The sequence below is a fragment of the Eptesicus fuscus genome, chromosome 6, assembly GCF_027574615.1.
Source record: "Eptesicus fuscus isolate TK198812 chromosome 6, DD_ASM_mEF_20220401, whole genome shotgun sequence".
NCBI lineage: Eukaryota > Metazoa > Chordata > Mammalia > Chiroptera > Vespertilionidae > Eptesicus > Eptesicus fuscus.
In genome coordinates, this window is record NC_072478.1 from 19,997,354 (window position 1) to 20,285,711 (window position 288,358).

The following is a 288,358-nucleotide window of genomic DNA, read 5'->3' on the forward strand; positions in this document are numbered from 1 at the left end:
TTGGGGGTTTGATTCCCATGATCCCAGGTAGGGGGCGAGGCAGCCCATCGATGTTTCTCTCTCTCTCTCTCTCTTTCTCTCTCTCCCCCCCTTCCTCTCTCTCTCAAATAAATAAATAATATAAATAAATCAATAAAAAATCTTTCAAATAAGAGAACGCATCTCCCTCATCTGCTTCTCCTAGCGGCCCCTTCTCTCATCGTGCTCCCAGAACTCCTCTGCTGGCCTTCTCTCCCCTCTGGGCAATTCCTGAGAAAAGGCGGAGGCAGAAATGTAGAGGCTCACAGGGTCCTCCTCGGTCATCTACTTTATTTTTAAAAGATATATTTTATTGATTTTTTTACAGAGAGGAAGGGAGAGGGATAGAGAGTTAGAAACATCGATGAGAGAGAAAGATCGATCAGCTGCCTCCTGCACACCCCCTACGTGGGGATGTGCCCTCAACCAAGGCACATGCCCTTGACCAGAATCGAACCTGGGACCTTTGAGTCCGCAGGCCGACGCTCTATCCACTGAGCCAAACCGGTTAGGGCTGGGTCACTTACTTTAGAGTCGTCGTTAAAAAGTTATTTCGATAGGCAGGGCATTTACATCCGTGATGTCCAGGCTGGTCCTGCTCTGTCCCTGGAGCAGCGGGTGAGGGTGCTCTCAGGCCCCCCACTGCCTCCTCTCCTCTCCTTGCAGCGCTGCGCTGGTTGGTCCCGGACCCGTTGTTACAGCGATCATGCCTTTGGCTATTCACCGTCTGGCCTCTAGGTGGCGCTGCCTGTCTGGTGCACCTTGCCTGTCCTGCGTGTGCAACCTCAGCCCAACCAGCTGTCCCTCTGGGTACTCCTTGGGGCCAGGAGCTGGGGATACAACCTTGAACGAGGCCCGGGCCTTGGTTTTGGGGGAGGGGTTTGAGTCAAATTTAGTTGTCTAATGGATCGATTATTATAATGTGATCTTTGATAGGCCAGGAAGATCTGGGGCTCAGGAACTGCTTTATTATTTTTACTTACTGATTTTGAGAGAGTTGTTGTTCCACTTATTTAAGCCTTCATTGGTTGTATGTGTCCTGACTGGTGTGGAGCGATCAAACCCGAAACCTTGGCATATTAGTGTTGGGACGATGCTATAACCAACTTAGCTACCCAGCCAGGACCTGTCTGTACACCTTTAATAACTGTTTCCAAATTACAAAAGCCGCCCGGCCAGTGTAACTCAGTGGTTGAGCATTGACCTATGAACCAGGAGGTCACAGTTCCATTCCCAGTCAGGGCACATGCCTGGGTTGCGAGCTCGATCCTCAGTGTAGGGGTGTGCAAGAGGCAGCAATTCAATGATTCCCTCTCATCATTGGTGCTTCTATCCCTCTATAGCTCTCCATTTCTTTCTGAAGTCAATAAAAATATTTGAAAATAAAAACACAAATTACAAAAGCCATCGTGTGTTTTGGAGACCTAACAGTGCCTTCCCAGTCCTCTCTGGATGTAACTGCCGCCCGCAGGGGAGGTGTATTCTCCTTTCAGATCCTTTTCAATGGAGCTCAGATGGCCAGGCCTTTCTCACAGTTAAGAGCTGGAGCAGGGTGGGTGAGGGAGAAGGTGCTGGGGGAGAGCTGGGCCTGGGCAGAACAGTGTGGGGAGCTGGGACTGGGCTGAAGCGCCATCGCTTGCAGGGCCTGAGGTGGTGGCTGTGACAGGGGGACCACAGAGGGGCACGGTGTGCTGTTCTGGGCAAGGACAGGAGGCTAGAAGGAGCGTGGGTGTCACACTTATCGGAGGGGGCTGTCGTGGCAGATCCAGGGCAGGGGACCTGGCCCTGAGTGGATCTGCCTAGGGCCAGCTGGTAGTGTGTAGGTTCTTGACTTCATGTAGGAAAGATTTCACACTAGTCCAGGTGACTAAGAGGGTACATGTATTGAAGCTGAGGACAGTGCCCTGGTCGGGTGGCTCAGTGGGTTGGAGCATTGTCCTGTACACCAAAAGGTTGTGGGTTTGATTCCCAGTCAGGGCATATACCTACGCTATGGGTTTGATCCCAGTCAGGACGTGTAGGGGAGGCAACCGATCTCACATTCATCTCTCTCTCTCTCTCTCTCCCTTCCTTTCTCTATAACATCAATTAAAAAACAACAACAAAACCCACACATGTCCTTGGGTGAGGATTAAAAAAGAAAAAAGCTGGGGACAATGAAACAAGGAAGGGCTCAGCATAGAAGCAGCAGCAGGAGAGCCCAGGCTGGGAAGTCAAAGAAAAGGGGGCCTTGGAGACAGGTTCAGGGGGTGAGCCTGGGGCAAGCAGCTGCTGCCCACTGCTCCCCTGGTTGCAAGTCTTGTGGGGTCCCTTAGGGTTGAGGAGATGCATGCCTGTGGGGGATGAAGATGGAAGGAGAGAGGGGGAGGGGAGTGGCAGGGCGTGCTCCCGAGGGAGGGCACGGTGCAGCCTGTGTTTTGAGGGCTTTTTCTCTCTCCTGCAGGTGGGAATTGGGGGGCGTCTCCGGGGAGGATTTCGGCAGAATATTCGTCACCTTTCCAGGTGTGCATTTTCAGGGTCCTGGTCTCTACTGATGGGTCAGTGCCAGGGCCTTTAATCACTGCAGCCAGTCCTGGCGTTGCTCACCTGGTTTTGCTGCTTTTCTGGGCCTGGAGCTGGAAACACAACTGAGGCCTCGAGGTTATCTCTAGGGAGGCGACCTTCTGTATCTGGCTGTTGTGTATAAGCCTCACGCTAAGGTATTCTGCTCTAGCTCGGCCAGTTTGTTCAGCCATCTGTCTCCGTTTCCCGATTCCACGCGTCCTGGCTTGTGGCCTGTCTCGGAGTGACGGTGGTTCCCTGTCCATGCCCTGTGCGGGCTCTACCCCGGCCAGTAGCCCCGTTTGCTCATCCTCTGCAGCTTCTCCGTCTGGCCTTCAGCAGGTGCTCAGCTGGCTTAGTCCGTTGGGGCTGCTATAGGAGAATGCTTCCGCGTGAAGCTTACACACAACAGACATTTATTTCTTGCTGTTCCCGAGGCTGGAAGCCCAAGATCAAGGTCCAGCAACTCCGTGTCTGGTGAGGGCTCTCTCCCTGGTTCACCGATGGCGTCTTCTTGCTGTGTCCTCACAGGCATCGAGGACAAGGGAGCTCTGACAGGAGGTTCGGAGGTGGCCGAAATCACATTACCGCAGGCCAGAGCGTGGGGAGAAGAGACAAAGGGGTTAATCCGTTAACAACGGCAGCAAAACCAGCAAAGAACTGCTCACACTCCGTTAGTGTATGTTGGAATTAATAAATGAACTGCCGGCCAGGGCCAGTGTGGATCAGTTGGTTGGGCACTGGGGGGGTCGCTGGTTCGATTCCTGGTCAGGGTACATGCCTGGGTATCGGGCTCAATCAAACCCCAGTCGGGTGTGTGTGTGTGTGTGTGTGTGTGTGTGTGTGTGAATCTATGTTTCTCTCTGGTATCAATGTTTCCCTCTCTCCCCCTCTCCCTTCATCTCTAAAAAAAAAATAAAAAAAAAATCAATAAAAAAAGCACATATTAAAAAAGAAAACAACTTCCAGGTGGCTATTTCTGAGATTGTCTAAAAAGAGAATAGCAACAAAAAAAAAAAAAAAAAAAAAAAAAAGGGAGAGAGAATAGGCAGGTGCAATGGAACCCCAGGAGCCCCACGTTCTTGTTTCCACATGAGCTTTGCGGCCTCTGCTGGCCTATCCCAGAGCTGGCCTGGCCTCAGCGTCTCCCACCCTCTGTGTCTAGAGCTAATTAATGTAAGTCCTTTCAGAGCAGCTTACATTTTCTTCCCCCAACTTGACGTATAAAAATGCTTGCAAAACTCCTACCCAGCCATGCCGCCGGCGGGTTAGACTCTATGCCCCAGGACCGGTCCTTTTTTGTGTGTGTACTAGCAATGGCCTAATGAACTCATTCTTTTTAATTTAAAAAAATTTTTTATTGACTTCAGAGAGGAAGGGAGCGGGAGATAGAAACATCAATGATGAGAGAGAATCGTTGATCGGCTGTCTCCTGCCCTCCCCCGAATCCAGCCCACAACCCGAGGATGTGCCCTAACCAGGAATCGAACCATGACCTCCTGGTGTATAGGCTGATACTCAAACACTGAGCCACGCCGGCCGGGCAGGAAGGCACTTTGGATGTTACTGGTTTGTTATAAAGAATTCAAATTAAACTGCCAGAGGAAGGGGTCCTGAGAGCCAGAGCTCCTGTCCCCGTGAAGTTGGGATGTCCCACTTGGGGAGCTCTCCTTACATCTTTGTTTCTATCCCCCAATCTCTATCCCCCCTATTGTTCCCAGAGGTTGGAGGTGGCCAGAAAGTTCCCACCCTCTATGGTCTTTCTGGAGACCAGCCCCCATTCTAAAGCAACCTAGGGAACCCCACCCTAAGTTACCTCATTAGCATAAACACAGCTGTACCCTAAAGGGGTTCCATATGAATAACAAAAGATACTCCTATGACTCAGGAAATACCAAGGGTTTTAGGAGCTCTGTGCCGGGAACTGGGGACAAAGACCAAGTATATGATTAAACTACCGGGACCTTATTTGGAAATAGGGTCTTTGCAGATGTAATGAAGGTAAGGATGGAAATGAGCTCAGACTAGATGGAGGGGATCCTAAATCCAGTGAATGTGTCTTCATAAAAGACAGAAAAGGACACACAGAGACACCGGAAACGAGGCCGAGTGAAGACAGAGGCCGAGACTGAAGTGAGGCAGCCACAAGCCAAGGAACGCAGGGCCACCAGAAACGGGAAGGTGGCGGTGGGTGGGTGTATTCTGCTTCAGACCCTTCAGTGTGGCTTGGAAACCCTGCTGACACCTTCATTTCAGACTTCTTGCCTCCTGAATTGTGAGAGAATACATTTCTGTTGTTTTAAGCCACCGAGCCTGTGGTGATTTTTTTTTTTTTTTTTTTAAATATATTTTATTGATTTTTTACAGAGAGGAAGAGAGAGGGATAGAGAGCCAGAAACATCAATGAGAGAGAAACATCGATCAGCTGCCTCTTGCACACCCCCTACTGGGGATGTGCCCGCAACCAAGGTACATGCCCTTGACCGGAATCGAACCTGGGACCCTTGAGTCCGCAGGCCGACGCTCTATCCACTGAGCCAAACCGGTTTCGGCCTGTGGTGATTTTTTAAGGCAGTCCTAGACCAATATTACTGCTATTTCATTAATTTTGTTAATCCTCACCCGAGGACACGTTCCCATTGATTTTTAGAGAGAGTGGAAGAGAGGGGGAGAGACGGAGAGAGAGAAACATCTATGGGAGAGCGACACATCAACTTGGTTGCACCCCCACCGGGGCCCGGGATGGAGCCTGCAACCGAGGTACATGCCTTTGACCAGAATTGAACCCGTGACCCTTCAGTCTGCAGGGCAATGCTCTATCCACTGAGCCACACCGGCTGAAGATATTTCATTAATTTTGTAAAAGTTTTGTTTTTATTAAACTTAAATGTTTTGTCTCTCTAAGCACTGGTCGCTGTAAGATACTGGCTTTGCTGAGCTGGTGAGGCTTTCCTGCTGAGTGTCCTGTCCTCATACGCCCCCTTCTGGTTGTTTCTCTAAAATCAGGCCTTCACCTCAGTGCTGCCTGTGTTTCAGGTAGTTGGGGAGCGCTATTTGGTGACCCAGCACAGATCCGTCTCTCCCAAGATCTGACTCACCCAACCATGACCCCCAAACCCTTTGGCAGCTGATGGGAGTCAGGGTATGCTCCCCCAAATATATCACTTCGGCGTAGGATCATTTTGAGTTGAAGGCAATTGAGAATCAACAGATGCAGGGAGTTCTCTGCCCTCCTTTCTGCCTACAAGCAGCGAATACTTTTCCCTCTGAGAAGGTGACATGAATTTTCCTTTGTGGTGTCTCTGCCGGCTGTACTAGGGAGAGGAGAGGGACTGGTATCACTGGAAATGGAGAGCCAGGACTGAGCTGAGTCTGCATCAACAAACCTACTAAAATCCCCTTTACATTTCTTTAGTTCCCCCCTTTATTTCCTAGTCATTTCCCCACAATTTATAGTCCCTTGATGCTCAAGTCCCTTTTCCTTTGTTTCAAATGATATAGAAGTCCCTGAGTCAAAACGCTTCTTCGAATTCCACTTATTTTCTGTGACTTTCCTTTTCTGTAAGTATTACTAAAAATCGTGTGCCTTCTCTCCTGTTAATCTGCCACTTGTTAGTTTAATTCACGGGCCTCCGTCACTGAACCGAAGAGGGTAGATGGAAAATGCTGCCTCCCTGACACAGCAGAGGGTCCCGTTTCACAGACAGGACGTTAAGACTCCGAGAAGTAGCGTTGGAGGCGGTGGGGTGCAGGGAGAGGGTAGCAGTTCCTTCAGGCCTTAAGGACCTGTCTGAAATGGGGCCTGGATCTCTTGGATATTTGTGCCCCAGAAAGGGAGCTGCCCAGGGCATTCGCGCAGCAGCCCTGGCCCTCAGAGCCTCTTTCCCTGCCCCTTCTTCAGGTTCCCAGGCCATGTGGCTCAGGCCAGGCACTGAGATGTGAGACCAGGGCGGGAGGCGAGTCCTCCTCTGCCTCTTCATTCCCTGATCCCTCCTCCCTCCACCTGTGTCCACTGGGCAACGTACACTCACTCCAGCTGAAGGTGTGGGCTGTGGAGGCCTGGGGTCCAGGACTCCTGGCACTCAGCTACAAGCTTGGCCTCTGGGTCCCGGGATGGTGTGGGAGGCTCCAACAGTGGGCCTCATTCTCTGGCAAACAGATGGCTGTAGCTTCCTGGCTCTGGAGAGAATTGCATGCATCCTCCCACCCCACCCCTCACCTCCAGGGGGACCTCTGACGGGGATCAGCGTTGGCATTCACAGACAGCTGGTCTGAAAGCCTGTGGGGGTTATGATTGGTCAAGTTGTCTGGGTAGGAAGTTAAAACCCTCTCTCTCATTTTTTTAAAAAATATATTTTTATTGATGTCAGAGAGGAAGGGAGAGGGAGAGAGAGAGGAACATCAATGATACGAGATCGATCGGCTGCCTGCACACCCCCTACTGGGGATTGAGCCCACAACCCAGACATGTGACCTTGACCAGAATCAAACCCGGGGCCATTCAGTCCCCAGGCTGACGCTCTATCCACTGAGCCAAACTGGCTAGGCCTAAAACCCTCTCCTGAATGTAAATAGTAATTGAAAAAGGAAAACAGCCGAAACCGGTTTGGCTCAGTGGATAGAGCGCATCGGTCTGTGGACTGGAAGGTCCCAGGTTCGATTCCGGTCAAGGGCATGTACATTGGTTGCGGGCACGTCCCCCTGTGGGGGGTGTGCAGGAGGCAGCTGGTCGATGTCTCTCTCTCATCGATGTTTCTAGCTCCCTATCCCTCTCCCTTCCTCTCTGTGAAAAATCAATAAAATATATTAAAAAAAGAAAAGAAAAAGAAAAAGGAAAACAAATAAACACCGCCACCTCTCTAGTGTCTTACTGGACAGCTGGCGAGGACCTGCTTAGCATCTTTGGCCTAGGCTTTCCTGGGCCTGCTAAGGAGGCAGCTGGCATCTCTGGCCACCGAGCTGGGAATCCAGTGGCGCTTGTCTGCCGAGCTCTCTGCTGGGCGTGGCACCACTCCCGGATGCTGGGGAGCTCCAGCTCGCCTTCTTAGCGACTTTCAAAGCGCCTCCTTCCCTGGTTCCCCACAAAACCCCGGGACACTTTGCAGAGGGTTAAAGACCACTCAGTCCATAAGCCCTTTGATTCAACTTTTTATTTTTTTTTCTTTTTGAATGTCATGCAATAATTCACAGTCCCAAGCCCACAGTTTTCAAACAAGGTAGGAAAAAGGCAAAAAGAAGCAAAGGAAATCGGTGGTGTTGGTCTTTTTTTTTTTCTTTTGTTATTTCAAGCAGGACCAAATGTCAGAAAAAATGCTTCTGTTCTCAATCATTAATTTTTTTGTCCTTTTTAAAATTGTTTATTTTTTTTTAAATCGATTTCTGCAGGCAGTAATAGTAGGGTTTGGTATAACCAGCAAGCACTCCTGTGTGTCTGAGAACGTGTGTGGGGTCTGAGCTGTCTGGCGGAGGTCTGTGTGGGCCGCTGGGGTTCGGTTTCTCGGCCTCGCACGGGCCACCAGCTCGCGTTCACCAGGGGAAGGAAAGGTTCAATTGAGATGATAAAACTCATCAATAGAAGCGATTTTTTTTTCTCCCCGTTTTTCTTTTAAAAATGTTTTTTTTTTTTTTTTTAAATTTCCGTTTTCCCCAAGGTTCTCCAAAAATGGCTGAGTTAATTCGAATCCCTTGGCTGTGTGGTTTGTCTGTCCCCCGAGGGCCCCCGTCGTGGGGGGTCGGGGCTGGGTGGGGGGGCGCCGAGGGTCTTTGTGGGACACTCTGGTGTGTCCCGGCCCGGGGGACTCCCCCCCGAGTCCGGGGGCGTCCGGCAGGTCCTCTCCCCGGCCTCCCCCGTGCGCTGGGCAGGTGGCAGCGAGGTGGCCTCGCGGCCGGGCGGCTCCTCCCCGTGGGGGGTGTGCGTGGGGTGCGTGGGGGGGCCGGGCGGGCGCGGGTGCCACCTCGCCCGGGCTTAGCACCAGTCGTCGTCGTCTGTCTCGCTGTAGGCGTCGTGCAGGCCTTTCCGGGAGCCCGGCCCCCGGGGCCTGGCCAGTCCGTGGGCCGGGTAATAGCCGTTGGGGAGCCGCCGGCCGTGCCGAGAGGGCGACGCGCCCGCCAGGCCCGCGGCCCGGGGAGTCCTGGGCGAGCACGTGTGTCGCGTGGGGGGCGGCGCGTCGTAGGGCGCGTCACCCCCGCCGCCGCCCGGGCCGTCCGCCTCGTCGTAGTCGGAGCCCCGGTGGTACCCGTGGTGCCGGGGGCCCGGCGGCCACTCGGAGGTGTGCGCGGCCGACGCCGGCCACCGCGCCCCGCCGTGGCGACACGCCCTGGGGGACTCGCTCTGCGCCGCGCCCCGCCGCTCCGGTGCCGGCGAGCGGTGTCCCCCCGGCGGCCGCTCCCCCGCCGGCGGCTCGGCGGCGGGGCCCGGGTACCTCCGCGGGCCGCCGGGGGCCGCCCGGCCCGGCCGCGCCACCAGCTGCTGCTGCTGCGGGGGCCCCGGGCCGCCGGCCTTGCGGACCACGGGGGAGTAGGACACGTGCGGCCGGGGGGTGGAGGGGGTCTGGGGGAGCTGGCGGCGGCCCCGCCGCGGAGTGCTGGTACCAGACGTTGAGGGGGCTGGGCTTCCACTTACGGAACTACTGCCCTACACGAAAATTGAAACAAAGGAAATCAAAACAAAAGATACAACAAAATCAACCAGGAGGAGACAGGAGGAGACACGGGGAGGGTCACAGGGAAACCGGAGGGGGGCGGGAGGGGGGGGAGGTGGAGGACAGGACGTTCGAATGGAAAAAAAGGAAAAAAGCAACAGCCACCGGGAGGAGGGGGCGGAGAGGAAGAGGGGGAGGGAGGGGGGAGGAGGGGGGAAGGAGGGGAGAGACAGGGAGGGCGGGGGAAGTCAAAAACCAACACAACAAAGTGAAAAGAGAAATGAGAAATGGAGTTTTGTAAGTTTCGGGGTTAAAATAGCAGAAGTTTCAAAAATTACTCACAGGCGTCCAGAGGACAGAAATCATAATCGGAACAAAAACGGAAGCCGGGTTAAAGGAAAGCGCAGGGACTGGGCCGGCCAGAACGCAAACGTGATCCACAACCAAAGAGGAAGCAGCTGCAGGCAGGGGGGCGGCAGGCGGGCAGGGGCTGGGGGCGGAGTGGGGGGCCACGGTGGCGGGAGGCGATGTCCACCCTCCCCCAGGCCCCCCTTGGCTTGGGAAGGAGCCCAGGGGTGGGCAGGGTCAGAGGTCACAGTGGGGAGGGAGGACCCTGCCCCGAGAGTGGCTGTGGGGTGTGGGGGCCGCCCTCCTCTCCTGGTCCCCCGTGGCTCGGTCTGGGGGCAACTCCTGCCACACCCACCTGCCGGTGTGCCATGTGCTCGGGGCCCTCGCTAGGTGACCGGGACCAGCGCTGGTCCCGGGCTCGGGCCCGGTGGTCAGGCCGCTCCTGGGCATAGCGCTCCTTGTCGGGGGGCGGGGGGTGGTGGTGGTGGTGGTGGTGATGGTGCTGCCGGTGCTTCCGGTCCTTGGGCCTGCCCCGCTCCTGGTCCCGCTCCTTGGATGGCAGGTCCCCCGACTGGGTGGTCATGCTCAGGTCTGTCCCCAAGCCTGGGCCGGGCAGGGGTCAGACAGACAGCAGGCCGTGAGGCGGGGCGGGACATGCACCCAGGAGGCCACCGAGAGGGTCTGTGGGACCCAGGGAGCAGTGCTTTCCTCTGGCCCGGGGGCTTTGGGGGTCCAGTCCCCAGGCTCCCTCAGCCCAGCTGGGTGCCACCCAGCCCTCCTCTCTCTGTGTCTCCGCCCCTCGCCTGTCCCCTGGCACAGCCTTCAGTTCCTGGGCCCTGCGGGGTGGCCCACCTGTGTCCACATCCGTGTAGCGGCCCAAGGAGCGCTCGGAGGCTCGGTGGCCACGGTCCCGGTCCCGGTCCCGGTCCCGGTCCCGGCGCCGCTGGTGGTGCCGCTGGTTTTCTTCTGGTGGCACCCTCTCCAGGGAGTAGTCGTCCAGGCGCCGGGCCTTGGGGCCCAGCACGGAGGCTGAGCGCTTCATGGGGCTGGTGTCTGAGATGGTCTGGGGAAGACAGGTCGGCAGGCTGGAGTCAGCGGCTGGCCCCATCGGTCCTGCCCCAGCCGCCATCAGCGATGGGGTGTGACCATTCAGGCCGAGGTCTGGGCGGGGGTGGGTGGTGGGGCCTGATCACCTAGGGCCCCGGGGTGCCTCTGTCCCCTCCCAGGCCCATCCTGGTTTCTGGCCAAGAGACTGTCTGGTCCACTCCTGCTGCCTCTCAGGACCACTCCCAGGGGTACCTCTAGGCCCTGGGCATCCGGCCACGGGCATGCAGCCTGGCAGAAGAGAAGAGCTGTGCTCCCCCCGAGTGCAAACCTGGGAACCGGGCACTGGGCAGCAGGCTCTGCCCTCACCTCTGCCTGCTCTCTTGGCGGCTGTGAGGCCTAAGGTTCAGGGACAGGCACCCAGCACCCCAAATCACTGTCCTCCTTGGCCGTGGGGTCTGGGCTTGCCTGGCCACCGGAGGGGCTGCCCTGACACTCCAGGTCCTGGGAGACCTGCCTTCTCATCCTCAGCCTGCAGCCTGGGAACCTGTGCATGCTGTACCACCCCACTGGGGTCAAGTCCCCTTCCCTGCCCCCAGCACCGCTCCCCCCCCTCAGTTCTCTGAGTTGGGAGAGGAGAGGAGGAGCGGGGGACATCCCCTAGATCCAGCCCAGCTGAGTGGCTGGGGACATGCCCGAGGCAGGAGTTTTAAGGGACACAGGGCTGCAAGACCAGAGGGTCAGGGGTGGGCAGGGAAATGAAAGAGAGTGGCCGGGTGTGGGGGCATCATTCAGGATTCTTGGAATGTGGGGCTCTGAAGAGAAAGGGTGGAGGAGGGGAAGGGGAAGAGGGGTGACGAAGGGCCACCTCCACAGGGCACATGTGGGGCACACAGAACAGAACACAGGAGGATAGGTCTCCACAGGGAGGGAGGGGATGTTGTCTGCAAAGAAAGGATGGAGTCCGGAATGACAGGACTCCCCCGAGGGGGGGTGGGCAGGAAGAGGGGGCCAGAGCCCAGCTGGGTGGCAGACGGGCGGGCGGTACATACACTGAGGTTATTCCCACGTGGCCGGCCCCTTCTCCTCTGTCACAGCCCCACGGGATGGTGCACACAGAAAAAACAGAAAGAAGAAAATAAATATAAAAGCCAAGAGGGGGAGTGAGAGGTGGTACATAGACCTGAGGAGTGAGGGGGAGAATGGAGGGAGGGAAAGAGGGGTTCAAGTCCCTGGTAACTGATGACCCTGGCCCAGCCAGCAGTCCCCCCAGGGGCACAGAGGAGACGGACAGGAGACACCACAGACAGACAGATGGCAGAGGCAAGAGATGGACAGATGGGATGGTGTAGCCACAGGCCCCTGGCCCCCGGCTCTGCCTCATGCAATGCCTCCAGCCCTGGCTCCGGCTGACACTCAAAGCTGGGGGTGGGTGGGGGGTGGGTAGGGGGAGTAGTTTGGGGCGGTAGCCATCAGCTGGGTTTGTCTCAACCCTCTCCCAGGGCCCAGCAGCTAAGTCCTGGGGGGCAGAGGCTGGCAGGATGGGGCTGGGCAGCCACATGCAGGCTGGGTGCTTCCCACCCAAGTTCCCACAGCCAGAGGCCAGGCCCCTGGGAGACCCTGGCCCAGCCAGGCACAGCGCAGCCTCCCACCCCGTGCAGATGAGCCGGCACAGCACACGGCAGCCCTCCAGGCAGACATGCTGCCCCACCTCCTGGGCCAGGTGGACAGCCAGCCATGCTTCTGGCTTCAGTCCCCATGGGCCCGGGGCACTGGGGTCCGCCTACCCTCCTCCTTCCCAGGGCCCTGCAGCTGGTAAAGCAGCCACACAGACACACATCAGGCACACGCCCCTGCCCCCGCCCCTGCCCAGCAGCCCCCACAGAGACCAGACAGGACGAACCCAAGCTGTCCCGGGCCTTCCCCAGACTCTGCCACCAGGTCCTAGGACCTGCCAGGTTTCTGAAAGCAGACCTACTTGTGCAAGCGAGTGCATGTGTACGAAAACACACATATATGTATGTGTATGTGTGCACGTGTGTGCATGCCTGTGTGCATGCTTGTACTCTCGATTGCAGTCTCTCGCATCACCTCCCACACCCCCACGGGTCCTCCACATCCTCCCGCCTCAGCACCCCCAAACAGGGCAGAGACAAACCACTTGGCAGTGGCTACTGCACCCTGCCCAGGGAGCCCCTTTCTCTCTCCCCTCCATTAGGAGGCGCTCAGAGGGCAGGGCCTCCAGGGGCCCAGGCGTAGCCAGGCAGGGCCTGCGTCCAGGAGGAGGAAGGAGGTGCCCTGGGCTTCAGGAGGCAGGGCCTCTGGGGCCCAAGTCCCCCTCAGGGGGGTGGGTGAAAGCGCTCACCTGGTTCTCTGCTGGGAGGCGGGGCATGGAGGCAGCCCGGGCCTGGCCTTCCGTGGGGAGGTAGCGCTCATTGTCTGAGTAGCCATCTCGGCCCATCTCTCGCATCTCCACAGACTGCAGGGCAGATGGCAAGGCCGGGTGAGCCCCGGGGCTGGGCACACGTACCCCAGGGGCAGCCCGGTGTGCGTGGAGCGGCAGGCCCGGGCCCCACCCTCCTGTACTGCCCAGCCGTGAGCAGTGGGGCAGGGAGAGGACAGAGGCACCTGAGAGTTGGGCTGGCTGTTGGGCATGTCGGCAGGGGGCCCTCGCTCTGGGCTCCATGTGCCCGTCTTCTGGAACATCTCCTGGGCTCGCTGGGTCACCCAGGAAGGGCTCTCCTTGATGCCACTTTCATGAGCCATCCTGCACGGGAGACACAGGCAGTGGGCACTCCGGGGGCTTCTGTGCCTGGGACTGGCACTCCCTGCCCTTCCATCCCTCCTCCTAGCCAGAGTGACACTCACAGGCCTCCTCCGGGGTCCAGCTGGGTGGAGGGGAGGGCGTTCTGCCCCTCCTGCGTTGGTGACGGGGGCTCCATGCGCTGGAACATGAGAGGTGTCCGGTTCTGGGGAGGCAGAGAGCAGCGTGTGCAGAGTGTATGTGTGCGTGTGTGTGGTGGGGATAGGTGGGGGGTGGGGGAGGCTCTGATCCATCAGTAGCCTACTAGCTTCTTTCTTCCAAATCCATCCAGAATGGGGTCATTTCTCACATCTCCACGGCCACCGCCCAGGCCCGGCCCCATAGTCTCCCGCCCTCACCAGTGCAGTATCCACCTCTCAGGTCTCCCCGCTCCAGCCCTTACTCCCCACGGCCACCAGAGGGCACACACCAACACCTGTAAGAGGTCACTCCCCACTAGGAGCCCCTTACTCAGAGCAAAAGTCAAAGTTCTCTGCATGGCCTCCAAGGTCCTGCATCATCATCACCTTGTCTCCTCCCGCTGCCCCTCTTGCTTGCTCCGTTGCGCCATAAGACCTTGCTGTTTCCAAAACTCAAACTCACAGTCCTGCCTCAGGGTCTTTGCAGTGGCTGTTCCCTCTGCCCAGAATGCTCTCCCCCCAGGTGTCTGCTTGGCTCACTCTCTTTTCTCTTCCTTTAAGCCTTTGCTCAGAAGTCACCTCCTCAGGGAGGCCTCCCCTGACTACCCATTTAAAGCTGTACCCCTCCCCCCCAGGCACTCTTTCCCGCGGTGCTGGTTCTGTGCTGCCACGCTGTATCATTTAGTCATGCTGTCATTACTGGCATTTCCACATCTGGGCTTCTGGTCTGTTTTGCTCACAGCTGCACCTTTGGGGCTGAGAACAGGGCCTGACAACCAGGAAGTGCTGGTGGAGCAGAGGGTTTAATCCAGGTTGTGCCTTACGTTTCAATGACCTGCCCTGGGGCTTGGCCACACCCCACTGTTCTGGATGGTCCTCACGGTGACGAGGAAGGTGGTCTCCCCGCCTGGGTGGTCCCAGAGGGAGGAATGTCGGAGGGGAGCGCCGTCAGGGCCCGAGCCATACCTGCTCCTCACGCATGGCCTGCAGCTTCTTGGCTTTGCTCTGCCGGTAGTACTCCATGATCATCATGGCCGCGTAGATCTTTCCCACGGTCAGGTCCGTGGCTGGGGGCACAGAGCAAGCTCACTGTGGACGGGGCCCCCGTAGGCACCAGTCCTCCGGTGCCTCCTCCTCCCCTCCCCCTCCGTCCTGTTGGGTTGGGCCCGGGGCCAGGCCAGTCTGGGCTCTTACACTTATGAGGGGTAACCAGCAGGTCCAGTGTTTTCTGGGACAGGTTGGGCCAGATGGCCATCATCTCTTTCCGTAGCTCGGCGTCCATCTGCTGCTTGTCGGCCCCTCCTGCAACGTGGGCACAGAGAGGCCTGGTTGCCCGCCTGGGCACCTGCTGGCCTCTAGGCCAGTCACCGAGCCAGCAGCTCCTGCCTACCCAGTGCTCTGGAGTCCTGGTTCCCACGGGTGCCAGTGCCCAGTGCAGCTGGCCCAGAGGAGAAACGACCACGGGGCTGTGGTCCTTGGCAGGGACAGGGCTGTGGAGAAGCTGCGTGGGGGGATAGTTCAGCATCGACAGGGGCTGGATGGCCCAGGTCAAAACCTGACTCCAACTGCATTAGGTTAGCCCACTGCTCTGTGCCTCGTTCTCCCCATTTGCGAAATGGGGATGATAGCAATTGTACCTGCCTCACTGAGTTTTAAAAAAATATTATCGCCGATTTTTAGAGAGAGGGAGGAAAGGAGAGAGGGAGAGAGAAACATTAATGTGAGGGAGTAACACTGATTGGCTGCCTCCTGCACCGCACCCCCCATGGGAGATTGAGCCTATAACTCAGGCATGTGTCCTAACCTTGAATCGAACCGGCAACCTTTTGGTGCGTGGGACAATGCCCAACCAGCTGAGGCACAGTGGCCAGGGCCTCACTGAGTTGTTTGGTGATTAAAGTAGTTAGTGTGCGTGCAGCCTTAGGACAGTGTCGGCCATAGGATTGTTACCACAGCGGCACTGGTCTGTGGTGAGGCCTGGGGGAAGCCCCGGGGAGGCTGGGAAGCCACAGGGCAGTTCTGATAGAGGTTTCTCCCTCAACCAATCTCCTCTCCCCCTGCCATGATGGTCATTAAGGCTCTTTGTCAGCGATTCCTGGTCCCAGCGGTTCCTGCCTGAGTACATGGCAGTGTGACCCGTACTGGACCCTGTGATTGGCTGGGGCCATGTGACGAGTTCTTGCCCATGAGGTGTGAGCAGAGCGAGGTGTCACTTTGGGCACTTAATGGCCAGTGAATGACCCTTCTGGGTTCTCTTTTGTTCTGTCATTAGGGACAGTGGCTTTCTCGGGCCTGGCCCCTAAGTGACTGATGAACCGAGTCCCCCTGCCAACCCAGGGAAGACACATGAATGGGAGTGGGAAGCAAACCTGTGCCGGTGTGAGACTGTGGGGCTGTTTGTCATGGGAGCACATCCTGAATAATACACCAGCGTGGCCTCTGCTCCAACTTCCCTTTCAGAGCCTTCAACCTTGGCCCCATAATCTCCCACCCTAACCAGTGCAGTATCCTCCTCTCAGGTCTCCCCGCTCCGGCCCTTACTCCCCACGGCCACCAGAGGGCACACACCAACACCTGTAAGAGGTCACAGGGGTGGGTTCCAAACACTTACTGGCAGGTGTGAAAGGGACATTGCTATCAGAGCCAGGGTCCCAAGGCCCCCTGCTCACTGTGGACGGGGCCCCTTTATGCACCAGTCCTCTTGTACCCCCTCCTTCCCTCCTCCTCTGTCCTGGCCAAACTTGAACTTTGTAGTTGCTGCATTGTGGGAGGAGGTCTAGGAGATCTGGAGGAAGGGCAGGGGCTGGCTCCCAGCCATGAGAAAAGGACTTCAGTGTTTTAACAACCATCCACTGGGCATGCGGGCTGAAGAGCTGCCCTGTGCGGGCAGTGCTCACATTCCGCTTTGCCTGCACTGCCCGTGGGCCTCCCCTCTCCCAGCCTTCCCCACGCCTCCTTTTCCTAGAACTGCCTCTGACGCCTCGCCCAGCTCCTCCCTCTCAGCAGGTATGGGTCCAAGCACAGACATCTGCCAGGCCTTCTAGGGAACTTTCACTCATCTTCGCCCACGTGACTCTGGAGGTGACGGGAAGATGAACCGCCTGGACCAGCGCAGTCGCCTCTGCCCAGGTCGTCCTCTCCCTCCTACAGCCGCCAGACGGCCCCTGTCAGTCAGATGACTCCTCTCCTCAGAGCCCTCCTCAGCTCTGCCTCAATCAGGGTGATCGTCCAAGTTCACAGGGTCCTACACAACCTGCCTTCGCTCACCGTTTCAGCCACACTGACCTTCTCACTATTCCTCAGACATGCCAGGTGCAGGCTCCTTCAGGGCCTCTGCCTGGGCGGTTTCTTCTGCTGGGGTTACTCTTTCGACATGGTTCCCTTCTTCCTCCGGGCCCCTGCTCAAACCCTTTACCAGAGAAGCTTTCTAGCCATCCTCCTGCTTAAGACATGCCCCGTCACCTTCTATGTCTTTCTCCTGCTTTCTCTTCTCTGTATTTATTGTGTCATGTTGTTGTTTCATCTCTCACCCCCTAGAGGGCCTGCTCCATGGACTGGTCTTTCTTTCTTTCTTTTTTTAAAAAATATATTTTTATTGATTTCAGAGAGGAAGGAAGAGGGAGAGAGAATCATTGATTCGCTGCCTCCTGCACGCCCCCTACTGGGGACCGAGCCCACAACCCAGGCACATGCCCTTGACCGGAACCAAACCCGCGACCATTCTGTCCGGAGGCCGATGTTCTATCCACCGAGCCAAGCCGGCTAGGACTGGACTTGTCTTTCTTTACCACCGGTGATGCAGGGAGGGGGCTGTGGTCACTGGGGTGGGGCAGCAGGGGGTGGTGGTGAAGCTAATCTGTGTCCCTACAGCAGTTGGGAGGTCAAGACTATTGTGGGAAAAACGTGGGAAAATCCCGTGTAGCTGGGCTCTCAAGAGCCTCAGCACCAACACCCTATGACAGGGTTTCTTTCCTCCTGGGAAACAGCTGGAATTCATGGCTATGTCTCCTGTCTCTAGCTACGTGAGGTGTCAGGGTCTCTATGGCTCCTTCTCAGACACATGGGAAGGTAAAGAAGAGAATGTGACGTTTCCTGTTAGAAGTCACCCTCTCGCCCTAGCCGGTTTGTCTCAGTGAATGGCGCGTCGGCCTGTGGACCGAAGGGTTCCGGGTTCGATTCCGATCAAGGGCACATGCCCGGGCTGTGGGCTCGATCCCCAGTATGGGGCATGCAGGAGGCAGCTGACCCATGATTCTCCCTCATCATGGATGTTTCTATCTCTCTCTCCCTCTCTGAAAAAAAAAAAAAGTCACCCTCTTCTTACAGTGTAGATAGCTCCTGTTTCTAGACGAGAGAAGACGCCTGCTATATGGATGGGACTGTGTCCCTCCAACATCCATGTTGAAGCCCTCAGCCCCTATGTGAATGTATTTGGAGCTGGGGCCTTTAAGGACGTAAAGTTACATGAGGTCCCAAGAGGACTGGTGTCCTACAGGAGGGAGACGCTGGGGTGTGCACACACAGAGGAAAGGCCATGTAGGGGCACAGCAAGCAGGTGGCCGGCCATCTGCAAGCCGAGGAGAGAGGCCTCAGGAGAAACCCGCCCTGGCTGCACCTTGCTTTTGGACCTTCAGGCTCCAGAAATGTGAGCAAATAAATTCCTGCTGCGTAAGCCTCCCAGCCTCTGCTATTTTGTTATAGCCACTTGCGCTGCCTAAGACACCTGCTCTTGGCTTCTGAATTAGGTAAGGGAGTCAGGGCAGGGTTCCTGGGCCTCCGTCAGCACTGTGCACACGCGGGGGTGGGTCACTGATTGTGGGGCTGTCCTGTGCATTGTAGGATGATGAGCAGCACCCACTAGATGCCAGTAGCACCCCCTTCCCCAAGTCCTGACAACCAAACATGTCCCCACACATTGCCAAGTTGTCCCCTGGGGGACAAGATTGCCCCGGCTGAGAATCCGTGAATTCTGCTTCAATTCGCTGGGAAGCCTGGCCTTCAGATTGTCATTCACATTTAAACAAAGGGAAAATCCGGATAAGAGCCAAGATGGTGGTACAGGTAAACGCCGGTCCTCGCCGCCTCCCACAACGACATCAAAATTACAACTAAAATACAGAACCACCATCATTCAGAACTGCCTGAAACCTGGCTGAATGGAAGTCCTACAACGAGGGAAGTAAAGAAGAATGCACACCGAGACTGGTAGGAGGGGTGGAGGCATGGAACGGGCTGGTCCGACACCCACATGTGGCGTTCTTTAAATCGGGAGGGAGATCTCGGCTGCAGAGGCCTCCCGTGAGGAACAAGGGGTCTCAGCCCCACACCAGACCCCCAGCCCAGGGTTCCAGAGCTGGGAAGAGAAGGCCCCATAACTTCGGGCTGTGAAAACTAGCAGGGACTGTGGCTGAGTGACACGGAGGCTGCTGGATTCCCAGCAGTATCTCTTAAAGGGTTGGCATATGGACTTACTCGGACTCAATCCCTCTAAATCCAGGGACATACAGGGAGGAACTAAATTGTCTGGCATCGGAGCAAAAACTCGGGGGGTGGCTTTCTCCCAGACAGGGGTGCTCACAGGGGTCATTGTTCCTATGCTGAGACCTCCCCCACCACAGAACTGACTGGCAGCCATATCTGAGTTTCCATCAGCCTGGCCCACACTGTTCCCTCTGCCCTGGAGGCCCCACCCCATCCAATTTTCCGTATGATAGCCTGTCCTGGCTCAGGCTTCAGACTTTCCTAAAACCTCTCAAACAAGCTGCAGCTGGTGTCAGCGTGCCCCAAACCTATCAATAAGAGGCCCCAGCCTGCCTTGCTTCACAGCTTGGCCTTGCCTGGGCACTTCCAAGCCCAATTCAAGGAGCAGCATCTGCAGATCCCTCTGTAGCTCCTAAGGTGTGGCCTCAGGCAGTGGCTGACTTTGCACCTCCCAGGAGGCCCCAGAGCCGGCGCACAGCTTCAAACCACACCAGGTTACAACTCTACACATCCACAAGCGACACACTCAAGGGGCAGACTCAGTGAGCACCAAAGCCCCACTGAAGCAAGTCCTGCTCCAAAGGGGTGTCTCCTGCACAGCAGCTCTTCCATTGTAGACACAGCTGGTCCTCACAGCCGCTTGGCCTGGAGGTTAATTCCTCCCAGCGACGCCAACAGCAATCAGGGCTCAACTATAACAAGACGGTGCACACAGCCCACACAGGGACATACCTACAGTGCCCAGCTCAGGTGACTGGAGAGGCTAAGCCACTGGGCTCTATAGGACACCTACTACACAAGGCCACTCTACCAACTCCAGGCGACATAACAGCTCTAACTAATACATAGAAATAAACACAGGGAAGCAGCCAAAATGCTGAGACAAAGAAACATGTCACAAATGAAAAACAGAGGAAATCTCCAGAAAAAAAATCTAAATGAAATAAAAGCAAGCCAACTACTAGATACAGCATTCAAAACAATGTTTATAAGTTGCTCAAGGGTCTTAATGAGAGCTTCAAGGGACTTAGTGAGACTTTCAAGAATCTTAGTGAGAACATCAAAGACATGAAAAAGGAAGTCAGAAATTAAGCATACACTGACTAAATAAATAATAATTTCAGGGATTCAACAGTAAAGCAGAGCATTCTGAGAATCAAATCAACAATTTGGAATATGAGGAAGCAAAAAACACCCAAGCAGAAGAGCAAAAAGAAAAAATAATCCAAAAATATGAAGGTAGTATAAAGAGCCTCTGGAACAACTTCAAGTGTACCAACATTCCCATTATGGGGGTGCCAGAAGTAGAAGAGAGAGAGCAAGACACTGAAAACCTCTTTGAAGAAATAATGACAGAAAACTTGCCCCACCTGGTGAAAGAAATAGACTTCTAAGTCCAGGAAGCGCAGAGAACTCCAAACAAGAGTAATCCAAAGAGGACCACACCAAGACACATCATAGTTCAAATGTCCAGGGTTAAAGACAAAGAAAGAATCTTAGAAGCAACAAGAGAAAAGCAGTTAGTTACCTAAAAGGGAGCACGCATACAACTGTCAGCTGATTTCTCAACAGAAACTAGCAGGCCAGCCCTAGCTGGTTTGGTTCAGTGGATAGAGTGTTGGCCTTCGGACTGAAGGGTCCTGGGTTCGATTCCGGTCAAGGGCACATGCCCAGGTTTTGGGCTTGATCTCCAGGAGGGGGTGTGCTGGAGGCAGCCGATCAATGGTTCTCTCTCATCATTGATGTTTCTCTCTCTCTCTCCCTTCCTCTCTGAAATCAATATATATATTGATTCAAAGTAATGAATAGCAAGAACCTACAACCAAGAATATTCTACCCAGCAAAGCTATCATTTAGAATTGAAGGTCAGATAAAGAGCTTCACAGACAAGAAAAAGCTAAAGGAGTTCATCACTGCCAAACCAGTATTATATGAAGTGCTGAAGGGTATTCTCTAAGAAGAGGAGGAGGAGGAGGAGGAGGAGGAGGAGGAGGAGGAGGAGGAGGAGAAAAAAGGAGGAGGAGGAGGAGGAGGAGGAGAAAAAAGAAGGAGGAGGAGGAGGAGAAGAAGAAGATAAAAAAGGTAAAAAATATGAAGCCCTAGCTGGTTTGGCTCAGTGGATAGAGTGTCTGCCTGGGGACTGAAGGGTCCCGGGTTAGATTTGGCCAAGGGCACATGCCCAGGTTGCAGGCTTAATCCCCGGTAGGGGGCATGCAGGAGGCAGCTGATTGATGGTTCTCTCTCATCATTGATGTTTCTATATCTTCCTCTCACTTTATCTCTGAAGTCAATAAAAATATATTAAAAAATATGAACAATAAAATAGGAATAAATACATTTCTATCAATAATTGAATCTAAAAATGAAAATAAACCAACAGGGAGTCTAATGAACAAAATAAACTGGTGTATAAAACAGAACCAGAGGTTGGGAAACATGGAACAGACTGAGGAATCTCAGAGGGAAGGGGGTGGGTGGGAAGAGAATAACCAAAATATTATATGCACATATGCATTACCTATGGACACAAACAATATGGTGGTAAAGGCCTGGGGTGGGGTGGGCACTTGGTGGAGGGGGAAATAGGGGGACATCTGTAATACCCTATCAACAATAAAGATTTAAAAAATACACTGGATTGATCAGAAGAAAAATTAAAAAAAAAATAAACAAAGGGAAAATCCTTAGAGGGTTTCCGGTGGCCCTCCCCTAGGGTCACAGGGTTCCCTCAAGGCTGAACCCCAGGTCTATGCCTCCTCCAGTTACAGACTAGCACCAGGGCTCCTAGGACACAGGCAGCGGTCGCCCATGAACTCGTGGTGTCCCAGCGTTTATAGCCCAAGGGTCCTCCCCTCCCCCACCTCATTCTGCAGACCTTCTTCTTCTTCTTTTTTTTTAATGTATTTTTATTGATTTCAGAGAGGAAGGGAGAGGGAGAGATAGAAATATCAATAATGAGAATCACCGATTGGCTGCCTCCTATATGCCCCCACTGGAGATCAAGCCTGCAACCCGGGCATGTGCCCTTGACTGGAATTGAACCCGGGACCCTTCAGTCCACAGGCCAACGCTCTATCCACTGAGCCAAACCAGCTAGAGCTCTGCAGACCTTTTGGTGAAGAGCCTCCATCACAGGGTCTGTCCTGCACACTCTGGGACATTCGGCAGCATCAGCATCCTGGCCTCTACACACCAGATGCCACTAGCACCAGCCCCTCCCAGTGTGACAATCAAAAATGCCCCCCGACACTGCCCAATGTCCCTGGGGGCAGAATGGCCACTGGTTGAGCAATGATGACTTAAGGCCTAACCCCGGACCGCACTCCCCAAACCCATCCTGCTCTCTCTTCTTCCACAGCATTTCTCACCTTGGAACATGCTACACAGCAGATTATGGTCTTATTGTTTGTCGCCCGTGTCCCTGCAGCCCCGAGGGCCGGAGGCTCACCAGCTTCAGGGAGGTAACAACGTGCCAGAACACCCCTCTTTGGTTCAGGCAGGTCAAAGCCCTTCCGCTCCCATGATGCCCACCCAGAACCTTCCGGGCCCCTGCAGACCCCACCTTCAGACAGAGCCTTGTGTTTGGGGGGTTAAAGGATGAGACTGTGGCCACGTGGTCAGGACCACGTGGAGTCCTGAATGAGAGTCTGGATTGGCCCTGGGAGGGATTTGGCTGGATTTGGCCCTAAGACGATGGCAAAAGGCATTCCTGTTTTCCAAACTTGAAATCCCCCTGCAACCAGTGGCATGCCAGGGCCGGGGATGGGCACAGGGAATGCCAGGCAGGCGCGGAGACGTCTGGTGCTCCCAGAGCTCCTGGAGAAGATCCCAGCTTGGCCGATGCCTCCATTTCGACCTTGTGAGAGCCCAGTTGAGCCCACCAGGACTTCCAACCTACAGAACTGTGAGCTGATAAATAGGTGTGCTTTATGCTGCTGAACTTGTGGTCACTTGTTACGCGGCATAACTAGCTGATACGTGAACTAAAGCTTGGAGAGGGTGTCGTCTGCCGAGGTTCCAGGGAGGCGGGGCAGGTGGGCGAGATGAGCCCACAGAACACGACCCTCCCCCCTGATCACAAGGAAGCTGCTGCCTCCTCTTCCGTTTCCTCCCTCCCTGGGCTGGGACCTGGTCCAGCTTCAACCGTGCTGATGCAGGAGAGCCTGGGGCAAGCAGAGCCCCAGGGCTCACAGAACCCGGGCCGACCCGGCGACGTGTGCCCGGCGGCTGTCCCCACCCCGCTTCTGCTGTCCCCTGAGCCTCATCCTGTGACTCTGTCTTGCTCTCTCTGGTGGCTCCTCCTCCTCCTCTCTCCCTTCACCTGCATGTCTAACCATCTGCCCTCAACCTGCCCCCTCCACTGGGCACTGTCTCACTGGAAGCTGCTGACCTCCCTCCCCCACCCCCCCACCCCCCCAGCAACTTCTGGCCTCGGCTCCTCGCCCCCTCTTCCCCTTAGGACCCCGTGTCCCTGACGTTCGGTCTGCTTTCCTCCGATATCCCAGAGGCTCAGCTGGGTGGAGCCTTGACGTCTCTCTTCAGCCCCCCAACGTCCAACTCTGCTGGAGGACGCACCCCGTCCTCTGCAGGCTCCCTTCCCAACTTCCTTCTCTCTGCTGCTCGCGTCCTCGCTGCCCTGCTGTCTCCTTGGCTGCCAAGTCACATCATCTCTAGCAGGCTTCTGAGTCGCACTGCGGGCGGGGGACCCCGAGCCCTCCACCAGAACGCCCCGTCTGAGAAACCCACCGTCACCCTCAGTCCTCTCCCCTGGCTGCGGGGCGGCGCTGACACTGTTCCCCCTCCTCCCTGGCCCCGTCAGTCCCCCCTAACGCTGCGGTGGCCCCGAGGTTGGTCTTTGGGGTCTCTCAGTCCCCTTGGAGAGCCCGCCCAGTCTCCCGGCTTCCACTCTGTCAGCATCTGACGCCTCCTGACTTCATCGCCAGCTTGAAGACTCTTCACCTCCCCGCCTTCAGCACCTCCTCACAGAAGGAGCCCCCTCACCCCCCCAGAAGTATAAGTGGGAGAGCCCCCGCTTACTCTGTGTCTCCACCTGCCTCAGCCAACGCAGGCCTCCTGCCCACCCTTTGCCCTGACCTGGCCCTTTTGCCTCTTCCCTGTCTCAGGCAACGGCCCTCACCCGAGGGTGGCCTTGCTTCTCTCTTTCTCTCACGCCCCATTCAATCCCGTGGTTATCTGGGTGGCTCGGCTCCCATTAAATATCCAGAATCTGAACCCTCCACAGCCGCTCAGTCGGAGCCTCCCTCCTAGGTTCACCTGGGTCAGGCCAGTGGCCTCCACTCTGGCCTCTTTCCGTCCACTCTCCCCCCGAGGGCGCTGTTCAAATATGAGTAGGGTCAGATCTCTCCTCTTCTCCAAAAGCTTCGTGACGACCCCCTGACTCAGAGAGCAAGTTAGTTCAACACGGCCCCAGGTGGCCTCCTACCCCAGGACCTTTGCACCTGATGGTCCCATTGCCTGGGGCACTGTCCACCCAGGTGTCCATGTGACTCATCACCTTTCCTCCTTCAGAGCCTCCTGAGCAGGCCCTCCCCGCAGGGAGTGGAAGCTGTCCCCACCTCTAAGCCGTGGCTGGTGCACAGCAGGCGTGACCAGATGTGTGCCGAGCGAGTGAGTGGGCGCGCCAATGAAGACCAGGACGGGGCAGTGGCTCCTTCAGTTTCAGGCCGGAAGGGGGAGTCCTCAGCTGCCCGCTGCACTCCCCTCCCCGCTGTCCTACCCCTCAGCTCCCACCCCTCCCTCCGCCCGCCCCCCTTACCCTTGGCAATCTTGATGTCCAGGGCTGTACGGATCAGAGCCATGAGGGTGGAATTGAAGTGGACGGTGTTGTCATCGGCGACAGGCAGATCCATTCGCAGGAGCCGCTGCAGAAAACCAAAGGCGAGGGCAGTCATTCCCAAGCTCCGCTCTCGGGTCTCCCGTGAGCCAGACCCGCCCTACCGGGGAGCCCCGGGAAGAACTCTGAAGGCAGCAGCTAAGGTGCCCCCCACCCTCAGGTTACCTGTCCCGGCGCCCCATTTCCCGATTCCCCCTAGTGGCCTGGAGGGAGGGCACTGGGGGCTCTCCTATGCCGAGCCCTGCCCCTTCCTCTCCCGCAGGCTGGACCCTAGAGCTGGCTTTCCCAGGGGCCCAGGTCCTCGCCCTGCCCCAGAGTTCTCCCGGAAGGCTCCGTTCCGTCTCACCCCAAAGAAGCAGCGCACAAGCTGGATCAGAGCAGACATGCAGCAGCCAGGCAGAGGGGTCCACGGCCACACCGCCCGGGGGCCGCTGGCTCCGTCCCCACCCCCCACTCGGCCCAGACCAGACCGGACGGGCACAGGCCACGTCATCTCTCTGAGCAGCAGCAGGCGGGCGGCCCCCCGCCGATGGGGTGGGCCCCTCGCAGACGTGCAGCGAGGCCAGGCCATCACACAGAACGGCAGACGGGCACGTGCAGACGGAATCTCGAGACTCATTCATAGCTCCGTGGAAAGTGATCTCAGGGCAGGTCTGGGTCTTGGCTGTGTGATGGTGGGGGAGGGCCGAGGAGTTGTTCCCGTGGCCCAGGGAAGAGAAGACTCCCCGGGTCCCAGGCAGGGGCACTGGGCCCTTGCTTGGTGATGTGGGCGAGAATGCTGGGCTGGGGTGCACCAGCCCAGGCTGGGGTGGCATGGAGGTGGGGGTCGAGGGTGAGTTTGGGGTTCACATGGGGCTCAGACACGTCAGCAGGAAACACAGAGTTGGACGAGGGGAACGGGGTGACAAACCCAGAGTAGACACAAGAAATGGGTGGGGGCAGAGCGGGGAGGGAGGCGGCAGATGGAGAGGCACACAGACGGGCCGCGGGCACAGCTGTGCGGGCTGCGCGCTGCGCAGGGGATCCCTGTCTCAGAAGCCGGGGATTCGTGCATTGAAACGACAGCTTCCCAGCTGCCAGCAGAAAAGCGTCTGGTTCTCACCACGTCTCTGGGTTACAATTTCCCAGCAGACAGGGTGTTCTGTGGAAAGGGTGCGCTTTTCAATTTGGCACAGAGGTGTCTTACGGCACAGAGGCCAGAGGGAAGGTTCTCCCTCCCTCTCTCTTGGGAGGGCATGTGCACACGCGGGTACACACACACACACACACACACACACACACACACACACACTTAGACAAGCAGAGACCAGAGAAAGGATGAGAGGACGACTACAGAGAGGGGGGGACAGGTGCAGGGGTCTCTGAGATGCTGGTGGGCGGCCTCTTCCAGGCCGTGGCTGGGAAGGAGGGGTGCGTAGAGGGAGGAGGAACGAGGCTGTGGAGAGGCAGCAGCTACAGGAGGCGGGAAGGAATGGTGTTGGCAGAATGGGAGGGAAGACTCTCGCAGACACAGGGCGGACCAAGGTGGGTGGGAGAATGGGATGACGGGGTACTCATGTTTTTAGGGGGGACTTGAAAGGTCATCCCTGAACTTTTCGTGGATGAGCTGGAGCAAACGGAACATCGGTCCTTGGGTGCCAAGGTAGACTCTGGGATGGGGTCCTGGAGGGGTGGCTGGCCCAGCCGCCTGGCGGCAGGACCCTCGCTCCTTCAGCCAGCATGCACCACCCCCACCCCAACCCCGGTCGGCCAAGGTGCCTGCCCGCCCCAGGCTCCCGCCAAGGCAGCGTGCATGGCCTGCGTCAGGGTGCCACGGTCCAGGGGTCCAGCTGCGGCCTGCCTGCCCACTCTGGAACAATGGAGAGGCATGTTGGGTGGTCTTGGGGGGGAGCAGGTGGCACAGGGACAGGAGCTGGGGAAACAACTCCAGGGGCAGGAGGAGCAGGGGGGAGAGGCTGTGGGTGTTCCTCAGGATCTTGTATCCCCCAAGGCCCTAGGTCAGAGATCAGCTTCAGGTGTGTGTGGGGGTGGGGGCGCTGCTGGACCTGGGAGTTCAAGATATAAAAGGTGGGGCCAGGGTCATGCCTTTTTGGGGGCCAAAGACCCCTGCCAAAAGGTACCTGCCCTGGCCTGGGAGTGGGGGCCGCTCTGGGTGGGCAGAAAGGAGGCACGGTGGGGATCCCCCCTGAAGTGTGTCTGTGTCCAATTTGGTTCCCAGGAGACCAAATACAAGGGGACTGGGGGCTCCCCCCTCCCCCCTGCATGTCGGCCATAATGGAGTCTCAAAACACCAAACACACTCATCAGAAGGACGGACACGGTGTGCTCCTTAGATCAAGGAATGGTCACGGTCCATTTACTCGAGGAGGAAAGGAAAGAAAAAAGAAAAAGAAAAAGAAAAAAAGAAAGAAGAGGAACGCTGGAAAAAGAGACTCGGCTGGTGTTCCTGGCCAGCACGGAGAAGTCCCCGGTGCCCGGACGGTGGTGGTCAGCAAAGGTAATCTACCTTGTAAGCCACTCTGGCCGGACACTTCTTCCCCAGACCCAGGGGCGGAGACATGTGTCTCAGCATCTGATACATGTCCGGGTAAGGCATGCGGCCCCTGGCAGCACCGAAAACAAAAACGGGGACGGGACGGAGAACCAAAGGAAGGGTGGGCGGAGGGAGGGGAGGAAACAGAAGAAGAAGAAAAAAAAAAACACAAAAAACCAAAAACAAAACCACAGGAGCCGAAAAAATATAGAAAGATGCAGAGAACGATAAAATAGGTGTTTCAAATAAATGGAAAAGAGGAGGAAAAAAAAAATGGAAGAAAAGGTAATTAAAAAAATATTATTTCACTGCTTCCAAGCAGGGAGAGAGAGAGAGAGAAAAGAGAAAGGTCAGATTCAGCTTTGACTCTGAGCTATAGTTCTGGTGGAAAGTGGAGGGAACGGGGCGGGGAGTGGGGGTCCTCATTGTGGAAGGCCTGAAACAATGCTTTCGTTTGATGTTATTTTAAAAACTGGGTCAAGTTCTCTGGTTTGGCTGAGGCTGGTCTCTGAGGGGACCTAGATGGGGAGGAGGGGCTGGGGGTGGTGGGAGGGCTGGGGGCTTCGGGAGGCAGAGGGTGGAGGGGGAGAGAGTGGAGGTAATGGGGGGGGGAGGAGAGCAAAGTTAAGATCCCCCTGGATGTCTGATTTGGGGTGCCGTTGAGACCCTAGGATGGGCAGCTTCAGCTAAGAGCAAGCAGAATGGCTGAAGGGAACAGAGAGGTATGTTCCATGCTTCATCAAGTCTAGTGACTGCATTCTCTTGGCTAAGAGAGTTTTCTAGTTTAATGCAAGAGAAAGAGAGATGGCTCTGTTTTTTGGATATAGATATATATATATATACACGTGAAATATATATATTGAAGAACCCCAAGCCACACTCATTCCATGGATGCTAGCAGGTTTTAGTGGAAATCAAACCTTGCAAGCAACCCTATGAGGACATTTCTTGCCTAAGCCGAGAGGGGGAGATATTACGCGCAATAAACTGTACATATCCTTATAATGAATCCGACCACTGAAAGGAGAAGAGAGGGGATTAGTGGAGGCACAGGGGTCAAGCTGCCTTCACGCTGACTTCCTGTGCACGCAGCGAGGTCACAATGTCAGGGACTGGGGACCCCTGGCTTGAAGGGGTTGGGGAGGCTTGGGATCAGTCACTCACAGACCCCCGGGAGCAGAGGGCTTCAGTTGGGGTGTGCCCAGAGCTCCGGGCTCAGGGCACCTTCTCTAGGGCTCTCTTTGAACCTCCCTCCTCCACAATCTACATGGGCTACACTGGAATGAGGGGGCTCGTGGAATAGAGGACAGGGGGACAGCATCCAACTGCTGTGACCTAAAATCAAAACAGGAAGAGTTAGGAACCAGCTGAAAATCAAGTCTCAGACCCGCGGCTCACCCAGCCTCTCGGCCGGTCATGGAGGACTTGCGGGGCTGCAGGGATGGCAAGGATGACTCCTCCCACCTTCCCTGTAAGGCCTCCCCTCCAGCACTCAGGCCCCGAAAGGTGCCCATTCATGCTTTCTCAGGCCCCGCGCTCAGCCTGAACCGGAATCTCCAGTCGGGGGCTAATGGGCTCTGAGCATCAGGACGGTGCCTCTGAGTGTCCTGCAAGTGCTTGGTGTTGAGCCGGCGCTCAGTACCCATGCGCAGGATGGAGCTGACCCTCCGAAACCACTGCCTGGCAGCCAGGAAAGGCACTCGGGTGCCCACGGAGATGGGAGAGCTCACGCACTTTGTGACCATGAAGATGCAAAGGCCCCCGAGGCTCTGTGTCCTCTCCCCTGGCTGTGTGACCACCTGCTCCAGGGGTCCTGGGACCCCAGCAGAAGCTGCATTCTGCCACTCGGACCTTGCAGCCAATCTCATGTGCCAAGGGAGCGAGGCCAGATCCCACCCCCCACTCTCCCAGGAGCACTGAGGCTGAGAGGCCTCTGGCTTCCTCCCTGGGGCCTGGCAAACTTGTCCTCACTATCTGGAGGCCTCACAGTGAGGGGCAGGAGAGACTCAGAGGAGACCAACTCCTCATGGCCGACTCCCTCCCTCATCTCCCAGAAAGCCTGGGGCTTGGGCAGGGCTGGTACCCAAAGCTTTGAACCCGGGGTCTGTGTGGGTCCTAATTCTCATTTCCTTCCTCTAGACTGATTCCCCTGAGATTCCCGCTGGCTCCTCAGGGACTCCACGCCCCCAGATCTGGAGCCTGCCCTAGCCTATGTGCCAGAGAAAGGTGGGCAGTGTGGCTGCAGGATTTGGGGTGACTCCTTACCACGCTGCGGGGTCGTACTCAGCCCAGACACGCACGTACTCATCCAGGTGGTGAGGACCCAGGATGGAGGAATCTCGAGTGAGGTACTCAAAGTTGTCCATGATGACAGCAACAAAGAGGTTCAGCATCTGTGGGAACCCCAGGGACCAAGACGGAGCGGGGGAGAGCGAAACCCATCCAAACACATTTACACAGAGGTCCAGAGAGAGGGAGGGAGACGAGATGGAGAAAGGGAGACAGAGAAAGAGAAGGGGGATAGGGATTGGGAGGAATGGCACATGCTCACACAAGGAGCCCAGACAGAGAGATGAAGGAATGGAGATGTGGGAGGGAGACAGAGGAAGGTGGAGACAGGAAGTTGGAGAGAGAGGGGAGAGAGGCTGTGTGAAATGGTGGCTAAAAGCAAGGGAACTGCCATCACCCTAAACCCTCCCATACCTGGCCTCCAACAAGGCCAAAGTGAAGGCCCCACGTGGGCAAGAACCTTGTGTTCCCAGCCCCAGCACAAAGCAAGCACTCAGCAAATACAGGCTGGGGCAAAAGTACTTACAGTTGTGAGTATATGAAACAGGTTATTTGTGGGTTTTATAATTTATTAGTAATTATTTATTAATTACTGTATGCTTTTCCATATACACAACTGTAAACCTACTTTTGTCCCACCCTGTGTTTCTAGGATGGATGGATGGATGGATGGATTTTCCTGCCCTCATCTGCATCTGGTAGCTCCTTTTCAGGTGTTCTTCTGGCCCTTAACACACGGGGAGCTTGCAACAGTTTTGACTCCAGGCCTTTGCAAAAGTTGCTTCTTTAGTGGCAACCTGGGTAACTTCCCCTTTACACTTGGATGCGGTGGTTGGGTGTGGCTGACCCCCATCTCATGGCTCCTTAGACGCCATTGGTTAGGGAAGGGCACATGACCCAAGGTGGCCAATGAGAGCCTTCCCTGGGATTTTTGCTGGCAATTTGGCAGCCATCTTGCCTCTATAAGGAGAAAGTATGAGAACAGCAAAGATGATGGGGTCCACTTGCCTGGTTCTAGCCTCATCTGGACTTTTTAGTTACATTAGTCAGTGAACTGCATATTTTACTTAAGTCAGCTTATGTTACTTGCAACCAATTTGATGAATGTGTAGTCTAACTCCTGCTCACCATCCTTGTGGGCCACTCTTTGAAATCTTTCTTCAGTCCGAATTTCCCCCATCAAAGCACAGATCGGATTGTGCTGCTATCTGTGCTGACTTGTCTACCCATCACCCCCCTGCAAAGTGAGAGAACTGTGTCCTCTCCTATTACCCCCAGTGCCTAGCATAAGGTCTGGCACATAGAAGGCACTACACAAATGTTTAGATGGAAACATAATAGGTGTTTAATAAATGACATGTAATTCTAGATGCCCCTAACTTTAGTGATTTTATTTTTTATGAATCATTTCATGACATTGATTGAGCACCTGCTGTGTGCCAGTCACTATCCTAGGTACGGGTTACACAGCAGTGAACAAAATTCCTGCCCTCAGGGGCGGGTGGTCAAGTGTTGTAGGTATTTTCTAGGTCCCTGCCCTTCGCAGATGGGCTGCGTTATAAGATCTTGTCCCTTTACGCACACACAGCTGCTGGACAATGGTGACTCTGGCCAGGGGCTGCTCTGGCCCATGCAGACTCTCTCTTCTGGGAATCTGGGCAATGGACCTTCCTGGGTCAGCGGCTGTGAGCCTGAGGGCGTAGGTCTCCCCGTTGAGGTTACTAGTCTGAAAGAGGGTGGTGTGTTGGGCTTTTGCTGACAGATGCTGGTGCTTGGGCCGAGGTCTGCAAACAACATCTCCCACATACAGGAAACCAGACGTGGGAGGAGAGGAAGGGATGAGGAGACTCCTCCTTCGTGCAAGGGTCTGTGTTGTGGGTTGAATTATATCTCCCCCAAAAGACACGTTCAAATCCTAAAACTTGGTCCCTGTGAATGTGGCCTTAATTTGGAAAAAGGATCGTTGCGCATGTCATCAAGTTAAGATGAAGTCATACTAAACTAGGGTGGGCCCTAAAACCAACATGACTACTGTCCTCATTAGAGGGAAATCTGGACACCAACACACACGGAGAAGGCCATGTGGGGATGAAGGCAGAGACTGGAGGGATGCTGCCGCAAGCCGAGGGATGCCGGGGGCCACCAGAAGCTGGAGGAGACCAGGAAGGATCCCTCCTAGAAGCTCTGGAGGGAGCACAGCCCTGACAACACCTTGAATGGACTTCCAGCTTCCAGAACTGCGAGAGGATACATCCCTGTTGTGTTAAGCCACCCAGTTTGTGACACTTTGTCACAGGAAACTAGTTCCATCTGCAGCTGTCCAGGGGCAGCAGACAGCTAGGGTGTTAGCACTCCCTGAAGGTGCCAGGGGCAGCTAGGTTGGTCAGTAACACCCTCTTTTCCTTTTTTAAATTTTTCTTTTATATATTTTTATTAATTCAGTGAGGAAGGGAGAGGGAGAGAGAGAAACATCAATGATAAGAAAGAATCACTGATCGGCTGCCTCCTGCACACCCGCTCCTGGCAATCGAGCCTCCAACCCGGGCACCTGCCCTTGACGAATCGAACCCGGGATCCTTCAGTCCATAGGCCGATGCTCTATCCACTGCGCCAAACCAGTTAGGGCTCTTTCCCATTTAATACTCCACCATTGGCATTCCTGCAGTCAGTAATCCCTGGTGCTTGCCACTTTGTATGTCTCATTTTCCAACCCTGTGTAGCCAATCCCTGTATTCAATACCCTCTGCTTGAAATACCTCGATAGTGTCCTGACTGTGTTGTGACTACTCTAGGGAGAGCAGAAAACAAAAGGGGGTACAGGGATGAGGCCCCAGAGAGAGTGAGAGAGAAAGAGAAATCAGGATGGAGCAGGCAGCTGCTGTGGTTCCTGATCTATCTATCATCTATCTATCATCTATCTATCTATCTATCTATCTATCTATCTATCTATCATCTATGTATCTATGTATCTATCTATCTATCTATCTATCATCTATCTATCTATCTATCATCTATGTATCTATCTATCTATCTATCATCTATCTATCTATCTATCTATCTATCTATCTATCTATCATCATCTATGTATCTATCTATCTATCTATCTATCTACCTACCTGGCATCTTTTTTCATCTATCTATCCATCCATTTTATTTTCTTTACTGGTTCTTGGGTTCAGTCTCTTGCAGTGTTTCTTATCCTTGGGTCCTATGAGATTCCTCCTTCCAGCAAATTTATCTCTTACTAGCGAGAACCCATGCAATCCTTTGCAAAGCCCCAATCCCCCAGAGGATGTTCAAGTGGCTGACTTTCTTGCCTCCTGATCGTACACAGGAAGGCACCCAGCTCTGAGAGAGAAGGTGGAAGACTCCGACACCTCAATGAAATGGGTCCCGGGAAGCTCTCAGCACCACTAGGTTTTCCCGCAAGATACCCAGTGAGTTTCAAAAGGGGGAGATTCTGCCTCCCTTCCCCAGGGGACGCCTGCCAATGTCTGGAGCCATTTTTGGTTGTCACAACTGGAAGGGTGGTGGGGCATGTGCCTCTGGCATCTAGCGGGTCGAGCCCAGGGATGCTGTTAAACCACCTGCTATGCACAGAACGGCTCCCACCACAGAGCGTGACCCAGCCCCACCTGCCAACGTGCCGAGGGTGAGAGACCCTGGCTAACCTGATCCCAGGCTGGCTCAGAAGCCTTCGAGGGAGCAAGTCTGCAACACAGTCACATTCTAGAGAGATCCACACCCCTAGGAGGGAGCCAGTCTGGGGAGCCCACCCCCACAGGTCCACAGACTCACCAGAAAGGAGCAGAGGAAGATGAAGGAAACGAAGTAAAAATAAGCAAATTCATTGCCACACTCGGGAGTCAGGATGCCAGAGTTTTTATCACACGGCTTCCCACTGAGGCAGGAAAGCATGATGTTGTGCCAAGCCTCCCCGGTGGCACTCCTAAGGACAGAGAGGGGCATCAGGCACCTGGGCACCCAGCCCTGGACACAAGTGCCTCCCAGGGAGGCAGAGCACCGTGGTTAAGCACGTGGGCTCTGGAGCTGGACCAGCACGAGTCTGAGCCCCGGGTAAGCACCTCTTTTCTCTGGGAGCTCAGGGAGGGGACTCTCATTCCTGGTTGTGCAGTAAAGCCCTTGGGGGGTGGGCTGGGGAGTAAAAATGCTGATGCCAATGCCTCACTATCACAGACTTGGATTCAACTGGTCTCGTTGGGGCCTGACGACATAGGTGCGTTTAAAAGACTTCCCTCTGTCCAGGTGATTGTCATCTTTTACTACTTTCTCCCTCGGTACCTGCTCCAGGCACACTGGGCTCCTCCAGCTTCTCCAACATGCCAGCCATGCTTCGGCCTCAGGACCTTTGCACGTGCCATACCCTCGCCTGGACTGCCCTTCCTGGGATATCCATATGACTCCCTTCCTTGCCTGTTTCTCTCAGGGAGGCATGACATACCAGCCCACCATTCCTTTTGTGTTGTTGTTAAATGAGAAAAAAAATTTTTATTGTGCCAAAATGCACATAACATAAAACTGATCATTTTAAGCATTTAAAAAATGTATAATTCAATGGCATTAAGCACATTCACAATGCCGTGTAACCATCACCACGATCCACCTCCAATACCTTTTCATCTTTCCAAACTGAAAATGTGTGCTCATTAAATAACAACTCCCCATTCTCCTCTCTCCCAGTCCCTGGAAATCTCTACTCCGCTTTTTTTTCTCTCTCTCTCTGAGTTTGCCCATTTAATTACAATCATACATTATTTGTTCTTTTGTCCCTTCATGTCCCTCTTAAATTTTATCTCCTTCTAGTATCCTCTACCGTTTATTATTGATTGTCTCCCCCACAGGAATATAAGTTTCCAGAAGGCAGAGAATGTTGTCCCTTTCTGCATGTTCCCAGTATCTACAGCAGTGCCTGGCACACAGTAGGTGCTCAATAAAGCTCCCATGGGTGAAAGAAGGAACTCTAACATGCAGCCAGGATGAAGCACCAGGCCTCAGAGTCTATAAGCCTCACTTTCCTCATCTGTCACCTGGGGCTGCCGAGAACCCACCTCAGGATGGTCAGGAGGAGTCGATGAGACGATGCCTGAAAACGCCTTTCCTGTTTGAGCCCCAGGGCCTTTAGCTACTACCCCGCCAGGGACGCTGGGTCCCCCATGCCCATCCCAAGCCTCACGGGCACAGAAGACGGAGGGCACCCGCCTCCCCCACCGGAAGAGAAGGAAAAGGACACTCCCCCACCGGAAATGAAGGATGAAAGCGCCCGCCTCTCACCGGAAGAGCAGCATAAGGGCCTGGAAGAAGGTCCGGAAGTTGTTGTGCTCAGTGATCTGGAAGTCGTCCTCATCACTGTCCTCTTCCTCCACGTCGATGCCAATGTTGCCAAACACCTGGGGGATCGGAGGGCGATGACCAGGGGCGGACGTGCCCCTCAGTGGCTCCCGGGAACCCCCACTCAATGCCCACGTCGGCCTCTCTGAACTGGGCCCCCGACCCCCCTCTGCCTAAGGGCAGTGGCCCTCCTTGGGTGGCTCTGGGAACATCCGGGGGACCAGCACTCACCTGCATCCCGATGATGGCATAGATGAAGAAAAGCATGGCAATCAGCAGACAGACGTAAGGCAGGGCCTGGTGGGAAGGAAGTTAGACAAGAGCCCTGCAGACCACATTCTCAGCAAGAGGCACCATGTGAGCATCGCCAACCTCCATTCCAGATTCAGCTACAGCCGTGGGGGTGGGGGGGGATGGGGTGGGGGTGGGGGCCGCTTTCCCTCTCAGCCCTGAGCAGGGGCCGTGGCTCACCTTGAACGACTGCACAAAGGTCCAGAGAAGAATGCGGATGGTGTAGCCCTGCCGGAGGAGTTTGATGAGCCGGGCTGCTCGGAAGAGGCGGAGGAAGCTCAGGTTGATGAAGTTATTCTGGGGAAATGGAGAAAGAGGGGTGACCATCCACCCACCCCCAGGGGCTCAGAGCCATCACCACTCACAGAGGACCCTACATGAAGCCAACCAACAGGAAAAAGCAAGCCAGACCCCAAATAAGGAGGGAGAGGAGAGAAAGCACTATTAATGCAATGGTGCAGAGGAAAAAACTTGAAAAAGGGACAAAGTGGGGTGGGGTGGGGGGAAGGAGGAAAAGGCATCAACTCAGAAAGCATAAGCCCTCCCTGCCAGCCCATCCGCAAAGGGGAAAGGAAAGGAAAAAAAAAGGAGAGAAAGGAAAGGGGTAGGGGGTGGGTGGGGAAGAAATAACAAAAGAACAAGGAAAAGAAAATATATCCGAATCATCCAATCAGGAAAAAAATCGAGATGGTTTTTGTTTCTCCCAACAACCAAATGCACTGAGACGATAGGACACAAGCGGGTCAAGTTGCCAAATCCATCACACATACGATGCACAAACACCGGGCAGGGTGGGGGGCCAGCGCACTCAGGCCTGGTGGACGGGTGCGGGTTCCAGGGCATGTTACGCTCTAGGCCAGAAATGCATCTGTCGTGGGACTCACCGGGCACCCTGCCCTGCCCTGCCGAGCTGCCCACCCGCTCCTGCCCGCCCTCACCTCACCCCACGGCCAAGAGGACTCGAGCCAATTGGAGAAGTGGAAGAGCATCTTTTCTTACCCCCTTGGCGAGCGGGCATGGGGAGGACAGGAGGGAGCTGGGGCTGTTCGGCTGCAGGGCGAGTCCTCGCTGCCCGCTGAGTCGGAGAAGATGCATTTGGGGCCCTTTTCCCCCCTCTCAGGGATGGCTTCTCAGCTTCTGGGGCTGGGTGGAGTAGCACGGGACCAGGCCTGCGGGAAGCAGGAAGTACGCAGCGCCCGTGGGTGGGTGAGCTGGCCGTCAGCCCAGGCCCACCAGGGGCGGTGCTGGGGGCGGGGAGGTGGGCCGTCCCTGCCCCCAGGACCTCCCTGGGTGGCCCCTGCCTCTGCTCAAAGACCCCTACTTAGTTCCTGCCTTCACCTCCTCCCACCCAAGCCAGAACCTGGGGCCAGACAACAGGGGGAGAGGAGGTGGGAGGCAGCCAGCCAGCTTGGTGGGTTGGGGCCCTGGTCACTATGTAACTGTCCTGGGACTTGTCATCTGGGGCCTCAGGGGACACTGGTGGGGGACAAGGCACTAGAAGTCACAAATGGACCAAATCTAATCACCTGGTTGACAAAGTTATGTTGTTGGGCCTGAGCAGTTTTGTACTGAAAAGCAGTTGGCACTGTTTAAAAATCAGAACTCCCCCCCAATCTGGCTTTCTGGCAACCCTGGACCTGCTTCCGGCCTGACAGCAGTTAGTTGGGGCTCGGATGTGGCTACGCACCTCGAAGCAGGCCCGTGTCCTCCGTTTGCCCAAGGCCCCCGTTCTAGAAGTGGCACCTGCTTTCCGGCTTAGGGAGCCTTGTCGGCCACCAGAAGCACTTTTCGTTTCAGCCCTGTCACCGCAGACATGGCCACCCTGCTGTGCCTCAGCCGGTGGGCTGCGATAGAGAGGCCTTAACTGGGACTTGGGAGACCCCGTGGAGCCAGATTTAAATGGGCTCAGCCCTCACCCCCAAATGGCACAGGGGTGACCACACAGGTTGCCCTGACAGTCACAGCACCCCTTTAGGTCTCAAAAGCTCGGGTGATGAATTACATGGCATCTTACGTAGTGGGTTCCCCAGGGCTTCCCAGCCCCCAGCCCCAAATCTGTACCCGCTTGCTCTGGCCCGGGGGCCGAGGCAGTGATGGGGCTCAAGGAATTTCTGGGGCGGACAAGATGCCTCTGGATTTGCTGGCAAAGTCCAGGACACTAGTTGGCCCCTATGTCTCTAGGATGGGAGTGGGGACTGGGAGATCCTGCTCAAACCCAATGGGCTAAGCTCTGTGACAATGTCCCAAGCTCCCTGAATGAGCCCCACTGCTCTGACTCCGGGCCTGGCCACCCAGCTCCACCAGGTGTCCCCAGCCTTCTCCCATCCATCCCCAGAGGACAAGCCATCCCTTCGTGGGGTGGGACACACATGTGGACTGGCTCAGCATGCAGAGGCAGGCGGGCCCTGGAAGCAGCCTCGGGGGCTCGGGGTGAGCGGGGAGCCTGCCACCATGCGGGAGAAGCGAGGGGCCTCGCGGGGAGAGGCGTGCGGAGACATGCGAACCGAGGGGGAGGGAGACACATGGGAGGGGAGGGAGGGGTGGAGATGAGAGAGGCCCAGGTGATGGGGCAGGGAAGGTGCTAGTCTGCCCTCATCCACCCCTCCCCCTCTTCCCACGTCTGCATCCAGTCCTTCAAGTGCTCACAGAACTTCCGGCAACTTCCCTTTTTCTAGCTTCCATCTTCCCGTCCACAGGCCACAAGGAGCAGCTGTCCTCTCCTCCAACCTTGCCCTGTGCACCCAGGTTCTAGGTGCCTGGGCGGGGTGCAGGCCCCGAAGGCTGGCGTGCTCAGGGGTGTGAGGGCTCGGGACCGGGGAACCACCCACCCGATGGCTCCGGAGAAATCCTGCCCCCTCCAGCCCAGAACCCGCCTCTGAGCTCCAGCCCCATAACCACCTGCCTACCGACTCCTTCCAGGGTGTCCTTAAAGGCGCCTCACACACTCACGCTCTTCCCCAACCAGGCCTCCTGGCATCCCCTAATCACCTCCGGGTCAAGCCAGACTCACGTCCCTCCAGGTACCCCTCTCACCCACAGCCCAGAGGGGCCCACCCCCAGGTTCTGGGGAGGCCCCTGCTCAGATGGCTAGTCCTCTGCTGGCCTCCCGCAGCCCAGGCCCCACCAAACCGCTGGGGCTCTGCAGCCACAGTGACCTCGTCTAATCACACTTCTGATGGCGCCTCCCCAGCTCCAAATCCTCCCACGCTCCCACAACAAGGCCCCCAGGGTCTGTCCCCTTCTGCCCCTTTTACTTCCTATGGGCCAGCCTCCAGCCACACCCCTCACTTGCAGCCCCTGACCCCCGCGTGCTGTCCTGCACTGGGCCTTTGCATGTGCTGTCTAGACCTCGTATGCCCTTTCCCCCTCTCCACCTTGTTAGCACTGCTCATCCTTCAGCTTGCAGCACCGTTACAATTTCAAGTGGGTTTGCAATGCCTGACTCCCCCACTTGACCAGGTGAGGGGGGCAGTGGTGGTGTCCGCTTTTGCCTCCCCTTCATCTGTGGCACGGAATTGGGGCTCATTCAATGTTTGGTAAATGAGCACACGTGTACCGCTAGGGGAGGAATCCTGGTGTAAAGATGCTATTGGGGGTCCTTCACAGGGGCTCAGGGCTGGGCGGGGAAGAGGCAGGTCAGATTTAACAGAGTGAGAGGTGTGCAGGTGTGTGAGGAGCTGAATAAGTGAGGAGAGAGACAGTGTATGCTGGGGTGGGGGTATGGGCGTGCAGGGTGGATGGATGTAAGAGAGGAGAGGGATAGTGTGTGCATCTGTGTGTATGCAGTGGGGAGAGAGACAGTGAGGGGTCAGAGACAGAGCCAGGAAGAGGAGAGGGCACATGTGTGCAGTGACTCTGTGTGTGTGTGTGTGTGTGTGTGTGTGTGTGTGTGTGTGTGGCTCATGGCCTTGGTGGGCTGGCCCATCTGGAAGCAGCTAGGACCCCAGCTTTAGCAGTTCTGAGTCTCCCTCGCCTGAGAGTCTTTGCCTGCATGCTGCCCACCCCTCAGACTCCCCCCATCAGGCTTGGAGATTCATCTCTGGTGATCAAGCCCAAAGAGCGCAAGGGCTGAGAATGGGGTCAGGGATGGGAGGCCCTTTCCTGGGGCTCAGGCTCCATGGAACTGAACAGGGAACTGGAGTGATTTGAGGGTAGCTGAGGGTTCTGAGTGTCAGATGTGTGTAAGCAATGGGATTGGAGGCCCAGCCAGCCGACTTGTCCTGGCAAACCCATCCTTTTCTCTGCAAAAGATGCAAATCAAGCCAAACAGAAAACCCCAATTCAGAACCCAATGGAAACAAGGAGAGAGAGAGAGAGAGAGAGAGAGAGAGAGAGAGAGAGAGAGAGAAGCTCTGTAGGAATGAAGAGGGAGGGGGGGCTGGGAGGTTGGAGAGGGGGACAGATGAGGGGGGTAAGAGGGACAGACAGCCGGGGGGAGGCGGAAAATAAGAGGGGGTGTCAGGCATTCCCAGTCAGAAAGCCAAGGGCATGACATGCAGTGCTGATGCGAGAAGATGCGTTCACAGTTAATGTAAGGCATTTAGACTTCAGAAAGAAGTAACACCAACCGGATTCTAGATGCAGATGTTGAAGATGGAGGGGGAGCGGGCGGGCGGGGACAGTTGGGGAGGCGTGTTCAGCGTTTTTTAGGTTGATTTGTAACCAGTGCCAAAAAACCAATGGGTTTCGGTTCCCGGGCGGGGAGTGGGGGTGGTGGTGGTGGGTTGGGAGATAGTCATTGGTGTATGAATACACAGACCACGTCATGGATGAACAAATGAATTTCATAGTGCATTTTGATTGGATGAGTTTTTCAGACGGCGTTGTGCCAATATACAGTTTAAAGAGCAGGCATGAAAAGAGACAAGACAAGAAACACAGTCATTATCCATCGCACGCAGAGCAAACCCACGTCACCCAGGCCACTTAGGGGCAGCAGCTGAGGCCCACTGGGTCTCAGGCCCTCTCCCCCCAACCCTGGGACCTGCCCTCTGAGGGTCTGGTTCCTCCTGCCTCAGACCTAGCGGGCTTACCTGGGGGGCAGGAAGGGGCGACTGTGGCTCCTTGCCTGGCAGGGCAGGCCTCCCCTACTCCAGGCTGGGAGTTTATCATTCTTAAAGGGTCCAAACACCCGCCTCTAGCTTTCCCTCCAAATGATTCTGAGAGCCAGGGGCCGGCGGACCAAGTAAAACTCAAGTACATCCACGGTAATAATGGCAATAACAAAGCCACCATTCGTGAACTATATTTTCTGGTAGGTTCTGTGCCAAGCACTTCGCATTGATGGCTCTGCCTTATTAAAAGTTGCCATCTTTCTCCTATGAATGTCAGCCCTATGGGGGCAGCATTCTTTTTATTGACTGATTGATTTATTTCAGAGAGAAAGGGAGGGGGAGAGAGATAGAAACATTATCAATAAGAATCATTGATCGGCTGTCTCCTGCATGCCCCCTACTGGGGATCAAGCCCGCAACCCAGGCATGTGCCCTTGATGCTAATTGAACCCAGGACCCTTCAGTCCGCAGGTGGATGCTCTACCCATTGAGCCAAACCAGCTAGGGCGAGGCAGCCTTCTTGTATATTTTGACTTGTTCACTGCTCTGTCTCCAGCACCTATAGCAATGCCTGGCACACAGCAGGCGCTCAATGCATGCTTACTGAGTGCATGAATGAATGGAAGATCTGATGGGCTTAGTTGTGATGATCCCTATATACAGGTTGAGAGGAAGTAACACCATTGCTCAACGTCAAACAACTCATAGGGAGGGCTGTTTTGACTACTGTAATGGTCTTGATGCCCTTGAATTGGATCCTGTGCCCCATCCTCCTGACCGCCCCCCCCCCCCCCCATGTCTTGTAGCCAGGAGGACGAACTGTTGGGGTTCAGCCCTACGGATCTCTTACTGGCAACTGGAGGTGATAACCAACTTTCTCCACCTGCCTTACTGGGGTGGTAGGCCACACTTTCCGACCTCCTGCCCCAGAGGGACATTGGCTCAAGGCTGTTGAGAGCTCAGTCCAAGGGCAAGAAGCCAGTTGGAGCTCAGACTTCTTAGAAACTTAGGTCTAGGCTCTGGCTCTCTGCCAGGGGACAGTGGCCAGGTGGGGGCAACCCAATGGGAACAGACCCCAGGGGGGCACGACCTCTCTTGAGGGAAGTGTCGGGTAGGACGCGGGGAAGGGGAGCTTCTGCATCACTGGAGCTGAAGGCCAAGAGTTGTGGCCAAGGTACCACCTGGGTGCGCGTGCTGGGAGGTGAACGGCCCCCTCTTCTGTGCAGCTCCCCAGCCCTGCCAGTCTTCCAGGACAGAGAGTGGGCCAACTGATCTTCTGCTGGGGGCGCATGTGGGGACACCCCAGGAAACACCCATGTCCCCTCAGGAGTCACCAGGCCCGGCTGTGTCAACTTAGGCAGGTGCCCCTCTTCCCTGAGCACCGGGCCTCAGTTTCCTCATCGGTGAAATGGTACAACACCCTCTTTCTTGGGCAGCACCCCACTCGGATCTATCCTCTGCTCTTCTCTGCCTACTGTGAGCATCGCTCTGGCTGCGGGTCCTCTCGCTCCCTTCTGGCTGGGCCTGGCCGATGGGAGGTGCTGGCAGGAGGCGGCACTAGGAGAGAAAGGCTGGGTGCTTCTCCCCAATGCTTCCTTCCTGCTTTGGCCCTTAGTCTCTGTTAGGGGTTCTGGTCCTTCTAGTCCACAGCCCCTCACCAATCCAGGCCAGGTTCCCCCCACTTCAGCACCTGGGCAGGTGACAGCTCCTCACAGTGGCTGGGTTTTGGATGCCTTCCCTCCTCCTCCATGAATGGTCTTTGCTTTCCAATTGTCCAAGGGAATTCACCTATATGCTGAGCCCTACACCTATACCACGAGCGAATCCACATAAAATGCTTGGCACAATACCTGGCAGACAAATGCTCCATTCTTGTCGGCCATCATTATTTTTATTGCTGTTATTATGAGGTGGATACCACCCCGGCCCTTGGCTCTGACACATTCTGCTTTTGCCCCTCCCCCGCTTTGAGGATCCTGCTCTCCCCCCAACCTCCAGAGGGCCCTCAAGCCTGGGCTCACTGGCAAATGGCCAAGGAGGGATCTTGAACAGAAGATCTGGGGCCCCGAGTCTTCTAGACAAGGTACAAGGACAATGTGGGGCCAGTCCAGAGACCCCCACGTGGGGGGAATCCCCCAGGTCTGGGGGTAGAGCAGGGTAGATGTCCTGGACCCTCCCAAGGTTCTGGGAGTGGTTCCCTTGGTTGGTCCAAGGGCCACGGCTCCCTCCTGCCCATGAACCAGGAGGTGTTCGTTCAGGCAGAATGGATTTGAAGCTGGTTCCCTCTGGGCCCCCAACACTGTGTGGAGTCTGGGGTGGGGCTCAGCCTTGGGTCCTTTAAGGGTCTCAGTTCTCTCAGTGCACTCAGCCCACGTTTATTCATAAGTCACTGGGGCAGGGGAGTCTGCGCTCAGCACTGGCCCCATGGCTGTGGCTTTGGGAACGCCTGCCTTCGTGAGTTGCCCTCCTGCGGGGGGGCGGGGGGAGGCCCTGCCTCTGGGGGCCCTGCTTTACCCTCTCTGCTCACGGCCGAGTGCTGGCAAGAGCCAGCTGTGGCTGTCGGGACCTGCTGCTTCTGGATGACCTCTTCCCCGTCCCCCCCGCCCCGCCCCGCCCCCTCCCAGCCAGGAGTTGCCCAGAAAGAAGCCGGCGGGAAACTTACCCCAAACTCAGTCACGAGGATGTCGGTGATGCTGCCCAGAACAGTCACAAAATCGAAGATGTTCCAGGCATCGCGGAAATAATTCTAGAATGGGGACCCACAAGACAGAGATGCCAACTCAGGGCTCATGCTGGGTCCCCCAAGGCCAGCCGGGGGCACAGCTCCGATCAGCCCAAGTGCCTGGGACAGTCTTGGCCATTCAAGTTGCAAAATGCTACTGAGCGGCTCCTCTGAGTTGCCCTTCTGCAGAACCCAGGCCTTCCATTGGCTTGCCTGACCCCAGAGGGGGCCTCCAGGGCCCTCGTCAACTCTGCTGGGGAGAAGACCTCAAAAACAAGGATTACCACTCATTTTACATGAGGTGACAAGCTCAGAGAGTGAAGTCATCACTGGCCTGGTCGGTGAGCAGCATGGACGTGAAGGGCCAGGATTTGACCCCAGGCTGGGACTTGGAGTCTGGAGTCTATGTTGAGGATCCTACGGAATCAGGACTGTGTTCACAGCACACTCCCAAAGAGAGCGGCCACTGGGTTCACCTCCCAGCTGTGTGGCTGTGGGCTAGTGACTTAACCTCTTTGGGCCTCCACTTCTTGATCTGGAGAAGGGGAACAGTAACAAGGGTACCAAGGCCATCTGGGCACCTGCCAGGCTGCGTGTCCTGGCTCCTTAGTCGTTAGATGGGGCCGGGTGTCTAGTTCTAGCCGAGGGGCTGTGAGCAGAGGCCGTGCGAGTCACTTCCTGGCCAGTCAGGACTGCCAGAACTCTCGTAACCCTGGCAACCCGGGACATGCCAGATGGGGCTGCTCCAGGAGCCTGGGTCCCTGAGTATCTATAGGCAAAGAGAGTCCCCCCTCCCTGCCCCGCACTGAGTGCCAACAAAACCTTTGTTGATTTAAGCAACTGAGATGTGAGGGCTGTTTGTTACTGTAGCTGACTTGATAGGTCCTGATTGGTACATCCCGGGGCTGGGTGCTGGCTCAACTGGGACCCACAGGTACAGCGCATTGTTGTTACAATACTGAAATATTCCACGTGATTGGAGCCCACACCAAGCAGTACCCCTGCCTGGATCTACAGGTCTGGCTGAGACGCCCTCCCCATCCCCCCAAGGCTCGTTGAGACTCATGCCAAACACAGGCCTTCCCAGCATCCTCACAAGGCAGAGGCCGGGGCGTTCTAAGTGCTCAGCTCCTCCCGAGTGTCTGACCCTGCAGCAGCCCGCTGCCTCCCGGAGAAGGGCCCAGGCTTTAGAGCTGTGCTTCCCAGGATCAATTCTTTCAGCAAGGTTGAGTTAAATGTACCGAGTTGGACTCTGTGGGTCTTGGCGCCCTCTTCTGGAGGATAGGGTGTAACAACAATCATATAATGGAGTCCGAGTGGGATTTGGTATACAGTAGGTGCTCAACAGATGGACGTTGTGGTTTTACAGTCATCGAAAAGCAATGCGGGTTCCGATGGCACTTACGGTATTTTAGCAGGTGCTGCTGGGGCCCTGCTCACCTTCCTTCATATCACATGACTGCGCACCTTCGTTCCTCTGCCCAGGGGCTTTCTCAGGCTGCGTATTTGCTGGGGAATTAACAGGTCCCCTGGAAGCAGCCCTTCACTATGGCTGATGGGCCCTGGAGGATAAATACTCCAGCTCCCTTCCCGGTCAATGGAATGACGCGGATGACCCTCTGCTGCCCCCTGGAGGGCCTCAGCAGAATTGCAACCTGCGCTGGATATCCGACCCCTTCACTCCCAGTCTGTTTCCCCTATCATGTGTTTCTTGGGGTCACCTCTCAGATAAATTCTTTTCACTCAATCCTCGTCTCAGGTTCTGCTTCTCGGGGAGCCCAAAGGAAGACAACTTCCTAGCTGCGCAGTGACAGGCCTCCAGCCCCTGGACTGCAAGGCTCTCCTCTTCGGCCTAAATTTCACCTGGGGATCCTGGGGCTTCATCTAAACTGTAGGGACAGGGTTGGTGCAGGGACTGCCATTGGCTGGGAGATGGAGCCCAGCCCCCGGGGGGGAGATCATCACCAGGAGACTGATTAGGAGGGAAGAATGGCCTGACAGCTGCACTGGGCGGGGCCCACAGGACTCTCCATTTGCTGGGTGTGGACACTGGAGCCGAGAGGCCAGTGCCCTGCTTGAGGCCACACGGCTAGAGAGGGGCTGAGGCAGGATTCGCTCCCAGGTATGGGAACATCGGAGCCCACGCCTTTCCCCATACACAGGCTGTGACTTGTCCTGGTGGATTCCCAGGACGAGAATGCTGAGCTGGTGCCACTGCCTGGCTGCAGGGTGCTTCCCCGGCCTGGCTGGTGCTCAGCTCGGGGTCTGACAGCCTGGGCAGCACCCTGGACGCCCCGGGGATTCATTAAAAACACAGATTCAGGCCCTGGCTGGTTTGGCTCAGCTGGTTGGACCACTGTCCGATGCACTGTTTCTCTCCCTCCCTCCCTTCCTCTCTCTATAAATACATACATACATACATACATAAAGCAATAAAAAGAAATAAAATTAAATCTTAAAAAAATACAGATTTGCCCAGTTGGCGTGGCTCAGTGGTTGAGCATGGTCGACCTATGAACTAGGTCAGGGTTCAATTCCCAGTCAGGGCACATGCGCAGGCTGTGGGCTCCATCCCGTGTGGGGCGAGCAGGAGGCAGCTGGTCGATGATTCTCTCTCATTGATGTTTCTATCTCTCTCTCCTCTCCCTTCCTCTCTGAAATAAAAAAAATATATATTAAAAAAATTAAAAAGAAAGAAAAAAAAAAAAACAGATTTGGGGCCCCTACCTGACCAAGTGGATCAGAATCTCTGGGGATGGGTCTGGGTCCCATTTAAAAAGAAATCTCCCCAAGTACTTCTGAGAGGGAGCAGAGTTGGCAGCCACGGCGGGCCAGTGAGCTTGACTGTCATCCTTCACTGCCAGGCTTCCCTCTCCGTCTCAGACACACACTATGTGTTTAGGGTTGGCAAGAGTTCCTCTGAGAGAGAGGCAGTGACGCGGGAGAGGTGAGGTGACAGAGCCTGGGTACCATGTGAACGGAGATCTCTCCGGTGTTAAAGCTGATGCCCTGTACCAGCGGTCGCCAACCTTTCGGACCTCACGGACCACCCGTTGGCGACCGCTGCCCTATGCCACTTGGAGAAGCCCAGGTGAGACCCAGGCTGACACCAGGTGCTGCCGGTCATTCTCTGCAGAGAACAGGCTAACGGGGTGATCAAGAGGGAAGGCATCTGTTTTAAGTCTCAGCTTGGTCACTCGTGGGGGCCTTCTTCAGCGTTTGTGTGCTGTGACCCTCCTTGGCCATCGGGAAGACCTTCTCAGAGGAAGCTTTCTAAATGCTTAAAATAAGATACCCAGGATGGCGAGAACATTCGTTCTATTGAAATATGGTGATCAAAATATTTTTAAAATGGTGATCTAATGATGAATGCACTTCCTCATTAACATATTAAACACGGTTTAGTCGAAGGTTTAATAACCACCAGCATTCTGAAGCAACGATGAGCGCAAACCAAACTGTAAGGTTTCCGAAACCTCTACAATGCATGAGGAAAGTATGTGATTTGGATTGCTAATGCTGCAGGGGTTTGCTGTCTGCTTGCCAGATGGAAGGAAATGCTCAAGTCCAGTCAGTAGCTGGCAAAAGGTAACGATGCAATTACTTGCATTACTGGGAGATGAAGTCCAGCGAGTGGGTTCTAAAGTGCATTTGAAAAAAAGAAAAAGGAAAGGGAGTCCAGGAGAATGACAGGGCATGTGATGAGGGCTGACACTCATTTCCTTCCGGTTGTCCATGTGCACGTCTGAGTGCTGGGCTCCACTGTCAAATGCATTTCTCACTGAGGGTCGCAGCGTCAACAGTTTGAACGCCTGTCTGGAGATCCGTTTCCTTACTCTAAAATGGGTCATTTCCAGGAATGGCTGAATAAGTGCACGCCTTGCACATAGTAAGTCAACATGTGCCAGGCGTCATGGGTGTTACCGGGCAAGCGCAAGAACATCTAAGCAGAGTCTGTGGGCATTGGAAGGATGCTCAAGCCACCACTGGGGTGGGGTCTTGGTGCCAGGTGGGTGGACCATCACCCAGCACCCAGTGCCCCTCGGGGCTCCCCCCCAACACACAACTCTAGCCCTAAAGCTGTACTTACCAGAATCCCAAAAGCCATGACTTTGAGCAGACATTCCAGAGAGAAGAGGGAGGTGAAAACGATGTTGAATACCCTCAGAGCATTTTCATAAGCAACCGAGGCCCCGTAGAACTAGAGTAAGAAGAGGGAAGGGCGTCGGGGTCAGTGGGTGGCAGGGTCTGGGGAGGCGGCTCTGCGGCTGTCCTAACCGGGGCCAGACAGGACTCACACTTGGGGTCCCTGTTGACCCCTGTGGAGCCAACTCCAGGCAAGCTCTTCACATCAAAACAAAAACTCCTTCGATCCTGGGACAGCCTGGCCGGGTGGGGCTGGGGAGGGTGTCTAAAGCAGGCTCTCTGCAGGAACCTCTGTTTTCCCAGACCCCCTTTTAATTCCTACCTGCACGCGCCCATGAGCCCACTCCCACACCTAGTTTTACAACATTTCCAGCCCCAAAGTGTTTCCCTGCATCCCCTCCCGGTCGATCATAGCCCCAGAGGTAACCGTTCTTCTGACTCCTTGGGAAATATTCTTGACCAACTATTTAATCAGACTTGAATCTATAACCTTTAGACCTAACTACCAGCTTTCAGGGCATACGGCACATGGAGGAAGAAGTTACAGCCTGCACACACACACACCCGCCCCCCCCCCCCCCCCCCCCCCCGCCCGCCTCCAGGAAACCAATGCATCTAGAGCTGGAACCCTTTTCATTCGGCTCACCTGTTTCTCCAAAAAGTCAAGAGTATAGGGGAAAAAGGTGTGGATGGGGAGCACAGAGGCTTAAAAGACAAAAACTGGAGGCCATGTGTAGTCATTTAGATCTTGGCTCCAAAAACAACTCACCGTAAAAGACATTTTGTTTTTCTTTTTTTTTTGTAAAAGACATTTTGGGGACAATTCAATATGGCTCTCAGAGAATTATCACTCATTTTCTCTAACATAAGAATATGTCGGAAAATCTTCTTTTTTAAGAAATGCATATTGAAGAACTTAAGGGTGAAACAGTGTGGTGTTTATAATAAAAAAAATATTTTTACTGATTTCTGAGAGGAAGGGAGAAAAAGTGAGAAACAGAATCATTGCTGGTGGCCCACAACTCAAGCGTGTGCCCCGACTGGGAATTGAACTGGGACCTCCTGGTTCATAGGTCGCTGCTCAACCACTGAGCAATGCCAGCGGGTGTGGTGTTTATAATTTAAAATACTTAAAAAAAATAGAAGTGTCCAGAGCAGGCAAATCCACAGAGGCAGAAAGCAGATTGGTGGTTGCCGGGCGCTGGGGGAGGGGCATGGGGAGTGACTGCCACAGGGATGGGTTTTCTGTAGGGGGATGGAAATGTTTTGGAAGTTGATGGAGGTAGCGGCTGAACAACATAGTGAATATACTAAATGTCACTGGGTTGTACACTTTGACATGGTGAATATTATGTGTATATCACCTCAATCAAAAAAATTAGGAAAAAAATAGATGAAGGTGACATAGTCCAGTGTTTCAGACGGGGAACGATGGGTGACGGAGACTGGGTGTCCACGAGGGCTGGACACTCAGGGCGTGGAAATGCAGAGCCCCTGGCCCACCACCGACCTGCCGGACCAGCATCGCCGTTAACAAGCCCCCCCCCCCCCCCCTGTGATCCGCGAGCACATTGCAATCTGGGGAGCACCTGCTCTACTCCCCACCTCTCTCCTGTTTGCTTCGAACTGCTCGTCCTCACTACAATGGACAAACAAAAGGAGCTGCTTACGGAGAGGGTTTCTGAGTGAAAACCGGCACTGATTTTTTACCGGTTCAATAACTTGCAGCTCAATTTGTTGCGTGTTTTTGAAGTGTCGAGAAATGTGCTATTGTCTTTGCCTGAACTTTCTCATTCCCTCCTCCTCTCCCGGGTGCGGGGGGGGGGGGGGGGGGGGGGCGGAGAAGGAGGAAGGGAGGGAGGAAGGCACTAGTATTAACATCCCCATTGTATTGACAGGGAAACTGAGGCCCTGAGGTGTCATGGGTCCCTGTGCAAGGTTAAACAATGAGTGAAATGGCAGCACTGGACTCAAATCCAGGCCGTTGGTCTCCGAAGCACACACAGAAAGATTCTGACTTTTTGCTCTAAAGAGGCTCCATGGCCCTGAGAGTGGCCAGGTCCTTACCTGTCCCTCCTTCCTCAGGCCACTCATCAAACACTTAGCAAGGCCCTCTTGTTCCCTCTGAGCCAGACCTCGCTGAACCCTAGGAATTCAGGGGTGACCAGGACTTGTCTCAGAGGCTGGGGAGGGGGGATTGTCGGGCAACCCACACTGATATTAGGGCGCGGGAGGTAACGGTAGGGCGCCTGCAAAGGTGGGCACCTGGGGCGGTCTTGGGAGATCAGGGAAGGCTTCCTGGAGGAAGGGCTGTGCAGGTGCCCCGGGAGGAGCTGACCAGAGAGACGGCGGGAAGTGTGTGTCAGGCGGAGGGAGCAGCTGGGGCACAGGCCGGGCGGTAACAGCAGGTCGGCCTGGGGGACTCACAGCAGAGGGTCCCACTTTGCTGGAGGAGGGCAGGTCTGAGGGGCAGGGATGCCGCGGGTTTAACCGCGCCGGGGCTCACCTTCATCATGAGCACGATGGTGTTGAGGGCGATCATGGCCATGATGGTGTACTCGAAAGGCGGCGACACCACGAACTGCCACATGCGGTACTGGAAGCTCTGCTTGTTCTGGGGCATGTGTCGGGTCAGAGGCTTGGCGCTGATGGCGAAGTCGATGCAGGCCCTCTGCGGGAGAGAGGCCGGTGGCGTGAGGGCAGGCGGAGGACAGCGCCCGACACCGAACACCCTCCATCTAACGCAGCACGGCTCTCGGGTACACCTGCCCCCGGCTAGCAGCCCTGGACTCCCATCAGCTCCCACGATGGCTCTCTTCTCCCGCCAGCCATGGCTCCCTGAGACGTCGCCGTCTGCCAGAACTGGCACTGACACGTCTGCCCCCTGTTATCTCATGGACTCCCCTTAGCGGACATAGGAAGTGGGTACTATTAATCGCCTCACTTTGCAGGCAAGGAAAATAGAGGCTCAGAGAGGTTAAGCCACTTGCCTGTGGTGGCACAGCTGTAAACTGGGCCAAACCCAAATTTAAGCTGAAGTTTCACTTTGAAGCTCAACCGTTCTTTCCTACTGAACACTTGGCTCCTCCTCTCGGAGGGGGGTGTAGAGAGAGGAGTCATGGTCATGACGTCTTAGGTGTCAACAGAGCGGAGGAAGGGTGTTGGAGACCGGGTGTAAGCTGACGCAGTGTTCCTGACTTGTTTTGATCTAACTTGCTTTGATGGCACATTCCTATTGTCAGCAGATGAGTAGAATAAGAGAGACCTTTCATAGCTTATCAAAAGTCTGTAAATATTTACCGAGAACTTGGCCTCCTGACTTCTCTTAGAGATTAAGAAGAACAGAGAGCACATTCCTCTTTGTTGACCTCCTATTCAGTATTTGTATATAAAAGGCATTGTGTAGTCAATAAAGTAGCCGTAGTTGATTGAAGACTCGCCGCCCTCCCGATCCCGCTGTCCTGTCTTTCTTTCTTTTCTCAATTCCCACCTCCCTACCTCAGCCCGGTTCAACCGTCAGGCTGGTCCCTGACAGAAGGGTACATTCTAAATCCTCCACCTCGCGTGGATGATGCGAGGAGGACAAAGGACCATGTCTATCCTCTTTGGTGTGCTGGACTTCCATTCATAAATATTCACCACCTCTCCCCGGGGGACATTCCCCGCCCCACTGACATCACCCGTGGACGTGTGACTCACTCGGGCTAATGAAATGTGAACAGAGGTGACTTGTGCCTCTTTTGGGCCCAAGTTTCAAGAGTTGGACGATGGTGTGCTTATACATACTCTCTTTTTTATCTGAAGCATCTTGGAGGGAACATGGATAACGGTGACATAGAGCAGAGCCATTTGGACATGCAAGGCAAGCAAGAAATCACCCCCGTTACGGCTATCTGGCACTGAGATCTCAGGGATGCTCGTTACTGAACTGACTGATACATACACCTTCTGTCTGATGTATTTTCCTCTGAAAGCCACAGGAAGGGCTGCCCTGCAGACGGGGTTCTGCTGGAAGAATGCTGCGGTTCCCTCCCCACACGCCCCCAGAAGCTGGTTTCTGTGTGTACGTATGTATGTGGGGAGGTCGGGGTGGGGACTGTCCATTTTTAAATGGGGGATGCAACTGGAAAGTGGCACCTCGTTTTTCTCCAGGCTGTATTCCTCCATCATCTTGTCTCCCTGCTCCTGGAAGGTGATGATGATCAAGGCCACAAAGATATTGACGAAGAAGAAGGGGAACACGACAAAGTAGACGACGTAGAAGATGGACATCTCCATGCGGTACCCGGGGCTGGGGCCCTGGTTCTCGAAGGTGGCGTCCACGGAGTGCTTGAGAACCCTTGCGGGGGGAGGGGGCGGGGGGGGGGGAGTGGGACAAGGGAACAGGCATGGAGAGAAATATTAAGAGAAAGTGGACAAGAAAGAAAAATAATCACTGTTTTCCGACTCCGGTTACCACGGTTACTTTAGGAAGCCGTAGGCTCCCCACCTCCCTTGTCTGTGGGGAGCGTTAACAACCATGCATTTCGAGCCTGTTATGTGCCAGAAGAGAGGTTCAACGGCCTATTTATTTTCCCAGCAACCCTCTCGGGGAGGTTCTTCCTGGCTCCATTTTGCACACAAGGAAACGAAGGTCCGGCCATGTCAAGCGACCTGCCGAAGACCACCCGCTCAGACGTGGCCGAGTGGGGTTTGAAACCAGGAGTGAAGAGGGGCCATGGAGGCAGGTGTGTGTGTGTGTGTGTGTGTGAAGCTCAGGAGGAGAGGAGCGGTGGAGGTGCAGTGGGGGTGCGGGGGAGAGTGTGTGCACAGCTGCTCTGACGGTGCAGAGGCTGCGCACTGCTCAGGGCCCTGTGTCGGGGTGCCGCTCGCACCGCAGACGTGAGAGATTTGTGCCTTCGCGATGACAGCCCTTTGGCAGGAAGCCATAAAGGGCCTTACTGAGCGAAGTCACTAAACACACGGCAAACGGTGTTCTGACAGATGGAAGCGAAGTCTGTGGAGGAAGCAGTATCTTTAAATATTTCACCCCAAGGTGCCTCCTGGGCTAGCACTGGCCCACGTGTGTGGGTGCCGAGTGTGCGCATGGGGGAGCAGAGACGTCCGGGGGGGATGGCTGCTGAGGGCACACGCTGGCATCTACGGCCTCCCACCCCCCCCCGCCCCCCGGCGCTTCCGAGATCTCGGGGAGAAGCTGGACGAAGGCTCGGACAGCGAGGTGCTTGCCTTGGGCACCAATAAGGGGGCGCCAACATCCTCAATAACCAAGGTAAGTGATATTTTACTCCGATGTTTTAATACATCCAAATGAACGCTCCAAAGCCCACGATGAACTCCAAATTGTACACAGACAGGCTCTGGCCCGCACGTGCGCGGGTCGGCACCCAGGCCTGGCCCCTCGGAGAGAAGGGCCCCGCAGTCAGGCCTGGCCCGTGCGGTCCACAGCCCGCCTCGGAGGTTCGCGTCACCAGCACAGAGCGGGCGAAGGGGGCGTGGCTGCCTGCGTGCAGGAGCCTTTCTGTAAATCAGAGACAGTGCCCGTTCGGGGCGGTTTGGGGATGGAGCCTCGACGCTCAGGGCCTGGCGAGCTAAGTGAGGGCTGGACTTCTGTCCCTAGAAGCCCAACCACACGCGGAGGTCAATGTGCTCGTGACAGCCCCCCCCAGGCATCTAGCAGGGTCCCCATCTTGGGGAGTCAGGAGCAAACCGCCCCCTCCCAGATCTTTCTCAGCCCCGGGCTCTCAGACCCTCTCCCCTCCTGCCCCCCGGGCCCGAGCTCCGCCTGCGGGCTCCCGCTTACTGTGGCCAGCCTTCTCCCGTGGACACGGTGAAGAGGGTCAGCAGAGCCCACAGCACGTTGTCGTAATGGAACTCATACTTCTTCCACTCTCGGTCCCGGGCCTTCACCTCGTTCTTCTCATACAGGAGGTACTTGCCACTGACACAGAAAACGGGCCATTAGCGGGAGGAGGGCAGCTCGGACACTTGTCTTTGGCTCCTGGAGACAGGAGGGGGGAGAGGGGCCCCCAGCCCACACTGCCTCCCCCTCGTGCTCCCTGGGGGAGGGGGTGCCCTTGGAGACAAGCCCACGGTGATGCCGATGCCGTGACCCTGTGACCCGCGGGAGAGCCGACTGAGTCCAGCGCTCCCTTCCAACGCGGAAACTCTAGTCTCAGATTGGGGGACGCGGTTAAGAGCAGGGAGAGAGACAGGCACGTTCCTGCGTCCATCAGGCCAGTGGGGGTGGTAGCTGCTCCTTTTCAGGGCAGGAGTCAGGGCTGAGCTCCAGACTCTTAGCTACAGGCCGGGACCCTTCCAGCTCCGGAAACAGCCACCAAAATAACAGCAGCTGGCGTCTGCCGCGCCAGCAACAGCGGCAGCGCTCAGGGGTGCTTGCTAAAGGAGAGGCGCAGCTTTCCTGAGCGCCCCTTCCCACCGTGAGGCCCACACCCTCCTCCACAATTTCTCCTCCAGGAAGTTCTGGAAACCAAACCCTCTGCCCCTAACTCAGGGGTGGGCACGTTACGGCCCCGAGACCAAATCTGGACCAGTTTCTGCACGGCCCACAAGCCAAGGATAGTGTTTTGTTTTTTTTTTACATTTTTAAATGGTTGAAAACAAATCATTCCCGATACGTAAAAATTATACAAAATTCAAATTTTAGTGCCCTAGCCGGTTTGGCTCAGTGGATAGAGTGTCGGCCTGCAGACTGAAGGGTCCCGGGTTCGATTCCGGTCAGGGGCACATGCCCAGATTGCCGGCTTGATCCCCAGTGGGGGGCACGCAGGAGGCAGCTGATCTATGATTCTCTCTCATCATTGATGTTTCTCTCTCTCTCTCTCCCTCTCTGAAATAAATAAATAAATAAATAAAAGAAAACCATTTAAAAAAATAATTCGAGTGTTAGTTTCCAGAGATAAATTTTATCAGCACACAGCCATGCCCATTCGCGGACCTGCGGTCTCCGGCGGCTTCTGGCCTGCACGGAGCCGTCGAGACAGAGACCGGGACCCCAACGGCCTCTCCTGCCTGGCCCCTCCACCTCGGTCCTCACTTCTTCGACCCAACCGGATGCGAGGCTCTGGGTACTTGTTATTTATCCCATTTGGTGCCAACAGGCACATGTTTCCGGACAGAAACACTGAGAACAGGGCTGCTCTGGGCCAGCGGAGGGCGTCAGGCCCCGTGCGGACGGGCACCAGACAACCTTCCGGAAACCTCAAATCAAAATGTGCTGATCTGAAGCACATGGGCCTGTCAAGGCTTCAAATGAGGGGACGTGGACGTGTACGAACATCCCCCACCTGACAAAGCCGGGGACTAGACAGTTAAGCAACTGGTTTACGGCGCATCCCAGGGGGACAGACAGGGACTTAAATTCCAGAACGGCCTTTCTCTACCCAGAGTCCAGCGGCTTCAATCAGGTCACTCCCCACGCCCAGCACTGCAGCTTCCAGGCCGGAGACGGGGAGCCCTGCCTCTGCTGCCCCGCCGGCCCCCCGGGGGACGCCTCGGAGAGCGGAGACCCACCGACAGTCCTTCTCGAACTCCTTGGACTCATCGGTGCAGTGGAAGAACTTGCCCTTGAACAGCTGCACGGCCACCACGGCGAAGATGAACATGAACAGCATGTAGACAATGAGGATGTTGAAGACGTTCTTGAGAGAATTCACCACACAGTCAAACACGGCCTGCGGGGCGGGGTGGAGAGAGGGGGTGAGGGCGGGGCCCCAGAGCATTGTCATTGCTCCCCTTTTACAGACCAGGACGCTAGCCGAGCGAAGGCCGCACAGTTGTGAGAAGGACGTGCGGGGCTGGACCCAATCCCGAGTTTCTATGTACCCACAGCGCCCCACCGCAGCGCCGGGGACCTGGAAAGGCTCCTCCGAGCCCCTCCGGGTTACGTGCACGGCCTTCAGGGCAAGCGGGAAGGTCCTCAACGGAGAGGTAACTTCCTGTCAATTTTGTGTCCCTGCCTCACGCCGCTCCCGGTCCTCATCAGCTGCAGGTCTGGATCGGAGAGAGGACCTCGTGGGCCCCAGAGACGCTGCCCTGAGCACCATGGAACCCTCCCATCCACCCCCGGACAAGGTGCGGGTCCCGGTCTGGGGTGTCCCCCACCCGCTCTGCTTCCTCTCACATTGGGCCCTAACCGTGAGTGGGCACCAAGGGGGGCTGAACCGGCTGGGGGTACAGGCTGGAGTGGCCAGCTCTCCCCCGGGGGAGACAGGGCAGGGCTTACACGGGCTTTCAGAGGGGGCCGTGACTCAGAAAATGGCCAAGAACCGTGGAACCGAATACTGCTGGGATTCCCCGCATTTCCATACAAGCACAGGTTCACATTCGAAGGGCAGCCACGTGACATCTCTGGTAACTTTCCTCAACATGTTGGTATTCGTATCAAAATCCACGAGGGGCACCCCCTGGTGGTATCAGACATCCCTTAGGAGCCCAGCACTAAGCTCCACTGACTTGCAGGGCAGCACAGTTATTCCCGCTCCCATTCTCTTCCGATCCTTGCGGGGGAAGGAGAGAGACTTCCTTAGTTGCTACTATGTTAGCTCCTAACGTTGCTACTTTTCCTTTTAAGCAAGAAAGAGCAGCATCGGCGTTCAACGCCTTGGTCAGGCCACCGTGTTCGGCTAGGTTGTCACAGCAGCACCTGACGTCTGCTGAACAGATCCTTAAGTTTTACCTTCGGTTAACAGTGGGTTCTGGTTTTCCGATTTGAGAAACTGGACATAGCACTTCCTTTCAAAATAAATCCACTTAAAGTAAAAGACAACGTGACTGGACTTGAAGAAACAGTAAGAGGTCATGCCCTCAGGCGGAGCCTAACATTGCAAAGACGTGCTCAGGTGACTAGGTTTCTTTTCTTTCTTTTTGGAACCATAAGCTTTCGGGGAATGCTGGGTCACGAGATTTTGGAACAAGACATACTGGAGCCTAGGACAGGTAGGTGACAAGTCAAAGGTTATGAGGGACCAGACACCCAGTGTATGGGTTACACCCCGTTTTATCCACAGGATGCCTTCATGTGAATTAGAAAAAGGGGTTCTGACCCTCCCACAGGGAGACGTTTCATCCAATGGGAAAGTGTCATGATTCAGGTCTTAGATTGTGTCAGATCCACTTTACTGCCACCTGCTGGGAAGTCGTGGTAACAGAACTATCCATCTACAACGGCCCTATGTGATCATCACCCCTTTCAGTGTCGCATCCTTGAGCCGTGTGCAGCCTGCCCACCTGCACGGGGCAACCCTGCCAGGCCTCCCACACGCCCGTCTCACCTTGAGCTTTGGCAACCGCTTGATGGTTTTAAGAGGTCGTAGCACCCGGAGGACTCGGAGAGATTTGATTGTGTTGATGTCCTTTCCTTTGCTATTGCCACTGTGGAGGGATGTGAGGGTGGGGAGAAGGGAAGAGAGGGGGCGGAGGTCAGGCGGGGTGGTGGGCGGCCCACAGCTCCCCACGAGCCCACCCTGAGCCCGGCACAGCCCTGCCCTGGCCGGGGAAGAGTGGCCCAGCTGCCTGCTGCGGTGGGGCCGGAGGGCCGGTGAGCAGACGGCCGTCTGTGGTTCTGGGTCAGGCTCGTGGAAGTCCCTCCACCATCTGTCCGGGCCGGAGCAGCTGCCTGCGGTGGCCCTCAGACCCCGCACAGGGGAGCTGGCCGCCCCGGGCTCTCTTTGGAGGTGGCCTTGGCAAGCTCTCAGAAAATAAGATTTTTTTTCACCCTTCCAACAGGATTTAGGAAATGCTTAAGGCGGCCCTTAAACCAACACTCCGACCCCTAATATTCCCCGAGTCCAGGGTTTGGTGCACTGGGCGTGTCTTAGCAGCGTAGACTCTGGGGACGCCATGACACCCTTAGCCAGCCAGGACTTGGGCCCCCAAGGAGGACGCTGGCTGCGGCCATCAAAGGCTTGTGAATGGTACACACCACCCACCCAGTCGCCCAAGCCAGAAGCCTGCAGCTCACGTCCAACTTCCTGTCCTCCATCCCCACCCCAGTGGGCCGCCCTCCTACACATCTCCACCATCTGTCCCTGGCCACCGGCTTAGGTCGGACCCCATTACCCATCTCCCAACTTCCCCCCACTCCCTGTCTCTCTCTTCTGCCATCTTTTCTGCACTCAGTGGTCAAAGCCAATGAGCACCTCCCTCTCCTGCTCAGAATCCTCCTGGGGCACCTGCATTCCCAGAAGTGTGGCGTTGAAGGCTCTTTGGGATCTAGTCCAACTTACCTTACCCTCGGCATTCCCCATGCTGCACGTCCCACCCCCCTGCCACACTCTTGCCTGTCTGCTTCTGCACACACTGTTCCCACTGCTGGGAACCCCTCCCTGCACTTCTCCAGTCACAGGACCACGAAGCCCTGAAGGTCAGGGTCAACGCCCCTCCCCCTACAGCCTCCCGACTGCCTCTGGGTTTTGCCAGGCCCCAGTGCTGTTTCAGAACCATCTTTCTGTCTCTGCTTTTGGCGTTAGACGAACACGTCTCAAAGGCGTAAGCTGCGATTTATCCTTCTCTGTGTTCGTTTCCCCTTTCGTCTTGTTTTTTGTCTCCGCGCCCAGCATACATCTGGCCTGTGTTCTCAGGACACATATGGATTCAGATCAGAGTTCCTTGGGAGGGGGTGTCAGTCTCCTAGCAACCATCTCCCTATCACAGAGCTTTCCCAAAGACCCCCGCCACGGTGTGTCTGAGGATCCAGGTGCAGAAACGTCATTCTTCACACCATTTGCGTTTTTAGAGCTCCCTCCCTCATTTTTCAGGGAATAAAGAGAACTGGACATCTCTTATGCCCCAGAATTCAGCAGCCTGAACATGTGTTTTCTCTCTCTTTTTAAATGTTCTTATTGATTTTACAGAGGAGAGGGGGAGAGAGACAGAAACGTTAATGAGAGAGAATCATTCATTGGCTGCCTCCTGCACGCTCCCTACTGGGGATCGAGCCCGTCACCTGGGCATGTATCCTTGACGGAATCAAACCAGTGACCTCCTGGTTCATGGGCCCACACTCAACCACTGAGCCACGTCGGCCGGACCACGTGTTTTCTCTCTTAAACCGAAGGCACCATTAGTCTCAAGGCTGTGGCCCATAGCATGTGCTGAATGGTTGAGACTGGGGACACGCTTCCTGGAGTGCATGTGTTCATCTGAAAGGGCTCCATGGCCCTTGTGGGGGCCCCTCTTCCAGGAGACACTCCGCCCCTGGTCAGGCTGAGAACCATCCTGTGGCCGAGGCGCTGAGTGGAGTGTCCCCGGCAGCGGGGACCGGGGCAGGCTGAGCAAGGCGTGCTTACAGAGAACGACCAGGCTTTGGAGCCACTCTGCTGGACGTGTAGACACACCCGGGGGAGGGGCTTGCTCCTCTCAGAGCCCAAGTCCAGCTGTTCGGGCTGCTCACCCTTCTCACCTCGGGGGTGGACACTCTGTCCTCTGGGAACTCCCACCCAGGCCAAATGCCGCATTGCAATCGGACCCCGGGAGGTCCCCCACCCCCTTCCTGTTCTCCACCAAGAACTGGGCTAACGGTGGTCATGGTGGGAGGCAGCGGCCAAGACCCCTCAGGGTTCCTCCTCTCCGGGGAGCAGGCTGAGGGGGTCTCTGGTCACTGCAAGCGACAGGACAGCAGCACGGACACAGGCCATGGAAACAGGCCCAGAACCAACGCGGCTGCACCAGAGCATGGAGAACGAGAGGCAGACGAGAGAGGAGAGAGAGAGAGAGAGAGAGAGAGAGAGACTTTACCGTGTACTGCTCCTGGTGAGGTGGCGTCAGAGGGAGAGACAGATCGTAAGCGGCCTCAGAAGAGAGAACACAGAACACGCACATACACGCACACACACAACTGAGAACCCCCTGCCCCGCCCGAGCACCAGAGGGCAGCCTCAGGCTCGCGGCTCTGGCTGATGTCCACCTTTCCATCAGGGAGCCCCCCGCTCGGCCCCCTGCGCTTGGCAGGCCCCTGGCACTGCCCGAGGGCACCAAGAAGCCACATTTCCAAGTAGCAGGACAGCCAGGAGGTCGTCGATGACCGAAGGCGAGTTTGCCACTGAAGGTCACTGCCAAGAGCTGGAGAAACAGCCTTTCTCCAGAGGTTCTGGTGCCGGGAGCCTCAGAATGCCTTCCAGGTCACGAGCTTTGGAGCGGGGTGTGTGTGTGGGTGTGGGGGGGTCCTGGGTTTAGATCCCAGCTCTGCTCTCATTAGCATCCTAGTCTATAAAACAGGCACCGGGGACGCTGGTGCTCAGCGGGCAGGAGCTACGCTCGTGGCTTTATCCCAAGTCATGGGATGAAATGAAGGGCAACTCAGGCCTCTGAGAAAACGCGGGCCTGGAGTTGAGCCCCTGGTACAACTCAGCAGGCCTGGCCTCCTCAGCCCTCCCACCGGGACTGCAGGGCAGGCTGAGAGAAACTCACCAGCAGAACGGGGGAACCCCACTGCCAGGCAGATCCGCTACAGAATTTCCCACCCGTAACCCCTTTGGAAGTGAGTGCTATTAAAAAAAAAAAAAAAAAGCTTAAATGCCCACAAGTGCTCCCATTGGGTTTCTTCTCCCCCCACCCTTTCCCATGAGCTCAGTGGTTCTCAAATCTCAAAGTATCTGGGAATTACTGCGCACACAGAATCCTGTAGACTCTCCTTTATAGATTAGGAAGGAGTCATTCATTGGCAGTGACGTTTACTAAACATGCTGACTGTAAGTGTAACATGTGGCTCTTCTAAATGTCTCTGCATCTACCTGCAGGGAGATGACCCCTTTATGCCCATTTTCCAGATGAGGAAGCCGAGGCCCAGGGAGGGAGAGTGACTTGCCCCAGGTCCTCTAGGTGGGAAGCAGCAGACTGAGATTTAAACCCAGGTGTGTAAATCTTGCACTCTAATCTTCTTTCTGTTTCATCATACGCGAGAAAAATAAACGCCTTCAAGGGGGAGGGGCCGTGTGGAGGATGAGGATTAAAAAAAGTGGCAGTCTGAGCGCTCCCTCTTTGGCTTCCTGGCAGTTCAGCTCCTCGGCATGCAGGAGCGGCTTGATCAAGGTGCTCCACCAGTGTTGCCGGGCTGCCCTGAGGGAGGGGTGGCAGCACCAGATGGCCTCTTGGCAGTGAGGGCAGGATCATGATCTGCCAGCTGCTGAGAAATGTCAGTTGCCCGCCTCGATGCATGGGCACAGAGCGTGACATTATGCGTGATGGCTCATGAGATGGTGGGTTAATGTGGTCGCATGGACATGGCCCACGGTCCGTGGATGGAGCAGGACGCACACGCAGATGTCTGGGCAAAAGGTGCAGGCGGGTGGGGACGGTCAGGGGAGCTTCGGCACATCCCTGGGCGGACCACAGGGAATGTCTTCACACTGAGACGGGGCCACAACCACAGCACCGCCGCGGAATCCTTGCTTCCACCCCAAAAGGCCAGAACAGCAAGGTTCCTTTCCACAAGGAAGGGAACAGCCTCGTGCCTCTTCCCCTGGATTTCCAGGGCCTGTCGGGGCCTCCGGGAACCCAGGCTGGCTGGGCTACCAACGGATTGTGCCAACTTCTGAAAGCCTCCCCGATCGGGGTTGGGAGACGGGCAGCAACCCTGAATCTGGCAGTGAACCTCGACTAGTGATCTTGCGAGACTCATTTCCTTCTGGGCCTCAGTTTCCTCATCTACCAAATGATGAGGAAGCAGGAAGAGCTTCCACAGGGGGTGGTTATGAAGGTTACACACATGGAGGCTGTTTACTGTCATTATTACCAAGTCGAGATTCTTGATGTTATGGGGGAACTGAGGCACAAAGAGGCTAATGGACTTGAACATCTAGAGAGAAACCAGACATTTGCAGGAACCTTTTTCTAAAACAAGAAGGTTAATCTCATACTTGTGGGGGTTGGGCGTGGGAGTGGGGTGGGTCTCAGCCTTGTCTCTGAGGAGTGAGGCACCCGGGACAAAGGAAGTGAAAAGACCAGGAAGAAAAGAAGCACAGGACTCGGGGGTTGGGCACTCGGGCTGAGGTCCTCAGAGCAGGCTCCACTCCCGCCAAAAGGACATAATCTATCTGGTGAGAACAAAGACAGTAAACCAAGTCCTCATGGAGCAAGAGACCTTCTTGGGCAAGAAATACCAGAAACCTGCAGCCAGGGGAGGATTCTAAAGCTTTTCTGGGGTAAAAAGGAGCCGCTTGAGGGCGCCTTCGCTAGCTTCCTGGCAATCTGGCCCCATGGGCATGCAGGAGTGGCTTGATCAAGGTGCTGGGACAGCTGTGCCGGGCCTGCAGCCCTGATGTGGAGGAGGAGTGGCAGCACCAGATGGATTTTTTGGCAGTGAGGTGGGCGGGCATGTCTGGGTCGGGGTCTCAGGGTCTAGCTTTCCCATCCCTACGCCCATCGCATATAGGCGCTTCCGTAACTGTCAGCTCTCCCAATACCCCCGAGAGTCCCTGGCATCTGTCAGGATTCCACTGGCAAAACCTTGGGCCCCCCCGCCCTCCCCCGCAGTTCTTGTGATAGCGATGAGCCCACCGAGGCTCACAGGAGGGCCTCAGGTCTCTGTCTGGACCCCTTCCTTGCAGAGGGATTAAAAAAAATTAAATAGGTATTTTTAAGGTCATAAACTAGCAGGTTGACTCTACAAATAAGTTGACAAATGTCTGCAGGCTTGTTTAGAATGCCTTTGTATGACTACATTGGGAAAGGAAACTCAAAACAATAAAAAAACCCCGCTCCCCGTGGCTGATTCTTTTGCAGCACAAAGAATCATTCCGCGGATTGGCTTTTGGTGGGAAAATAACTGGGTTTTTGCAGATGAGGTTGGCTTAGAGCCGTGGTTGGCAAACTGCGGCTCGCAAGCCACATGCGGCTCTTTGGCCCCTTGAGTGTGGCTCTTCCACAAAATACCACGGCCTGGGCGAGTCTATTTTGAAGAAGTGGCGTTAGAAGAAGTTTACGTTTAAAAAATTTGGCTCTCAAAAGAAATTTCAATCGTTGTACTGTGGATATTCGGCTCTGTGGACTAATGAGTTTGCCGACCACTGGGCTTAGAGGGGAGCCTCTGAATGGGTCCAGGGAGCCCCAAAACAGCATATTGCAAACTACAGTCCGTCACGGCACAGGCTCTATGGCCGAAAGGTTTGTTTCTGGGTCTTTTGAAGGCCTCCCCTTCCCCGGACCGTGAGGGTCCAGTTCAGGGATGGAGGTGGACGGGGGCGCTCCTCCTCAGAGTGGAAGCATGTCAGCTTCACCAGAGGCCCGGGAGGAAGTGCCAGGGTGAGTTGATCAGACATCACTTCTGCTATGCCACACCCGGGGGTGGCCACACGCAGGGCAAAGCCCACTACCCAGGGCACAGCTGGCAACCCAGGGTTGTGTGTGAACAGACGGCTGTGACTGACAGGGTCCCCCCGCCCCTTCCTGCCACCAAATGGACCCTGGAGCTGCTGGCAGAGGACACGCTGGAGGGCTTGAGGAAGGGGGACGGGTGCCTGCCTGAGCGGGCCCTCCCCTGTCACGCGGACCACTTCCCAGTCAGGGCAAGGAGGGGCCGGGGTCTCCCGAGGCCAGAGCACATGGTGGGGAGTCTGCCTTCTCCAGGCCACACCCAGGCTAGGCAGGTGGTTAGGCTCCCATCCCCAAAAGATATGGGCCAGGGTGGGTGGAGGAAAAGGAGGAAGAGACAGAGGAAGAGAGGTGGGAGGAGAAGGAGAGGGAGAAGGGATGGACGGGGGTGGGGAGAGAGAGATTGAGAGAGAATAAACAGAGAGAAAAGATAGAGATGGGAGGAATGGAGAAAAAGGAGTACAAAGGAGAGAGAGAGAGGAGAGACAGAGAGGAAGCAAGAGAGGGAGCCAGAGAGAGGAAAAGAGGGAAGGGGACTTGAGAAGCATTCACTCCAGGTTGAGGGCAGTCAAATGGTTAGGCTGAAATTCTTCAGAACTTAAAACGTTTTCAGGGCCTTCCAAGGTGCCTGCCTGACACCTCATAGGAACCACTCGAATAGCTGATGGAGGGAGGGAGGGAGGAGTGTATTTCATTGCACTCTCACATATCCTGTGTATTATCTTTAAAAATCTCCCCCTCACCCCCCAAGAAACTGGTACTAACTTGATGGGAAACAAATTGTATCTGATTTGTACTAATTCCCGTTTGAATCCTTTGCCCATTTATCTATCAAGGGTCAGTGTTTCTTATTGATTTGCAATTGCTTTTTGTATATGAAGGCCACCGACTTGTCTTATTTGCGCTAATTCCCCCATTCGCCGTGCATTTTACTTTTTCATCATCCTCACCATCATTATTATCATTACCTACAGAACATCTTAATAGTGTGGCCAAACTTCTTGATTTTTAAAATAACCTCTTCCATTGCTCTAATAGTCAAATAAAGAGTTACTTAAAAAAGAGGGAAGAAGAGAAGGAGGGAGGGGGGGAGGGAGAGAAAGAAAGAGGGAAAAAAGGAACGAGTGTGGAAATAAAGAGAGCAGAGAGAAAGATGAGGAGAAAGTAGAAGATGCAGAAAAAAGGGGATGGGGAGGCCTGGCCAGAGTCAGAAGTGCAATCAGCCTCCTGACCCTCAGGGTACACCTACACCAGCTCAGAGGCCTCGGCAACTCTGGAGCGTGCTTGCTCTTCGACAGTGACCTTCCTGCATTCCCAGGGAAGAACCTGAGAGCGGACACTTGGGTCCTTAAATTGGAAATGGGCCCTCACTTTGGCCCTCAGGACAAACCACGCCCTTAGTCTGTTCAGGGGCCATTCAAGATCCCTCTGCAGATCTGCCGAGAAGGGAGCCGGGGGCAGCCCCCGATTGGCCTCCGCACCTCTCCTTTGTGGGCACGATCCACTGTGATGGGCACAGACAGGGACCCCGAGGAGATTCGCTTCTGGGTTGGAGGCGGGTGAGGCCTTTTCTCCCCGACCCTCAGGCCTACAGCTTGAGGAAGGTGCTGCTAAGACTGCTGCCGGGCCCATGGGGCTAGCGGCTCGGCCCGTGGGTGCTTCGCGGAGCTGCCCGGTAAAGCATGGCCCTTGCGTGGGTCACTGTCCTAGGATCCCCAGGAGACGTGACAGACACACCAGGGGCGTCACCAGGTCCACAGCTCGGGGGCCTTCGGACAGGGTGGGGTCCCAACCCTCATGCACATCTGCTTCCCGGTGGTCTTTCCGGGGCTCCCCACAGAGACAGTGGTTGGGGAGGCGTTCGCGGAGCAGAAGGGAGATGGAATGTCCTGGCAGGGCTAGTCTACGGAAAGCAGCGGAGCGAGGGCCGTGGCTGAGGAGGCAGAAGGTGTGCGGGGGTCCCTTCTCCTTCCTCCACGGTGGACGTCATGCAAAAGCCAACCGAAGCTCCTCCCAGGGGCATGCGATGCCTCCCGCGACCCAGAGCCCACGCTCCCCGTCTCTACACCATGAGACCACGACCTCTGACCCAACGGGTGGCCCCGGGCCGGGGGAGGGGACCGAAGAGGCGGGTGGAGGCCTCGAGAAGAGACTTACGTGAAGGCAAAGGCCACCAGGGCCCCACTGACCACTATGAAGTCCAGAATGTTCCAGAGGTCGCGGAAGTAGGCACCCTGGTGCAGGACGAGCCCCAGGTCGATCATCTGTGGGGGGGGCAGAAGAGACAGTGCTCAGGCCCCTCATCCCCACCGTGGGGAGCGGCCCCCGCCCTTCCGGGGGCGTGGCCGCCAGTGGGGTCACTTCCCCCTGGAGGGAGGGGGCAGAGGCCAGAGGACCTCGGGGAGGAGTGAGGAGCCCCCACCCAGTGAGAGCTGGCCCCTCACAAAAGGTAGCGTTCACTTGCTGGTTCTCAGGCCCAAACCTCGGGGTCCGCCTGGACTCCTCTTTGCTTTACACCCCACACTGGACCCACCACAATCCTTGTGGGTTCTGCCTTCCAAAAATCTGCCCACGTCTTGTCACCTCATCTGCTTCCACCCTATCATCACTGTCTGGGCCAGCGCCATCATGGGTTCCTAGTTCCCTCGGCTCCCTCCCACCCTCCCTCCTCTGCTCTGAGCCCTCTATGGCTCCCATCCACCCTCTACGTTTCCTCCAAGCCTGTCCTTCCCACAGAGAGCAGAGGGCGCCTGTGAGCACCCGAGTCCAGTCACGACCCTCTGCGTCTCCCACTCACTTGGGGTAAACGCCAAAGTCCCCCCTGTGGCCACCAACCCCATGCATGGCCTGTCCCTGTCACCTCCCCGCCCTGGTTTTCTCTACTCCGCTTGTTCAGTCTTTACAATCACACCGGCCTTGCTGCTCCTCAAACACAGGCATTTCTAACCCCGCCTGTGCCAGGGGTCTATTCTTGAGGGAGCAGAATCCCTTCGCACTCACCTTGATCACCATCTCAAAGGTAAAGACGCCTGTAAAAACGTAGTCAAAATATCGCAGCACCTGCAGGGGATAAAAGCAAGGGGCCGGGGGTCATGGCTTGTTCCAGCAAAGTCCCCACGGACAAGAGTCTCCACCCAGAGGAAGCAACCCAGGTGCCCTGTGCAGATGGACAAGGTGTGTATGACACAAGGGCCCCTCCCACCTTGTCTCAGTGTAGATTTGTATGTTGTGGAAGAAACAATCCAGCAGATGGCAGCAAAGTCCTAACAAAACCACGCTATTAGGCTGGTTTGCCGACCAATGGGAAGGCCAAGTGGTGGTGTCTGCCTGGATGAACAATGCCCTGTAGCCTGGGTCCTCTTCAGGCCACATGTCAGCATGTCTCTGATGTGACGCTGTTGTGAGGATTGTGACTGTGTAGGCACAGTTAAGTGCAGGGGGAACTCCCGTCAGATTCTTGTTGAAGGGCTGATAATTACAGAGGACTGCCACCAGAGGGCGACTGTGAGCACTGGAGTCAGGTCAGGGACCTTCTCTGTGGCTCCCACCTCACTCCAGGTAGAAACTGAAGTCCACCCCAAAGCCCTGCATGATCTGCCTAGTCACCCCCCTGCCCTCACCTTCTCTCACTCTCCCCCACTTGTGTGCATCCTGCACCTTGGATGTCCTCACCTCAGGGCCTTTGCACAGGCTGTTCCCTCTGTCTGAAATGCTCTTCCCCATGTCCCACCTGATTCCCTCTCTCTTCTCTGTTGTGGCTTGGTTCATGTATCACTTTCTCGGTGCCCTTTCTGACCGTCTGTTTAAAATGCCCCTTCCTGGTACCTGTGATGGCCCTTACTTAGTTTCTCCTCCACTCCCCCGCCCACACACTTATCACTACTTGACAAACCCCTGGTTTCAGTTATTAATAATCTCACTATCCACGTTCCCCACGTCCATGTTAGCCCCTTGAGGACAGGAATGTTTGTCCCTGTGGCATTTCCAACTCCCAGTACGGGGCCAGGCATACGGTGGGTCTCAGGAAGTGTTTGTTGAATGAAGGCGTGAGTAGCTGCCGCTGCACTGGGTCATGTGGGAGCTGGCCTCTGTGACCTGTGTGGTCACAGTTCCCATTCTCATTACGTGTGGCTTTTGAAGGGCCATCAGGGACCAGCGTGGCCAGGCACTGACTTCCTGGAGTGGGCAGCAGGCACAAGGGGCTGGAAGGAGCTGGGCAGGCAGAGGAGATGGTGGAGGGAGAGCATTTCAGGTGCGCCAAGCAGAGGGCACAGCATGGCCAAGGGCCTGGAGCTCTGTGAGCTCTGGGAAGGCAGCTCACACTGTCAAGCCTTGATGTTTACTCTGTGCCTGGCACATAATAGTTGCTCATTAAATGACAACTAAGTAAAGCAATGAATGGAAGGAAGGGAGAAAAGAAGGAAAGGAAATGGGGGAAGAGCAGGCCAGATGGTCAGGTGAATCAAATTCTGGAGAGCTGAGGAAGTTGGATAAGAAGAAATCAACAATTCAGTAAGCCAGATTCAACCATCTACACTAATAAAAGAGCAAGATGCAAATTGAATGTACCTTCGCGACGCCCACCAGCCAATCAGGAGTATGCAAATTAACCCAACAAAGATGGCAGGTTAATTTGCATACACAGGTGCCAAGCACCTCTGGCCTCTCCGGGTCTCTGGGCAGCATGGGAAGGCGGAAAGGTGGCTCCAGCCTGAGTGAAGGCGATGCCGACAGCCAGGGGAAGGAAGGCCCATTCTTGCAGGAATCTTAGTGCATAGGGCCTCTAGTATCTAACATTTAGATCCTTTTGACTTACATAAATGACAACTTTCTATGGCTCAGTCTAATCCCCAAAGGTTCTCAGTTTCATTAATCACAGGAGTAATGTAAAGCGAAGTCCCCATGGGATTCCATTCCACACCCAACAGGTCGGCCAAATGAAAGAGCCGCCAGCATCAAGCGTTGACACGACCATGGAGCAGGAGGACCCCCATCTGCCGCCCGTACAACCATCCCAGCATCATCCAGTGACCATCTGGTCACACCTAGGGAGCCCCACCAGTGCAAACTCCATGATCCAAACACTCCGGTTCTGGCTTTACACCCTGGGACAGTCGTGCCCAGGTGTGGGGAGTGTGGTGATTCCAAAGGGGGGACACTCCAAATGCTCATCAACAGGAAGATGAATAAGCGAATCAGGCCGCACGGTGGAATACTAAACAGCAATGAAAAAGCGTGACTGCCGCTACCATCTCACAGCAGAAGCAACGCTGGATGACAGAAGCGAGGCATAGAGCGATTCCATCTGTTTGGCGTTAGAGACGGGCAGAAAGGAATCCTAGCGTCTCAGGACCCGTGTGAGTGTGGGAAAATCAGAGATTCTAAGAAACGTGCCTTCCAGAAGTGGGATCTAGGTTACCTCCAGGGCAGGGCTTTTCAAGCTTGACACTGCCGACATCTGGGCTGGGATCATTCGCTAGGGAGCTGCCCTGGGTGCTGTAGGGCAATGAGCGGTGTCCCAGGCCTCCACCTTCTAGATGTCAGGGCACCCCCAATGCGCCCCAAGTCATGAGAATCAAACATGTCTCCACACGGTGTCCCTGATTGTGACCCCCCCTCCAGAGGGAAGAAGAGGGGTGATCGAGTTGGCGCCAGAGGTTAGGGGCGGTTCCGTTCTACTTCCTGCCCTGGGTGGTGGTTACATGGGTGTGGTGCACTTTCAAGTCCTTGCTAAATGGACCCCACATGTTCTACGCACTTTTCTGAGGCCTGTTCTCGTTGGGCTAATATAAGAAGAACTCTGGGAGGGGTCGCTGGGCATCAGATGGCACCATGTTCTTGACGAGGGGAGGAGGGCTTTGAGGGGGGAAGTTTCAACTGTGAGATGGAGTGGGGAACAGACACTTTGCAACCCCCTGGGGGCTGGCTGGAGCCCTGCCTGGGTTCCCACAGTGCTGGGAGCTGCGGCCCCCCACAGGCCCCTTCCCCCGCCTGCAGGAGAGCACCTTCTCTGGTCTCCTGGAGGAGGCAGGGCCTTTGCTGAGCCCTCTGGGGTCCCCTCCTGTGGCCTGGGCCCGAGGCCCCGGGGGAGCTGGGCAGATAACTGAGTGTGGCTCAGCCCTGCCCTGGAGCTGGTTTCCTCCGGGAGCCGTGTTCTAATTATTTCCTCCCATTTGCTCCCCCACCCCGGCCCCTGCAGGAGGGTCCCCAGGAGGCCTGCCCCGCCTGCAAAGGAAGGGAAAGTGCAAGGTAAGCTGCCGACAGGAGGCCTTGATTTATGGGGCCGTCCAGCTCGCCAGGCTCCTAACCTACTTAGTGAGGACGGCAGGGCCGCACGCCCCGCGGGAAATGTACCTCCGGTGCTGGGCAGGGGGAGCCATGGGACAGGAGCTGGGGAAGGAGGCGGCCCTGCCAGCCCCGCCTCTGCCACACCCCTGCCTGCCGCTACCTCAGTTTCCCCTCTCAACCACTGGCACACACTCATTCCTCATTGGCAGGCTGCCAGGGGGTGGGATGTGGGGGGGAGGGGGCGGGGCAGACGCAGAGTAGGTGCTCAATGAATGGAGGTGGTTGAAAAAAAACAAACAGCAATTTGGCGTCTAGGGGAGGTCAAACTGGAATTCTGCTGTGTGACCCTGGACCAGTCACTTAACCTCACTGAGCATTGGTTTCCCCAACTATCTATTCAATGTGGATATTGGGAGGGTTTGTATGTCAAACGTCCTGGGGTGATGCCTGGAACACAGCAAGTGCTCAATTAATAGGGGCTGTTCGCAGATCATGGACTGGCCAGAGAGCTTTTTAGTTCTCCAAAAAGGCTAAAAGTTGCCCTAGCCAGTTTGGCTCAGTGGATAGAGTGTTGGCCTGCAGACTAAAGGGTCCTGGGTTTGATTTTGGTCAAGGGCATGTACTTGGTTGTAGGCTCCTCTCCGGCCCGGGGCCCTGGTCAGGGCTCGTGCAGGGAGGCAACCAATTGATGTGTTTCTCTCACATTGATGTTTCTCTCTCACATCGATGTTTCTTTCTTTCCCTCTCTCTTTTACTCTCTAAAATCAATGGAAAAATATCCTCAGGTGAGGATTAAAAAACAAAATAAACACACACACACACACACACATACACACACACACACACACACACACACACACACACACACACACACGGCTGAAAGTTAAGGCTGTGTTTCTGAGTGAAAACAATCCTCTTTCAAAACTTCGTGTCAAAATGGAAGTCTGCTTGGTGAGACCTGGGGGATTGCCTCTGGCGCACCCCCTGCTGGAGTAAACCGCCCCCCTCCCCCCCCACATTCCACCCAGAGAAAGTACAACTCCACATTCTCTCAGCCTCACTCCCCCACCGGGACTCAGCCATTTCAGCCCCAGCCACTCTGGGCCATCGCTTCTTCCCCAGGCGCACAGAGCCACTGCCTCCTGGAGGATCCTCTCTCCAGAGCATCCCCAAAGAGCCGGAGGGTCCCCTCCTGAGCAGCATGCCTTCCACTTGGCTGAGAGCTTTGGGATGCAGGAGAAAGTGGCCGAGACAGAGGAGCCGGGCTGGGAGGGGATGCGGGGTAGGACTCACGTTGTTCCGTGGCGCGTTGGGCTGCACGGGATCCTCGGCCGCCAGGGCGATGCTGCTCATGGCGATGACCATGAGGATGCACATCTCAAAGTAGCGCAGGTTCAGAATGTAATGGCACAGGCGGCGAAGGCTGTGGGGAGCAGAGGGGCGAGCAGAGGTCCACTCAGACCAGGGGCTCGCAAGCCCTTTCCTTCTGTCATCTCCTTATGTCATCTAACACTACCCGAGGTCGCTCACTCCCAAAGTTCCACAACCAGCGAATTATCAAGCTCCTACATCTCGGGGTGTACAAGGATCCGAAGACCCCGAGAAGGCAGAGGGCCCTCTGCTAGGGAGGATCTCACATGCCCTGTTTGAAAGTTTTTATTCCTCCCAAACAACCCTCTTGGAACAACTGATTCCCAGGCTGGGTTGTCCTTGATTTTGTAGGAGATGAAAAGGTTTTTCACCCATAAACTGTCCAATGGTTAAATAAAACTGGGGAACTCTGCGTTAAGTAGATTTCTTAAAAAAAAAAAAAAAAAAAAAAAAAGTCGAGTGACCACAGGCAAGTTACTCCGGCCCTCTGCGCCCTCATCTGTGAAGTGGCCATAACCATTGGGCCTAACTCACAAGAAGGTGGGGATCAAAGAGTTAGTGGTAGGGGCTCCAAAAAATTAACTTACTTAAATTATGAATCACAAGCCTCATTAGAGCCTTTCATATGCTAATGGAATGATACTTAGGAACTAAACTTTTCACGTGGAGCTAAAAATAATACACATGGGCTGTGTGAATGGCAGCGGGAAGGAGTGGTTCAGAACAGGGGCCGGCGTCAGTCTTGTCTGGGCTCCCCCAGGTGCTTCCTGTCTGACCTTGGGCAGGTGGCTTCACTTCTCTGGGCCTCAGTTTCTTCACTTGTCCAACAGGACGAAGTGCAGTCCCCATCCCACAGGATCATTAGGAGAATTAAAATAAAATACAATTGTAAAGCACTCAGAAGCATGCCAGGCACAGAGTCAGGGTCCCGTAAGTATTTCTCTAGTAAAATGGGTAATGCCAACGAAATAACGAAGTAAACACACAGGGTGAGTCCCAAAGAGGCAGGTTCCAGAAGGCAGCCTCCCCCAACCCCACCCAGCTCATGTGACGGGAGTTTTCTTTGTCCAGAACACGTTGAGGGACCAGAGTTTCCCTTTGGAAAATCGTGATCCTAAAACGACGCTGAACCACATGACATCCTAGTACATGCGACGGATTTCTCTCCGAAGTAACCCGTCCTCCTTGAGGATGCCCGAGACGAGGGCCAGGGGGCTCGGGCAGAGAACACCCGCCCACAATGCCAACTCGCGAGGAGCCGGGGTTAGGGGTGCGCTGCACAGGGCCACGTCTGAGAGGCACCCCTCTTTACAGACAGAGTAGACTTGGATGTTCACGACAATGATTTCCCACTGATGGCAGGAGTGGGTCTTTTCCAACGAAATCAGCGCTTTATGACAAACTTCTATCTTATGTGACTCAAGAAAAGGGTGTCATTTACAAATGTGCTCAGTGGTCCCTTACGGTCTTGGAGGCCCCTCTCCCCCATCACCCCATCGGGTCTGCTCTCGGGCCCGACTTGCACGGTCCCAGCTGCAGGTCATACTCACGGGTTGGTCGTGGAGAGGATAAACATGGAGCTGTAGGGGGGCATGGGCTTGGGGCCGTCTTCCCCGGGGTCTTCCTCCTCCTCCTTCTTCTCTTCCTCCTTTTTTGGCAGTGGGTCTGGGTTGGCGTTTTTGTTCACTGTTGGGACAAGATCCAACACAGGGCTCCTGCCACAATTTCCCACAAGCCTCTGGGCTCCTGCTCACTCCCCAGAGTAGGCAGTAAGCTGCTGACACTGATACTATGTGCCAGGCACCATACATATTATGTCGTTTGATCCTCACATAACCCTATGAGGTTGGTACTTTATGATCCCCATTTCACAGATGAGAAAACGGAGGCACAGAGAGGTGAAGTGACTTGCCTAAGGTCACACAGATGGGACTTGGCAGAGCTGGGATTTGAACCTGGGCAGCCTGGCCCCAGAGCGTCTGCTCTCAACTACTCTACAGCCCTGAGTCTGCTGGGACCCTCACAGGACATTAACACAGACCTGTCCCCATCTCATGATGATCTTCATACAGTCACTTGAAGGCAGGCAGGGTAGGTCCAAATATCCCCACTTTACAGGTGGGGATACTGAGCTCACCCACCATCAAAATCCAGGGTTTCTGCCCATGAACACACGTCTCTTGGCCAGGGCCAGGCGCCACCACCCTCCCAACACTGATTCTGTGGCTTCACCTCATTATATGTCCATGGGCAGGCTGAGCCTCTCTGAGCCTCAGTTTTTCCATCTGTAAAATGGACACCATGACAAGACCCATCGTGTAGGACTGTGCCAAGCATTTACAGAACAAACTCATGCACTCTCTTGCACAGAACTGACACTAGAAGAATTGGGCTACTATTATCATCTTAAAAAATAAGAAGCTCACTGGGTCACCTCCAAATTCGTAGTGCTTCTCAAGTCCCAATCTTAAATGGGGGATGGAGCGAGGGGTAAGAACTACCAGTCCCTCTAGAGCCTAGACCTGCCCTGTGGGAACGGGCTAGTCCCCACGGTGAAGTGCGGTAAGCGCAAAACACACCGATGTCCAAGTCTGAATGTGAGAAAGAGAATGTCAAGCAGCTCGTTAATAATTTTTAAAATATTGATTTTATGTTGAAACTAGCAGCCCGTTTGCACGAAGATTCGTGCAATAGACCTTCATTCACCTGGCTGCCTGCACCAGTTTTCTGCCGGCACCGGGGACCCAGGCCTTGGCTGTGGCCACCACCTTCTGCCTTCTTTCAGGGTCGGGGCTTGGCCCCGGGCGGCGGCCTTGGCTCTGCTGCACCCCAGCGTCCCTGCTACGGATCGCAGGAGCCGACCCCCTGGTTGTTGCCTGCGATCCGTGCAGGCTCCCCGCTGGTGCCCAAGGCCGGGAAAGCCTCTGCCTGAGGCTTTCCTGGCCTTGGGCTCCGCCACACCCCAACGTCCCTGCAACGGTTTCCTGGTGGGCGTGGCTTGTGGGTGTAGCGAAGGTACGGTCAATTTGCATATTACTCTATTATTAGGTAGGATGGTAACATTTTGGACATAATTAACATTTAGGGTTAAATATAACTTATTAGTTTATTTTACCTACTTATATTTCCTTTATATTTTTCATTCATTTCTTTCCTTCCTTCTTTCCTCACCTCCCTCTCTCTGTCCCTCCTCTTTCCCTCCCTTCCTCCTTTCTGTCTTTTATTTAATTAATTTGTTTAAAAATATATTTCTTTATTGATTTCAGAGAGGAAGAGAGAAGGAGAGAGAGATAGAAACACCAATGATGAGAATCAGTGATCGGCTGCCTCCTGCACACCCCCTACTGGGATCGAGCCCACAACCCAGGCATGTGCCCTTGTCAGGAATCGAACCTGGGACCCTTCAGTCCACAGGCTGACACTCTATCCACTGAGCCAAGCTGGCTAGAGCATCCTCCTTTCTGTCTCTTAATATGGCTACCAGAAAGTTTAAAATTATATGTGACCTGGCTGGTGTGGCTCAGTGGTTGAGCATTGACCCATGAACCAGGAGATCATGGTTCGATTCCCGGTCAGGGCACATGCAGGGGTTACGGGCTCGATCCACAGTAGGGAGAGTGCAGGAGGCAGCCGATCAATGATTCTCTCTCATCACTGATGTTTGTATCTCTCTCTCTCCATCTCCCTTCCTCTTGGAAATCAATAAAAATATATTTAAAAAAATAAATTTACATATGTGGTCTGTGTCACATTTCTTTTGGATAGCGCTGGCTTAGAGAATTGTACGACTTTCCCAAATTTCCACCAGAAGAATCCATTGCTCCTCAAATACGGTGGCTCCCTGGCTCTCTTGTGGGGATTCGGGATGCAGGGAATATCATTAACCCTACTGAGCACGTACAGGCCAGCCACTCTATGCGTATGATCTCATTTAATGCGCCCAGCAGCCCTGTGGGGCAGCAACGACATAGACGCCCATTTTCCAGAGGAAGAAACTGAGGCCAGGGAGGTGGGAGCATTGTCTAGGGTCACACAGCTGAGCCGCTGGGGACTGAGCGCAGGGACACCGGTCCCCACCGGGGCCGCTGGAGGGCGGCGCCTCACCTTGGACGACGGTGTGGTTGAGGGGCGGGCAGGCGGGGGGGATGTCCACTGCGGTGTGGTCGGGGTTCCTGGCAGTCTTCGCTGAGTTGGTCTGGGTGCTGCTGGGGTTGGTGACAATAAGGCTGTTCTCGGGGGTCTTGGGGGGGCCGGGGTTGGACGGGTTCCCCGGGTTGTTGGGCATCTGGCGACCGGCGGCGTTCTGGGGATTGGTGGCCACGGCGGATGGGGCCGCGGTCGGGCCGGGGTCGGTGCTGTTCCCCATCTTGGCCGGGCTCGGGGGCCGGCCGGCGTGGCCGAGGCTGTCGTGGGGAATGGCCGCCTCGGCGGTGGCCAGCTTGTTGTTCTTCATGTTGTCGATGTCCTCGGCCAGCGGCGGGTCCTGGCGGCCCAGGTCCTGCTGGATCGGCCGGGTGGTCGACAGGTTGGGGCCCGACACGGGGACCCCGGAGCCCTGGGTGTCTCTGTGGAAGGCAGGCCAACGAGAAAGAGCCCATGACTGAGTTAGAATAACAGAGAGAACACTCCTGGATCCTGCCTAAGATGCCATCACTCGAGGGTACAACCCGGACATCGAGAGGCGAAGCCAAGGCTCTCCAGCGCCTGGCACGGAGGTTCTTGGTCCCCACGTACGTGTAACTGCCCGCCTCCAACGTGCTGATTCCCCCAGAAGGGCTGTTTCCCGGGGGTGAGACCTCAGAGGGAAAAAGAACTTTCTGCCGGAGCTTGCACCACCCAATCCGAAACCTCCAGACCTGCCTTCGTGCCATTAGCTCCCAGGCAGGACGGGGGACACCATCTCTTTCGGGGTGGGGTCGACTCGGGGCCTTAAGTGCCTGTAGTATGTACGTCCCCTCCCAATATCCCACTTGGGAGAAGCAGGCAGTATACGCACGTACACGTATTACAAAATAACGATAGCAGTAACAACAGCAGACACTCCAGGAACACAGACTTATGACAACCCCTCATCCTCAGCCCTCAGAGGGACAATGACCAGCACTCTCTTACAGACGAGAAAACGGAAGCTCAGAGAGGTTAAGTTTCTTGCCCAAGGCAGCAGAGCTGGGAAATGAATGGGATGACTTCTCACATGGATACAAGGGTGGTGGGCAGAACACCCGAGGCAGAGGGAACGGCCGTGCAGAGGCCCTGGTGGGGACGCGCTTGGGGAGTTTCAGGAGGCTGGTGTAGCTGGAGGTGGAGAACGGGGGAATGGGATGAGCGCCAGGCAAATGTTTGGCGACTTCCTGTCAAATGATAAATGAATGTCCCCATTTCTCAAAGGAGGACACTGAGGCCCAGAGGTCCTCCAGGTCCAAACCTCCCTTCGGTCCCTGTGTCCTCCCATCTGCACACTCACCCCCACCTTGGCGGGGCGGGTGGCTCAGGTCAGGGGCCCAGCTGGTGCCTCCCAGGCCCCGGACCCTCTCACTGCATGTCCATTGTCGCTGGCCCCTGCTCCGCTCGCCTGCCCAGGGATCCAGGTGGACCTGGTTCCCAGCCACCTCCCTGAGGGCTTGGCTCCTGAGTGCGATCTGCTTGCCTTCACACACCTCTTCTGAACCCTCGATGCTCAGATAAGGGGCCTCATCGTCGCCCAATCCCTGGGCACTGGCCCTGGCAACGTCTGTTTCCCTGGAAACAAAGGACCTCTGTCGCTTGTCATCTCAGTGACTCCTCTCTCCAGGGGGCTCTGCAGTCCAAGACTTCTCTCTCTGGCTCTTTTGATTTTATTTTAAACTAGAGGCCCGGTGCATGGATTTGTGCATGGGTGGGGTCCCTAAGCATGGCCGGTGACCAGGGCCAGGCTGATCAGGGCCTGCTGGCCAGGGCGGGGGAGGAACCAGGGGGGGGGGAGAAGGGACGGGGCACGGGAAATTGGCCGCTGGTCCCCGAGGAGGGAGCTGGCCCTCGGGCCCCCTGGGCCCTGGGCAAGGGGCTGTGTCCGATGCCACCCACCCCAGGTTCCCCATCCCAGCCCAGGGCCCAAAGGCCCCAGCGGGGTCAGGAGAGGAGGCGACAGTCGCCAGGCCGGGCGCGGAAGGAACGAATGCCGGACGCAGATGCCACGTCGGCGCCCTGCCACTGCACGGTACCCTGCCCCCCCATCCCCCCATAGCAACTGGTCGACCAGTCGTTCCGTGGTAACGGTCGCTTAGGCTTTTATATATATAGATTTTTATTGATTCCAGAGAGAGGAAGGGAGAGAGCGAGAGAAACATTGATATGAGAGAGAAACATGGATCAGTTGCTCTCACACACATCCCGAATGGGGATTGAACCTGCAACCCAGGCATGTGCCCTGACCGGGAATCAAACCTGCCACCCTCTGGTCTATGGTTCGATGCTCCAACCAAGCCACGCTGGCTTCTCTGGCTCTTCTTAGAGGCAACCCTTGATTCTGCAACCTGTGCCTTCCACATGTCCTCATAACAGCTCACACTTATTGAGTCCTTGCTGTGTGCCAGATTTCACACATTATCAGCTCATCTAATCCTTAGAATAGCCACGGGGAGTGGGCAGTATTGTTATTTCTATCTTGCAGATGAGGAAACCAAGGCCCAGACAACATGGCTCCCGCGTCCATACTCCTGACCCCCACCTGACACTGTACCGCTCTTACAAAGCACTCTGAGGTCTCCCCGAGGCTTAGCCCACAGCTGGTGGGTATGGGAATCCTCGCGCTCACTGTAATGGCCAAGAGTGTGGGCCAGCCTCTGCTCTATCTCAACTCGTTCACTTCTCGAACAATCTTGTCAGGCTGGGATCATGACTGCACCCATTATACAGATGAGAAAACAGAGGCTTGGGGAATCCGTCATACTAGAAAATGGTTCTGTCAGGCTGTTGCCATCACATACACTCACTCAAGAGACCAGAGAGGGCAAAAGACAGCACTCAGGTTGCCCGGTTCATTTAACGCCAGATTCGAGGCAGAGATAGGAGCTGAAGCCGCCCGGACAGCACAGACTTAGCTCCCCAGGCCCAAGCCAGAAGCCCGAATCACCCCAACACTTAAAAATAAAAGAAGCTGGCTTCCCTGGGGGGCCTCCCACTGGCTAAGCCGCCGGCACCATCTTCCTCGTTTTGTTTTTGTATTTTTACTTGCAAAAGGCCTTGGTGGTGTTCCGTGGGCAGAGGAGAGACAAGGTGTTTTATTTTTAGGTTTGTCTTTCTGAGGGCACACAGGAAGAAGTCAGGCCCAGGAGAGTTTCTCACTTCTCTGGCACGTGAGTAGGTCACGAATTGACACCTTAGAAGACAGATTGACCTGGTTTAAGTCTCAGCGATGCCGCTTACCAGCTACGTGACCCTCTGTAGTTTGATTAGCCTCTCTCAGCCCCAGGTCCCTCATCTTTGAACTGGGAATAGTGGTAGCAGGACCTTCCCTATAACTTGGAGATGAAAGCGAAGGTCCTGGTGCTGATTTGCTCTGTAGCCACGGGTGAGTTAGCTTGTTTCTCACCCAGAATATGGGCTTGGGAAACTCACTGAGTTACTGTGAGGAACAAATGTGAGTGAGCTGAGGGCTACAGGATTCCTCCCGGGCCTTGACATCCAGTGGAATTTTTAAAAAATATATATTTTATTGATTTTTTACAGAGGAAGGGAGAGGGATAGAGAACTAGAAACATCGGTGAGAGAGAAACATCAATCAGCTGCCTCCTGCACACCCCCTACTGGAGATGTGCCCGCAACCAAGGTACATGCCCTTGACTGGAATCGAACCTGGGACCCTTCAGTCCACAGGCCGACGCTCTATCCACTGAGCCAAACTGGTCAGGGCGACATCCAATGGAATTTGCCCCGATGGGTTTAGAACTTGCTTGGGACCAGTGACCCTTTATTCCTGCCAATTTCTCCCCTTTGGACTAAGAATGTCTACACCGTGCCTGCCTCAACATTATATTTTGGAAGCAGACAACTTGTTTTCTGGTTTCCAGGTTCACAAACGGAGGGGAATTTTGCTCCAAATGGGTCATATTCAGAGCCTCACTCATTCCCGGCTTAGATGATTACAGTTGGGATTTTCAAGCTGATGCTGTAATAGATTAAGACTTTTGGGGATACTGGGATGGGGAGAATGTATTTTGCACATGGGATTGGCGTGAATTTTGGGGTGGAGTTAGAGGCTGGGCTACAGTGGGTTGAATGGGGAAGAGAGTGACCAAAGAACATATTTGCATATATGCATAACCCATGGACACAGACAATAGGGTGTTGAAGGCCTAGGGTGGGGTGGGGTGGGGATAGGGGGTTGGATGGAGGGGAACAAAAAGGGAGAACATGGGAGACATCCGTAATACTGTCAACGATTAAAAAAACAACAACAAACAACAACTTATGTCCATCTGGAACCTGAGAATGTGACCTTAATTGGAAAAAAGGTCTTTGCAGATGTAATGAAGTTAGGATCATGAGATGAGATTGTCCTGGATTAGGGTGGGCCCTAAATCCAATGACAAGTGTCCTTACAAGAGAAGAGAAGGGGAGAAGGCATGCAGAGAAGGCCCTGTGAAGATGGGGCAGGGATCAGAGGGTTGTGTCTACAGCCAAGGGATGCGGGACTCCAGGAATGCCAGCAGCCCCGGGACACGAACCCTGCACCTGGACGGTGGGCGTCAGCTGTAATGTGCGGGTTAAGTGAAATGAATTTGAAACCAATATTTCTCTAACGTCTTGCACAGCTCACAAATGGTTTTCTAATTCCAACCCACTGCTGGTGCTTTTGAAGAAGTTGTCCATGAAAACCTGGCTGGGAATATTCCCTCATTTATATATATATATATACACTAGTGGCCCAGTGCATGAATTTGTGCACACTGGAAGGAAATTAATTAGAAGAAATATTTTAATATCGCTATTCACTCTCTATCTATAATAGAAGTGTCAACCAAATTCATGATCGACAATGACCGATAGAAACACACGCGTGCGATTGGCGCCAGCAAGAGCTTTATATGTATCGTGCATGCGTGAGTCAACTTAGCCTTTTATAGATATAGAATAAACTTACTTAATTAGACCTGCTTTCTGCTGTAGCTAAACTTTTTCCAGCCCAGTGAAGCACCCCAACTTCTCTTTCAGGTAATTGTCAGCAACACAGCAGTAAATATCAACACGAAGCAGATTATTATTGTAGATCACACAGGGAGAACAAAGGGTGAAATATTTAACTGCAGCAGTGTTTGACTATATTCTGCACAGTGAGAAAACCTGAAGTCATTTTTAAGGTCCACCATTTCTTACTTCTTTTCAGTCAGGTCAAGTTTCTAAGCTTTCTAAATATCCATTTTCTAGCTAATGAAAAGAAAATAGGATTCCACTGAGTCTCCTATCTACCAACTCTAGGACTTCTGTGAGGATCAAATGAGATGAGGCATGGGAAAACGCTTCACAGACATTTGGTTACAGTGTAAAATGTTTCCACCTGGCTATAAAGTGAGTTGTGTTCTTGGGCTGAAGAAACTGCAAGGAGGCTAGTCGTTGCTAGGGAGAGGAAGCCGGGCGTTGCTACGTGATGTCATTACCTGGATGACACTTAGCATATTAGCTATATATATATATATATATATATATATATATATATATATATATATTAAAATAGATATCCCTATGAAAAAGCAGGCTGAGCTAAAGTAGCCTTTCAAAGAGAAGCTTTGGCCACTACCCAGTGAAGCTGTCCTAAATAACACAGCAGGTAGAGGGACAGCCTCATGCACGGGACCATGAGCCCCCGTTCGGATGGAAAGCGGACCGGCAGGCCTTGCTGTCTTGTTTTTGCTGCCTCTGTTGGCTCTGTGTGTCGTGGAGTTTTAACAAGCTCAGCTGGCAGCGGCCTAGTATCAGCCTCCAAGAGGCTTCATTTCTGAATGTCTCCAAGGAGAACCTAAAAGGGCTAGAAAACTCTGAAGTCAGGCCCCTTCCCTGTCCCCTCGTGGGGATTTGCCATCATCTGCCCTGAACAGGCAGCTGGTTGCATAATGCCTGTCCTGCACCACATCCCTTTGCCAGCGAATCACTTCAGCATCCCTCTGCCGAGGGCTATGGGCACCGTGCCTGGGGCATGCTCAGGCCCCGGACCCAGAGGCTGGTCCTGCTTCCTTGTGCCCCCACTCTCCTAAGGACCTACATGCATTAACTTACTTAATCCTCACAAGCACCACCATTGGAGGTGTTATCAGGATCAGGCCCATTTTAGAGATGAGGAAACTGAGGCCTAGAGAGGCAAAGGTATTTGCCCAGTATCATCCAGCTGGGAAAGGGCTGAGCTGGACTCTACTCCTAGAGATTTTAAGGTACGGTGCTACTCAGTGAAGAAAATGGGGCAATAGATAACTTGGGGTTCATGGAATGGGGCTGCTGAAGGGAATGGCTAAGGCCCAGCGGGGGTGCTGTAAGAATCAGGGTATTAGAGGATGAAGTACCCGCTACTTCCCCATGCAGGATAAGCTGTGAGGCTCAGAAGTCTAGTATCTCACTTCTTGCTCCTTTTGGGCAGTGGGTTATCACAGTGATGAAAGCAGGTGGAACTAAGAGGCAAAGAGCTGAGATGTTAATTCGGGGGGCGGGAGAGGGGGGGAGGGCGCAGGTCTTGGCAGAGTCCCCTGTGCTCAGTCAGATCTAGCAGAATCTCCCCACTCCTGGGGCGGGGGGTAGTGGTGGATGATCTGTGATCCAGGCTTTTACTGGAGTCAGGGTGAGCTCCATCCTCACTTAGGCCACCTGGGTGCCACTGGGCTCGCTGCCCGGTGTGGGGGACCTGCGGCCGGCAACGATCGAATGATGTGAGGTAGGATGTGCTCCCACGCGCTTTTCACTGGGGTGAGCCCGTGAAAGCTTCAGGGAAGGGGGGCATTTAAAGCTGGGGAAACGGGAGAGGAAGTGAAGTAGAAATGGCGGGGGGGGGGGGGGGGGGGGGGGAGCAGAGGGAACAGAAAGAAAAAAATCCTATCTATAATCAGTATTCTGGAGAATGAAAAACACAGGGTCTGGGAAAAGGCCCAAGAAACAAGAGGAAAATGCAGGAGGCAGCCCTCTTCGGTAGGGCCACCGGCTCCGCTGGAATATAGAACCCAAACGTCTCCTTACTGGATTCCATTCCTGAATAAAGGTTCAACTTTGTCATCCTTATTTTTCTTAGAGCGGATGAATGGCTCAATCTCTCTAAAAGTGCCTGGATCTTCGTAACGTTTTATTTCCCACGAGCATTAGAACCTTTTTACAAGCCGAATGAAAAACGCCTCTTGTGGCCAGGGCGGCTGCCACCTCTATGGAGAAGGCAGCGAGCAGTGCCATGTGGGTTAGGAGATGAGCCCGCTGAGCATTTGTGTGTGGGAGGGGGGAGGCTCTTCCTTCCTCTGGAGAGGAGGGGAATGGGGCCAGCGGTGGAATTCAAGGAGGCTGGGCTATCATTCTTCTGCTGCTGGTGGTTGCCCTGAGGGAAGCCCCTTTTCTCTCTGGGTCTCAGTTTCCCCACCTGCAAAAAGGGTCTGAGTGAAAAATCTAAAGACTATGGACCTAAAGTGGTTTTGTTTGTTAATCATTACCCGAGGATATTTTTCCAATCATTTTTTTTAGAGAGAGTGGAAAGGAGGGGGGAGAGAGAGAGAGAGAAACATCTGTATAAGAGAGACACATGGATTGGTTGCCTCCCACACGAGCCTAGACTGGGGCTGGGGATTAAGCCTGAAACTGAGGTATGTGCCCTTGACCGGAATCGAACCCAAGACCCGGCTAGGGCTAAAGTTGTTTTTTTTTAAAAATATATTTTATTGATTTTTTACAGAGAGGAAGGGAGAGGGATAGAGAGTTAGAAACGTCGATGAGAGAGAAACATCGACCAGCTGCCTCTTGCACATCCCCCACCGGGGACGTGCCCGCAACCAATGTACATGCCCTTGACCGGAATCGAACCTGGGACCTTTCAGTCCGCAGACCGACGCTCTATCCACTGAGCCAAACCGGCTAGGGCTAAAGTTGTTTTTTAATGTCTGCGCGTCTTAATAGTAATAGTAATAGCTAAAACTTACTGAGTATTTGCTGCTACTAGTAAAAATAGTTAACATCTAGCCCTGGCCGGTGTGGCTCAGTGGTTGGAGTGTCGGCTGGAGCACCACAGGGTCTCAGGTTTGATTCCCAGTCACGGTTGTGAGCCTGGGTTGCAGGTTCAGTCTCCGGCCCCGTCCGGGTGAGTGTAGCAGGCAACCAATCGATGTGTCTCTCTCTTGCATTGATGCTTCTCTCTCTCTCCCCTCCCTTCCTTTCTCCCTCCCTGCCTCCTGTTTTCCCTCCCTCTCTCTCTTCTACTCTTTCTAAAAATCAATGGAAAAAATATCCTTGGGTTAAGGATTAACAAAAACAAGGTTAACATCTATTGAGTGCTTAAGATATTCATATTAATAATAGTTAACACTTACTGAACACTTATTATAAGCCAGGCAGTATTTGAAGCATTTTACATGCACTAACTCAGTGGTCGGCAAACTGCGGCTCGCGAGCCACATGCGGCTCTTTGGCCCCTTGAGTTTTTAGCAAAGGCCAGCTTAGGAGTACCCTAATTAAGTCAATAACAATGTACCTACCTATATAGTTTAAGTTTAAAAAATTTGGCTCTCAAAAGAAATTTCAATTGTTGTACTGTTGATATTTGGCTCTGTTGACTAATGAGTTTGCCGACCACTGCACTAACTCATTATGTCTAGGAGGTAGGTACTGTACTTACCCCTTTGCAGACGGGGAAAGAGAAACCCAGAGAGGGGAGGTGACATACTGCAAATCACCTGTGTTTTAGCCAGGAAGTGATGGGGCAGGAGAGTGGCCTCCGGCTCCAGAGTCCTGGCCCTTCCTGCCACCGGGCTGTGCCGCCCTTCTGTCCCTGTCATCCCGCCTCCCTCAATAATGGGAGCAGGTAGAACACTAAGGATATTTACAGTAACATTAGCAGTAACAACAATAACAGAAACAGCAATGCATTGGTCCTTAATTATGCAGTCCTGCGCTAAATACCTTATTCCGCCTAAAATTACCTGAGCGGCCTCCCATTGCCCCGAGAGGACTCACGGCCCTGCTGACCCCCCCACCACTGTCCCTTCAAATTCTTTGTCTCTCCTCACCCTCCAAACGGCAAACTGCCAACTGGCCTCCTTCGGGTCCTCCTTCGGGTTGGAACGCTTTCCTTCCTCCTCCTGCATGCCCGCCCCCTGCAATGACCTGACCGAACCCGCAGCCCCAGCTCAGTCTATAGTGGGCACTTAGCAAACACCGAAGGGAGAATGAATAAACAAACCCATAAGAGAAAACCCTAAATTCAGCAGGAATGGCCTGGAACAAGTCCAGGGGGCTGTGGTGGAGCTACGTGGAGACCTAATGGTGGATATACTAACGGGAGGGGTGGGCTGTGGACATTTAGGAAGTGGGAGCAGGTGCACTAACATCTGACGATGCACAGGGCAGGCCCACCGGGGGACGCATTAGGCCGGCTCCTTCACGACTCTCACAGGTCCTCACACGGGAGAAAACGCCGCTCGCAGTGACCTGTGCCTTTCGCGTTAGCCGGACTCCGTTTTCTATATGAGCGTGAAGTCCTTTCGCGTGTTTTATACGTCGCCTTTCCCCTGAATGCAACTATTGGACACCTCAGGGAAGGCTAGACTCTAAGGAGCTTCACTCTGAGCTGCCAGCCGTAGCAGACACTGGCCCGGAGGTCCCCCCGTTCGGAACCCCCCCCACACCGATGGCAACGCTCTGTGTTATGTAAGTTGTCCGCACGGCCCCGTCGGCCGGCATTCGTGCCGGAAACATTCCTGGTGACTTTGCGCACAGCTGCCTGCCTCAGAGTCACGTCACTCTGTCCTCCAGACCAGCGGTCGCCAGCCGGTGGTCCGCGGACAGGGGTGGCCCGTGAGGTCCGAAAGGTTGGCAACCGCTGCTCTAGACTCTCTCACTTCAAGTGTGGTCCCCGGGCCTGGGAGCTCTTTGGAAATGCAGACCTCCAGGTTGCACTTGAAACCTACCGCATTAGGACCTGTGTTTTAGCGAGATCCCTGGGGACCCGTGCACACACCCGATTTGGGGAAGTGCTGGCCTGCTGTGTGCGTCTTGTAACAGACCTGCTTCAGCACAACTTTAAAAAATCAATAGGATGCCGTGATGGTGACATAAAAGAAGACTTACAGGACATTAATTAATAAAAGAACAATGTCGGTTTCAACATGTAAGTTGTTGGGCTGCTAGGTGTAGAATCCCTACAGGGCCTTCTCAGGAGTGTTACGAAACACTGTTACGAAAAAGAGGTTGCTGTTTCTGACTGGGTCAAGTGCTGGCCTGGAAGATGCTTTCCAAAGCCTTGGGCCCTACTCCCCCTTCAGTGACGAGGGCCCAGAGTGGCTTTTCAAACCCCCCCAGGAATAGTGCCAGGCAAAATACGGCTGACTCAGTAACAGCTAAAATGGACCAAGCTCGGCACCAGCTGCACGTTCAGCCCTGTGCATGTACCACCTCGTTTGATTCCAGCAGTGACCCCCTATGCCACTGTAGATCTCACGGTGCCATTTTACAGATTGGGAAAACTGAGGCCCCGAGTCGTGAAGTCACTTCTCCAAGGTCACACAGCAAGCACATGGAAGAGCCCTATAACTGAGGGAGAGTCTTTGTGGTTTCCTTGAGACGCCTGAGGGCCTGATGATCTGCCCGCAGCCTCTGGCATCAGGTGGCCTGGGTTCAAGGCCACTTATTAGATGTGTGACCTTGGGCAAGTGGCTCCACCTCTGTTTCCCCCTCTGTGAGTTGGGGTGATGACAATGGGATCGATCTCAGGGGATGGCTGAGAAGACGGAGTTGCTCAGAAGAGTGCCAGGCACAGAGCAGACTGTTATTACTATTACTGTTGTCACTGACCATTTTGGAGGTGGTTTCCACTTACTTCCTCCTCCGGTGCCTGCGCTCCTTGTCCTCCCTCCGCGTGTCCATGTCGTATGTGGCTGGAGGGCCATGCCGGTGCCGCCGTCTCCGCTCGCCGCCATCAGGCGCCTCGCCCTCGCCCTCACCGCCCCGGGCGGGCCGGCTGCCCTCCCGGTGCCGGGATCTCCGCTCAGCCTTGTCCTCTGGGGCCTCCTCGCCGGGCCTGCGATGGGCCCGGTGCCTGCGGGGCTCCCCGTCAGCGCCGGTGCGTGGGGACCCACTGCGGCTCTCTCGGCTGGCCCCCGGCCGGTGCGTGTGCCTCCGGTGGGGGTCCCCGGGCTTGGCCCGCTCGGCCTCACCCTCCCAGAACCCCGGCGGCTCCAGGCTGCCCTCCCGGGTGTGGGGGTCCGACTCTCTACCGTAAGGACCCTCCCGGCTCAGCTCGGCCTCCTGGCTGCCAGCCCAGGGCCGCCGGGCGTCCAGGCCCATGGAGCCGCTGGGGTCCCGGGCCCGGTCATGGTAGCGCGCCTGTTTCCGAAGGAAGTCCTCGGCCCGCTGCTGGCCCAGGCGCTGGTCTACCGTGGGCTCGGCGGCCCGGCTCTTGTTGGTGTTGTTGTTGCGGTTCTCCTGGGGGTCCACCACCAGCGGCCGGTCCAGGTGGGTCTTCATATCGGGCCGCAGGTGCCGGGCAAAGGTCGCTTTCCAGCGCTCGTCGGGGTCCATCTCATTGTACAGGGCCTCCCGGCTGGCCAGCAGGTTCTGTTTGCGCATCTCGCTGGTCCGCTGCTCCCACACGGACTTGACCGGCTTCTGGTTCTTCTGTTGCTCTTTCCTGCAAGGGAAGGGTGTGTGGATTAGACCACGGTACCTGCATGGAACACTGGGCTTACGGCAGACTTGACCAAGGCGGGTATCTCGTCTCAGGTGGGCATCTCAGCCCAGGTGGGCGTCTTGGCCCAAGAAGGTGTCTCAACTGTGTGGAGAATTCAACCTGGCTGGACATCTTGGCTTTACGGGTATCTTGGCCCAGGTGGGCATCGCACAGTGGAAATCTCCACCTAGCTGGGCATTCTGGTTGATGAGGGTCTCAGCCCAGGTGGGTGCCCCCACAATCCTCCTTATATTATAGCACATGACTCCCTGGAGGCAGTCTGGATGTTCCAAATATTTTAACCCCTGACACAGCCAGTCATAATGGGCACTGGCCTGGAGCAGATCTGGAGGCCCCGCACTGCCTGCCACCCTTCAGTTCTGGGTCGTAGGAGGTCTAGGAATCCCAGGAGAGCCAGATGGGCACTTAGGAGTCCATGGGAAGTGCCCATTTACGCACGGGGGCAGAGCAGCCAGCAGGATAGCTTTATACAGACCATGGCCTTCCCTAGGCTGCCTGAGCATGAATCTTCCGGGATCCCCATTCCAAGCCACTTCCTTCTACTCTGGGAAAGAAAGCCTCCTTCCCACTGTCCCATGAGGCATTGCCCCGCAGCGTGCAGAATCCCCAGGACACCCCACAAAGGCACAATTAAGAATACTGGTGTCAACAAATCGCCCTTCCATCAAGACACCGTGATTCTCACCACCTGTGATCCACCAGTAAACTCTGTCCACTCTCTCTACTGTCACGATCTGTCCAGAATTCAGCTGTATCCATCGCCTCCTCAGCCACCACTCGGGTCCAGCCATCAGTATCTCCTGCATGGACCCGTGCCGTCATCTCCAACCTGGTTTCCTGGTTCCTGCCTTCACCCCGTCTGTTTCCCTGACAGCGGCCAGATGGCGCCGGTGAGCTCCTGAGTCAGATTCTGTCCTTCTGCTCAAGAGCCTTCCACGGCTCCCACCTAACTCCCAACAGAAGTTTAAGTCCTCCCCACGGTTCACAGGGGCCTGATGACCTGCCCGTCACCTCCTCGCCCTCATCGCCTCCCACTCTTCTCCTTTGTGCACCCTCCTCCAGTCACACTAAATACGCCGGGCATGCTCCTGCTTCAGAACCTTTGTATACGCTGCCCCCACTGCCTGGATGCTCTGCCCTCAGACCCCCCATGACGCCTCCCTCCTCTGGCCCTTGTCACCTTCTCTGTGAAGCCTTTCCTGACAACTATATTTAAAAATCCCAACTCTCTCCACTCCTAGCACTCGCTATATAGTTAATGCCTTGTTAATGCTCTATCTCCGGCAGCTAGAACAGTTCCTGGCACGTAGTAAGAAGGTGCTTATCCTATATAATAAAAGCCTAATGTGCTAAGTGTCTGGTTGTCCGTTCAACCAATCAAAGTGTAATATGCTAATGATATGCTAAGGCTGCTCAACCATGCTTGCTGTGAGATGCACTGACCACCAGGGGGCAGACAGTTGACCAGTTGGCCAGTCACTTTGATGTGCACTGACCACCAGGGGCAGATGCTTTGATTGGTAGGTTAGCTTGCTGCTGGGGTCCAGCCGATCAGGACTGAGCGAGATGGGTTGGACACACCCTGGAGCCCTCCCGCGGTCCCTCCCAGGCTGGCCAACCTCCCGTGTCCCTCTCCAGCCCCAATCGTGCACCAGTGGGGTCCCTCACCTGGCCTTCACCCTCTCACAATCCAGGCTGAGGGACCCCCCGCCCCCCGAATGCCTGAATTTCGTGCACCGGGCCTCTAGTTAATATATATTGTGCAAAAATGAGTGGGAGGGCAGAAATACCTCGTCCTAAAGCTCAACCCTGTCAAGGACCAATTCCTGCCCCAAACCCTTGACTGGGAGGGTGCAGAGGCCGAGGAGCCTGGAGAGCATGCCAGCCAGAGCTGGGGGCACTTACATAGCTATGGACAAGTTGGCTGCGGACAGAGGACTCACTTCTGCCACCTCCTTGGCTTTCTGGAGGGCGAGTTTCTGATTGGCTGCCTCTTCTTCTTCTTGTTCATCCTAAAAGGCACAGGGATCGCTGTTTACAAAACACGAACGGGGCCTTGGGGCCTCCTCTCTGACCCTGTTGCTAATCACGGGCAACTCTGGAAATATTTACAAACAGGTTTGGCCTTGCTTTCCACCAATCAGAGCCAAGGCCTGATGATAGGAACAGATGCCTAGGGCCGGTTAAGTGTACTGCTGTCCCCTATAGGTACCCGCCAGATACCCAGCCGTTATTAACCCTATGTTAGCACACAGCCAGAAGAAAAAAAAAAAAAAAAGAAAAAAGACTCCCTGCCCTTTTCACAACGGAGATTTTTCTGCACTCTGTCTCAAGGAGCCAGAAATTAATGCAAAGATTTCCCTCTCACTCTAATTTTTAGGCCATTTAAACTTTCTGAACTGAGACTGGAAAAACACACATAACAACACTGACTAGTACCCACATGCAGAAAAATCTGGCATCCCAGGGCCCATCGCATATGCTGCCAACAGCCTCCGGAGGGAAATCAGGGGAGGAGCTTTATGCTCAGCTGGTTAGGTTCAAAAAGGAGGAGAATGGGGGAAGATTGTTTTTTGTTTTAAACATATTCTATTGATTTTTTACAGGGAGGAAGGGAGAGGGATAGAGTTAGAAACATCGATGAGAGAGAAACATCGATCAGCTGCCTCCTGCACACTCCCTACTGGGGATGTGCCCGCAACCCAGGTACATGCCCTTGACCAGAATCGAACTTGGGACCCTTCAGTCCGCAGGCCGACGCTCTATCCACTGAGCCAAACCGGCTAGGGCAAGATTGTTTTTATGTTGTTTTTTTTTAAATCTTCACCCGAGGATATTTTCCATTGATTTTTAGAGAATGAAAGAGAGAGGGAAAGACAGAGAAATATCGATGTGAGAGAAACACATTGATTGGTTGCCTCTTGTACACGCCCCGACCAGGGCCTGGGCTGGGGGGGAGGGGAGGGAGGAACCTGCAACCAACCAAGGTATGTGCCCTTGACCAGACTCAAACCCGGGACCCTTCAGTTCGCAGGCCCACGCTCTATCCACTGAGCCAAGCCGGCTAGGGCTGGGGGAAGATGTTTTAAAAATACGTAAGAAAAATATGTTTTGGGGACTTAAATCCACCTTCAGCCTTCATGCAGGGCCTCACTCGTAAAACAGAAAAGCCAACGAAGAAAAAGCAACAAGAAAAAAGTGGCCAGAGATGAACCCCCCAATAAGAAAAGTCATGTGATCCCTGGGATCTCCGGGGCAAGCAACCTTACACCTCAGAAATGGCCAGGTCAAGATACTCCGTCAGTGACAGCACAGAGGAGGGACCCAGCCAGACCCCCCGCTCTCACAAAGCCTCCTGCCTCCTGGCACTACACCCAGCATTTCTCAGAGCCAGGATCATGGACCAGCAACCTCAGAAACACTGCAAATACAGTTTCCCGGGCCCCCCCAGAACCTGGGCTGGGTCTAGAACCTGCGTTCTCAACAAGCTCCCAGGTGAGTATGAAACATGCTCATGTTTAAGCACCAGTGCATGTGGTCATGAGCACAAATGCCAGACCTACTTGGACTCACATCCCAGTTCCACTACTTACTGCTGTGTGACCTTGGGCAGGTCACTTAACCTCTCTCTGCCTCATAATCCTCATGTAAAATCTCAGCTCTCTCTACTTCACCTTTTTCCTTGGTACTTAGTACCATCTGACAATTTTATTTCTTGTCTGCCTCTCTCACTCAAATATCAGCGCCACGAGGGCAGGAATTTCTGTGTATTTTGCTTATGGCTGTGTCCCTGGTTCCTGGACCAGGCCTTGCTCACAGTAGGTTCTCAATAAATGCTGTTGAATGAGTGACAAAAGCTGTAAAATGGGGATGTGAGAAGGTGCCTCCGGGGTTTCTGTGCGGATTAAATGAGATAAAATCATTTCAGGGGCCTGTGGGGTGCCTGCCGCATGTTAAATGCTCAGATATGCTTATGGAATAAATGAAGACTGTGGGTCTGGAGGACAATGTCCACACCTCCCAGGTGAGGCGCTTGCCTTTCTCCCTCTCCCCCCGGCCCACCCTCCTGGCGTCCCCTCTCCGCAATGACTTGGATGAGCTCACGGCTGGATCGGTCCCCAGAGCAGCCATGCCAGCCGGCTCCATGGTGGCCAGGCCCGTGGCCGTGTGTTTCGGGTGGTGGAGACTTCCGTTTCCCCGCCAGTCGGAGCTGGGCCTGGGAAACTCTCCCTCCCTCCTGCCAGGGCCGGCAGATGGAGGGTTGGCAACGTCTGCTCAGTTCGGTTCCGTTCCATGAGCACGTCCAGGACACCTCGAGGCACGGGGGCCACAGAGCTGCGGGACGCCCCAGGCCTGGCCCTCCTCCGCCGGGAGGAAGACCCTGTACCCGTTCTCTTAATACGACGGGGCTGCCGGTGAGAAGTCAGGGCGGACGCTGCAGCTCCTAACAAGCCTTTGTCCCTGCCTCGCCCCCTCTCAAACTGCCGAAAGGTACCCAGCTTACCTCGCGCGGTGCACAGCCACCCCCAGGGGCCCTGCTGTGGGCATTCCTAGGCGTGTGAGCAGCGTCACTGAGAGCAACGTTGCTTCCTCTGGCCCGTGGGAGGTGGGCCTGACCCCCTGGGAGTCCAAGGTGCCCAAAGGGGGCATCCGGCACCAGGTGTGGCCCAGATAATTCATTATCCCTGACCCCGAATAAAACTGGGCTTCTCCTCACCTGGGCGGTTCTCACTCCCGACCTCCCACATTCTCTTCTGACCTCATATCTTCTGCTCTTGCGGGGGGGTCACTTCTCTACCTGTTCAGTTCCTAACCATGTGGCAATGTTCCTTAGCCCTTCTGGGTCTCGATTTCCTCCTCTGTGAAATGGGCATAACAGCAACTCCCCACCTGTTATGTTTGCTGGTGCCAAGCAGTAAAGGGCAATTATACTTTTCTGTGGTTATTACTTTGATCATTACCTGCCCAGCTGGACTCCAATGAAAGGAGCAGGGTATGTGAATCGAGAACGTGGGTTCTGAAGCTTGCCAGGTCTGGGTTCGAATCCCAGCCTTCCCTTACTGGGTCTATAAAACGAGAGCTCGAGGCCCAGGGCCTGGCTCCTGCCCAGTGACTCCCAAAGGCTCCTATAGGGAGCACTTGATTGTACCCAAAACTTGCTGAGCACCTGACACGCACAGTGTGATGCTAGGAACAGTAGGTGCTATTTCCATGCCGGCTGGGGCCAGGGACTTCGTCTTTCTGAGCCTCAGTTTCTCCCTCTGCAAAAAGGCGGTGACAGCAATGCCTGGCACCATGACTGCCAGAGAGAGAAACATCGATGGGAGGAACACCGACTGGCTGCCTCCTGCACGCCCCCCTCCTGGGGATTAAACCTGCCACCTGGGCATGTGCCCTGACCAGGAATCGAACCAGTAACCTGGCAGGGCCTGGGACAACGCCCAACCAACTGAGCCACATCATCCAGGGCCAGAATTCTCTATTGTTACCAATCGGCGGTGAGGCCTGGCCAGCTCCCAAGCTCAGGGGGATGGACATCAAGCCCCGAGACCCTGTGTAGGTTATTCTCCATCTGGCCCGTCCTTTTGGGTCTAGAGTGACAATGCCCTCGAGCCTGGAGGTTGCATCATCCTTTGGAGGTCCCTGACACTGCCCACTGCCTGTCCACGGGGACGCGGTGGAGTCTGCCATCTGTTTCCTGGAACCCGGTGCCTCGCCCCCTCCCACCTCCTTTGCTGTAGAATCCACTTAACTAGGGGCCGTCTGCTTGAGTGGGGAGGAGGTGCCTTCTCCCTGGCATGGTGCATCCAGGGCAAAAGCTCTGACCCTATCCCCATCCCCACATGCCCAGCACGGTCCTGATCTGCCATGCACGGGTGGCAACTTTGCCAGAGAAACCTTCTCCCACCAACGGCACCTTGGTGAGCTCCTGGGCGTTGGCCAAATTATCCACCGCGATGGCCAAGAACACATTCAGGAGGGTGTCTGCGGGCACCAGAGTCAGGGAAAGCAACGCCACTGGGGCCCCGGGCATCTGGGCCTCCCGGTCCCCTCCCTCGCGCCCCCATCCAGGCGTGCCCCCGAGGAGGATACAGTTCCCAAAGAGTGTCAGCACGATGAAGTAGATGGAGAACACCATGCCGCCTTGCACGCCGCCCTGAGATTTGATGCCATCGTACATGACCTCATTCCAGTCCTCGCCTGTCAGGATCTGAAAGGGAGGGAGGAACACACAGCCAACCCCCCTCTCAGCCACCGGCCCCTCAGAGACGCAGCTGTGGGGCCCAAACCTGCCTGTCCCTGCAGTGAAGGGCTCCCAGCCCAGCTTCTAGGAAAAGGGGACCCTCGGGAAGTCACCAACCTCTATAACTGTCTTCCCTGATGTGATAAGGGGGTTTGACAGGGACTGAGCCGTGTCCCCTAAATTAATATGTTGAAGCTCTAAGGCTTCATGAGATGGTATTTGGAAAAGGTAGGTAATTAAGGTTAGATGAGGCCATGAGGATGGGGCCCTCATGATGAGATTAGTGCCTTTGTGAGAAGAGACACAGCAGAGCTTAGGCATTCTCTCTCTCTGTCTCACTCGCCCTCTCCCCACATGTGAGGACACATCCAGAAGGCCTGTCTGCTGGCCAGGAGAGAGTCCTCACTGGGAACCACCCCTGTGGACACCCTGACCATGACTTTCAGCCTCCAGAAGTGTGAGAAGTACATCTTCACTGGTCCTCTGGCTGCTGTGCCTGGGCAGGCGGGTGCTGGCAACAGAAACTGGGCTGATGCTTATGGAGTGACTGAGAGCACAGGTATGTGGTGCCCACGTACCTGTTAAAACAATGCCACTCTCCTCCTCCATAATATTTCCACGAGGATCAAGTAAATGTCAAAGAACTCCAGAAACGCTAACCTGTTCACACAGGGTTTCTCGGCCTCGGCACCGCTGACCTTCGGGACCGGGTCATTCCCTGGGGCGGGGTGTTGAGCAGCAGCCCTGGGATCCTCCCACCAGGTGCCAGGAACACCCACTCCCCCATTTGGGGTTACAACCCAAACTGTTTCCAGACGCTTCCAAGTGGCATGGGGGCCAGAACTGCTCCTGGGTCAGGACCCCTGTGCTGAGGACCTGTGGGTGGTGGTGACTACTATTGAGTCATTAATGTGAGGGGTCAGAACTCTGCTTCATGGGGGGTCCTCTTTCCAACCCCCATCTCGGGGTCTTATTTCGAAACCACCCCCCCAGAAGGGGGGGAGCGAAGTCCCATTTTCCATAACCGTCTGTCCTCCAAAGAGACGGAACCCACTGGAAAGGCTCCGGAGGTCCCAGAGGGACCTGCCCCAATCCTCAGATCATGCGCCCACATGGGTACAGACGCCGGTTTGGGGAGACCGCCCAGGGTCAATATCTTTGCTCTGGAATAGGGGCGGGGGTGTCTTGCAATTCTGTAGTAGCTGTGTCTTTTCTGTGTTTTGATGCTTTGACACCTGGGGCCTTGCTGACCCTGGAGGGAGCCAGGCTGGCTGAATCCTAGAGATAGTGAACAACTGGCCCGCAATCGTACTTTTCCAATACAAACCAGGGCCCACACCTTAACCACCTCCTCCATCAGGCCCTTATACCCAAGGCCAGCATTCTCGGCCCGAATCCCTCCAGGGCCAGGTGCCAGACAGCTCCTCAGCATCTACGCCCCAGAGCCCGCTGAAATGATTCACACTAGCCAATCCCCAACCTGCACATCCTCCCCCACTCCTTCCTGGGGAAACTAAAGGCTCCTGCCCACGTTCCTCCTCCCTCTGCCTCTGGATTCTGGTGCTTTCTTGTGGCCCTGCACAGTGTGGGGCTGGGTCCGGGTCGTACCTGAAACACCGTCATTATTGCTGCTGGAAAAGTGTCGAAGTTGGTCGGAGGAGTCCCTTCATCGAAATTAAACCTGTGGGGAAAACGCAGACATTTCCCGTTGGCCCTGCCCCAGGTGCTGTGAGGGCGTAGGTTAGCATCTTGTTTCCAGGGCAACATCTTCACGTCTCCGTCCCCCAGAGGGACATCTGAGTGGTACCCAGGGCCCTGCCTGTCCGGGTGCAGGCACAGGGCGTCCCGGCCACGAGAAGGGCAGTCGGCATGACGACGGTGGGCCTGCGTCTCTGGAGGCACCGAGTTTGGCGTGTGGGGGACTGAAGGGGTCCCTGGGTCAGACCCCAGAGAAGCAGAAGTCGGAGAAGTTGCTGAGCACTTACTGGCCGCCAAAGAGCTGCATTCCTAGAAGTGCAAAGACGACGATGAACAGGAAAAGGAGGAACAACAGGCTGATGATGGATTTCATGGAGTTGAGAAGAGAGACGACCAGATTCCTGAGAGACGCCCAGTACCTGCCAACAGAGGCCGGGGGTGGGGGTGGGGGTTAGGCTGGGCCTGGTGGTGGCTGCTGAGCCCACCTTCCCAACATGCTGGAGGTGCCCCATCCCTCCTGGCCCCAATGCTCCCCCCCCCCCACCCCCGCCGCAAAGACTTACTTTGTGACTTTGAAAATACGCAATAACCTGAGGGCTCGTAACACACTGATTCCAAAGGATGTACCAGGTTTTATGACGGCCCAGATGACCTCAAAGATGCTCCCGATGATAACCTAGAACACAGGATCTGCTCTGGTGCCCAGAGTCCTCGCAAACACAGCCTGGGCCCGAACCTTGCAGGAACCCAACTCAACTCCCACCTTCAAACCCAAGCTGGGTGCAGCGCTCAGACCCCTCTCATCCCTTCTCTATTTTTATTTTTTAGGAGCTGATGAGAGCACAGAATTCCAGAAACACATAATTATGGAGCGAGTGCCTGTGTAGCCACCACCCGTGTAAGAAACAGGACATGTCAGCACCCTGGGAGCCTCTGGGGACCCCTCAGACTTAACCACTGTCCTGAATTTTGTAACAACTATTTCCGAGATTTAAAAAAGGTTGAGGTGAAATTCACATAACATAAAATTAACCATGTTAAGTGCACAGTTCAGTGGCAACATTCATTTGCAATGTTGTACGATCATCATCTCCATCTAGTTCCAGAACATTTCTGTCACCCCCAAAGCAGACCATGTCCCTACGGGCAGTCGCTCTCCATCCCCTCCCCCAGCCGCTGGCGGCCACTGATCTGCTTCCTGTCTGTGGGTTTGCTTCTCTTCTGCACATTTCATGTAGATGGAAGGATGCCATACGTGACCTTTTGTGTCCAGCTTCTTTCGCTCTTCGTAATGTTTCTGAGGCCTTGCCTTTTTAAAGTACTCGAGTATCATCCCTAACCAATACAGCTTAGTTTTGTCCACCTGAACTCTGATGAGCAGGACGGCACACGCGGTATGGTGTGCCTTTGTCACCGTCTGCCTTCTTTTGTGCGCTATTGTAAAGCCGATGGGTGTAGCTGTGGTGGGCGGCCTTTCATTGCTGCAGAGAATTCCATTACATGGCTACACCGCCACTTATCTATTCTACTGCAAAGAGATATCTGGGTCATTTGATTTGGGACTACTGTGAGCAAGGCCGCTCAGAACATTCCTGTATGTGTCTCCTGGGCATGAGTTGCTCGAGGGTGAATCCCTAGCCCTGACATGGCCAGGTCACCCCCACTTTCCCAAGAGGGTCCACATAACCGCCCCTCCCACAGGCAGTGGCTGACAGTTCTGGGTGCCTACACCCAATGGTTGAGATAATCCTCGCATTCCTATTGCATTCAGCTGAGCCTCTCCTACCCAGGCTGACCCTGCTCTCCCTTTCCGGTGTCCCCAACTATCAGCAGCATGCTGGGTAAGAGCTGCAGAAATAAATTCGATAGAAACCAGGGCACTTACCCCACAGTCAAAGCAGTTGAAGGAAGAGTGGAAATAAGGCCGTGTTCCAAGCCCGTACATTTTTATAAACATTTCGGACATAAAGAGTCCTAAGAAAATGAATTCTGCATAGTCTACAAGGGCGAGGGGGGAAACAGAGAGAAGGTTAGTGTTGCTGAGGGGGTTACGAAGTCTGACTTTCCTGTTAATCCCAATCCTGTCCCTTGCCTGGCCGGGCAGAAAGGGAGAGAGAGGATGGTCTTCAGTGGCCTTGGCTAAAGATTATTTGAGGCTTCGCTTTCACAAAATTCAGTTTCCCCCTCTGTTAATGGGGAAGAGTGACAATTATCCCCGCCCCCCACCAACCAACCCCAGGCCAATCTTAAACGGAGCGAGATAAACTTCAAGGGGTCTTCATCTTTCAATTGTGACTTTGGTTCGATGAGAAGGGTTGGATGTAGATTATTGCCAAGACCCTAGGTTTTGTGTTGAGTGGTGGCTTCCTGGGAGCTTACTACATTTTAAAAACTCACGAACAAATCAACGAATGAACTAACTGGCTAACTAAGAACTAACTGGCTAACTAATGAAATAACAATGGCCGGCCCTAGGATGCCAGTGTGTCATAATCTAAAAATTCTGATTAATCCACTTTTCCCCCCTTTGTTAATGCTCATGTGAGGATATTTTTTCCACTGATTTTTAGAGAGAGTGTAAGGGAGGGAAGGACGGAGGGGGAAGGGAGAGAGAGAAAGAGAGAAACACTGATGTGAGAGACACACCCATCGGTTGCCTCCCACACATGCCCCAGCCAGGGCCAGGGATGGAACCTGCAACCCAGGTACGTGCCCTTGACTGGGAATCAAGCCAGTGACCCTTTGGTGCTCGGGCCGATGCTCTAACCACTGAGAACACCACCCAGGGCTGATGAATCCACTTTTATATGCTTGAGCTCCAAAGGGAAAATAGAAACAGAAATCATAATGGTGTCCTATTTGTAAGTCCCTTGTGTTAGAGATTTAGTTGGAGCATCACAGGGAACCAATCGAAGGCACAGTTTTTCTGCCAACTTGGAAAACCTCTCTGATGCCCCCTGGAAGTCCGGTCTTGAGCAAGAGAAAGCCTTTTGTTCTTGCATGAGAAAGCATTAACAGTGCAAATGCCTCCGGGAGAGATAACACATGGGTATTTTTTTTTTGCACTGTCAAAGAAATGTCTAACATGAGGTCTTTTTCTGAGAGGGCTTGTTAGTGGGGCAGGAAGGGGACAGGTACTCACCTAATGGATGGAAGGGAGAGGTAAGGAGGACTTCTGAGGGGAAGAAAGCATACAGAAAGGGAAGACAGAGAACTCACAGTTCCAAGAATTTCCATTTGGGTCACATAGCTAATGCTGTTTGAAGGTCAAGGATGCTTGTTATATTATTCTTTGAAGAGATGGCCTGAACTGACTGTTGTCAAGGTCCTGCCCATTCATTCCTAGCAAAAACATTTCCTTAGTTTCCAGGACTCTAGAGAGCTCCAGTGTCTGAGGGGGCATTTTAGGGTCTCCAGTACCTCCAGGACCGAAATGTCAGGGAGGGAAATCTGTCTATAACATCTGGTGCATTCCAAGAACCACCAGAGTTTCCAAGAAGCTTGTTCCCCAGTTACCATGGAAACATGAGAGCCAGTGATGCACAAAACCTGAGAGAATGGTCCATGGCATTGATGGGTCTGGAAGAAACTTCTTCCACCAAGTACAGGTGAGGAATCTGAGACTCAGACAAACTCCTATACTTCATTGATTCTAAGACATACATTTTTTGGTTCACATTCTGACATTTCTGGAATTGGAGTGTATATTAAAATCGGCATGTCCTAGTTTCAACAGCAGCTTTGTTTTCTTTTTTAGTGGCACATAAAATAAGAGTGCCTTCTAATGGAAGATGTCTTCAATTAATGGATATGTTAATGGCTCGTTCAAGGTCACAGGGCAAAGTAGGGCTAGGCATTGAGGACCAAGGTCACCTGGTGGCCAGGACAGGGATCTGCTACCAGACACAGCTTGGAGTCTGAGTTCCAATCCCGACTTCATCGTGAACTAGCTGTGTGACCCTGAGAAAATTACTTAACTTCTCTGTGTCTCAGTTTTCTCACCTGGGGATAGTTAAAGAGCCTTTACAGACACAGAGGCCCAGGGCAGAAAGTTCCGAACTTCTTTCCCTGAACCAGGACAGGCAGAGCAAGGTGATTAGTGGGGAGAATATGGGAGATTAAAAATAGACTATCAGAGGAGGTTAAGACTAGAAGTAGAGAGTCCTCATTTGTAAGAGACTCCAGGGGGACCAAAGGCAATTACTAGGGTTGGAACTAGGTCAGGGCTCTTGGAAGGAGACCTGGCCCCTGGGGGGGTGTCCTGGGAGGGTCAGCCAATGTGACTGGAAACAATGGGGGTTACAAGGAGACAGTGACCTGGACCAGGCTCCCAGGCCTCTCTAGGCTGAAGGTTTGACTGTCTCCAGTGGCTGTCTAGGTCAATTCTGAACAATGTCAGAAGGGCAGAGAATCCACAGACCTAAGTCAGACAAGCCAGTAAATGCAGGAGGAGGACAGTCAGCAGGCAAAATGATTTTGTTAAGTCCTCACTCAGGGGCCACAGCCAGATCCAGGGCATCCACTTGCCTTCCTCACTGCCCAGCCACTACTCTTGTTGATTCCTCAAAGCTCTTTACTTTAAAAAAATATTTTTTATTGATTTCAGAGAGGAAGGGAGAGGGAGAGATAGAAACATCCATGGTGGGAGAGAATCATTGATCGGCTGCCTCCTGCACATCCCCTACATGGGACTGAGCACAACCTGGGCATGTGCCCTGACCGGGAATCAAACCTGACCTCTTGGTTCATAGGTCGATGCTCAAGCACTGAGCCACACTGGTCAGGCTCTTTACTTTTTAAATCTTGGTCAGAGGTCTACCTTTCCCTGCTTCTCTTCAACTCTACCTGGCCATCAACTTTGTTATTATTTCATGCTAACTCCTAGCATATGGGAATAAGCCCAGAAGGGCAAAGCCTTGGAGATTCTGGTACCCACTGAGGGAACAAGATGCTCTTACATTTGCTGGAGAGGATCTTTTAGGGATGAATCCCAAATATAAGGAAGTCAAACAGAGCAGGAGAGGAAAGGGGACAGAAGGTTTGATAGAAGAGGGGAGAAGCAGAAGTCAGATATAAGCAGATGAAATGGGACTACTTTTTTGGCTCTAAGGCACCCCCATCTCTCAACCACAAATTATTTATTTTAACATTCCCAGAGATGCATGTATGTTTTTATCTCTATCTGCCTTTCTTGCCGCCTCGGCCTCTCCGTCTCCCTTCCAATACCTTCCGCACTCGCACCCCTATGTCTCTCTCTTAGAAAGGGGTCACAGAAGCGTGTGGTGGCCTGAATTCGAGCTTCCAGCTCTCAGGCCCCAAGAGGTTGGGGCCTGTCATTGTGGCGGCAGCAACGTCAGCGTCAGTCCCAGTTGCAGACGTGGCCCAATGAAAAGGCAGATTCATCAAGGACCAAAGAGGGAACACGCACCACTAGAGAAAGAGAGCTGGAAAGAAAAGGTGTGAGGCAGGGGTCAGGGAGCAGGCAGGGCCGGGGCCGGGCGGTACTCACAGAGGAAGTCGGAGAGCCACTCGGGCTGGTTGTAGTGAACGATAGCAACGCACAGCGTGTTGAGGGCTACCAGACTGAGCACAGTCCAGTAGAAGGCCTGAGTTTTGACCATGCGGCGGATGTAGAAACGCACCCTCCTCTCCTTTTTGTGAAAAAAGGTCGAGTTCTCCAGCTTGGCACTTTTAATGCTGGCTCGGGCAAAGGGAGACCCTGCCGGGGAAAGGATGGAGAACGTCAGGGCGTTCCTGTGGAGGAAATGAACTGTGTGGCCCAGGCACCGACTGTGGCCCGGGGGTCCATTAGCCACCCCAACAAGCACCCTGGCCTGGGGGAACCGTCATGACCCAAGGCCCGAGCTTTCCAGAGATGGAGCTTACGAGGAGATGTCGCTGAAAGTCACGGTATTGGAAATGACCAATGAGGACTCAGGGTTTCAATGAGGAGGCTGACGGCTCTCGCTGCCAGAGCTAACCCTCTGTGTCTCTCCACCTCGGCGGGGTCTGATGACTCTGGGCGCCATGCCCTGGGGCGGGATGAGGCAGGAGCCCCGGCTCAGGATCCGCCAGTGCAGGGGTAGAAAGCGGAGCCGCAGGGAGCAGGCTTGGAAAGCCTCCAGGAGGAGGCCTGAATAGGACCCTGGTTTTCCATGGACATTTCATTTTAGAAATGATCGCTGAGTCGTGAACCAGCTGTGCCTCTGCCTGCACATGTTTTTGCTCTTAAGCACTTACGAAGCGCCTACTGTGTGCCAGGCTCCGTTCCAGATGCTCTGAATACTCTAGTTAACAGGCAGAGCCTTACCTTCCTGGGACTGATGCTCCAGTGGGAAGATATACGGCGAAGATAACATAATAAAGTAGTTAACAGTGTAATGGAAGGTGAAAAGTCTTTTTGGAACAGTAAATAGTAGAGTAGAATAAGGGGATTGGGAGCCCCAGGAGGGACCAGAGGGCAGGCTTCAATATTAAATCAAGTGGTCAAAGTGAAAGTATTGACCTAAATCACTTTAGTATCTTAGGCTGAGTTAACAGCAAGTGCAAAGGTCCTGAGGCAGCAATGTACCTGCCTATCATATTTAGGAAACAGCATAAGGAGGCCAGAATGGCTGGAGTGGAGGAAAGGAGGAGAGGTGAGGGCAGGTAGGTGACAAGGCAGCTTGTGAAGGGCCTTGTGTGCTGAGGGAGGACTTTGGCTTTTGCTCTGAGGTGAGAGCCACGGAGGGTTCTGAGCAGAGGAGGGATGTGCCCTGACACAGGTGCTCACAGGCGCCCTCTGGCAGCTGTGGGAGGAACAGACTGTGGAGAGCCTGGATAGGACCAGGGGAGGCTACTGCTCTAGTCCAAGCAAATGATGATGGGCGTTGGACTCCGTCATGACTGAGAAGAAAGAAGAGCAGGTAGATTTGTGATATATTATTTAAGGTAGATTTCAACGGGTTGTGGATCAGTGTGGGTGTGAGAGAGAGGGAGGAGCCAGGTTTTTGACTTGAGCACCCAGAGGAAGAGCTACCATCCACTGAGAGAGGTAGGTTTGTGGTGTGTGTGTGGGGGGTCAGAGATCAGTTTTGGATGTTGGTTTTATCCTCTAAAATGCCCCTTCTTGAAAACCTTCCATCGCATTCACTTGTTTATTTGTTCTTCACTGGTTCATTCATTCTTTCATTTATTCAAATCAGTTTTTTTCATTCATTGGTGCACTTACTTGTTCATTTATTCATGCCTTAGTTCATTTATCAGTGCATTTATTTATTCATTCATTAGTGTGCACCTCTGCTCATTCATTCACCCATCTGTTCATTTGTTCATTCATTCATTCACTCATTTATTTACTCATCTAGCCATCCATTATTATTTGTTCATCCATGCATTCTTTCATTTGTCCATTCACCCAGCATGTTCATCAACCCCATCCCACCAGCCAGGCATGGACACAGCTAACATCTTGCAGGATGCCGCCTCCTATTAGCAAAATTCTAAACAGAGGCAGCGAGTTGGCACTCCAAGGGCCATCCATACTAGTTTATCCTGAGTTTGTGAAAGTTGAAATTACTGATCCACATTTAAAAACTTCAGCTTCTCATGAAAGGAGATAATAGCTGATCTTTATTGTACATTTAGTAGGCACCAGGCAGGCGGGACACATTTTACATGAGCCTACTCGCTCCTCATTGCAACCACAGGTAGTAGTGACTATCATTAACCCACTTTATGGCCAAGGAAACGGAGGCTGAGAGGGGTCTGGTGACCGTTAAGAAGCACTGAGTTGGCTTCTCGGCCACCACACTGCACTCACTCCTAGAACACATGACCATGGAGTGGGGCCGCATTCCCACGTGGCAGCCGTTGGCCAGACCGGGGCTGACTCTCCCCTCGTGCCCCTCGCCTGCCTCACTCCATAGGACCTGAGAGCCCAGGGAAGCTCCGCATGGCCCTGCCCAGCTGGGGTATTTCTGGTCCCTGCTGCTCCCAAAGATGGGCTCAGACTCACAGGCATCCACAAGGCATGGCAAAGGGAAATGAGATTCTTGAAAGTCTCAGGGGTCAGGGAGAGATATTCATGTGTGTGTATGGGGGGAGGGGCGAGAGAGATATCTCACAGTGGGCAGAAGTCTTCAGACTTCTACTCCTGTAAGAGCCACATTGAAAACCTGGCTCCATCACCAGGGTGAGTGACCTTGGGTAAGTCAAGTCACCCTACATCTTGGGACTCTAGTGCCTCCATCTGTAAACTGGGCACAGCCACATTTCCCACCTCATAGGGCCATTGGGAGGAATCAATGGGCTAATACACCTGAGTGTGATGCTGGCATATAATGATTATTAGGCCTAAAATCTCCTATTGAACTGCAAGAGCTGAAATCAGACAGCCCACATGCCAATTCACTGAGGAAGTCTTTCCTGATGCCCAGGCCTGCAGACATATCCCACAACAGGCACACCCGTCGTCAGGAAGGGAGAGGGAAGTGAATATTAACTGAACACCTACTATGCGCCAGGCCCCATACTAGCTGCCCGCTGTCACCTCTATTTATTTCATTTCATATTCACTTTGACCCACGCTCTGTTTTTCTATACATACTTGTCTCTAGTTTTTCTCTGTGGTCTGGAATTATAATTGTAGGCAAGCCTTAGGTTTTAAAAAATAATTTTAATAAGTTATTTTATGAAACCAAATATTTCCAAAATATCATTTCAATATGGAATCAATATAGAAATATACTAAAGAGAGATTTTCCACTCTTTCTTTTGGGTGTTAAGTTTTCCAAAATCTGGTATGTTATTATGAAGCACATCTCAGTTCAGACAAGTCGAGAGCCAGGGGAGGCCAGTACCAGTCCGGAAAGTTCCGTGGCGAGGACAGCAGTATGTCACCATCAGGGTTTGACCTGGGGATTTTTGGTCATTTCGATGCCCTGAAAATTCTGTAAATTGAAACAGTGCTGCCCAAGTGATGGGTTGAACTGTCCCTCAAGGAAAGGTGCTGAAGTCCTAACCCCTGGCACCTGTGAATGTGACCTTATCTGGATGGAAATAGGGAATTTGCAGATGCCATCATGTTAAGATGAGGTCAGACTCGATTAGAGTGGGCCCTAAATCCAATGACCAGGGTCCTTATCTATATATATAAAAGGCTAAGTGACTGGCCGACTGGCCGACTGGCTGGTAGCTATGATGTGCAATGACCACCAGGGGGCAGATGCTCAACACAGGAGCTGCCGAGCTACAGCAACTTTGCAGAGTGCCCTCTTGCACTCTGGGACCCCTCGGGGGATGTCAAAGAGCTGGTTTCAGCCCCATCCCCACAGGCCAGGCCAAGGGACCCCACCTACCGGAGGGACCCCGCTCACTCCACAGATGCCTTTTGAGCCCTGGGGCCACCCCAGGTGCAGCCGGCCAGGGAGGGACCGCGGGAGGTTGGCTCCAGGGTGTGCCTGGCCCGTCTCGCCCAGTCCCGCCCTGCTGGCCACCTTCTAATGAATTTCCTTTCAATGTGCACGAACCCATGCACCGGGCCTCTTGTAAGAGGAGGAGAGACACAGGGACTCACAGGAGAAGACCACGTGGCAAAAGAGGCAGAGACTGGAGTGATGCACGGACAAACCAAAGGTTGCCAAGAACTGCTGACAACACGAGAAGCTAAGAGAAGAGCATGGGCCAGATTCTCCCCTGGAGCCTTCAGAGCCAGCACAGCCCCGCCAACACCTGGATTTCAGTTTGAACTCCGGCCTCCAGAACTGTGAGAGAATACATTTCTGTTGTTCTAAGCTGCCCGGTTTATGGTGCTTTGTGCTGGCAGCCCCAAGACACGAATTCAGCCCACGTGGAACTTGTATCATTAAAGTTGGATTTTTCTAAAGAGATGGTGCTGTGATGGCAGCTTCCATTCATGGCTCAACTTTTCCTACAGATGACTCAAGTTCTACAAGTTCATCAACTATAAATGAAGCCTGGGGTGGGGGGGTGTGGTGGTGAGAGAGAGAGAGAGAGAGAGAGAGAGAGAGAGAGGTGAGAGAGACACATCTACTGGCTGCCTCCTGCATATACCCTGACCAGGGCTGGGGATCAAACCCACAACTGAGGTATGTGCCCTTGTCTGGGAATCGAACCCGAGACCCTTCCATCGGCGGGCCAACGCTCCAACCACTGAGCCAAACCAGCCAGGGCATCCGACATTTCATTAGAACCGCTATTATTATCATTTTACTCTTTACAGAGATAAATAAAGGTGAAGAGATCTCTTTGTCAGAACCCTGGAATTCTAGAGGTCTCTTCCGGGTGGGTTTAGGAGACCAGAGTGGTTTTTATTTTTTAAATAAAGTTTTCTTTTTAAAAAAAAATATTTTTATTGATTTTTACAGAGAAGAAGGGAGAGGGATAGAGAGTTAGAAACATCGATGAGAGAGAAACATCGATCAGCTGCCTCCTGCACACCCCCTACTGGGGATGTGCCCGCAACCAAGGTACACGCCCTTGACCAGAATCGAACCTGGGACCCTTGAGTCCACAGGCCGACGCTCTATCCACTGAGCCAAACCGGTTAGGGCCAGAGTGGTTTCTGAGCTACCAGGCAAAGAAACTGGGTTTTGGTGGGTTTGCTGGCAGCACGCTTGGTCCCAGGAGACCAAGTCACTGGCCTGCGTTTTGAATCTGTTTAGAAAGCTGAACGTCACCTGCTTTCTTAATAGGTGCCGCAGGACGCTGTCAGGTCTTATTCAGTCTGACAGCGCATACTTCAGTGTCTCGCCGTCCCTTTATCACACGTTAATCAAATGCCAGCCTGAACTCTGGGTTCTCCAAGGAGCAAGTTTTCTTATGTCAGCCACACATTCAAGAGCCAGATCTCCCACAGACAAACCCCCTGTGACTATCTCCCACGGTTTCCTGCATCACCCCCTTCTATGAGCTGAACTGTGTCCCACCAAATCCACACGTGGAAGTCCTAACCCTCGGGACCTCACCATGTGACTGTATTTGGAGGCAAGGCCGTTAAAGAGGTAATGATATTAACACGAGGTTATGAGGCTGGGCCATAACCCAGTATGACTGGTGCTCTTATAAGAAGAGGTTAGGACACACACACAGAGGGAAGATGATGTGAAGACACAGGGAGAAAAGGACCACCTTCAAGCCCAGGAGAGCGGCCTCAGAAGAAACCAATCCTGCTGCTGCCTTGGTCTCAAGCCTCCAGCCTCCAACACTGTGAGACAGTAAGTATCTGTTGTTTGAACCGCCCAGCTTGTGTTATTTGATTATGGTGGCCCCAGAGAACGAATAAACGCTCCCCGTTCCACGTAAAGCCCAGTTTAGAAATGCCTCCTTCAGGAAACTTTCTTTGCTTTTCCACCAAATTCCTCTCTGCCCTGTATAGCCATGAGATCTCTTATAATTAGTCTTCATTGCTTTTACGTAACTTGAAGCTTACCTAATTACTTTTCTGATTTCAAAAGCAATGTATGTCACGAATTCATATATTCCAGAAAAATATCACATAAGTGGTGAAAATCCCTCCTAGTCCTCCAAGTTCAACACCTTACTCTTGTGGATGAGAAAGGGTGCTGAAATAATTCTAACCAAAAGCCACCTCCCAGGGTGATCTGACCATAAATTCCTACCTGGACAGATCATAGGAGGCAGTCATGCCCCAGGCATTTAGCTTTAGGAAAAGGTTTATCTGCCTTAAGCAAGCCCTGCCCATTGTTCCTGTGCATCTAGGTTAGCAGACCTTGGAAATACATCTTTCTCAGACCCTCAGAGGCACAACCATCCTCAGAGGAGCACATGATCTTGTTAACTATCCTGTAATCCAAATGCCTGCCTGGCTTTCTTTTCTTTTTTAAAAAAATTTTTAAAAAAGTTTCCTTAAAGTTGATTTCAGAGAGAGGAAGAGAGAGGAGAGAGAGAGAGAGAAAACATCAATGATAAGAGAGAATCACTGATCGGCTGCCTTCTGCATGCCCCACACTGGGGATCGAGCTCACAACCTGGGCAGGTGCTCTGACTGGGAATGGAACCGTGATCTCCTGGTTCATGGGTTGACATTCAAACACTGAGCGTCACTGGCTGGGCCCCGCCTTGCTTTCTCTCATCTTCATGTCATCTTCCTTACTTTCCCTCCTTAATCTCAAATATATAAAAGAAGCTGTAAACTGCCATTCTTCAGAGCACAGGAGGTCTTGCTTCCTGGCAATGTCATCAATTTGTCTCAACTAAACTCATAAAAATTCTCTACGACTTTGGACGTTTCTTACATCAATACACTCCTTACTATTGTCTTTAAAATGGGAACATACATTTTACATATGTTGTGTAACCTGCTTTTTACACTGATAAATATATTTCAAAATCTTTCCATGCCAGTAGCAACCGTATTCTTTTTCTTGGCTGTATTGTATTCCACTGCATGTAAACATTATAATATCTTTAACTATCTTCCCATTTTTGGGCACATGTGCTGTTTCTGGTTTTTACTTTTTGAACACCAGAAACAATGTTGCTGAGAAGAAATTGTGCATAGATATTTTTAAAATTTTAAACAGATTTTTATTGATTTCAGAGATGAAGGGAGAGGGAGATAGAAATATCAATGATGAGAGAGAATCATTGATAGGCTGCCTCCTGCATGCCCCCTTCTGGGGATCGAGCCCATGACACAGGCATATGGCCTGATGCTTAACCACTGAGCCACACCAGCCAGGCCTGTACATAGATCTTTTGCATACATGAAGATATACTTTGAAGTGGAAATGCTAGGCCAAAGGACATAAACATCTAGAATTAATTATTTAAATAATGCCACACCATACACTGCAAATTATACTCTTGCCAATGGCATACGACAATGTCCACCTGCTCACATCCTTGCTGACATCAGGTAGTACCATTTTTCATCTTTTTTCAAATGACTGATGAATAATAACATCTCCCTGTTACGTAAGCCCAGGTAGCTAATCTTGTTCATAGAGGAGATCCTGACTTGGGGACCCCATTTTTTTCAGTGCGTGGCATTTGATAAATGTGGTATGAACAAAAAAGATTACCTATTTAAAAAAAAAATCAGATTTAAAAAAAATGGAGGCAACCTAATTGGGAAAACACACAGGACAGACATAACCAATCAAGTCAATGAGCACTGATGGAGCTCTAGTCCTCGAACTCGCCGGAAGGAGAGAGAGATGTATCCACAAGTGAAGAGAACTAGTTCATCATTAAGGGGAAGGGCGTTGTGGCTAGAGGTTACAAATGCAAATGGAAACAAGCTGTAAGGTATCATTATAAACTGACTTCGCCGGGGAAGGAAACGAAATGGGGAATGCGCGGGGAATGCGCAATGGCTGGGGCGGGGAATCCGTGAATGCATGGGTACTCGGCAGGTTTATAAATGGGTTCAGTGTGTTTCTGAAACTCAGAAGCGCTCTGTGAATAATGAGTTGAAAAGCTGTTAATATCTTTGATCCTATAATTATCCCCAAGGAAACACGCCCAAAGGGTGGGGGGAGTAATTGTACATAAATGTTCACAGCAGTGCTCCTCATAAGGGCAAACACTGGAAACAGCTCAAACACCACACAACAGAGCCTCGGCTAAGCCACTCTGGGGTAACCACCCTTATGGAGTGTGAGGCCGCAATGGAAATTCCGTCAAAGCTCAACAGTCAGGTGATAAACTAGGGTTGAGTGAAAAAAGCGGAGTATAAAGTAGTTGGTGCCAGTGGGTTAGACACGTGTGTATATTAAGTTCTCTCCTTTCCTTCATCACGCCCTCCTTCTCCCATCCTTTCTTCCTCTCTGTCCCAGCCACACAGTTCCCCCATCAGCCCATATGCTTCCTTCCTTCTGCGTCTTGTGTTACCTCCTCTGCCTCAATGCTCTCCCACCACCTCGTTCACCCTGGGAATTTTAAAAACCCATTTCAAACACGAAGATATTCTCCTGGGTGAAGGTCAAAAGCAACAGAGTCTCGATCCAGAGGGGCAAGCAGGAAAAGGGTAAGTGTCCCCTCCCACTCCAAACTCTGCCCTTGGAGAGAACCGATGACAACCGTCTACGTGCAGCCCTCTACATGCTCCTCTCTGCTTTCACTGCCATGGTGAACCCCTATCCAGCCTCCAGTTCTCAATGCAATGTCACCTCCTCCAAGAAGGCTTCCCTGACCACACCTACTCCCCCAAGGCAGGCCAAGCCCAGGGCATCTCCTCTGCAGTGCCATTATCATGACAGGTTTATTTGTATCATGATCAGTTGAATACCTATTTCTTGCACTAAATGGCAAGCTCCACGTGCGAGGGGTGTGGTCTCTGTCTTGTTCACAACTGGGCACCTAATAAGAGCAGCCACGGAATGAGTACTAATGAATAAGATTATCATAATGAATAATGAATGAATAGTAATATTATCACGAAAATGAGTGAATAATGTCAGGCAACATTACTGGGAGTTTATTTTTTTTGCCCGGCGCTGTTCTAAATGCTCACGGTGGATCGTTTAGTCTAATCCTCCCAACAATATTAGAAGACAGGCATTGCCGTGATTCCCATCGTCATCACACCTGCCCAGGACACACGGGTACGAAGGGGCAGAGTCCAGACCCAAACCCAAGCAAACCTGGTGCCGAAGCCTTCCGCCCGCACCTCCCGGGCGAGCAGCGATAAACAGGAGGGACTCACCCACAGAGGCGATATCGGCTAGCTGATCCTCAGCCTCCTCGGGGTTGAGCAGGTCTGTCTTGCTCTTCTTTATGGTGGCTCTCCGCAGAGCTCCAACAATGGAAACATGGCAAGAGAAAACGACGTGACCCTTTTTGCGACAGCAACGATATCGACCGAGTGTTTCCTCGGGGCCAGGCACTCTGCCAGGGACATTCTAGGTGGCGCTGGAGCTAACCCTCGTGGCAATCCAGTTTGGTGGGAAGTGACAGTCTGCCCATTTTACAGATGTGCAGACTGGGACTCAGGGAGGTCACCTGGGCACTCAAGGGTTTTGTTCAGCCGAAGTCTGGGATCTCAGCCACTGCATCCCCTCTGGGGGCTCTGGGATATACAGTGACTCCTATGAAGGCCGTCTACCCCTGGACTTTGTAATACCTGCCAGGCAGGTTGGGACTGTGGACGCCCTCCCTCAGTATTTAGTCTTCACTTCCCCAGAGCTCTCCAGGGGACAATGAGTTGAGGCATTAATGTCTAATACAGTGACTTAGTCAACCCCATGGGTAATCACCCCCCTTCCCCCCAAATAGTAAAATCCAGTTTGTAACTTATGGGATGGAGTCCCAGCTCCTTCACTTCCTTCTTACTCCTGGTATTTCCAATAAAAAACTTGTTCCATCTAGCCGAACTTCTAACACAGGAGACGCTGGATTCTTGGTGAAATTATTATTAATTTTTTTTTTTTTAATTTAGCAAACACAAAGGGTGCTGACCCTGAGCCGGGCGCTGTTCTAGGCCCTTCTATTTGGAAGAATCGAGGTAGCCCTTAGAAACAACCCAGGGCCGTAGGTGTTACTGTGGTCATGCCCGTTGTGTAGATGAGAAAAAAGGAGGCACAAAGCAGAAGGGGTTGGGACATGGTTAAGGCAGAAAGGGTAGGCCAGAAGGTGCAGACTCGGCCGAGGTCCTGGAATCCCTGGAGGAAGCAGATTTCTGCCATTCCCTGTATCTTCCTGACCTGACCCTGACCCTGACCCAATCTCATGTTTGTTTCGGCATCACCCGGCCCCTGACCATCCATCCCCTGGAGGCCCCTTAGGACCCCGGGGCCTGTTCCCCCCTCTCCCCTGAGACCCTCCCGAGCCAGGGTCAGAAGAGTTACCATCGAAGGGGTGCCTCTGCTCCCCGTCAGTTTCATCCTCGGCGAGGATCACCTCTTCTGAGGAGGAAGCACACAGTTAAGCTCCCGTGTCCGGGGACGGGTTCCCTCGGACAGAAAGGAGAAGGGTCTGCCCGACCGCTTCCCCTCGCCCATGGCGACAGCGCCATCACCCGGAAATGTGCTGCTCAGTTATTTCTGACTCCCAGCCTCACTTCAGCAAAAGCAGCAATCGCCAAGTCATCCCCACCTCCCTCAAAACAAAACCCACCTTCCCTCCCGTAGCTCAGAGGCTTTGCCTGATCCGGACCCATCACCTCCCCGTCTTCCTCTCCTCCCACTCCCCCCTTCCCTTGGCTCCAGCCACACTGGCTTCCTTGCTTTGACTCCACTCTGCTCCTCACTCAGGGCCTTTGCACTTGCTGTTCCCGCTGCCTGGAACACCCCTCTTGAGACAGCCACGCGCTTCCTTCTTCATTTCCTTCAGGCCTCTGCTCAGATGTCACCTCCTCAGAGAGACCCTCTCTGATCACTTGCCTCCTCTGACCGCTCTCTGCCTCCCGCCCTGCTTTATTTTTCTTCTGAGCATTTGGCAGCACCCAACATTAACCGTCTTCGTTTATTTTCTGTCTCTTTCACTAGAAGGTAGAGCCCTAGGGGCAGGATTTGGTCTGTGTTGTTCACTGCAGTATCTTTAATGCCTAGAATAGTGCCTGGCACACAGTGGGTGCCACGTAAGTGTGTTCTGAATGGCTGAGCAAACACACGTGCTCACTGTGTGTCAGGCACTGCTCTTCCTAAGTGACTTAGCTTGGATTATCTGAGTCCCCAAACAACCCAATGAGGTAGGTACTATCAGGATCTTTGTTCGACAGCCAAGGAAACGGAGGCTTGGGGAAGCAGGGTGCATTGCTAGGAGGTGGCAGAGCTGGGATGTAAACCAAAGTCCGGTTTTAGAGCTTGTTACCACATGCGATGTCCTGTCCTGGCTTCATCCCAGAGGTTTCACTATCTTATTCTGGATTCTTTTTGCTAAAAAGTGGAACTACCAGTTCAGCCCTCCTTCTCCTCCCATCACGACCCTTCCCTCATCCATCTCCAAACTGCATGCACAGCTGTGTGCTCTGTGGCCTGGGGTGTCGATGCCTGGGCCCCAAGATGAAAGGGCCTCACCTGCTTTCGAGATCCACTCCATGTACCCATTGAGCTCTCGTTCAATCTGCTGCTGCCGCCTCAGCTTCAGAAAAGCCCGCCGGTTTTCCACCCGCTCCCTTTCTTTGGCAAACTCCCTGTAGGAGCACAAAATGCACACACACACACACACACACACACACACACAAGCCAGAGTTGGCTGTTTTAGAAATTTTAGGGAGTGTTAAGTTTCTGGAGGGCAGAGGATTTTAACAAGCGGAATTGGGTCTTCTGGGAGAAAAATCGGAATATTCTAGGAATGGGCTTCCCACATTTCCCAGGAACTGCACTGAGCCGGAGAAAAGAGCAAAGCCAGAAACCAGCCATGTCAACCACTGCTGGCTGCATACGCTATCCTCATTCTCCATACTCTTGGCTTCAGAGTATGTTCAGCTCTGTTGAAAGTTAGGCCAATGAGACATGAGCTGATGATTTCACCAGCAGCCTCACTTCCCAGGTAAGGCCCCACCCCATCCTGTTTCCTCTTTCCTCTTCCTGTTTGGAAGTAGGATGACCATCTTGTGAATAAAACGGAAAGTCTCCGGTAAGGATGTCAGAGTAGAAATCTAGAAGGAATTGATGTTCCTGATGGCACCATGGAGCCACCAAACCTGTCCCAGGCTTCTTGTTGGTAAGAAAACTGAAACTCTTTTATGATTAAACCAAAGAAATCAATGCTGGGGATATGGAACAATCCTATATAATAAAAGCCTAATATGCTAAGTGTCCGACTGTTCGTTCACCTGTTCTACCAGTCGCTATGATGCACACTGACCACCAGGGGGCAGATGCTCCAACCGTTAGGTTTGCTTGCTGCTGGGACTGGGTGAGACGGGCTGGACACGCCCTGGAGTCTTCCTGCAGTCCCTCTCCAGCCCCAATCATGCACTGGTGGGTTCCCTCGGCCTGGCCTTCGGGATTGGGCCGAAACCGGCTCTCTGACATCCCCCGAGGGGTCTCAGATTGCGAGAGGGTGCAGGCCAGGCCAGGCTGAATCCGTGCACCGGGCCTCTAGTAAAATGCATGTTTGACTATAGGCTACAACTTTATATTTGGAAAACAGAGGAAGGGGAAACCAACCTATTGTTTGTCTTTTTTGTAAATTATAGAAAGTGAAATTCTACAGAATTTTCTTGTGTTGTAGGTCTGAAACATCTGGGCAAACCTTCTGAATGAGAGGTCTGCATTGGAAGAAGCTCCCCTTTCCCTGGGAAGAGGTAGCTCAATGCCAGGGACACCATGTGGTGAGTCAGGTCTGGGCTGGATTTCAGCCCCTCCACGAGTCCCTTTACTGGGTCCCCCCAGCTCTGCACAACCCACACACTATACATGGCTTGCTAATAACTGTCTGGCTAACCCAAAGCAAGGGAAGAATTTCCCTGCCTGCAGAGAATGAAAACAAAGCTCCGATGGACCTTTCCTGGGAAGAAGATGACCAGGAGAGCGGGATGGGGGAGCAGCAAAGACTTACCCTGACAGCACACCCAGCACGAGGTTCAGCATAAAAAAGGAGCCGATGATGATGAGGGGGATGAAGTACAACCAGTTCCAAGTGTTCCCTGAGGCATCGTTGCTCTGTGGGAGGTGAGGAGGGAAGGCAGGTGAACTCCAAGTTAGACTCAGGTCTGACTGGACTGGCTGGGGTAGGGGGAGTCCTGGTTCTCCTGGGGACTCTATTTCCCAAATGTCTTTAACCCGTGGAGCTCTGGAGCTCTGGCAGCCCAGACAGGTAAAGGGAGCACAGGACGGACCAGTGGGAGGGACCCAGAGATACCATTGGAAGGACAAAGTCCCCTCCTAACCACGTAGAACTCATAGGACCTACAAACCAGCATGACACTCAGGAGACTCCAGGGGCAGGAAAAAACAAAGCCTGTCGAAATGAAGAAATGAACCCCTGGTTCCTTCCTTCTCCCCTGACACAGCCCCTCTCCCCTCAGAGGAGGTGTGCGATGGCGGGGTCTGACGGCTTGTTTAAATCACCAAGCCAGACACCAGGGCCGTGAGCCTTTTCCTCGAGTGTTCCTCTCCTCTATTTTCTGCTTCCTCAATGTGAGCCACAAAAACATTCCTGGAAGCACCCAGCTCAATTTTCAACAGGGGAGAAGTCCACAAATAGAACATTCTTCTCGGATAAGGAGAAGAGAACACTGTGGCAAGAAGAAAGTAAGAGCAAAGGAAGAGAATCAAGGAGAGCGAGCAAGAGACCCAGCATTTACAGAGTACTTGCTATGTAGTGGGGAGTCTTCTAAGAACATTATTTACATTAGCTCATTTAATAATTTAATCCTCATGACACCTCTATATTATCATCATGCCCATTTTACAATTGAGGAAACTGAAGCCCGGAAAGACAAAATTGCCAGCCCAAGGTCACAGAGCTAGATAGTGGATGAGAGATTTGAACCAGGCCCCAGAGCCCGTGGACTTAACCTCTGAGCTGAGGAAGCCTCAGCTGCAGCAGCCAGAGGAGGGGGAGCTGACGGGTAACCAGCTCTGTGGCATCTGCAGAATGTGGGGCTCCCACATATGGCTTTAAAAGCTCATCTTTAAAAGCACATTCAGTGCTGCTGTTGCCCAGCAGAAAGGCTAACATGAGAAAGACTAAGCGGTTCACATTACTGGCTACAAATAATTACCACCTGGAGAACGTCCAGGTAATACAGATGGCCAGGCCCCTGCCCAGAGAATTTGATTACTGGTCTCTGGTAGATCCTGAATATCTATATTTCAAAAAAATAAATTTTATTGAGGTATAATTTACATACAGTAAAAGGCACCCATTTTATTTTTATTTTTTAACACTTTCAAGTTTTTTGCTAAGTACTCAGATATTCCCATGGATCCTTCTTTATTTAAATATTTTTAAATTGATTTTTTAGAGAGAGAGGAAGGCGGAGGGACAGAGAGAAACATCGATGGGAGAGCAACATCGTCAGTCGGCCGCCTCCTCCATACCCCCCACAGGGGATCAAGCCCACAACCTGGCCATTTGCCCTAACCAGGAATTGAACAGCAGCCTCTTGGTTTCTGGGTCAATGCTCAACCACTGAGCTACACCGGCCAGGCAAAAGGCACCCATTGTAAGTGTACACTTCAGTACATTATGACACATGTTTACCCGTAGCCACATATCCACGCCACAAAGCATCCCTCAGGCCCCTCTGCAATCCGTCTTCACCTCAGACCTAGACACCGAGGAATCGGCTTTCTGTCTGTATAGGTTAGTTTTGCTTCCTCTATAGAGTTTCATATGAATGACATCATGCGGTACGTATCCCAGTGCGGGCTTCTTCCACTCAGCATAATGCTTTCAAGTGTGTATCAGTAGCTGGTTACTACTGCAATGCATGGATGTGCTGCAACCTGCTTATCCATTCCTCTCACGGTGGACATCGGTCGTTTCGGTTTTGTGGCTATCATGCATCTCCCTCTCTCCCTAGTCTTCTTAAGTATTCTGATGTGCTGCCAGGGCTGAGAGCGGAGAGCCACGGATACACCAGGAAAGAACTTTCCACGGGGAGAAAACGCCCATCCCCTCTCTTTTGGAGTGATTGTCTTTCTGCAGAAGTGTCCATAGGCACTTTATACATGGAATCCTATTTTAAAGAGCTGACGTGTAAAGGAAGCAAGCTTATAGAAGGGGCAACATTTCCATAGGGTGCCCAGACCCTCCCCAATCTGTCATGGGTTCAGTTTGGGCGAGTGTTGATTGGGGAATTTGTGCTTATGCAGAGATGCACCTGTGTATATTCACTCTGCCAGCTGCCTGGTGAGCCTGCTGCCAGTCCAACAGCACTACATTCCCCTGTAACTAACTCGATGTATAGTAAGTTTATTTAAATTAAAAAAAAAAAGATAGAAAGACCGACATTGCCATGTTGTTACCAAATCATTTCCCAAAATTCAGGCTCATGTACCTGATGTGCTAGGAGGCCAAAATGTAGACGCTGGTGCTTGGCAACAGAGAAATGTTTCTTCTATTTAGCCAAAGCAAGAGGACAGGAGAGCAAGATCTCTCAAATTCATCCCCCCCCCCGCCCCCCGCAAAAGCTAAAGTAGGCAGTTTTTAGGCAGCTAGGGAGCAGGGGAGGGGGAGTTCCAGGGAGCTGAGAGAGAATCTGTGTTTCTCTAGTCATCGATAAGGCTTTGTGTATCAGACACCTAGGCGTCAGCAGCTGGTCGCAACTTTCTAAAGGCATTGACTCCTTCTGCAAAACAAACTTATAAATTCTCCTGCGGCCCTGGAGTTATCTCCTGCTTGACAAAAATCAGTACATCAGAAACACAAAATTATACCGTGAGGACAAGGGGTGCTAGCTACATCAAAGAACTGAGATTCTGCAAAGTATCTCATGATTGTGCGCCATGGCGTTACCTTTAAAGCAGAAACCAGACATGTGGCGATGGCTACATGATTAAGCTATCATTGTTTTGTGCCTAACTAGTTATAGTTTCTTATTTTCTCAGGCAAAGCGTACTTTTTTTTTTTAAATTTCTTTATTGATTAAGGTGTCACATATTTGTCCTCATCCCCCCATTCCCATCCCACACCCCTCCCTATGGATGCCCCAACCCCCTGTTGAACTTAACCATTGGATAGGCTCATATGCATGCACACAAGTCCTTTGGTTGAACTCTCCCCCCTCCCCCCACCCTCCCCTATCCTCCCTCTGAGGCCCGATAGTCTGATCGATGCCTCCTTGTTTCTGGTTCTGTTCTTGTTCCTCAGTCTATGTTGTTCATCATTTCCCCTAGATGAGCGAGATCATGTGTCACTAGATATATACTTATAAGAACTGAATGTGAGACGAGCAATAATAGTTATGCTGACAGGCAAATGAATCAGTCTGTAGTGAGTTTCTTTCTGGACCAACAGTTCTTTTGAGACCCAATTTCAATGTCCACCAGTTCCTTATGTGTACATGTCAGCACTGACCCCTCAGCTCTGGATGGTGGACAAATGGTGGTAACGGAGGTCCGACTCCCTCTGGTTTGGTCTCAGCCTGACCCAGGGGCACGGCTTCACCCGGACTAAGGGGCACGTGGCCTCACCCAGACCCAAGGGGCGCGTGGCCTCACCCGGGCCCGGGACTCAGCCTCACCCGGATGGATCCAGGGGCACACGGCCTCACCCGGACCCAGGATCCGGCTTCACCCGTACCCAGGGGCGCAAGGCCTCACCCGGACCCAGGGGCACATGGCCTCACCCGGGCCCAGGGACCCAGCCTCATCCGGGTCCAGTGGCGCGTGGTCTCACCCGGACCCAGGGGCACGTGGCCTCACCCGGGCCCAGGGACCCAGCCACACCCGGGTCCAGGGCGCATGGCCTCTCCCAGACCCAGGGGCGGGTGGCCTCACCCGGACCCAGGGGCGCGTGGCCTCTCCCAGACCGAGGGGCGCGTGGCCTCACCCGGACCCGGGACCCAGCCTCACCCGGATCCAGGGACGCGTGGCCTCACCCGGACCCAGGGGCGCGTGGCCTCTCCCAGACCCAGGGGCACGTGGCCTCACCCGGACCTAGGGCAAAGCGTACTTTTATACATTTCTCCTGGAACCCATGTTGGAGGCAGCCTCTCAGAACATGACTAACATGCTTTCTTTTTTTATTTTTTTTAATCCTCACACTAGGATATTTTCCCATTGATTTTTGAGAGAATGGAAGAGAGAGGGAAAGACATAGAGAAATATCCACGTGAGAGAAACACATCGATCGGTTGCCTCCCGCACGAGGCCCTGGTACGTGCCCTTCACCGGAATCGACGCTCTATCCACTGAGCCGAACCAGCTAGGGACTAACATGCTCTCTTAATCTTTGACTATAAGCTACGTGACAACTGAAGCAACCGAAACATTTAGTTAAAGCCTATACCTATGTTCTAATTACGAATTTAATGATCGAATTGTAGCTGCCAAAAATACCAGCGACGTTAAAATCACAAGGGGCTCAGCTACAAATGCCCCCTTTTCATTGTAAATCCCTGGATCTTGAGGGACAGAAGTGTCCATTGGTTTGCTATGTGGAACAGTTACCACAAAGTCGGGGGAAGAGAGATGATCCTTTCTGTCTTATGTAGGAAAAGAGGTGCCATGGAGATTCATCAGTCCAGTGGTCACAATATCTGCGTTCTTGTCACCGTGGCAAACAGTTATTTGGGAGAACAAAGTTGCTTAGGCCCAGCCCAAAGTTCATTTTGCCTGGTTTTAACATTCCAAGATCTGAGGTATAAGACCTGCAAGGCAGTTCCCCAGCATGGCAGCTCCGGTTCCACTTTAAAGTGGCTCCATTTACATGACTGTTTATATCCCCCCCCCCCTCAGCCCCCTTGGTTAAGGTCTTTTCTTGAAAGCATTGCTGATCAATCATCAGAGAACAGTATGATCAGCAATTTAAAGCATCACTGGTCCTTTACTGTCAGGTGAGTCTACGGCAGACCTGGGACCCTCCTGTGCTGTCGATGGGAGGGTAACACGGTGTCTGCGTTTCCTGTGGCTGCTGACCAAGAACCACACTCGGGGTGGCATAAAACAGCAGACATGTATTGCCTCATAGCTCCGGAGGCCAGAAGTCCAAGCTCAAGGTGTTGGCAGGGCTGGTTCCTTCCGGGGTCTGTGAGGGAGAATCTGCCAGGCCTCCCCCCGACCCCCTCACCCCCGGCATCTGGGGGTTTGCTGACGATCATTGGTGTCCTTTGGCTTGCATGGCATCGCTCTGATCTCCGCCTTCATTTTCACATGACGCGTGCATGTCTGTGTCCAAATGTCCCCTTTGGATAAGGTTGCGGTCATACTGGATTAGAGCCCACTCTAAGGACCTTACCTTAACATAACTACTTCTGCAATGACCCCATTTCCAAATAAGGTCATATTCTAATACACTGGGGGTTAGGACTTCAACATATGGACTTTTTGTGTGTGTGTGTTGGGGGGGGACACATTCAACCCATAATGCATAGTACAACCGTTTTGAAAAATGGGTTGGGGATTTCTACTAAGTTAATTATGTACCTCACCGCCACCTGGAAATTCCCCTCCTGGGAGTGTGAGCCTGCCACCTGCCAAAGGCACACGTGATCTTCAGGATCGTCCTGAACTGGGGACCATGCGAATCCTTATCAACGGGAGAGGAGAAATAAGTGGGATATGGTGCAGTGACTGCCTGTTGTCAAACACAGGAAGCCAGACTGAAAAGAGGGCACATGTAAGAGTCCATTTATGCAAAATATAAAAATAGGTAAACTATAGTTAATGATCCTGAGGTCCAGAGGGGGCACCCTTTGGGGGGGGTAACAACTGGGGTGGGGGCAGGAAGGGGGGCCTCTGAGTCTCAGAAGTTGCTGTTCCCTGGTCTGGGGGCTGGTGAAAATCCATCAAGCTCCTCACTTATGATTCGTGGGGTTTTCTGTATGTTTATTTTACTTGAATAATTTTTTTTTTTTTAAAGAAAGTCAACTTTATCTTAAAAGGGAAGGAGATTCTGACACATGCTACAACATGGATGAAACCCGAGGACATGTGTTAAGTGGCATAAACCAGTCACAAAAGGACAAATGGTGTATGATTCCACTTACATGAGGTCCCCAGGAGTCAAACGCACAGAGAAAGGAAGTAGAATGGTGAGTGCTAGGGGCTGGGGGAATAGGGTGTTAGTGTTTCATGGGGACAGAGTTTCAGTTTGGGAAGATGAGGAAGTTCTGGAGGTGGAGGGTACTTCAACAGGGCACTTAGAAATGGGTGAGATGGTAAATTTTATGTTATGTGTATTATCTAACAGTAAGAAAAACGGAAACCAAACCAACCTAACAAAAAGGCATCGTTACAGACACTGACAGGTTTTGGGGACAATGATGGGCCAGTCCCCAGCTCGTGCCCTGGTTCTAACAAGCCCCAAAGTCTGATGCTTTGCTTCTGGCAAGTCGAACTGTCAGAAGAACGAGGCTAGACACAAGGCAGGGCAGAGCCTGGCCCGGGCCAACAGGAGAAAAAGTCTGGGCCATCGGGAAAAGCAGGCTCGGGATGGGAACAGAGTGGCGGGTCAGGGGAGAGCAATAGGACAGAGTAGGCTGAGGCCCCAACTCGGCCCTGGAGGAGGTGGGGGCCCAAGGCAGCCCCCACCTCAGACTCCACCCACATCCTAGCTCCCCAATAGGCTAGGCTTACGAGGTCATGCTGTTTAGCATAATAACAGACACCCACTGTGCTAGGTACTCAGCCTGCTTGAGCTCATGTGATCCTCTCACGAACGAACCCCTTTCCGTTTTTTTCTGTGTGGGGAAACTGAGGCATGGAGAGCTCAGGTTTCATGTCCAAGGTTGCAGTTGTGGGTTGTACTGTGTCTCCCCCCAAAAGATGTGTTGAAGTCCTAACCCCCTGGACCTGTAAATGGGACCTTACTTGGAAATAGGGTCTTGGTCGCTGCCGTCAAGTTAAGTAAGATGAGGTCATGAGGGTGGGCCCTGATCCAATATGGCTGGTATCCCTTTAAGAGGGAAATGCCAGGTGAAGACAAGATACACAGGGGACAGGACGGTCATGTGACAATGAAGGTAGGGATTAGAGGAACACAGCAGCCACGCACCAAAGAATGCCGAGGGCCGGCAGCCACGATGGGAAACCAGGGAGAGGCAAGGAAGGACTCTGCCCAGAGTCTCCAAGGGAGCTCGGCCCAGCTGACACGCGGATTCCAGAGCTGTGAGCGAATACACTTCTGTTGTTTTAAAGCCACCCTGTAGTGGTCCTTTGTTACGGCAGCCACAGAAAACGAACAGTTGCTGAGCTACTAAAAGGCAGAGGTGCGGTTCCCCCCCAGTCACCGCCCTGCCCTCATCTCCTCTCATCCCGCTTCCCCATCACTCTGCTAAAGCCACGTGGCCTCCTCGCACCCCCTCAAAGGCACCAAGCACAGTCTCACCGCAGGGCCTTTGCACAGGTGCTTCCCTCAACCTGAAATGTCCTTCCCCCAGATTCCTGCATGACTCCGCCCTCACTGCCTTCAGGTCTCTGCTTAAATGTCCCCTTCTCAGGAAGGCCTTCCCTGATGGCCCTTTACACTTGCACCCTTCATTTCTAATCCCATTTCCTGCTCTATTCCCTCCCCCCCCCCATCCCCGTAGTGCATCTCCTTGTTTATTTCTCCTGCATGCTGTCCGCTTCCCCAGCGGGAATGTCAGTTCACAAGGGCCAGGGACTTTTTGTTCCTGCTGCATTCCCTAGGACCATGCCAGGCAGGCAGGCCGTGTTCAATAAATGCCTGATGAATAACCGAACGAGAGGTGGGTCTAAGCTCCCTACACAGCCCAAATCCTCAATCCCAAGACATGGTCCCTCCTCTCCCTCCTCCTCCATCGTCTGCTTTTCACTCCCTGGGGGTTGGGGTTCTGCTGCCTGATTTTAGAGACACTTGTTCTCTTCCAAATCTAGCTCTAATTAGTCACTCCCATGCTCTGGGTCCAATAACTGATGAAGAAGTTGGCAGGGGTTTTTAAGTAGGAGGTGGGCTTTCCCTGGGGTTTGCTCAGGAGCAAAATGGGAAATATATTTCCAAAACGGAAAGCCTGGAGTTGCCGCGGCCGGTCTGTGACAGCAGAGAATGTGGGGGGATACAGCCGCCCCTCCTGTGTCTCATCTACTCAGGCAGCTCAGGGTGGGTTGTGCATGAGTCTGGGTGCAGTGAGGAGGAAAAGGCTGGGGAACTTGCTCGCTTGTCAAAACCATTAATAATACCGAGAAGGATGTGCTCTCAAGAGCGTCTTGTCTTTATTCCAAAAGCTTAAAGGAGTTCCACTGCCCGGAACGCTTTTTCCCATTAGTGCTGTCGCAACCTATTTCCGGTGATGTGGCTGGATGGCCCTTCCTGGTCTTGCTGTGGAGAGCCGCGGGCCCCATGGTAAGTGATGGCCAATGAAAAGGGAGTGGAAATACCTGGGTCACTTCTGGACCAGACCACTGAACGGTCAGTGTGGGACCCCCTAGGACTCGCTTTCCTTTTAGGGCAGCAAGTGGAAATGTTCTATGTGGTGGCTGCTCCAATCATGAGGCAGGTCCCAAGTGACCACGTTAAGCAGAGCCCCCTTCTCCTTCCCTGGCAACTCTGGGGGATGTTTGTTTCTGCAGCATAACCTAGCTTTCCTGACTTATACACCCTGGCATCTCCTTAGTTTGCTCCTTCATCTCCTTCAGGTCTTTCTCAAATATCACTTTCTCACTGACCCTTATATGGATCTCAAATGGCAGGTGGGGAAAAAAGACATCTCCTGTACATCTGATGGAGAAATTGGTACCCAAAAAGGTCAAGTTCAAGATTACAGTCCGGCCAGCATGGCTCAGTGGTTGAGCACTGACCTACGAATCAGGAGGTCACAGCTCGATTCCCAGTCAGGGCACATGCCCTGGTTGTTGGCTCGATCCCCAGTGTGGGGCGTGCAGGAGGCAGCCAATCAATGATTCTATCTCATCATTGATGTTTCTCTCTCTCTCTCCTTCTCCCTTCCTCTATGAAATCAATAAAAAAATATAAAAAAGATTACAATGAGCCGGTTGTTTCTGTTCTCTGAGCCTCTGCCTGGAGCCCATCTTCCCCTATATCTTGGCTTGGTTGATTCCTCCTTTTCACTCAACCTTAAACTCCAAGGAACCCCCTCTCAGAGAAACCTTCCCAGACCTCCCAGGCAAAAGGTTTCCCCCTCTATTCAGCACAACCAAGCATCTCATTCTCTTTCCAGCATGTTTCCCACACTGAATCAGTTGTCGATTTACGCATCCACTTGTTTACAGATTCTTTGCTCCCTAAAACCCCACTCCCCAGTGCCCAGAGCAGGACTTGGCACTCAGTAGTTGCTCACGAAGTGTTGGTTGCATGGGGAATGCATGTCAACCGGAGGTCCCTGAGGGGGGGTTGTTTAAATAATACGAATGACTGGGAAGTGTATTTATCTCTCCTTCCAATGATCAGGCTGTATTCCCGGGAACTGAGAGGCAGGTGGGACACCCCCGGTCGCTTTCATAGAACCCCGTGAGCTGACAAAACACCCCTTGATTCCTACGACTGCCACACTCAGTGGATGGGGAAACTGAGGCTGAGAGAGGCAGTGTATTTGCCTGGTTCACAAACAGTGTGGATGGCACGGCTGGGGCTAGGCTGTTACTCTGGCCTATATCTGACTTTTTTCCTATCTCACCCCTTGGCTGAGCTTACATAGTACTTTATGTTTAGAACGACTGGCCCGTGAGAGCCTTAAAGGAGAGGGGAGGTACTGATTCGTTCCAGCACTGCCAGTGCCTAGCGTGGCGCCTGGTGCTTAGCAAGCGCTCGATAAATACTCGTCAGACAAATTAATGGCTGAGTCCCAGTAAAATCCTTAAGTGCCTTCTGTTTTATGGTTTATTTCCCTCTGATTTTTTTTTTTTTTTAGCATGGTTCATTCAGGAAAAATATAGAGGATGTAAAAAAAAATACTCAGCTCAGGAGAACACCCAATACCACAGCACATGGAATAAAAATAGGGTGGATTTGATGGTGAAAGAGATAAAGGCCCACAGTGGCCACGAGGAAGGCTGCATGTCCCAGTTTATACCTGTTATAGGTCATGCAATGCCTGTTAAAAATGTCTGAGTCCTCCTTTCCTCATTTATTTTCAAAATTGTCCCGGTTTGAATGATACATTATAGTGTCTCTTCCTGTGCGATATCTGTCACCATCTTTGGACTCACCAGCTCCCTCTTGCCCTCACTCACTCACTCCCTTCCAGCCACATGGGCTGTCTTGTGGCTTCTTACAAATGCCAAGCTCACTCCTGCCCCAGGGCCTTTGCACTGGCTGTCCTGTTGGCCTCAGTCTCTCTACTCTTACGTACATGCATGGCTCCTCCTCCTCATCTGCTTCAGATCTTGTTAGAAGAGCTGCAACCTCTCACCTTGACAATCCACAACCCCTCTACTGTTTTATTTTTCTCCTGAACTTTAATCATTTTCTGACACAGGAGTTGGCAAACTACAGCCACCTGTTTTGTCAATTAAGGTTTTGTTGTCACACATCCAAGCCCATTCATGATGTATTTTCTCTGTGGCTGATATTATGCTAAGACAGAAGGTTGAGTAGTTGCAACAGAGATTGCATGGCCCACATAGCCTGAACCATTTAAGATATTATCTGCCCTTTATAAATATATAAAAATATGTATCTCTTATCTTATTGAATGCCTGCTTCCCCCACAAAAATGTCAACTTCCCTCAAACAGGGATCGGCCTCCTCTGTTCACTGCACATCCTCGGTGCCTGCAGGAGTGCCGGCACACGGGATACACTCAACGAAGGCTCGTTGAATGAAAATGTCATTTATAGTCCCCCCCAAATCTGATGCTTTGATATTGGCCAAAATGAACATCTACGAATGAAAAAGGGCTTAGGTCAAGATCAGCTTCAACCATTAGCGATCATTTGTCAAGGGGCATGTGTTTATAATCACCAACTAAACACCATTTTGTTGCCTTCTTAATTAACATTAACGGAGAAAGAAATAGTGAGAGAAACACAGGAAATCACAGAGAGGTGGGAAAGAGGAGGAGGAGGAGGAGGAGGAGGAGGAGGAGGAGGAGGAGGAGGAGGAAGAGACAGACACAGAGAGACAGACACACACAACTAAGTTCTTGGTGTCTCTTCTCTTTTTTTAAAAAAACATATATTTTTTATTGACTTCAGAGAGGAAAGGAGATGGAGAAAGAGATAGAAACATCAATGATGAGAGAGAATCACTGATAGGCTGCTTCCTGCACACCCCCAATTGGGGATTGAGCCCGCAACCTGGGCATGAGGCTTTGACCAGAATTGAACCCAGGACCCTTCAGTCTGCAGGCCGATGCTCTATCCACTGAGCCAAACCGGCTAGGGCTCAGTGTCTCTTCTTATAAAGGCACTAATCCCACTGCAAGGACCCACCTATCACCTAAACTGTCACCTCCTCTGAGGGTTTCTAGGCCCAGCGACGGAAGAAGTCACTTGTGAGAGTCCTTTAGTCTCAACTGTTGGTGGGGGGAGAGGGGAAACCCTGGGGACTCCTGAGGATAGAATTCAAGGAGTCTGTGAATTTGAAGAGAACAACGTTAATCCTTCACTTTCCAAATTTCCACAGGAGATGGGCATTCTCTCCCATTACGGAGGGAGGCAGCTGTCTGGACAGAACCGTGATGCTTGGCACCACCAGAAATCGCATACAGTTTACAGATATTGCACAAATTCTTTTGAGCTTCATACTCTCATGAAACGACGGGATTTCTCTGAACCATCACCAGGTCCATTGGCAATGGGTTATCAAGTCTAAAACTGCATCACAGATCTGTATTTATTTACTTATATTTTTATTGATTTCAGAGAGAAAGGGAGGTGGGGGGAGAGACAGAAACATCAGTGATGAGAGAGAATCATTGATTGGCTGCCTCCTGCATGTCCCCTACTGGGGGTCAATTTTGCAACCCAAGCATGTGCCCTTGACTGGAATGGAACCTGGGACCCTTCAGTCCCCAGGCCGACACTCTATCCACTGAGCCAAACTGACTAGGGCTCACAAATCTGTTTTAAAAAATATTTTGGTAACAATTTCAATCCATTTGGCTTCCTTTATTATCTCATCTTTTTAAATTTATGCCTTTAAAATCATCTGATGACAAAGTGGTCTGTGGCTCAACAAGGTAAGGATCTCTGAGGCAGAACAATCAGGCATCACATCGTGCCTTTTAGAATGACCATCGTCCAAAAAACGAGACAAGTGATGGCGAGGATGTGGAGAAAAGGCACCTTCGTGCACTGTTGGTGGGGCTGTTATCCTCAAAAATTAAAAATAGAACTACCATATGATCCAGTAATTACAGTTCTGGATACTTATTCAAAGGAAATGAAAACACTAAACTGAAGAGATATCTACACCCCCATGTTCATTGCAGCATTATTCAAAATAGTCAAGACATGGACGCAACCTAAGTACCCACCAATGAATGGATGGGTGAGGAAAATGTCACACACACACACACACACACACACACACACACACACACACACACAGTGGAATATGATTCAGCCATAAGAAAGAAGGAAATCCTGCAAGTTGTGACACCGTGGATGACGCTTGCGGGCATTATGCTGAGTGAAATAAACCAGAGAAAGACTAATAATGTATGATCTCACTTACACTGGAGTCAAAAGAAACCAAACTCTTAGAAAAAGAGATCAGGTTTGTGGTTACCAAGAGGCAGGGGAGAGGGAGCTGGGTGAAGCTGGTCAGAGATACAAACTTCCAGACAAGATAAACAGGTACTGGGGAGGTAATGTTCAGCAAGGTGCCTCTAGTTATCATCCCTGTCTGGGACCCCAGAAAGATGCTAAGAGAGCGGATCCTAACCGTACTCGTCGCAGGAAAAAGAACCATTGTTTGGGTAACCATATGAGGTGATGGATGATAACTGAACTCACTGTGCTCATCAGTTTACAACATATGTCAGCCCAGTCATGATGCTGCACCAAACGATAGTGTGGGATGTCAATTATCCTCCGTAAAACTGAAAACCACAACCAAAACCAAAACCAAAACCTGAGGTGGGCTCTCCTGCTCCCAATCAATCGTCTATCTTTTCTGTCCCAGACTTTAGTGAGAGTTTAAAGAAATGACTTCTCTACAAGTTAAACCAACAGACTTGCTCAAAGCAAGTTGCCATAAACCTTCAATTAGTAAAAAAAAAAAAAAAAAAAAAAAAGAAAAAGAAAAATCTGCGAAGCACAATGGGTGAAGCGCCATGAAGGTGAAGTGCCTGTATTAAAAAATCTGAAATTATATTTAAACACCCGCACAGCGAAAAAGTATCCAACATCCATGTGCCCTCTGGATTCCCATGTCCCGAGGGGCCTTCCCTACTTAAAGAGTTCTGGGGATGACCAACCCCCGACCCCCCCAAACCCCCGCCCATCCTCAAAGGTCCGAGCTTCAGGCCTGCTCTTCTGGGAACATGTTGAGTTGTCCCTGGGCTGCCTCCCTGGCTCAGGGTCCCCCGATTGCGGCCTCAGGAGCTGGCTGGTCCCGGGGGGCCCCCTCCCTCTAGCCCTCGTCACTCACGTTGTAGAGGAGGTCAGTCCAGCCTTCCATGGTGATGCACTGGAAAACAGTCAGCACTGCAAACAGGATGTTGTCGAACTGAGTGATCCCGTTGTTGGGCCCTTCCCAGTAGGGCTGGCATTTGGTCCCATTGGGGCAGGTGCGGGCGGGTTCCTCTGTCCCACATGGAGCCGGAGACTCACTCTGAATGTCATCTGTGAAAGGGAAGGGGAGGAAAGTCAGGAGAAGGAGCCTGGGAAGAAAGCTCTGAGAAGTAGGGGCCCAGGAAGAGGCAATGCTGTTGAAAAAAGAAAAAAAAAAAAAGGGCTATTGGGACGAATTTATCAAATTTGTTAAAAACAAACCCAACACTTGCCTTTGTTGATTTATTCATTGTTTTCTATTTCATGAATTTCTTCTCTAAGCTTTATTACTTTTCCTACATTTTTTAGGTGAATTAACTTCCTTTAAAGCTATACATTGCTTTTAAGTGTGGCTTTAGCTGCACGCTGTTAATTCTGTCATGTGTCATCATTGTTCAGGTAAAATATTTGGCAATTTCCACTATTATTTCTTCTTTGACCCAGGGATAACCAAGAAGTATTTCTCTTTAAAAAAAAATCTTGTCAGAGATATGTAAAATAGAGTAGTATAACGAATTCTCATGTACCTATCACCAATTACAATATTTATCAACTCAGAGCTACTCTTGTTTCATCTATATCCCTTCCCACATCTTGCCTTGCCACGAGAGTATTTTTAAAGAAAATCTCAGACATCCTACTATTTCACCCACAAATAACCATGTCTCCTAATTTCCAGACACATTTAGAATGGTCTTTTTTGTTACCGATTTCCAGCTTAATTGCATTGTGGCTAGTGGATATGTTCTGTATTATTCAGTCTTTTGCAATTTGTCAAGATGTGCTCGATGGTCCCTAATACAGTCAACTCTGGTAAATGTGCTGTGTGCATTGTGAGGTAGCTGGGTGCAGTGTTCTCCAGACTCCATTAGGGCAGAGTTGTCCATCACACTGTGCTATCCTTCTGTAGCCTGATTTTTTTTTTTTCTCTTGAGATGTGCTGGGCTCAGGGAGCTGGTTCTGGGGGCGACGAAGGCCAGTACATATAGTACTTACTCTTAGGCACAGGAGCTAAGCTTTCTCCCCCCAGAGCAGGAGGCAGATTGTGAAAATGCCACACGTGCAAAAGGATGAGCCTTTTGCTAGAAATCAGACAGCTTCTCGGCAAAGGTGGGCTGGGGCTGACAGTCAGGTCTAAACCGAGGGGCTGATCGGGAGGGAGAGATGCCTGTGTGAACACATGGAGTCAGCGGAGCACACGTCCCGGGCGTGTCCCCAGCGGAGCAGAGCGGCAGACGAGAGAGGACCCTATACAGGGAGTGACATTTCTGAAGGTTTTCAGAGAGTGACATTATCCACCGAGAAAACAGACAGTGGAGTGTGTAAACTCAAGCTTCCCACTGGATGAAAACCTGTCTGAGGGCATGTGCTCCAGGCTGTGCGCACAGGTCCAGCCTCCACTCAGCACAGGGACATAAACCAGCAGGGAATGCAGGCATCTCACTGGCCTTTGAAGCTGAGTTAAACAGAAACTCCAAGTCATGCAAACCAATGCCCACTGCTCTCAAAAGTGTCATTAGTTTAAGGGGCTGGAAACACCTTCCCATTCACCCTGGACCTGGTGGAGGGGCTATGGTTTAAACATAAGGCTCAGGGCAGGGCAAAAAATCCATTAGCTCCTCTACAAAACTAGAGGCCCGGTGCATGAAAATTCATACACTGGAGGGGGGGGGGGGCGTTCCTCAGCCTGGCCTGCCCCCATCAGTCTGGCAGTCCTCAGGGGCAGGAGGCGACCTAGCGATCAGGGGAAGGCGACACGCCCATCACACCTCTGCTGCTGCTACTGCCGGCAACACAAGCCTCGGCCGGCCCTGGTTACCTGAGCATATTCCCTCCTTATTGGCTGTGGGCACCGCCATCTTTGTGAGGGCGTGACGGTCAATTAGCATATTCCCTCTTTATTAGATAGGATGAGAACCATTGTTTGTTGGGAAGGTTGCCCCTGCTGGGAACCTTCTGCCTTCACCCTGTGCCCAAGTCTGGCTCCATTCCTACCCGTGTTACCGCACTGAACACTGGTCCCTCCTCGTCCTCAGGGCTACGGTAGCTCTCGCATGTTCACAGCATGGGGATAACAACTTGCATTCGTTTTCATTACTATGAGTTGGTTGCAAAGGAGGGCACTTGTCTCCTTAAACTATTCTGGGAGCTGCTGGAAAGCGGGTAGAATTCCACTTTATCTTTGTGTTTCTGTGAGCATTTAGCACGGTGCTGGGAGCACAGGAGCTGGGCTCCTGATGACAAAGAAATGCAACTGAAAACTCGTCTATCTTTAGCGGCTTTGCCCAGTGGCGTTCTTGATCCCGATCCCCCTCAACGCCCTGCCTCCCGTCGTGAAACACTCGGAGCGCTGCTTCTGGAAAAGCAACCCTCCAGAGTCTGAGGAATTTGGTTATAAATATATTTTAAAATTAACCTGCTGCCTGGGTGTCTGTATATATCTGTCTCTTACTCACACGCCTGATAATTTTCATCGTGAGCTCCTCAGTCATCTTCCTAAACAGAGGCTTCCCACCTCTGGTGGCCCCACCCACGCCTGTCCCCTCACAACCCCACTCAGACCTAAGCCCGTTATGTGTCTTCTTGGCTGGAAAGAAAAAAAAAAAAAAAAAGCCAACCAATTGACCAAATCTAGGACCCAGATGTCCTGGTTTCTCGGCTCCTGGCTGCTTTTTCCGGGGGGCCCTGCCCTGTCTCTCTCCCCGAATTCCCGCCTGGTGATGAGGCCAGGCGCAGAAATAGCTCTGCCTCAATTAGCACCTTCTTCATCGGGGAAAGAAATAATTAGGACATCCCATATTGAGCGAACTTCACACGCTCAGGAGAGAAGGAGACAAGAGGAGCAAGAAGAAAAAAAAAAAGGGAAAAAAAGCATCTCAAATAAACCTTTCCTACAGGGGAGGGGACTGAGCCGCTTGGGGGTCACGGCAGAGCAGGTGGGTGGGAAGGCTCTCCATGGCAGAATCTCCTCCTAGCAAGACCTGCCGACAACCTCTCTCCTTCCTACGTGGGGTCTCTTTCAGCTCCACCTTCCGCTCTGTCCATTCCTTCAACTCACGGAGCCCCGGACCCAGGACTAGCGCTTCCATTCAGCCCGTTGGCGCCGAGACAGCCAGTGGTCCAAACCCGGAAACACCGGCATCCCTCCTGATGCGATTCCTGTTGGTTCTTGGCAGCAGGGGATTTAACTGAAAATGTATCTGGAAGCTATGGGGTCCCTGAGTGTGTGGGTAGTGGGGACACTGCCCCGCCACATTGCTGACTCCGAGCTGAGTCCCGGGGGGTGCCTCCTGGCCTTTCTCCTGCTGGCCCCACACCCATCCGTCTTGCCCCGGCCACTACGGGGCTGACGCTGACACAGCGTGGAAAGGACAGGGACGAGGACCTTGTTCTGACTGGCCGGGGCCAGGACTCCCAGCTGGAGTGTTTTAGGCACATGCAGAAGTCATCCCCGTTCTCCTTTTCTTCAGGTCACCACGCAGAAAGCAATCAGACCCCTGGCCAGGGGGCCCTTCCGCTTCCTGCTCTGGGACTCAGCGTGGGCTGTGGGCATTGCCAGGGAATTTGGCAGAGATGGCTGGCACCCTGTCCGTGTCCTGCTGCCACCTGCCCTGCCTGCTCCCACCTGAAAACACCTTCATGCCCACCCAGGAGCCGTCCTCACCAGTGATGGGCAGAGGTCAGTGAACAAGTGCCCAGCTCCCTCGCTCCTCAGGGGCCCGGCAGTGAGGTGTGTGTCCTCGGCTGTCTCCCCGAGGTGCCCAATGGGACCGAGCCCCAGTTGCCCACAGTGGTAATCTGCTTGATAACACCCCTTTACGAGCTGTCTTCCCTTCCCTGTCTGACTTCCACACGCCCCCGATGGCACCTCCTGGGACCACTTCCCAAATAAACTACTTACGCCTGGGACAGCTTCTGGGGAACCCCAAAGCAAGGCCCTAGCAACAACAAGATCTGGGGTGCTGCTACTCCCCGTCTTGCCTGCAGTGCATTTGGAAGCTTCCCGGAGACGCGAACCCTGCAGAGCCCTCCCAGGAGCTCGTCCCCGGGGGAGGAAAATAAACGGGAGCAAGGTTGGGAAAAAATAGTATGATGTTCGGACCTACCTGTCCCCTCTTCAAAGCAGGTGGTATGAAATTTCCCCATATAAAATTCTAACCCTATGATTGCAAAAATAAGGATTGCAAAAAATAGGAGAAGGCCGATCTGCAGCAAGGGGATCATCGCCTTCATGATCGACTTCAGGACGACTTGTAAACCTGGGGAGACAAAGAGAGATGCCCCATGGCCGTGAGCAGTTACCCAGAAGCCCTCCCTGACCCGCCCTCCCCGCCATGCTTCCGAGGGAACCCACAGCCCAAGGGAGGCTGGGGAGGGTTGATGGTGAAGAAAGGACACACAGAGGCTGCTCATTATTATAATAGGAACAACCCCCCTTAATGTTTAAAAGCACTTATTTTAAAACATTTAAAAAAGTATTTGATATACGCTGTGTCATTTGATGAACCTGCGGGCTAAAAGGAGTGGAACTCCATTGCTTTCTGGGCCATGGTCCCAGGTGCTGGGTGGCTCTCACCCAGCGCGGGGCGCCTTTTACTAAAATTTCCCCCCACCAACCAGGGCATCTTTTCCTAATTTATGCCAAAGCACCATGTAGACAAGTTAGCTGCCACTGTGCACGGGCAAGCAGTCGGCATCCCAGTTCCAATCCAGAGAAACCAGACGTAATTCCATTGGCTTCCGGCACCAGCCCACCCCGAGGTGGGCGCATGTGTAAAACGATCCCCGCTTTGCAGAGGTGGAAGCAAGGCACAGAGAGCTGTCGTGATTCCCCCAAGGGCCCGAGAAACAACAGAGCCGGGATCCAAACCCGGGTCTGAGTGACGTCAGAGCCCATGTCTGTAACCGCTGGGCTCTGTGTTAGGACAGTCTGTGGTTAAAATTAGGGTTCCAACATATAACCTGGGACTTGCTTCTTGAGGAAAGAACTTTGCACGGCCCAGATCAGCCCCTCCTGACAGGAGGAGACCCTACAGGAGAGGGACCCTGTCGAGATGGCCCCAGGGGACGATGCTGCTCCCCGGGGCCCAATGGAAGGCGATGCTAATGAAGGCAGCGTGGCACCGTGGGCCAAGCCAGAACCCCTCTGCTGTGGGTGCACCCACCCTGCGGCTGCTGTGAGCATTGGCTGCTAAGGGCTTCCGGCTCCCCTCCTCTTCACAGAGGTACCCCTGGTGATAAAGAGATGCCTCACCTGGGAGACTGTTGCTGCCCCACCTCCCACCCCCAATAATTGACCAGAGAGGACAAAAGGCCAGCCTCCTTGCCTCCCATGGGAGGACAACCCTGGTGCTATTCACACTCCATTCCCTCCCCCCTTCCTCCTGACAACCTCCTCCCCCCATAAAGAAGGGGCATCTGAACACCCAAGTCTGCTTTGAGGGGACCAGACAGCCCTAGTCATCTACTTGCTGGCAATGTGACCTTGAACAAGTCAAGCAGCCATTCCGAACCTCGGTTTCTTCATCTGTAAATGGGCATCACAACAGTACCTCCCTCCCACAACTAAATGAGGGAGTGCATACCTAGCCAAGTACCTGACATGCCAGACTCCTGTTAGCACTAGCTTTGGGATGGCTCTTAGTTTAAAATGATGCAGGCACCTGCTGGGACCTCGCGGACACCTGACCAGAAGTGCCTTCTTTCTACAAAAAGACCCTGCTGGTGGTCTTCCGGGAAATCCTACTCTTTCAATCCGGATGGCAATGAACCTGAAGAACGACACCAATGAAAATGGTGGCAGTGATAGAACCCACACCACAGGCTTGTGATGAGGGTCAATGAGTTTTAAAATAGCAAATACTCAGAACAGTGCCTGGCACATAATAATAACCGAGGCAGTGGGACAGAAAAGGGCCAGCTCGGTGTTTGTTTGGTTTTTGCAGCCGAGCATAACCCTGACCCTGAATATTGCAGCCACCGCCAGAGGCTGGAGGAGAAGCATCCTTAGAGCACGAGGAAGCAGTGTGGAACGAGAATGGACTTTGGGGCTCGTCGCCAAAAAGCTGCAAGAACTCAGGTGAGTAGTTTAACCTTTCCGCCTCTCAGCCTTTTCATCTGTAAAACGGGTTTATGGGGTGATGACAATAATGAACTAAAATAATGCATAGAAAGCTCTTTGTGCCGTGCCTGGTACACCACACAGGCATTCGAGAAACGGTAACGGTGATGGCCACCAGGGTCACTGCCCAGGCGTGGGGCCGCACTGGCCAACTCCTAGTTCTGCCACGAGCAGCCATGGCACCTGGACCCAGTTACTCAGCCGCCCTGAGCCCGTTTCCCCATCTGCGAAATGGAGATGTCAGTGCTCGCAGCTTCGGGGGGCTGTGAGTACTGAGTGAGACGGCGTGTGGCACTCAGCGCGGCTCCTGAGAAACAGCAGGCCCTCCCTAAACGGGGGCTGTGGTTATGGACGAGGCTCCGGGCCTGCTCTCAGGAGCTCCCCCAGACCCGAAGCCAGGTTCCCGAGGGTTCCCTGGGGAGCCTCCCCAAAGCGGAGGCTGCCCCGACACAGGGTAGGGGGGCACTCGGGGGCCCCTCCTGAGATGCAGAGGGGAAACTGACTCCTCCAGGGCCCTGAGCAGACCCCTTGCCAGGATCGGAAACTCACGCACTTGGGATTCCAGACACCAGCTTGAGCGGCCGCAGCACTCGAACTGCCCTCAGTGTCCGTAGGTCAAACTCTGTCCCAACTGTCGCCAAGATGCTGGAAGAAAGAGACCAGAATGGAAAACAGAGGGTGGGTTTCAGGGTCAGGGTCGGGGTCAGACAGATGGGGGGGGTGCTTGGGGTTGGATGTTGTCAGTTATTGGCTGGGTGACCACAGGCAGGTGACGTTCCATTGCTGGGCCTCAGTTCTGTCACCTGTAGAAACAGTGTTAATGTTACCTGCCTCACGGGGTAACAGGTGATTTATGACCCCAAACAGGTGGACGGTTGATGAAAATAAATGCTGGAGTAGGAGGAATGGAATGTGGTCGGGGGGATGACCAATACATTTCACAACCACAATCAGAATGGGTTGTGGGGAGCCTGGGGGCACTGGGGGAGAGACTGGGAGAGTGGCAGAGCCTTTAGGGGCTTGGTGCTCTTCACCAACTGGCAGGAAAGTAGTTCAGTATTAATAGCCCAGACGACATGGGTTCAAGTCCTAGTTCTGCCACTTCCCAGCTGGGTGACCTTGGGCGAGGCACTTCCCTGCGCCATGCCTCAGTTTCCCCCTTCGTACAATGCGATGACAACAGCACCTGAGAGTACAGTACTCAGCACTACACTTCAAACGACAGCACACCGCAAAGGGCTGTGAGGACTAAATGAATTGATAGTTGCCAAGTGGTTGGCACAGTGCCCGGCACACAGGAAGCTACTCGTAAATAAATGGAAAAACGGACAAACCAGGAAGAGATGTGGCCCTGACATGTGGACCAGCTGGCACTGGCTCTAGAAAGCAGCTATAGACCCCAAGTCTCAGGTCAAAATGAGTCACTCTTGCAAATCCCGGTAAGACAAGCCTTCTGTAGACCCCTCCCCCACCTGCAAAGACCCCCACCTACTAAGACCTCGTTTGTAAAAGTGTTACTGGTGAGAAAAGGGGTCCCACAGCGCCTCCTCCTAAGGCTCCCTGGAGAATCTCCCTGCCCTGTTTCCTGAAGGAGTCCATTTCCAAGGTAAGTGATGTAGAATGAGCTACTGTGGAGCCACTCAGCAGAAAAGGCTGTCACCATCACTTCAGATGATGGACTAGAGATGCTGAAAACCAGTGGAGGGTGGCTAAGCAAATAATTTGAAGGTGTCATCAGTCTTTGCCAGGGATCTGGACCTTACCACTTTGGCCTATAACAACCAGTATCTGCATCTCTTTGTCTGAGGGCTCTCTACAAAACTGAGACAGGCCCCTATGGGAGCAGCCCGCAACCAGAGACTGCTGGGAGTAGGTGGATCAATTCCCAGGCTTCCTCACCTCTTATTCCAAATGGCTCTACGATGTGTTCCCAAGAGGGATTGGTCCCAGCTGCCTACCGGAATCAACACTGCCTACCCATCAACACTTCCTGGGGTCACCTCCCAGATGAACTACTTGCACCTAAATCCTTGTTTCAGGGCCTATTTTGGGGAACCCCAAACTAAGACGGGGTTGATCCTAACTCTTTTTCAAGACTACTCTTAGAGCAGAGATGGCATTTTAGATTGGACAGACCTTTTTTTGCATCTCAAATGTGCATCTGAGTATGTCCTATGTGCCAGGCAGTGCAACACACAAGACTCTCCCTGCCCCATGGAGCTGGTACAGAAGAAAAATGTTTAACAAAAATATGGACACAATGAATGAACCCACCACTGGTATGATGCATTCTTAGAGAGAACCAGAAGACAACAGCTCTGATAGCACACAGCAGTTCACATTAACTAGTCTGGGACCCAGGGAGGATCTGTCTCAAGCTGAGGTCTCATGGATGATGAGGAGGAATCTGGTCAGTGGGGGAAGAACTTTCTAGACAAAGGGAATGGCTAAGACAGAGAGCATGGGTGGGAAGAAGCTTGGTAAATTTAAGGAATGAGATGGTGCCATGAAGCTGGAGCACAGGAGGGAGCCATGCCATACAACCCCAAATAACTTTCAATTCAATTTACTCTATTTTTCTCTTCCTCTACCAACTTTCTCATATTCCTTTGAGTTCCTAAAACACCATTCTATTTCTACATCTCACTTTCTCCCCCTCTTGGCAGATAGTTGGTTAGTGTGTGCAGAGCAAACGACAGGCATCATTTGAGTCTTCATTGAATTCCCAAACATTAGCTGAGTACCTACAACATGCTGGGCCCTGTCCTGGAGACAGGGATTCTGGGGGCACCAAGAATAAACCCGATAAATATGATGAGCACGAGGGAGAAAAGCAATGCAGGGAGGGGGAAGGGAAACATCAGCGACATGGGGCAGGATGAGGGGCATAATGGTGAAAGCAGTTGTTCTTTACCATCTGGCAAGGAAGTAACTCAGTGATAAGGATTCTCAGACCAGCACTCCCCAGGACCGTGGTCAGCAAACTGCGGCTCGCGAGCCACATGTGGCTCTTTGGCCCCTTGAGTGTGGCTCTTCCACAAAATATCACGGCCTGGGCGAGTCTATTTTGAAGAAGTGGCGTTAGAAGAAGTTTAAAAAATTAGGCTCTCAAAAGAAATTTCAATCGTTGTACTGTTAATATTTGGCTCTGTTGACTAATGAGTTTGCTGACTACTGGCCCAGGAGAACTTTACTAAGAGCTGCGTGTGAAATTTGTAATTTTCTAGCAGCCACATTAAGCGAGTAAAAAAAAAAAATAAAAAAGCATGTGAAATTAATTTTAATAACATGGTTTCTTTAACCCAGTCTATCCAAAGTATCATCGTTCCAACAGGCAATCAACATGAAATATTTATTATATGGAGGAAGTCTTTGAAATCTGGTGCATATTCTTCACGTAGGGCACATCTTAGTTGAGGTGCTTAATGGCTGCATGTGGCCAGTGGTGAAAGTCCTGGACAGTGCCAGCCCAGGGAAAGAGACACTGAAGTAAAGATGGGGTGAGCCTCATGAATAAGGGGGAAACTTGAGGCAGAAGGGTAGCCAGTGCAAAGGTCCTGGGGCATAACTATGCCTGGTGCATTTGAAGAACAGTGCAGAGGCCAGTGTGGCTGGAGCCAAGGGAGCCAGAGTGGCAGTAGGAGGATATGAGGGCAGGGAGGTGAGGAGACCTTGCAGGGCAGGGAGGTGAGGAGACCTTGCAGGCCACGGGAGGATTTTGGCTTTTGCTCTGAGTGAGGTGGAAGCTACGGAGGGTTCTGAGCAAAGGAGAGAGAGACATAATCTGACATATAGAACAAGACCCCTGTGGGACAAGTCCAAAAGCTGAAAGACTTGGGGAGGAAGCAACTGCATTGTTCCAGGGGAGTGATAATGGGTCTAGATCAGGTTGTGCCAGACATAATGGTAACACTGAGGTGACCTCAACCCTGCGCTAGAGACGATCGCAGTAAGTGGATGAGAGATCAAGTCCTCTGGTCCCACCGCTGTAGGAGGCAGGAACGAGGAGGACGTGAACACAGACAGGAGGGCTGGGGACAGCATCATCGCGGAGTCCGAGTCTGAGGAGGCAGCACAGCACCACGCTCACAAAACCTCAGACCTGGGGTTAAACCCCAGCCCCGTGTTTCCTCCTGGCGTGGCCTTTGCCCCGACTTGTCTGAGCCTCAGAAAGGCAGAACTTCCCTCCTGCTCGGGGCCATCCTAGCCAGCACCCAAGATGGCCTACCTCCTGGTCTCCCCCCTGGAAGGTGAGAAGGAAGGGGAAGGAAAATGGGAGGCGAAGGAAGGCCTCTCTGGCCGAGAGCCCCCATAGAGGCAGAGGCTGCGCTCGGGGTGTGTGGTGCATGAGCCATCGGTGGCTGCGCAGTGGAGGCTGTGCACTGGAGGCTGAGGAGGCGGGTCTTGTCGTGTGGACAGTGGGAGTCATGTAAGGTTTCGGAGCAGGGGAGGGCTGTGATTGGGGTTGGCGTTAGGAAGACAGGCCTGACAGCTGAAAGGACAGATTGGCGGTGATGGGGGCAGGAGCGAGGAGGGAGCCGCAGAGCAGGCCGGCGTAATGAGGGCTGGAAGTAGGACAAAGGCAGTGGGAGTACAAAGGAGGCCCCGATTTATATTTAGCTGCCATTGATTGCTGTGCACCAGGGAGCTTGCCTGGGCTCATCCATTCCTTCCTGCATCCCAGAATTTAGCAGGATGAGCCCCATTTTACAGAGCAGGACACTAGAGCCCAGAGATGTTACTAATGCGTGGAGAGCCACTCCACCGAGTTAGAACTTGGACCCGGGACACCAGCACTCCAGGGCCCGTTCTCCCGGTCACAGGGCTCATTGGATGGGGCTAGGGCAACGGTGGGGACGGAAGGGAAGGGAAGAACGGCTTCCTGCTTCTGAATGAACCACCGAGAGATGGCCATTTATTTATCCTACAAGGTTTATTAGCACCTACTATGGGCTGCGTGCTCAGGTAGGGCCTGAGGATGCCGCCATGAACAGAGTGACAACGGTAAAACACATAGTAGGTCAAATGGTGGGAAGCACTATGGAGAACAGTACAGCAGCCACCAGGGCTTCCAATGGGAGCATGGAGCGTGGGGTGGGAGAGAGAGGAATCCAGGGCAACTGTGGGGTTCTGACCTGGGCTCTCTGAAGGAAAGAGTTGCTGGGGAAGATGGACGAAGGGGTAGGTTCGAAGGAAGATCAAAAGCTGGTTGTGGACCCGTTGGGTTTGAGATGCCAGTTTTCTGTAACTCCCTTGTCAAAACTTCCCACTGGATCCCATCAAGCTTAGAATGAAATCTAAACTCTACCATGACCACAAGACCTTCCGTGCCTTGACCCCTGCAGGCCATGCCGTCCCACTCTGGTCACTCTGACTTTCTGCTCTGCCTATCCTACCATGGGCATGGTATACTGGCGATTTCTCTTTCTTCAAATGCTGGCCCACCCCCTCAACTCTTCCCCTCTTGTCTTAGCTGGCCTTTTCAAAGCCTTCAGGTTGTAGCCTAAATTTTGCCTTCCTGGCACCTCTGGCCCTTCACTCCCTCAAATTATGTTGTTGATTAAATTGTGCTTAGTATTCACGTCCTTTTCTAGAATGTCAGCTCCATGAGTAGAGCGACCTTTTTATTTCTGTAGTACCTGAAGCACTTTCCATGGCCTGCCCTAGCAGGTACTCACTAAATATCTGGTGAATGAGTAAGGAGAAGCATAGGATTATGGTAGACTAGAGATCCCAGAGTAGATAGATAAAGCAAAAAAAAAAAGCTAAGGGCCACAATGGCATGTTGAGGAAAAGCACCATTGTAAGAGACAAGAAGAGGAAGGAGATGATGACAAAGAGGGAGAAGTCACAGAGGTGGGACAGGACCGGGCAGAGAGCATCATCCCTGGGGATCAAGCGCAAAAGTGTTTTGAGAAAGGCGAGGCCACTGGTCTCCAGGGCAGCACCGAGATGAGTAAGATGCAATGGAATGAAGAACATCCATTACTCGCGGCATCAGGTCACTGGGGAGACCAGGGACCTTGCCTATCTCAAAACACGTTTGAACTTGACCCCCAGGGATGACACTCTCTGCCAGGAGAGATCAAGAGAACTGGAAACAAGAGCCTGGGAATGAGAAGAGAGGCATTTTCAGGGCGGGGAGAAGTGAATAGGTTTATATGTTGAGAGAGAAGTCAGTGATGTATCCCTTGGTGTTTAAAGCTGTACTGCCCAATACGGTAACCACTAGCCATACAAAGCTATTTAATATATACACTTAATTTAATTTCAAGTAGACATTCAGTTCTTCAGTTGCACTTACACATAGCTATTTAAATATATACTTAATTTAATTTAAATTAAATGAGACATTCAATTCCTTAGTTGCATTAGTCTCATTTCAAGTGCTCCACAGCCACGCGTGGACGATTGCGTACATAGAACATTTCCATCATCGTAGAAAGTTCCACTGGATGGTGTTGCTCTAGTGTCTCCACTTGACCAAGTCAGGAGTTTTCATCTGTTTTGTTCACAGCTTTACCTCCAGTACCTAAAATCCTGCCTGGCATACGGTAGGTGCTCAATAAACGTTTGTTGAATAAATGAACGAAGGAATAGTGAAGAAGTGAAATGTAGGAAAGCATAGGGGTAACTATTAATAGAGTATATTCTAGAAGAGATGGATGGGTGGGTGGAAGGCAGGACTTCTATTAAACTAGGAAAAGAATACCCAATAGCCATCCCCACTCCTTCCCTTGCTAGATGGAGCCCATCTTCCATCAAAGAGGCAGAAAATGCTCAATAGTTTCTATTACCCAGGATTCCTTGTAGTGGGAGCACTGGTCACATGACTGAGTCATGTGTCTAACAGATCCTAGGTGAAAGTCTGCTGGGGGTTGCTGCGAAAGCCTCCTCCTCTTGAGGAGTCACATGACTGGAGCCAGCCTTCCTCCTCTTGTGCGTCCACATGGGAGGGCTGGGCAGACATCGTGGAACAGAGGTGGCCATCGAGGCAGCCTGAGTGGTAAAGGTTACCAGACAGTCTTTACACTAAAGATGGCAGAGTGGAAAGATGGGAAAGATTCCTTGGAGACATTGCTGAGCTGCAGAACCAACCACCCAGGCTCCAGACGTCCAGTAATCTGTGTAACAAACATCCTTCCTAGAGGTTAAGAGCCAGACAGCTTGGGTTCAAATCCCAGGTCCTCCAGTCACTAACTGTGGCCTTGGACAAGTGACTCAACAAGCGACTCAGTTTCCTGAGCTGTAACGTGGAGATGATAGTGGTACTTCTCTTATAAGTGGGAATTTATGTGAATGCGTACACTTGTTCTTGGAATTTACTAAGTCCTAGGCAAACGCTTGCTTTCATCGCCATTTTCATTTTATCTTGTTACTTGCAGCTAAGTTATATCAGAACTGACCGATAAAGGCAACATCACTGAGTTTACTGTCAGGTTGTACACTTTTTGCTTAACATACAGAGACCCCATTTTATGCCCCAGTATCTTTTAAAAAAATATATATTTTATTTATTTTTTTACAGAGAGGAAGGGAGAGGGATAGAGAGCTAGAAACATCGATGAGAGAGAAACATCGATCAGCTGCCTCCTGCACCCACCCCCCACACTGGGGATGTGCCCGCAACCAAGGGGACATCCTTGTTCGACCGGAATCGGACCTGGGACCCCTCAGTCCGCAGGCAGACGCTCCATCCACTGAGCCAAACCGACTAGGTCTGCCCCAGTATCTTTACCAGGTGAGTGTTCTCTCATTTCACTGACAGGAAAACTAAGTCCTGGAAGGGTTAGCTACCTGCCCATGATCACACAGCTAACATGTGGTGCCTGGGTCCCGAGTCTGCCTTTGCCACCCCTATTGTGCTGCCCCTTGGTTAACTCCATCACCCCACGTACCCTCTCCTGGGACCTCAGCCAATCTCATGCCTCCACTAACCTGAGTGTGGAAGGAGCTCTATTTTCTCTGCTGTCTGAAAGTCAGGATGTTATCATGTATTTGCAGAGTAACAACTACTATGTGCCAGGGGGGTGAGGAGGGGAACATGTGCAAAGGTCCTGGGGCTGGAGAGACCTCATGGTGAAGAGTGAGGTTACAGTTGAGAAGGAGGGGCCGAGGACAGGAGAGTGAGAAGGACGTGTGAGCAGGGTTGGAGAGCAGGGAGAGGAGGGGGCTGTTGTGGATGCCCTGACCTTAGAAGAAGCACCTGCCCCTTATAGACTCGGGTCAGATCTTTCTGAGATGAGTACTTAGGAGCAGAACTGATTCCCCCTGCAGTCTGTATTCTTGCCACTCGGGAGACTGTGTCTATCCTCTTCAAGTGCATTTTGATATCACCTGACTTGTAGTTCCTCTTGGGAAAATGATTTCTAATTTTTTTTAAACCCTCAAATACAGAGTGTCAAGTTACTCGTTTTCCTCACTTCATGGCATATTTTCACCTTTGGTCTGTGCAATGCCCCTCTCTTGATCGTTCGTTCGTTTGTTCTTCATTCATTCACTCATTCACTCATTCATTCCCTTTCATCCTCAGACTCTACTTTCATTCTTCCCCCAATACAATGTTTAATCTGGTCTGATTAGAATACATTCTGGCAAAACACAAGCTTCTTTTTGAGTATGTATATTTTTAATTTACATAAATGGCACAGAGTTAGGCATATTCCATGGTTTTGGGGTTCCATCTTAGAACCATGTTTTGACGCCCCATCCAGGATGGTCTGTCGGACGTGCAGTCTGAGGCTGTCCCTGGGCCCCGGGGTCCATAGGTGCATCTGTCACATCCCACCTCCTGTGCCCCAGAAATGGGCACCAGGTGGCCCCCAGCTCCTTCTCCACAGATGGTTCGGAAGCCAACATCTCTGTGCCCTTCCCTTAGAGACCCAGAGAAAATCTCCCCAGATGGGCAGTGGGAGCATAACTGCTGGTGGGTCTGGACTTAACTGGACTCAGTCCTGCTGATGGTCCTCCTGACAACCCAGGCCACACCCCCCCGAGTGCGGCAGGAGCTTCGTCCGTCCCACATTCCCACCTAATTAAAGTGTCTTATCCACCTTTCTAATTTTTTCCACTCTAAGAGGCATCCAAAGATATTCACTGTTTTAATTTTCATCTTTCTAATTACAAATGATTTTGAGAATGAGGTTATACTGATTAGCTCGTCAGAGGTCTCTTCTCTAATCTGCCCGGTCACATTCTTTTGTTTTCCAATTGGGATTGTTGCCTTATTCTTGTTGATTTGCAGACATTCCTTCATATAGTCTTTTTTTAAAAAATATTTTTTTATTGATTTCAGAGAGAAGGAGGGGGAGAGAAACATTGACCAGCTGCCTCCTGCACGCCCCCTACTGGGGATCGAGCCTGTAACCGGGTATGTGCCCTGACTGGAAATCAAACCAGCATGGGTCGATGCTCAACCCCTGAGCCACACCGGCTGGGCCCCTCATATAGTCTTGATCGGCACTGCCTTTGTGGTAGCCACTGGCCACATGTGGTTACTGAGTACTTGAAATGTGGATAGTATGAGAGAGGAACTCAGTTTTAAATAGTATTTACTTATAATTTATTTATATTTAACATAGTCACATGTGGCTGAGGACTACAATAATGGACAGCAGTTCATTATTAATCCCTGGTTAGTTTCCCTTCTACCATTCTATGCACTATTGACAAACACTACTTTAGTTCTTACCGGGTACCAGGTGCTATTCTAAATGATTTATAAATATAAACTCATTTAAAACGCCTCACAGCCCATAAGCAGATGCTAGTCTCTCCATGTTACTGATGAGGAAACCGAGGCACAAAGAGGTGGTAATTGGCCCCAGGATTCATAGGAAATGGTAAGACGACGATCTGGACCCAGGCAGATTGGTTCTCCTTCTCCCCTGAATGATGTCTTTATTGGAACAGAACATTTTAATTATCATGTAATCAAGCATTTTTTTTGCTTTAGATTTTGTGCTTTTCAAGTTCTATTTAAGAAGTCCTCGTCCTCCCCGGGCCGCACGGACATTCTCCTCCCTTAATGCGAGGTCCTCTCAAGTGCCTTGACCTTTGCACCAAGTTCTTCCTCTTATTTGTCCTGTACAGTAGAGGACTGCACAGAAGGACACATTCCTATTTTTGGTGATTCCTGAAGCTCTCTCAAAGTGTAGTATTTTCTCAAATGAAAAGGAATGAGAGCAGATGCAAAACCCCCACAAAGTGCCAGGTAAGTGATTCTAAAAAGACAAGTTGACTATGTCTGGGACAAGAAGGGGATGGCATTTGAGAGGGAGGGGACTTGCAGATTTGGAGACTAGCAGGCCTAGGGCCTCCCGAGGTCGCCCTGGCTTGCTGATGACAGGCTGAAGGAGGCAGTGGGAAGGAAACCTTCCGAGAGTAGGACGAGAAGAGGGAGGAAGGTAGCATGGTGGTTTGAGCGGGCTGGGACACTGTCTTCCCAAGAGAGTAGATTCACCCAAACTTGCAAGCAAAGAGCACAGTGTTGGTGGAGGAGGAGAGCCAGCAGTCCGCTCCAGATATGTGATGGAGTGAAATCCTCTAAGAAATGGACAGCTATGTTTTCAACTGAATTCCCCGACACTGAGTGGGCACTTCCTACAGGACTCCTAAACCAAAATGTAACTAAGCTCTCGCCCACAGTTGATGGGAGTTAGACTGGTCCAACCACCTGGGGAAATGGTTAGGCAATTTCCACCAAAGTGAAACAGATCGCTCCCTTTGACCCAGCAATTCCATTCCTAGAAAACCTCCCAGAGAAATGTGAGCAGGAGTCACCACAAGGTAAGCAGGAGGGTGGCGAGAGCAGCTTTCTCTGTAATAGCTCCAAAGCGGAAAGCACGCAGGTGCCTCCACCGGTGCCGTGGTTAACAGGCGGTCAGTACACACAGCCGTGAGGATGAATGACCTCCAGCTACAGCAGCAACAAGGATGGAGCTCACATGCAGCAGAGGAAAGAAGCCAGGCAGAGCACACAGTAGGATCTCGTGTGAACTACACTAATCTGTGCTGTGGCACGCCAGGATGGGGTTACCGGTGATTGATGAAGAACCGGGTTTGTGCTGGCCTCAGGCAATGAGAGGGTTTCTGGAGGTTGGGGAATAGTCTTGCTTCTTGATTTGGGTGCTGGTGGCATGAGTATATTCAGTTTTTGAAAATTTCTCAAACTGTACCCATATACGTGTGCTTTTCCATATGTATAAAGTTAAAACAGAGTTAGAAAGAGCTAACGTTTGAGTGCTTGCTGTGGGCCAGGCAGTGCACATTACTTCATTCGATCCAACATGGCAGTCCTACGAGGTAGGGCCTGTCATTCATTCCCTCTGCTTTCCAGGCCGGAGAGTTTGAGTCACTGCTCCAAGCTCATACGCTGGTACACAGCCGAGCTGGGTTTTGCTCTCACGTCCCATTCATTCCTAACTACGCTGCAGTACTTCCCAGGCTTGGAAAAATGAAGCTTCGTGGATTTCTCTGAGACAGAGGAGAAAAAGGGAGAAAAAAAAGCAGACGATGATCCTGAGGAAATTGAAAGGAAAAGGAATTTAAAAGTGACCGCTGTCTTAAGAAAAAGTTGGCACGATCCCAAGGAATCAGAGAAGGTTGGAAGCAGATGTGGGTTGAATTTAGCACAGGCACTGACTCAAGATGAGGAAATGGGTTTCGTGCTGGCCTCAGCCTATCAACAACCAATGTTGTGGCTGGACCAGTCCTTGTGGTTTCTATTATGACTGCAAGACCCCCTTCAACAATCATCATCAAGGAATTTAGAAAAAAAGAAAGGATTATTACTCATAGGACCTGAAAATTACACAACACACCTGGGGCCACACAGCGAAGTTGAGGGGAAAGAGAGAACATGCAGGCCAGGGCTTCAGCTTTTATTGGGATGGAGGGAGGCTGGGGGGACCTAGGCTTTTTTAAAAAAAAGTATATATTTTTTATTGATTTCAGAGAGGAAGTGAGAGGGAGAGAGAGATAGAAACATCAGTGATGAAAGAGAATCATTGATCGGCTGCCTCCTGCATGCCCCCAACTGGGGATCAAGCCCACAATCTGCCCCTGACCGGAATCGAACCCGGGACCCTTCAGTCCATACGACGACGCTCTATCCACCGAACCAAACCAGCCAGGGCGGGTCCTAGGGTTTTGAGGGCTCACTCTTCATTGGTGAATTTAAAACATAAGAACGGGAATTTAAAGTACACAAAAGAGAAAAAACATCGGTGGCCCCAAAAGTCAGTAATTGAAATCAACCAAGATTTGTAAACCAAGGGGCCTCAGTGGCTGCAGTCAGTGGCTGGCGGTGTGTTTACGGAGACAGCTGTCTTTGAAGTGGCTGCCTCTCTGAAATGGATGCCTTGGCAATCAGAGCTTAAGTCAGGCACTTTCTTTACAAAAAAGAAGAGAAAAAACCCCAACACTTACAAAACATTGAGGGGTACCGAAGGCCCAGCTAAGGGGACTCCCTGCAGGAACTAGAGGAACCCTAGCCACTGGTTCTCTTGTGCCATTTTGGCTTCAGCAATCATTTCCCAACACGGCAACAGCTAACACTTTACAGCCTTACTTTTCCATAGCCTCGGTCATGGGCACCATCGCCACAGGAGGTACACTAACTGACATCCGCCTTGCTGATGAACAAACCGAGGTTCCAAGAGGCCAAGTGTCTTGACTGAGACCACACACAGGAAGTGTCAGAACTGACCTAGAACTGAACCTTCTGCCTCTACTCTGCCCCTTGAAGGGAGCTGCTCCCTCCACCTCCCTCTGCTTTTTTTTTTTTATTTTTAAATTTTTATTGATTTCAGAGAGGAAGGGAGAGAAGCATCATTGATGAGAGGATCGGCTGCCTCCTGCATGCCCCCGATGGGGATTGAACCCACAACTCGGGCATATGCCCTGACCAGGAATCGAACAGTGACCTCCTGGTTCATAGGTCAACACTCAACCACAGAGCCACACCAGCCGGGTTCCCTCTGCTCCTTTATCCAGAGAACCTCCTCCCCACCGATCCACAGCTCTGCCTTCAACACTGCCTCTGCGCCAGCCCAGAGAACTGTTTGCCATGGTGGGAACATTTTATTCTGAGTTGTACAATATGGCAGTCAACCGCCACGTGGCTAGTGAGCACTTAAAATGTGGCTGAGCAATTGAATTTTTCATTTGATTTAATGTTAATGGATTTACACTTATATTTAAATAGCCACATGTGGCTAGTGGCTACTGTGCAGTATTGTGCAACTCTGAAGTTGCATTGTGGAGTGGATTATATAATCGAGGCGTGCAGTTAGTCACACACTACTGAGTGCTGAGTACTCCCGCTTTGCTTCCCAGGTCTATTCTTCAGCTTCCCTGTGCCCAGCCAGGTCAATCCCTGTGGACTACATCTCCCAGAAAGCTTTGCTCTGGTTCCTGGTTGGGTAATGGGAAGCTTTGCTCTGGGTTCCAGGAGTGTAGGGATAGCAATGGCTTCCCTTTGGGAATCTCAACATCCCTTACCTACTTTTTTTTTTTTTAATTGATACCTGAGAGGAAGGGGGAGGGAGAGAGAGATAGAACCATCAGTGATGAGAGAATCATTGATGGGCTGGCTGCCTCCTGCATGCCCCACACTGGGGATCGAGCTTGCAACCTGGGCATGTGTCCAGACAGGGAATCAAACCATGACCTTCTGGTTCATAGGTCGATGCTCAACCACTGAACCACACTGGCCAAGCCTTACCTGCTTTCTTGACTTGGCCCCATCTCTTTAAGGAATTTCTTCATTACCTGCTCTTCATGTGAAACCATCTGGTGGGTAAATCCTGTTTCCTGTTGGGACCTTGATTAATATAAAGGTAGGAGGAATGGGTGGTCCATGAAGGCTGCCCATCTGTGGGTTCCTAAACCCCCCAGTTTCTGAGACAAAAAAAATCTCTGGAGAAGTGGGATTTGAGTATAGGATCCCTCACCTCAAATGGCAGGGATACTCTGCTGTCTTTTCCCAATAAGACTTCAAATTGGGGGAAAGATGTTCTGCTAGGTTCTTGCCTCGCCCCATTGCAACGCAGGAGCAACTAACTCCTAAGAGCAGGAAACCCAAGAAACAGAGGAAGTGGGTGGGAAAAGACAAGGGTGTCTTTTAAAGTTGTCCTAAAATGGGACTTGAAAGGGGGTGACACAGAATAAGATGTGGGGCTTGATTCTCAGTGAGGACCTACGGCAGAACTGCTTTCTGTCTCTTCTTCCTGGGCACTCAGCTAGACTATATTCCCCCCTCTCGCAGGCAGGCGTGGCCACATGACTAAGTTCTGGCCAGTGGAAGGTGAGTGGAAGTGATGTGGCTACTTCTAGGCGGGGCCCAGAAACGTTTCCCCAGTGTTCTCCTCCATCGTCTTCCCTTCTATGGCTTCATGCCATGGAGCACGGAGACGTTGAAAGCTACAGGCCGAAGACAAGGAACCACAATCCAGAAGGAGCTGGGGCTCCCGCCTCCCTGCTTGGAGAAGAGCTGCCCACTATTCAAGAATATCCCTTTGGCCCTGGCCAGTGTGGCTCAGTTGGTTGGAGCATTGTCCCATGAATTGAAGGGTTACGGGTTTGATCCATGGTAGGGCACATATGGGAGGCAGCCGATCAGTATTTCTCTCTTACATTGATGTTTCTCTCTCTCTCTCTCTGTCTCTCTCTCTCTCTCTCTCTCTCTCTCTCTCTCTCTCACCCTCTCCCTTCCTCTCTCTCTAAAATCAAGAATTTTTTTTTTTTTAAAGAAAGGAATACTCATTTGGGGCTTTCTGCATGCCAGAATTAAACCTCTATTGAGTTTGAGTCCTTATATATGTTGGGGGTTCTTTGTTACAGCAGCAAGCAGTATTTAATATACTTACTAGTAACTTAGCTTATTTAATACACAGTGACTAGTACACTTGTGCAGCTAAAATTTCAGCTCCATGAGGCCATGGATCCGTCTCTTGTTCACTGATGGACCCTCACTGCCTAGGGCAGGGCACTGTACATGGGAGGCTTCAATAAGTAAGTATTTGGTGAATGAGCTGTCAGCGTCAATGTTTCTTTCCAGCTGGGTGAATGCAGAAAAGTGTAGCAGATGTGAACTCCGGCTCTCAGGTGGGAAGGGGCTAGGCTTACATCCTGCAAGAATATTCACTAATTGTCTATATTGGGCAAACTCCCAACTCAGTTTCCTCACAGGGAGGATGGAGAATTATAGAAAAGCCTTTTCTTTTAGTGGACAGTGGGAGGATTAAATGTGACCATTCATGAAAAGTGCTGAGCACACTGCCTGATGCATAGTAAGCCCTCAGGAAATAGCAGTCATGATGATCTGAACTTTTCTTATTCTCTGGGTAAACCAAAGGCTCAGGAATGACCCCTGCAATCGGCTCTGACAAATCTCAGGCCCCAAGATATGGGAGGGTGGGGTGTAGGGGTGGGGTGGGAGGGAGAAGCAAGGCTTGATCCTGGGATTATAGCCAAAGACCAACTCAGAAAACGCTATTACATTTCCATGATCCTCCTGCAACAGCTTGAGACTTGAGACTCTGCTTCTTGCCTTGACCTCAGACTAGCTGCTTTGGGGCTCAGACCAGTTGTCTCTGGATCAGGGTCCCACTGGGAACCCAGCACTCAGAGAGCCTGGTGGAGTCCTCAGGCCTAACAGAGGAAATAAGCCATAGTTTAATTTGGGGCAACCCATCTTTGGGGGGGGAGGTGTTATTATTATCATCAGCCTGGAGGTTTGGGTGCTTGGACACATGCCTGAGGACCGATCAGGTCTTTCTCCTCCATTAATTAAAATGTGAATCACAGCTGAGTCACTGAAGAAAGAAAATGGTCAATGAACAACTCCGACTTCCTCCCTCCTTCTTTGCTCAGAGAGATGAGTCAGCAGAAGTCCGGATCCAAAAATGAGGAGGGGGGAAAAAAGCAGAAGAGTTGCAGGGCTTGGGAGAGCACAGCAAAGCAAACTTCAGACACTTTATCCTTTGTCTTAGCAGAAAAAGTCCCCAAATTCCCGACCCAAGGCCAATGATCCAAACCCCTCTAGTGAGCACCCCTCTCTATTTCTTGTTTTTACACAGACCCATGGGCATCCCAAGTTCTATACAAGCTTCAACAATCCCTTTTCTTGATTCCTTCAGGCAACAGCAGGTTCCTCACCAAGGCAAAAATAGCCTCAAATCTCCATCCTTCTGCCTCATTTTCCCCACAAAGCCCCAAGCTTTGAATTCACACATCTTGTTTCATAGCTAATGGAAGAGTGGGAGCCGTGTTGCCTCTGGTCAATGGGAGAGGGCCACGAGGAGTGAGACCGGAAGGTTCCAGAATTGGGGCATCCATAGAGCCTACTGGTTAAAAACATTGCACCTGGAGCCAGGCTGCTCTGAATCCTGGCTCTATGTAGCCTGGGACAGTTAATCTGTCTTTCTGAGCCTCAGTTTCCTTATCTGTGAAATGGGTGCATTAAAAGAAACTACTCACAGTGTGTGAAGATGAAGAACAGCAACCATTAGAAGTCAGCAATGATTAATATTTCATTAGAAAAAAAAACAAACCCAAGAATTCATGCCTCACTCCTAAGGTCACTCTATGGGAAAATGATCAGATTGGTTGGGGAAATGGCCCTCAGTGAGCAGAGAGGATGCACAGTGCCTGGCACACAGAGTCAAGCTGGTGTGTGTGTGTGTGTGTGTGTGTGTGTGTGTGCACACGCACGCGTGTGGTGAGTGCAATTTCCCCTGAAAAAAATGCCTGCTAGCATATAACATCCCAACTCCACTTCTGACTTCCACATCATGATTTTTCAGGAGTAACATTTTTACTTTCAAATTCACAGGGGTTTTTACCTATGACCCAGGTTTTGATACTTTGATATTCAAACCATTCTCTTTTAAATAACATGTGGTGTCAGTGTCCTTGCCAAAATTTAAATAGACGAATACTGTCTGGGCCTGCTTGTTAATGTTTCAGGGTATGATTTCAGCAGTTTGCCATAGCCCTGCTCACAGACTTTATGAAATCCTGCAAAAAAATTTTTTTTGTGTGTGCAAGGTTGGCAATTTCAAAGTCATTCTGCCTTGGACTTGCACTATATTATCTATCTAATCTAATAATAGACAAATATGCAAATTGACCATACCTCCGACACACCCACAAGCCACGCCCACAAGCCACGCCCACCATCCAATCAGAGCGAGCATGCAAATTAACCCAAACCAAGATGGCTACAGCCACAGAGAGCAAGGTTTCCTAGGTAACAGAGGAAGCCAAGCTTTCTGCCAGCAGTTGCAGGCCTAAGCCTCCACTCAAGCTACAAAGTTTCAATTATAGAAGGTAAACAAATTCAAACAAATGATGGCAGAATGGAGCTTGGGAGAGCAGGCAAGGGTTGCCGCCAGCAACAGGGGAAGCAAAGCTTTCCACACACCCTGGCCAGGCCCACCCACTTAAAGCAACAAAGTTTCAATTATAACCCCAACACAAATGGCTTCGGGGCCTCGGAGGGAGCCCCAGGCTTGGCTCTGCTCCAGGCTACAAAGTTTCAATTGTAGAAGGAAAATAAATTCCAGATACCAGGGCCTCCGCTTGCATTGCCAGGGGGCGTGGCCGGCCTGCAAACCACCACAGACCCCTCGCTCAGGCCGCCCCATGCCCCAAGGGTACCCCACCCTGATCAGGGACACAACTTCAGGGCAAACCAGCTGGCCCCCACCCCTGTACCAGGCCTCTATCCTATCTAATAAAAGAGTACTATGCAGATTGATCATCACTGCAACACACAATATAGCTGCCCCCATGTGGTCAAAGATCCTGCCCCCATGTGGACACAGGATCGCCACCACAAGATGGCCAGGAGGAGAGGGCAGTTGGGAGGCACCTGGCCTGCAAGGGAGGGCAGTTGAGAGGGACCAAGCCTGCAAGGGAGGGCAGTTGGAGGTGATCAACCCTGCAGGAGAGGGCACTTAGGGGTGACCAGGCCGGCAGAGGAGGGAAGTTGGGGGCAAACAGGCTGGCAGCAGAGTGGTTAGGGGGTGATCAGGCTGGCAGGCAGAAGCGGTTAGGGGCAATCAGGAAGGCAGGCAGGCAAGCAGTTGGGAGCCAGCAGTTCTGGATTGTGAGAGGCAGGCAGAAGCGGTTAGGGGCAATCAGGAAGGCAGGCAGGCAAGCAGTTGGGAGCCAGCAGTCCTGGATTGTGAGAGCGATGTCCAACTTCCCGTTTAGGCCCTTTCCCTTGAGGGGTCCCAGATTGGAGAGGGTACCGGCTGGGCTGAGGGACAACCCCCCTCTGTGCACGAATTTCGTGCACCGGGCCTCTAGTATATATATAAAAGGCTAATATGCTAGCATAACCAATGGACACAGACACTGGGGCGGTGGGGGCTTGCCCTGGGTGAGAATGGCTGTGGGGGGTAGGGGAGAAGGGTGTCAATTGGGGGAAAAGGAGACATATGTAAAAGTTTAGACAATAAAAAAAAAGGCTAATATGCAAATTGTCCCCATGGAAGTCTGACCGGGAGTTCTATTGCTCACTATGATGTGCGCTGACCACCAGGGAGCGGCACGGAACGAAGTAAGGCCTCGGCTGGCAGCTGGAAGGCCCTGATCAGCCCTGATCGCTGGCCAGGCCTAGGGACCCTACCTGTGCACAAATTTCGTGCACTGGGCCTCTAGTAGAATAATATCTAACAATCTAGAACATTGGTTCTAACCAGGGGTGATTTCATCCCCAGGGGCGATTTGGAAATATGGAGACATTTTTTGATTGTCATGACTCGGGGTGGGGTGCAACTGGGATCCAGTGGATGGTGCCAGGGATACTGCTGAATATCCTGCAATGCTGCGGCCAAGAAACTCTGATCTAGAACCTGATTAATGAGGATGTGGCCCCAATGGGCCACAGTTGCCCTGGGTTGAACTCTTTGAGTTTGGACTTACTTTTACAAGTGGTCAGTTCCTTAGTGGCCAAAAGTAGCTTATGTCAACTTTTGGGCCCCTCTGCCTCCTTCTCACTACAATCAATTTATGCTAAGCTTGGGGCTCTGTGGCAACATTTCCTGGATTTTAGTTTCAACTCTGCCACTTCCTAGCTGTGTGACTCTGGGCTTCAGTTTTATCAGCTGTAAAGTTTGACTAATAATAGTGCCCAATGAACAGGGCTGATATGTGTCAATCTTCTCAATAAAGGTTCACATTCTCTTTCCATAGCGTGGCTGAGATATGGATGCCTAGTCAGAAACTACATTTCCCAACCTCCCTTGCAGCTAGGTGGTGTCATGTGACTACTTCTGGCCAATGGAATGTGGGCAAAAGTAAGTTCTCATTTTCCAGCCTAGTTTATAAATACCTCTTCACTTCTCCTTCCCCCAGTCTACTTGCTGGATACAAACTGTTAGGGTAACCCTGGAAGCCACATGCTGGAGAAGGTGACACCTCCATCAGCCCAGATTGCAGAGTGACTTGTAACACCCACACTTCCACCCCATCCCACCCCTTACCAATTGTATTTCAGAAGTTAATTTCTTACTCAGGTATACACTTAAGCTAGGGATGTTTAGTTTAATCTGTTATTGTCTCTTCCCTCAGCAACAAATATCATCATCTCCTCACCATCTGACCAGCTTCAAGATGACTCTGATTCCTTTCCTCCATACCTTCCCGATGATCTGGCAGGTAAGCTGGGAGAAAGCCCCTTCTCCCAGAGGGGGTAAGGAAGGTGGACGGATTCCCCAGGCTAGGACGGTGGTGAAGATCTCACCTTGGCTGGGTGGCTCAGTTGGTGGGAGCATCGCCCCTTACACCAGAAAGGTTGCAGAGTGGATTCCCGGTCAGGGCACATGCCTAGGTTGTGTGTTTGAGCCCCATCTAGGCACACACGTTATAGAGTTGACTAATTCTGGACAAGCAGGAAAAGCAGAGCTGTTTATTAGTTTGAAAAATATATGTCATGTTGCATATGGTGTATGGGCATGGCCAAGCCCACAAAATTGTGCTCGGCGACTGTTAAAAGAATGGAGAGGTACATGCGATCAATCCTGTCCCCTCCATTCACCAACTTAACTTCTCTATCCCCAGTCTTACCATCTATACCAGTGATTTTCAACTGGTGTGTCACGGCACACTGGTGTGCCAACAAGCATTTTTAAAACATGCAATACCTGACTAACCTCTTTTCCTTTAGATTGCCAAATAAAAAAATGACAACTCTGGCTGTGTGGCTCAGTTTGTTGGAGTATCATCCCATGCACCAAAGGTTGTGGGTTTGATTCTCAGTCAGGGCACATGATTTAAGTTGCGGGTTCCATCCCCATTGGGGCGTGTACAAGAGGCAATCTAACGATGTTTCTCTCTCTTTCTAAAAATCAATAAAAACATATCCTCAGATGAGGATTAAAAAATGACAACAGCCAACACAACAACAGCCACCCAGTGTGAATGAATAAAAATTATACTTTTTTTTTTTATCAGATTGGCAAAAAAAAAAAATAACGTATTTTTTGGTATGCTGCAGAATTTTAGTAATTAGCTTATGTGTGCCATGAGATGAAAAAAGTTGGCTATTGCTGACTTATACAATGGGTTGTTGGGAGGATGAAATACTTTATTTCGTTATTATTTGTCAAGTGCTTACACAGGCTCATAGGCACATGCACACACGTGGCATATATGTGCACACACGTGGCATATATGTGCACACAAACACAGCAAGTGCTGAAAAGTGTCCATTAAAGGAGTAATGATCACAGTGCCTGCCGGAAGCTCGGGAGCGCGGGGCAGGCACCTGAGCGCGGAGCCACCTGGGAAAGGCGAGCTGTCACACTTAGTCAGAAGAGCGAACGGTGGCCTTCCAATGATTCCTGCTAATTTTCTGGACAAGCTTCTCAGGGCCGATGCCTGAGCCCATGGTTGGTTTTCAGATAACAGCACAGGGATGTGCTTTCAGGCCTGCTGCCTCGGGAAGACGTGGGCTGCCCAGAACGCTGAGTGTCAAGTGGCCCAGGCTCTGCCCCACCCGGGACAGAACGTGGCCTGGAGCGAAGCAGAGGAGGGTGGGGAGAGAAAGCATAAGTCTGTCCTCTGTGTTCTCAGTCTGCCAGGCCAAAGGACCTAGCGCTGGCTTAGATACAACTGACCCTTGAACAATGGGAGGGCCAGGGGTGTTGACCCCCTGCAATTAAAATTCCATGGGTCACTTTTGAATACCTAGAAACTTAACTACTAATAGCGTACCGTTGACTGGAAGCCTTATTGTAACCGTTGATGAACGCATTTTGTATGTTATAGTATTATACAGTATACTGTACTACAAGCCCCGTGCACAAAATTCGTGCACGGAGGGGCGTTTCTCAGCCCAGCCTGCACCCTCTCTAATCTGGGACCCCTCGGGGGATGTCCAACTGCCGGTTTAGGCCCTATCCCACAGGGCCTAACCAGCAGTTGAACATCCCTCTCACAATCTGGGACCACTGGCTCCTAACTGCTCACCTGCCTGTCTGCCTGATCACCCCTAATTGCCCCTCACTGCCAGCCTTGTTGCCCCTACCTTGCCCCCCTGCCAGCCTGATTGCCCCTACCTTGCCCCCTGCTGGCCTGATCGCCCCTAACTGCCTCTGCTTGCCTGCCTGATTGCCCCTAAGTGCCCTCCTCTGCCGGCCTGATCTTACCCCCAACTGCCCTCCCCTGCAGGCCTAATCTTGCCCCCAACTGCCCTCCCCTGCTGGCCTGATTTTGCCCCCAACTTCCCTCCCCTGCCGGCCTGATCGCCCCTAACTGCCTCTGCCTCGACCCCCACCACCATGGTTTTGTCTGGAAGGAAGTCCAACATCTGAAGATGGCCAGTCGACCCGGTCTAATTAGCATATTACCCTTTTATTAGTATAGATTCTTACAGTAAAGTAAGTAGAGAAAAAGAAAATGTTAAGAAAATCATAGGAAGAGAAAATACATTTATAGTATTTATTGAAAAAAATTCATGTGTAAGTGAAGCCGTGCACTTCAAAATCATGTTGCTTAAGGGTCAACTGTATCATAAAAGCCTGGTGATGCCTGAAGCCTGCAAAGCACACGCAGCTCCAAAGCACTTTCTTAAAATGAGCTAATGAAACCCCAGGGACGGGTCATTGCCACCGAATGTGGTCACCCAGAGGGGAGGTGTTAATTCCATTCCACGAAAACTGGCAAATTGCAGGGCAGGGAACGAGAGGCTCTTAGTAATAGTGATGATGATGATGATGATGATAAAGATATTATTACTCTTATCATTATCATCATCTTTCAATAGTCCCTAATATTTATTGAGTGCTTACAAGGAGCCCGGTACTGTTCTAAGAGCTTTATGTGGATTGTTTCAAGTAATTCTCTCCATAACTCTAGGAAGCAGGAGTATTCTAGGGAACAAATGAAACAAATGAGGACCGGAGATGTTCCAGACCTTCCCCAGGTCACACAGCTTATAAGAGGGGGAGCTGGTTTGGGCCCAGGTGGTCTGGTAACATAGCATCCTCGTTAGCCTCATCCTCGGACAGAGGCAGGGCGAGCGCGGCAGTTGATGTATTTTACAATATTAGCATCTCCCCAAGGTGAGGTATTACTGGCCCTATTTTAATTAAAAAATATTTCTTTATTGATTTCAGAGAGAAAGGGAGAGGGAGAGAAAGATAGAAACATTAATGATGAGAGAGAACTATCGATCTGCTGCCTCCTGCACTCCCCCTACCGGAGATCGAGCCTGCTACCCGGGCATCAACAGAAGCGAACTGTGATCTGCTGGTTTATAGGTCGACGCTCAACCACTAAGCCATGCTGGCTGGGCTACTGGCCCCATTTTACAGATAAGAAAATTTTAGGCACAGAGGGAGGTGGTGGAATCAGGATTCATCCACGCTGCCTTTCTGTCTCTCAGTCCACATCGGCACCAATGGACAGGCATTCTTTCCACAAGCCAGCTTTACAAAGCAGAGAACCTGACTCCCAACTTTAGTGGGGACAGCTTCAGTTCAGCATTTGAGCAGCACAAAAGGCTGATACACTTGATACGCACTGCCTGACCTTGGGGGACGGGGAGCTGCTCAGCTTGATCATGTTCAGCCTGACCCTCGATAACGTGCTGGATGGAGAGGGTGGGTGAGCATCCTGTACACAGGGCAGGGCGAATGCTTCACATACCCTTGTATTCTGGTCACTACACTCAGCCAGAGTGATCCTTCTCAGTAAAAATCTGATGGCATCCACCCCTTCTCTCTAAATCCTTCCATGACTCTCATGCCTTCAGAATAAAGTCCCAACCCCTGAAAACATGGCCTGACCCCTGCTGACCTTCTGTGGATTCTTCTCTTGCCACTTTCCTCTCCCAGCACACAAGCTCATGCACACATGCATGTCCACATTACATGTACACACATAAACACACATAGCTCCAGTCACACTCTGTTTTTCTGTGTAGATCCTGCATCCAGACTGCCCGATTTTGAATCCAGTTCTGCCACTTGGGCAAGTCACTTAACTTCTCTGTGCCTCGTTTTTCTCATCATTAAGATATTTTTCTAAATCCTAACTCCCCATGTGCTGGTAATTGGAAATGGGACCTTTTGGAAGTGACTAGGTCATGAGGGTGGAACCCTCATAAATAGGATTAGTGCCCTTACATGAGGGACCCTAGAGAGCTCCCTCACCCCTTTTGGCATGTGAGAGCGCAGTGAGAAGATGGCTGTGATGCAGGAAGTTGGCTCTCACCAGACACTTAGTCTTCCAGAACTGTTAGAAATAAATTTCTGCTGTTTATAAGCCAGCCAGGCTGTGGTATTCTGTGATAGCAGCATGAATGGATTAAGACCATGATCATTTTCCATTGGCTTTGTGGAAGATAATACACATACATGGTGTGCAATTCTGAAAAACATGTATCATTTATCATGGAAAGTTTTTTTGTATAATTATTTACAAGTCTCTCAGTGTCCCTCTATAGAGGCAAACACAATTATTAGTTTCTTGTGGAATCTTGTGGAAATATTCTATGTATTTACAAGCAAATGGTAGCTGCGATATGTACCATTACAAAACGTGCCCTTTTCACCTGACAGCATATCTTGGACATAGAGATTTCTATCTTTTCCATCTGTAAACTGGGACTACGACAGAATCTGCCTTACAACCTGTTACAGGGTTAAATGAGTTCATACTCATTTTGGAACAGTGTTTAGAATGGTGCCTTTCCTATAGGTGCTCTCTAAGTGTTAGCTCTTATGGGTACCCAGAGTTCCGCTTCTTCTTTTTTTAAATGGTACAGCATCCCATGGGATGGATGTACCCTAATTTATTGAATAGTTTCCCATGATGCCCTTGAGTTATTTCTAGCCCTTTGCTACAACAATGCTTTATAATCATGGCTGAACAAGCAAAAGAATCAATGAATGAAGAAATGCTCTTTGAGCAGAATAGAGAGAACTTGGGCAAATTTCAGAATTCAAAGTTGTCCAGATAGTTTGTTAGGCATTAAGTCCTGGGCTTTTACAAATTGTTCCCATGTAATACCAAGGATATATGTTCCACACCACCAGTGTGATCAGATTATGCCACTGTGCATGGGGTATGATGTCAGTCCCTTCATGGAGAAGTGGTCTGCCCAATGAGATAACCCTCACAGGTGTAAAGCTGAGTTGGTCCAGTTTATCAACTGTTCTTGCCCCAAAGAATATAGTTAGCATCATTTCCATCAGCTCATGGTTTCTGAAAATATTCTTGGTCCCAAAAGGAAAATAGTAGTGGGTCAAAGGAGTACCAACTTGGCCCAGGGAAGGAGGCCTGTGGTGAAAGAACAGCCCCCAGAGTGTCCTTGAAGGATCTGAAGGAGACCTGGTGAACCTGGGTTGAGTTGTGGGAGGAAGTGAAGAAGGGGTGGGAGGCAGAGAGGAGGAATGAGGTGGATCATGAGCTTTATTAAAATGTATTTTTGTAACTGAGTTGAAAATAGGCACAACTTCATTCTGACTGTTCCATCTCATGACGTAGCCTTGCTCGTGGGGCCTTTCCATTCAGCACATCTCCATGGCAACGGACCACTTCTCATTCACGCCATCTCCAGGGTTACCTTGCTTGGCTCATTCATGAAGGTTGCCATGGAGACAGGCCCATTGATACAATCTTGATTCTTTAGAACTTTGCTTTTCCGAATGATGAAGTGTTGGCCTTGGGGTAGGAATGGGATCATGGTAAGGAAGTGGGTTGCAGGGGGTTCCTGGATGAGTTGGAGGGGGGTTCTAAGGACTTAAAATACAGCAAGAGGAAGATGAGGTGGTGGAGGGTGGGGAAGAAGACTAGAAGAACATCATTTCTGATTTTGCCATCAGAGATGGCTGGTCTTTAAACAATCCCATGTGTATGTGTGGTGTCTTCTACTGAAACTGAAGTGCAAATATAGCAGGTGCTCAGCTAAGTCTTTGTTGGCAGCTGTACCCAGCACAGTGTGTAATAGAGCAAAATTATCCTACAAATAATTACTGAATATACTAGAGTTTGCTGCCCATGAACCTGACCTTGATAAATTGTAAAAACACACACCTGGAAGCACCTGCCACTGTGTTTACTGCCCACCCCCCAGCATGTGTGCCCACAGGGCCTCCCCTCATGTTCCTATAGATGACTGTGTATGCTCCTACTAAAGCGAAGCCTTCCACGTGTACAAATGCCATTCCTTCCTGTCCGCCGGGAGATGTCCTCTTGCCAACCCTTTCCTTTCTGTGTGGCATCATCATGTTTTCCTCCCCACTGGGTTATTCCCATCAGCATAAAACCTGCTGTTAGTCTTCTAGCTTCCAAAAAGAAAGCAAACCCCTGAACTCCACTTTCTCCGCCAGCGAACACCCCATCTCTCGCCCTCCACCTTTCACAGCAAAACTCTTGAAAAAGAACTCCAACAGCCCTTTCCCTCCACCCCTCCTTAGAGCAGCTCGGGTGGGACTGCCAAAGACCTCCATGCTGCTAAACCTGACAGTCGATTCTCATTCCTCATGTGAGTCAACCCATTGGCATCAGGTGACCCTACTGATCATTCCCTCTGAACTGAAATGTCTTAACACTTTCCCCACACGGCCTCCAGGACCCACAGGCCCCGCATTTGCTCCATCTCAGTCTCCTTGGCTATTTCCTCCCCATCTCCCCAACCACTTCAATGATGGAGAGCCAGCCCCAGGCTCAGTCCTTCGTGCCCTTTTTACATCCACTTCCTTATCCAGTTTCATAGCTATAAATAACCTCCCCAGGCTGATGACTCCTGCATTTCCACCTCCAACCCTGTCTTCTCCTCCTGAACTTCAGACTCCACATATTCAACGGCCAACACAGTAGCTCTGTTCACCAGCAGGCAGGAAGTCAGCGAGTCTAAAGCAGAGCCCCTAACCTCCCTCCACCCCATCCCATCTTAGATGATGACAAATCCATCCTCCCAGTAACTTCTCAAATAGTGTTCCTGTCTTTTTTCTCTTTTGAATTTGATTCTACTGTGGGAAGAACATTTAACATGAGTTCTATCCTCTTAACAAAACTTTAAGTGTACAGTACAGTGTTGTCAATTGCAACGTTGCACAGCAGACTCTAGAGGTTCCTCACTTTGTTTAACTAAAACTTTGCCCAACACCTCCCCTTTCCCATCCCTTGGAAAACACCATTCTACTCTACAATTCTCTGAATTTGACTATTTGGGATACCTCACACAAGTGGAATCAGGCAGTATTTGTCCTTCTGTAACTGGCTTATTGCACTTAGCATAATGTCTTCAAGATTCATCCATGTTGATGCTGCACATGGCAGGATCTTCTTTCTTTAAGGCCGAATACTCTTCCACTGGCATATGTACCACATTTCCTTTATCTATGAATCTGTCAATGGCCATCTATGTTGTTTCCACAGCTTGGTCATTGTGAATAGTGCTGCAATGAACATGGGAGTGCTAATCTCTCTTCAAAATCCTGATTTCAATGGTTTTGGATAAAGACCCAGCAGTAGCATTGCTGGATCACACGGCAGTTCTATTTTTAATTTTTTAAGGAACTTCCACACTGCTTATCATAGTGGACGCACCATTTTGCAGTCCCACCAATCATGTGCAAGGGTCCCAATTTCTCCACATCCTCCTCCATGCTTGCTGTCCTTAGTTTTTGTGATAATAGCCATCCTGACAGGTGCGAGGTGGTCTCTCATTGTGGTTTAGATGTCATTTCTCTGACGATTAGTGATGTTGAACATTTTTCTCAGACCTGCTGGCCATCTGTATGTCTTCCTTGGAAAAAAGTCTACTCAAGTCCTTAGCCCATTTTAAACTTAGCGTATTAGGATGTTTGCTATTGAGTTATAGGAATCTGGTCCGTGTCTTTCTACTGCCTGGTGCTGCTCCTCACAGGACTCAGGAGTGGAGCCGTGTGCTGAAAAGTCCCATAATGACGATACGTTCTTTACCTGTGCGGGACCATATGGTAGCCACTGACCCCGGGTGGCTACTGGAGCACTTGAAATGTGGCCAGTAGAAGTGACAAACAGAATTTTAAATGTTACTCAATTAAAAATGTAGGATGTAAAAATTAAACATGAAATTACCATATGATCCAGCAATCCCACTTCTGGGTATGTACCCAAAAGAATTCAGAGCAGGGACTTGAGAGAGTCGTACGTCCGTGTTCATAGCAGCACCATTCCCAACACTGAAAAGGTGAAAGCGACCCACGTGTCCAATGCCGGATGAACGGGTAAAGAAACTGTAGTCTATCCATACAATGGAATATTGCTCAGTCTTAAAAAAGAAGGGAGCCCTAATTAGTTTGGCTCAGTGGATAGAGCGTCGGCCTGCGAACTGAAGGGTCCCATGTTCGATTTCGGTCAAGGGCAAGTACCTTGGTTATGGGCACATCCCCAGTGGGGGGTGTGCAGGAGGCAGCTGATCGATGTTTCTCTCTCATCAATGTTTCTAACTCTCTATCCCTCTCCCTTCCTCTCTGTAAAAAATCAATATCTCCTATCTAATAATAGACAAATATGCAAATTGACCATACCTCTGACACACCACAAGCCATGCCCACAAGCCACGCCCACCATCCAATCAGAGCGAGTATGCAAATTAACCCAAACCAAGATGGCTACAGCCACAGAGAGCAAGGTTTCCTAGGTAACAGAGGAAGCCAAGCTTTCCGCCTGCCCTTGCCTGGCCTAAGCCTCCACTCAAGCTACAGAGTTTCAATTATAGAAGGTAAACAAATTCAAACAAATGGTGGCAGAATGGAGCTTGAGAGAGCAGGCCAGCGTTGCCGCCGGCAACAGAGGAAGCAAAGCTTTCCGCACACCCTGGCCGGGCCCACCGGCTTAAGGCAACAAAGTTTCAATTATAGAAGGAAAATAAATTCCAGATACCAGGGCCTCTGCTTGGGTTGCCAGGGGGCGTGGCCGGCCTGCAGACCACCACAGGCCCCTCGCTCAGGCCACCCCACACCCCAAGGGAACCCTCACCTGATCCGGGACGCCCTTCAGGGCAAACCAGCTGGCCCCCACCCCTGTACCAGGCCTCTATCCTATGTAATAAAAGAGTACTATGCAGATTGATCATCACTGCAACACACAATATAGCTGCCCCGATGTGGTCAAAGATCCTGCCCCCATGTGGACACAAGATGGCCACCACAAGATGGCCAGCAGGAGAGGGCAGTTGGGAGGCACCTGGCCTGCAAGGGAGGGCAGTTGGGAGGCACCCTGCCTACAAGGGAGGGCAGTTGAGAGGGACCAAGCCTGCAAGGGAGGGCAGTTGGAGGTGATCAACCCTGCAGGAGAAGGCAGTTTGGGGTGACCAGGCCAGCAGAGGAGGGAAGTTGGGGGCAAACAGGCTGGCAGCAGAGTGGTTAGGGGGTGATCAGGCTGGCAGCAGAGTGGTTAGGGGGTGATCAGGCTGGCAGGCAGAAGTGGTTAGGGGCAATCAGGAAGGCAGGCAGGCAAACAGTTGGGAGCCAGCAGTCCTGGATTGTGAGAGGGATGTCCCATATTGGAGAGAATACAGGCTGGGCTGAGGGACAACCCCACTCCGTGCACGAATTTCGTGCACCGGGCCTCTAGTATGTGTGTGTATGTATATATATATATATATATATATATATATATATATATATATATGGAAGGGAATTCTGACACATGCAACATTGAGGACATTATGCTCAGTGAAACAAACCAGTCACAAAAAGACAAGTTTTGTATGATTCTACTGACATGAGGTGCCTACAGGAGCCAGACTCAGAGAGACAGTAAAATGGTAAAATAGCTGGGCTGAGGGACAACCCCACTCCGTGCACGAATTTCGTGCACCGGGCCTCTAGTATATATATGGAAGGGAATTCTGACACATGCAACGTTGAGGACATTATGCTCAGTGAAACAAACCAGTCACAAAAAGACAAGTTTTGTACGATTCTACTGACATGAGGTGCCTACAGGAGCCAGACTCAGAGAGACAGTAAAATGGTGGGTGCCAGGGTCTGGGGGAAAGAGAAATGGGGAGTTGGTGTTTAAAGGGGACAGTGTTTCCGTTTTGCGAAATGAAAAGAGTTCATTGGATGACGGATGCTTCAGGAGGTGGCAGCCACTTGTCCAAGTCAAAGAGCAACTGCCAAGAACTTGCCGGACCTTGGCAGGGAGCCAGCCACCCATCTGCCAGCTTGTATCCGGAGGCTGGAAGGGAAGCGCCGCATTCACTGCGCAGCTCGGCGCTGCACGCGCTCGGTGTCGGGTCCTGGGGGGCTTCCGCTCCACTGGGCAGGGAGAGGAAAGGAAAGCTGTCACGCGTGCTCGGCGGCTGCTGTGGCGAAGGCAGGAGAGAGTGGCCAACAGCTGAGCGTGGGGGTACCTGGCTCCCCAAATGGAAGAGTCCACCAAGAGCCCATTCTGGAGGCAGCAAGGCAGGCTCCACCCAACCAGTGGCAGAGTCTCTGCTCCCGTTCAACTCTGTATGCAAATGCCTGATGTTTGAGGGGTGAGCTGGCTTGGGCTGGCAGACCCCCACCCCCAGCTGTCACCTGCTCTCTTGGTCCCATGTTCTTTCACTTCCAGGCACTTAGCACAGTGGAAGCTCAAAAAGTATTTTGGCCAACAACTTGTGAGGCGGTTAGAACACATATCTAGAGTTGGATCACACAGGTTCCAATCCTAGCCCTGCTGCTTACTGTGCGTCCTTGGGTGACTTACTTAACCCCTCTGTCTCCATTTCTCTGTGGTTTTATCCACGGAGACAATGAATTTGGTTAATGTGTGTAAAGTCTGTATGACAGTGATGGGGACATTGTAAGTGGAATGAAGCCCATGGGAAGTCAACTTTCCCAGGTCACAGCAAATGCTGGGGGCAGTGCGCTCCAGGCCTTAAATACAAGGTGGGCCCCCAGGGGTCAGAAGTTGAATGCCAAAGTGCATTCTGGGTGTAGTGGGCTAAAATGGTAACACCCTCCCACCCCAACCAATAAGTCTATGTCCTAATCCCTGGAACCTCTGAATGTGACCTTAAAAAGGATCTCTGCAAGTGTGATTAAGAATTTGAGAGAAGGAGCTTATTAAGAATTTGAGAGAAGGCCCTAAATGTAGTCACATGGAGCCTTATAAGGAGGGGGGCAGGGTTTTGAGAAAGAAGAGGATGAGGTCATGTGACCACAGAGGCAGAGATTGGTGTGATGTGGCCACAGGCCAAGGAACGCCTGAAGCCACCAGAAGCTGGAAAAAGCAAGGAATGGATCCTCCCCGAGAGCCTCCTAGGGAGCACGGCCCTGCCGCTATCTTGGTTTCAGACGTCCAGCCTCCAGAACCGGAAGAAAAGGCTGCCCAGCGAGAGAAAGCACTGGATGCTGGAGGATTTAAAGAATTCACTGTCGTCAGAGAGGAGAGATGACAAGGCGAGGAGGGCAGATGATCCAGGGTCTCCAGGGCCCTGCTCAGAGACACATCGCCTTGGGAGGGCTTCACAAGGGAGCAACTTGGTATTAGATTTCTATTCTGAGCAGCGAAGGGTTAACTGAGTGGGGTCGAGGTGCTCAAACCCCGCACATTCCAAAGAAAACAGTGGCCTTCGACTTGCTCTTGGGAGATAACCTCGAGGCCTTTGGAATATGCTGCCTGACAAAGGTGTGTTCCTAGACTTGGGGCCTTGGGCCGCGCAGGGAGTTTGTGCCAACAACGTGACTGATGGCGGGTGACTGATGTGTTCACCCGAGGCCCCAGGCCAAGCTGTGTATGTGTGATCGCTGGGGGTGGTGACCAAGCAGTTAAAGCTAATCACATGGGTGCTCCATGCCTGTGTGATTGAGCCCCAGTGAAAACCCCGGACCAAGGCTTGCGTGAGCCTCCATGGTTAGCCGTACACCATGCATGCTGTCACACACTGTTGCCGGGAGAACTGAACACTGGCCACCCAACCCCGCTGGGAGGAGACAACTAGAAGCTTGCCCCTGGTCTCCCCTAGATTCTGCCCTAAGCACCTTCCACTTTGCAGATTTTCATCTGTATTCTTTCCCTGTGGCAAACTGTACCACAGCATCACTGGGTCCAATGAGCCCTTCTAGCAGGTCATTCAACCTGAAGGTAGTCTTGGGGACACCTGACACATGGTCTGATGACCTTAAACCTGCCTCAGCCCAGTGAAATTCCTGTCCCAGGTGCACGTCAAGAGAAAGCAGCTCCCCCAACAACACATGTGCTTGCCAGGCACAGGACTTGAGTGAGTTCAGAAATAGACAAAACTGCTGCCTGCCTCCTAGTAGCTCAGAGGATAGAGGGCAAAACAGAAAGGAGATCAAATCAGCATGCTGAGTATTTTAATGGCAGAAAGTGTGACAGAGGGCTGGTGGGCTAATTTCTTCTTTAACTTCTGGTTGGAGATGGGGACAATTCCCAGTATCCAGCTTGTAGATTAAGTTGATGGGGTGGGGGGAGAGAGAGAGAGAGAGAGAGAGAGAGAGAGAGAGAGAGAGAGAGAGAAAGAGAGAGGTTGTGTGTGTGGTGTGTGTGTGTGTGTGTGTGTGTGGTGTGTGTGGTGTGTGTGGTATGTGTGTGTGTGTGTGGTGTGTGTGTGTGTGGTGCGTGTGTGTGTGTGTGGTGCGTGTGTGTGTGTGTGTGGTGTGTGTGGTGTGTGTGGTGTGTGTGTGTGTGTGTGTGTGTGTGTGTGTATGTGGTGCGCGTGTGTGTGTGTGGTGTGTGTGTGTGTGTGTGTGGTGTGTGTGTGTGTGTGTGGTGTGTGTGTGTGTGGTATGTGTGTGTGTGTGTGTGTGTGTGGTGTGTGTGGTGTGTGTGTGTGTGTGTGTGGTGTGTGGTGTGTGTGTGTGTGTGGTGTGTGTGTGTGTGGTGTGTGTGGTGTGTGTGTGTGTGTGTGTGTGGTGTGTGGTGTGTGTGGTGTGTGTGGTGAGTGTGTGTGTGTGTGGTGTGTGTGTGTGTGTGGTGTGTGGTGTGTGTGTGTGTGTGTGTGTGGGTGTGTGTGTGTGGTGTGTGTGGTGTGTGTGGTGTGTGTGTGTGTGTGGTGTGTGTGTGTGGTGTGTATGTGTGTGTGTGTGGTGTGTGTGTGTGTGTGTGGTGTGTGGTGTGTGTGTGTGTGGTGTGTGTGTGTGGTGTGTGTGTGTGGGGTGCGTGTGTGTGGTGTGTGTGGTGTGTGTGTGTGTGGTGTGTGTGTATATGTGGTGTGTGTGTGTGTGTGGTGTGTGTGTGTGTGTGGTGTGTGTGTGTGTGGTGTGTGTGTGTGTGGTGTATGTGTGTGTGGTGTGTGTGGTGTGTGTGTGGTGTGTATGTGTGTGTGTGTGTGGTGTGTGTGGTGTGTGTGGTGTGTGTGGTGTGTGTGTGGTGTGTGTGTGTGTGTGTGTGGTGTATGTGTGTGTGGTGTGTGTGTGTGGTGTGTGTGTGTGTGGTGTGTGTGTGTGTGGTGTTTGTGTGTGTGGTGTGTGTGGTGTGTGTGTGGTGTGTATGTGTGTGTGTGTGTGGTGTGTGTGTGGTGTGTGTGTGTGGGGTGCGTGTGTGTGGTGTGTGTGGTGTGTGTGTGTGTGGTGTGTGTGGTGTGTGTGTGTATGTGGTGTGTGTGTGTGTGTGGTGTGTGTGTGTGTGTGTGGTGTGTGTGTGTGTGTGTGTGTGTGTGTGTGGTGTGTGTGTGTGTGGTGTGTGTGTGTGTGGTGTATGTGTGTGTGGTGTGTGTGGTGTGTGTGTGGTGTGTATGTGTGTGTGTGTGTGGTATGTGTGTGTGTGTGGTGTGTGGTGTGTGTGTGTGTGTGTGTGTGGTGTATCTCAGGGGAGAAGGAGGTAAAATGGAGCAGCCAGTGCTGCATGGGCCACAGCTGAATCTCAGAGAAAATGTTCTCTCAGAAACTCCACCTGGAGCAATGCGACATTTTGGGTGCCCAGAGCTACTCCACAAAATAAATGAGGCTCCTTGCCAACGTTGGCTCAACTCTGCAACACTGTCCGAGGAAATCTGCATCACACCCTCCGGCTTCTCCACCCCATCTGCCCTCCAGGGAAGGCCCCTAACCAGGAACTCACTGTTCTCCCGTTCCACACCATCCTTGGTAACAACCACAATAGCCAACATATGCCAAGCAAGCAGTGGGGCGCTAGATGCTCCGCTATTTTATAAAATCCACACACAGACCTCCACTTCTGGCAACGCATCAGGCCGGGTAATCACCCTGACCCTCTTGTTGAAAGTAATCACAAATCCTGCGTAAAATTCTAAGACCCTCTTGTTGAAGCACCGAAGGCCTGACAATTTCGTAGATCATTATCCGCCCCCAATTTAACTGAAATCAGGAACCACCGGGAGGTAGGCAGACCATTAAAGCCACTTTTGCTGAGGGGATGTCCCTAACCCAGAAAAATACTACTTCAATTTTCATGGCCTCCTTGGGAGCAGGGGTGGAAGGCAAAGCTCAGGCAGGGCTCACCTAAGATAAAGAGTCTAAAAGGAGATCCCCTGAGCCCTGGCCGATGTGGCTCAGATAGGTGGAGCATCGACCGTACACGGAAAGGTTCAATTCCCAGTCAGAGCACATACCTATGCCGCGGGTTTGATCCCCAGTCGGGTGCATACGATTGATTTCTCTCCCCGCCCCCTCTCTTTCTCTCTAACTCGATAGATGTCCTAGGGTGTATTATTAACAAAAATAAAAGGGGCCCCCGAAGGGTTACTGCTTTGGAGTGGAAACCTGGCGTAAATTTACTCCATCCTGTCCATCCCAGAGATTTTGAGGAAAATTACTTTGGCACTTAACAGAGGAGAGAAATAAAAGTCTTGGAAAAATAATAACTATAAGCTGGCCTTTGCAAACACTAGTGTCCTCAATCCTCAACATGTTGGGGCTCCAGAAGTTCATGGTGGCTCTGGACTGGAGGTGTCCCAGCACCTGGAGTAAGTAAAGGCAGATCTTTCGGGAGATCATCTTCATCTCAGCCTCAAAGACCGCCCCCCAGCACTGTTCCGAAGAAAATGAGTTTCTCACAATCAAAGATAATAAGATACTCAAGGAAAGAAGAGACAGCAGGAAAAAAAAAACATAAAGAATTTAGATACTTAAGTTATCAGATACTGATTATAAGCGAATTCTTTGAATAGTACGTTAAAGGAAATAGAAGATGCACTCGAGATGCCTACAGAGCAATTCTCAGCTGGTGATGATTTTGCTCCTCGGGCACATGTGGCAATATCTGAAGACACTTGTGGTTGTCACTCCTGGGGAGGAGATGCAGCTGGCATTTAGTGGGAGGAGGCCAGGGCTGTTGCTCAACACCCGCCCTCAGACCACAGGACGACCCCGCTAGGTTTCATCTAGCCCAAAATGTCATTAGTGCCCCAGCCGGCTTGGCTCAGTGGACAGAGCATCGGCCTGCGGACTGAAGGGTCCCAGGTTCGATTCTGGCTAAGGGCACATGCCTGGGTTGCGGGCTCGATCCCCAGTAGGGGGTGTGCAGGAGGCAGCCGGTCAATGATTCTTTCTCATCATTGATGTTTCCATCTCTCTCTCCTTCTCCCTTCCTCTCTGAAATCAATAAAGAAATACATGTTTTAAAGATTAAAAAACACACAAAACGTCGTTAGTGCCCAGATTGGGAAACCCTACTGGAGAAAAACAAAACTACTACAAAAGAAGAAGCACGTTTGAAAAGGAACAGACAGGACTCGTGGAGATGAGAAATTTAATACTAGGAATAAAAAACGCAATGGGCTTGGTTAACAGCAGGTCAGACATAGCTAGAGAAGACATCAGTAAACCAGAGAGAGAGGCAGGGACAGTTACTCTCCTCGTTTGACACATGGGTAAACCGAGGCACACACAGTGCCAGCACCTTGCTTGCTGGGAGGCAGTTAAGTCGCAAACTGGCATCTGTCCAACTGAAGATCCATGCTCCTAACCACTCTGACCGTCTATCTCCTACACCCAAGAGCATGCTTTCCTCTCCCTGCCTGTGTCTGAATTCCTTTCCCACTTGCAATTTTCTTTGGCAAAATATTTTGAGGAAAATAGACTTGGTCTAACATGCCTAACAGAAAGACACTGTGTTGCATTAGCATGCAGGGAACAAAGCCTAGGGAAAAAAGCACAGTGATTTCCATCTCTAAAGCATTTATTTTCTTTTAACTAATTATGCCCACAGTTTACGGGGAAGAGGTTTGGGGTGTTTATCCTTACACAGACAAAGAGAAAAGGGAATAAATGCACCTGTCAAAGCCTTCCCCCTGTGAACCACTAGAGGCGGGGATGTGGGGTCCAAGGCCCAAATTTGCAACCCAGAGTCCTTAATGCAGCGCTTGATATCTTGATTTCACCTGCTGTCACCTGCTCTCATTTTAAGTTATGGGTATTTCACCACAATTAAGTAATTTTCAACAAGTTACTTAATGTCTCAGCTTCCTCATTTGTAAAATGTGAATAATAAGAGACCTCGCTGTATAGGCTCTTTGTGAAGATTCAATGAGTTGGTATTTTGAAAAGCGTTCTGAAGAATGCCTGGCTTATAGTTAAGTGCTAGTTGTTGTTGTTGTTTAAGGTAGTTTCTTTTTTAAAAAATATATTTTTTAAAAATTGATTTCAGAGAGGAAGGGAGAGGGAGAGACAGAAACATCAATGATGAGAAAGAATCACTGATTGGCTGCCTCCTGAACGCCCCCCACTGGGGATCGAGCCTGCGACCCAGGCATGTGCCCTTAACTGGAATCGAACCTGGGACCCTTCAGTCCGCAGGCCGACGCTCTATCCACTGAGCCATACCAGCTAGGGCGCTAGTTGTTATTTTTACCACAATGTAAGAGAATCATTAGGCTGCTGAGTGCAGTGTGGCTATACTGAGGTTCCACAAGGGCAGGAACCAGGCCCACCTTGTGGACCGCTGCACAGGGCCTGGCACAGAGGAGGAACTCAGTAAGCGACTTTTGAATGAATAAAGAATTTCTCCTTTACCTGCCAATATCATCCCTACACATAATGGGAACCCTGACTACCGCTTACTGAGAACTACCCTGGAACAGGCTCCCTGTTGAGCATATGCCATCCTTACAACAATGCTGGGAGGCAGGTGCCATCACCAGAGAAGGAAACTGAGGGTCAGAGAGGCCCCACAGCCAGCGAGTGAAAGAACCAGACTTTTCACCACATCCACCTTGATTCCCAAATCCACGTGCTCGGCCACTTTCTGCCACCAGGACTCTTCCCTTCAACCTGACCCCCTCACGGATTTCACCGCTAACTCATATGCCCCGAGAGCCCTCTTGTTTATATTTCCTTGTTTCTCCTTCGACCCTGTGTCTTTGCCTCTCTCCTAGGCTCATTTCCTGCTTCTTATGGGGGAAGTTATTTATTTCAGTGTCTCAGTGTCCCTGCTCGTAAATGGAGGATAATAATGTGTCTTTCTCATACAACGGTCGTCAGGGTGCGTGATCAGTGCCTCATACAGGCCAACCTTCCATAGATGCAACCATCGCTATTCCACTCGTCCCCCTTGACCCTGGGGTTCACACCTTCCAGCCTGCTTCACCACACCCGGGCTAAGTCCCAGCCCTCTGCCTGGTGCTTTTACTTTCCCCAGGCTGACTTAGCCAGAAACTTCTCTCTCTCTCTCTCTCTCTCTCTCTCTCTCTCTCTCTCTCTCTCCTTGCAGCCTCTTCAGCCACTAAAATTAGCTCCATCTCCAGTCCGCATCCCCAGCGCGCCTGTCCTGGTTTCTCTCTGGGCTCCCAGCCACTTGCGATGCTGTGTCTCAGATGCCACACGCTGCCTTCCTGGTGCCACAGCCATTGCCCAAGACAAGGGGTATTTTGAGATACAGAGCGGGTGAGGAGGGAGGGATTTCACACATGTTCTTCCCGGTGTGTTTAAAAAAAGCTGACACAAGAGCCGCCTGCCCTCTCCCCCCCCCCACCCCGTACCCCTAACCCCTATTTCTAGCTTCAAAATGTCAGAGGAAAGCTTTAGTCAATGAGACCTCCAGGGCCCCCAGGGAGTTAGTCTTGATTTTTCAAAAATGGAAGAACAATGACCCAGCGAGTCTACTTCTGGGTTTACACTCAAAAGAATTGAGAGCAGAAACTCAAATAGATATTTGTACTCATAGCAGCGTTATTTGCAATTGTCAAAAGGTGAAAGCACCCCAAATGCCCATCAGTGGATGAATGGATAAGTAACATGTAGTCCATCCAAACAATGGAATAGTATTCAGTCTTAAAAAGGAAGGAGATTCTGACACATACCACAGCATGGATAAACTTGAGGACGCCATGCTGAGTCAAATAAGCCAGTCACAAAAGGACAAATACTGTCTGATCCCACTTACGCGAGGTCCCTAGAGCAGCAGGATTCATAGGCAGGAAGTAGAACGGCGGTTGCCAGGGGCTGGAGGAGATGCAAAGTGGCGAGTTAGTGTTGAATGGAGACAGAGTTTCAGTTTGGGAAGACGAGAAAAATCTAGAGATGGATCTGGTGATGCAACAGTGTGAATGCACTTACTGCCACTGATCTGGACACTTAAATATGGTTAAGATGGTACACATGTGCATTTTTACCACAATTAAAATTTCCTAAAAAAGGAAGAAGAGTGAGGCCAGCTGGTCAGGAGGAAACGGAACATGGCATGTGGTGGAGGAGGCAAGTGCCTCAGAGAACTGGGCAGGGGTGGGCACCCTGCTACCTAACCAGGGCAGGGGCTGGATGCCCCTGGAGTATTTTCTGGGATAATTGATTCCATCAGTGACTTATTGAGCACCTACTGTGTGCCAGTGCCTGTTCAAGGCTCTGGGACATGGCAGTGAGCGAAACAGACAGAAGTCCTATTCTCATGGGGCTGATATCCTAGTGGGGGAGATAGATGATAACCAAGATGAAAATAAAGAAGTAAATGTGGTCTGGCATTAGCTCATTTGGGCTGTGGAGGGAGTGGGAGAGTCAGGAGAGGGGTGTGGCAGTTACAGTTTTGAAGGACATTTGAGCAAAGACCCGAAGGAAATAAGGGTGGAGTCATGCTGAGACCTGGGGGAAGCATGTGCCAGGCACATGCAGAAGGAGCAGCCCATGCAAAGGCCCTGAGGCTGGACCTCGCCTGGTGTGTGTAAGGAACAATGAGGAGGCCTGTGTGGCTGAAGCTGAGGGAGTGAGGAGGAGAGTTAGGAGGATGAGGTCTGACAGGAGACAGAGCACAGCATGTTGGCCTTGTGGGCCACGGGGAGGACTTGGGCCTTTTCTTTCATGAAGTATATTCTTATTGATTTCAGAGAGGAAGGGAGAGGGAGAGATAGAAACATCAATGATGAGAGAGAATCACTGATTGGCTGCCTCCTGCATGCCCCCCACCGGGGATCAAGCCTGCAACCCAGGCATGTGCCCTTGACCAGAATCGAACCCGGGACCCTTCAGTCCACAGGCCGACGCTCTATCCACTGAGCCAAACCGGCTAGGGCAGGACTTGGGCCTTTTCTGAGTCAGGTGGGAGCCACAGAGGTTCTGAGCAGAGGAGAACAGTGCCTAAACTTAGGAGCTCCCGGCACCCTCCAGCTGTTACAGGGAGAACAGACAGGGGACCAGACCCAGGGTGGGCCATGAAGGTGGTGGGCAGTGGGGGGATTTATGGGTAGATTCTGAAGGTGCAGCCAACAAGATTTCCTAATAGATTAGAGGTGGGGGCTGAGAAAAAGAGGAGTGGAGAGAGATCCTGAGTTTTGGGGTCCCAACACCTGGAAGGACGAAGCCGCTTTTACGAGTGGACAAGGAGGCAGGATGGGTGACAATGATCAGAGTTCTTTTGTCAGAGTCATACTTGATTCAATACCTCAAACATTAGCTGAAGATGGACCCCTGGAGACGTGGAAACTGGCTTGTACCCAAGGCTTTGGGTCAGGGCCTGAGGGTGACCATGATCCGGCTGAGGGGTACAGGGCAGACCCTGGGCCTCAGGATTTCATCCGCCAATGAGGGTGCTCACAGCCCCAACTTTAGAATCACTGTTAGGCACAAATGAGAGATCTGTGCAAAGGGTTTAGACAGCCTCCGGTCGACAAGTGCGTGGAAAATGAGTAATTGTTATTAGCGAGATAAGGGTTGCTATGTATCCAGCTGAACTCTCCAGGGCAGCTGGTTAAGAGCATAGTTCCCGAAGCCAGGCCTCCTCATTGAAATCCCAAGTCCATTCCTTCCAAGCTGTGTGGCTTGAGGCAAATCCTCCAGCTTTTCTGAGCCTCAGTTTTCTCATATGTGAAATGGGAATGAAAATAGCTCACACCTTCTGAGGAGGCAGGGACTGAATGAGATGGTCCTTGCTAAGTCCTTGGGGCAGAGAGCCTGGTCACCTACAATCACCATTATTACTGATAACTTTATCCGCACTGCAAAATAGCTACAATAAGCCCCATTTTATAGATGAAGAAACGGAGGTTCGGAGAGACAAACGGTTCACGAGAGGTCAGCAGAGCAGTGGAGGTCAGAGGGCGGGACCCAATTGCTGGGGTTCACCTCCCAGCCCTGCCACCCACCCTCTTCGAGTCCCTAACCTGGCCTGTCCTTTCCCCCCAGCTGTATAATGGGGACACGACAGCACCTACCAAGGCAGATACACTGGGAGGATTAAATGAGACAATTTACCCGAAGTGTTGAGAACAGCACCAGCCGCGCATCAGTTCTCAGGGAAGGTCAGTGTTAACTGTAACGGCTGCAGCCCCCACAGCTGGATGCTGAGGAATCCCTTGTCTGTCTGACCCCAGGGTCCTGCTCTTGATCACTGGGCTTTGCCACTGAACCTACAATTTAAAAGCATGCAAGTCTCTGCCACTGCTTTAGAAAGGACTAGAGAATGGGAAGTTAGGGGCTGTTCACCCAGGCCCCGTGTTCTCGAAGCCCCAATGCGCTTGGTGCCCAAGGCTTCCCAGAATGCCCTTGGCTGGTACAGCCCCAGTGGGAGGCCACGTTGGTAGGGGATTTTGGCTGCTCCTGCATCTGGGCTTTCTTTGCCGCTTCTCTCCTGCTTCAGGGCAACAAGGCTGGGTTAAGGACAACCCGTTCTTCCTGCGGTCTATCCCTCAGCAATGCCTCAGCAAACCTACCACAAGGCATGGTGCCCTCTACCACCAGCTATGAATTCACTCATCCATTTATCCATCTCTCCACCCATCCATCCATTTATTCATTTAAGAGATGTTTACTGAGCTGCATTCTCAGGGTCTGTACTAGACTCTGGGTTCAGTCTTTGCATCCAGAAGAAGATCGACAATTGGCCTGAAAACAATGGTGGGAGGGATTACACGGCTGCCACCCAATGCCCACCAAGAGAGGACCTACGCTGGCCTCATGGAGCCCGGGGATGGGAGGTCAGGAGGGCTTTCTGGGGACAGAGATAATATCAGTAAACTACGTACTTCCTTGGGTCCTTTGAGTGGCCCCCAGCACCCCAGTTCTCCTCTAAGACCCCTAGACCTCACCATGGTGCTGGCACAAAAGGGGAGCTTCTTTTCTCTTTATTATTCCTTTATCCCAAAGATATTCTCCTAAGTTAAGCTTTAGAAGTTTTAAAGTTGTTCATGTAATTATTACGAAGCTAAAGTGTTTCCCTTTTCATTAAAAACTTTTTAAGCCCAACCAGTGTGGCTCAGTGGCTGAGCATCAACCTATGAACCAGGAGATCATGGTTCAATTCCCCGTCAGGGCACATGTCCAGGTTGCAAGCTTGATCCCCAGTAGGGGGTGTGCAGGAGGTTGCCAATCAATGATTCTCTTTCATCATTGATGTTTCTGTCTCTCTCCCTATCCCTTCCTCTCTGAAATCAATTTAAAAAAGTAGTTCCGCCATTACCCACGGGGGATACAGCCAGAGACCCCCAATGAATGCTGAAACTGTGGATAGCACTGACCCCTATATATACAATGTTTTTTTCCAATGCACACATACCTATGATAAAGTTTAATTTATAAATTAGGCACAGCAAGACGTAACAAGAATAACTGATAAAATAGAGCAATTAAAATAATATGCAGCAATGAAAGTTATGTGAATGTGGGTCTTTGATTAAGTTGAGAACTTTTATCTTTTCACTTAAAGGAAGCACTTTATGGCTTCTCGCTGGCATATCCAAATTGCTAGCATCACTACACTTGTGCTTTGGGGCCATTATTAAGTAAAAATAAGAGTTATTGATAACTGAGGCAACTGCTAAGTGACTAATGGACAGGAAGCGTCTACAGCTTGGACACCATGGACAAAGGGATGATTCATGTCCGGGGCAGGACAGAGCGGGACAGCGGGAGGCTTCATCGAGTTACTCAGACGGCATGCAATTTAAAACTTATGAATTGTTTATTTCTGGAATTTTCCATTTAATATTTCTTGGCCGCAGTAGACCATGGTAACTCAAACCATGGAAAGTGAAACCATGGATAAGGGGGGACTGCTGTACTCAGAAATGCATGTTCTGTGTGTTTAGTGAAGTCACACCCAACTGGTACTTATCATCAACAAATTCAACTATGTAACCTTGGGGCAAAAAGAGAGAAATGCGATTAATTTAAATGGCATTCATAGTCTTCCTGTTATTCTAGTCAATGAATTTATTTATGACTGTGTAAATGTGAGATTGACAACATCCACTGATATCCTTCCCATGTAACTTTCTGAGTGTAAGCATCTCAATATGTGGTTTATAATTTTAATATTTAAAGATATGAATTCCATATCTAACAGGTCTTCCAAAGCAAAATAAGCCACTTATTCTGTGGGGGAGCCTCTTTTTTAATTAGTCAGTGCCCATGCCACCTTGGATGTTAAATACTTTAAATACCATCTCTGAGTAAGAATTAGCCATTCACCTAGGAGAGAGCATATTCCAGACACAGGCAACAGTATGTGCAAAGGTCCTGGGGTGAATAAGCAGAGGAAGCTGGGATCCCCTTCCCTATCTTTCCCTCTAAAATGAGACAATAAACAGAAGGAAGCCCAGCTCTGCAGTGGGGTAGATCTGCATCCAAATCCAAGCTCTAGACTTCCTACCTGAGTGACTTTGACAAGTAACTTCTCTGTAAGTCTAGTTTTCCTCATCTGTGACGATATTAATGGAGCCGTGGGAAGGCTTGAAGGTGATAAGGTGCGTAAAGGGCCTGGCACATAGCAGGTGCTCAACTAATGCTCATTTTCTTACTCTGAGGTTAACCTCCCCCAATGGCCTGGGTTTCCACAAACCTGGAAATGCAGGAGGGAAGGGGCGTAGCTACAAAAGAAGACAAACAAAAAGAAAGAGCTGGGGTGGGAAGGAGAAGGGTGGAGAAAAGCTATCCATCAGACACCCACCAGCCTGGCCTCTCCTCCCCGAGGCAATAGAATCAAAACAAGGTTTCCATATAGCTCTGATCAGGAGCGGGTGGCATTTTAAAAAAAGAACAAAATCAAAAGCCCCAGTGGACACGCGGAGTCAGGCTGCGTGGCTGTGAACTACGGGTCAATGTAGCTGGCAAGAAATCTGTTCTTTTGCTCCGACTGCCCGTGAGGGCTCAGAGCTCAGATATCCAGTCTAGGTTTGATGAAAGCTGAAGGCGTCTGAAGAGGCTGTGTAATCTTCCCCACTTTTATTTCCCAGGCGGCTGTGTGACGGGCCCTGGACTCTCAGCAGAACCTTCGCTGGCATTTTCTGTCCCTTTCGCTGTGAATGACGCGGTAATAGTAACACGTCATCATCCCTGTTTCTCGCTAAGAGTCAGGAATGAAAGGAAGGGGAGGGTGTCGCACCATTGGCTAACAGAAGCCGGGCCAGAACGCAGCAGGGGACAGGACGTGGGGCCTCAATGACCCCAATGAATAACTTGTTGGATACACACCCTTTGTAAGGTGATGTATTGCTTCTCCCACTAAGAGATGGGTCTCTTGCCTCACCCCTGAATCTGAACTGGCCTCATTGCTTGCTTTGGTCAACAGTGGCCAGTGAGGGCATGCCATGCCTGAAGCTAGCCCTCCAGAGGCCTGTGAACTTCTTTCTCCCAGAACCCTGCTTCCGCCAGGTGAACAAGCCTCAGGTAGCCTGCTGGAGGATGAGACACCACGTGGAGCAGAGCATCATGGTCCCAGCCAAGGCCATCCTAGACCAACCAGTCTACAGGGAGCCAACATCCGGAGAGAGGAGCCACCCGACATCCCACAGCTGACCACAGATGCATGGAAGAGCCCGAGTGAGACCAGATGAAGCACCCAGGTGAGCTTCACTTATGCCGCCAACCTGCAGAAGGAGCTAAATAAATGCTTCTCACTTTAAGCCAATAGGTTTCTGGGTTGTCTGTCATGCGGCACTATTGCTATAACAATACATATTGTTATATAGTATCTCAGAGAGGAAGGAAGAGGGAGAGAGATAGAAACATCAATGATGAGAGAGAATCATCGATCAGCTGCCTCCTGTACACCCCCCACTGGGGATTGAGCCTGCAACCCGGGCATGTGCCCTGATCGAGAATTGAACAGTGACATCCTGGTTCATAGGTCGTTGCTCAACCACTAAGCCACACTAGCTGGGCAAGACAGAATTTAAAAATAAAACCCACCCTCCAATTCTATATAATAAAGAGGTAATATGCAAATTAACCCTCAAGCCCTCACAACATGGCTGCCTACAACCAGGCAGGGGGGCTAGTGAGGGTCAACCAAACAACTGAACAGCAGGCTGTGTGGGGCGACTAGGCCAGCGGGGGGAGGGGGGACGGCAGTTGGGGGCAACCAGGTCGGCATGGGGGGCAGTAAGGGGTGACCAGGTCGGCGGGGGGTGGGGGGAGTTAGGAGCAACCAGGCCGGTAGGGAGGGGACAGTTGGGGGCGACCTGGCTGGCAGCGGGGGGCAGTTAAAGGCGACCAGGTTGGCAGGGGGGGCAGTTAGGGGTGATCAGGCCGGCATGCATAGGCAGTGAGGGGTGATTAGATCGGCAGGGCGGGGGCAGTTAGGGGTGACCAGGCAGGCAGGCAGGTGAGCGATTAGGAGCCAGCGGTCCAGAATTGTGAGAGGGATATCCTACTGTGAGAGGGTGCAGGCTGGGCTGAGGGCCCCCACCCCCATGCACGAATTTCATGCACTGGGCCTCTAGTCATATATAAAATCAAAAGTTGGAACAGTCTCTAGAATGGTTAGAAAAATTAAATATTTTCCCAGGCTCTCTTGGAGCTAGAGATGACCATGTGGCATACTTCTGTCCATGAGGCATGAGTAGACGCTTGATGGATGATTTCTGGGAAAGATTTTGCTTTGCCTGATACAAAAGTTGATAGAGCTGGATGGAGTCATCTCATCCCTGCTTCTTTCTGCTTTGAATGTGGACACGATGCTAGGAACTCCAGCAACTATTTTGCAACCACGAGGTAAAGGCAAAAAGAATCAAAGAGATGCCAGCCAGCCAATTGGTACCCACTCCAAAATGCTTTTGTAACTTGAGAAGGATAAGTAAGCACTGTTGGTTTAAGCTACCATGAGTTGGATTTTGTTTCTTGCCACTGAGTACACTCCTAATGCATCTTTCAAAAATTCCCCCATTTCTAGGCCACACAAGACTCCACAGCGAGACTTTAGGAACCACAGTTCTCCTTCCTTTTTCAGGCGTGAACACACATACAGGTTGCTGTGCTACACTCAGTGAAAGGCTACCCTGACGATGCCATGCTCACTTCACAGTGAGAAGAGTTTGGTTTCCTCATCTCTCCCTTTCTGGAACAAATGCTACTCATCTCCGCCAGTCACAGACGATAACAGATGTTGCTAACTCACCCCCAAGCCCAGGTCCTAGAACCCACATAGATCTTGTTTGGCTTTTTAGCTTCAGAAATTCTATGCCATTTAATTTGCTCTGATCCCTGCTGTTTCCTGCACAGAAAGCCTATGCCCCACCAGGCCAGGAAGGAGAGTTCTTTGTCTCTGGAATGTCCATGGAGCCCACACTCCCCGAAGGTCCAGGGTGTGGCTTTCAGCTGCTTCTCATTCATCCCTTCCCCACGGAGCCGCTGTTCTCATTTCCTATTTGGGGAGAACAGGATGAGCTTCATTTCCTTCCCATGGCTGATGCCTAGAGATGAACTGATTCTCAAAAGGCTTCATCAGGAACCTAAGCAGTTGAGCAACAACTCGCGGCAGACTTAGGCAAGTGTAACCGCCAGGCTGACACTGTGCCATGCTGTGCCTGTGTCCTGCATTGCCCACTACCAACATCTCTGACGTCCTGGCCACAGAAGTGTGCTCGGCCTGAACGCAGGGCCAGCTGGGAAAGCCAGGGAGCTCATGCCCCAGGAGGATTCCCCGCCCCAGCTCTCTCGCTCCTTAGCAGCGCTAACTCTGAGGGGCATGTTCTACTCAGCCTCTACGTTCACGGGAGAGATTAAGGAAGCGCCAGCTGCCCAGAGCACTGACTCGTTTGCTAGCGAATGCAACCTTCACTGGCTGCCTTCTGCTCCCTGTATTCGTCCTCTACTCACCAGTCTACATTTCCTGGGATCTCCAAACGACTGGCCCTCAAATCTCTGTCTCAGGGTCAGTTTGGATTCTGGGTTGCAAACATCAGAATCTGTCTGGCTGTTTTAGCATAAAGGGGATTTATGCTAAAAAATCCAGAGGAGGTGGCTCAGAAAACGGGTAGGAGCAATGCAGACAGACTGACCCCCACTGCAGCAGGCTGCCACAAAGCAATCCAGAACCATGCCTTCATCTTTGGGTCACTTACTCTGTTTTCAAATTCCTGGGTGGGGAAGCATGTGACTGTTGAGTTTCAATCACATGCCCTAACTGCCAAGGGGTGGGGGGCGGGAGACACTCACCCCACAACCTTCAACCTGAGATTAAATTTGGGGTCCTGTAATCCAGCAGTATGACACACAAAGGCGGGAGTCTTTCCAAATTGGATGTTGGGTCCCCAACTACGAAGAGCAAATGTTGTCTACAGTTAACTAACTGGTCTTTGGAAGTGGGCCTGGAAAAGTAGTAATAATTATTATCATCATTATAATTACAGTTATTAGTCTCATAATAGCTAATATCATGGAGCATTTATTCTGTGCCAGTTGCTAAGTGATTTACAGATATTAACTCATTGAATCCTACCTTTTGAGTAGGTAGAATTATTACTCCCATTTCACAGATGAGGAAACTGAGGCCCAAAGAAACACCACATCCCTTGCTCTTTCTTAAGACCTTGCATTGGTAAATACCATCCATTCATCTAACCCACCACATGGCAAACATTAACTTATTAAACTTTAAAACAACTCTACAAGAGAGGGAATGTTATTACCCCCAGTTTCCAGATGAGAAACTAAGATTCGGGGAGGTACAGTCACTTACTCAAGGATATACAGCTTAGAAACGGTGGAGTTGGGTTTTGTATCTGTTCAAATTTCAAAGCTCATGGTCCTAAACTCCATGTATGGATCCTGGCTGCCCTCTCGTCTAGAGCTGCCTACACTGGGCTGGCAGCTCAGCCTAAATGCAGGGCAAGCTGAGAGAGCCAGCAAGCTCATGCCCTGGGCTTCAATGTTGCAACTTGAAGGCGCTACCTGAGTACCTGTTAATGTAGTTTCACATCTGGAAGCATAATACATCAGACATGTCATTCCCAAGGAGAGATCACTCAGTCGTGTCTCAATTTCTGCTGCTCTGGTGAATCACATCCTACCTCTGCAAGAGAGGGAGCTTCTCAAGTGAATTTCTTGTAAATTACCAGAGCACAACCATCCCAAATGTATTCTCTATGTTTCATGAAGATCTGTCCAGATGTCTTGGTATGAGAGAACCAGAATTTTATTTATGGAGAGGCACAAAATACACGATGCCCATTTTCTTCGTGTTTCTAAACATGCCCGCCATCTCATCCTTCTGAAAAAATTTTTGCAAAGGAGAGGAAAAAGACCCGGGAAATAAAACAATTCCCCAAATGGAACCACCTAACCCATCACAGATGGTAGAAACTACCAAATATTTCCTCCTTCCTTTCTGTGCCAAACTTCCCAAATGGGGGAGTGTCAGGCTTACTGCGTTTTCTTCTTAGACCTCCGCCACCAAGGTTTCATGCATCCCCACCTCCCTATGGACAATCCTCTTTTCTTCCGAATTACAAAGCCTCAAAGCCCCAGGGGGTTTCTTCTCTCTTCTGCTGCAACTGCAATAGACAGAGCTGACTAGGCTTACCTCCCTCCCTAACTCCCTGTCCACTGCATCTCCTGTTTCCTTCCCTGATCCTCTTCTACCCTCTGGTCCCCAAGTGTAGGTGCTTCCTTGACTCTGGGTTCCTGTCTGTCCCACCATCATGTCTCTTTCCAACTTTAACCAACCTCTTTGTGGATGTCTTTCCAGTTAAGCTGTCATCATTTCTACATCTTCACCCCAACCCAATGAGGTAAGTATTAGCATGAGCCTCATCCTATATAATAAAAGGCTAATATGCAAACCAACTGAACGGAGGACCCACTGGTCAGGGGGCAGCTCCTGCGTTGAGTGTCTGCCCCCTGGTGGTCAGTGCGCATTATCCCCTGAGGGGTCCCGAACTGTGAGAAGGTGCAGGCCGGGCTGAGGACCTCCCCCACCCCCAGTGCATGAATGTCGTGCACCGGGCCTCTAGTTTAACATAGGAACTACGGAGACTAAATTATTTGCCCACAAGTCACACATCTTTGGAGTGGCAGGGTCAGGATCTGAACCCACATCTCAAAAGTAACGCTGTGTTTTACATGGGAGAGTTACGTTCTGGTTCTGCAGTCAGTGCACAGGGGGAAAATGCATATACTCAAAGATACCCTTGAAAAACCCGTAAATCATCCATAAAGCACAGTATACGTTGTTTTGTGTATTTAAGCCTGGACAGTAATAGCGTGTATAATGTGTACAGTAATATGTGATATAAAAGCTTGAGAATAGCCCGGCCGGTGTGGCTCAGTGGTTGAGCATTGGCCTATAAACCAGGAGGTCACGGTTAGATTCTTGGTCAGTGCACATGCCCAGGTTGTGAGCTGGATCCCCAGTCGGGGGTGTGCAGGAGGCAGCCGACCAATGATTCTCTCTCATCACTGATGTTTCTCTCTCTCCCTCTCCGTTCCACTCTGAAATTAATAAAAAACAAAAGATTGAGAATAGTATGCCATATGTGACACACACTGCTAATTGTCCCCATAGCCATTTCCCTCTCCCAGCTTACCTACAGGCAGAGCCAGCCTCCCATAAAAAGGCAAAAATGCCAGATACTCATGTTTCTGGTGTTCCCTGAAGCTAGAAATGGTCATGTGACCCATACATAGCCAATAAGAAGTCTGTTGGGAACTTTTGGGAAATATTTTTCTTTCTAGATCAAAAGAGAAATACCTCCAATGCAAGTTTTCTCTTCCCACCATTACTTTCCTGTAATGGGTGAGGCTGTGAGAAGTGGAGATGTAGCAGCTATTTTGCAAACTTGAGGTGACAAAGCATGAGGTCAAAATCCAACACACTAAAGAAGGTGGAGTGGAAGATGGAAGGACATCACTAAACTGCTCAACTAATTCTGGTCCACTGATTTGTGGAATTCTAAGTCAGAAGGCACAAACCCTCTACTCAATGCTAAAGCCCCTTCTAGCTGCCTCGTCTGTTACTTGCAGAGAAAAGCATTCCCAACTCACCTAACTGAACTGGGTTCTAGAAGAAACACATCTCATGCATTTTCCTCGGAAAAAAGCTCATTAAATGGCGTGGCAGGTTGGAATTACTGCACAATTTAATTATCACACTCTTTCTTTTTCTTTTTGTTTGTGTACCAATTACATACCAATGATTTTATGTTAAGTCATATTTGCTCACACTTTCCAGTTTTGGCTTTTAAAATGTCCTATCCATCTAAACTCCTCAGTGTAGTTCACAAACACCTCCTCGTCTGACCCCTCAATCTCATAATTATTCCATTTAACATTCCTGGAATACCAACACGAAGCAAGAGAAACAGCATCAACCACATTTTAGTGGCCAGAGCAGGGCTTTAGAGTCTGAGGTTTCCCTCCTGTCCCGGATGCCAGGGTTCTGTGTCCTGAAATTCCGTGGGTGGCCTTCCAATGTGCCGATGAAGAGTGAAAACAAAACAACCATGCCCCGTGCCTCTTCAGTATAACCCCCTTCTGAAACACAAACAAAAAAACCCTCCACAAAACAAAACTAACAAACCAAACTGACTTCTAAAATCAAAGCTTCCTAGGGCTGAAGGGACTCTCGGGAGTAACGCATTTGAAGCTCTTGAGCCTCTGATGTTTCCAAAGAAGGTTGAACAAATAAGTGAATCACACCTTTAGAAAATATGCTCCAGCGCCTGGTGAAATGGGCAACCTGCACAATCAGACGCAGCGGGCCCGAGAACACCCCCCCCCCCCCACCCCCCGCCCCGGCTCAGACACGCCCTCCTCCGCACAAACCTACAAATCTGTGCCACCTTATTAATGCCAAGTAGCTAACAAAGCTGACTCCCAAAGTTTTAGTATTCAGAGCTACAAGACATAAGACACACCATAACTCCTGGGGTGGAATCACAACCCCAGGCAGGCATATTCTAACCACAGTACATGCAACACGCCCAACAGCACCGTCTCATCTAGATCAACTGACAGCCATGGGTCCTCAGGCCCCTAGGGGCCTGTCTGCCTTGAGAAGCAGTTCATTTTATAGTAAACCTGCCCTCAAGATTGATAAGCCACAGGCACCATCGATTCATTCGTTCAGTCAAAAACATTTACCGAACACAGTAGTATGCCAGGCACTATTTTAGACATTGGGGAATATAATCATGATCAGAAGAGACCAAATCCCTGCCCTCATGGAGCTGACTTAGTGGAAGGAACAGGCAAAGAAATGAATTCATGAAATACCTCGTTTGTCAGAAGATGGTAATGCATGGGGAAAAAATCTAAATAGAAGAAAGAGAACAGAAAGTGTTAAAATCGTAGGTAAGGGGCCAGGGAACATTGGAGTAAAGTTTTGAAGATGAGCAGGTATTTGGGAGAAGAGCATACCAGGCAGAGGGAACTGCAAGTGCAAAGGCCCTGAGGTGGAAACTTGCCTGAGGCGATCATGGTATAGGGAGAAGCTCAGTGCAGCCTGAGCTGAGTGAGTGACAAGGAGGGTAGGGGGTGAAGAGGGCGGGAGGAGATGGGGGCAGATCGCGCAGGTCCTTGTGGGCCATGGTGAGGACTCTGGCTTCGGCACTGAGTGAGATGGGAACCGCGGGAGAGATGTGAGCAGAAAAGTGATCTGATTTAATTTATGTGTTAAAAGGACCCTTCTGGCTGATTGTGTTGATAACCGGCTCTGTGTGTGTGTGTGTGTGTGTGTGTGTGTGTGTGTGCGCGCGCGCGCGCTCGAGGGGCAGAGGCAGAGACACATGAGCAGAGGCTACTTTAACAACTCAGCTGAGAGATGATGATGGAGATGGGAGACGTAGTGAGATCCCGAGTGTATGTTAAAGAGAGAACCTATAGAATTTGCAGAAAGATTGGTCATGGGATGTGTGTGAGAGAGAGGAGGTGTCAAGATTTTTGGCCAGGGTCCCCTGAAGGATGGAGCTGCCATCCAATGACATGGGAAGACAGGAAGAGGGAATATTAGGAAGATGCTCAGGAGTTCCATTTTGGACATCTAGCTTGTGAAGTGCCAGTGAATTCTTCTCTAAGTGAGGACTCTGAGAGAACTCCAGGCTGGAAATGTTAAGTTTGTAAAATGTGAGCGTAGAAGGTTTTTAAACCGTTGAGGTTGGATGAGATCACCAAGGGGTTTAATATAGCCAGAGAAGTCAAGAAAAAGAGGGGCTTGCATATTCCTAAGACTCCCTCTCCTCTAAAGCTCAGCTTCAGCACTCTATGACACAACCCCACTGACAGTAAGGTTAGGCCCCTGTCCTCCCTGTCACACACACCATCTTCAGGGCCCGTAGCTCCTCCCTGCACAAAGCAAGGCACAGTGTCTCTTGCTTGGCAGCCTCTGCCTTGGCCCCAGGTACCCACTTGCTTCCTGTTCCACTGAGATTTCCTCTGCCCACCAGGCAGCCACCTCCCTGCCCTGGTGAGAAAAGAGGGAGTCATTACCCTGCAAACGGTAGAGGCAGTGGCCAGATGCCTCTCTAGAGGCAGGCTGGAGTTTGTCATAGCAATTCAAGAGGACAACACCTCAATCAGCCCCTAAACCTGTGGAGAGACGAACAGCACGGTCTTCTCCAGCCACACAAAAACGTCACCTGGCCATCTGGCCCTTGCTAAGTACCCCCTCCCTCTGACCTCAGTTAGGGGGAGGGATGAAGCTCAGAGAAAGGACACCTCCATATGATCAAGTGTGCTGAGTGCTGTCCGTGGTGCTGAAACAGCAAATCCACTAGGCTTCCCACCTATATTGCTCCTTGGGTTAGTTTGGAAACCTTGGAGAGCAGATGCAAGACAAGGACTTGAGGGAGGTGATCCACAGAATTATAAGGAATGAACTGGAAGCTGATAAAGGGTGCATGGATGACTGAGTTTCACTGTGAGCAACTGGGATTCTATCATGCAGAGGACCCTTTGAGAAGTTGTAGAACACACCTCTGAGTTTTCTACTGAGCAGTGGGGAACCCAGGGTATTTATACACTGACTCCCTTGCTCTTTGGTTAAGGACTGTTCCTGGGGGTGTTAAACATCTGCCATGTGGTCTGAACAAGCAGCTGCCATGCTGCAGAAGACCCTCCAATAGCAATGCACAAATTTGAGAGCGTTGGAGGTGCAAAGAGGTTAGCTTGCACGAGAAATACAAACCACAGCTGCGTGAGCTGGGTGAATATGGAATGGAGTACCTGCAGCATCAACCATACGCCTCCAAAGGAATTTGTTTTAATTTCCTCTTCAGATCACCAACTTCCATTTAGGAAGCACTCATAGCATTTGCCACATATACAGCCTCCTCTAGTCCCTACCACAGCCTAAGGAGGTGGACACTATTATCATTCCCCTTTTTCCAGGCGCAAAAACCGAGGTTCCAAGAGATTAGCTCACAGGCTCAAGTTTACCACTGGCAGTGATCCCTCTGACTCTGAAGCCCAGGTCTTAACCACTGGGCTCTGTCAATCTCCCATTTCTGGAAGTCTCTTTCGCCCATTTTTTTTTTTTTTTCTGTCACAGTGGAATGTTTGACTATCTCTTGTCAGTGCAATGGTCCCCATCTCCTTAAACAGCTTAGTGAATTTCCCAGGACACTCTGATGGTCAGAAGTATTACCACTTCCAGCTTAGCAACCATCTATTTTACCAAGCATGTATGCTGCTATGCCTGAGAATACAAAAACAAATGTCTTCATCCCTACCCTGGCAATGTTCGGGCTCTTTTCTCAACTTACACAATTGTATTATTTTACCCCTCAGAAGTTTATATATATTTGAGCATTACAGTAAAAGCTCTGTTATCTCAGAAGTAGAGCCAAGCATCTGAAATATTCCTCTTATACATTTTCAGTTTGATTCAGTCCTTCAAATACAATGGAAATTCACTTTAAAGGAATTTGATTAAATTACAGTTAGACTTTCTCTGAGGCCTTGAGCTACACAGAACAAACAAAAGAAATCTATGGGTAAGATCTTTCCCACCAAACTTTACTCAAGAAGAAAAACCTTGGTAATCCATGAAAAAATGGTGTTTTAATACTATGGTTTACTCAGAAATGTGAGAAGACAATGAGTTAATCAGAAAGTGCACATAAAAATCATCTTTGTTTCCATGTCAAATTCATACCCTCGAGTCCCCTCCCCCAGAACATGGATTTCAGAGTTTACTACATTTTCCCACCCGTGACACTGAGCAGAAGGCCAGGTCTGCAGCGCTTTTAGTCTCATCTCCCTGTTCCTAGCTCACAACCCAACAGGAGACTAAGTACCCCCTTGAAATGTGAAGTAATGAAATGTGAGCTATGTGCCTGAATTTGAAGGAGATAAAACCACTAGGCAATAAGGAAGGGTGGTTGATTACTGGAGGAATAAAAGCAACAAAAGCAAGAGAAAAAAATGCAGGAAAAAGAAAGCAGGAAAGGAGAATAGAAGAAGAAAGGAACAGAAACCTACAACAATGATTCCTTGTGGTTTTAAGACCAGGTCCCCCTGAGAATCTAATGAAAACTAAAAGTCAGAAAAATGTGCATGCAATTTTAAAGGATTCATGGATACCACTATGAGCTTCTATCCTCAGAATCTATCTGCCTCAGATGAATAATTTCTCCTCTAGAGGCTCATGAGATGTCATAAAATTAGAAAAAAAAGACCACCTTGTTGTAATCAAGGAGCAGATACAAACATCCAACTGGCAAACTGCTCCATCGAATGGTACTGATCACTTACTGAGACTTACTATATGCTCAACAGTATATGAGCTTCCCTAGGTGTTTCATGCTATTAAAAAAAACAACAGGGTGTATTTCTTAAAATCATCACCTGAGGGTATGTTTCTTGATTTTTAAAGAGAGAGGAAGGGGGGGGGAGAGAGAGAGAAAGCAAAACATCAATGTGTGAGAGAAACATCAATTGGCTGCCTCCCGTGTGCGCCCCAACCAGAGATCGAATCCACAACCTAGGTATGTGCCTTGACTGGGAATTGAACCCACAACCTTTGTGGTGTACGGGATGATGCTCCAACTAACTGAGCCACCCGGCCAGGGCAAAAAAACAGGGTTTTTTAAGGCTCCTTCCTGCCAGCAAGGTCAAGCCAGCCCCTGCCAGCAAAAGCCAGCCCCCTGGGAGCATAAATTGGCACAACCACTTTGCAGAGCAATTTGGCAATATCTAGTGAAGCTGAGGATGTGTATGGTACACAACTCAGCAATTCCACTCCTGGGTATATGCCCCAGAGAAATCTACTCGCAAGAATGAGGGGACAGCTTGGTTCAAAATAGCCCAAAGCTGGAAACAACCCCAGTGGGTAAATACCTGGTAACATGTTCATACTGCAGAATACTAAGTATACTAAGTATACTAAGATTTATCTTGTCAATCAGATTAATCTCATGCTAAGTGCAAGAGGCAGGTTGTAGAAGAAAACATTTATAGAGAAATGTAGAGCATGCAAAACAGTACCATATGTATGTATTTCTTATATATTTATATAATCAAACTGTAAATGCATAAATGGAAATAAGCAAAATTCAGGAAACTGCCTTCAGATGGGAAAGAGAAAGGAATAGGGCCAGAAAAAGGAGCACAGGGACTTAAACTGCATTAGAAAGGTTCATTTTGATGGTAGGTTGCTCCATCGCCTCCCTGTCCTCATCTCCTCTACTCTCCCTCCATCACTCTGCTCCAGCCACCCTGGCCTCCACTGTTCATCAAACACAGTCCAGCCTCAGGGCCTTTGCACCTACTGTTTCCTTTGCCTGGCACTCTCCTCCTTCAGCTATCCTCATGGCTCATTCACTCACCTCCTTCAGATTTTCATTAAAATATCACCCTCCCAATGAAATCTTTCCTGGCTTCTAGCTCTCCGGCCCATAACACATCCCACTCCTTCCCCAATTTATTATATCTCTGTAGCCTTCGCCAGCATCCACACACTAGATGTTTCATTCATTCATTCATTTTGTCTTTCTTCACCACTAGAATATCAGTTCCACAAGAGGAGAGACATTTGTCTATTTTGTTCACTGCTGTGTCCCAGAGCCTGGCGCAGAGTAGGTACACACTACTATTCATTGAATGAATATTTGCATACACAGATATTTGTTCTATTGTCCTCCACTTTTTTTGAATGTCTGATTATTTTTATTACACATTTCTTAACAACAATAACAAAGTCAGCCATGGGGCTATTTCACAGGTGAGTTTTCTAGCAAGCTAAGAGGAAAGTGCCCCATGCCATGACATGTCCCTGGAACCTGCTAAGGTCTCAAGCCACAGGACTGTGGGCACAGCCAACAGCGGTCCCTCAGGAAACCCCACCTGCTAGAACTATCCCAACAGACTTCTCACCTCTGACCGCCTCTACTGAAACAGCCCCATATGACAGAGCTCCTACGGTGAGAAGCAACATTGCTCTGAGCAACATATGTTCTCAAAACGTGAATAGCGAGAGCCTAGCCAACACAGTATGAGTGCTAAGACCCATGACATCTGCCAAGAGAGACAGGACCGGGAGCAGCAACAGAGCCTAGAAGAGAAATATGAACCCACAGAGGACTGCGACCCCACAGAGGAGAACTATAAGGAAGGCCTCCCACCAAAGAGGGGTCTTGGAAGAGAAGAGCCAGGCTTAGCTTGAGGGAGGGGAGTGGGTGGGCGGAGGAGGCAGAAATCAACACAAAATGGTAATGCCCTTACTGGGATCTGATAAAGGGCTTTGAGGTCTGGGACAGAGAGTGGCTGGCCTTTCACCAAATCTGTTTGCCTTCTGCCTTCCTCTCTATGCACAGTCTCAAATTTCCCAGCTTCCCTTGCAGTGATGGCATATGACTGGAATATGTGCCAGGTCCTAGCCGGGCTCATAAACCTCCCAAGTATCACCTTCCATGCTCATTTCTCTTCTGTGGTTTGATGCAGACGAGCAGAGAGTTCTTGGAAGGTGTGGGTTAATATGAGGAGCCATTATTAGGCCCGGGCCCCTCCACCACTGTTCGGAGGAGAGAAGCCTGCCAATGAGGAACAGCTATTTTGAACTTAAAATGATAGAGAAACAAACTTTGGTTGTGTTTGTCATTACCTAGTTTTGGATTTTCTGTTATAGAGGGTCCTTGATGGAAAGTGTATACACATTCACCTTTCAACTATAGTTCCTTGTATACAGATCTGAAAACTTCCCGAAGGCAGTGACTGCACCTTATCGAGACGGGTCCTCTCCCGAGTCCTACTACCATCTCTTGCACCCCAAAGCCCTCGACAAACATTAACCAATTTAAGTTAGGGGCAAGACATCTCCAAGCAAAGCCAAAGGACCATGCATGCACCACAGTTAAAAACATGACTTCTGCGATCACATAATCTCAGCTTCAAATCCCAGTTCCATCACTTGCTAGCTGGGTGATCTCAGACAAGTTCCTCTCTGTGCTTCCGATTCCTCAGTGGTCACATGGGAATATTAATATTTCCTAATTCATTGGGTTGTTGTGAGGATTAAATGAGAGGATGCACATAAAGCACTTTGGAAGCAGTTGACTCTAATAAGCTATTATTCTAATTGTAACAGGAAGCATCCGCTGTAATATGTAGCTGAGATTTGGAGGCGAGGTGAAAGAAGGCAGAAGAATATGGAGGCTCAGCCTCCTCGGAGCCTCGCCTGGACCGCACCAGCTGCTACATTTCCAAAGTCCTTGGAATTCAAGGTAATTCTAAGAAACACCGCACACTCCGCTTACCCTGTTAGCACCACCACGAAGTCCATCACGTTCCAACCATTCCTCAAGTAAGAGCCTTTGTGGAAGGCAAACCCAAGGGCGATGATTTTAATGCCAGCCTCGAAACAAAAAATTCCAATGAAGTACGGTTCTGTGTCATCCTGGAAGGGAGAAAGGGTAGAGCGTCAGGTCTTTGCTAGGCCGAGAGTGGCACAGATCAGGGAGCCAGCCCTCCTGGAGATCTGTACCCACCTCCCCTCATCTCTTGCAACACTCCAGGCTCCCGGCCCCAACCACATCCTTCCTGGAGTTCTCTTGCCCGGAGGCTTTTGCAAGAGAAACGGACACAAGGGGAAGACGCCCCCCCTCTTTCCTTTTGGTCAACTTCACAAATACCACTTGGCCAAGCAGAACTGTTTGGACCTGCGCTATCTCTAATACAGCAGCCACTGGTTACATTAGCTGCTTACATTTAAATAAATTTAAATGAATTTGAATGAAATAAAGTGAAAGGTTCCGTTTCACAGTCACACTAGCTACCTTCCCAGTGGTTTCCATATTAGAAAGTGCAGACGGAGAACGTTTCCATCACCACAGAAAACCCTACCAGAAAGCGCTGGCTTAGCCTACTTACTTGTCACACACATCACTCAAGGCCTTTGAGGTTGGACCCCGTGCACCGACCTCACCCCCAAATCTGACATTTCTGATGGCTCTCAGCTGGTATGCACCAGCACAGAGGTTCAGGTTGCTAAAATATTGGAATAATATTTCTGCACTTGCTGGCAAACGGCCAGTGCCTCTCTCTGCCCCCGACCCTGCCCCCCCCCCCCCCCCACCTCTCACTGGACCTCCCGCCAGCTCTGGTTTCCGCTGATGGTCTATAGTTGAAATGAAGCTATAAGCTCCACTCTGTCAGAGTCCCTACACGGACATTTTCCCATCTGTTATGATAACGTTTCTCAAGCTTCAATCATCTGCATTCTGCCTTCATTTTTTTTGTCTATCAGTTCGCCATGGCACTACTATTTGCTTACTATTCTCTCAATTGACTCTCTTCACTCAGCAAAAACAAAAAAGGTCTTGAAATCCTAATTTTGCTAGAATGGTTCTATCGTTTTGGAATACACATTATAATGCATAACTAGACCATCCATACTGTATGAATTAGGAACCATTAGGATTCTTACAACCCCCTCTCTACCCTGGAGCTAATTCAACTGGTTCTAAAAGTGACGGAAGGGAGAGAAATCTCCTCCATTGTATTGTCAGAATGCCAGGAAGGGAGCGAGGAGCTGGGGGATGGGGGTGGGTCCAGAAGGATCTTAATGCTGGTTTTCAGCTCTTCCTGTTTCACCAAATGAGCAATTTTGAATGAGGACTTTGAATGTCCTCCGGAGCGGACATCCATGTATAGGAAACACAGGGGATGGAGAAACAGCTAAATGACATCATAAATAAGCCACCAGGCGAAAATCAGAATGTGGGACACTCCTTAGGGCATCTGGACTGGTTTCTGCAATAAGGCAATGACAGGAGAAAATGTATTACTCTAAATTAAAAGTCTTAAGTGACATAACAAAATCTAGACCATGCTTGGATCTTGGTTCAAACAAATCAATTGTGAAATGCCATTTCTGAGACAATCACAGAAATGTGATTACTGGCTGGGTCTGAGATGACCCCAAGGAACCACTGTTACTTGTGTTGGGCGTGAATATAAAACTGTGGTGATGCAAGAAACACCCGTATTTTTAGCAATGCAAACTTAGGTACCTGACCACAAACTGACATGTTGCCTGGGATTTACCTTAAGAAATGTTGGTCAAGACAAACCACGAAAATAAAAAAAGGACAGAAAATACAAATGAAGCAAAATCTTGACAACTGTTGAATCTGGATGATGGGTTCATGGGCGGGGGCGGGGGGGGGGGGTTCATTTTACTGTTCTCTGTATTTTGGTGTATGGACCAAATTTTTCACAAGAATTTGGGTTTGAATATGACATTTTCATGAACAATGTATGACCACTCTCACCCAACCCCACCTGGTTGACACCAGGTCTTGTCGGGGGCAAGGGTGGGCGATGGGCAGTGAAGGCATCTCTCTTCCCAGATTATTGGTGTTTGTGATAGTTATGCTTCCCCAGGCAGGGGGTCCACAATCCAGCTCTCTTCCCAGATTATTGGTGTTTGTGATAGTTATGCTTCCCCAGGCAGGGGGTCCACAATCCAGCTCTTGGCTCCAAGACCGAGTGCGGCCCCTGCTCCCACCACCCCATCAGTTTGCCACAAAAGCGAAGGAGAGCCGTCACTCACCAGCCGTTCAGACATGGGGGTCTTGTCATCGTCAGGGAGGTGTTGCTCCAGAGCGAGGACGATGCAGTTTGCTATGATGGTGGCTAAAATCATATATTCAAAGGGAGTATCAGAGAATTAAGGAAAAACTTTCCAGCTGTTTAGGTTCACAGCAAAATTGAGCAGAAGGTACAGAGATTTCCCACAACCCCCTGCTCCCCCTCATGCACAGCCTCTCCCACTACCATATCCTCCCCCTCCCCAAAGTGGTACATTTGTTATAACTGATGAACCTACACTGACATATCATAGTAACTCAAAGTCCATAGTTGATGCTAGGGTTCATTTTTGGTGCTGAACAGTTCATGGGTTTGGACAAATGTATAACGACATGCATCCACCATTATAGTCTCATGCAGAGTAATTCCTCTGCCCTAAAAACCAGGCAGATGACCTTTTAAGGAAAATGTGGATAGTCTTCCTCCAACTCACCGCTGACATTTATTGGACAAATATGAAATTCAGCACCTACTATGTGCCCGGCTCTATTATGGGCACTGGGGACACTGGAGAGTAAGACAGAGAAGTGAGGAGAAGCAAGGAAGTGAGATAACCGCATTATACAGTACGTTAGAAGATGGTGAATGCTACAGAAAGAAAAAGCAAGAAAGGTCACAATTTTGGGTTGCAATTTAAAATACGGTGATCAGCCCTGGCTAGTGTTTCTCAGTGGTTAGAGCATCGGTCCTTGGACCAAAAGGTCTCGGGTTTGATTCCCAGTCAAGGACGCATACCTGGATTGCAGGTTCGATTGATTCCTAGCCTGTGGGGGCGTGTGCAGGAGGCAACCAACCCATGTGTCTCTCTCACATCGATGTTTCTCTCTCTCTATCTCTCTCCCTCCCTCCCTTTCTCCCTTCTACACATTCTTTCTCTCTAAAAAAATAAATGGGAAAAAATATACTCAGATGAGGATTAATAAATAAATAAATAAATAAATAAATAATAAATAAATAAATAAAATACGGTGGTCAGATATGACACCAAAAGCATGAGCAACAAAACAAAAAAATCGATAAATTGGACTTTGTCAAAATTTAAAACGTCTGTGCATCACAGGGCATTATCAGGAAAGTGAAAAGGTAACCAACAGCTATGTGCAGAGGCGGCATCCAGCCTCCCTCCAGGCAAACTCCTCCCTGTATCCTGGGAACTCTCCTGGGGTTAACAGGATCACCAGAGAGACCCACTGGGTGGAGTTTACTTGGGGAAGGTCTGTCCTGTTCAGTTCATATTAGGGCTTGATCCGCTGATCAGTTGGTGAATGAGAATGTCCCCTGTCCCCCTGTCGGACCTGCAGAAGCACCCCTGGTCCAACAGCCTTGATACATGGAGCTGGCAGACCCTGAGAAGAAGGTGTAGGTTTGGAGAAATGGGCGTTCGAGGGAGAAAGCATAAGGTATTGCTTCCTCTGGAGCTGAGTTTCCCAACCTCAACACTACTGACATCTGGGCCGGATCATTCTCTAGGGTGGGGGCGTCCTGTGCACGGGATGTTGAGCAGCATCCCTGGCTCCCCACTAGATACCAGTAGCACCCTCACCTCCCCAGTTATAACAATGAAAACTTACAACTAAAAGTGACCTCCAGACACCGCCAAGTGTCACCTGGGAACACTGAAGTCCACTGCTGTGCAAAAGGATCAAATAGCGGATCCTGGTGAGCTTGGCCATGGTTAGCCGCTGTCCTCCTCCCAGCTTTCTCCCTTGGAAACTTAACTGCTTTCAGTCTCCTCTTTGGCCCTAGAGTGAGGCTCAGCACTTTGGAAGCTCCACAAAACCAAGGGATCTTACAGGCTGGAGGAGTTGGAGTATAAACCCCACTTTCCAGGTGGGAAAACAGAGTCTGCAACAGACAACTCGGGAGCAAACGTCTACCTAAGTCAGGAACGCCAGGCCTTCTTTGTCACCAGCTCCAGCCTTTGCCTCCAGCTGAAAACAGCTGAGTTGCACTCCGTGCACACTCTGAAAAGCAAATCTGAGACTCAGGGCAATTTGGGGAGCCAACAAAAGCCAGCCTTGCCGACGATCCTCTCTGATTGGCTTCCTGCCTCCGAGCTGACAGTCATTAGGAGCACAGAGAACAAAGCTGGGCTCTGTTGCACAAATACTCCATTCTGCCTCACCCTGCAGCCCGGAAAATAAGAGACAATATTTGTACACAGAGGAGCAACGCCAAGCCCTTCCCTGGCCTCCCCTTACCGAGGCTTCTGAAATCATGATTTGAATCTGATGGTTTTGCTTCCCTTCCCTGCCAACTAGCTCCCTGCTTACTTCTGCATTAAGCTTCCTTCTCACTCCTCTGGCCCCCTGGCCTCCTGCCCCCAAACAGCTGGGATGTGACTTCCTTTGCATCAGATTCAAGCTGAGGTTCCAGGAAGCGTCCCAGAAGGCCGACAGCAAGCAGCACTTTGATGGGCTGCATTATCAGGCCTTCAGGTGCACAGTGTCGCCTGCATTTCAGACCCAGAGTGTGCTGGGAACAGCGATGAAGCCTTAGTCAGCACGCCCGGCAAATGGAACGAGGCTGCCTCTTCCTCCCTTTTTTCTTTTCTTTTTTTTTTTAGCTCTCGACAGACACAGCCACACTGGCTATCAAATGTCATCTCCCTCTCCCGCCATGCCCCCATGCATCCTGCCAATGCCCCAACAGGGACCGTGCAACCTCGACCTCAGATCCTTGTGGTCCAAGGACCAGCAGCACCGGCAGCTCCCACTGAGAGGCAGAGCCTCGGACCCCAGGCCGACCCGCTGAGTCAGTAGCTGCATTTTAGCGAGAGCTTCGGGGGATCTGTGTGCACCCTGAAGTTCGGCAAGAGCTGCCTTGCATCTATTTCAGGGCCAGGAGGAGCCCAGGTAATTGTGGTTCTGAGTCATCCCCAAAGAAGTGGTGGGGGCTCTTCGTTCTCCCCCAAGCTTTCTCCTCCATGTTCTGACCCCCAGAGAATTCAGCACTCCTGATCTTCTGCTACCACTCTGGCAAGGGGGGCTAAGAGACCCGAGACCCAAGATCTGGTGAAACAAGAGCAAGGTTGGAGTAAGACAAACAAGCACAAAGAGGAGCATCACTTAATGCACGTGGAAGTAGTCCCTGCCTTCCCTTGGCTCTCATTTCACCCAGGAGAAAGCTCAAGTCCTCCCAGCAGCCAGCGGGCCCGGCATGACCTGCCCCTATCTTGACTCAGCTGCAACCACACTGGTCTCCTCCAGGTTCCCCAAACACCACGGGGCCTTTGCGTCTGCAGTGCTCACCCCTGGAACGCTCTTTTCCCCAGCGACGTACTTGGTTCCCGCCCTCACTTCCTTTAGGTCTTTACTCAAAGGTCAGATCCTTCAACCCCCTTCCCCTGCTTCATTCTTTCCCTTGGTCTTTGTCCCCAAACATCTGCTGTATTTTTCTTCTTTATCTCTTTCACTGTTTGTATCCCCTACTAGACGGTAAGCTCTATGCAAGCAAGAATTTTTGTCTACTCTGTTCATCTCAGCACCAAAGAGAGTGTATGTTATACAGTATAGTAGTTGCTCAATAAACACCTGTGCAAGAAAGAAGGGTGGGTGGGTTCCTGGTTTGTTTGTTTGTTTTTTTGCACCTCTTCCCAAACTCCATCTTATGCCAACTCTCTATGGGCATGTTAAGGACAGAACCAGCTCCTTAAAATAAAAATGATGTGACTGGCGCATAGACACACAGACTGGATACTGAGTTCCTGGCATGGGAAGAGATGCCTTGCCCCAGGCAGAAGTCCAGGCAGGGGGAGGCGAGGCTTTCTCAGCCCAACCCCAAGTTGTGCCTGATTCTCCGGATTTAGAAAAGCTGGGTTCTAACTCACAGCTGCGGTGAGCAATGCCTCTGCTAGCTGAGCTGAGCCTTTCTGCTTCCGGATTGGTTGGTGAAAAAGCACCTGTGTCAGCGGGATCCAGAATAATCAGCCAGCCGAAGAGGCCAAGGGGAGGGAGAGGAGGGGTGGAGATGAAAGGAGAGAAGCATCCCTGATGTGAGGAAAAGCTGGCTCCTGAAATGGCTCCTGGAAGGCAGGGTAGCAAACAGCCCTGCAGGCAAGTGCAGATGCGCAAAGCTCCCCCCTCAATTAAATTGATAAGGACCCACAGAGGCCCTGGAGAGGGGCTGTATGCAACACTGGAAACGACCAAGCAATTCTTCCCAGGGAGGGAGGGAGGACTGCATCTGCTAACAGGAGCTGCTCTTGAGAACCAGAACATCAAGGAAAATCAATTTGCAAAGTGGGTATGGCTGATGGTTCCAGCCCCTTAGCAAGACCTTGCAGAATATCCAAGTAACTCATCCTTCTCTTTGTGGTGCCCTCCCTCTCTCCCCGCCCCCACCGCCATTTCACTTCCAATCTCCTGTTGGTAGTACGAAAATCAAATCAGGTTTGTTAACTGATCAAGGTCTTGTCTCTACTATGGGGGCTGCCTGATGGATGTTTTATGAGGAAACAGATACTTCATTGAGTCAACCAAGCAGTTGAACTTGTGGGGAAAAATCCCAACAGACCTTATTTTCATGTTAGTTCCACACTCGTCACAATTACCAGGAAAAAAAGTGGAGGGTACCAGGGCTCTAGATGCACGGGTGTAGAACGTATTCCTTGCTCCACTAAACAAAAGCCACAATTTAACTTGGCAATATGATCAACTATTATGGGGCCATTAATAGGCACAACAACCATAATTACAGCTGCCATTTATTGAGCGCTTCGTCGGGCAGACACCGTGCTAAGCACTTTCCACTCATTGTTTCAGTTAATTCCTTGCAGCAATTTTACAAGGTGGGCTCTGTTGCAAGTCTCATTTTCTAGATAAGGAAAGCAAGGCTCAGAGAGGTTAAAATAATTGCTTAAGGTCATAAAGGAGGTAATGGAAGACCACGTGGCAGCTTACCCTTATTAAAGGGTGGATGGGTTTTTGCCCTCGCTGGGTGGCTCAGTTGGTTGGAGTGTTGTCCTGTGCATCAAAGGGCTGTGGGTTCAATTCCATGTCAGGGCACATACCTTAGTTATGGGTTTGATCCCAGTAGGGGCACATAAGGGAGTCAACTGATTGATGTTTCTCTCACATCAATGTTTCTCTCTCTCTCCCTCCATCTCTCTCTCAAATCAATGAAACATATCCTTGGATGGGGAATTTTAAAAAAAAGGCGGATGGTTTTGCCTTTATTTAAAAACTGGAGTTGAGATACACCTGGGGCCTTCATCGTATGGATGAGACCAAGCTGACTAGACTTCACCTGAGTCCCAACCAACTGCCACAATTTAATGTAGTACCAATCAACCATTGCATGCTCATCCACATCCTCATAAGGCCATCCTAGTGGGTCATGTTAATAAATATTTCAACTTCCAATAATTCAAAGGGCCTGCCGTTTTCAGAACCTGGCTTCACACTCTCTAACACACAGTAACAACCAAAAAATCAAGCCTAGAAAAGAGCTCTCCGCCAGCCCATCAGTATGAGACTCCAGCAGGGGCGACATGCTAACAAGGGCAACGCTGGTGCTGTCTGGGATGTTTTCAGCACCACGGCCAGCGACAAGAGGCGCCAGTTTAATTTCAAATCCAGATCCCAGGCAAGCTTGGGGCCGGGCAAGCAACCCAGCGTCAAGTACTAACACTCTCCAAGACATTTGTAAAGATCTACATTTCACATACAGAATAGAGAGGCCAAAAAAAATTCATTATGTCAGCAGGAAAACCAAATGAAGAGAAAATTAAAAACCCGACACCAAATAGATTTGATGTGTCATTTGTTTTTCAATATTATCCAAGGACCTTCAACACTTTGGTTCTGAAAAAAAGAAGTCTACCCAGGGCAGCTAGACCATGCTTCTGCTCAGAAAACTGGAAATATCTGCATGAGAAATCACACAGCAGAGTAGTTGAAAGGGCTTAAGGGTCAGACATGGTTTTGACCTCGAGCAAAAGAGGTTCCTTCTCTGAGCCTCAGTTTCCTCCTCTACAAAATGGGGAACATAGCACTTACGTCACAGGGCTGTATGAGAATGGAATGAGTGGATAAACACAATACACTTAGAACAGGGCTCAGCATATAGTGTGTTCTGTTATTGTTTACTCTGGTTCCTGTGATGATTAGAAAACTTAGTAAGCTTAGGAAAGCATAAGATGGGGTTCATCTCATTGTGACGGTACAATCAATGCTTATGTTACTATTTTTATTAAAATTGCTGCTACTAGTATTAACTTTCCTATTTCTTTTTTTTAACCACCTAAGTCTCAGTCCCTTCCCTTTACTAGAGGGATCAACACCCATTCTCACCATTGCTGACAAGGCCTTCTCTCTAACCTGAAATAATTCCAAAAGCAGTGAATGTATGTATGGCCCACTCCCTGAATATCAGGCTCAAAATAAATGTTGCAAAATCTCCACTGGCCATTTCATATAAATGGGATCATACAAAAGGAGACCTGTTGTATCTGGCTTCTTTCACTCAACGTAATGCATTTGGGGTTCACCCACATTGTAGGGTGTATCACTACTTCACTCCTTTTCGTGGCTGAATAATATTCCACTGTGTGAATAGATTTCCATTTGTTTATCAGCTCATCGACTGATGGACCTCTGGGCTATTTCAATCTTTTGTCTATCTAGAATAGGCAAATCTATAGAAATAGAATACCGTTTGGTACTTGCATGAGCTGGAGGAAGAGGGGGATTCAGGAATGCTTAATGGGGATAGGGTTTCCTTTGGGGGGGGTGTGTGGAAATGTTTTGGAACTAGATAGAAGAGATGGTTGCACATCACTGTGAATGTACTAAATGCCACTGGATTGTTCACTTTACAATGGTTAAATTGTGTTACATAAATCTCTTCTCACCTCAATTAAAAAAAATCCCTGTTGGTTTTGCTTCTCTTATTTCCTCCTAATTCTCAGAGCTCCCATCATCTGACTTTACTCACTTACTTTTCTGGCTGACTCTTCTGGGCCCTAACCATGAAGAGAAACACCACCTGGACAACCCTAAAGATCTCCTTTTTAAAAAAGAACAAATGATTTTAGTTATAAAAGAAAAATATGCTATTGTATTCTTTTGTTTTTAATTTTTAAAATTTTATAATTTAAAATTTAATTTTTAAAATTTAAAAAGTGGAATTCTCTTACCACATTCCACTTCCCAGAGATAAGCAACACTCACAGGTTGGTGTTTATCTTCCAGCGTTTTCCCAACACACATTCTTCGCATCGCCTGCTCTCTCTTCCTGGGTTACCATACCTCCAGATTTGAGCAGGGCTCGTTCCCTCAGCTCCTTCAGGTTGTACTAAAATATTATCTTCCCTGGCTACCAGATCTCAAATCTCAACCCTGCCAACATCTCCATCCCTGTTTGTTTTTAGCAGCTTCTCACATTATATTTATCTTATTGACAGTGGTCTTCCTTGCTGGAATCTCAGCCCCATTAGAACGCAGATTTGTCTGATTTGTTCTCAGCTGTGTCCCCAGCAACTACAACAGTGCCCAACACATAGTAGGTGCTCAATAAGTAATAGTGAATGAGTGGAAACAAACAGCCCAAACCACCTTTTCTCTTTACAAAACTGGGATCATGATACGTAATTTGTGCAGTGTGCGGTGCCCCTCACCACACTGGGCACATCAGCACACGGGAGCTCCCTCTTTTATCTATTTTTTATTGGACCTCCCTCTTTGAAAAGGCTGCGCAGTATTCTTGTGAATGGATGCATCATCATTTATTTAATATTCCCCTAAACGCTTCCAGTTTGTCTCTATTACAAGCAAAACTGTGATGAATACTCTGACCAAACCTCCTAGTGCACTTGTGAAGATTTTTTTTCTGCAGGATAAATTCCAACATGCAGAACTGCTGGGTCAGAGCGGATGCACCCTTGACATTCTCACTGATACTGCCGCGTCAACCCCGGAGAGTCACAGGGCTGTATTTTCCAGTTTTAAAAAAGTGAGGTGAGTGTGTATATGTGGGTTCCTCCTGAAATTAAATCCATAGTATAAATGTAGAAATTGCTTTGTATCAAAAAGTTTAAACAAGGAAGAATTACCATGATTCATAGAAAACGCACACACACAAGCAAAATGAAATTCCCTTGGTGAAAAAAGAAAAAGGAAAACAAGTTGTGAGCAGAGGATGGTCAGTTCTAAATTCTTGGGGTCTATCTTTTTTTTTTTTTTCCCTAGGACGGTGAAGTTCCCTGGGGATATCCACATGGTGTGAAGTCTCTGTCTCTTGATCCAATTTACAACCATGTTCCCTGATATGTTCTCTATACTGGGCAAGTTCTTCTGTCTTATTGTACTGTCACCCCTGTGCAACGGTCAGTGAAATCCTCCATTTCCTCTCCATCTTCTCTATACATGCCCTCTACCTCTTGGCTTAAATTCAGACCTGGGAAATTCTCTGAAAACCATCAACTCCAAGGCCAAGGGAGCCATAGCAGCTTCAAATTAGCTCCCAAGAATAAAAGGATAATCCAGCCCAGAGAGATGTTCGCTATGTTGGCCTTGAGGACATTCAGTGAAGCCAAGGAGAAGGCCCCCCAAAAGGCAAGTGAGACAAAGAAGAACCCTCCAAATCCAGGTGAGGTGAGAAAGGTACTCAAGATGCCAGGTAAGGTGAACAAGGCCCCCTCTCATTAGGTGAAGCCAAGGAAAAGGCCCCCAAGAAAGGCAGCAAACTTCTGGTTCCCCCATCCAAACCAGACAAGTCCATGAAGGTCCCTCCCAGCACCACTGGGCTCAGCGGGAAGTCCAAAGTCAAAAGCAGTGCCAACAGCCAAAATGCTGAGGCCCCCCAGGAAAATAAAAGCTGTAAGACTCTGGTAAAGCCTGTTACTCTCTATGACCTACAAGTTCCATGTGGGGAAACCATTGTCCATGCACGACTTGATCACTGGCGGCCATCCCTACCTCCTCACTGGTGACCCATGCACGCTCAGAAGTGACGCCAGCCACCTCCAAAATACCCTTTTCCAGCATCATTCTCTTTAACCATCACTCTCCTCCTCCCCCCACTCACTAACTCTCTTAAATGGAGACTAACATCCATCCCAGGGAGCCCTGTCACCCATGAACACCACCCTCAGCACCCTCTCCTGCCTCCATTTCCTTCCTTGTCAACCTTACGTAGGTCAGTTCCATATCACACCCTTGCCTCTCTCTCCCGCCTGGAAAAAGCCCATCCCTGATTACCCCCACTGGTTACCTTCCTGGTGCCTGGACAGAGGAACATTCCCTAATGAGATAACTAATCTGCGCCGATGATATTAAAATCATGATCCGAAACCTCAAATGGGCATTTGAGAATTCCGGCATATTAGATGGGAGAAGACAGCAGAATATTGGTACACTGCTGGGAATAACCAATTTAGAGAAATAAATATTCCCCCATCGTTAGATAGCCAACCCCTGACACCAAATCTTTCAGCCACCAATTCATGTGTCATTCCCTTTCATAAAAAAGGAGTTAACTATATGCCTTACCTCCGCTTCCTCACCTTTAATTCTTCTACCCCTCAGTGGGGAGGGGGGTAATCAGTGAAGACCTACCAAATTCCTGGGCCACTTCTCTTTGCTTAGATGACTTGGCCATGTCCTCCTTTTCTGTTCTCCTCCTATCTTTCTTGTCACTATTTCTCTTTCACTCCTCCCTTTCTAATAACTCTCTAACTGTTCATCTTCCCTGGGGTTCAATCCTAGGTCATCTTCCCTTCTTTAACTATATCCAGGGGGGTCTCGTGCATTTTGGTGTATTTTGTCATTCTCCTGCTGCCCTTTCCTGCTTGGTGTCCTGGGAGAGGCGGGGCTGGCTCTATGAACTGTGTCACTCAACCTCCCTCATCTCCTGCCATCCAGGTAGGTTTGGCCAGTGGGAAGCCCCAGCAGGAGATTGGAGGAGAAATTGGGGTATTTCTCCTCCCCATTTTCTCTCTGCTACAGACTGAGGTTCTGGTGATGACTGTGTCTTTTTGTGCCTTCTCCAAAGCATCTCAAACTTCAAAGGAGCATCTGTATTCATTTTCTAGGACCGCTGTAATGAATTGCCACAAATTGGGTGACTTAAAACAACATAAATGTCTTTGTTCACCAGCCAGAAACCCACCATTAAGGTGTGAACAGGACCAAGCTCCCTCCAAAGGTTCTACAGGAGGATCCTTCCTTACATCTCCCAGCTCCTAGTGGCTTCAGGCATTCCTTGGCTTGTGGCCACATCACTCCAACCTCTGCCTCCTACTTCACAAGACCTTGTTCCCTTCTTTCTTGTCTCTTTAAGACCACTTCATAGAATTTCCTCGCCATTGCATTCTCAGCACCCATTCCTAGTGCCTGGCACATAGCAAGACCCCAATAAATGTTTGCTGGAGAGAAAGAGTCCACATCTACTTCCTTTCTTTTTACATTTCAGTAGCAGCAGTCCTTTCGGTATCTTCCACCTTCTCTTCCAAATCAAAAACAGGGACGACCTCATCCTTCCTCTCCCCAGCTATTGCACTGGCAACCTATGTTAAACACATTTCCCAGAAATCCCCAAGTCCCCAATGAAACTGCCTTCTCTTGCTTCCCATGCACTTCCCCAAATATTTGGGTCTGTCTGGTCTTCCCTGTGCCGGCCCTGCCATTTGTGAAGATTCTCCTTGAAGCTTTATCATTAAAAAATAAACCAACATCTTCTGTGCCTCCAAAAGCAGCTTTTACTTTTGCAAACTCTATTGATTTAATCCTAGAGGCTGCTGGCAGCGGTTCCAGGAGCTTAATCAATATGACAACACCCAGTGAGGCCAGAACATCAAGGAGCCTTGGCCAAGACCTTCTTCTGCTTGGGTCTGCACTGACCCTGCCTGAATCTCTGACGGTGATGGAGAAAGATTTACAGTCGGGGAAAGGATATTTGCAATTGCTCCAGGATCCTGCTTAGGTGAGCAAAAGCAAATGTCTTCAAGCTCGAGGCGCTTCAGAGCTATTTGTTAATTTGCTACTACGACTGATTCCCAGGTGGGGCTAAGTAAGCAAGAAACGGAAGACAACAGAGAAACATGGCAGGTTCTAGAACCTGAATATCATCTCCGTGGTGGGATGTGCAGGAGTAGAACAGGCAAAGGGGGGAGGCAGAGAAGATGACAATGGCAAGAGTTAAAACTGAATGAGTTAAAACAGGGACGCCCTCATCCCTCAGCAGATGCTAAGTGATCAGGGAAGAAGAGAAAAAGGTTGTAGGAAGAATGAGGTTGAAAGTGACTGAATCAATGCCCAGGGCTTTCGAAATCATTCATCTCCTTGAAGAAAAAGTCAAACAATTCTTTTCCATATTTTTTTTTTCAAGATTAAAACACAGGGAGGGAAAGTAGAGGTCCTACAGGAAGACAGTAGGAGGGAAGTAATCTTTGTTAGCTAGAAGTTTACATGTATGTGAGTCTACAAAACTCTCACAAGAACACTGTGCTTAGACATTAGCTCCCATGCACAGATCATGAGGTGTTACCACCCAATAGTCTGCATCCTGCTGCAGTAACAAATGATCCCCCAATTGCAATGGCTGAAAACATGGCAGATCAATTTTCTGGCTCATGCTATGTGTCCCCTGCAGGTGAGATGCCTTCCTCTCCCCAGCTCTATGCCTTCCTCTCCCCAGCACTTAGTCTGAGGGAGGCTCCATCTCTCTGCATGCACAATGGTGGAGGCAGGCAAAAGGAAACATGGTGAATCACACACTGACTCTTAAAGCTTCTGCCCGGAAGTGACACATGTTACTTCCCCTCACGCTCCATGGGGTAAAGCAGGTCACAAGGCTGTGCCTAGCTTCAAGGAGGTGGGAAAGAGACCTTCCACTGTGTGGCTAGAGAGGACCCAGAAATATTAGCTGAGCTAGGTGAAGGCTTTCCACTCAGGAAGATTTAAAGACTTGCTCAAAGTCCAACCATTTCAAAGGTGGCAGAAGTGGGATCACAATTCAAGACTATATGGTCCATGGTCTTTTAGCTTTACTGCCCTGCTCATGGCAGGAGTTGAGAATAAAATTTAGGTAACAATAAGGAGAAAAATCAATGGAGGCATGGGAGGCAGAAGGAACAAGGGAAAATAATGCATTGAGGGAGAGATGGAAGGAACCAGAAGGTTAACACCAGAGCATACATAGAGGGCTCTCACCTTTAGAAACCAGAACATATCACATACATTAGTAAAAGGGTGGGGAGTTTCACACCCCTTTGAGAGAGAGGTCAACAGTAACAGAGAATGGGGTAGGTAGGGTTCACAGGCAGCCACATAAGGAAGTGGGGACACAACCACGGAGAACCTGCATGCTTCTTGCTCTTCCCCTGAAGGCCGCTATCTTGGCTCAGAAGGAGGTCCAACAAATGCTAGTTGGTGTAACAGCAGCCTAGGAAGCGGAGGCCAGGGCTTGCCAGGACTCCCATCAGCTGCACTGTCCCTCCCCGGATGTTTTCCTGCCTGGTTCTGGGAAGTCTGGAGTTGGCTGGTGTTCCGGAATGAATGGTGCTGGCTTAGCCCGTCTGACTACTCCTCTCCCACTCCTACTCAGCCAGACTGGAAGTGTGAAAGAGCCTGGCTCTGCGGCAGGTGGGAATTCCAAACAGGTGGGCAGGCCAGGTGAGCATTAGAGCAAGGCTTCTGGAAAGTGATTACCATCACTGCCAACACATCTTCGCCATTTCAGTCCTGAGCACCTATCATGTGCCACTTAAGTGCATTCTGCATGTTAATTCATTGAACCATCACCACTTACCTGTCCAGAAATCCTACTGATCAACTTTCCAATTATATCCAGAAAAGTGGTTTCGAGGGGCTAGCAGGAGGGGGCAAAATAAAGTGACGACTAGGGGGTACAGGGTTTCCTTTTGGGGTGATGCAATCTGAAACTAAATAGGGTACTGATTACATGACATTTTGAATGTACCAAAGGCGACTGAATTGTACACCCCAAAATGATAAATTTTATGTTGTATGTATTTTGCCACAATAAAAATATTTAAATTATTGTCAGAATCCAACCACTGTCTCCACAGCCAACACCCTGGTCCTGCCCCCATGTGCCTGGATCCGTACTGTCACCTCCCCAGCTTCAGTTCTCATCCTCCAACGCCTGCCCCTTCCCCCTTCTGCAGAGTCCAGAGGAGCCTGTGAACATGGGAGTCCAGGCATACCCCGCCTCCCTGCTCGGAAGACGCCACAGCTCCCACCTCACACACAGCAAAAGCCAAGGTCCTCTCCACAGACCACGAGGCCTTGCCCCGTCATCTCCCTGTCCTCACCTCCTTCTCCTTTCCCTCTTACTCCCTTCAGCCTCACCGACCTTCTCACTGTTCCTCCATCAGGCCAAGCATGAGCCTACCTCAGGGCCTTTGCATCTGCCGTTCCCTCTTCCCCCAGACATCCTCATGGCTTCCTCCTCACCGCTTCAAGTCTTAGCTCCGATGCCACCTCCTCAGTGAGGCCTTACCTAATGTAGCAACTGGCCTCCCCACCCCCTTTCCTTGCTGTTTTTCCCCCATTACCCTTAAAACCTAAAGTACCATGCAACTTATTATTTTGTTTGTTGTTTACCCTATGTGTTTCCCAAAGAGCAGGTAAACCCATGAGGGCAAGAACTTTTGTCTGCGTCCTGTGTCCAGCCCTATGAGCCAGGGACGATTTCCCGTCCGTTTTACAGGGGCAGAAAACCGAGACTCATCGGGCACACAGCGAGTAATGGCTGGACAGTCACCCAACTCACTCTGAGCTCACAGCCCAGGTTCTCAACCACATGACTGCTCCTTATTACCATCCAGGCAGCAAGGATGAACTGAGTACCTACTATGTGCCAGGCAGCATTCTAAGTGCTGAGGCTAGGACAAAGAACAAATCAGATGGAGTTCCGCTCTCATGGAGGGGACATCTTACCTGGCTCAGCTCTCTCCTGCCCCAACTCTCACCCACCTTCACATTTGGCTCCAACAGCGGCCACGTGGTTTGAGATGCCCTGAGAAATGGATTGGCTGCATGATCTATGCCACCATGCCAGTCTTGCTATCCCAGTTTTAGGATTATGGGCCATTATATGACATCCCATGACATGTATAACACTCTAATGACAACATACAACAAGGATTTGTCAATCCTGTCGTCTTCACCATCAACCATGAGTTCCGTGAGCTCAGAGACCTTGTCATATTTTCCGTCCCATGTTTGCAGACTATGAATGCATAGAGCACCAAGAGCCACCTCCTTCAAGCACCCTCTGATATTCCCTCCCCACACAAATCCTCCTCTCTCCGTTCTTAGAAACCTGAGACCTGAGCATCTCCCCGGAGCTGTGTTACAAATATTTGTGTCTTTTTTCCCCTTCCATTTCTTACTCTGGAAATAGACAGTTCTGGCCAGAATGCCACCTGCACCCCTACAACATAAACATATCACTGTACGTGATAAATGCCATGAGAAATAATGGGGAAAGGCCTAATTTAGACCAGGAAAGGGGGGCTGGGTCAGGAAAGGCTCTCTGCAGATGTACGATTTAATGAGAAACCCAAAGGATTTATAAAGATTCACCAAGTGAAGAGTTGAGGGGAGACATAAGAATTTCACGGCGGCTTTGTTCATGATGACCAAAACGAGAATAAACCCAAAAGTGTTTCGACAGGAAAAAGGAAAAGCAATCTGTGGGATTCCCATACGATCGAATGTTAATCCGCAATAAGAATGAATAAAACCAAAGTTCATTCATTCAACACACATTTATTGACCACCTACTATGTGCCAGGTGCTGTTCTAGTTCCTATCCACACTGGTGGACAAAACCAATAAAACGGCTTACGTTGTGGAGGTCACAGTAAAGTGGAGAGACAACAGAGAGTGCCAAAGGGAAAAAGGAAGTGGGAAAGGGGTGGGAGAGTCTGGGTGTGCAATTTAAAACTGGGTGATGCAGAGAAGACGGCCTTCGAATAAAGACCTGGAGGAGGTGAGGGAGGAGCTACAGGTTACCTGCATGAAGGAGGATCCATGCAGAGGGAATAGCCAGTGCAAAGGTCCTGAGGTAGAGCCATGCCTGGTGCGTTTGAAGAAGAGTAAAGAGGCCAGCATGGTGGGAGCCAGATGAGTGAGAGCCGGTAGTGCGGGGAGAGGAACCCAGACATGCACGTGGGCGTCCTGAGGCAGAGAAAATCAGCCATGGGCAAGGAAAATGGGGACTTGTAGCTCAGGAATGAGGGCAGGAAGAGAGAAGAGAGGCCTGTGCTCAGAGGCCCCACCACCATCACTCCTACGTCTTAGGCAAATAAGCTTGGTGTTAGGAAAGCCCACAAATTCCAGTGGCCTGACATGCTTTCCTGAGGGACAGGAGCAAAGGAGAAAGAGGCCTGTCTTGTAAAAAACAAAACAAAACAAAAACGTGAAGGGAAAAGAAGGATATAAACAGAGTAACACCAAAAAAATGCTGATGTATGTAATAGCACATACTACCTCAGGCCCGTGGCATGTTTTTGTAAATAAAGTTTTATTGGAAAACAGCTATGACCATTTGTTTACATACTGTCTGTGGGGGCTTCGCTACAACAGCAGAGCCGAGTGGCCCTGACAGAGACTGTATGGCCCACAAAGCTTCAGATCTGCACTGTCTAGTCCTTTGCAGAAAGATTGCTGACCCCTGATGCATATTAATATATTAAGTAGTTATAGCATGTGTTTCTATATTGATATATAACTATATAAAATAAAATGATATAACTACTGTTATAGCACCTATATTGAGTGCTTATTATGTGCTGGGCACTGGACTAAGCTTTTTGTTTATGTTACTGCATTAAATCTGTTCAACAGCTCATTGAATTAGGATATTATTATTACAGATTACCAACACAGACTCTGGCCCAACCAGCGTGGCTCAGTGACCTATGAACCAGGACGTCATAGTTCGATTCCCGGTTAGGACACACGCCCGGGTTGCGGGCTTGACCCCCGGTGGGGAGGGGTGTGCAAGAGACAGCCAATCGATGATTCTCTCTCATCATTGATGTTTCTCTCTCTCTCTCTCTCTCTCTCTCCCTCTCTCTCTCTCTGTCTCTCTCTCTCTCTCTCTCTCTCTCTCCCTCCCTTCCTCTCTGAAATCAGTAAAAAAAAATATATTTTTTAAAAAGAAAGACTCTGGAGCCTGGGTTCAAATCCCACCTTTGTCACTGTGGACTGTGAAACCTCAGACCGGCTACTGAACTTCTCTGCCCTGGTTTTCTCTGTCACACGGGGTGGTGACCACAGCACCCACTCCTCAGAGAGGTGAGAGGATGAGCTTAATTGATACAAGCGAGGTGCCGGCCATGTTGTCCAGAACTCTGGTGACTGGAGTGTCCTGGTTTGACAGCTGAGGAAACCGAACCACAAGGAGGTGAAGTCACGTGCCCATGTGGTCAGGTCCTTGTGGTTGAGATTTGAACCTGGAAGCAGGGATCTGGCAAAATTTGGAAAAGGGTGATGAAAACCAGGAACCTTGGAGCTCATGGGAGATAGGGCCAGCACATGGCCCTGGGGGACTTGGGTCTGCCCACCTCTCTCCTCACTGTTCTATACCTCACAGCGGGCAGTGGAGGGAAGGAAGGCGGGGACCTGGCTGGTCCGTGGCCAGAAGCAATGAGGGGCGGCTCTTCCGCTCTCCCTGGAGGGGAGAAGAGGCCACTTAAGCTTGAATGGAGGAAGCGAATAGTAATGGCCCATCATCACAGTACCTCGCAGGAGTTCAAAGGAGTGGGCGAGGCTGGGCGGGGACAGGTCATTGTTACAGATGCTGGGCTGACCCTGGAGGGGGCTGGAGACTGGGATCCATTGCTCACACAGCTGTACCAGCTTGGGGTGGGGTGGACACAAGCCATTGTTAACATGTCTGGGCAACAATCTCACTTGTGTGCCCTACTTCTTGCTGCCAAGACCGGCTCCGAAGAGGGTGGAGCGGGTGAAAAATGCAGAGGGTGGCTTCCTGCCCCTGGGGCCCAGCCCACCTCCCGAGGCTCGGCCTGAGGGGTCTCTCCTAGGTTTCCCCTTCGGCAATATGGCCGCCTGCTTCAGGCAGGAAGTGTGCCCAGCCTCGGGGTAAACCAAGGGCCTTGCTGAGACTCCCACTCCCCGGCTCTCCGAGCAGAGTGAGGGAGGGGAGAGAAGAGAGGAGGTAGGAGCCTGGAGAGACACCCAACAATCACCACCAATAATCATAATAACAGCTGCAAGGTAGACTTTTTTGTCACCTGGGAACCTGATTTGTCCTTGTGGAAAAGGTAGTGTGAGGCATCCACCAAACCTCCTCCTCCTGGAGGCACACATGGACTAACGTCTCCGCCCCGGGTCCTGGCTGTCTTCTATGATCCAGAATCCTCTCTCCTTCCTTCCCTACCCTGTTCTGCCCAGGGCAGCTGGCCTGTGTGGACGTTCTCATTGAGCAACTTACCCTCTAGCTTCCAGTTGGGTTTGAACAATGGGGAACCCTGGCCAGAGATGGTGGGAGGGCATGAAGCCGGGGCATTTATTCTGCCTGCTTCCTCAAGTTGCAGCTCCTGTCAACCAGTCATTTTATCCCCATTTCTCTCTCTCTATGCCTTTGTCTCTCCCGCTCTGTTTTAATAACTGCCCACATCTCTTAATTCAACTCTTGGTATGTGTCTTCTGCTTCCTACTGAGACCCTCACTGATACACCACGGGATGAAATTCTGGTCAAAAGAATGCTGGCGAAAGTGAGGTTCACTACTTCTGTTACAGCAGCTAGCACACCCTAATACAGCTTTAAAGGAGTCTCTCCTCCCCGTTCCATGAAGTTGGCTCTACCCCAACACCAAAGACCGATCATGTGACTCAAGCTAAGACAATCAGAACCTTCTTTTCCACATTTCCCATTTCCCTGCAGTGACTGGCTCAGGCATGAGCACATGACCCACAATGAGCCAATCAAAAGCAATAAACCATTTGCTGAGAATGCTGGGAGGGTGGCTGCAAAAGAGAATCACATTGGGTATGATGTAGGGAGGACCAATGGCATGTCACAACCACATGGACAATGGAGCCAACTTCAAAAAGCAGAGCCTGGAAACTGAGGTTTAATGACGTCATAGGATCTCTGGATCTGAACAAGCCAGATGCCCAGTGACGCCCGGGACTCTTCCCTCCCAGGAGCCAGGAACTCCTCTCTTTTGCTTAAGCCCCTGTGAGTTTCCCACCCCTTGTAACCAGGGGCACTGATGGATCCCCATAGGTAAATGTAATGAGTCTTCACTTCACCAAGTTCGGAGGTGGCTATTTTGTTTTAATTCCCACTTTATAGTCCAGGAAACTGAGGTCTTATAAATTATTCAGGAGCTCCCAGTGGGAAATGATTTGCAAAAAGTATGTTTGGGGAGTTGGTGTGTGACCTTGCCTAAAGGAGATTGACTCCACTCCCAGAAGTCAAGGATCTGGGTTCCAATCCCCAAACCAGCATCTTTGGTGGGATCTCAAGAGTGCCAGTTAATCCTCCCTCACCCCAATCTACAATAAAACTGGGGTAGAAAATCCTTGTTTCTCTCCCCCACTCATCTCACAGCGTCGGGTGGGGTGACAAACAAGGTAATAGCTAAAAGGTGTTTTGAAGGGAAGGCTATCAACTCATTGTTGCTATCATTATTAATAAATTGCCATTGTTGAATTGATTCCAGACAACCCTGGGGGCCAGAGATTATCCAGTGACTCTCTTGGCTAGAATTCCAAAGACTATGGGTCCTCCAGAACACATACCTTTGGCAGAATTACAAACTGCTTTCCTCACCCAGAAAACTCAACCCAAAGAGAGAGGGGGAGAGGGAGGGTGGAAAATCATGCTAGCTCAAAATATCTTTCCATATTACCAAATATTTCATCTCCATAGCCGCCATCCCAGTTCAAGAGACACTGCCTCTTCCTTGAAGGACTACACTCATTTCCTCACTGGTCTCGTGGTTTATATTCTTGTTCCCATCCAATCCGTTCTCCACACAGCAGCCAGTGGGGCCATTCACAGACAATCTTTTTGTGTTGCTGCTTCAGTGGCCAGAACATGCCTTTAGAATAAATACCAAATTCCTAAGCACCTACCACAGGGCCTTTGCACATGCTGTTCCCTCTGCTCAGTACATCTTTCCCACTACTCCTGCTCCACTATAGCAGAGTTCCACTAAAAACTGTTTATCACCATTTCTTCAGGAGAGGTTGTTTTACATGCTCCTCTCAGAGCATGCTGGACTTGTCCCTCCTAAGGCCTTATAGCATCTGTAATTGTAAATTAAGTAGCGATAACTATTTATCCATCATTCTTGCCAGATTGTAAGCTCCATGGCAGACTGCATCTTCCATATTCATCACTGTAACCCAGGGCCTAATATGTTGTCAGAAACACTATAAATACCTGTGTCTTGACTGGCTGAGTACCAGATCAAAGGAGGTAAGAGTTAAACCGTCACAGAGGTTGTCAATTATTGAGGCAAGGATGGATTTTTTAATAAACAGTGCTGGGACAACGCTTATGAAATAAAAAGGAAATCAGACCCCCTACCTCACACCATACATAAAAATCAATTCCAAGCTGATTAAAGCCATACAGTGAGCAAAACTGTAAAAAACTTTTAGAAACAGTACAGAATATCTTCGTGACTTTGGGGTAGAAATGGTTTTCTTAAAAAAGATACAAAACCCACAAACTGTGAAGAAAAATATATCTAAATGCAATCACATTAAAATTAAGAACTGTTATTGCTCAAAAGATACCGTAAAAAAAGAATCAAAAGGCAAGCCGAAGGGAAGATATTGCACAGCATATAATGATGAAGGACCAGTTTCCAGGAAACATTAGGATCACCTACAGATCAATATGAAAAACAAAAAACAAAACCCAAGCAACCCAATAAAAAAGTGGGCAGGGCATGAAGACGCACTTCACAAAAGAAGACACTTGAGTAGCCAATAAATATATTAAAATACATTTGTCTATCTTGTAATTGGGTAGCACAAACTCAAATCACCACACGTCCACTAGGCAGGCTGCGGTTAAGCCTGACGATACCAAGTGTTGGTGAGGGTGCGGAGCCACCTGAACGCTCGGCCACTGATGGCAGGAGTGTCCATGAGCACAAACACTTTGCAAAAACACTTTGGTAGGCAGTATTCTGCCAAACTGAAAATGCACTAATCCAGTGATCCTGCAACGAGGCATGTACCCTGGAGAGACTCCTGCATGCGGGCAGCGAAATCCATGAACAACTAGCAATGTTGCCTATTTTTGGCGACCAAAAGGGAACACGCTCATATATTCATCATCAGTGAACAAATATGACATGAGGGAGCCACAGTGACCACAATAAGAATGGATCTTGCTAACATAACTGTGAGCCAATGAAACAAAATACAAAATAATTCATATCACGTAATTTTATTTATATAAAGTTCAAAACCACGAAACATTTAACTATATTGCTTAGGGAGGCGTGCCTAGGTGGTAAAACCACAAAGACTAGCGAGCTGATGATTCCCATGAAATCCTCAATAGTGGTTCATTCACCCAGGAAGGAAAAAAGGTGGGTTGTGATGGGGGATGGGCATATGGGACATTCTGGGGAGATGGTGGCGGTCTGGCTGTTGACTTGGGTACAATAGATATTCACTTCATGGTTGATCTTTAATATGGTCATCTATGTGCCTCTCTCTCTCTCTCTCTCTCTCTCTCTCTCTCTCTCTCTCTCTCTCTCTCTCTCTCCCCACACACACACATACACACACAGTCAGCCAGAGACAGACTAAAAAACTATGACACACACCAAGGGACAGTTTATGAAGAGGAAGAGAAAGGGGGCAGACATTCAGACAGAAAATGAAAAGATAACAGACACAGGAAATGAAAAGAAATGAGAAGTTGGCAAGCAGACGAGAGTAAGGAAATGAGAAATGGGAGATAAAAAAAAATGGGGGGGAAGGTGGCAAGGCTAATGGAGAGGGGACCGATACCAGAGACAATACTGTCTCCCTTCTGAGTCTCTTTCTCTGCATTTTCCCTCTTTCCCCTCCTCTCCCTCTCTTCTTCCATCTCTCTCTACCTTTCAATCCCCTCCACCTCTCTCTCTCTCTCCCTCTTCATCATGGTCTTCCCTGCCCTCTCTCCAGCTCTCCTCTTTCCGTTGTTTCTCAACTCTCCCCCCTTCTTGTCCCTCCCTCTTTCCACCCATCTGTCTCCATTTTTCTTTCTCCATCATCTTTCTCTCCCTCCCTTTTCTCCTCTATCTTGCCTTTCTCTTTCCCTCCCTCTTCCTCCCTCCCTCTCTCACCCTCCCACCCCCTCTTTCTTTCTTTTAACACATATTTATCAAGTGGTTTCTCTGTGCCAGACGCAGTGCTAAAGAGGAAGGCACAGCCAAGGGACAGGGCTGGTGTGGCCCACCGCGGCCACCAAACATGGGCGGCCCAGACGCCACCCAGGTCTGCGCCAGCAGGACACCCTCGGCCGGGCTCAGGCTTGGATCTGTGAGCCACCTGCGACTCGCTCCCCCTCATTAACTTCACTATCAAACACTCCCAGCATCACACGTTGTAGGTCTTATTTATTAAATATTTAACTGGGAGAAACCCAGCTGAGATGAAACCTCTCATTTGTGGAGGCCCCAGGAGAGCAGAGCACAGGCCTGCTGTGCTGCTGGGATTAACCACGGCCACCAGGTGCTGGGGGGAGGGGGGTGCAGGGGGGGTGCGGGGGGGGGGGGGAGCACCGGCGGGGGCAGCCCCATGCCAAGGAAGGAAGCCGCAGAGAAGAGCTGAGCTTTCTCTCAGTTTCACTTGGGTGCTGAAGGGTCCTCTACTCGGGGAGGGGACTTCAAAACCTCCAAAACCAGAACAGGCAAACCCATGGAGACAGAACGCAGACTAGCCGCTGCTAGGGGCCGGGGAAGGAAGGAGACCGAGGCGTGACTGCTAATGGGAACGGGGTCTCCTTTTGGGTGAACTCGATAGAGGTGGTGGTTGCACAACCCTGTAAATGTGCTAAATGCCACTGAATTTTCCACTTGAAAATGGTTAAAGGTTAATTTTATGTCACACGACTTTTACCTCAAATTCTTTTAAATTAAAAGAAAAACATCAAAAAAGAGATTTGTTTCCTCCACTCCAACTATTAGCTCTAAGGCTGCTGACCTCATTTTTAAAAATTAACCATTTTTTATGTAGGGAGTGCTTACTATCCACATCCCAGGCCCCCCCGCTCAGCACTCTGAGCCTTCACATCATGTCCTTCTTGCAGCCCTGCCAGCCGAGTCCTGGTTTTAATAGAGAGAGAACTGGCGGCTCAGAGAGGGTAAGTGGCTTACCCAGGGCCGCACAGCTCCGATGCCAGTCTACCTGCCTTCCGCGTGTTCTTAACCACCCAGTGGGCTCTCTGCCCATCCCAGCTGAACTGTAGCCTCACCTGGAGTAGTTTCAAAACTCCCTACACCCAGGGCCAGCTCTGGACCAATCCCACATCGGCAGGATAGTAAGAAGCTAGGAAAACTCCTGGGCACGTGGAATGGGGAAACTGAGACAAGAAAATTAAACAAGGCCAAACAATTTGAGCAACTTACAACTTACAGCCAGCGAACTGCATGACCTTTATCTTCTCTAACCAAGGACACTTGAGAGCCTCCCTAACCAGAGAACACACAGCTTAAATCGCCCTGGTCAGGGAGGCAGGTGACAAAGACCCAGTTAGTGCCATTTGTGCCAGCCAAACCCAAGGACGGATGAAAAGTCAGGGGAACAAGTAATAAAAAACCTGAGGAGAGCTAGACAGACCCAAGACAAAAGTAAAGCAGTGAAACTGACCAGAGTATAAACCCCAATTCTCCTATAAGCTCATATTGATGAGTCAACATATTGAAGGACACACCTGGAAAACTGATGAATATTCTGTTAAGACCCTCCCCTAGGATTTCTGCCACAGAAGACAGAAATCCGTAAGACAAGGACCCAGCATGGGCTCTCTCTGGAACACACCCATGCCGGTGCTTGGGCATGAACATTTGACTTTCTTTCTCCTAAACTCTAAGGGACCCCACGAGACCTGCAACCAGGGGAGCATTGGGCAGCACAGCCTGTCCCAGGCTAACCCCCTGAACCTGTCTTCAAGGCCCCCCTCGTCTCTGACTTTCCAATGAGCTGACAGCAGCCCCACCGTGGCTCCCTTCTCTCCTATAACGTTTCTAGGGGGCAAAGCAGCCCTGCCCAGCTCTCTCCTGCTGCTTCTGCTACCCTAAGCCCTTCCTTGTGGCGCTGTCCCCTGCTTTAATAAACATCCTCTCAAAATCACCCGGACTCGTGTTGTGAAATCTTTCCTGCACAAAGTCAAGAACCCACATACCACTGGCCGCCCTGAGGCAGACCTGCTCTGGGCCAGTCCCCATCTGGCAACACCACCAGCATCCGTGGGTGGGGCTTGGGTCATCAGCATTTTTCAAGCTTCCAAGTGATTCCCACTGCAGCCAAAATCAACAGGGGGGTCCTGTTGAGATGCAGGTTGGGGCCCACGAAGGTTGGGAGTGAGACTCCGCGTTTCCAACTCCCTCCCAGGAGATGCTGATGCTAGAACTGCCTAAAACCCCCTGGAATGACAGAATGTTCTAGATCTGTACCATCTAATACAGGCACTGATGTTATACCCATTTTAAAGATGAAGAAACCGAGGGGGATAAGTGTCTTACCAGGATGGTGCAGTTGGCAATAAGCAGAGCGGGGATTTGAACCCACGGAACCTGCTTCAATAGCCCTCCCTAGACTGCCAGAAACCCAAAACAGAGCCATGGAACCTCAGTGTCTACAGAACTTGGTGCAACCCTCCTCCACCCACACCCCCTCAAGACATCTGTGCAGAGAAAAACGAGCAAAAGGTGTGACCAGAAGATCATGAAGGAGATGCAGAGAGCTCGCACAGATCTGGAAAAGGCTCATCGTCTTCGAGATGTTAAGTCAAGGGCAACCCAGTTGGCCCCATAATCAGGGAAAGGGGACCTTGGAGGGCACAGACTTACTGTCCCTCGTGACCTGGCCCTGACACATGACCCAGCTGTGCCATTTCCAGGACTCTGTCCTAAGGAAATAGTCGCAGGTGTGTGCACAAACATCATCACTGGGTGGGGTCCCTGCAGCATGGCTCCTTGGCAGAAAAACAGCAAAATGACCCTACTTTTGTTATGAAAAACAAAAAGTGTAGGTGTGCGGGGGCAGGGGTGGGTGGGTGGTGGAAATGCGAATTCCTTTGGAGTAAAAGTCTCCACACGGTCAAAAAAGCTCTGCACAAAATTTACCCTTGTCACCTTCCTGCCCTCACCTTGCCTGGCACATAGTAGGTGCTCAATAAACATTTATGAATGAATGCACTCATCTCATCCCCCACCCATCTCTAAGCTCACCGCCCCAGGGGTCTGCATCCTGTACATGCCCAAGGCAAACCCTAGTATGGGGGCTACAGGAGCAGAAAACCACAGTCTACACCAGCAGCACTCGCCATGCCAGGAACCCAGAGAAAGTGAGACACGACATAAACACTGGGCACCAGAAGGAGAAGAAAGGAGAAACGGAGGCCACAGCAGCTTTCATGCCAACCTTTTCCAACTCCGGGTGAGATTTCCTTCTATATACTCATCTATATTTACATCAACGAATCTGCTGGTAGCAAGCCTGTGGCTGATCGTGTGGGATCTAAAGTTCACAGAAAGCTGGCTTCAACACCCAGCAAGGAAGAGAAACTGTAAATTAAATTTAAGTCACCCCAAAACTCTAGATCCACCCACTCCCCTCCAAGAAATCCGTGACATCTTTTACATCAGGATTTCTCAATCTTGGCACTATACTGACATCTGGGGCTGGATGATTCTTTACTGGGGCGGGAGGAGGGTTATCTTGTGCATTTTTAGGACACTCAGTAGCATCCCTGGCTTCTACCCACTACATGCCAGTATCACCTCTCCCTCCACATTCGTGACAACCAAAAATGTCTCCACACATTGCCCAAAGTCCCCTATGGGGCACAATCGCCCCCCAGTTCAAAAGCACTGCTACACATGCAGCCCAGGAAGAACTGCAAACCAATCCACTGTTCTTTCCCTGCTCCTCCTCCTCAACTTCCTGAGTTTTGAGTCTCAAAATCTCCTTTACAGATTCAAGGAAAGTGGTGGCAACCGTTTCAAGACTTGAGCCCCATATCTAAGACTAGAATTTTATTCTGAAAATCAGAACCTTGGACAGCGATGCACACACAAAGATGTTCGGGGCACTGTTCTTTATAAGCAAAACAAACAAACAACTGGAGACGGTTCTATGAAGTATGATACAGCCATAAAGTCATCAGATATTAACAACAGTTTTTTTCTGGGGTTGCTGCCAACCCATACGGCACCACTATGTGAATTTCAATAAGATGCCCCTTTTTCAAGTTTTTAGGTCCATCTGTCAAAAACTGTCATATCTTCATTTTTCTAGAACAAGATACTTAAGCTTCTATCAACTGGGACATTTAAATAATACATGTATAGTTCTACAATGCCTCTGATGTGAGATGGGATACCCTTTTGTATAGCCTGCACAAGTATACACGGTAGCCCTGATGCTGCCAAGGATAACTAGTGACATGGAAATGTGTTCAAAAAAAGCCTATATCCATAAAAAGGTATGGATAAAATGTATTAAGATGTCTCCAGAGATTCTCTCTGGATAGGAGAGTATACGTACATTTTCTATTCTTCGTTGTACTTTAGGTGTTCAGTAAATGAAGAGGACAGGCTTCTTGGAGGAGGCAGCTTTTGGGCTGGGACCTAAATGAAGAGGCGCCAGCCATGGGAGACCTGGGGGAACTATGATGCAGGCAGAGGGATCAGCCAACACAAATACAAAAAGGGCCATGGGGCTGAGACAGAATGGCAAGGGTGGATAATGCAAGAGATGAGATCAAAGGCAAAACAGGGATAGGGCCATGGAGGGCCCTCATATGTCTAATCTGCAATCTCTGGCCTGTGGGTAAGAATCTGGGGCACATATCCGACCTGCTCAGGAGAGAGACATCTATCCCTCTAGCCTCCCACTGTTCACCGATGAAGCAAAATCCAAGACATCCCGCTTTCTCTTGGATCCCACTTTCAGACTCATGTTAAAATAAAATAAACCAAGTATTTCCAGAAATTTAATAACCTTTGTCAACTACACTATTTTTCTCATTATTACTCAATTAACAAACATTCATGCAGGAACTGTTGGGGGATGTGGCAAAGGTAAATTACCGGCCCCTACCGTCAAGGAACTTTCTAATCAGAGAGGTGAGACATAAGCATACAATCATATTTTCACAAAAAGCATGCAAAATTCACTTGACTCTAGGAAAGGTCCAATTAAGGTATAAGTGGAGGAACTTGGCCATTCCGAAACCAATAAGAACACCAAATATTAGAGAGACTCAACATGGACATCCACCCTTCTAAACACACTCTTATATCCAACATCCACCCATTCTCCCACCCATCCATCTTTTTCTCCTTCAATCCAGTCCAGTCATCTGCCCATCCATTCATTATCTGTCCATATATCCATTCATCCTTTTTTTTCCTTCCTTTCTTCCTCCCTTCCTTCCATCCATCATCCATATATCTGTCCACCCAGCAATCCAGTAATGTGCCAATCTCTTTATCCACCTGCCTATAATCCATCCATCTACCCATTCAATTACCCATCTATCCAATATCATTCATCTTTCTTTATTTTTTCCTTCCTTCCTTCCTTTCCTTCCTTCCTTCCTTCCTTCCTTCCTTCCTTCCTTCCTTCCTTCTCCCCTCCATTCATTTATCTACCCACCTATCATCCATCTCTCTGTCCAACCATCCATAGATTCATCCATCCATCCATCCATCCATTCATCCAACACTAACAGCATGTGCCCCTCTCCCCCTCAAACATCCAACCATGATCCACAACTTAAAAGACTGCATTGTGATTAGGAATAAGCCACACGGCTAAAACTTTGCATTCTGACAATTCTTCCAAAGGTAATTCAAGTCCATAAACATTTTTAGCTATCCCAATTTGTGCAAGACCCATATAGTCTGAGTTCTTGTAAGGCCCTCATGGAAGTTGCCCTATTCTTGCTGTGATTTATTTCATCAATGATGACACTCTTAGAGCAAGGCTAAGGAGTAGGGGGAGCTTGTGGAGATGGGAGGAATCTGGTATTGAGAGAGAGTCTGTCATTGTGGTGTAGGGAAGATGCTTAGGAGCATAGAAAAGGATTGCTGAGGGATGGGGAAAGTCCTGCTCGAGCCTTGGAATCATGGAATTCTACTATACACAATCATCCTGTGATTGATTTCCCCTTGGTTTATACCTTGGAGCAATGATGTTTGAGGTGATCATCCAGGAGAATGGGTTAACAAGATACATGCCAAAGAATAACAGAGATCAAAGGAGTTGAGAACCTTGGAAAGAAAAGGCAGAATAACAATAACTAATACTTTGTAACACCTATTGTGTGACACACACTATGCCAAGCATTAGGTCAGAGAATCCCTAATATGGCCACCATAATAAGTCCACTCATCCATCCTTCCCCTCATCTATCCATCATTCCTTCCTTCCTTCCTTTCTTCCATCCATCCACCTATCCTATCCATCTATTTTTCTTCCTTTCTCCTTCCTTCCTTTCCTCCCTCCCTCTTATCCATCTATCCATCCATCTATAAACACATATGGAGCTTACTAAGTTCCAAGCACTATTCTAAGAATAGCATATATTAACTCATTTAATTTTCCAAGATAGGTGCTATTAGAATCCACTGGATAGACTGGGAAACTGAGAAACAGAACACTTGTGTGAGTTGCCCAAGGTCACACAGCTAGTGACTAGAGGAGTTGGGATTTGAACCCTAGCCACCTGGCTCCCGAGTCCATGCTCTCAACTCGGCCATGTGGCTTCTCACAAACCAATGGGTCTAAACCACAGGTTGTCTTTCAGAAAACAAGCAGGAACAGGGATTGCCTGGCTGACCTAGCCCTTAGAGAGCATGATGAATAGAATGTGAAATGCCTTCGCCAGTGCCTGTCAGATGGCTGGTGTTCCATAAATGCTGATGAATCTCAGCTGATTCTAACTGAAGCTAGATTCCCAAGTACACAGACTAAAATTAACACCTTGAATTCATTCATTGAAAAATTATTTATTCATCACGGCAGCACTGTTCTTAATAGCAAAAAATAAAATAAAATCTGGATATATCCCAAATGTCCACCATCCAGGAAAATGAATAAATTGTGGTATCATCACAAAGTGCAATATTATACAAAGAAAAATAAATGACTCAACAAGAGAGATGAATCTTAGAAACATACTGTTGAGTGAAAAAAAGCAAGTACAAGTTCCAGAAGGCTAAAAAGCTCAGAAGCCAAGCAAGTTAAATTTATAAGGCACATGTGATAAAACCTGGAAGGAAGGAGGGAAGGAAGGAAGGAAGGAAGGAAGGAAGGAAGGAAGGAAGGAAGGAAGGAAGGAAGGAAGGAAGGAAGGAAGGAAGGAAATAAAACCCATACAATCCAAGGGAGAGTAAACACCTTTCAGAGAGCACAGTGGGGGAGGGGATGAGGAAAATGTGGGGTCAGGAATAATAGGTGGAAGTTATTGGTCATGTTCTAAGCTTAGGGTTTCTCAGAGTGCGCTCTCCAGACCAGTTGTACCAGAACCATCTGGGAACTTGCTAGAAATGCACATTCTCAGGCTCCATCCCAAACCTGCTGAATCAGAAACTCTGGAGATGAGGCCCAGCACCTGTTTAAAGCCCACCAGGGGGTGCTGAACATGCCCCAGGTGAGAAGTTCGCCCTAGAGCAGGTGATGCTGACCCTGTGGGGCCGGGAACACCACTCTGAGGACCACCATTCTAATTTTTTTAAAAATATATTTTATTGATTTTTTTACAGAGAGGGAGGGAGAGGGATAGAGTTAGAAACATCGATGAGAGAGAAACATCGATCAGCTGCCTCCTGCACACCCCATAACTGGGGATGTGCCCGCAACCAAGGTACATGCCCTTGACCGGAATCGAACCTGGGACCCTTCAGTCCGCAGGCTGACGCTCTATCCACTGAGCCAAACCAGTCAGGGCACCATTCTAATTTTTTATGTAGCTGGTCCACCAGTGTTTCCACACTCTATTAAAATAAGGGAAAAAAATAAGCTAAAGGAGATAATATTGAGAGTGTGTTGTAAACCCAGAAGAGAATAAAAACAACAGGCTGTAACCTGAGATGCATAAAAGCACAGGGCCAGAGAGGTCACCACAACAAACCCAGCCCTTCGCATCATGAAATCTAAAATCCATCTGTCTTGCTACTTTATACATGTATTATCATGCCACCTGCTTTCTCTGCACAGTATCTTTTAACCTTTCCACAATTCCCTGGCCATTGGACTGTGCCCATTTTATAGATGAGCAGACTGAGGCTTCACTGCTGGGAACTGGAGCTGAGATTTGCAGCGGAGTCCCCAGTCCCCAAGCCTTATATGCTGCACCTCCAGTCACTATTCTGCTCCTTCCCTCCACTCGTGGTGCCATTGCTCGGAGAGTTGCATATCTATGTGGACTCCACAATGTGCCACAAACATTGCACAGCAGCAAATGAAGGTGCCCCCCACTCCCCAGTCCCATTATTCTTAATAAAGAAAATAATAAAGGTCAAGGTGATAAAAGAATATGGCAAGTTCTGGGAGGCCAGAAACCACATAACCCCTACCCCAGAGCAAGTTCTAGGTCACCCCCAATGTGTCTTATTTAAGAGAAATCTGTCAGTTTATTTTTGAGATCAGACTTAGGTCTCACGCAAACACTGCTTGGGTAAAATACCTTAAAATTGGTTTATGATATACACGGGCCTAAAATGAGTACAGAAGTTCACAGTGTGCATATTATTTACTGGCAGGTGGGTGACGAAGTCGAGTTTCTTTCATGGCTCCAGAGGGGGGTCCCTGGCCCGTGAGTAGGGTTATTCAGGGGGAGAGGCTGCTGACTCTGAATTCCAGGTCCAACCTGAGCACTGAGCCCCTTCCAGGAAGCCCCAAGGATGTTCCCAGTCTGAACAGAAAGTAAAGTCATGTCTGACCCAAGAGAGATGACAAAACTTGATCCAGACTTAACTCCGGAAATTTGCTTCAGAGCCGGGATCTCGTTTGAATTGGCTGCCTTAAGTGGGCAGCCTCCAAACGCCATCTTCATTCCGGTCAAAAGTCTTGGCTTTTTCAGAGGGAAAAAATTACCTATCTTCTCCTTTCCTGGGCCACGGAACCATCTCTTGCTCCCCTCCTCTTCATTGTTAAGAACTCACCTCTAGGGTAACCAACATCCCAGTTTGCCTAGAACTGCTAGGTTTCCTGAGATGCTAAAACCGGGGCAGTCCTGGGCAAACTGGGACATCTGGTCATCCAGACAAGAACTCATTCCTGGTGGTTTTTGAAACCCAAGTTGCTGAGGCCAACCACCTGATACTCTCCTCTGGAATGTCACTTGCCTTCTCTGTTCTTCCAAGAGAGAAAGAAGAAAGAGAGAAATTGGGGGAGGGGAGAGGGGGGCCTAAGCTAAGCCCAAAGCAGGGTTCTGTCGTTAACTCTCAGTGGTCACCTGGGGTAGCCACAGCAGCTCTCCTGGGCCTGTGGTCTCCATCCTGGGCGGGACTCTTGACAAGCTCAAAAGGAGATGAGTTTGTGGAGGGACATGGGGGGAAGGAGAGAAAGCTAAATATATACTTTAAAACTCCGTCACCTTGTCACCCTCAGAGGGAGGGATCGAAGGAGGGGGAGACAATTAATTTTGTCTTAGATCGAAGGGAATAGAAAAATGGGTCAAGTGGGCATGACTTTTACTCTGAAAGCTTCTGAGGGGTGCTCTGAAGAGTGCCCCCCTCAGATGACTCAAGTCAAATTGGCCAGTTACAGGGCCCTTTGCTCCCCCTCTACCCAGAGAGCCTCGTTTCTCAAAAAGCCAAAGTTTCCCCAAAAGAACATTAGGATAAAAGTAGTCTCTGATCATATGGCTCATGTATTTTGGGGGCTTTCTCCATGCCGGACACTGTGCTGAGTGTTTATCATGTGTGACCCCACTGAAGCTCCCCAAGAGTTGTGCGAGGGAGATGCTATCAGAAGCAGTATTCTCATCATGCACATGAGGAAACTGAGTCATTCAAACCGAGGCTGACCCGGCGTCCGGAGCGCTTTCCCTCTCTCTGCCGTCTTTCATGGCACCACCCAGTCCGTCCTACGAAGCTGAGTTAGCATTCTCAGAAGTGCATTCACTATGGGGGCTCTGACCATCTCCGCACTGAGCCCACTTTCACGGTGGTGCCTTCCATCGTTGAGCAAGTGCACGTGTGCTCGCGACTGAGGGGTAACGGGGGTGCACGAGCCACAAGCACTCAACAGAATTCACCCCCAAGGCACCGAAGGAGGACTTCACTCACAAGGGGCCACTGTCCCCCAGCTTCTCAAGCACTAAAATCTCAGAGACCTTCTCTGGTCTGATAACCTCATGCACACCACTCCCCCAACACACAACTAAAACCCACCAAAACCCGAAAACATTGGCACAAGGAAGAATCAGAGCTATATGATTTGGCCAACGAGGCAGAGAGGCCTTTTAGACAAACGTCTGTAGGGCGCGGTGGGACTGCAGGGGTGATTAGGGGGCGGTGGGCCTGGCTCTCACAGCCTTAACTTTTTACTGCTGAGCAGCAGAACCAGTGGCCTCCATGCCAGACTCCCTTCTCTTTCTACATTTCAAACCAGTGCAGGCACTTGGCTACTGATAACATCCTCACTCTCCCTAGTCCTCTGACTGGCACTTAATGCTACCACTTCCAAGCACTTTCTACACACCCACAGTTCTTTATCCTAAACCCCTGAGGCCACATGTGCCTTGGCATTTAGAGCTGGATGCTTCTTAGAAGGATAACAAGGGTAGGAATGTTAAAATGGCACAACCACTTTGCAAAAACAGTTTGGCGGTCTCTTACACAGTTAAACATATACTCACCGCACAACCCAGCAATCCTGCCCCTGGCTATTTATTTACCCAAGAGAAGCGAAATAAATGTAGGTTCCCAATGCTTCCTACGAAAACCCATCTGCCAGTATTTACAGTGGCTCTCTTCATAATCACCCGACCTGGAAGCATCCCAAATGTTGCTCAACTGGGAAATGGATGAACAGACTCTGGTCCATCCATCGCGCGGAATATTACGCAGCACCGAAAAGGAATGAACTACCGGTACCACAACAACATGAAGGGATAGCAAAGGCCGCGTGAAAGAAACCACACTCAAAGGCTACACACGGTGGGATTCTGTTTATATAACCTTCTGGAAAAAGCAACACTGTAAGGATAGAGAACAGATTAGTGCTACCAAGGGGCTTTGGCAGTGGGGAGTTGGCTCAAAGGGGTATTAGGGGGGTAATTTGGGGTGACAGACTGTTCCCTACCTTGATTTTGATGGTGGCTACATGACTGCATGTATTTGTCAAAACTCACAGAAGTGTATGCTAAAAGGGGTGAAATTGCTAATCTATCTCAACAAACCTGATTTTTAAGAAAAAGGAAAAAGAACAAAAGGGTAACAGGATGCATCTGTGATATGACCTAGATACCCGAGGAGTCCCCCACAAACCAGCAGCATGGGCAACCCTTAGAAGTGTGTTGGGAGAGCAGAATCCCAGGCCCCACCCCAAACCTGCTGGACCAGGACCGTCACTTTAACAAGATAATCCTCGTGCACATGAACCTTTGAGAAGCACAGCAATGTACACATAACACTCGCAGTGGGGGCTGGCACAGTACCCCACTATCAAGCTTAGCTAGCATTTCGGCAGCGAAACACACCAACACGCACACTGGGTGGGATCCATTCAGACTGTACATTAAAACTACAAACTCCGGCCAGTTCGAGGCAGGTTTTTCAGAGAAGGGAAGGCACCTTTGTAAAAAAAAAAAAAAGAAAAGAAAAAAGAAAGAAAGAAAGAAAAGAAAAAGGCCACGCTAATTCTCACTTCCCAGAATTTTGCTCTTCTGAAAATGCCGGCCATGCTCATCTAGTAGAAGGATCTAGGGGTCATACTGTCCTGCCCTCTAGAGAAGTATCTTCTAGCACCTTCTCCTTTTCAGGATGGGCTCCAACTTCTCCCAGAGCTCCCTCTGTTTCTCAGTTGTCTTTAAAGAGCCTTTCATTTACAAAAAAACAAACAAACACAAAACACTGGGGAATGCCAGTCGGCCAATGGCCACAGGTTACCTGATGTGGTGGGACTCTGGGCTTCTTGTTGCGATTCCCAAAAACACAGATGAGAAGCCAGAATCCACATGCGATTCAGGAGACCGAGCGTGCAAACACACAGACCTGGGTCCACGGCTCTTGCAATGGCCCAAATTCCTATACCCTGCTCCGTGGGAGATCTGCTGGCATCAGCAGGACTGGGGGAAGATGACATTCACGGTGGTGCTTGGTGGCACATCAGAAGGAGCGAGTGGCATTAAGTGGGGGCTCTAGGAAAGTTGACAGATGCAACTTCTTGAGCTGGCAGATTTGTGCTCCTTAGAAGCCGTCATCAGAGCCTGTCACAGCCATCTTTAGATCAGACTTCCAATCAACAAAAACACGCAACCAAGGTGTGTGGTCAAGATGGCTTGCTGCCAGGCCTACTCCAAGAGCAAAAGGCAGCAGCCGTGTAAATCTGAACATCCACGCCTTCCATTTCAGTTTTCTTACTCAGGAAGACAAAAATAAAATTAATGAGAATGCTTAATTCTCATTGCTGGCTTCAAGCTTGCACTGTTGGTGTGTGTGTGTGTGTGTGGGTGTGTGTGTGTGTGCACAGAAGAGTAAGAAGTCACAATGGCCAAGTGCCTGTGAGCATGGGGAAATCAAGGCTGCACCCTCCACCAGCGTGCCACGCTGTAAGTAACACTTTTAGGCCCAGTACTCATACAGCCAAGTTCATGAAACTTGCACTCACTCTTCCTCCAAGGACAGCGAGGAAGCTGCTTTCCAGACTCAACTACAACCCTGAGTCAATGCTGTTTTCAAAAACACATGTATCAGAGAATGGCGGGCCAAGCCCACTCCTAGGTATAGGCCCAAGAGAAATGCCAAGTAAAAGTTTAACGAAAGACCAGTACAACAATGTTCCCAACAGCACAATCTAGAAACTACCCCGGTGGCCCTCAAAATAAATACCTGTGTTAGAGTCACACAATAAGATACCACACAGCGATGAGAAGGAACCACCTAGAACTACTCACAGCAACATGGACGAATCTTGTTGAGCTAAAGAAGCCAGATGCAAAATAACCCAGCCTGTGACTCCATTTACAGGAGGTTCAAAGAAGCAAAACGAGTCAATTGTAGTTAGATCAGGGTAGCAGCTACCCTTGTAGGGGAATGACTGGGAGGGGGCATGAGGGAGGTGCTGGGGGGGGGAGAGGGAAGGGGGTCTGGTCACATCCTTTTTCTTGACCTGGGTGCCAGCTGCATGCTTGCCCTCACTTTGTGAACACTTGTAAGCTGGACTCAGCTTGTGCACTTTCCTGTACATACATCAGACTTTATTCTAAAAGTTCAGCATAAGTATGTAAACACTTTCTTAAATGGCAGTAGTATTTGGATTTAGAAGTCAACCTTTTGCCCCGACACACTGACTCCTCGGCGTTCCCACCTCCTTGCACTGGCCTGAATTCCCTGATCCAGGCCCCCAGCTCTCTGTCCTCACCCATCTCACCCTCCTGGAAAAAGCTCAGTCCTGGGTGACCTGCTCTGTGACAGATTGGGGGATGGAGAGCTTTCCCTTCTAGAGTGAGGCTGTATAATGTGCTTGCTGCCTCAGGCCAAAGAGAGAACAAAAATTGTCTGCAGAGAGCAAAATGCACAAACTCATCACAAAGCTACCAAGAGCCAGAAAGCCAAAAAAAAAACAAACACTCAAGTAAGTACCCACCAACACTCCTAAGTCACCTGCACCCCTCCCCTGAGCAATCCCCTGCCTCCCCAACAGCCCTCTCTGCAGGATTCAGGCCGGACCGGGGTGAACTAAGGACACATTAGACTTGCACCTCCTTCATTTCCTCTTAGAAGATGCCAAATCCATGATCTAGAAGGCAATCTAAAGCCATTTTCAACTTGGAAACCTGTCAGACCAGTGAATTCCTTCTGGACCCCCCCCCCCCCCACACACACACACACACACACCTGGAGTTAGCTGAGCAGTGCACACATTGACACCTTGCCATCCTCCAGGCTCCCACCAGTCCTCCAAGGGGTTGGGAGGAGGCAGGCAGAGTGATCACAAGACCTCTGAGAGGTTGGAACTTAGCAGGCACAGAGACCTGGCTCCTGCTTTGGGCATCCATGGTGGCCAGGGGTACACCCCTCCAGATGGGCCCCAGCCGAAACTCTTAATCTTCACCACCCTCCAAGTAAACTGTTCACACACTCCAAAACCTCAGTGACAATTTTAAGCACCCAGAAGCCAAACGCCTGGCTCAATACTGAGTCCCATTGAAAGTGAACCCATCCACCACTGTGCTCCGCAAATAACCAACGCAGGACCACCCCAAGGCCCCAAAACCGTAGGCAAAATGGATGGGGGTTCACTGCCGAGTCCCGGGGACCCAGGCAGCCCGGTTCATTTTCACACTGAGAGCAGCCAGTTGGAACCTTGCCAAGAAGTGGCACATTTGGGCATGACACGGTGGCCAGTCAGCCTGGGGAGCAGGGTGCGTCCCCCCACTTGGAATCTGGGTCATGCTTAGATAACTGCTAGAAAGCCCGACTAATTACCCATCCTTGCCTGCCTACATCTCAACAGATGTTAAGCCCTCCTTTAAGGTTTATTTCAAGCAGGCACAGATTTAAAGAAACACAGGGCATCTGCATTTTGATAGCATCCGAATAGAGGAAAATGTGCTCTCCACCTTTCTCTGGATCTTTTGGTTTATAAAAAGAAAAAGGCGTTTACCTGCCTGAGATGTCCACATGGGTGCTGATTCTCCTGGGTGTCCCCTCGCGGCTCCCAATGGTGGGAGAAGCTGAAGCCAGCCCAGGGCCTGGCACGGCCCTCTAGGCAGGACCCAACATTTTCTCCTGCCCTATCTTTCCTACTGGGAGAGCTCATCGTGGGTCTTCCAGGTCAGGGCCCCAGCTGAGGCCACTGGGATGTTTTCTACACCCCAAAAGACGAAAGGAAATGGGAGATTAAGTGCCCTCCACCTGTCCAGGCTGGCGGCCCACTCAGGCCAGTGCTGGCCCCTCAGTGTGAAGGCCACATGTTCTCCTCACTCCTGGCCCTGGAAACCTCTAAGTACCCCAAGAGTGCGGCCCCCACCTGGGGAAGGCCGGTGGAGAGGCCAGCGAGCTGGAATGGGGCTCCGGCTCTGTGGCAACCGCAAATGCTGGTGAGGGGAGACTAAGGATACCCAGCCAGTGCCCCCATGGTTCCCCGGCCCTGGCCAGTGCGCTCAGGCCGTGGCTCCAGCTCATTAGGGAGAACCTGACCCCTTTGCAACTGGCTCTAAAGGCCCACCAAGGCCCCTGCTCGACCCCAGGGCCCAGCCCTCATTCTGGAATAGGTTCTTAGGAGAAATTCACTCCCCGGGTCCCCCCCACCCCAAGCCTCCACCGTAGCTCAACCCCGCTCGGGGTGGAGAGATTCCGCACACTCCTCCCCGGTGCCCCCTCTCCCAGCCCCTGGAAGACCCCCCCACCTCCCATCAACCCCCGGGTCTCCCTCCCAGCCTGGAAGAGGGGAAGCGGAGGGAGGAGGGGGAGGCGCAGCTGCCGGGCTTCGGGCAAAGGATATGGCCATTCGGTGATCTTTTTGGCGTATTTTCTCACCACGTTGTCCTCGCTGAAGAGGAACAGAGACCGGTTGACCGTGAGGCAGTTCTGTCGGACGGGGATGGGGTTGTAGAGGGCCATGGTCCGCGCTCTCTGCGCCATTGACTGCTTGTACATCCTTTGCGCCCCGGGCTGCCCGCCCTGCCGGCTGCCCCCGGCTCCTCGCCCGCCTCCGGCGCCCACGACCACCCCGGCGGCTGCCCCGGAGCCTCCTCCCCCGTAGCGGGCCGGCATCTCGTCTCCGAAGCGGGCCATTCTGCAAAGAGCAAAGGGCTCCGGGTTACGCTGCGGCGAACGATGCGGAAGACGCCGCCGCCGCCGATGCCGCTGCTGATGCTGCCGGGGCTGCGAAGACGGCGGCCGGAGCTGCGACTGCGGAGACGCTCCCCGGCCCAGCCCATCGGGCGGCGGCGGCTCGGCGCCTCGGGTCGGGGGCTCACCAGGCGGCTGGCCGGCCCCAGCCGGGGATAGCAGCTCGGGACATCTTCCTGGCTGACCCCGGAGAAGGAGGGGCGGGAGGAGGGGGCGGGGGCGGGGCGCGGGGGCCGGGAGGGGGGAGGGGAGAGGGAAGCGAGGCAAAAATAACCGAGGAAGGAATCCAGGCAATCCCCAGGCCACCCACTCCGAAAAAAAAAAAAAAAGAAAGAAAAAGGCACTTAAAAAAACACAACCAACGCACACCCCCTTTAAGATGCGAACGGTTGGCGAAGGACGCCCCCCGGGACGCAGTGGAAGCTTCAAATTCCTCCGAGGTACGGGTCAGGCTGGCATCTTGCAAAGGGAGTGCGCCCGGCCCATTTTTTTTTTAAATTTTGTTAGAAAAAAATAAAAACCAAGTCTTTGGTGGGAAGAAGGCAGCCCCCCCCCCAATTAAGAAATCGCCCTTTTTGTTTCGCTTGAGTTCCTAGACCCTAAAACTCAAAGATCCGTAGCCCAAAAATAAAGTGAAAAATATTAACGGGGGAAGGAGAGAAGGGAGGGGAGGGAAACGCTCGGGGCGGAGGCGGGAGCGGAGGGGGGGTGGCTTTTAAGGAGTCTTGAGGCCGCAGGGTCCAGGTGATTTTTTTTTTTTCTTCCTGAATCAACCCGCGGCTGCCTCTTCTGCTGAGTGTGAGTGCGTGTGCGCGCAGCGCTTCGCTCAACCGTGCCTCATCCTGGGGTTAAATTGCAGCAATGAAATCCTGAAAATTCCCAACAGGGGGAAAAAGAGAGAGAGGTATGCGCCGTCGCTTAGCCACTCAATAGCTGCTCCCGGATGCTGCAATGCCTGGCGTTCCCTCCTCCCCCTCCAAAAGCCTCCTCCTCCTCCTCCTCCTCCTCTAGGTTTTGCTAAAATAAGACTGGTATGAAGGGGTGGGTGAAGAGAAAGGAAAGGGGGAAATGGGCGCAAGGGTCTGAACCACTGGGCAGCCAAGCTCCAAAGAGAAGCGATTGATGAGTTGAAAGCGAGAAAGACCCACCCAGAGTGTCGACACATGATGGCCCGCGACCAATCGCGGAGGCGCGAGGGGACCTGGCTCCGCGGAGTTAGGGGAGAGCGGGGAGAGCCGGATGGTCGGGAGATTGGGGGGAAGTTGGGGCGGCAGGTTCCTCCTCTCGGGGAGGAAACCTTGTTTTCCTACGGGTTCCATCCACTTCAGTTGCAGACAACCGGACGCACCCAGCATCTTGCAGGCAGAAGGAGGGAGAAAGGGAGGGAGGGAACAACTTTAAAAAGAAGGGGTTTGGTGTGTAGAGGTGCAATTAGTCCATCTCTACACAAATTGTGGCCTATTGAGCCAAAGACAGAATCTGAAAACTGGGGACTTCTGTCAAAGTTTCATATCACAGAGGCCTGGCAAGCTGGAATAAAAGATACACATGACTTAGAAGGTGTTATGCTAAATGAAGTAAGTCAGACGGAGAAAGACAAATACCATATGATTTCACTTATATTTGGAATATAAAAAACAATAAGCAAACAAAACAGAAACAAACTCACAGATACAGAGACCATTTTGATGGTGGCCAGATGGGAGGGGAGTTGAGGGGCTGGGTAAAAAGGGGAAGGAATTAAGAAGTACAAATTGGAAGGAATTAAGTACAAAATAGTCATGGGGATATAAAGTGTGGCATAGGGAATACAGTGAGTTACATTGTAATAACTATGTATAGTGTCCGATGAGTATGAGATTTATTGGAATGATCACTTAGTAAGTGATATCAATGACTAATCACTGGGTTGTACACGTGAAACTAATATAATATTGTATATCAACTGCAATTGAGAAATAAAAGGTATTTTTTAAAAGATTCACCCCATCTTTGAAAAGACCCCTAGTTGGCTGGATAGGGCCTCTGGATGAGACACTTCACATGGTGCTCACTTCTCTCCAGGCAGGCGTCCTCAAACTCCGGCCCGCGGGCCACATGCGGGTGTTTTTGCCGTTTTGTTTTTTTACTTCAAAATAAGGTATGTGCAGTGTGCATAGGAATTTGTTCATGGTTTTTTTTTTTTTTTAAACCATAGTCCGGCCCTCCAACGGTCTGAGGGACAGTGAACTGGCCCCCTGTTTAAAAAGTCTGAGGACCCTGCTCCAGAGCAACTGCGATTTATTTCCCATTTCCCCCTTTTATATTGTGAAGCTGAATAAACACAGGAAAAATGCCTAAAGCATAAATATACAGTTTAAGAAACTGCTGTGAAATGAATACTCATAAAACTAACACTCAAGTCCAGAGCTAGAAACATTGCCAGCACCCCATAAAAACACACCCCTTCCCCCCCTCCCCCAGCAGTAATCACTCTCCTGACGTTATGGCGTCAACACCCTTGCTTTTCTTTATACCTTTACCTCCTTACTGTGCACTCCTAAACAATGCAGTGCTACTTTGCATCTTTTCTGTTTTAACTAAATGGAATCCAGTAGTATGTATTCTGCGAGGGCTGGCTTCTTTGGCTCAATGTGATGTCTTTAGGATTCAACTAACTTGTCAAGGTATAAACAAAATGATAAGAAACCAAAAGCTATCAGAGTTGGGAAAAGATGGGGTGTGTAGAAGTTCCAACAAATATTCACGACATTTGTATTAGATGTTGTCTCAAAGACACATGACTGTTAACATGAAACAAAAAGTAATCCCATGAGCCTGGCTGCTGGCTGCAGTGGTTCAGTTGGTTGCGCACTGTCCTGTGCACCGAGAGGTTGCCGGTTCAATTCCTAGTCTGGGTGCATAACTGGGTTGGCCGGTTCGATCCCCCATCGAGGGTCTGGGCACTTCCGGAAGACAGCCAATCAATGTTTCTCATATCCAGTGTTTCTTTTTCTTTCTTTCTCTCTCCCTTCCTCTCCCTAAACATGTACTTGGATTACAATTGTTTTAAGTGTTAAAAAAAAGTTATCCCATGTGAATGGATGCAAACAGCCAGTCATATAAGAAAGCTTCACCATGCAAAGTGAACTTACATATAACTTGTTTTGATGGACTCTCCTGAGAAGATTGTTGTTGAGTTTCATGGCATGAGCATTACCTGCACAGATTTCTAAAAGACTCCAGAGCTTTTCAGGAAAGAGCGACCACCAGAGTAAAGCTTCTACTGAGTCTTCACGGAAGTTCTATTTTACAGAATAAAACACTGAGGCTGAGAGAGGTTTAAAATCTTGCCCAGGTCACTGACATGGATCTAAAACGACTTCTGACTCTCGTACTCTATTGGATGGAGTGCGACTTGGTATAATCACTTTGGAAAAACGTTTGGCCATTTCTACCATCGCTGAATATTTGAATACCCTGTGACTCAGCATGGGCACACCTTGGTATAGATTCAGGAGGAATGAGGACGTTTGTCCACTAAAAGACACACCTTAAAATGTGAAAACAGCATATTTATACTAGCTGAAAATTGGGACCTTCCCAAATGTCTGTCAATAGAATAATAGATCAATATACCATGTAACATTCCCACATGGAGCTCTCTGTAGCTACACACAAGTGCACGAGTGAATCTCACAAACATGATTTTGAACCAAAGAAGCCAAACATGCAATAGAACACAGTATATCGTTCCTGTTATATAAAATTCAAAATGGAAAAAACTAATCTATACTATTCAACGTCAAAGTAGTGGCCACCCTTGGGGCCATATGGGGCCTTCTGGAAACTTCTCGTTCTGGGTAATAATTACACAGGTGTGTTTGCTTTGTAAATTTTGTGCGTCTTGTACATGTTCATTGAGCTCTACAGTTATGAGCTGTGCAGTTTTCTGTGTGGGTTGTACTTCAACAGAACATGTTTGTAATGTTTCTGAATGTAGACCCTGGTAGCACCACTTGTCATGGTGGTCTGTGATAATTGCACCCCAAAGTCCCTACAACCAACTCTGGCCTCCTTTTTACCAGAAGTCAGTCCTTCAAGATGCCCTGAGCCATGCCTAGAAAGCAGACAAGCTGGCTGCATATCAGACTGCCCTGCAAAGTGTCATAAAAATTCTGATTCCTGGGCGCTCCCCCCCCTCTGGTTTTATATATATAATTGATTTTTAGAGAGAGAGGAAGGGAGAATGAGAGAGAGAGAGAGAGAAAAGAGAGAGAGAGAGAGAGAGAGAGAGAGAGAGAGAGAGAGAGAGACATTGATGGGCTGCTTCCCGCATGTTCCCTACCAGTGGTCAAACTCACAACAACCTGGGCATGTGCCCTGACCAGGAATCGAACAGGAAACTTTTTGGTGCATGAGATGATGCCCAACCAACTAAGCTACACCAGCCAGGGCCCCCCTGATTTTTAATGGGGTACAGCCAGGTTTGATAATCACTGCTCTGAAAGGGGCAAACTCACCAGCCTTACCGTGGCATTCTCTAGTGTTATCAATGGTGGCATTGTTGGCATTTTTGATGGAACAGCTTTTGTTATTTGGGGCTGTCCTGTGCACTGTAGATTGTTTAGCACCCCTGGCATGTGCCCACTAAATGTCAGTAGCACCCCTAGTTTTGTGACAAGCAAAGATAGCCACACACATTTTCAATTAATCTACCATTAAAACGGCAGAAATATTTTCGCTCACCAAGTAGCATTCCCAAAGCTTGCCTGTGAAGTTTGACATGGTGGGGTTCCCCTTTCCATCCTCAGACTCTTCCCAAGTCCACCAATCCCCAATTGCTCAGTCATCCTTTTCCAGAAAGAACTTAACCTTTTGCACTCAGATGTCGAGATTAAAATTACTCTTTGAATGTATCAATAATTTGAAATATAAAAAAAATCCAAGTAAATAAGTTTGTATGAAAAGAAACTCCAGTTTTTTTATTCTACTGCCATGCTTTGTAAAATCTGGGGTATTTAAAAAAATTAAATCCCGAGTAGAATAAAGGAATCGAGAAAAAAGCAAGCGAGTGCAAAGGGTTAATTTGTTCACCTAAAGTGTAATATGGTTCCAGGTTCATTATCATTATGGGTTCACTTTACATATTGCAAAAGTTTATTTGCCCAAAGAGTGAATCTCTACTATTGAAATCTTATTATCGCCTGGCAAATGGGGATGATGAGCAAGAAATCTTCATAGGATCACCAAATGACTAAAGTAGGTAGCCCCTCCCCCCCCTTTCATCCAAATTACTAATGTTGATCAGATAGAAAAATTAATAATCTCATTGGTATCCTAGACAGAAGCAGTTTAACAGTGCACCTCCAGAAATCAGTCTCAGCCATTGGTTCTAATCTTTAACACATCTGCCAGCTGGAGTTTTATCAATCAGCAGCAGCATTACCATCCTGGCTTTCAGAATGTCATTCAATTGAACCGGGCTAGCATCTCTGAAATAAGTGCCCCAAATATATAACTGCAGATTGCATTCATTTGGCTGCTAAAACAATTACCAGCTAATCCAGTTATATTGAGCTGCAAGAATGGATCGGCCAAAAGACAGTCTGATCTCTGCCTTCTGGTCTGGATACTTACTGGTCAGGAATGAGTACCAAGATCTTTGGGAGTTGGAGGGTATAAATTATAAAAACCAAATCTGATAATTCAGACATTTGCAGGTCAGGATGAAAGCATTCAAGAATGATACAGCCTGGCTGGTGTGGCTAAGTGGATAGAGCATCAGCTTTCGGACTGAAGGGTCCCGGGTTCAATTCTGGTCAAGGGTATATGCCCAGGTTGTGGGCTCAATCCCCAGTGTGGGGTGTGCAGGAGGCAGCTGATCAAGATTCTCTCTCATCATTGATGTTTCTATCTCTCTCTCCCTCTCCCTTCCTCTCTGAAATCAATTTAAAAAAAGAAGAAGAAGAGTGATACAGAGATGGAATGTGGCTGTCACTCCAGGTATAACATTGCATAGCAGTACATGCCCTGTAAATTTCCAAAAACAAATGAGGCAGACCCTAATTCTGGATGCAGAGTTGGGTTCAAATCCTAGCTCTAGCACTTGCTAGCTATGTGCTTTTGGGAAAGCGCCTTAGCTCTCTGAACCTCAGTTTCTTTGTGTAAAATGGAGACATGACTTTTTACCCCAGAGGTTGCTGTAAGGAGTAATTAAGGTCAAACAGGTAAGCACTTAGTACAATGACTGGCACATAATAAACAGTCAAGAAATTACAACAAATTTTTTAAAAGCACTATAATCTGGAGAGCTATTCCATGTTCATGGATAAGAAGACTCAATATTGTCAAGATGCCAATTCTTCCCAACTCGTTCTGTAGAGTCAATGTAATCCCAATCAAAATCCAAGCAAGTTATTTTGTGGATATCAACAAACTAATTCTAAAGTTTTATGGAGAAGTATTGAAGGATAAAAGCAAAGTTGGAAGACTGATACTATGGACTTCAAGACATACTAAAAAGCTACAATAACCAAGACAATGTGATATTGGTGAAATAATAGACAAAATAGATCAATGGAACAAAATAGAGAGCCCAAAAACAGATCACATAAATGCAGTCAACTCATCGTTGATAAAGGAAATACAATGGAGCAAAGATAATGTAGGAGAAATCTAGATGACCTTGAGTTTGGTGATGACTTTTTAAATATAAAACAAAAGGCCCAATCCATGAAAGAAATAATTGATAAGCTGGACTTCATTAAAATTAAAATTCTCTGCTCTGAAAAAAATACTGTCAAGAGAATAAAAAGACAAGCCACAGACTGGAAGAAAATATTTACAAAAGAGACATCTGATAAAGGACTGTTATCCAAAATACAAAAAGAACTCTTAAAACTCAACAATAAGAAAGCAAGTCTGACTTTAAAATGGTCCTAATATATGGTGACAGGAGAAGATTTGATTTTGGGTGGTGGGCACATGGTGCAATATACAGATCTTGTAATATAGAAACCCACACCTGAAACTTATATGATCATGTTGACCAATTACCCCAATAAAATTAATAAAACAAATAAATAAGATAAAAAGAAATTATATGTCGCCGAAACCGGTTTGGCTCAGTGGATAGAGCGTCGGCTTTCAGACTGAAGGGTCCCAGGTTCGATTCCGGTCAAGGGCCATGTACCTTGGTTGCGGGCACATCCCCAGTAGGGGGTGTGCAGGAGGCAGCTGATCGATGTTTTTCTCTCATCGATGTTTCTAGCTCTCTCTCCCTTTCCCTTCCTCTCTGTAAAAAATCAATAAAAAATATATATTTTTTAAAAGAAATTATATGTCAATAATAAAAAATATAAAATACAAATAAAATAAAATGGGCCAGAGTCATTAACAGACACCTTGCCATAGAAGATGTACAGATGACATATGAGCATATGAAAAGATTCTCTATTTGATATGTCGTCAGGGAAATGCAAATTAAAATGAGATACCACTAACATATCTATTAGAATGGCCAAAATCCAGAACACTGACAACACCAAATGCTGGTGGGGATGCAAAATAGTACAGCCACTTTGAAAAACTGCTCAGCGATTTTTAAAAATATTTTTTTTATTGATTTCAGAGAGGAAGGGAAAGAAGAGAGAGATAGAAACATCAATGATGAGAGAGAATCACTGGATTGGCTGCCTCCTGCACGCCCCTTACTGAGGATCAAGTCCACAACCCAGGCATATGCCCTGACTGGGATCGAACCATGACCTTCTGGTTCATAGGTCGACGCTCAACCACTGAGCCAAGCCAACTGGGCTGCTCAGCAATTTCTTACAAAACATACTCTTATCATACAATCCAGCAACAGCAATCCTTGTTATTTATTCAATGAGTTGAAAACTTATGTCCATACGAAAACTTGCACACGGCTGTTTATAACAGCTTAATGCATAACTGCCATAATTTGGAAGTAATCAAGATGTTCTTCAGTAGGTGAATAAAGTATGGCATATTCAGACAATGGAATATTATTCAGCACTTTAAAAAAAGAAGAGCTATCAAGCCGTGAAAACGTAAATGCATATTATTGAGTGAAAGAAGCCCATCTGAAAACGGCTACCTATTGTATGATTCCAGTCATGTGACATTTTGGATAATGCAAAACTATGGAGGCAGTAAAAGGATCAGAGTTTGCCAGGGTCAGAGGAGAGAAGCATAGGCTAGTGTTTTTAGGGAAGTGGAAATACTCTGTATGAGGCGATCATGATGGATACATGTCATTATACATTTGTCCAAACCCAGAGAATGTGCACCACCAAGAGTGACCCCCAAGGTAAACTACAGACTTTGAGTTATAATGATGTATCAGTAAAGCTTCATCAACTGCAACAAGTGCACCAATCAAGTGACGGATTTAGATAATGGAGAAGGCTGCACATGTGTGAGGGCAGAAGGGTATAAGGGTAATTTCTGTGCCTTCAGCTAAACTTTGCTGTAAACCTAGAACTGCTCTAAAAAATACATTCTATTTTTTAAAAGTCACCTTAGTCGATCTTCCAAACCTGGAATCTAAGTCTGTGACTATCATTCGCCAAGACTGATTCAATATTGGCTTATTTTTAATTTTTAAAATAAACTTTTATTTTGGAATAACTTCAGATTTACAGAAAGCTTGAAAAGATAGCCCAAGAGAGTTAGCATAGGCCCTTCACAGCTTCCCCTAATGTTAATGTCTTATGTTAGCCAGGTATATTTGTTAAAACTAAGAGAGCAGCATCATTACACTGCTATTAACGAAACCCTACACTTCATTAAGATTTCACAAGTTTTTTCCATTAATATTGTTTTCTGTTTCAGGATCCCATCCAGGATAACACATTCCATTGGGTCATCTTGTCTCCTGAATTTCCTCTAGTCTGTGACAGTTTCTTTCCTTGCTTCCCACAACCTGATCATTTCCAGGAGTGCTGGTCAGTTTGTAGCATGAACCCCAGTATGGGTCTTCTCATGATTAGACTGGGATAATGGAGTTGGGTGGAGGAAGAGGACTACAGAGGTGAAATGCCCTCCTCATTGCATTGTATTGGGGGTCCATGACATCTACATGACTTATGACTGTGATGCTGACTTTGATCACTTGGTCAAGGTGGTGTCCCCATGTGTCTCCACTGCCAAGTTACCGTTTTTCCCTTCTCTAGTCTACTCTTTGGAAGTGAGTCATTAAGCTCAGATCACACTTAGTGGGAGAGAGGAGATGAAACTCTATCTTCTGGAAGAAAGAGTATCTACATATCCTTTAGAATTCTTTTGTAAGGAAGATTGGTCTCTTCTCCCTTATTCATTCATTCATTCATTCATTCAATCTTTTATTGATATCAGTATAGACTCACATGTACTGTATTCTTTGGATTACCAGTGCTGGCCATAGGGAGCACCTTCAGATTGGCCCCTGTGTTGCTTTGATAGGACCCCAGATATTTTCTAAGCTTCCTTACTTTCTGGCACCCCAAGAGGCTCCAGGATAATTCTTAACTGCTGTGCCCTAGAATTCACCATTTCTCCAAGGAGCCCTGGTTCCCTAGTGGAGAACAGTGTTTTATGATCTCAGGACTGGGTGCCATATTGCATTTTTAGTTTTTATTCTGGTGAAAAGTTATAGATGCAGGCAACTTGGCGACCAGCACAAAAAATGTGCAAGTATTATCAGGGAATACTGAAAGTTACTGGTGAAATTCTGAGGAGTAGCAGCACATTTACTAGTATCCAAGTCACTCCCCACAAAGGATTGTTCATTTTAATGGTAAAAACAACAACTTTATAGTGGAGTGCCCTGACAGACAAGCACGCGATCAAAGCTAACCACACCAGCAATGGGGCATCACATGACCCTGGGGGACCTCCTGCCAAAAAGGCATTATTTGAATAAGTCAGATCATATCATGTTTACATTGAGAAACATTCTACAAAATAACCTGCCCATATTCTCTGAAAGTGTTCATATCAGGAAGCTCACATACACACTGAGCAGCTTCTCCAGATTAAAGGAGACCTGACGACCAAATCCAACAAGTGGGCCAGGGTCTTCTTTGGTGATAAAGGATGGTATTGGGACAATTGGTGGCATCTGAATGAGGTCTGCAGATTAGATAATAATAGGGGATAAATGCAAATTGCCTGATTTTGATCCTTGTGCTGTGTTAAATAAGAGAATGCCCTTCAGAACACATTGAAGTACATAGGGTTAAAGGGTCATTGTATCTATAAATTGCTCTCAATGGTGCAAGAGGAGAGAAAGAGAGAGAAGAGAGGGAGAATATGAAGTGGAAGTGGTAAAATATTAGTAACATTTGGGGTGCCTGGATGAAGAATATACAGGAATTTTTTGTACTGTTCTGACAACTTTTTGGTCAGTCTGAAATTTTATCAAAGTAAAAAGTTAAAATAAACCAATAGCTACAAAAAGTTACACATGCACAAGTTTCCTTCATTCAATTTATTGAGCATTTGCTATGTGTCAGGTGGTTTTCCAAGCACGTAACGAGACAGATAAAAATCCCTATGGTGTGGACCTGAATGGAGACAGGATAAATGGCATAAAGAAGGAAATACATAGAACCTCAGATGGTGCTAAGTGCTAAGGAAAAGAACAATGTAGGTAGGGTAATAGAGGGTGTGGCCATTGGTAATTAGAGTCAAATAGATCTGTGAGGCATGTTATACAAAGTAGTAATACAGATGATCAATCTATTCACCTTCAGTAAAAACTTGTCAACTAAATATCACTTAAATTCTGATCTTTAAATGTGGGAGGCAGCTACGGACTAGACCGAGAATGGTCCTTGACTACTGGTGTGAGTACCCTGTGTCATCCTTTTCCTCTTGAAGTGGGCGGGACCTAGTGGCTCAGCCGATAAGGCTCGCTAGTTTGATCCCCAGTCAGGGCCCGGGTTGTGGGTTTGGTCCCTGGTCAGAGTACAACTGATCAACCGATCAATGTTTCTCTCCCTCTCCCTGCCTCTCTCCAAAATCAATAAAAACATATATATTTTTAAATGTGCAAGGGTGATGGAATGGTACTTTTTGGAGATCAGGTTACAAAGGCTGGGTTTCCATGGTGCATGCCCCCTCCAGCTCTCTCTCCTGCTCACGGAGGAAGCCAGGTTCCATGTTGTGAGCCGCCTTATGGAGACTCCCACATGGCAAGGAACCAAGAGCAGCCTCGGTCCTTCAGCCCACGAGAAACTGAATTCTGCCAACAGCCACACGTTTGAGCTCGGAAGGGAACCCCTCCCCCAGCTCGGCTTCCGATGAGTGTGAAGTCCCCACGGACACTTGGTTGCGGCGTGTGAGAGACCTGGACACAGGAGCCAGATGAGCGGCACCATGACTCCCGCCCCTCAGAAGCTGTGAGATGATAACAACTGCTCTGTAAAGCGGCTAGGTTTGGGTAGTTCGTTATGTATCGAGAGATAGCTATTCCATTAAGGCTCCATATTTCTTATCTTCTCCTAGAATAAAGCAACGAATGTTTCTCCTTTCTGGATCCCTAAGAAGACCTGTTCTCTGAGACGACATTAGAGCTGTTCACCAAATATCCCCCCCTCTCCAAGTTCAGGCACATGGTCAGATGGCATGTCCTGGCCCCCTTGTGTCTGCTGAGGCCAGGTGGCTAGTTCTGGCCAGTGAGCGCCCCCTGAACAGGAAGTGTTGGAGCATACAGTTGTCGGTGTAAATCCATCTAGAGCCACAGCGTCCAAGACGGTCGCCACTAGCCACCTGTGACTATTACAATGAAGCGAAATGGAAAATTCTATCCCTCGGTTACACAAGCCACATTGCCTAGTTCTCGGAGGCTACATGTGGCTAGTGGCCACCCTGTGGGGCAGCACAGATAGAGGACGTTTCCATCAGCCGGGCAGTTCTGTTGGACAGCGCGGCCAGGAGCCAGCAGAGCTCCAGATGGTGACTGCTCTGCAAGGCTGGTCCCACAGTGAGCAGAGCCCAAATTTGACCTGTGAGGACGTACTGGATGAGGGAGCGATCAGCATTTGTCGTTTTGGGGGGTTTCCTGTTACTGCAGCATAATCTGTAGCATCTTATCCACGCACAGATTTCAGCAAATCTCTCTACAGGCAGTCCTCGGGTTACGTCGGACTTGACGTACATCGTTTCGTGGTTACGTCGCCATCTCTCCCATTTATTTATAATAAAAAAAAAGTTCCATCATTTTGACATATGTACATATGTGCTTTATGTTTTTTATTATTTATTTACCACAAGTAAAGGTCAGGCATTGTTATCTTTCTTTCAATTTTTTTTTTTTTTTTTTTTTTACTGTTTCACTTCATTACTGCTGTGTATGTGCTCCATGTGAGTGACGTAGGTGCTTATGTAGGTGGGTTCTAACTTACAGCGAAAATCACTTTACGTCGCTCCGTAGGAACGGATCTCCGACGTAACCCGAGACCTACTGTATTGGCATTTGTCTTAAAATGACTGTTAACTATGATTCTGATGCCAATTTCTTAATCCAATTACCCAATGAGCAAACCAATAATTGAGCAACAAATAGGTGCCCAGTCCTATTGGAGGGGTTTTATTATATACTAGTGACCCAGTGCACGAAATTTGTGCACATTAAAAGGGAATTAATTAGAGGAAATATTTTAATATTGCTATTTGCCCTTTCTCTATAATAGAAGTGTCAGAGATGAAAGAAAATTAGTAAAATGTATATGAAAATCTTCCTCCTGACAGAGTCTGGGGCGCACCACAGGAACCAGAGTCAAGTCCCTGCCCACCCATGTGCACCTTGAAATCGCACGAGACCCAGACCCGGCTGACCCCACCTCCATTGGGCTAGATCCAGACCCTGGCTGGCCCCACCCCCATCAAGCCCCACCGGGTGGGGGGCACGGCCTCAGGTCGCCTGGCCTTGCGCTGGGGTGGAGGGCACAGCTTCAGGTCCCCTAGCCCGGCGCCAGGGCGGGGTGCATGGCCTGAGGTCCCCCAGGCTGGGGCAGGGGGCATGCCTTGAGGTCCCTGTCAAGCCCCACCAGGCGGGGGGCGTGGCCTCAGGTCCCCCATCAAGCCCCGCTGGGCAGGGGGCACGGCCTGAGGTCCCCTGTCAAGCCCCGCCAGGTGGGGGACGCGGCCTCAGGTCCCATGGCCCAGTGCCGGGGTGTGGGGTGCAGCCTCAGGTCCCCTGCCCTGGCCCAGCACCACACAGCCTCAGGTCCCTACTGATTGCTCATTAAGGTTCGTTACGGGAACTCGGGTTCCGCTGTGGGTGCAGCCATCTTGTTACGGCGTGATGGTCAATTTGCATATTCCCTCTTTGTTAGATAGGATGGGGGAAATTTAAAGAATGTTCCATTTAATATGTACACTAGTATGACACTCTGATCATATCAAGTGCTACACTGTGGGCTATATTACAAAGAGGCCGGAAGAGGGGGATCAGTGAGGTTGGCATAGTCAGGGAAGGCTTCCTGGAGGAGATGTCATGTGAAAATAATGCTTCTTAAAACCTCAATACATTTGGAAAGACAAAGTGGGGAATAGTACTGTAATTTCTCAAGATACTGAGAACTTAATTAGACATTTTATTATATTATTACAATATTACTAATATTGTTATTTTTGGTCGATTGTTCTAAGGGACTTACAGATATCAATTCATTTAATCCTCACAACAGTCTGATGAGATAGTTACTATTATTACCTGCACTTTATAAATGAGGTATAAGGAGCTCAAGTAACTTGCCTGTATTCACACAATCAGTGAGCCGGGCTGGATTTCAAACCCAGGCAACTCTTGAACCTCACTGCCCAGTCTCTGGGAAGAAGGGAACAAAGATTGGCTAGATAGAGAGGGAATTACTTATGGAGAGGACTGGAAGCTGGGAATACAAATATGCCTGTTGGCTGTTTGGCTCTAGACTCGGAAGAGAAGTTGCAAAAGGGATATATATTATAAATATTTGGGGGCTGTCATGGTTGAATGGTGGCCCCCCAAAAGATGTGTCCACGTCCTATTTCCCAGGACCTGAGACTGTGATCTTATTTGGAAAAGGTGTCTTTGTCAAGAATCAAGTCAAGAATCTTGAGATTAGATCATCCCAGAGTATTCAGGTGGGCCCTAAATCCAGTGATGGGTGTCCCTATAAGAGACAGGAGAAGAAAAGACACAGACAAGTGATGTAAAGACAGAGTCAGAGATTGGAGTGATGCGTAGGTAAGCCCAGGGATGTCAAAGCGTGCCGGCAACACCAGAAGCTACGACAGAGGCAAGGAATGAACTCACCTGAGAGCATCTAGAGGGGGCGTGGCCTTGCTTACCCTTGCTTTTGGACTTCCGACCTCGAGAACATTGAGAATACATTTCTGTTCCTTTAAGCTACCTAGTTTGCAGTCACTTTCTTTATGCCTTTCCCCGGGAAACGCATACAGGGGCTATCAGAACACACGCGGTGATGAACGCCTGCGGAATGGATGAAATTATCCTGAACAAGGGCCCCGGAGAGGGTTGAGGTCTTCGGAAGGAGCCCTGAGAGGTATCTGCATTTAAGGGCAAAGCAGAGGAAGAGGGTAGGGGGGAGGGAGAGAAAGAAAAAAAAAAAAAGCAGAGGAAGAGGGAAGCCCTTAGTGGAGACTGAGAAGACGCCATCAAGGAGGTGGGAGGGAGGTCCCGGTGGGTGAAACCACAGAAAGTCCCGGAGGTGGGGCCGTCCAGTGTTAAATGCTGGCAAACACAAAGCAAGATAAGGACTGAAAAGTACCGCCAGGGTCCTGCCACAAATGCAATGAGAGCACTCAATCATGGTCTTTTAAAATGAGTGCTTAGCTTTTGTGTGTGTGGTCAAGTCCATCCATCCATCCATCCATCCATGGACACTTGGCTGCTCCCACTGTTGGCCACTGGGAGCAATGCTGCTATGAACAGGGTGTACAATCATCTCTCCAAGTCCCTGCTTTCCGTGCTTTGGGAGACACATCCAGAAGCGGGATTGCTGGGTCATATGAGCAGTGTATGTTTAATTTTTGGAGGGCTCGCCAGGCCATTTTCCCCAGAAGCTGCAGAGCCCTTAGCTTTTAAAAGTACACATTAAAATATGGACAGGTGAACTCATACCATATCTGAGATTCGCTTCAACAGAACCCAGGGTTCTGTTAAAGCAAATTAAAAGTCTGCTTTACTTTGCAAAGTAAGGTGCTGTTAAAGGTTGGGATACAGTAACACATGAGAGTCATTGGTTGGTAATTATTTTTTTTTATTTATTTTTTTTTTTTTTTAATTTCTTTATTGATTAAGGTGTCACATATTTGTCCTCATCCCCCCATTCCCATCCCACCCCTCTCCCCACGCATGCCCCAATCCCCTGTTGAACTTAACCGTTGGATAGGCTTATATGCATGCATACAGGTCCTTTGGTTGAACTCTCCCCCTCCCCCCCACCCTCCCCCTACCCTCCCCTATCCTCCCTCTGAGGCCCGATAGTCCGATCGATGCCTCCTTGCTTCTGGTTCTGTTCTTGTTCCTCAGTCTATGTTGTTCATCATTTCCTCTAGATGAACGAGATCATATGTCACTAGATATATACTAATAAGAACTGAATGTGAGACGAGCAATAATATTTATGCTGACAGGCAAATGAATCAATCTGTAGCGAGCTTCCCCCTGGACCAACAGTTCTTTTGAGACCCAATTTCGATGTCCAGTAGTTCCTTATGTGTACATGTCAGCACTGACCCCTCAGCTCTGGATGGTGGACAAATGGTGGTAATGGAGGTCCAACTCCCTCTGGTTTGGTCTCAGCCGAACCCAGGGGCACGGCGTCACCCGGACTAAGGGGCACGTGGCCTCATCCATACCCAAGGGGCGCGTGGTCTCACCCGGGCCTGGGACCCAGCCTCACCCGGATGGATCCCGGGGCGCACGGCCTCACCCGGACACAGGATCTGGCTTCACCCGTACCCAGGGACGCTTGGCCTCTCCCAGACCCAGGGGCACGTGGCCTCACCCGGGCTTAGTTGCACAAGGCCTCACCTGGATCCAGGGACACATGGTCTCTCCCGGACCCAGGGACGCTTGGCCTCTCCCAGACCCAGGGCCACTTGGGCTCACCCGGGCCTAGGTGCACGAGGCCTCACCCGGATCCAGGGACACATGGTCTCACCCGGACCCAGGGATGCTTGGCCTCTCCCAGACCCAGGGCCACTTGGGCTCACCCGGGCCCAGGGACGCTTGGCCTCTCCCAGACCCAGGGCCACTTGGGCTCACCCGGGCCTAGGTGCACGAGGCCTCATCCGGATCCAGGGACGCATGGTCTCACCCGGACCCAGGGACGCTTGGCCTCTCCCAGACCCAGGGCCACTTGGGCTCACCCGGGCCTAGGTGCACGAGGCCTCACCCGGATCCAGGGACACATGGTCTCACCCGGACCCAGGGACGCTTGGCCTCTCCCCGACCCAGGGCCACTTGGGCTCACCCGGGCCTAGGTGCACGAGGCCTCACCCGGATCCAGGGACACATGGTCTCACCCGGACCCAGGGATGCTTGGCCTCTCCCAGACCCAGGGCCACTTGGGCTCACCCGGGCCCAGGGACGCTTGGCCTCTCCCAGACCCAGGGCCACTTGGGCTCACCCGGGCCTAGGTGCACGAGGCCTCACCCGGATCCAGGGACGCATGGTCTCACCCGGGGCCAGGTACGCTTGGCCTCTCCCAGAACCAGGGCCACTTGGGCTCACCCGGGCCTAGGTGCTCGAGGCCTCACCCGGATCCAGGGACACATGGTCTCACCCGGACCCAGGGATGCTTGGCCTCTCCCCGACCCAGGGCCACTTGGGCTCACCCGGGCCTAGGTGCACGAGGCCTCACCCGGATCCAGGGACACATGGTCTCACCCGGACCCAGGGAAGCTTGGCCTCTCCCAGACCCAGGGCCACTTGGGCTCGCCCGGGCCTAGGTGCACGAGGCCTCACGCGGATCCTGGGACACATGGTCTCACCCGGACCCAGGGATGCTTGGCCTCTCCCCGACCCAGGGCCACTTGGGCTCACCCGGGCCTAGGTGCACGAGGCCTCACCCGGATCCAGGGACACATGGTCTCACCCGGACCCAGGGATGCTTGGCCTCTCCCAGACCCAGGGCCACTTGGGCTCACCCGGGCCTAGGTGCACGAGGCCTCTCCCGGATCCAGGGACGCATGGTCTCACCCGGACCCAGGGACGCTTGGCCTCTCCCAGACCCAGGGCCACTTGGGCTCACCCGGGCCTAGGTGCACGAGGTCTCGTCCGGATCCAGGGACACATGGTCTCACCTGGACCCAGGGACGCTTGGCCTCTCCCAGACCCAGGGCCACTTGGGCTCACCCGGGCCTAGGTGCACGAGGCCTCACCCGGATCCAGGGACACATGGTCTCACCCGGACCCAGGGACGCTTGGCCTCTCCCCGACCCAGGGCCACTTGGGCTCACCCGGGCCTAGGTGCATGAGGCCTCACCCGGATCCAGGGACACATGGTCTCACCCGGACCCAGGGATGCTTGGCCTCTCCCAGACCCAGGGCCACTTGGGCTCACCCAGGCCCAGGGACGCTTGGCCTCTCCCAGACCCAGGGCCACTTGGGCTCACCCGGGCCTAGGTGCACGAGGCCTCACCCGGATCCAGGGACACATGGTCTCACCCGGACCCAGGGATGCTTGGCCTCTCCCCAACCCAGGGCCACTTGGGCTCACCCGGGCCTAGGTGCACGAGGCCTCACCCGGATCCAGGGACACATGGTCTCACCCGGACCCGGGGATGCTTGGCCTCTCCCAGACCCAGGGCCACTTGGGCTCGCCCGGGCCTAGGTGCACGAGGCCTCACCCGGATCCTGGGACACATGGTCTCACCCGGACCCAGGGATGCTTGGCCTCTCCCAGACCCAGGGCCACTTGGGCTCACCCGGGCCTAGGTGCACGAGGTCTCACCCGGATCCAGGGACACATGGTCTCACCCGGACCCAGGGATGCTTGGCCTCTCCCAGACCCAGGGCCACTTGGGCTCACCCGGGCCTAGGGGCACGAGGCCTCATCCCGATCCAGGGACGCATGGTCTCGCCCGGACCCAGGGACGCTTGGCCTCTCCCAGACCCAGGGCCACTTGGGCTCACCCGGGCCTAGGTGCACGCGGCCTCACCCGGATCCAGGGACACATGGTCTCACCCGGACCCAGGGATGCTTGGCCTCTCCCAGACCCAGGGCCACTTGGTCTCACCCGGGCCGAGGGACGCTTGGCCTCTCCCAGACCCAGGGCCACTTGGGCTCACCCGGGCCTAGGTGCACGAGGCCTCACGCGGATCCAGGGACGCATGGTCTCACCCGGACCCAGGGACGCTTGGCCTCTCCCAGACCCAGGGCCACTTGGGCTCACCCGGGCCTAGGTGCTCGAGGCCTCACCCGGATCCAGGGACACATGGTCTCACCCGGACCCAGGGATGCTTGGCCTCTCCCCGACCCAGGGCCACTTGGGCTCACCCGGGCCTAGGTGCACGAGGCCTCACCCGGATCCAGGGACACATGGTCTCACCCGGACCCAGGGATGCTTGGCCTCTCCCAGACCCAGGGCCACTTGGGCTCGCCCGGGCCTAGGTGCACGAGGCCTCACCCGGATCCTGGGACACATGGTCTCACCCGGACCCAGGGATGCTTGGCCTCTCCCAGACCCAGGGCCACTTGGGCTCACCCGGGCCTAGGTGCACGAGGCCTCACCCGGATCCAGGGACACATGGTCTCACCCGGACCCAGGGATGCTTGGCCTCTCCCAGACCCAGGGCCACTTGGGCTCACCCGGGCCTAGGTGCACCAGGCCTCACCCGGATCCAGGGACACATGGTCTCACCCGGACCCAGGGACGCTTGGCCTCTCCCCGACCCAGGGCCACTTGGGCTTACCCGGGCCTAGGTAACGAGGCCTCACCCGGATCCAGGGACGCATGGTCTCACCCGGACCCTGGGACGCTTGGCCTCTCCCAGACCCAGGGCCACTTGGGCTCACCCGGGCCTAGGTGCACGAGTTCTCATCCGGAATCAGGGACACATGGTCTCACCCGGACCCAGGGACGCTTGGCCTCTCCCAGACCCAGGGCCACTTGGGCTCACCCGGGCCTAGGTGCACGAGGCCTCACCCGGATCCAGGGACACATGGTCTCACCCGGACCCAGGGACGCTTGGCCTTTCCCAGACCCAGGGCCACTTGGGCTCACCCGGGCCTAGGTGCACGAGGCCTCACCCGGATCCAGGGACACATGGTCTCACCCGGACCCAGGGATGCTTGGCCTCTCCCAGACCCAGGGCCACTTGGGCTCACCCGGGCCCAGGGACGCTTGGCCTCTCCCAGACCCAGGGCCACTTGGGCTCACCCGGGCCTAGGTGCACGAGGCCTCATCCGGATCCAGGGACGCATGGTCTCACCCGGACCCCGGGATGCTTGGCCTCTCCCAGACCCAGGGCCACTTGGGCTCACCCGGGCCTAGGTGCACGAGGCCTCACCCGGATCCAGGGACACATGGTCTCACCCGGACCCAGGGATGCTTGGCCTCTCCCCAACCCAGGGCCACTTGGGCTCACCCGGGCCTAGGTGCACGAGGCCTCACCCGGATCCAGGGACACATGGTCTCACCCGGACCCAGGGATGCTTGGCCTCTCCCAGACCCAGGGCCACTTGGGCTCGCCCGGGCCTAGGTGCACGAGGCCTCACCCGGATCCTGGGACACATGGTCTCACCCGGACCCAGGGATGCTTGGCCTCTCCCAGACCCAGGGCCACTTGGGCTCACCCGGGCCTAGGTGCACGCGGCCTCACCCGGATCCAGGGACACATGGTCTCGCCTGGACCCAGGGGTGTGTGGACTCTCCCAGACCCAGGGGCGCTTGACCTCGCCCAGGCACGGGATCCAGCGTCATCCGGGTCCAGGGGCACTTGGCCTCACCCGGACTCGGAGTCCGGCCTCACCTGGACCCAGGGGCATGTGGCCTCACCTAGACCCAGGGACGTGAGGCCTCACTTATACCCAGAGGCGTGTGACCACACCCGAGCCCAGAGGCGCGCAACCCCGCCCGCACCCGGGTCTCAGTGGGGCCCCGTCTTCCCGATCCCAATTACTGCCGGTCAATCCCCCCTCAGCAATTTCCCTGGCCATCCTTCCAGAGCTCCAGTATGGCTGCTGCAGAACTCGTCGGGCGGCGGCTCGGCGAAGCTCCGGTGCACCCGGTGCATGGCGGTGGGCCAGTCTGGCGTCGCTGCGTCGGCCCTTGGGTCTGCATCGGTGGCCGGTCGCCGAGCATGCGCACCTGGCCGCTTCCGGGGCGTTGAGATTCTTGACGGACTCAGAGGTCAGCAAGCGCGGAGTCTCCCACCCCCTGTCTCATAGGGGCTCGTCTGTCCGTGCTTGGCTGCCAGTGGAGCCGTCCCCTCAGCCGGAGACCGCCGGGGGAACTGTGCCGAGCACGTTCCAGGCCGCTGTTGTATCGCCTGAGCCATAGTTCTTTTGTGTCGCCTGAGCCGTAGTTCTTAAAGTGTGGTCTTTGGGTCACCGGCATCAGCATCATCCCACATACCCCTCTTTTATTCTAGTTGTATAGCATCTACTCAGCCAGCCCTATGGTGGTCTTGGATGGTGTCTGCTCTGCTCTCTTGTCGTAGTCTCAAAGTTGTTGTGGTAGGCAACAATCAGGCTTCCGCCCTATGCCTCCATCTTGGTCCTCCTTTGTATAGTTAAGTCTTGATTGTTGTTGGTGTCACTGGGGGGGCTCTCTTTGTCTATAAAGGAAGAGTTGCTGTGCAGGAGACACGTTTATGGGCCGAGTCTTGGTGCAGCAAAGCTTTGGCGCTCACTAAATATTCCCGTTGAATGTGTCCCTTATGCACGTGGTTGAAATCTGGTGTCATCTCCCACAGACCACTAGATGCCCTCGTTTCTGGGTCTCCAATGGGGTGTAGATCAGCTACTGCCTTAGGCACTCAGCAAGGATTACAGCAAAAACTGTAGTTTCTTCCTCCTGTCTGAGTGGCCCTGGAGCAGTCCGACTAGAACAGCAGATCATCTGGTCCGCTGCCAGAGGGCAGGCCACCCACATGTATAAGCCGTTGCTTGGGGCGCAGGTGTGCCTGCAAGACTTGCGGGGCAGGTCTTCAAAATGTGCGGGGCGGGTCCCAGGGCGGGGCGGGGTCTCAGGGCGCCAACACGCTATGGTTCGGCGAGCCTCGATGGCTGTGAGTCTGGTCCTTCTGCCTTCCACGTATCTAAGTCCCCTCGTTCTGCACTCCAGCGCAGCAAACACTGATTGCTGGGCGCACCTCCGCAAGAGTCCCGCCTCTCCCCGCAGGCATCTGGGTCTCCCGGGGTTCGCCAGAAGATGGGTTTCAGGGTGATGGAGAGCTAATCTCCCTTAGGTTTGGAACAAAAGCCCCTTTCCCCCGCCACCAGCCAGACCCACGCACCTCCACACCTCATCCCCTCCGATTTCGCTGGGTGCGAGGCAACAGAACAGCCTTTAACCTCCGCCGCTATCTTTTTCAAACTTCTCAATTTGTACTTCTTAATCCCTTCATTTCAGTCAACTCTACTGAAGTCTAGCGCCGCCGGGAGGTGCACGGAAAGGGCGCCCGGGCCTCCGTCCGGTGCGCGGTGCGCGCGTCCCGCGGAACCAGGCGCGCGAGGGCCGCGCGGCTGGGACGGGCGCTGGGCGGCCGCCGAGCTCCAGGCACCGCCATCGCCGCGTTCCGGACGTCGCCGCCGCGGCGTCCCCCCAATTTATACTTCTTAATCCCTTGAATTCAGTCAACTCTACTGAAGTCTAGCGCCGCCGGGAGGTGCACGGAGAGGGTGCCCGGGCCTCCGTTTGGTGTGCAGGGCGCGCGGCCCACGGCACCAGGCGCGCGGGGGCTGCGTGGCGGGGACGGGTGCTGGGAGGCCGCCGGGCTCCGGGCGCTGCCTCTGCGGCGGAGTCCCCAGCGTCCCGCGCCGGGCGGCCTGCGGGGGCGGCGGAGTTGCGAAAGTGAGTGAGTTTCCCAGGGTTTCGCCCGGAATGGGATTCAGTGCAATCGGAGCCGGCGCTCAGCGCACTCCGCAGCCTTTATCTCCTTCCTGCCAGTGAACGCCGGCCAGGTCATCAGCCGCCCCCTCCTCTCCGGTTCCATCCTCCCCGCAGGCGCGTGTGCTCGTGTCTCCGCCCGTTTCTCCATACCTCAGGCTTTTACGGCTTCCCCGACTGTCCCCGTGGCCTTCTCCTTCTCCCCAGCTGTGGGCATTTCAGTCCACCAACTTTCCTGTGGTTCTGGACGATGTCCGTTCTGATCTCTAGTTGTATTTTTGAAATTGTTGTGCCCGGCTGCAGGTTAGGTGTTTAACCTATGCCGCCATCTTGGTTTCTTCCTGGTTGGTAATTATTGGAGATGGATGATAGGAACACAGAGGGTTACCATTCCATTTTCTCTTCTTCTGGATATGTTTGAGCTTTTCCAAAAGTAAAAAAAATAATTATTTTCATATAATGTACTTAAAGTAGTCTCAATTCGCATTGCCACAAGAACCTCACACTTAATCATGAAAACAAAAGTAGTCAGGCTTACTATAGTCTCCAGCAATTAAAAATTATACTCAGCATCTAACCCGTTTGTTAAGTCAGGAGGCTCCACTAAATGCTTCCTTACATAGTCATGTGTATCCTGAAAAGGTAGCAAGGGGAATTTAATCAAATGAACTACATCTGCTTTTATAAACTCCCATCTTGGTTTATCTTTTTAAAAAATATATATTTTATTGATTTTTTTACAGAGAGGAAGGGAGACGGATAGAGAGTTAGAAACATCAATGAGAGAGAAACATCGATCAGCTGCCTCCTGCACACTCCTTACTGGGGATGTGCCCACAACCAAGGTACATGCCCTTGACCAGAATCAAACCGGGGACCCTTGAGTCCAAAGGCCGACGCTCCATCCACTGATGTCTTGGTTTATCTTGAGTGAGAACTGAGCTGAGTTCCCTCAATTTGGGAAATAACAAGTTTTACCTGGAGATAAAATCACAGACGCCAGAATTGAGTGTGTCATTTCACCTGAACACTTGGAAAAGTGATCAGCTTCATTTGTTCATTTATTTCGCAAATATTTATTGGGCAGCTATTACATATCAGGCCTTACCCCAGGCACTGGGGACTGATACAGCCATGAATGGAACGAATAAGAAACTCATGCTTGGGGCAGAGAAATCAGAGGGGAAAAAAAAAAAAAAGTCAACTTGGTTAGATCTATCTTGTCAGTAGAGATTGTTTTTAGAAGAGAAATGGAGCAGGAGGGGGTCAGATAGAAGAGGAAGGGAGTTATTTTGGAAAGACCTCTCTGAGAAGGAATATTGAAATCGAGACCTGAGAGAAACAGAGATGCAGACACCAGGAGGGGGCGTGTCACAGACAGAGGGAAAGACCTCTGTGGATGGCACCGCGTGTGTCTGAGCTCAGCGAGGATGCTCCTGTGGCCGGAGTGGAGAGTGAGAGGAGATGAGGGAAGGGAGGGGATGAGGACGATGGGACTGTCATCCCATGTTGGCCCTTTATTGTTTTAAAATATAGGTTGAGCCTGGCCTGTGTGGCTCCGTGGTTGGGCGTTGACCTATGAATCAGGAAGTCACAGTTTGATTCCCAGTCAGGGCACATGCCTGGGTTGTGGGCTCGATCCCCAGTGTGGACGTACAGGAGGCAGCTAATCAACAATGCGCCCTCATTATTGATGTTTCTCTCTCTCTCCCTCTCCCTTCCTCTCTGAAATCAATAAAAATATATATTAGAAAAAGAAAGAAAAGAAAATGTAGGTTGAGGAGACAACCGCTTCACTGAAAAGATAGCTTTTTCTAAGACTGGTGGTTGCCAGAGAGGAGGAGGGTTAGGGGACCAGGTGAAAAAGGTGAAGGGATTCAAAACTACAAATCGTTAGTCACAAAACAGTCATGGGGCTATGAAGTGCAGCATAGCAAATACAGTCAATGATATTATAGAAACGATGTGGGGTGTCGGGTGAGTACTTGAAATATTGGGGGGAACCACTTTGTAAAGTATACGGTTGTTGAGCCACTATGAGGCACACCTGACACTAATACAAAATAATACTGAATGCTAACTGTAATTGAAAAATAAAATTTAAAAGAAAGAAGAGATAGCTTGTTCTACTCACAGATCCCAGGAGGAGGGGACACGCCATACCACATGAGGCCCCCTGGGGAGGCACCAGGGTTAGTCAGGAAGCAGAAGGAGTGAGGGGGGACATGGGCCGGAGCCTTTACATGGTGTCCTCAGGAAGGAACAGGTGAGGCAGGTATGCAGGCTTAGGATTGGCTGGTTTTAATAATTTTTAAAATATAGATATTTTTTATTGATTTCAGAGAGGAAGGGATCAGGAGAGAGAGATAGAAACATCAATGATGAAAGAGGATCATTGATCGGCTGCCTCCTGCACGCCCCCTGCTGGGGATCGAGCCTGCAACCTGGGAATGTGCCCTGACCAGGAATCTAACCAGCACCTCCTGGTTCATAGGTTGATGCTCAACCACTGAGCCACACCGGCTGGGCTGGTTTGAATAACTTTAGCAGCTCTGGAGCGTAGGGGCCGCTGCCCTGGTTGTCTGGCACCTGGCTCTGGAGTGATGAGGGCAGGCGGACAGCGGCCCCGAGTGAGAGTCTGATAGAGGAGGTGGCTGGGGGCCCTGGATTGGTTGGTTGGTTGGTATTTGAAATGTGTGCTCACCGGTGAACCCTTTACTATCTCAAGAGATTGGCTCACGCTGTTAGGGGTAGTCCCTCCAGGTTCGGCCAGATTTCAAAGCATCCAGAACCCCTGGTGGATATCTTTATCTTATGGAACTCGCCTGAAAGACTTTTCCTCTTGGAAAGTGACAGCGATAGCCCTTACACTGTTAGGCGTTCTGGGACCTCAAGGTCCTGGCTATCCTGTTCGTGGCTCCAACCTCAGCGACGAGGGAGGTCAACATAGAGACCCAATGCCTCAAAAATGACAAGGCACGTTGCAAAGAAGTACAGAACGTGGACTGTCTTCATGAGAGGAAAACAGAACGCAGGAACTTATCAAAATGTTCGCTCATATTTTTTTAGAAGAAACAAAAGACAGCCTGGATATCAGTACAAGTGACTTCCCAATAGAGTGAGGGGCTGGGCCTGGGGGCAGAGATGGGGGGAGATCTGATCCTGAAACCTGGTGAGGATCAGATCGGCCTTATTTCCCTGGAAAACATGGCCTTGCTCCTTCCATTTTCTTCTGTTTTGCCCAACGGCTAAAAGAGAGAGCAGGGCACACACGCACAACAGACAATGTGGGAGGAGTTAAACTTGGTGACAGGAATGGGAACATGCGCACGTGTTTGCAAGGTTACACGTAAATGTATGCATACATCTGTGATGTCCTTCCGTAGCTGTTCTGCCCTTTCTGTCACTGAGATGACAACAGTTAAATAAACTCACGTTCCATATGGCTCCCGACTGCCACAAAATTAACACGCTTAAAGCTAAGGAGGGCTTGTGGTGAAAAGGAAAGCCTTTTGAATGTACAGGGTAGATGTGTCATGTGTGGCTGTCACTGTCTGGCCTTGACACGATTATTCAGTGCACATAGGTCTGACTTCCACTGCCAGCCCCCCCCCCCCTGCCCAGCGGGGGGGTGTCTTTTACTGGCCACCAGAGTATCCACTCAGCAGGCTGGGATGCTGGGAAATAAATGCTCCTGGGAGCATCCTTCAGCAGGTGATTGATGGAAGTTGGTAGATAAATATCCAGCTCCCTTGGTCCTAGGGTGTGGTCACTCTGAGGAATGGGCTCTCTGCTGCCTCCCAGAGGTCCCCACTGGTACTGAGTCCCGGTTGCTCAGTGGTAACTTGCCTGATGGCACATCCATTATTGGTTCTTCCCTTCCCTACTCCTCTGCCTGCGTGTCCCAGTGTCTCTCCCAAAGGAGTTGAATCCTTGCTTCCAGATCTACTTTGGGGAAGGGGGGGGGGGGCCCAAACCAAGACAATGGAGTTGGAAAGATTCTGTTATTTTAAAATCTTAGGCAAGAGATTATTTCCTTCCTTCCTTTCTTCCTTCCTTGATCTTCCTCTCCACCTCCTCTTTCTCCTCCTCCCCCTCTTCTTTTCCTCCCCTTCCTCCTCTTCTTCCCCTTCCTCTTCCTCCCCCCCCCCTTCTCCTCTCTTTCTTTTTCTCCCTTCCTTCTTCAAAAATTGTTTAAGGGGCTTATAGAATAGAGGTCGAGTATAAATCAGATAACCCCAACAGATGTCCTACCCCAGCTTCATTGCCTTCTGTGGCCACTGAGCACTTGAAATATGACTGGTCCAAATGAAGACGTAAGTACAAAAATATGCACCAGATTATGAAGACTTAGTATAAGAAAAATGTGCAATGTCTCATTCATAATTTTTATATTCACTGCAGGTGGGAATGATAACCATGGGGTGGCTTCCTGCTTAGGAACACAGCAACAACTATAAAGAGCAATAATACCACCTCTCCAGACTCACGTCCAAGCTATGTTCTACTGCATGAGCTTGACCCATCATTTGATCTCTCGAGCCTCAGTTTCCTCATCTGCAAAATGGGGATGAGGGCAGTATGCACCCCCTGGGATCATGAAAGGGATAAGCGGCACCCTGTATGTGACGGCCAGGCACAATAGATGTTGATGTAGAAAATAGATGGTGGCTGTATTGATATTTACTGCATGTGGTGAAACTGCATCTCATGTCCAAAGGAGGCATTTGCCCTGGCTGGTTTGGCTCAGTGGATAGAGCATTGGCCTGCAGACTGAAGCGTCCTGGGTTTGATTCTAGTCAAGGGCACATGTCTGGGTTGCAGGCTTTATCCCCAGTAGGGGGTGTGCAGAAGGCAGCTGATCAATGCTTTTCTCTCATCATTGATTTTCTATCTCTCCCTCTCCCTTCCTCTCTGAAATAAAAAAATATATTTTTAAAAATTTTTTAAATTCAGAGGAGGCATTTGATGTTCTAGAAACAAGGAAGACAAAAGCAGGAAGGACCCACCAGAGACACAGACAAATAAAGGTAAGAGGAAGGAAATCCCAACAACACTTATTGGAAGGGAATCAAAGTTGCATCTAAGAATTACACGCAGAGAGAAACATGAATGCATTTATGCTCAGGCCATTAGAAAGCATATCATCCCACAGAGAGAACATAATGAGTTAACTTGACAGAACATTAAACCCTTCTTTTCTCTGCCTCTTTTATGCCCTCCTGTAGCATCATTTGTGTCTTTTGTTGCAGAAAATGCTTTCATCCCATGCCCACAGACATCACTTCACTCTTATACCTAAGATGCTTGCTTAAAAACCCATTTCAAAGTGTTATGAATTCCCAAATTGGGGGAAAAAAAACAAAGAAACAAACAAAAAACAGTCACCATGTGGGGGTCAGAAGCAAGGCAGATTTAACTGACCTCAAAGATGTTATAAGGCAGCATGACATGTGTTTGAGCTGTATGGTTTTGGGCCAGTTGCTCAACCTCTCTGGGTCAATGTATTAATTAATACAAAGACATTCTAGTATTCCCTTAATTGATGGTTGTGAGGATTAAATGAGATAATCCACATAGCATGCTCGACGCAGAGCCTGGATGTTGGTGTTACGAACTTTCACTGACTCCAACCTGGAGTCATTTTTATTATCAAACAGATTCCCATCTTCCCAAAGAAGTCTGAGACTTTTCTTTAAAATTCTCTTCATTTTTCTATACATTCTCAAAAGTGAAGTAATTTTCATGTTAAAAAAATTTCTAAGCCACTATCCTATGACTACAACACAAACACTGGTTGTGTGGGTATTTTTGTTGTATTTCTGTCTGTTTTCCCCCTATGTTTTTAGTTTGCTTTCAGGGGTAATTATAGTGGAAAGATATTTTAAATGCAACACTTCCTCACCATCTAAGTATTCATTATATGGTTCATTATCCAGATATCCGCCCAGTTATGAGTTTAGGGAAGCAAAAGTCATCCTGATATAAAAAATATTCACTAATGCCCTAGCCGGTTTGGCTCAGTGGATAGAGCGTCAATCTGTGGACTGAAGGGTCCTGGGTTCGATTCTGGTCAAGGGCACATGCCTGAGTTGTGGGCTCGATCCCCAGTAGGGGGCGTGCAGGAGGCAGCCAATCAATGATTCTCTCTCATCATTGATGTTTCTATCTCTCTCTTCCTTTCCCTTCCTCTCTGAAATCAATAAAAATAAAAGTTAAAATTAAAAATATATGTTCACTCACGAACTGGCAACTTCACAATGATCTGTTCCGGACAAGCATCGCTTTGGAGCCCATCAGATCAGTGAGTTTATTTCTGATTGTTGATGGTTGTTTGAAATTCACCAATACAATCAGAAACCATGTGTATCAATGGCAACGTGAAAATTGGAAATCTTTGCAAAAGACAGCAGGATTTCACGGAGTCGACGGAAGTGATATGGGAGAAGCACTTGCAATGCAAAGGACGCCACCTACTGTGGCCAGGAGCTGCTCCGGGCACTCATGACATAGCCTGCCCTCAACTTCAAACACCTGCCCTCACCGAGCTGACATTCTAACGGAGAAAGCAGACAGTAACACAGTGATAATGTAACATGGCAGTAACGGTGTAGGAACAAGAAGTAGGGCACGGGAGTAAAATTGAAGTGGGGGCTAACAGGAAGGTTATGACATGCGTAGCCAAAGGACAGAGCTGCCATCAGCTGCTCAGGGAACCCCCCCCCCCCCGCCCCCTTGGTAAGGTAACATTCAAGCAGAAACTTAAAGTAAGGGAAGGCGCCGTAAAAAAATCTGTGGGAAGAGTATTCCGGGCCAAGGGGTCAGCACGTGCAAAGGCCCTGAGGTGGGCACGTGCGTGGTCTGCACAGATAAGTAGGCGGAGATAAACCATGCACAGCCTTGGGGATTACAATGAGGGCTTTGGCTTTTATCCAGAGTCAGGTGGAAGCCATGAGGGGTTCTGAGCAGAGGAGGGATGTGACCTGACTTCGGGGTTCACATCTCCCCCTGGCCACGAGCAAGTACAGAGGGAGAAAAAAGCAGAAGCTGGGAGACTAGGGAAGAGGCAACTGCACTGGTCCAGATGGGAAATGATGGGGGCTGTGACCAGCTGGGCGCCAGGCAGAGTTATTCCTGCATATATTTTGAAGGCAAAATAGAAGGTGTTTCTTGTGGATTGGATCTGGGGGATGAGTGAAGGCGAGGCGTCCAGGACGCCTAGGGGATTCTGACAGGAGCAGCCTGAGGACAGAGCTGCCATCAGCTGAGATGGAAAAGACGGAAGGAGGGGTTGTGTGGGTAAGGATGACAATCCACACTTACCACATTCCCCCCTTGAATTACAGAATCACCCCACAGCAGCACTTACGAAGAATGAAAATACAAACAACTATTAATAATTATTTGCAAAAGCTGCATATTAGGTAGTTTAGATAAACTCTGCTCTCTGGGAATTTTGCCAGGAAAAATCCCGAACTAAGCTGCTCCAGCTATCCGAGCCAATAAAATGCCATCAGGGAGGATATGGGGAAAAGTGAAGTCTCTGCCTCGGGTAAGAATCTATTTAACCTTATCATTCCTTCATCTACCTTCTCTAAGACCTGGATCATCGGAACATGAAGACAGACATAACGGAGCTGAAGAAGGATTGGAGGGGAGGAAACACCAGAACTGTGGAGGTGGGGCGGTTGGCAATTGAAGGACGAACTGGATGAGGACACCTCAGTCTAGAAGATTAAACCTAATTACCTCCCCCCACTGGCGGCCCCGCTCTTTCCCCCTCTCTGCCCCTCCCCTCTGCCAGCCCTGGATTAGAGTCCTCATTTCTATTTCCATTGTTTGTCCTCAGATAATCGTACTCTCAAAACCACCTGGACTTGTCTGGTGAAATCTTCCCCACACATTCCAGACTGTGCCGGGGCAGACCGCATGGGTCCCGGTCCCTTTCCAGGGACAGTCCCACTGTGTTCACCTGGCTTATCTGTTCATCTAACAAATAATTATTAAGCTCCAACTATGTTCCAGGCTCTGTACCAGACACCGAGAGAGAAGGTTTCAAAGATAGCCACTTGCCCACCCATTAATCATTCATGCCTTCTTTCCAGCAGTAAAACAGGACTTTAGCCCAGCTGGCTTGGCTCAGTGGTTGAGCATCAACCTGTGAACCAGGAGATCACCATTCAATTCCCGGTCAGGGCACATGCCCAGGTTGCGGGCTCAATCCCCAGTGGGGGAGTGCGTGCAGGAGACAGCCGATCAATGATTCTCTCTCATCATTGATGTTTCCATCTCTCTCACCCTCTCCCTTCCTCTCTGAAATCAATAAAAATATATTTTAAAACAACAAAAACAGAACTATATTTCCGAGGCTCCTTTGCAGGGAGGTATGGCCATGTAGGCAATGCTGATCAATGAAACATAAGGGCACTGGTCTCGACTGAGCTTTGTCCTTTGACCTCCCTCCTGCCTGACATGCAGACGGGGTGCCTGGCGCTGCAGCAGCCACGTGAAGACCGACTATAAGGGAAGACCCAGAGGACCTTGGCAGTGACATCCTGGTGCCACTGCAGCATTGTATTTTCTCTGCAGCCAAATAAAATCCATGATTGACACAGACAGTCTGAATAAGCTGCCTTTTACCTGACTGTTAATCTGCACAAAACTCCTTGAGTGCAAAAAAAAAGCAGTTTTATTTAGCTATGTAACTAAAGAAATGTCAAATGAATTAACGAGTGGGGTAGCCCTACTTTTACAATTAAAAAACAGCAGGCCAGATTTTTATTGACAAAATGTCTAATGGGAACCAGGTGGGACCTCTCCCCCGTCACAAGGTTTCCACCTCGAACTTCTAAAGCCTTGGAAAACCTCATCTGTGAAGTGGGAATAATAACAGCATCCATAGACGGGCTTTTTGTGAAAACCCAGTCAGTCACCACAGCCAAAAGATCTAGCATGGGATCTGGCCTGGGATCTGGCCTATTGGAAGTACTACGTTTAAGTGTTTATTTGTGATTATTTTTTCCTGACAGCCCTGGGAAAGTGAGTCTTCCCTCCCACACCCTGCCGCACCCCTGTTCTATTGTGCCACGCATTGTTAGTTTCATTCACAGCGCTCTTCATAACTACTTGCTGATCTTTTTATGAGCATCTCCTCCTGAGAAGGTCGTTCATTTGCCCACCCCGCCCAAGCCAGACCCAGTCATTCTCTGCTCTCCTCTGCTCTCAGCATCCCCGGTTCCGGTCCTCTGGGGTCCTGTTGCTTTCAGCCAATGGGAGCCTCCAGCAGGAATTCATAGGCAGGAGGAGAAGGAGGACCAGGTACTTATTTCCCAGCTCCCTCTCTGCTTTGGGGCCTTATCTCTGGCCAGTGGCTGGGTCCCTCCACAAGGACACCTCCACTAGCCAGGCAGCTCCTCCTCCATAGGTCGAGCTCTGAGTGGCCCGAGCAATGCCATTTCTTCAGCTCAAGGGTGATAAGGGCTCCCCACTACTGCTGGCTCCTGGGTCCCCATCCCTTGTGTGTCCCCTTAACTCAGTGGTCGGCAAACGGTGGCTCGCGAGCCACATGCGGCTCTTTGGCCCCTTGAGTGTGGCTCTTCCACAAAATGCCATGGCCTGGGTGAGTCTATTTTCAAGAAGTGGCGTTAGAAGAAGTTTAAGTTTAAAAAATTTGGCTCAAAAAAAAAAAAAAAATGGTTGTCAAAAGAAATTCCAGTCGTTGTAGTGTTGATATTTGGCTCTGTTGACTAATGAGTTTGCCGACCACTGCCTTAACTCTACACCTCTTCAAGGAAGTTCCTCCGGAAAGGCTCTTCACTGGAACTACCTGGGGGAGGGGCAGGGGTGAATTCTGTTTCCTCTTTGGACCCCAAGAGACACCACACCTACCAGGTGGCAAATCCCATGAAAGCACAAAACTCGAAGCTGCTTTACTCACCAGTGCCCTGGACCCAGCACATGGCCTGGCATGGAGAAACTGCTTAATAGATATTTATGGGAAACTAGCCTCTCTCACCAGCAAACAAATCAGAATCTCTCTATATAAAAGGCTAATATGCAAAGTGTCCCCTCAGGAGTTCGACCAGGAGACCGGGAGTTTGATCGCTTGCTATGATGTGCGCTGACCACCAGGGGGAGGCGCAGAATGAAGGAAGGCCCTGGCTGGCAGTGGGAAGGCCCCAATCGGCCCTGAATGCCGGCCAGGCCTAGGGACCTTACCCGTGCACGAATTTCGTGCACCGGGCCTTTACTTAAAATAATAAGGTGATCCCTTTTTTATTATTAAATTAACAAAAATATTTATATATTTTTAATCCTCACCCAAGGATATGTTTTTGATTGATTTGAGAGAGAAAAACATCAATCTGTTGCCTCCCAAATGTGCCCTGACCAAGGATCGAACCCACAACCTTTTTGGTGTACGGATGATGTTCCAACCAACTTAGCCACCCAGCCAGGGCTAACAAAAAATATTTCTTAGTCCTGGCCGGTTTGGCTCAGTGTTAGAGCATCAGCCTGTGGACGAAAGGGTCACAGGGCACATGCCCAGGGTGTAGGCTCCATCCCCAGGATAGGGCATGCAGGAGGTATCCAATCCATGTTTCTCTCTCATCAATGTTTCTATCGCTCCCTCTCCCTTTAACTCTCTCTAAAAAAAAATTTAAATAAAAACATATGTTTTAAAAATAAATTTTAAAAGATTTAAAAATAAAAATGGATTCAGAAGTGGACTGATATAACTGCGTCATACCTTCTGACTTCAAATATTTATCAAAACAGTTGTATATGTATTAATTTTTCCTTATAATAAGTAAACAGGTTAATGAATACATTTGTATTGATAAATTACCAAAAAATAAAAAAGGAAAAGGGAATAAAAAGAAAGGAAGAACAGGGATAGGAAAAGTTGGTGGAATAGTTGCAACTTAACCTAGGTGGGTGGGGTCAGGAAGGTGACTGAACAGAGAGCTGAAGGAGGTGAGGGAAAGAGCCAATCAGCTGGCAGGAAGAAGTCACAAGAATAAGAAAAGTTTAAGAAAGCAATGTCCATATTAACAGCTGTTCATCAACTCATTAATCAATATTTTTAAGCACCTGCTCTGTCTATGCTAGGGATGCATTAGGAGCAAAACTGGGTAATAAAAAAGGCACATGATGCAATCAAAATATATAGCAGAAGGTGTGGGAGAGACAGAGACAGAAGATGCAGAGAAAGGGAAATAGAGACAGAGAGCGAGATAGAGGGAGGAGGAGAGAGAATGGGGGAGGTAGAAACAGAGACGGAGGGAGATGTCAATAAGGCGAATTATATTTGGGTTTTCTGAATGCTCTTTTCCACAGCTGAATAAGAACAGTAATAGCCTAGTAATTAGTACACAACTGCTCAGTCTCCCTCTCGCTTGACTGGGGGCCGGCAAGGAAAAGAATCAATTGTGCTGGAGAAAGGACCAAGGACTTAAGGAGACATTATTTGAAAGAAAAATCAGCCTAGGAGTCACTCGCTGGAGAAAAAGAGTCCGAAGTCTCTAACAAAGCAGAGACTATGGGGTCAGGACAGAAGGTGGGTATGTTGTTTTTTTTTTTTAAAAAAAAGGTATTATTTCTTAAAGTGGGTTCTGATGTTAAATGGGAGCTTGGTAAAATGAAATAAGAAGGCTTTGACTTTAAATAAAGTGCTATCCATCGTCATGGATGATGTTCCTGACCCTTTGTGTGTGTGTGTGTGTGTGTGTGTGTGTGTGTGTGTGTGTTTTTCCCCAATTACGGTAAATCATGGAGATGGAGTTTGATTATCCAACCACCCTCTCCTTCTGGCCTCATTTGTGGCAGAGACAATGCTACATGCCTGCCAGATCCTATTTTCTTTTCCTCCTAGACACACAGCAAGGGGGAAAAGGAGACAGTCTTCCTTGCCATTGGGTGGGGCTCTGGAACTGCATTCTGGGCAATGACATTTAGGCAGAAGTGATGTGAGCCGCTTCTAAGTCTGACCTGTAAGAGACCAACCAAAGAACTTGTATGCATAACCCATGGTCACTGACAAGAGGGTGGTGAAGGCCTGGGGTGGAGGGTGGGGGCGGGCTAGGAGAGGCCAATGGGGAGAAAAAGGGGACATATGTAATACTTTCAACAATAAAGATTTAAAAAAATAAAAATATCATATATTAAACTATTTTTAAAAAAGAAATGTCCGGTCTCCTGTGTTCTCTCTCTTTCTCTCTTTCTTTCTTTTTTTTTTTTTTTTAAATATATTTTATTGATTTTTTTGCAGAGAGGAAGGGAGTGGGAAAGAGAGTTAGAAACATCGATGAGAGAGAAACGTCAATCAGCTGCCTCCTGCACATCCCCTACTGGGGATGTGCCCACAACCAAGGTACATGCCTTTGACCTGAATCGAACCTGGGACCCTTCAGTCTGCCGGCCGACGCTCTATCCACTGAGCCAAACCAGCTATGGCTCTCTCTTTCTTTTATCTGCCAGCAAAGTTCAGAAGAACCACTGAGGAACTCAGAAGCCCTACCTAGGAGAAGACAAAGGCACCAGATGGAAGGAACCTGGATACCTGAGTCACCACCTGGAGAAAAACCTCCCAGGAGGACCATCCACCTTGGACAGTTGAATGAGCAAGGAAACGTTCATTGTGTTCGGCCACTGAGAGTTCAGGGGTTATCTGTTACAGCAGCTAGCATTACTAATCCTGTTTAATGCATCCTTTCAATAATGTGTGTAGCCAACAACTTTTGAGGAGAGTTGACATTCTCTCCAATTCTCCTTCTAAATGTTTATTTTCCTGCCCCTGAGAAAAAGCCCATCTTCCTTTGAGACTCAGACCATCCATGCAGAATCTCCTCCATCCTCTGTCACTGTCCTCTCCCAGCTGTTTCTCACCTCCATGTCTTTGCCCTGGCTCTAGTCTCTACCTAGAATGCCAAAGAAATATGGTAGATAATGCGTGTGTTTCCGTCTGCTGCTGTGGGACAGATCAAAAGCCTGTTGCAAGCATCATACCCATGACTTTGGACTGGATGATACCGCTCTCTAACTACCAGGAAAACCAAGCATGTGTGCTTTTAAGACAACCCAGTTGCTGAAGCAGAGAATTGAGATTTATTTTTCGCTCCTCCCTCTCCCTCATCCCCACTATTCAGGCAGTCACCAAGATGTATTGATTCTACATCAAAATCCCTCCCAAACCCATCCATTTATCTCCATTACCATTGCTTTCATCATATTCCAGACCACCATCATCTCTTAGAATAAATCCTAATTCTATTAACGTGGCCTGAGATCCTCCATGATCTGGCCTCTGCCCCAGCCTCAGCCTCTTCTCTCTCATGCTCTACATTCTAGCTGACCTGGACTCCTTTGATTCTTTAAATGCACCATCTTTTACCCCATCTTCAGGCCTTTGCAATACTGTCCCCGTAGCCAGATGCACCCTTTTTCTTCCTCTCTGCCTTCCCTGGTTAACTTCTACTGACTCTCCAGGGTTCAACTTAAATGCTCCTTAACTCAAGAAGTCTTCTTTGGCCCAGCCAGCATGGCTCAGTAGTTGAGTTTCGACCTATGAACCAGGAGGTTGCGGTTCGATTCCCAGTCAGGGCACATGCCTGGGTTGTGGGCTCGATCTCCAGTGTGGGATGTGCAGGTGGCAGCCGATCAATGATTCTCTCTCATCATTGATGTTTCTATCGCTCTCTCCCTCTCCCCTCCTTTCTGAAATCAATAAAAATATATATTTTTTAAAGCAGCCTTCTTTGACCTTGTTAAAATAGATCTGACCCTGCAATGATTAACCTTATCCTCATTCAGAGCACTACAGTTATCTGCTACACTAGGATGCTGACCAGCAGGGACTACATCTGTATTGTTCACTATTCTGTTTCTATTGTGTTTGCAGGGATTAGTATGGGGCATGATGTATAGTGGGTACTTGATAAAATATCATTGAATAAATGAATGGATGGAGGGATAGGTGGGTGGATGGATGGATAGATGGTTGGAAGGAAGAATTTCTCCCTCAAGGTAATGAGTGTGACCCTAACTGGTTTGGCTCAGTGGATAGAGCGTCAGCTTGCAGACTGAAAGGTCCCGGGTTCGATTCCAGTCAAGGGCATGTACCTAGGTTGCGGGCAAATCCCCAGTGGGAGGTGTGCAGGAGGCAGCTGATCGATGTTTCTCTCCCATTGATGTTTCTAACTCTCTATCCCTCTCCCTTTCTCTCTGTAAAAAATCAATAAAAAAAGATAATGAGTGTGAACCAATGATTCTAAAGCAAACTGGACATAGCTGTCATTTTGACAACCCTAAAACCAGACGTTCCATGAGGACAAATTCTTGCTCATTTTTGCTCTTAATGAGTTTGTATTCTCTTTGGGGGGGGGGGGGGGGTGGAGTGGGCGGGCGGAGGAAGCAGATGATGACAAGGGAGCAATGACGATATAAAACACACAAGTAAATGAGATAGTGTGTTACAATGACATACAACACATGCCCTGAGGAGGTGACTAATGAACCTCAGACCTCAAGCACTTAAAATTAAAATTAAACAGGTGGGACTGCCAACTCCATGCTAAAAGCCAAACCAAAGGATAACCAGAACGTGGTGGCTGGGCTTTAAAAATAGACCAGTCACCCTATTATGTGTGTCCTGCCTTCTGCTTTAGTAATCACTTTCCCCAGGTGCCCGAGGAAATACAAATGGCCCTTAAACAGATGACAGGGGGCCCATTTTCCATCCGAATAAGAGAGAAGCAATTAAAACTGCACTGAGATGCCGTTTTCCGCCTATCACAGGGGCAAAAACCCAAAAGCATGATAATGTGTTTTGCTGGTGGGGCTGAGGGGCCCCGGGCAGTCTCGCCCATTGCTGGTAGGAATGGAAATTGGTGCAAGTCTCACAGAGGATTATTTAGCAATGTTGATCAAAATTACCCATGCCCTTATTCCTTAACCCAGCAACCCCAACTTCTCTAAATGTTTCCCGTTGTCTGCATTATATTTAGCATGTTTTTAATCCTTTGCACTCACTTGCTTTTTTCTCGATTCCTGCTACCGATGCTAACCGTGTCGAGTCACACTCGACATCCGAGTGCAAAAGGTTAAAAAATGTTCAAGGTTACTCGCATGCAGCATCTACACTAATAAAAGAGAAAGATGCAAAATGACCGTACCTTCATGACGCCCACCAGCCAATCAGGAGTGAGTATGAAAATTAACCCAACAAAGATGGCGGGTTAATTTGCATATGCAGGCACTGAGCAGTGGGGGATGGGGAGGGATGCAGGCATTCCGCACCGCCCCAGCAGCTCCAGGCCTCTGGGCAGCATGGGAAGGCGGAAAGGCAGCTCTGGGCCGGAGCAAAGGTGGAAAGGCAGCTCCGGCCAGATTGAAGGTGGTGCTGGCAGCCAGGGGAAGGAAGGCCCATTCTTGCAGGAATCTTCGTGCATCGGGCCTCTAGTTGTATATAATGGCAGAATTTTGGAAACAAGCCATGTATCCACCAGGAGGAGCTGGTTTAATAAAATCTGGACCACCACATCTACACTAATAAAAGAGAAAGATGCAAATTGACTGTACCTTTGCGACGCCCACCAGCCAATCATGAGTATGCAAATGAACCCAACAAAGATGGTGGGTTAATTTGCATATGCAGGCACCGAGCGGCCAGGGGCGGGATGCAGGCATTCCACACTGCCCCAGCCATTCGGGGCCTCTGGGCAGTGTGGGAAGGCAGAAAGCCGGCTCCAGCCTGAGCGAAGGTGGTGCCAGCAGCCAGGGGAAGGAAGGCCCATTCTTGCACAAATCTACATGTATCGGGCCTCTAGTGAAAAATAATACTCATAGCTTAGACATGTCTCTTACTTTGTACCTGGAACTATTCTAATTATGTTATATGTATTGACTCATAATAGCCAAATCAGGTATATCCTCACAACCATTTTATAGGTGAAGGAACTGAGGCCCAGAGAGGATCAGTACCTTGCCCAAGATCACACAGCTGGGTAAAGGCAAGCCAGGTTAGGCAGGAGGGATGGTGGCTTGAGGGCCAGGAACAGGAACAACTATTTGGCTGTAAGGTGAAAAAGTCCAAGAGAGCTGTTTGAAGTACAGGAAAGACAAATAACAGTGGGCAGAGGAACAGGAGGTGGTAAAGTCACCTTCTGGTCACATTTGGGCCCCCAAGGAGATACTCATGGTTGGGATGGAAGAGGGAGCCTCAGCTCCCCCCTCGTCCCCAGCTATCCCTGAACTCTCAACCATGCAGTTGCAGTACCATCTCTCTAGGAATGAGGACACTCCCACCAAACTAATCTGGAAAAATCTCCAAGAACATATTAAAGCAAGATACTGGAAAGCATGTAGAGTATACACCCTTTTATGTAAGAAAGGAGGAGAAACTATAATAAATATTTACATTTGCACACACTTTATGTGTTGTCATGAAAGTAATTCTATAAAGACATGTAAGAAACTGATAAATATACCCGGCCAGTGTGGCTCAGTGGTTGAGCATCAACCTATGAGCCAGGAGGTCATGGTTCAATTCCTGATCAGGGCACATGCCTAGGTTGTGGGCTGGATCCCCAGTGGGGGAGGGCGTGCAGGAGACAGTGGATCATTGATTCTCACTCATCATTGATGTTTCTATCTCTCTCTCCCTCTCCCTTCCTCTCTGAAATCAATAAAAATAAAAATGTTTAAAAGGAACTGATAAATATTATAAAGGTGGGAGATGGAAGTGGGGAGGGGATGGGACTAATTGGAGAGGGATAGGAGTGAAGGAAACCGATTATTGTCTCACTAATTAGAAAGGTGTGGACAAACAACCCGGAAGGCTGGTCAACCTTGAAGCTCTGAAAGGTCAGAGCCAACCACTCCCTATCTAATTGAGACAATGGTAACTGAGGCAACTTCCCCACCAAATAATCATGTAAATCCTGACTGATAAGATAATCTGCCTGTTACTGGAATTACCTGCCTAAGGGCAATGGGTGTATCCCAAACCTGAATAAAAGGGATGGCAAGGCCAAAGCAAGGTAGTAGTCCTCCCACTAGAAGTGGGCTCCCGCCTGGCCCCAAATATTCCCAAATTAATACTTTTCTAGTCTCTTTTCATTTGTGTGCAGCCTTCTCCAGAACCCGAACCCTGAACCGGAACCCTGAACCATGCGGGACGTGAAAGGGGTTCCGACATAGGAGATATAAACTTTTGAAACATTAGTAACTGATTTTGAAGTTGCCAGAGAAGCTTCCAGGTACTCGGGAAAGGCATCTGTCACCTGGTAAATGACAGGGCATGTGCCTTGCAATTTGCCACAGTCCCCACCATTCCCTAATGTCTGCCTGATAAAGAGGACTCATCAAAACGGGACAGTCAATCTCAACTCCAGTCAATTGCAGCAGCTACACTTGACAGTGAGACCAAAGTGGCCAGATTCCCTCATTTTTTCAAGATGAGTGAAAAAGTCAGATTTTTATGTGAAATCTTCCAGATTTTAAAAGTTGGCAAGGAATTCATATTTCTGGAAAATGAAAACTGTAGTCTATATACAACTTCTGATGCAGAGAAATCCAGAATCTGTGCATCCTCAGGAAATCCTCCAGGGACTTTTTCTTGACTGAGTGGCAGCATTTACAGCATCTTAAGAACCAGTAGGGCAACTATTGTATGTGCTGTTTGAAACCAGAAATACAAAGGGGCAATGAGAAAGGCTGGGGAGAGGCCTCCATGTCTGGTTGCTCAAGGTGTGCACTGCACAAGTGCTCCCAACCACCAGAGAGGGAAGAGTGCTGACATGCAGCCCACGGAGGGAGAATTTCCTGATGGATGGATCAAGCTGATAACAACATCGCCAATAGAGACAACCAGATATGATGTGCCACCCCGCGAGGCCGCAGGAAATACCCAGCACCATCGAAGAATTATTCTTGCAAAAACAAAACCACCAAAACCAAATCTGATTAACCCTCTTCTAGACCAGGGATCATCAAACTGTGATCTCCCAGCCAAAGCCAGCCTTCCACCTGGTTTTGTAAATAAAGTTTCATTGAGACCCAGACACACCTATCTGTTTACCTATTGCTTGTGGCTGCTCCCACACATCAATGGCAGAGTTTATGAACTGCAAGACACAGAAGTTTCACCGACCCCTGTGCTAGATGTAGGCAGCAGTTCACAGGAAAATACAGAGAAGAGAGGAGCATGCTAAAACAACACCACTCCGGGGGATGCAACCGGCAAGATCCAAAGTGTGGATGGGTCTTCCATAAATAAGTGGCCGGTGCGGCTCAGTGATTAGAGCATTGGCCCAAGTACCAAAGGATCATGGGTTCAATTCCCATTCAAGGGCACGTACCTGGGTTGCAGGTTTGATCCCTGGCCCCTGTTGGGCCCCTGAGGAGGCAACCAATCTCTCTCTCTCTCTCTTCCTCTCCCTCCCTCCTTTCTACCCTCTCTAAAAAAAAAAAAATCAATGAAAAAAATTAAAAATAAATAAAAAATAAGTGGCAAGAGAACAAAAACAAGGAGGCAGACATGTTACAGATCCCAAGAGACTTACAAGACATATCAGCCAACCAGGGAAATGGGGATAATGACTACATATGTGACAATATCAAGAAACTCTAGTCATTTTTGTAATATGTTAAAGTGGCATTGTGATTATAGTTTTTAATGAACTCTATCTCTCAGAGAGATATGCTGTAATTTTAACAGGTACAATGATATGATGCTTAGAATTTGCTTTAATGTAATCCAGCAAAGTGCAGACAGTGGGTGGGGGTATAAAGAAATCAGACTTGCCACATATTGATAATTATTAAAGTTAGGAAATTGGTACACACTTAAAGGTTGCTTTATGATTCCCTCCAACTTTGTGTAAGTTTGAACATTTTCATGCTAAAAAGTTTTTTGGAAAATTAAAAAAATTGAACCTACATTCTCCTATACATATTCCCCAGGATAGACTGTGTCCAGCTGGGGGCCGGGGGATCTGAAGGCACTCTCCACTAGCCAGGCCAAGTGTCCTGAATTACAGCCACCCACCCCCACTGCATGTCCATCAGGGCGCCTGGGCTTTGGCACTCCTCTCCTTGGAATGATGGAATGAGGGGGGTATCTGACCACTGAGGTTGATAAGTCCCCCCAACTCAATCTAGTTTTTTTTTTCCTTTTTTTTTTAAATATATATTTTTATTGATTTCAGAAAAGCAGAGAGAGAGAGAGAGAAACATCAATGATGAGAGAGAATCATCGATCGGCTGCTTCCTGCACGCCCCCAACTGGGGACTGAGCCCACAACCCGAGCATGCACCCCTGACCAGAATCGAACCCAGGACTCCTCAATCCGCAGGCCGGTGCTCTATCCACTGAGCCAAACCGGCTAGGGCTCAATGTAGTTCTTTATTGATTTGTCGTTGTTGTTAATCCTCACCCAAGGATATTTTTCATTGATTTTTAGGGAGAGTAGATGAGAGAGGGAAAGACAGAGAGAAACATCAATGTGAGAGAAACATCGATTGGTTGTCTCCCGCAGGAGCCCTGACCAGGGCCTGGGCTGGGGAGGAGCCTGCAACCAAGGTATGTGCCTTTGACAGGAATCGAACCTGGGACCCTTTGGTCCACAGGCCGATGCTCTATCCGCTGAGCCAAACAGGCTGGGGCTCAGTCTAGTTCTTAACCAATTCCATGTGACATTGTAGAATCTGCCTCAAGTCCTGTTGTGGAATCAGCAGTGACCACAAAGGAACCCAGCTTGTCCCACACGTTAATTTAGACAATAAAGCCTACAAGAAAATTTCTTGGGGACTGCTGCAAAGATTCCGTGTCTGTTACAAGATCCACGAGTAACTGCCCTTTTCCTTTCATAGTGCTGGATCAATCCCATCCTGTAGCCCACACCACCTCTGTACTTCCCATTATGAAAGCCAATACCTTCCCTTGCTGTTCCGTCGGCTTGAGTTTTCTGTGACGTGCAGCCCAGCACCCTACCCTGGTCTGGCCATGCAAATCACTCTTCGCACAGGCCCTATGCATACCAGTTTTGCCAGAAAGGTAGGCCACAAGCACAACAGTTCATTTGAAATCCTCTCTATTACCCCTCAGGTTAGGCCTCTAGCATCACTAGCCCGGACCACTGCAGTGTCCTCCCTATTAAGTTCCCTGCCTTCTGGCATCATTTCCCTGCAACCATCCCTCACGCTTCCCCCAGAAGGCTCTTTCTAACTCACACATATGACTGAGGCTCAAAATTCTTCAATGACTCTCTCACTCTTCTGTTAAATGGTAATAAAATACCCATAACATTTACTATGTTAACCACTGTAAGAGTACTGTTCAGTGGCATCAAAGACATTCACATTGTTGTGCAACCATCACCACCTCCAACTCCAGAATTTTTCATCTTCCCCAACAAAAATTCTGTACCTATTGCCCTAGCCGGCTTGGCTCAGTGGATAAAGCATCAGCCTGTGGACTGAAGGGTCCCAGGTTCGATTCCGGCCAAGGGCACGTGCCTGGGTTGCGGACTCGGTCCCCAGTAGGGGGCGTGAAGGAGGCAGCCAATCAATGATTCTCATCATTGATGTTTCTATCTCTCTCTCCCCTCCCTTCTTCTCTGAAATCAATAAAGAAATATGTTTTAAAAAATTCTGTGCCCATTAAACACTGACTCCCCATTCCCCATTCCCCCTCGCCCCTGACAGCCACCATTCTACTTTCTATCTTTATTGATTTGACTCCTCTAGGGACCTCATATAAGTGTCCTTCTGTGACTGGTTTATTTCACTCAGCATAATGACCTGAAGGTTCAGCTGTGTTGTGGCATGTGTCTGAATTTCCTTCCTTTTTAAGGCTGAATAATAATCCATTATATGTATATATCACATTGTGTTTATCCACCTACCCATGGATGGATACTTAGGTTGCTTCCACCTTGAGCTATTGTGGATGCTGCTGCTATGAACATGGGTGTACAAATATCTCTTTGAGCCCCTGCTTGCTATTCCTTTGGGTATATACCCCGTGTGGAAACTCTTTCAACGACTCCTTTGCTTCTAGGTTAAACTGATTTGCTCTAGGTCTCCTACCTAGCTGTTGCCACTCCAGACTGCTTGCCAGAGTCTGCCCTCTGCCCACAGGGTAAAGTTGAAAGCTTTGACTTGATTTCTGCCTACCAGGTCCCTCTCTTGTTGCGTCCTACTTGAACATAAACTCTGGTCCAGCCATGCTGGTGGCCCCCTAGAATTCCGGGGAGGAGAGGGGCTTTCAAAAATACCAATCCTGAAAGAGTCTATTTCGGTTGGTCTAAGATGGGGTCTGCATTGGCATTTTATTAAGTTCCCCAGAGCACTGGGTGGGCAGACCGCTTGGAGAAGCATGGGTATTCACGCTCAGTTACTGCCATTCCTCTAATACCTAAGAGTTTCACACCTGTGGGCCTTTGGGTACCAAGCTCCCTCCATCATGGAAACCCTTTCTCCCCCTGAGTGTTTGACACACACCAACCTACATCAAGAATCATACAATTTCTAAATTCTTTTCTAACATTTCTCAGTAGAATCAACCAGATCCTCCTGGCTGGAGTCCTTTGGTATCCTGATCTTATCAGGGCTGCCTCCCACCTCAAGCCCTTTGAGAGAGGGATTGTATATTATCTTTGCTATCAGTGCCCTACCCCCAACCCCCCCCCCCCCACCCCACCCCCGCCCAGGTCTAAAACAGTTGCAAACAGGAACCCCTCGGTGGAGAGTCATCTCATTGAGCATACCTAAGACATTCTTAGCTCTCTCTCTCTTTTTTAAAAAATATATATTTTATTGATTTTTTACAGAGAGGAAGGGAGAGGGATAGAGAGTCAGAAATATCGATGAGAGAGATGAGAGAGAAACACCGATCAGCTGCCTCCTGCACACCTCCCACTGGGGATGTGCACGCAACCAAGGTACATGCCCTTGACTGGAATCGAACCTGGGACCTTTCAGTCAGCAGGCCGACGCTCTATCCACTGAGCCAAACTGGTCAGGGCGAGTCTTATCTCTCTTGAGATTTCAAGGATTCTAGGGCATCTGTTCTGGCACTGGGGACAAAGCTCCGATGTTTTGTATTATATCCTGGGCTGATGACTTCATTTCAGCTCATGAATGCAGCCATTCCTGAAACCTGACCTTACTTCAGCCCCTGGGTACAGCCATTCCTGAAAACTACTTTTAAACCGCTCAAGTCAATAAATTCCACCACCACCCTTTTCAAAAACGGAGTCAGTTGTCCCTGTGTTTCTATCTCTTACGACGAAAAGAATGCTGACTAATACTCCCAGGCTATCCCGTCCATCTGGGAGGCTCTCCCCCAGACCAACACATTTATCAGCCTGATAAACTTGGGCTCCTCACTGATGACTCAATGCTTCCTCCGCTGGAAAGGATTCCCTGATTTCACAGAGCAAACCTAGGCGTTCCCAGAGCACTCCAAACATTTCTCCCTGCAGCACGCCGACACCATGGTGATGGCTGATGTGCACGTCAGCTGCACTGACGAGTGAGCACTTGGACCTTTTCATGTTTGCGTTCCCAGCGCTGACCCCAGCCGCCCCCAGGAAATAGCTGTTGTGTTGAATGAATGAGTAAGTGAATGATTAAATAGTACAGTGTCGCCTTCCTCTGACAATGGGTTTATTTTTAAAAAGGATAAGAAAAACAAAAGGCTGTACCACCGAGAATGGCTGTAGGGCTGGTGCGTGCATTCTCTCCTCTGATTAAATAGCAGGCAAGGTGTGTGGGCAGGAAGCAGAGGGACCTCGCAGACAGGCAGATAAAGGAGTGGGTGGCTCTTGGCAGCAGCAGGCCTTCCTTTCATCTTCTGCCATGGGGCCAGCACCTGCCCTCCGTGCCCACCTGCCATGCGAAACCTCTCTGGATCCCCAGAAACAATGAGAAATAATTTGTCTGGGGAGAGGGTGGGGAATAGGATGGGCAAAGGGAGGAAGATGTGTCCGTTTCATTCCAGCTGGCTCTTCACCATTGCTCCCTGAGCTAGCCAAACGCATTTTCTAATTTAGTTCATTCTTCTCTTCCCAATCGCTGGTAATGGACCCACACAGAACACTGTCAGAATTCAACCGCTCTTCCTCCCTAGGAAAAAAGGGAAAGGAGAAGGCATGCAAGAAAGAAATTGACAGAGGAAGAAAAGAAGGGGAAAGATAAAGGAGAAATGATCATAGCAATAGCCAACACATACAGCTCTTACTGTGTGCCAGGCACTTAGCTGAAAACCTGGCATACAGTTACTAGATTCATTCTCCTCAAAACTGCATGAGGAAGGTTCTAGTGTGTATCCTCACTTGACGATGAGAAAGGGGAGGAAAAATAAAACAGAAAGCAAAGCAAGGATTTCAAAAAAATATTTTCAGAGGAGGACACTGACGAGATCCAAGCTCTGGGACACAGATTAGCACAAGAAGGTGCTCACTGCCTGGCTGGTGTGGTGAAGTAGTTGAACCAGGAGGTCACGGTTTGATTCCCAATCAGGGCACATGCCTGGGTTGCGGGCTCGATCCCTAGTGTGGGGCATGCAGGAGGCAGCCAATCAATGATTCTCTCTCATCATTGATGTTTCTATCTTCCTCTCCCTCTCCCCTTCCCTTTCTCACTGAAATTATTAAAAATGTTTTTTAAAAAAAGATGCTCACTAAACACTGTGGAATGAAGGTTCATTAGAAACCCTAGCCCACATCGTAAAGACAATGTCATCGTCCCTTTTTAAGTGGGAAAAAACATGTCTGAAAGCAATAGGTATGTAGGAAACTAATTTCTTACCTTAGTTTATAAGTAGGAAAAATTCTGAAAGACCATCCCCACCATTAGTGGAGATTATCTTGGGAGGAAATAAGGGGTAAATTCAGATATTTCAAAACATTGATTTTTTTTAAATAATAAGAATGTATTGATTTCATAGTAAAACATACATTGAGTGGCCAGATTATTATGATCTCTGACACATAATAATCTGGCCACTCAGTGTGTGTGTGTGTGTGTGTGTGTGTGTGTGTGTGTCCTATCTAATAAAAGAGTAATATGCAAATTGACCATACCTCTGATACACTCACCAGCCACACCCACCAGCCACGCCCACCAGCCAATCAGGAGCAAATATGCAAATAAACCCAACCAAAATGGCTGCGGCCACAGAGATCAGGAGGGAGGCTTGGGTTTCCCCAGCAATGGAGGAAGCCAAGCTTTCCCCCTGCCCTTTCCGGCCTAGGCCTCCACTCAATGCTACAAAGTTTCAATTATAGAAGGTAAACAAATCCAAACATAAATGGTGGCAGCCACGGAGCTGGAAAGAGCGGGAGGCGAGGGTTGCCCCCGGCAATGGAGGAAGCCAAGCTTTCCGCACACCCTGGCCGGCTCAGGCCTCCGCTTAAGGCTACAAAGTTTCAATTATAAATTCCAACAGAAATGGCTGCTGCCACGGAGCAAGCAGAAGGCTTGGCTCCGCTCCAGGCTACAAAGTTTCAATTGTAGAAGATACATAAACCCCAGATACCAGGGCCTCCGCTTGGGTTGCCAGGGGTCGTGGCCAGCCTGCAAACCACCACAGGCCCCTCACCCAGGCCACCCCACGCCCCAAGGGAACCCCCACCCTGATCTGGGACATCCTTCAGGGCAAACCAGCCGGCCCCCACCCGTGCACCAGGCCTCTATACTATCTAATAAAAGAATAATATGCAGATTGACCATCACTCCAACACACAAGATTGCTGCCCCCATGTGGTCAAAGATCCTGCCCCCATGTGGACACAAGATGGCCACCACAAGATGGCCAGCAGGGGAGGGCAGTTGGGAGGGACTAAGCCGGCAGAGGAGGGAAGTTGGGGGTGACCGGGCATGCAGGGAAGGGCAGATGGGGGGGGACCCAGGCCTGCAGTGGAGAGCAGTTGGGAGGAACCAGGCCTGCAAGGGAGGGCAGTTGGGGGTGACCAACCCTGCAGGGGAGGGCAGTTAGGAGTGACCAGGCCGGCAGAGGAGGGAAGTTGGGGGCAAACAGGCTGGCAGGGGAGCAGTTAGGCATCAATCAGGCTGGCAGGGGAGTGGTTAGGGGGTGATCAGGCTGGCAGGCAGAAGCGGTTAGGAGCAATCAGGAAGGCAGGCAGGCGAGCAGTTGGGAGCCAGCAGTCCTGGATTGTGAGAGGGATGTCCGACTGACCGTTTAGACCCGATCCCAGTGGATCAGACATCCCTTGAGGGCTCTCACATTGGAGAGGGTGAAGGCTGGGCTGAGGGCTCCCCTCCCCTGTGCACAAATTTCATGCACTGGGCCTCTAGTGTGTGTGTATACACACACACACACACACACACACACACACACACACACACACTAGAGGCCCGGTGCATGAATTCGTGCATGGGTGGGGTCCGGCCAAGGGGACAATTTGCATATTAGCCTTTTATTATATAGGCTATACACTGAGTGGCCAGATTATTATGCGTTCAGAGATCATAATAATCTGGCCACTCAGTGTATATTGGGGTGGGGGAGAGAAAGCATGTGGAAGACTTTTTGCTTCCCTGAGCACAAGACCATCACAGCCAGATTTTTAACAATTTTGGACCAAGCGATTGAGGGTGGAGTTGGGCTTTTACATTAAACTTGGCCTTGAAGGAGCTCTGGAATTTTTCCATTGAAAGACTTAGGAGCACCAATTGGATTGGCATTTGGGACTGGGGTTGTGTCTTGAAGGCACATTTGCACAGCTCCAGTGTTTTTACTTGAATAAGTTATAAAATGCTACAAAACCAATTACCCCAACAACTCAGCAATGTAAAACAACAAACAGGTATGAGCTTATAGTTCCTGGCCTGGCTTAGTGGATACCTCTCTTCAAGCGCTCTCATGGGCCTACTATCAAGATGTCATGCCCTAGCCAGTTTTGCTCAGTGATTAGAGCATTGGCCCACAGACTGAAGGGTCGTAGGTTCAATTTTGGTTAAGAGCACGTACCTTGGTTGCAGGCTTGAGCCCCAGCCCTGGGCTGGGGCACGTGTAAGGAGGCAACCAATTAATGTGTCTCTCTCACATCAATGTTTCTCTCTCTGTCTCTCTCCCTCCCTACTACTCTCTCTCAAAATCAATGGGGAAAAAATATCCTCAGGTGAGAATTAACAATAACAACAACAACAAAAAGATGTCATCATTAAGGGGTGCGGTTTCATCTGAAAGCTCAACTGAGGAAGGACCTGCTTCTGAGCTCACTGACATGGTTGTTGAAAGATTCACTTCCTCTCCACAAGGCAGCTCACTACATCATCAGTGCCCACAAATAAGAGTGAATAAAAGCAGAGCAAGATAGAAGCCACAGTCTTTTCATAACCCAAACAGGAAGTGACATCCCATCACTTTGCTGTAATCTAGTTGTTCGAAGTGAATATTTAGGTCCAGCATGCACTCAAGGGATGGGAGTTAGACAAGAGCATGAAGACCAAGAGGTGGGATCACTGAGACCATCTCAGAGATCACCACACTTGGACGGAGAGGTTACAAGGCTTAACGGACAAACTCAGAGCCAGAATGCCTGGGTTTCATTCCCAACTCTGCCAACTCCAGCTGTGTGACTTTAGGCAAGTCACTTAACTCTGTATATACCTCAATTTTCCTCATCTGGAAAGTGGACATGATCCTGGTATGTACCTCGCAGGGTTGTGCAGGGATTAAAGGAGTGGATATATGCAAGGCACTCAGACCAGTGTCTGGCACACAGTAAGCACTATGTAAATGCATGCTATTGTTGTCATAAGTCACACATCAATAAAAATAGCAAGCTTTCCTGAAGATGCTTTAATTCACACTTACAACTAGGAAAATGGCAATTGTCTATGACAAAGAATAAGAACACAGTAAGGGTTTCTATTTATTGAAAGTTTAAGAATAGGCAAAACTAATCAATGGTGATAGAATAATGGGGTACAGACTGAGAAGGGGCACCAAGCAATCTTGTAGAGGGTTGGGTTGTTCTTCTAAATATAATCTATCTATATATATAAAAGGCTAATATGAAAAGTGTCCCCTCGGGAGTTTGACCAGGAGACCAGGAGTTCGATCGCTCACTATGATGTGCGCTGATTACCAGAGTGTGGTGCGGAGTGAAGGAAGGCCCTGGCCGGGAGCCGGCAGCCAGAGAAGGATGGCCCTGGCCAGCAGCCGGAAGGCCCCAATTGGCCCTGATTGCTGGCCAGGCCTAGGGACCCTACCAGTGCACAAATTTCATGCACCGGGCCTCTGGTATTCATATAGTTCTATACCTCAGTAAAAATTCATTGAGCTATGAACTTAAAGTATATCTCACCCAACTTGCTTCTTACACTTGAATTTAAAAAAAAAACTTTAAAAATGCAAAATAAAATTATAAGAGAGCTGCTGCTGTTAATAATTAAGAGGGCTGCTGTTGCAAATTGTAGGGGGCGGAAGATCCAGGTTGAGCCACGGCCCCAGGTTGCTGCTCCCCCTTAGGAGGAAGGAGTTAGTCCATCTTTGCCAGCTCCCTTTGCCATGACAACAGGAGGGCAGAGCACTTAGAGACACTGCCCTCAGCACTTTTTAATCTGAGAGCTTTGGAAAAAGGCTCCGAGTCGGGGTGGGGGGGCGGGGGAAGAGGAGAGCATGGGAGAACTGGCTGGAAAGATGCTTGGGTGGTGGAAAAAAAATGCTTCCAAGGCAAAAAAGGATTAAGAACCAGCTCTTCTGGGCTCGGAGTGCATTCATTGCCTCGCAGGCTGGAGACATTCCCACCCATCCCTGCCTCCTTTGGAGAAAAGAGGGGGCGCGATGCTTAAGGCTCACCAAAAACCCTCTTCTCCCCCCACCAAGAAAAAATGAAAATAGATCTCACTTTTAAAATGTTTTAAAACCTTCTAAAGAACATATAGCCAGAATGTGTTCCCAAGAAAATTTGGTACAAATAGTAGGTCAACCTAACTGAAGAAAAACATGCATATAGCCCTGGCTGGTTGGCTCAGTGGATAGAGCATTGGCCTGCCTACTGAAGGGTCTCAGGTTTGATTCCGGCCAGGGGCACATGCCTGGGTTGCGGGCTCGATCCCCAGTGTGGGGCGTGCAGGAGGCAGCTGATCAATGGTTCTCTCTCATCATTGATGTTTCTATCTCTCTCTCCCTCTCCCTTCCTCTCTGAAATTAATAAAAATATATATTTTTAAAATGCATATACTTGGTTTCCGAGACTGGTCAGCAGGCTAGAGTGGGGGCAGGCACCCTAAGGTCCAGGTGATTAGTCCGTAGAGTGTCATCTAAACAATAAAAGTCAGATGTCCCTGTGCTTTGCTGTTCAAGTGCTATAGCACCAAGATTTCAGGGGTGGGAACTGGCTTTGTTCCTGGGAATGAGCCAGAAAGGAACTTTTAGGTCAACCCAGAAAGAAAGTCATGACTGTGAACATGACGTTATCTGCCAGTGAATAATGCACTTTATGAATAAGGGAGTCAAGTTTTCATTCTCAGTTAATCACCTTTGTGGAAGAGATTACTCATGTCCGCCAACTTCCTGGCACGAGGATGGACTACATTTCCCAGATGCCTTGCAATTCAGGGCAGTCATGGACCAGTGAAATGAGAGCCCAAGTTTCAGTGCCTATTCTGGACCTTAAGGAAAGTGACATCTCTTCCCATTTGGCTACAATCCAAATGAGCCAGCAAATGACGATACCTAGAGGGTGGTATCTTGGGTTAGGTTCCCAGATGGAGACCCTGAGACAAGGATTCAAGTGTAAGCACATTTATTTGTGAAGGGACCCCAGAAAACACCAGTAGGGTGGGGAAGTGAGACAGAGCAGGGAAGACAGCCAGTTACCACCATAGGCACCTGGGATTCAATCCTACTGGAGAGTTCTGGAAGGCAGCACAGAACACTCACCTCAGAGCCATCCTGCCCAAGGGGGAGGGAGTTGGGGCATTTATCCATGAAGCCCCAGCAGTCATTGATTGGGGCTGCTCCCTGGAGGGGTAAGCTCCCAGCACGTTAGGCCTGCCTTGCTTGCACACACAGCGAACCCCAGCTGCCAGGAAAGGCTCTCGGGCAGGGAGATGCAGTGCTGTCCACTGAGAATGAGGCCAGTGGGTCCAGACACGGTAAGCGCCAGGGGGGTATGGGTGGAACATCCATAGTGTCTGCAATAGTGGCAGAGCCACACAACAGAAGGAACCTGGGACCCTGAATGACTGCCTGGAGCAGAGCTCCCCATCAACCTGGACTGTGCACCTTGGGCTGTGACAAATGAGAGAAACAAACTGCTGCCCTCTCTAAGGCATTGAATTAGTGTTGGGCCTCTTTGTTACAGCAGCCTGGTCTTCCCCTAATGAATGTCACAGCCTTCTTTCCATGGAGCTTGGGAGCTACAGCTTCAGAGACTATAGCACCCAACACTGAGGGAGGACCTATCTCACGAACCATTCACAAGAACCCTAGGCCAGATGCTACTGGTGTACCCACAATACTTCCCCCACAAGTTTTGAGGGAGGGTGAAGCCAGAAGGGCTGGGGTTGTTATCCAGAGAAGCAATTAATGTCCTCAGCCTGAGAACTGGTGGAAAGCATGCTCTCTGCTGCCCCCAGAGGTCCCTGGTGGAACTGAGCGCCAGTTGCCCACAGTAGTAACAGGGCTTGACATTCCATTCACTTGCTGACTTCCCTCCCGACCTCACTCCCTGTTCCCTGTCCAACAAACTATAGCACCACCACCATCACCAACCCATCCCACAATGTTAGGGCATCATAGGGGAAAACCAGCCTTACCATCTTTTCCCCTCCAAACCGTGTTATTCTCCAGACTTTAAATTTCAATTCAACAAACATTTATTTTGCACCCACGTCATGCTACACACGCACTGGGGCCACAAAGATAACCGACTGGTAAACCCCAGCTCTCAGATAGCTCATGGTCTCATCGGGAGGCTAGTGTTTAAAGGAAGAACTCCAAACCAACAGGGAGATTATGATTCACCCTCTGGGCTGTCAACAATTGTGAAATATTTTTATTCCAGTTGATAAATAGCCACTATCCATAGTCTCCCGGAAGGCCCTCCATCTGCTGTCTGGGTGCTTCCTGGACCTCCCTTGATCCAGCAGTTAAAGGGGTAGCTTGGGCACCTGGAGGAGCCCCATGGCCCTGCCCAGGGTCATGTCCAAGTACACTCTGATTGACGGATGCCTGTGCCGGAGCTTGTTATCACCGAGGGGAGTCCTCAGTGGGGAGAACAAAGCAGGTGTCATCAGCTTGACCTGAGCTGGTCTGAGTTGTCTTTTGTTTTATTTTGTTTTGAACCCATGAGGATGGCTGTACAACTTAATGCATATTCTAAAAGCCATTGTATTGTGCACTTGAAAAGGGGCGAGTTTTGTGGTATTTGAATTATATCTCAAGAAAGCTGTTATATAGAAAGAAAAAAGAAAGAGAAAGAAGGATGGAGGGAGAGGGAGGAGAAGGAAGAAAGGAAGAAAGAAGGAAGGAAGGAAGGAAGGAAGGAAGGAAAGGAAGGAAGGAAGGAAGGAAGGAAGGAAGGAAGGAAAAGAAGAAAGGAAGGAAATAAGGAAGGACTAAATCTCATTTCCTAATACCTCTGGCCTTAGGCCTAGAATAAGGGTAAGGAGAGCAAGGCACTCACTTTGGGCACAAAATTTAACAGTTACACAACCAGCTGTATTAATGTGCTACAGCTGCCATAACACGGTGAACGAATTGAGTGGCTTAAAGAGCAGAAATGTATGTACTGTCTCACAGTTGTGGAGGCTGCAAGTCCAAAGTCAACCCCCGCTTCCACCTCACTCCCACTCCCCACCCACCCCGTCTCTGAAAGGGCTGAGGAGGATGTGTTCCCACCTCTCCCGCAGCTGCTGGGTCTTTGGCCTGTGGCAGCGTAACTCCGCCTTTACACAGCCTCCTCCCTGGGCGCACGTGTCTCTGTGTCCAAATGTCCCCTTTTTCTGAGGACACCGGTCATGTCGGATCAGGGCACACCCTGCTCCAGTGCGCCTCACCTTAACGAATTACCTCGGCAACAACCCTGCTTCATTCTCAGGTCCTGGGAGTCAGAGCTTCCACATAGGAATTGGGGGGGGGGGGGGGGGGAGGGCGCTATTCAGCCCAAAAGACATGCCATGTCATATTGGAGCCTGTGGTCAAAGGGAAAATCAGAAATACTGATCTCGCTTTATTTAAAATTGTAACAGTTTGCTCATCAGAGATTTTTGCATTGATTTTCATGTGTTTTTTTTAATATGGCATTAAAATATTTACCTCGAAGACTGAGTTTTTTGGTGCCCCTTAAAATTTGCACCTGAAATGAACGCCTCACCCTGATCCAGGCCTTGTCTGGTATTCTCCACGATTTAAATTTTGCATATTTTGGAAAGAGCTATTTTAACACATTTTCTACCCACTTATATATACAGAGAAAATACCTCAAATTATGGGGCAGGTTCAAACTTGACAGATCTCATAATAGTGACAAAAACTGTTATAAGAATAAATATGAGCTACTTCATAGCACCCTCTGCATGCCAGGTACTTCACATGTACTAACCCACCTTTTGAAGTAGCTATGATCATGATCCCATCTTACAGATGAGGAAATCAAGGCCCAGGGAAGTGAAGTGACTTGCCCAAGGTCACACAGCTAGTAACTGGCAGAGTTAGGACTCAAACCCAGACCATTCTCTGAACTGCTAAGCTACAGCCACCCCTATTACTATTATGAGTATGACATTATTGTTGTTATTATTATTATTACTAGCTTTCCCGTTGCAGGAAAATTCCTGCAATGGGATTTCCTGCTGCACTCTACCCCGCCTCCGTTCCTCCCTTGCCGCCCGCCTCGCCTTCTCCTCCGGCCGCCCGCGTTTCCCTTCGGCCCCGGCCCCGCCTCCGCCCCGCCCTTGCCACCGGCCCCGCCTTCTCCTCCAGCCCGCCTTCGTTTCCCTTCGCCTACGGCCCTGACTTCACTCCTCCCTTCTCCTCCCCCCGCCCCCCTGGCTTGCTTGCTTCTTGGAAGCTTTACTCCCCTTTGCAGCTCTTGGCTTCTTTCGACACTGTCTTGATATGCAAATTAGCCGCCATCTTTGTTGGGGCAATTTGCATACTCGTCCTGATTGGCTGGTGGGCGTGGCTTGGCTGGTGGGCGTGGCTTAGGTGTAGCGAAGGTGCGGTCAATTTGCATATTTGTCTATTATTAGATTAGATTATTTTAAATACTAGAGGCCCGGTGCACGAAATTCGTGCACGGAGTGGGGTTGTCCCTCAGCCCAGCCTGTATCCTCTCCAATATGGGACCCCTCAAGGGATGTCCAACTGCCTGTTTAGGCCCGATCCAGGATAGGGCCTAAACGGGCAGTCGGACATCCCTCTCACAATCCAGGACTGCTGGCTCCCAACTGCTTGCCTGCCTGCCTTCCTGATTGCCCCTAACTGCTTCTGCCTGCCAGCTTGATCACCCCCTAACCACTCCCCTGCCAGCCTGTTTGCCCCCAACTTCCCTCCTCTGCCGGCCTGGTCACCCCTAACTGCCCTCTCCTGCAGGGTTGATCACCTCCAACTGCCCTCCCTTGCAGGCTTGGTCCCTCTCAACTGCCCTCCCTTGCAGGCCTGGTGCCTCCCAACTGCCCTCTCCTGCTGGCCATCTTGTGGTGGTCATCTTGTGTCCACATGGGGGCAGGATCTTTGACCACATGGGGGCAGCTATATTGTGTGTTGCAGTGATGATCAATCTGCATAGTACTCTTTTATTAGATAGGATAGAGGCCTGGTACAGGGGTGGGGGCCAGCTGGTTTGCCCTGAAGGGCGTTCAGGATCAGGTGGGGGTTCCTTGGGGTGTGGGGTGGCCTGAGCGAGGGGCCTGTGGTGGTTTGCAGGCTGGCCACGCCCCCTGGCAACCCAAGCAGAGGCCCTGGTATCTGGGATTTATTTTCCTTCTACAATTGAAACTTTGTAGCCTGGAGCGGAGCCAAGCCTGGGTCTCCCTCCGAGGCCAGCAGCCATTTGTGTTGGGGTTATAATGGAAACTTTGTTGCCTTAAGCGGGTGGGCCCGGCCAGGGTGTGCGGAAAGCTTTGCTTCCCCTGTTGCCAGCGGCAACCCTGGCCTGCTCTCTCAAGCTCCATTCCGCCGCCATTTGTTTGAATTTGTTTACCTTCTATAATTGAAACTTTGTAGCTTGAGTGGAGGCTTAGGCCTGGCAAGGGCAGGCGGAAAGCTTGGCTTCCTCTGTTACCTAGGAAACCTTGCTCTCTGTGGCTGTAGCCATCTTGGTTTGGGTTAATTTGCATGCTCGCTCTGATTGGATGGTGGGCGTGGCTTGTGGGTGTGGTTTTTGGGTGTGTCGGAGGTATGGTCAATTTGCATATTTGTCTATTATTAGATAGGATGTTTTTATTTATTTTGGAGAGAGAGGAAGGGAGAGAGAAACATCGATCGGTTGCCTCCCGCATGCACCCCAACCAGGCTATGTTCCCTGTCCATAATCGAACCCACAACCTTTTGGAGTATGGGACAACACTTCACCTAACTTAGCAACCCAGCCAGGGTAATAATAGTGTTGATTATTCTAATAATGATAATAATATTAATTGTCATGGACATTCAATACTAATCATTATTAGCTTGGTTGTAAGAGCAATTCAACACTGCGTCATTTGGAGAGTTTATTTCCTGTGCACCAACCACTGGAGCAAGAGTCTTTGCTAGGGTTCTCCTAACAAGCCTGGGAGGGAGACTGAGGCCGGGAACTTGCCCAAGGCACACAGCCAATTACCAACCCTGCAGCTGGGCTTGGAGCCACAAAGCCCTTGGGCGGCCTTGGTCCATTGCACTTGCCCATGAAACAGAAAGACGGTGCATTATTTTCAGTTCTCTGCTTCTCCAACTCACACAGCAGCCTCCCTCCTGGGACAGCAGACTTTCCCCTCTGATGCAGCGTCTCTCATTGCGATGGCAGCCACCATGAGACAGCATGGGCCATACTGGCTCCTTCAGCTATGTTTTTAGGTTTTCTCTCACTCGAAAACTCAGAGTTTTCTGTACCTCTTCAGGTAGGGCAGAATCCAATGCACATTAAGGAGCTATTTGGAGCACTCAATCAAAACACCAGCTGGGGAGGCAACAAATGAGCACCTACTACATACCAGATACTGTTCTAGGCCTGAGGATGGGGCTGTGAACAAGACAAAGATCCCTGCCCTCAGGAGCTGATGTTCCAATGGGGTGAGAACAATCAATCCACCCACAGATTTATAAAGATAATTTCAGATATCACAAAACAGTAGGAGATAAAATGGGAACACATAGATAGAGAATGAGAAGGAGCAGGGAAGGTCTCATGGGCAGAGGATTTCAGAGATGATACTTAAAAGAGGCTGAAATGTGGATATCGGGGGGAGGGGGCTCAAGGGAGAATGAATGGCAGGTGCACGGGCCCTAGAGCAGAATAAGCCTATGGATTTTAGGGACAAGAGGAAGGCTGGTGGGGCTGGAGGTTGGGAAACAAGGAGGATTGTGGGAAAGACAGGATCAGAGAAGCAGGAAGGGGCTGGAATGCTTGGAGACTTTTGCTCAGGGACAGAAGAGCTTAGTGGTGAGGGCTGTGAAGAGTTCAGTAGAGCCCTAGCTGGTTTGGCTCAGTAGACAGAGCGTCGGCCTTCGGACTGAAGGGTTCCAGGTTCGATTCCAGCCAAAGGCACATGCCCGAGTTGCGGGCTCGATCCCCTGGGGGGCCTGCAGGAGGCAGTTGATCCATGATTCTCTATCATTGATGTTTCTATCTCTCTCTTCCTCTCTGAACTCAATAAAAATATTTTTTTTTAAAAAAAAGAGTTCGGTAGAGTAGCTCCCATTACTTTCAGATCTTTTCCACCTCAAAATCATAGGAAAACTTGGGGGAGAGTTTCACTGAACCAGAAGCTCCCCCACATCTTCATCAAAAAGTCCTGGCAGCTCCAGCGCCCCAATACAACCCAATGGCATCTTCCCATCACCACACTCACACCCTCGGCCAGGCCACCAGGATTGCTCACTCAGACCAATGCAGTATCCTCCTCCCTGGCCTCCCAGCTCTGCCCTTGCTCCCAAAAAAATATTTTTAAACTTTTAAATCTACTCCTAGGTATATACCCAAAGAACTGAAAACAAGTATTCAACAAGTTCATGTACACAAGTGTTCATAGTAGCACTGTTCATAACAGTGAACAGTGAAAACAGCCCAATTGTCCCTTGATGGCCGAATGGACACAGGAAATGTGGTCTAGCCCTACGGTGGAATATTATGCAGCCAGGAAAAGGAAAGAAGCTCTGATACACACTACAACATGAATAGACCTTGGAAACATTTTGCTAAGTGAAATGAGCCAGACATAAAAGGGCACACATCATATGATTCCACTTGTATGAAATGTCCAGAATAGGTACATCCATACAGACAGGAAGCAAACTGGGGGTTGCCGTGGGTGATGGGGATAGAACAATGGGGATTGACTGTTGGATGGGTAGAGGGTTAACTTCTGGGGCAATGAAAGTGTTTCGGAACGAGATAAAGGTGGTGTTTGCACAACATCATACATGTATTAAATGCCACTGGTTTGCTTTTAAAAGGTTGGTTTTATGTTATTTGACCTTTGCGTCTTTAAAAGGTAATGTGTCTTTAAAATCAAATCATGATACTCTCCTATTTCAAACCTTCCATGGCTCCCTATTACACGTAGAAAACTAGCCCAGCCTCTCCACGCTGGTCTGGAAGAGTCTGTATGGCCCGATTCTTGCCAACCTTGCCTCCCACTGCTCTCCCCCAGCTCCCCCTGCTCCAGGCTCAGCTCCCTTCTGCTCCTATAATGCAGCAAGCTCATCGCTGCTTCTGTGCTTGCTGTTCCCACAGCCCGGCACACTTGTCCTGATCTGCAGTGGCTGCCTCCTTGGCCTCCTTCATGTCTTGGTACCACCTCCTCTGAGAGGCCCCCTCGGCCCACCCATGTTGAGGATTGTCGCTCCCCTCCCCAGTCCTGCCCATAAGCATGCCTGAAAGCATCTCTCTTCAGAGTGCCCATCTGAAGTGACTTGCTGAAGCTTGGGATCAGTTGTTTATTATCTGTCTTTCCTATGAGAATGTCAATTCCTTAAAGGGCCAGGCCTGTGGTGGGAACTCAATAAATGAATTGACTTCACCCCATCAGCACCATCAGCTCTCTCTTTGCTCAATGCCATTTGTCTCCTAGGACATAAGGTGCAGGATTCCAAAGCAGAAATGTAAACCCTGGAATACCATTGGTCCTCTACGATCGAACCTGTTTTTATGTCCCGAAAGGAGGCTGTCGGCCTGTTGGCCAGGCTGGGGCCCCCATGCCCAGGCTGTGGAGGGTTGGGCTGCTAATGGCCCCCGGCCCAGGCCCCGAGCCCCTGCGTGGAGTCTGCTCTCTGGTCTTCATGCTCCGCAGGCTGAACCCACCTCCTCTGTCTGATCCTTCCCCTGCTCTATCCTGCTCCCCTCATTTTCGGGAGACCACTGGTTCTCAAGGTGAAGACACCCCAGAGGTTCTGACTTAGTTGTGCGGAGTGAGGCCAGCCCCTGGGATTGCCGAAACCTCTCCAGGGAACTATAATGCGCAGCCAACTCTGAAAAGCCTTGTCTTCAAGGTCTTTCCTGAGAACGACCCCGATCAATCTCCTGCCCAGACACCCCATCCTGGGCTCTGCTTCAGGGGACTGGACTCAACATACATGCTTTCCACAGGATGTGCCCTTCCAGGGGCTAAGACCCCGCACTGGGGGCTCAGAGACGTCCTCTCTGCCCTGTGCACAGCCCGCAGCCAGGATGGCGTTCTGGTCCTGCAGATGCAGCAGCAAAAACAGGGGTGGGTGAAGGGGACATGAGGGAGACTGTGTGCGTGGGTGAGAGAGCGAGGGACAGACAAATGCCCAGGAAGAAAAAGAGGCACAGACAGAGACAAAGAAACCCCCAGAAAGAGAGACAGAGACCATAGAGAAACAAAAACAGAAAGAGACCGAGATTCCCAGAGGGCAAGAGAAAGATCAAGGGAGAAAAAAGGAAGAATGCAGGGAGGGGAGGGTGGAAACTAGAGAGAGATAGAATCAGAAAAAGAGACAGAGAGGGGAAGAGAGAGAAAGAGAGAGAGAGAGAGAGAGAGAGAGAGAGAGAGAGAGAGAGAGAGAGAGAGCCCCTTCCATATGATTCAGTCCTGTCCCATCTGCCAGCAATAGGTGACAACCAGGGTGTGTCTGACCAGGGCCTCGTCTGGGACCCCCACCAGCCAGCAGAAGAGAGGGGGCTTCCCGAGCCAATATCTTATCTCATCCCAGCTGCCAAGTAGCTCCTCCTTAGGGCTCCTGTGGCCGCTCCCCAGCTTGGTTTGTGAAACTCAGCTCGGGCTCCTCTGCTCTGAGTAAATTGCCTCTTTACAAAAGGAGCGGAAGAGGACTAAATCTGTTTACAGTGTCTGAAACCCACTCACTAAAAT

At 50.6% G+C, this 288,358-nt stretch overlaps 1 protein-coding gene across 3 annotated transcripts; it reads right to left on the bottom strand.

Annotated features, from left to right (window-relative positions):
- Window positions 1-7,665: 7,665 nt before the first annotated feature.
- On the bottom strand, window positions 7,666-228,727 carry CACNA1A (calcium voltage-gated channel subunit alpha1 A). Of its 3 annotated transcripts, XM_054717353.1 has the most exons (48): window positions 228,435-228,727; window positions 191,533-191,638; window positions 189,236-189,375; window positions 132,974-133,065; window positions 130,406-130,558; window positions 126,178-126,371; window positions 112,552-112,655; window positions 111,063-111,178; window positions 109,893-109,949; window positions 108,752-108,841; window positions 99,590-99,799; window positions 95,966-96,078; window positions 94,644-94,756; window positions 94,368-94,499; window positions 93,991-94,063; window positions 92,232-92,349; window positions 92,047-92,123; window positions 88,044-88,150; window positions 85,269-86,078; window positions 74,345-74,805; window positions 71,791-71,926; window positions 70,163-70,292; window positions 65,582-65,641; window positions 64,739-64,845; window positions 56,545-56,644; window positions 54,785-54,945; window positions 53,055-53,192; window positions 51,392-51,593; window positions 49,761-49,925; window positions 47,199-47,309; window positions 43,049-43,132; window positions 39,901-39,906; window positions 35,513-35,629; window positions 35,273-35,338; window positions 34,985-35,100; window positions 33,491-33,641; window positions 29,669-29,796; window positions 27,377-27,473; window positions 24,793-24,898; window positions 14,730-14,837; window positions 14,502-14,602; window positions 13,461-13,561; window positions 13,221-13,359; window positions 12,958-13,071; window positions 11,645-11,680; window positions 10,401-10,611; window positions 9,904-10,151; window positions 7,666-9,193 (listed from the first exon to the last, which is right to left on the bottom strand). In XM_054717353.1, exons 1-48 carry the CDS (start codon window positions 228,725-228,727, stop codon window positions 8,525-8,527), a joined length of 7,467 nt encoding a protein of 2,488 aa, XP_054573328.1. In that variant the 3' UTR covers window positions 7,666-8,524. The 3 variants fall into 3 exon arrangements, with proteins under 3 accessions (XP_054573328.1, XP_054573327.1, XP_054573326.1); XM_054717352.1 differs by lacking the exon at window positions 39,901-39,906 and having other exon boundaries at window positions 92,056-92,123; XM_054717351.1 differs by lacking the exons at window positions 27,377-27,473; window positions 39,901-39,906 and adding an exon at window positions 28,324-28,420 and having other exon boundaries at window positions 92,056-92,123.
- Between the last annotated feature and the right edge of the window lie 59,631 nt (window positions 228,728-288,358).

Excerpts from the sequence above, each read along its gene's own strand:
- CACNA1A (XM_054717353.1), bottom strand. The coding sequence starts at position 228,727 with ATGGCCCGCTTCGGAGACGAGATGCCGGCCCGCTACGGGGGAGGAGGC. Across the intron at positions 130,559-132,973 it reads GCTGGTGTCTGGAATCCCAA|GTTTACAAGTCGTCCTGAAG; the intron begins GTGCGTGAGTTT and ends TTGTCTCCCCAG. Across the intron at positions 74,806-85,268 it reads CGCAGGCACCGGAGGAGGAA|AGACACCCAGGGCTCCGGGG; the intron begins GTAAGTGGAAAC and ends TGCCTTCCACAG.